At 41.8% G+C, this 223,042-nt stretch overlaps 2 protein-coding genes and 1 long non-coding RNA gene across 26 annotated transcripts; 1 reads left to right on the forward strand and 2 right to left on the reverse strand.

The window, feature by feature from the left end:
• Positions 1-269: 269 nt before the first annotated feature.
• On the forward strand, positions 270-127,816 carry dlg1b (discs large MAGUK scaffold protein 1b). Of its 24 annotated transcripts, none has more exons than XM_082173952.1 (27): positions 270-984; positions 1,290-1,421; positions 13,171-13,334; positions 17,376-17,447; positions 59,834-60,001; positions 63,573-63,698; positions 83,167-83,265; positions 83,840-83,893; positions 87,973-88,023; positions 90,761-90,885; positions 93,170-93,339; positions 95,135-95,271; positions 95,359-95,503; positions 102,032-102,158; positions 104,757-104,913; positions 105,074-105,176; positions 105,784-105,898; positions 107,010-107,186; positions 108,774-108,840; positions 110,882-110,981; positions 117,501-117,542; positions 120,161-120,211; positions 120,319-120,420; positions 122,175-122,347; positions 122,603-122,712; positions 122,940-123,031; positions 126,205-127,816. In XM_082173952.1, the coding sequence occupies exons 1-27, from the start codon at positions 918-920 to the stop codon at positions 126,309-126,311; spliced, it is 3,033 nt and encodes a 1,010-aa protein (XP_082030078.1). In that variant the 5' UTR covers positions 270-917; the 3' UTR covers positions 126,312-127,816. The 24 variants fall into 24 exon arrangements, with proteins under 24 accessions (XP_082030078.1, XP_082030089.1, XP_082030097.1 ...); XM_082173963.1 differs by having other exon boundaries at positions 110,885-110,981; XM_082173971.1 differs by lacking the exon at positions 110,882-110,981 and adding an exon at positions 111,237-111,270.
• LOC309501852 lies at positions 21,774-131,437 on the reverse strand. Its single transcript, XR_014206994.1, has 2 exons — positions 130,612-131,437; positions 21,774-21,844 (listed from the first exon to the last, which is right to left on the reverse strand). It is a non-coding gene; the product is annotated as an uncharacterized lncRNA (long non-coding RNA).
• Positions 129,551-130,226, reverse strand: LOC309501844 (protein NCBP2AS2-like). The gene is made up of 2 exons (XM_082174143.1): positions 130,163-130,226; positions 129,551-130,072 (listed from the first exon to the last, which is right to left on the reverse strand). Exon 2 carries the CDS (start codon positions 130,063-130,065, stop codon positions 129,751-129,753), a length of 315 nt encoding a protein of 104 aa, XP_082030269.1. The 5' UTR covers positions 130,066-130,072; positions 130,163-130,226; the 3' UTR covers positions 129,551-129,750.
• Positions 131,438-223,042: the final 91,605 nt, after the last annotated feature.

The following is a 223,042-nucleotide window of genomic DNA, read 5'->3' on the forward strand; positions in this document are numbered from 1 at the left end:
GGATTGTTAAGTCAAAGCTGGTGTCATAACCGTGCATGTTTCATTTGAATTGGAAACACAATCTAGGCATAGCAATGTTCAATCACAATATTTACTTGTAAGAGCCTATATCCTCATATGGACCCTTGTTTACAGCACTAACCTGCTTGAGTCAGTAGTGAGTCTCCTTTAAGAAAGTGTGAAGTCTCACCTTCCCAACCCTGAGCTGAAAGGTAGCTCAGTCCCATGATTGGGCGGTCAAGGGTAGGGTCTAGAATCACGTGACATTCTTCCAACCCTGGGACGCCATTTTGGAGGAAAGTTTGGAATTTCTGACACATAGGAAGAAGAAAAAAAAAAGGAGGAGGAGATAACGAAAGAAGTTTGACGTTTAGGAAAACAATTCTCATTCCTCCGAAGGCGAAGAAGAATGAGGAAAAACTGCGGACGTGAGGATTTGAACCGCTTGTGTTGACACTGAGCCCTTCAAGCTCACGCGCAGGGAGGGAGGTGTATATTTGCAGTTTGGGGAGTTTTTTTTGGAAGCCCTCCTGCAACTGGCGGCGACATATGTTCAGTTTTTCCCCCGCAGCCGCGGAGCAGATTGGCGGCGGAGCCTGAATCGCAGCGTCTGTGTGTGTTTTGAATGGAAACGCAGGGCTGTCAGTGGAGTAAAGCTCGACTGTCGGGTTAAAGAAGTGCAGCTCGCGCTCGACTCTACAACCAAACGGCTCGTTTTCATATCAGCCCGAACCGTCCTCATGTTTTTTACCGGATAAACATTAGAGTTTCATGCCAACTGCGTCCGACTTACCCCCCTCTGACACTCTGGACGCACTCGTGTTGGGTGAGGAGCGTTGGTTTTATCATTGCGTGTTTTGTTAATTTCTGTCGCGAGCTCTGCTGGATTGGTTATCGTGCACGAGCCCAACCGAAACATGCCAGTCAGAAAAAAAGGTGAGATACACTTCGGATATACTTTTACACAATCTGGCACCGGAGCTGGTAAGTCACTTCTTTCAGAATGTAAAATATTAATATAATTTCTTATACCGCACTGTATCTCTAAGGTAACTGAAACTAACCTAAACTGTAAAAATATTTGGAAATAAGAACGGTCATACATTTTTGTTTTGTCCAGTCATCACCACATAGGTTTTAAAACTTATATCAAAGTCATTTACCACTTATTTAGGCTCTATTCACTCCTTAAGACGGCAGACGTAGAGACGAGTTTTTAAATATTTTCTGCGTTATACTCTTTCGTGTAATTATGTAATTACTGAAAACTGTCTGTCTGCTCTGTATAGATGCACAGAGGGCTCTGTTACTGCTGGAGGAATACCGGTCAAAACTCAGTAACACTGAAGACAGACAACTGAGAAACTCCATCCAGAGAGTCATCGACATCTTCCAGAGTAACCTCTTCCAGGCGCTTATAGGTACTACACTGTGTCATTCAGCACTTCCCTAGTCATAATGAAAGTACTGTGTCATGCTGCGATCATCTATCTATCTATCTATCTATCTATCTATCTATCTATCTATCTATCTATCTATCTATCTATCTATCTATCTATCTATCTATCTATCTGTCTATCTATCATCTGTCTGTCTGTCTAATTTTAATGTTACTTATTTCACAAAGGGGACACATGACAAGTGACTAAACTGTTTGGAGCCTTGTAGGATATGTTAAGTATCTATTATTCATTTATGAAGGGTTCATATTCAGTGTGTGGAGGTTGCTTGTGACATTTTCCCTCCAAAAGTTTGTGAGAGCGTGTCATTGCACAGATGTGTTGAGTAGTAAAAGCCAACCAGGGCCGTGTGTTACTCGAGCTATACTGTCATTTAATGGCTATTGCCCCGTTTCAGAGGGGTGAGAACTTCTGACATGTAGGCGACTGTGATACTAAAGGGTACCTAACACTGTGCTGTGAATGGTAAATACTTTGAAGCAGTGTAAACTATTGTTTAAAGTATTATCTGAGGATGTTCTTGTATAAAAAGATCTGATATGCATTAATTTTTTCTTGCAGTTTGTTTTGAGGAGCCACAAGACAGTGTCTCTTAGTTTTCTTATTTATTTATTTTTGATAGGGACAGTGCACATCAATCAACAGTCAGACACTGTACATATTAAGCCAGAGGTAACCAAGAGGCAAATTTTCATCTGTTGCCCCTTGCCAACTATAATAAAACATGTGTCAGTATAATAAAACCAAGTGGTTTTCAAACTTTTTAGACTGGCATACCCCCGGAGGCATTTAAGATCCTTCTGCGTTTACGTTCTCTCTTCCACTTAGACTGCTGTCACACCTTTTCCGTGAAGGAACAATATTTTGCCCCTTAAATTACTTTTTAGGTGCAATTTAATTTTTTACCTTTATTAAAACAAAGATTTCCTAAACCTATTAAATGTATGTCATGTTTTATATAAAATTCTTAAAATTCCATTCATTTAATTATTAATATAATAAATAATAATAATAATTCAATGAATTATGAATTCAATAAAATGTAAATAAAGCAATGAATTAAACTAAATCAATAATTGTAATGAAATCAGTATCAACAAAAGCTATCTTTGCACTGCAGTTGCATCTACTGTAGATGTATTTAGTTTAATCCTGCTCAGTGGCATCAATTCAATTACAATGGTATAGGCTAAATAATGTTATGAGAATGTTTTAAGTAAAAAAAAAGTTAAATAGAGAAATATGAAATTATGGCAAATTAAGTGATACTTTTAAATATCAAAACTGCCAGTAGGTGGTGGCAAGTCACTGTCTTAATGATTCGTTCGTTCGTTCGATCATTCCTTCGTTCATTCATTCGTTCATTCATTCATTCATTCAGTAACGAAGCAAGCGGCTGGCTGGATTTATGAATGGGTCATTGAATCATCGACTCTCCCGATTCGTTCAAAGCCGCAGATTTGTTCACTGACAAAACACTGGTTTTGAAGGTTTCACTGTGTGCTGCTGGCACACCAGTTCTGCTGCGGATTTTGTTGGAACTATTATTTTGTTTAGAAATAGAGCAAACAATACTGTTTAATGTACATTATTTAAAATGTCCTTTTTCATTGTTGAACTGTTGGAAAATTGCATTCTTACTCGTAAAATATGTTATCGCAGGGTGTGTTTTTGTGTCGAAGAGAGTTTGAGTCTTAAATCGATCTCTATGCACAGTCTGTGTCTATATTTGTTTGTCATGCTAGTAAGTGCTAAAACCCCACTTTTACAAGGGTACATTGTCGAGAACTGCAGTAATGTAGTCAAGTCACCTTCATTTATTTAGCGCTTTTAACAATATGGACTGTTTCAAAGCAGCTTTACAGTGATAATAGGAAATTACAGTAACAGAGATTGTCTTGGCTTTACAACAGCTCTAGAATAAAGTTATTGTCCAGCTAAAGTTAGTTTTGATCAATTCACTTCCGTTGCAAAGATCATTAGTTATTAACTTAGGGGCTAACACGACACCGTTCTAACAGAAAACCCTTAACGCGCTCCGGCCCGCTCATCTGCAGAATTATTTATCGATTTCGAGTAGCCATGTGAACCGGAACTATTTTGACAACGTTTTATCTGTACAGAGTTAAAGGCTTTCTCAGGGGAGAGACTAGTTGACACTTCAGGACTGCGTTGTCATCGTGTCCAGGCACTGGTCCTTCATCAGATTTGGATACGGCCTGGATCCGGCGGACTGCGGTAAACCTCGGGATAAACAGAGAGACTAATATTAGTGTAGACGCCATTCATATGATGTAACGAGTACATCAGGATTTATGGGAAGTGTTCCCGGTTCCGGCTGATCTAATCTATGCAGCCTAACATTGAATTATAGAAGTCTATAATGTGTTACGTGTATGCTAGGCCAAAGATATGTGTTTTTAGTCTAGCTTTGAACTGACAGAGTGTTTCTGCTTCCCAGACAATGTTAGGAAGACTGTTTCAAAGTTTTAGTGCTAAATAGGAGAAGGATCTACCGCCTGCAGTTGATTTTGATATTTTAGGTATTATCAACTGAACAGAATTTTGAGATCGCAATAGACGTGAAGGACTAGAATGCGTTAAGAGCTCGCTCAAGTACTGCGGAGCTAAACCATTTAGTGCTTTGTAAGTAATCACCAATATTTTTAAATGTATACGACGTTTAATAGGCAGCCAATGCAGTGTTGACAGAACCGGGCTAATATGGTCATACTTTCTGGTTCTGGTAAGAACTCGAGCTGCTGCGTTTTGGATCAGCTGTAGTTTGTTTATTAAGCGTGCAGGGCAACCACCCATTATAGCATTACAATAATCTAGCCTTGATGTCATGAACGCATGAACTAACTGTTCCGCATTTGTCATTGAGAGCACATGACGTAATTTAGAGATATTTTTAAGATGGAAGAATGCGGTTTTACAGATGCTAGAAACGTGATTTTCAAATGAAAGATTGGTATTAAAGAGCACAGCCAGGTTTCTAACCGACGTCGAAGCTTTGACAGAGCTGCCATCAAGTGTTAGACAGTATTCTAGGTAGTTTTTTAATGTAGTGCGATTTGCTAAGGCAGCATACTCTGCACGCAACCTATCAACCAACCCATATGCATGCTGCTTGTGTGGATGTAGGCAGTTTTTGACCGCAAAGATGATTTAATTTGATTGGATGTCATGTCATTTTACCTTTTACGGCACTACCGTTTTCCTGTTTTTACATTAGAGGCGGCATTTTGCCTCAGCGTTTTGTTTGCGTACTCCCTCTGTCACCTCACATACCCTAGTTTGGGAACCACTGTCTCAGGCAAGCTGTTGCAAACTAGGCAAACAAAGCAACTTCGAGGAATGCTGAACAGCCAGTTTGAGTTTCTCTGGGGTTTGACTGGCCGTGTGCCAGCGTCTTCCTGTGTTTGACCCTCAAGGTGTGGAGGCTTCCTGTAATAACTCAATCCCCTGTTTCCAATTCTTCTGAAAAAAACAAAAAGCATGAATGTTATATTGCTTGAGTTGTTAAATGGAAAGAGTGCTACTTTAGGCGTGCTTGGTTACTTGTTTAGGTTTGTCTGCTGAAATGCTGTTGTTTTAGGATAAAGACTGGTATAGCTTCCTCTTTGTGAATGTATTTCACTCATGTATGAAAAGCCAACTTAGAGACAGGGGGAACATTGCAAACATTTCAATTGCATATTACAAGGCACGCGAGTTGTATCTGCTTTCTGTTGTCCAGGCCAGAGCACTGTGTGTGCCTCACTGTTCTGTATCTCAGAAAACAGTCTTACTGTAAGCTGCCATGATGAATCGTTGTGCTCAACATTGCTGGATAAGTTCATACAACATGCGTGTAATCATCCTCATGCGTAGCCTCGTTCACGTTCACACAAACACGCGCAGAAATCCCTCTACTCGTATATGTCCTGCATGCACACGTGTTCTTAAGAGTGCCGCATTGGAGTGACGGATTCCAATTTGACTTTTCCTCAGATATGTATTTTAAAGGACAAACAAAATGTAATCCGTCTGTTGACATGATTACCCTAGTCCTAATCCGTAGGCTGATGATTTACGACGGTTTCTCTGAGAGAGCAGCGCATGCAGACTCGGTGCATGTCTCTCAATGATTAGAGCCTTAAGATCCCTCTCAGGATGCCAGAGAAGAAGAGTTAACCAGAGCAGGGCAGGTCTCCTCCTGCATGCAAAATGTGGGTCACAAGACAGACCAGGTTTACCCTTGACAGAACACACCCGCCTCACGAGTTTTTAGTTAATTGTTTTGAAAATGAGACTCGGAGTAGGGGTAAGATTAAATCACATTACCTAAAGTAGATAATGGCCAGGTTTTCTATTCACACACAGAAGAACCTTTTTTTTTTTTTTTTTAAAGCTCTTAGTGCTTCATAAAGAGCTGGAGTGGTGAATCTGATATCACACAGGCAGGCTGATATCTTTTCCTAATCTTCATTCAGAGGTCCTGCCTGAAACAGAATATGTAATGGATAAAAATCACTTCCTCAAGTAGATGGGATGCATGTCCTAAATCACATTGTAATCACTTGGGCAAGCTAGCCAAAAAAGCAATAATATACACTACCAGTCAAAAGTTTGGGATCGGTACGATTTTTTATTTTTTTTAAATAAGTCTCTTCTGCTCGCCAAGGCTGCATTTATTTGATTACAAATAAATGCAATAAAATAAATCAATACTTTTATTCATCAAGGATGAAGTTACAGTAAAGACATTTATAATGTTACAAATGATTCTATTTAAAATAAATGCTGTTCTTTTGAACTTTCTATTCATCAAAGAATCCTGAAAACTTTGATGATGAATGATTGAATGTTAAAAAATGCATTATGAAATGAATGTAGTTTTTATTTTGTTTAATTTTGTCAAGATTACTGTTAATCCCCCCCCCCCCCCCCCCCCGTATTTTTAATCAAGTAAATGCAGCCTTGGTGAGCAGAAGAGACTTCTTTTAAAAACATTAAAGATCTTACTGATCAAAAATTTTTGACTGGTAGTGTATTTTAAAATGATTTCCTTATGTGGCTGATTGTGGTCTTGTAAATTATTGTAATCTCCAAAGAACATCACAATTGTTTTATTAATTTCCTACAGAAAGCATTAACATAGCATAGTCTGTAAATGAGCCATCAGAAAATAAAGACATGTGTCAGAGGTAAAGAGACCCGGCAGGCTCTGTGAACTGGAGAAACTCTATCCTGTGGCTGCAGAGGTCTGTTAATCGGACGTCAATACAGCACTCTGTTTAAGGGCTGCCTTACCACAGATCTCATTCCGGAGGGAAAAAAGTGAACATGAGACTCTGAGAAACCTGGGAATCGGCTGAGAGTTACACCTCTGTTTTGATTGGCTCAGAGCGGATCTCCAATCAAATATAACAATCATCCACACAAACTTAAGGAGATTAAGTCCAGTTACAGATCTTTTGCCTTTTGCATCCTATTATGAATCCACTGTCATTTACATTAGCTGTTTTTTCTTCTGGTATTATAAAGATCACGTAAAACAAGACCATTTGTACTATAACAACTTGGTCATGGTACATGGTAGTACTTCTAAAATAGGCAGCGATTAAAAGTGTTAGAGCTCCATTTTTATCATGCACATTACGTTCTCTCAGAGCATGGATGGGGTCACTGAACTGACATGAATAAACAGAAGGCCTCGTAATGACATTGGTATCATACTAAGGGCAGTATTAACCTCTTAATACTGATTCTCAAACAATGATTAAAACAGAGTTCCTCACTCAGAAATTCGTGCTCATTAGTAATTTGCTCCTTCAGTCATAACTTCATCAGATGCCAGACTGATTTGCCACAGACCAGATTAAAGATCTAACTCATAACCTCACTGGTTATTGCTTTTTTTTTTTTCATCATATGCATGTTTTATCCTGGCTGACCAAAAGCCTAAGTTCAGCCATGTTGTTGACCATACTGTTTAAATCTGCTAGAACACACAGATGGCTTTGGAGTCAAAGGCCTGATGTGAGAAATATGCTTTTAAGCACAATTTGAACATGATTGGTTTTCCAGATGATGTTTGGGTTATTATTAATTATTAACGGAGGACGTCTGCGATTTACTGATTGGGATGGGATTGGGATTTCTGTGTCTGGTTGTGGTCTGTGGGGATTACTGAAGGTAATGTGCTCTGGATATTTGCGTCACAAAACTCATTCAAATGAACAATTTATATATGTGATTATAATTATTACGTTATGTACTTAACTCAACCCGAGCTGCTGAGCCATTTTCAAGAAAATGCTGAAGACGCATCTTTTTCATCAACACTTGACCCATTAATACTAACACTTACTATTCTATATCTATTTACATGTACTGTGCTGGACTAACTGGGGACTGGTCACAGCAATTGCATATTGTTTCCCAATTGTTGGTTTGATTGCTCTCCTCATTTGTAAGTCGCTTTGGATAAAAGCGTCTGCTAATTTAAATGATTAAATATAAATGTACTTTATTGAGGGGAGAAATTAATTAAGATGATGATCATACCTCACACTGCTGCTACAGTGGCCTTTTTTGAGCAGTTTGCAATCAGACTCTCTTCTCGTCAGATAGGATTCCTGCAGTACGCAAGCCACTAACTGTTATTTTACCCAGAAAGTTGGCATAAAGGTCAAAAGCGCAATGAGAAATGTAATTGTAATTACATTGTTCGATGAAGATAAAAATAAAAATCATACACCACAATCTCAGACACTCATATCTGGACAGATTAGATTTCTCACAGATTTTCCCCCGCAGTCAGTTGATAGTTTGCTCTATAGTTTTTACCGAGGTTGTGTGGAGAAAACATGATTCGATTTCAGGTTAAAATCGCAAAGCGCATTTGAGAAATACAAATTTACCAGACCGCCTCAGGGAAAAGTAGTTTCATCCGAAAATCACTTTTGGCTGTTGGTCCATAGTTTCCCTTCTGTAAGCGGAGCTTATTTGAGACAAATGCAAGGCGAACCTTGGCAAAGTGTAAACGCATCTGCTTGTTTAGGCTACTCTAATATTGGCATACTTAAATTTGGGACCCCCGCAATCCACAAGTAAGAGAGCTGCCATGGATGGAGCAAACACAAAACTCAAACACTAATTTACTACTCTAAAAATACAAAAAGTATACTTCAAACATACTTGTTCAGCATAACCGTACGTGATTGATTTGCTTGCAAATAGAGGGGTTTTCACCATCTGCTTCCTGATGTGCTTCAATGAGATTTACAGATGAAGTTATGAAATATTTTGCTCAGATATTGCAGCTGACTCAGCTAGAGTGCTGTGTAAATGCACACTCTTATATAATGCATTTTTAATTTGTTTGATGCATGATGATTCAGCACTTGAAAAATCGTTAGGTCCTTTGATTTATGTGTCCCGGATTGTTTTCAGTAAGATAGCGTAGTTTGTTCTCATCTCATCCCATCCCATCTCACCCCCACTTACTTTTGGACTGGTCGGTTGCCAATCTGAAGATGCACTTCATTTTGTGTTCTACAATTCTCTTATTATTTCTTAACACGTTAAAGGGTTAGTTCAACCAAAAATGAAAATTCTGTCAGTAATTACTCGCCCTCATGTCATTCCAAATCCGAACCCGTAAGACTTAAGTTCATCTTCGGAACACAAATTAAGACCTTTTTGATGAAATCTGAGTGATTTCTGTCCCTCTGTTGACAGCTACACAACGGACACTTTGACGCTTCAAAAAGTTCATAAAGAGATCGTAAAACTAATCCATATGAATTGAACAGTTTAGTCCAAATTTGAATCCAGATTTAATTAAAATTAAAATTTAATTTGCAGCAAACGTGCTGCGTAACACGAGAATGAATCTCATTGGTTCTTGCTGAAGCTCAAACGTGCTGCATAACACGAGAATGAATCTCATTGGTTCTTGCTGAAGCTCAAACGTGCTTCGTAACACGAGAATGAACCTCATTGGTTCTTGCTGAAGCTCAAACGTGCTTCGTGACATGAGAATGAACCTCATTGGTTCTCTCACGTCAAGCAAACATGCTTGAGCTTCCGTTTACCAAAACTGATGTGTTGATGAATGTTTATATGTAAATAAAAGTCTAAATTCAATCTGTTCATTATATACAGCGATCGAGTCTCTTCACTAAATTAGGACTAAACCACTAAACCACTAGTTTTACGAACTCTTTATAAACTTTTTGAAGTGTCAAAGTTGTAATTGTGTAGCTGTCAACTAGGGATGGCACGGTTCACAAAACCCACGGTTCGGTTTGTATCACGGTTTTAGGGTCACGGTTTTCAGTTCTGTACGGTTCTTGTTATTTTTTCTTTTAATCTTTAACACTCCAAAAATGTACTTCAGCATATGATATATAGCTTAATTATCTATTTATTTATTTATTTCATAAATGGGGCGTGTTTGCAAAACGCAGCTTCTCATTTCCCATTTCAAAGTAATATAGTGAGTGAGCGGTCACTGTGAGGAAACTTTCAGTGGCCCTGGAGGTCCATCCATCTGTAGTGAGAGCTACGTGGGGTGTATCGGACAGTTCTTTGTCAATTTCTCCTCGTGTCTCGTCATCATAGGCGTAATTTGCGGGTGGGACATGTACCCACCACTTTTTGCCAGGGTCGATATCTCGCAGCACGGATGTACCAATACAAATAAATAAAACATCTCCAGTTAACTAGCAAATTATTCGTTTCGTTCGTTTGTTAAATAAAAAGCAATCTAGCGCTGAAATGAGTTTTTTTAATCAAGTGATCAAAGTGCTTGTTGCCGCTGCGATCAGTGGCGCTGATACAGTGTTCTCTTGTGGCTCGCGCACACGCCGCACAGTCTTCACTCGGACGCGCGCTTCAATCCGTTGAGACTCTCTATTCGTTCCGGTGATATCACAAAACAAAATTCACACAAATCTGTCCCTGCTTGATTTACAACCACTGATAAACATAATCGGTTTTGATGAAAAAGAAAAAAAATATATATGAGTGCGGAATAGAACTCAGAACCTCTGACACGCTTGGCAAAAGTTCTGCCACTGGACCATTAAAGTACATATGTGAAACAGTCGATCTATGTATTTATTCACGTGAAAAAACAACATATAGTGGAGTAGATCTCATTAAATGTCTAAGTAAACCCAGTGTACTATTTAAATCGATTGCTGAACATCATAATGTTATTCTACAAACATCTGATTTATGATTTAGCATTGTATTAGCACGGGCACGAGGCTACATTGCCCATGCGTCGAAAACGTGCGACGCACACACGCACCGAACCGAGACAAGCGAACCGAACGGTTCAGATGTTTTTTCATGTACCGTGCCACCCCTACTGTCAACAGAGGGACAGAAAGCTCTCAGATTTAATCAAAAAGATCTTCATTTGTGTTCTGAAGATGAATGGAAAGTCTTACGGGTTTGGAACGACATGAGGGTTAGTAATTAATTACAGAATTTTCATTTTTGGGTGAAGTATCCCTTAACAGAGTTGTCACATAACCTGCTGTCAGATGTCACACATGTTATAAACAAGACATGCTTTGGAATAATGTCAGTCAGTAGCTATGTTTTTATCCAAAGTTGCACATTTAACTTTGTGAATAAAGCATTTGTTTCCATTCCATTCGTTCAGGAAACAAAATCATCAAACTGGCAAAAACTGGCACAAAATATATGGAGCTTGTTGCAATCGGGGAAGCCACTGTGGCTCTTTTTTTTCCCTACATCATAAATTACTTGTCTCAAAACGCGCACGCAAAGCACAATAAACGCTGTCATCATCTTGCGTTTGGATGCCTTTTGTTTGAAAACACAATCATGTGAGACACTTCTGGCAGGTCATTATACCAAATCATTCTGATGACAGACATTTGCTCAGGCATTTCAAAATGATCAAACCAACATTTAAGATGCTGTGCAAGTGCAAAAGTTTTTTGGGGGGCATTTTTTGATTTTTCTTGGCGTTTCCATGCTGCATTTTATTTCATTACATTTTTTATGCAATATACCAAAATGTGCATAAAATAGGTGGATGGAAACAACTAATGGCACAGTGACACACATACAAATGTCAGTTCCTTAATGTTAGGTGTTTCAATTTCCAGAACGGGATCAGTGATGACTTTTATGGTTTTTCATTAAAAAAAAAAGAAAAAAAAAAGTTGAAGGCCAGTGCATTTCACCTGAATAACTTTAGCATTTCGGTTTCAGTAAATAGATATCAGTATCTGTTTTTCTTTCTTTCTGTTGTTTTATTTTGAGAGTAGTTTTGACTGTGAGGTCAGTCAGATGTTAATTGGTAGGATTCTGTGTCAGCCTCCAGCTTCTCTAAGGCTTACAGGGCCATTGCCAAGTGAAAGAACAGCGATTAATCTCAAGAAATAAATCCTGGATTAGACACTTTCGTGTCCGTGGAACAAAACTTTTCTTTTTGACCAGCCTTAATACAGGCACCAAAGTCACATTTCAGATCTAAATATTAAAAAATGCTAAATTATTAATGGTCATAGCAGGACAAATCATGATCATTCTACTTCTACTACATTAGTTGGAGCTCAGTTACAAGCCAGTGGTTTTTTTAAAGGGGCTGTGAAGTTACTGGACTCAGTATTTCTACAGGGAAACCAGAGATGAGGGAATCACCCCCACCAGCTGCGTGCATTATAAAAATATTTATTCTCATTTCTGTGAAGCTCCATGTGATCCAGCATGTATTTTCAGCCCTGTTACCCAATCTCTTCCATGCATAGAAGACCTGTAACCCTCTGCTATTTTCTCTCTCGGCTGTGCGTCGACCAGCATAGTCAACCACAGCACGGCATTCTCTCGAACAGTCATTTCCCCTCTGCTTGTGGATGGGACTAGTTCCCTAATTTTCAAACCTTTTGCATATGTGAACAGTTTCTGTTTGTTTCATTGTCACAGTGTATGAACTTCTTATCTGCCACCTTTATACATAAATATGCCCTGTTTACTCACGACTGGGTGGTGGCTTTCAAATAAGTCCAAGACATTTTCATAATAAGAAGTTCATCTGTTGTTTTTGTTGAGGCCATGCGTGCTGACCCTTGTATCATTATGATTGTAACCTGATGAATGCTGTAACAGCTGTGAATGACCTTTAAATCTCCCGTGCCCTCCAGCTTCAGTCAACACTCTTGTTTGTAATCTTTAAATTGTTGTTCACTCCAGGATGTGTATTTATAGATGCATGCCATTAGCCACCAAATCACTTCAGAGACCCTGATCATTTATGAAGAAGATTTTAAAGCTGCACAATTAGTGTGTCCTTGAATGACCTTCAAAAATGTATCCATCACCCCGTAAAAAAAGGGATTTGAATACTTAAGCGACAACTAAAATGGACATTTTTTTTTTACACATATTTGGGCACTTTATAGTTGTCAAAGGTTAGAGAAACACATAATGAACTACGCCCTGTGTGAACTTTAGGGGAACTGAAACCATGAAGTCAATTTCTAGAATTAATAGCAGAAAGTACTTTTTTTATATGAAATTATCTGTGCAGTGAATACATTTATGTGTGACATAAGTGTCTAGAGTAAATAGTTTGTGGGCCCCTGTATCTTGCTTTTCCTTTTTAGTAAGCTCTCTCAGGTATGCCATTACAGAAAAATTTCCTGTTGAAAATGCATGTTTTCTCTTTTAACAGATATCCAGGAATTTTACGAAGTGACCTTATTGTATAATCAGAGATGTGGGGAATCGGTGAAAGTGCCCGATGTGATGCCCCCAATGAACCTGTGGGATTTCTCCAGCATTCAAAGCACAACGGTGACTTCAGACACCCTGCCCAGCCTTAGCACCAGCATAGAGGTAAGAGTACTAACATCTCACAAACAGTGTAAAAACATTGATGTTTTTAAAGAAAATGTCATGCTGCTTGTTTTTCATTAAACAAGTCATGCCACAACATGGTCGTTTAATTAGACAGCATTTAGATTACTAAGCACCAACCAAACATGACATGATTGACATGTTAATTGGGAATAGACGGTAGTCTTAAATATTAAATGAAAGGATGCTGTGCTGATGCTGTCATTTGGGCTTTTTTGTTCTTTAACATCATTTGTAACTGTTCTGGGGTGCATTTCCCAAAAGCAACTATGGGAAACAGCGTTCAATGGAGCTTGCGACCATAGTTGGGTAATGATGCTTTTGGGAAACGCACACCTGAACGGGAACGGAAATGTCTCCCCTACATGAAACACTTGTGCTTTTGCTGTTACACACTCTGATGTTATCATCAATCAGTCAATCTGAGAATCTGACATCTTGCTTTGCATGTTACCACAGAAGTCATTGTTGGTGGAATTCACTGTAATCCATCTTAAAGAGTCTACTGGAAATCATTCGCTGAATGACTCCTCACACTCACAGAAACTGTCGGAAAAGACACTGTCCTCCTGGATTCAGGGGGAGTTTTTCGGTCTCAGTAGATGTGCGTGATGCTGCTGAAAACAAATATGACAGAAGAGTCTTTACGCTCCATGGCTCTAACTGCAGTCTCTGTGCATGCTGTTTGAGAGCTTGAATACTTTAGTAGCAGATGTTCTCTTTCCCTGAGCAGAGGAACAGAATAATGTACTTATGCAGAATATCCTGAAAGAAAGCAATGTTCAGTCCCTAAATGACCTCTTAAAAGCACAACAAGATAGATAAGTTGTCACAGAATTGTTTCATTATTCTTTTTTAAGTAACTAAACTGAACAAGCAGTGAAAATTCATAATTTTTTTGAGTTTAGGAGAAGATATGCAGATACCTTCAGACTTTTGCGGCTTGATGTTTGCTTGTGTGTCTTGAAAAATTATTTCAGCGCTGGTCATTTCTCACCACACTTTTGAAAAATGTGGAGAAAAAATTGGGCGTGGAGAGGAAAAGAGAACATAACAATTGACTCTTCCAGTCAGTTTTATTTCTCTTTCAGTTAAAAATATCAAAGGTTCACAATGCCTACTACTAGTACTACATGCAAAAAAATAGTAAAAATATTATACATGGTTTTGTAAGCTTCATTACACACCATTACACACACCAATAATTATCTTTAATTTAATAGTAAAAAGCATGGTAAATATCACTTGTGAATAGACATGTGCCGGTATTCGATAATGCGATAAATCGCGGTAATGAATATGCACGATATTGTTATCGCGGGCACTTCAAAATACCGTGAAAAATAATAGATCCGAATTTAGATTTTTAGAACGCGCATTAGCTTATTTTCCATCTACCGCTTAAACAAACTGCGCAAAACACGTGCGCATTCTGATGTAAACAATCGCCACGTGTATAAGCATGCGGCCGGTGCGCACTTCTAGTCTAATGTAAACAGTCCTCACATGGAGAAGCAGCATGGCGGAAGGAGGAACGCCGCCGCCGATCTATCCGGATCCATCCCGCTTCTAAAAGCAGAGCTGCCAACTCGACGCATTCAGCGCGAGACTCCTCATACGCTCACGCCACACATCCGTTTTCTCCTATGGTTTTCTCACGCAGAGAAAAATCGCGGAGCAAAGAGGACACGAATACCGTCAAACAAGACAGAGCAGGTTACTTTTGATATGAAACAGGAGAACAATTGTGTCACAGAACGTTACATTTAAACTATTTAATGACCAGCAGCATGTTAGATGACTAAAACATATAGATAAAGAGGAGTATTTTGCTGAATATGTGCACTGCACTTTACATATTATATTTTTACTTGTGTCATTACATAATTGTTATTATAATGAAAACCACATTATATTTGATTTAATTAGTTATTTGTAACCTTTAAAAATACCAGCTGATAGGGTTCTATATGGTTACATAGCATTATGTGAGATATTTTTTTTCATGAGAAAAAAATAACGTGGGCTATCTACTGTAGCCTTCCTAATATTTATTCAAAATAAGTCAATATTGAATCAAGATTTAAATCAAATCCCAAGTATTGAATTGAAATCGTTAAATTTGTGTTAAGCAATACAAACAGTAGCCTACCAGTCATTGTACCATGTAATCATTGTAACATGTTGTCACTAAACTTAATAAAATTCAGTTTAGTTACCAAATGTTTTGACAATCACAATTACACCTTGTGATGCAAGTTTTATTTTATTTTTTACATCCCCCCCAAATCCATCTGTTTCTCATGTGCAATTCAAATACCGTGATAATACCGTATACCGTGATAAAAGATCACTCAATTAATCGCAGCATGAAAATGTGATACCGGCACATGCCTACTTGTGAACCATTTTTATTTTGCATAATTTATAATCAAGCTGCAATTTTTTCTAATTATGCTAATAGTGTGAACATAGAAAGTGTATCAAATGTTTATTCTAACATAATGTAATTGTGTGTTTTTAGGAAACATAACATGCCATGAAACATATCTTTATGGCAAGACAAAGGATTCAGGCTCTTTATTCCAAAGTTTCCAAAGTTCATTCCCAGTTTCAAATGTCATTCTACCATAGAATGCTATAAAACACCGTAATGAAAGAGTTCTCCTCAATGTCCATTGTTGTGCATAGTTGAAGAAACACTCACTACTATTTTTAGTTTACTTGCTGTGTAGATAAGCTTTGGCAGTCTAAGGTAACTCCTACCTTTTTCATATGCCCCATCACAATCAGTGAAAAGTTTTCTCTGTAAACGCAATATGCATTTACAAAAACTGGGTATAACGAGATGATATTATTCTACTCACCCTTAAACCATCGGATATTAAAAGGACATTTAAAAGAAAACAAAAAAAGAAAAAATCAGGAGGAAAAGAATTCAGCGACTGAAAAGAGCTCTTGCCATATATATTCTTGTTACCATGACACATAATATAGAACATGATGGACATTACAGCTCATTCAGTCAAACTGTCGGATAAGGATTATTTGTAGCATAACCTTATGATTTGAAATAATTTTTTGTTTAAGTCTTTTTGAGTGGAACATCCCCAAACTGGAAGTGCCTCCCATAATCTAAAGCGCAATAGTCTTGTGAGGTCTTGTAAGTGTGGATACAGTTTGTTTTACTAAAAGTTACTAAACAAGTTTTGCTCAACTACAGGATAACATCTGACAATTGTGAAAGAACTAAAAAGATTATATATAAATAAACATGCGTTGTGCCTAGCTTCTCAGAGTTCTACAAAATTAGATTAATTGATCGCTTGTAATAACAATAATGATGTTAGTTAGTGACTTGTCAGAACACATTCTTGGTGTCTTACCATAAAAACATTGTGTAAACAGTGTTGATGTAGTTTGCATGTTTGGATCAGTCTGTTTGTCACAACACCACCACCTGCCTGCAGTGTGTAGACGTGTACAACATGAACACTCACTTTGAGTATATTTATAAAAGAAAAGATTATTGGATCCAGTCATTAGCTTAGTTGGGAAAAAGGAACTCAACTGATTGTCTCAGTAACAACATTCTCAGACTGACCAGTGTCTTAAGACCAAATGGTGTTTACATTTCTATAAGTGAGTTAGTCAATAAGCTGATCTAATTCTCTAAACTTGTTCAGCTACTGTAAATATCACTTAGAAAACCTGTAAATCTGAGGCTTGAGCTGCCAGAGCCTGAAAAATTTACTTGGGATGATCTGTTATATTAACGCAATAATCACGTATTCAGAATAATTCTTCTCATTCAGCTCTAACTTACAGGACTTTCTAATATTTTGTTTTGTACAAACAAAATATTAATTGTTGCCTATTGCCAAGCTTTTAAACTTCATAGTTGTGGAATGTAGGTCATTTTAAATAAACTTATCTAACTCGCACCTCTGCTGTGTATTTCAATGTCCTTTCTCTTTTCCCTCTTGTTTCTTTCTGTGTTAATAAAATGGCCACTCTCAGGACTCTCCCCTCCTAAATGAAATCCTTCTTGTGCTCGCTAAAGCGAAATCCTCCCACAGTGAGCTGGACCAAGTGAGTATCACACCGGCACGGGTCTGGTGGGTTGGGCATCCCCCATGGCCGCATGTCTGGGCCGCTCATTTCCTCCTACCCTCGTCGACGGGGTTTGCTCCAAGAATAGAGGGACTCATGGGTCATTGCGCCCTCATTCATTTAGGCTCGCCTCATGGGTCTTCTCTGGACATAGGTCATAGCATTATCGGTGGGATACCAAGTTTTGGTGGCCAAGCTGTGGGTTGCATTTTCACAATGCTGAAACTTTATTCAAAATGTGACACATTTGTTTCTGAATCCGATTAGCTGATAACTTTTTTTTTAAATGATTTGTGGAATTGGATTTTTAATTAGGCCTACATGATTATTAAATTGTGCTGTTTAATATAATAATTTCATAAAATAAGTCTGTTTAAGCTTGTGAAAATGTCAATTTGGTGTTGTAAGTTTAAAAATCCTCTTATTTAATTCTCTTATTCAAGGACTGTATGATTAATGTTTTTTTTTATATGTACAATGTGTATTTTATGTTGTTCACTTTTCGCATTGTCTTATGATTGTACCTGATATCAAACAAAATTTCACTATGGACTCATTACACAGACTTTGATTACAAATTTCTGATGCAATATTTAACATCATAAATGTAGCAAAGTTTATAACATTAAAATTATTTTTTTAACTGTACATTTATAACACTTTGTATATTCTACAGTACTTGCTAAGGGATTTCTAATACAGCTGCTGAGCTAGTGACTGTACATTTTTCTCTTTTGACTGGCACAATCCATCTTTCCAAAGTCATAGAAATGCAATTGTAAATTTCTCTTTTATCGCTGGAAAAATGGAAACACAAAAATAATATTTGGTATGATGTCCCATAGAGGTCGACCGATTCATCGGTTTTGCCGATTAATCGGCACCGATAGTTGATTGGTGGAACTATCGTTATCGGCAAAAATACATACCGATAGTTTTTCCTGGTTGCGTCCGTTGCTGGAGCGGCTGAGAAGCACGCGCTGTCATTCATTACAGTAAGAGAGAGCTGAGAAGGGTCTGCTGGCATCATGCAGTACAAGAGCGACCTCTAGAGGTGTAATAAAAACTATCGCTGATGCCTTGTGTTGTTTATTTCGAAACGTGATGCTGCGTGCTGCACTGAGAGCACACGCTGCGTGGAGAGCGCTGACATTAGATGCGCGTTTAAAGCGCGACAGCTAAAAGGTATGTATACAGTACATTTTGTCATATCATTATAAAGTGATATCAAAACTAACATGAATGATCAAGGTGCAATTGTATTGCTCAAATATTATACCGATCAAATTTTGTTACTTTTTTATTCATTAAGTTGGCTTAAAGAACAGTTAAACAGTTAAATTTTAAATGTAACTGGTTTTATTTGTTATTTAGAGTATTACTTTTTGTTTAAGTTTGAATGAATGTCTTTTATTGACTTCAATATTTATTCATATTTATATATTTATTTCATTTAGCATGTTTTCATGGTTCAATACAGTTTTATTATTTTTATAATAAAGTTCAGCACTGTTTTACTTGGAGTGTTATGTTTGTTTTTATCCAGTATCAATTTTAAAAACTATCGGTTGATTTATCGGTTATCGGCAAGTATTACCCAAACTAGCTATCGTTATCGGTAAAATCCACTATCGGTCGACCTCTATGTACCTCTATAGAAATATTTTATGTATAGTTTACTTCTATGTTCCAAACTTGGTAATGTGAAAAGGGTCCATAATGGAAGAACTTTTTTAGACAGTAATGTTTTTATATTCTGAGAGGCTAAGAGGTTTGTGTCATTACTTTATAACAAGGCTAATTGTGGGCAGTCTTGAGCGGAAACACATTACAAGTACGCAAGTTACGAATCGGCTTACTTTTTTCAAGAAACTAGTCAAGTAACTAATTGCTTTTATGCAACAAAATATCTGTTACTTTTTCAAACAAGTAATGCAAGTTACTTTTTCCATTTATTGACTGACACACACCCTGTCCCCATGTTGAGATACATCGGAAGTGATCTCCTGATGATACGCAAGTTAAAGAAGAACCCATACGCAGCTGGATCATTTCCATAATGACTCAATCCACCAAGAGCAGCACAAATTAGCGTCTTGTTTATGACATGCTTTTTTGGGCATTAAATAATTGCACAAATACCAGTAAATTGACTAGCACAAACCTTAGTAAATCACCTTGCATTATTATTCATCTTAATACTCTCCTATAAATTGTGCATTGCAAAGGGAGACTCCTACAAATGCATATGCAAAAAGGTCAGCCGGAAAATAACCCTCTGCATGCCTTTTCAGTGCAAATTTTTCACTGCGTAAATCCTGACAGAAGTTCTTTAACACCAAAAAAGGTTTTGCGCTGGCTCAAGCTGTTAGTAAATCTGGCCCTTGGTGTGAAAGGACCTTTACATTTGATAAGAACTTTTGTTATACAACAAACAAAGCAGCAAGCCCTGCACAGGTGAAAAAAAGTAACGTAACATTAGTTTCCATAAAAATTAAAGGCATACTATGCAGTTTCCGTTTATTGTCAAACAGCGACCCCTGGAGTCACTGTGGAGTACTTGTATTTAACGTTACTGTCGTAAATACACGTGGTCAGTTTCTCGTTTTCTCTTCCTTGACTCCTCCGACCGTGCTTTCTTCATTTTCTTCGTCGACTCTGCCATGATTCACATCTGAAATGTGTGCTAGTGTCTTCCATAGAGGCTGCTTCATATGTTGTTGAAGTATGTGACGACGCACCGTAAAGCAAGTCGTGATTCTCGCTAGGGTTGTGAACCTACACTGCTCTCACGGTTCGGTTCGATTACGATTATCATGTCATCAGTTCAGTTCAATTCGATATCACGATGCATCATGATGCACTGCATCCTCGATTTTCAATTTTATTTCACAAGTAATATGTGCGTGCGTGTGTTTGCCTGTTCGGGAAGTCGCAGTGACATTCCAGTTTAAGTTTCAAGGGAGTAAAGCCTGTTTATGCCATTAAGAAAATGAAATTTTCAAATCAATTTTGTTTTAAAGAAATGTTCATTTAAAAGCAGCGCTCATTTATCAGTGTATTATGTTACCATTAGAGATGTGCACATCAACCGTCGCCGAGTCCGCTGTTGAAGGTGACGATCATCCATTTATAATCACGTGTAACAACACATAAGAATAATTGTAATTTGACCATCGGGTGCGGATACTTAAATCAGAGAAAATTATTGGGGCGGGTGTATGATTTGTTTTTGGCTGCGGATTCGGGTGACGTTGGAGCTCATCCGTTTACTCTAAAGCAGTCAGACTCTGCCAGGCGTTAACAGCTCGGGGTGAAAACGGATAACGTGGTTTATCAAGTTAGTGGTATTACTTTCTGCATATTTTATTTGTGCGTGACATGAGCGCCCACAACGCATGTCTTCTCCAGATCATACTTACCAGGTTGTTCATAAAAGCTGAAATGTGCCCAGATGTAGCCTTTAAAACTAGTTGGAGCATTTTTAATTACTCGCACTCGCGTCTCGCCTCAATCTGCCATTGTATGCTACCGTGACAAAGCACGTACGTAACAAATGATGTCAGAAAAGCGCCAGTACATTATAATCTGTTATGGTCTATTACTGAACCGATACGGAATCGTCCTCGTCTACATCGCGATGCATTGTAGAAACTATGGAAAAAGTCACACCACACCCCTAATTTTCGCGAGATTTGGCGGGGGCGCCATCTCTCAAACCTGCATTGCTGGTTTTGCCAGCGGCGTCCCCCCCTGCTTTGCTATCGGGATGATTCGCCCTACTACGAGTTTGTTTACCATCGAAATGACTTCGAAGCTGTTATATTAAGATACAAATCTTGCATAGTGTGCCTTTAACTAAGTAACACAATTAGTTACTTTTTTTTAAGGAGTAACGCCATATTGTAAAGCATTACTTTTAAAAGGAACTTCCCTCAACACTGGTTGTTTCCACCGACTTTTGCTTGTTTGCTGGTGCTTGATCTGAAGCTGCTCCACACCCCGACAGCCTGCTGGTCTTGAACCAAAAACCCCTAGGGCCCTATCATACATCCAGCGCAATGCAGCGCCAGGCACAAGTGTTTTTTGCTAGTTTCAGCCCGACGCAGTTACCATTTTCATGTCCTGCACCACGTTTTTTAAATAGCAAATGCATTTGTGACCATTTGTGCGCCCATGGGCGTGCTTGTCTGAAAACGAGGTGTGTTCAGGCGCATTGTTGGCGCGTTGCTATTTTGAGGCAACTGAGGCCACATCCACTCGAAGCCAGAGCTTTCCCTATCCGATATTTTTTTTCCCCGTTCAAAAAAAAAAATTCCGTAAACACGGCGTCGTCTCAAGAAATATCTGCGTACACACGAAACCACTGAAACCGACTCAAAACGATGTAGTATACATGCCAGACCAGTATGTGGCGCTGTAATTCTGCCACAGACATTCACTAAAAATGGAGAAGAAGACTTAAAGCATGAGCATAAACCTTGCGCTGTATACAACAATAATATTAGGCACAGTAGCTTCTTTTTTTCTTTTCTTTTTTCTTTTTTAAACAAGAACTTTGTTGAACAATATGAAAAACCATAAATGTAGTTGCTGTGACTTGACGGTGTCTGACTAGTTGACACTTGGTGTGATGACATCATCGTTTCACAAAATGTACGGATTGGCCGTACACACGAAAACGCAAGGGCGGCGTTTTCAGATTTATCCACCTTGGGACCCGGTTTAAAAAAATAGCGGTTTCAGTCTCCGAAAACGCTGGATCCGTGTGGACGAAACGCCAATACGATAAAAAATGTATACGTATACAGCGAAACGCGTCTCCGTGTGGACAGGCCCTGAAACCTGGTCTAAAGTCCAGGAATATTTTTTTTGTTATTTAAAGAGCGCGTTAGTAATGTGTGCCTATAGGCGGCTCCACAACGCGCGTACACTTTGTCCTGTAGATGTTCTGCCTGCGCTTTAACCTTGCGCACGAGGAGATCCGTTTCCTCGCTAGAGAAGCGTTCAGTTTTTCCGCTTGCAAATTCCGCCATGTAAATAGCGAATCCGCCATGGCGCGAGCGCAACTGGCTTTTATAGGGAATGGGAGATGAGACTCTGATTGGTTTGTTGCACGTTACGCCCAAAACACACCCATTACTCATTAAGAGAACAGAGACAACCCTTTTAGACCATGCGCCGGACGCGCCGACTTTTTTTCCCGTCGTTAAAAAGTGGATTCGGACTTGAGGATTTGTGCCCTTGCTCCATGTGCTTTAGACCATGCGCTTAGATCCTTAAAATAGTGCCCCTAATGTTTAAAAGGTAGAGTGTCGAAATAATGTCAGTTTAAATAAAAAATTAAAAATACAGGTCAGTGTGGAAAAAATAACATAAAACTTAAATGCACAAACAAACAAACAAAAAAAATGTTGGGATCCCTTTCTTATGTTCAGTATGTTTCGTTATTGTACTATTAACAAATATAACGTGTGGACTTATTTAACTTACCATTGTATAAAAAGCAGCTCATAATGGCGTTGTGACACTGAATTAATTACTTGGATGTTTAAAAAATGTTTGCGATGAATGTGTATTTGTAAATCAACGTTCATTTTCACAAGTCAGAGGAAATGTTGGCCGTTTCTAAGTGCTTTCAGCGGCCAAGTTCCGACTTCATTATAGCACTATTTTGTTGGAAACTAGGTTACCCAGTGTTCTTTTTGTTTTCTTTGGTCCAGAAACCTTTATGCAACAGCAGTGTGCACTAGTAGAGGCTGCTTCTGAAGGGAAGGGCTGATCACTGTGCACATCAAATATTTATTCTTACACTGCATTTCAGGGCAATCTACAGTATGCACTATAAAAGGCTGCTTTTACACCGCCAGCTCAGTGTTAAAATGTGTGTGAGGTGACTGATGGTTGGGCCGCTTCTGCTGGGAACATGCTTGAGTTCTGCCAAAACACTTTCTCTGTGGGGTGTCTGGATTTCTCTCTCCTGGATCAGTTGTCCCTTTCAAATCTACTCTGGTGTCAGTCTTTACAGGATGTGGCACATTCAGAATGATTTATTGCAGTGTAATTTTTAAATGTTCAGAAAGTGTACAACACTTAGCATAATAAGGTTCAGGTAAATTCCGGAAGTTTTGATGATCCTGAAGAGCCGCCACATCAAACAGTTGTAACAGAGATATTATTTTTTATTTGAAGATATAGGCTATGATTTTTTTACTCTGAAACAAGTTTTTTCTTTTCTTTTTTTTTTTTGCTTGCTAATTAAAAACATAATTTTACAATGTATTAAAGTTTGTTCATGGGTCGCAATTCTCCATGGACATTCAAATATGTCGCGAGGACTTTTTTGATTTAATCTGATGCTGATTACATAATTATAGATGTCTGGGACCGCTGAATATTGTTATCTCTATATTAGACAACGCGAAAAAAACAAAAACATTCTGGCGTGAAGAAAAAAGCGTTTTAGACAATGATCCTTTCGTAAGTAACGCAAGTTCTCCTGTCGATGTTTTTTTTTTTTTTTTTTTTTTTTGCTGAATCCAAGAATGCGGGCACGCACTTCCAGAAAGACAGACGTTGTCTACAGCGGTTTTTTAAATATTGGTTTATAGTCGCAATAAAGTAAAGTTATTCACTCTGCAGAGTTGAATTAGTGAGATGCTGGATGAAGCAGTGCGCGCGCTCTCGCTGATGGCTACTTCGGGTTCACTTGGAGACGTGCGCGCATCTCTCTCTCTCTCTCTCTCTCTCTCTCTCTCTCTCTCTCTCTCTCTCTCTCTCTCTCTCTCTCGCGAACTTCATCGGCATGGCCAACATGGAGAGCAAATACAAACACGTGGATGGCTGTTATTTTTCTCTCGTTCCTTGAGGAGTAGCGATGAGCTCCGCATTAATGAACGGATTCAGCGTGATTCTCGTTAAAGAATGAGATGCTGAGAGGCGCGAGGTCTCTGTCCGATATGAGAGAATGGACTGCATTTGTATTGTTACTACCAAGGTAAGCGCACAGATTTACTGCGACCATCTGAGTGATTGCATTTACTGCATTATAGTTCGTTTTTTTTTTCCTGTGTACATATTTTACTAATTACATAGTTATGGCAGTATTATCATCTCTCTTGGGGAGTCAATTTAATTACTTTAATATTCATAATTATATTTTAATATTGTTTTTATTGTTGTTGTTATTATTGTCTACTAAATAATAATATAATAATTTTTTTGTTTCTTTGGACAATATATATTTGTTTAACCAACAATATAACCAAATATTCGAGATTGGGGGACCAAATGTCAATCTGCCATTTGAAAACCCTTAATGATTGAGCACTATTCCGTGTCCCTGTCATTGCCCTGTATTTAACCCAGGGCTTGCTCTGATCAGTTTGCTGTCCTATAGGCAAGATTTTACATGATGCCCCTTGCATTGCAGTCAAATCCACTGATCATTATTGTGTTCATACTCACACCAGATCTGCATGATTCTGGATTTTTGTTTTATTTATATTTTTTTTTAGTGATCACGATTCTGAATAGACAATTAAACAAAATAACATGTCATTTACTAGAGGTAATTACAAAATGTTGATTGCTGCAGTCTATTTAAAAATATTGAATTATTTTGTTTTGTTTTGAATTAATGAATCAATGAATCAATGACTAACTCATAAAGATTTCACTTGTTTTATTATGGATCAGTGTTTTTGAATGAATCTTTTAAATGATTCAGTGCTCTCGCAATGCATTTTTTAACAGTCACTTGTTGCCAAAGATCGCAATCTTTTAACGATTAACCGTACAGCTCTGTTAGCTAGCTATTTCAAATCATGTAGTTACTAGCATCGTCTAACTATTATGCAATTAGATAAACTGTTCATTCATTACATTTCATTACCTTTGTCTTTATTCCCTTTTTCTTCCCTTCTCTTCTTCATTTTCTTTGTTGGACACCAGAGGGCTTCGGTCTTTTTGACATTGTAGGTTATCTGGCTATAATACTAATTTAGTCATGTGAAATCGGCCATCTGTCAAGTCTGTGAGTTGCATTTTTTGTAATATTTCAAATTAAAAGTGTTAAAATAGTATTCGTATTTTTTTTTTTTATAAAAAACCACTGCCCGGCCCTGATTTAACCGATTCTCAGCAGCACCTGTTTGGTTATCTGGATTTGCTCAGCATCTTGAAGCTTTTGTTTTTAGGTCATCTACTCAAGTTTAAGACAATGTGCTGTTTTTGTTAAACTCATTCCATCCAGATATTATGATTTATATCATCCCCATATTTTGGGCCTCAGTGCTCTCCTTTCTGCCAAGCAGAGCTACTGAGCCCATATGATCCAGAAGCAGCCTGCCCAAACGCCATGAGACTTACCATCAGAGACATCACATGTCTTCTTTCCTAGTATCCCCATGTACCAACAATACCAAAAGCTTAAGGGACGTGCTGTCCAAAATGGCTGATTATATTACCACTGGTGTGATGTCATGAAACTTCTGCACTTTCTTCCCCCTGTAGTTTCTCACTGGGCTGTTGTTCAGTTCCTTCATTACAACACTTTATGCCATTATATCTGTTCATGGATGACTGAACACGCAATGCTGAATTGCTGTTTTTTTTGTTTGAAGAAAGAAAGATGGCAGCAGGAAGTCTTGACAATATCTGGTGTTTTGTATGCAAGTCTTTCCCATCCTGCTTTAAAGCCGTTTATCTCAAGGGTCTTCTGTCATTGATCTTGACCTTCATGAGGCTGACGTCCTGTCTTTGATCTCTAGTACTGTCTCTCAAAGTGTGGGCTGAAATACCTATTGCTTTGGTCATATTGGGCTATTTATCAACAATACATGAATGGCAAGCATATTGAATATTGTGTTAATTTGTGGAACTTATTGTAGTAATAAAACGGTTTTCATATGATTTGAGCCAGTATATTATTATATTTGAAAATTCTGCATTGTGTGTCTCTTGGTTTAGGAAACTGGACCGTATGAGGCGGTCATTGTGACTGGGCCAGAACAGCGTCTGATGTGTAGTACTTATTTTCTGTTATATTATCATCCATGGTGTGAGAAGAATACATTTTCATTATTTTTTCATTATCAATGCGTGCAAAATTTTGTATGAATGAAGCACAACTGTCTTGACTGCAAGCTGGACCTTTGATGACTATGTAAATAAAGTTGTATTGCACTGCAGTGCAAGCTGAATTTTGGCTCAGTGTGGAGTAACGTTTTGCACTGAACTGTACACACAAATCGCTGAATCTTTACTTCATTTCTGGACTGTTTACTGTGATAAATATTTATTTTCAGCTACTGCATACACTTAAAATGTATCATCCCTAAATATAGACTCCACCAATGACATTTCTAAGTAAACTGATGAATAACCTATGAGCTTCTGTTGTCAGAAATGTTGCAGATGAGGCTATTTCTGCTCGAGACTCGAGAGCAGCGTTTGTGTCCCTGTGTGGGAATTCTCTCTTTCTGTCTCTTCTCCTCGTTCAGACTGCGAGGCTTCACAGAAGACGGGCTCCAGTTGTGTGGAGTGACTGCATGTTTTCTGCATGCATGACTGCTCATTCTCATGTCTCCTCTGGTTGGTGCCAGCCTCAGGGCATGTCAGACTTGCAGTTAAAAGCACATAGATTTCCATGTGGGCTTTGCATCGACTTCACCCAGTACCAGGAGGCAAAGTCAGAAAAAAATGTCTTTATTTTTATACTTTAATACATCTTTGGCTTTCTCACTGTCCTCAGAAAATACTTTTATTTACACATTATACATTTATCAGAATTTAGTATCATGTGATTCTGAGGTTTTTCCTCCATAAACTTTCCTCTTAAACATTTTCTTTGCAAGTTACTGATGCTCTACTGTCCACATGATATTTGCTTGTCAACATTATGCACTCTGAAACGTTTTAATCAGGGTCAAAGTTTACAGTGCAGCTTTTATTAAGTCTACAGGCCTAAGCTTAGCAGTGGAAAAGAGCTCTGTAATAAAAAAAACTAGCCATAGACTGCCCTGAAGAATTAAACAGACACAAGTAATTCAGCTCAGTTATGTGTGTGTGTGTGTGCACCGCCTTAATATGGTGTAGTACGGCTGGGTGGGAGTCGTAGCGTAGCCTGCATCAAATGTCATGCTACACATTATCTCAATCCACGCAAATGAATGACTCATTGGTTCAGAAATGGACCATTCTCCTCTGGGCATTACAGTCTGCGCTAATCACTTCTTTAAAATATTCATCATCTTTGTCTGTCTTGAGAGGTCTCTCAGCATTAATAGATTCAGATGAAAGTAGGGGGCACCATTGTCATCTAAACGTGAATTGCTATACTCTACCACATGGCTGATGTCTCTCAGGTCCCTGTTACTCTTGCCATTTTTTTGCATGGTGGTGAAGATGCCAAGCTTTCTCATTCTCCTTGTGCTTTTATGCTGAATTATGCATTTAGTGGCTCTGAGATATCAGGCTGGAACTTCAGTATTTCTTCATCTAAAAATACTCGGCTGTTTTTGGGTCCAAGAAGCTACTGGTCAGCACTGATGGAGTAAAGGCCCGTTGTTCACACCAAGGACGATAAATATAACAATAACGCTAAAGATATAGTTATACAAATTCTAGGGTGAAAATCGCGTTCTGCAGGGCACTGCGATACGACCGAAAAGGACACCTTCACTTTCACGATTAAAGGGGCAGGGGCCGTTCAAAAAGTTTAGGAGATTTTTAATGATACGTTTAGATAAGTTTAAGATTTGTAATGTTTTTAAAAGAAGTCTTTTATGCTCACCAAGGCTGCATTTATTTGATCAAAAAATATATATATATAACAGAAATGTATACTTTTGCATTAAAAGGATGCATTTAATTGATCAAAAGTTACTGTAAAGACATTTATAATGTTACAAAAGATTAAATTTCAAATAAATGAAATAGAACTTTCTATTCATCAAAGAATCCAGATATTTTGTAATTTTTTTTTACATATAGCACACAGTGAAAATGACATGAATATGTTACGGTGGGAACTGAATTTAACGTAGCATAGTTTGAAATCAAAGGTTCAAAGTTTGTCGATCGCATTCAATTCACACAGACTGCGTTGCGCATATCGTAACACGTTCATGCAGGCTACAAATGCACACTTCAGAATATATAACAGTTGGATTCGACTAAGACTGCAAGGTTTGTGAAATTTAAATGTTTTTTTAGATATTCAAATAATGGTTTAAATCATAAAAATGCATATTTGCTGAATGCTGACGGTAAATACGATAAATGAGAAAGTATTATAGTGTTTTCCTTTCTGTTGCTAATAATGTAAAAGCTATACTTTTTCATATACAATTTACTTTCTTTAACAGTTTTATTTAGTAACCATAACTAATGAAGATGGAGAATGTGAGCGCTGTGTGCTCAGGCGCTGCCGTTCTCAGAGCACATGAGTGTATGAATGATGCATGAATGTTCTCAGTGCCATCAAAATAAGTCTTCGGACAAACAGAAAAACGTATCAACTACCAGTATCTGTTTATGCTCACTTAAGACATAACCGACAGTGTTAATGAGGACACACGCCAACATAGTTTTTATGCGTGACCGTTCAAGTGTATAAAGAAATGGAAAAAGCACTCAATTCGCATGGTGTTTGAGAGTTGGTTTTCTGTGCGCACACTTCTCAGACTAAACGCGACCACCAAATTTAATTATTTTTCACGTCTCTTGTGCTTGAATGTTTAAATTGACAATAATTGTGCAAATGATAAACTTTTGTGATGCCACAGTACTGGTATCTTTGACGCTATCCCCGGGCCATTGGTCAGCCCTGACGATAATACCTTTCATAAGTATTTATTTTTAAAATGTTGATCTCTATCCATTGTCTCCTATAAGATCTCTTTTTACTCTTAATTTTTTTTTTTTTTACTAGATTTTGCTCCAAGGTTTTGTCTTCATCTATAAAAAGAATACAGTTGTGCATACAGTAATTCTACAAATGCTGTGTGCAACTAAATAAAAGGTGAATCATAGTCACAGTCATATGTTCAGAGTCTTTAAGACCCTATGAAATCAAATTTTAACTTGTTTGGCTTTTAGACCATGTCTGCTATCTTTGAAAACATTTGAGTTCACTCCTCAAAGTTGACAAACTTTTAGCAGACTTATATTTATATAATATAAATAATTATCATTATAAAAGAACTGTGTCTATCTTTTAACTACATATTGAACAGCCCATTCAGTAATGACAAAGCTTAGGTTTCATGAGCCTCATTTGCAGAATATCTGCTTAATTAAAAAAAAATTCATGACTGAAATGAATAACTTATTTAATCTTTGAAACTCCACGGAAATATAGAAATCTACCCTTTGTATGTTTTTTTTAACCCTTTTTGTACGTTTTTGTATGGTTAACTAATATAAATTACATGTGAAACTCAATGCCTACAAAGTAAAGATTACCTACCTACCTTACTCAGTTTCAGTGAGAACAGTGTTGTTGATTACCTTTTTTTGCTAACGCATTGAAGTTTGGTGTCAGTTTAGTTGTGGCAATTCTCAGGACAGATCTCAGGTGTTCATCAGTTAACTGGGATCTGTGGTGCTTTGTTCATCACACTGAATGTCAGTGCTCACACGTAGTGTTGGTAGAGCCAAACAACACCAGCATCTTCTGTGCCAACTGTCTGATGTTTGGAAACTTGGTTTCGTTTAGTGAAGCATAAAACTTCGAACATCTCCTTTAAGACGGAGTCACACTGAAGATATATCAGTTCCAATTGCAACTCCAATTGCAACGCTGTTTCAGAGTCCAGTAACAGGACACCAGCTGAAGTGACTTCTCAATTTTTACAAAATTAGAGAATCAATGGCAAAATTCTCTGTGCAGGTCGTCCAGTGATTTGCTGTATATCTTTGCATGTTGAGGGGCCTCTTTCAGTGTCACTGGTGTGGAGAAATGATGGTGCCTTCACGTGCTATGGAAAAGATGATATTTTCCACTTGTGAACTGGTATTTACCAGTGTGTTGTGTTCAAGTGCTTTTGTTGTCGTAATGTAGGTAAAAAAAAATGGACTCACAGATCCAGACCTGTTATTTGGCTAAAACAATTTTAGATAGCTTAAGTCAGTAAATCATGGTGTCGCTGGCGTACACTACAGACAAAATACATTCACGTGAGTAAATTGCCTGACCGCTCATTACTAGGAGGCTCCTATTGACTGCTAGCTAGCATCTGCTCTGGGTAGGTAACAACAAACCAAACTGACACTGAGTGTTAACGCATTATATTAAAATTTTTAAGGACACAATATTGTATAGGCTACAAAAACTATCCGCTAACAGTAGCAAAAAAACGTTTAGTTGTGTGCAATGCTTATTCATGACTCTTGCGTTGCTCTCCGCCATTTTGAAAAGGTCAAAGGTTATCTCATCTCGGCAACTCGTGCATCAAAATATTCTACGAGTTGCCCAGTGGAAAATACCACATGAGGGGGTGTTCATGTGCATTTTCCACGTCGGCTTTTGGTATTTACCATAATTACCATAGCACGTGAAGGCACCATGAGAGAATGTGTTGTTTGAAATTTGTCTTGAGAATAAAGTCAATTTGGCTTTGAAGGCTTTCACATTTGTATACTGCCCTGCAAACAAAGGCAAAAGACCTTAACTCGCTAGAGTGTGAAACTGAGAAAAATGACTTTAAAGTTTCTGTTTTGTCCAGACAAAAGTGTTATAGGTAGGACTCCCAAAATTTGACAACTAGTTGCTATAATGAAGAAATGTTTGAATGCAAAAAATCTTGAGCTCAAACTTGACCTTTGACCCTTGTTTGGCTGTTACTGTACTCTGCCTTTGTATCATATGCCAAAAATAAGGAGTCGTGCAAAGGCAAAAGGCAGTAACTGACATATAATCAATATTTGCTTGCTGTCCCCCATACTTAGGCTACATCCATTAAGAACACCTAACCAAGGTCTAGTCATCATGGTATGTGTTTTAAATTATATAGAAGACCTTTGGTTGTTCCTATTTAGTGCTATAATGATCAGGATAGTGCGGCAACACTAACAACGTTAAACAGTATGACAGATACAGATAAACAGATAAGTAAAACGTAAACAGATAAGTTACTTTGCAGTACAGTACAGTATGAATAAATGCAAGAAATATTTTCACAATAAAGATCATTTAATTATAATTGAATACAAATGTTTTTTTTTTTATAAATTACAGAGGAGCAGTAATTTATCAATTTGCAACAATAATATTTCATATTCATTAGGCGTGTTTAGGCCTTTATTTTGAAATAGCAATAAACATGAAAAATAATGAAAGATTGGTAGAAAGCTCAGTTTGTTTTTATACCAAGAGTTAAAAAAAATAACACCAATTAAATTATCAAAAAAAAAAAAAGTCAGATTTAAAAAAAAAAATATATAAACAAAAATATTATGGATTCTCGATTTGTGATGCGTCTGCCAGCTATAACGCACATATGCGCTCTTTTTATGCGTTTATTAGAGGTTGAATTAAAATGACGGTGACAGTTAAAGGGTTAAGGGCCACCAAACTGCTCAAGATGCACAGTCAACGAACTCGACTTGGATTACTGCTTTTTAATTCTGAGATAATATAGACAGAGTCAACCGAAAAAAAGTTGGAATTACTTTTACCATTTAGGTTAGCCTACTTTGTACGGATGTTAGCGATAACTAGCTTAGTGTTATATGGATTTGTGTAAGATCTGACATGAACACCTGCAAGAAGGAAATATGGCTCAAACACGTATGGATTGTTGTGGATACAGCAGATGACGTGCATTGCTATGGATTATGGATTATGCATCTTCCATGGATTATATCGGATTGCATGGAAAGGTAGGATGCCTGTGTATTTAATGATTGGTTTTCGGCGTCTGATGTGAGGCGAGTGTCAACGTTAGCGCTAACTTACGTGACACAGATTAAATTTAGCTAGCTCCGGGCTGTCACTGATATTGACAGATCTGAACCATCGCCCTGAACAAAAATAACAACATTTATGACAACCTATTAGCTTGCATACCATCTAAGTATGGCTTGTTCACCTTGCTTTGTTTCTGATTGCATACTTGGAGCAGTTTGTCTGGCCAAAGATATATTGTGTGCATGTTACGTGGTTTGGTGACGATTAAAGAGCGGCAAACTTTGACAGTATGACAAAGCCAGAGTACAGTAACATCACAGTGGCACTGTAACATCTCTCTTGATGCCAGGCTAAACAAAGTCAGAACACCGTAACTCAACTTCAGCGTGCTGGAACAAAGGCAAAGAGCCGTAACTACTGTTACGGTGTTCTGCTGTGGTTTCTCGTATGGTTTTGGAAGTTACGGTTGTCATGGCCCTTTATTTTCTCGTTAAAACAATCAAATTGACTCACGATATTTATTCACATGATAAAGGAGGTCTCAAATACCACAAAAATGACACTAACTCATTTTTGACCAAACATGATGTTACGGCGTTTTGCCTTTGTAGGGCAGTATACATGTCATGCACAAATTTATATTTCCCTCGTAGCTTCTCGTTCAGCACATTCATGTGTGCCAATATGTCCACAGTATACGCAAAATCACAAAGCCACTCTGCCGCTCAGGTCAGGAAAATCGTCAGCCTTGTCCATTAACTCCAAAAATAAGCTTATCTCCCCTTTGAGATCCCACACTTGCTGACATGCTTTCCCCAAACTTAACTAACGGACGTTTGAGTGTGGTGATCAGCATAATTTTCTTCAAGGAATTTAATGAACTGACAATGGTGAAGGCCCAATCCCAATTCTTTTTTATACCCCTTCACCTACCCCTTACCCTTGCTCCTTGAAACAGAGTGGCAAGGTGTAGGGGTGAAAATATTCCCCTAAGAAATGGGACACCACTACTACACTGTTACACGTCATTATACGTTGTCGCTAGCGCCTATGTCACAGGAGATGCGCCAATGTTTATCACAAACATTTGTTTTCTGAAGTTTGCAAACATTTGAAGAACATGACCGCAAATATGAACACAAGATTGAATGTAACATAAAGCAAATTATTATTTGGCGTTAAAATACTTAATGCGAAAAATTCTTACATTTATGGGTCTCCTTTTTCACTTCGGCAGCCATGTTGCCGCTGTAGCAGGTGTATGCAGGGACATTTCTCATACCCCTTCGTTTGAAGTGTGGTCCTGAAAAAAATCTTCGTTTGAAGGACTATCTGGCCCTTCCTCCTACCCCTACCCCTCCCCCTCCCATCAAAAGAGAATCGAGACAACCCTACCCCTTCACTAGCCTGGGTTTCCCCATGCTGCCTTGCACGCAGTGCGATTTTATTCACGCTGCTAGGCAGCCTGGACACCATGGACCAGATTTTCCCCTCAAAAAGGGAACCAATCGCAGAATGGGGAGGGAGCAGCAAGACGATGACGACGTCTATGCGACACACCGAAGCAGTTTGTTTATATCTATGGATCCAACATGGCATCAGACGCGAAGTTACCTTTCGATGCAGCCTTAGATAGTGTTCTAAGTAGTTTAGAACGCAAGTTTATTTCGTCTTCTTCCTCGTCGAATTTCTGTCACTCTACATGCGTCATCTGGTATGAGGCTGTTTCAGGATTAACACTCCACACAGGCCAATTTCCCTGCCGACTTACTGGTGAAAAAGCGTGTGGAGTCAAACTGAAGAATAATTGAAGAAATGTAATGTTGACCGTTCGCAAAGACCCGCCCCTTTTAGTTACTGTTGCTATGTCCGACAAGCGACGCCGCTCTCGCGCCACACCATGTTCTCACGCAGTGAAAAATACATCGCGGAGCAGAGAGGATACTGACAACGCGCTGATAAGACAGGACAGACCAGGTTACTTTTGATATGAAACAAAGTCTCACCTTTCGAATTTGGTTATTTTTCAAAGAAATTTAAACAATAAAGATCGCTGTAGAACCTCTGAAAGCTGCTCGTGAACAGATCATCTCTTACTTCTAGTTCATTTATAGCATCAAATAAAAATGAAAGAACATAAGAAGGAATGTTGTTTTAACCGCGGAAAGACATCAGTACACTCCGTTTTTCAAGTTCAAATCCTCCAATGTTAATCTACTAACTCTCCTGACTGCTTTGTCGGACGCGGATGGCGGATTATGATTGGTCAGATCGCCTGTCAATCAAACTCCCTGCGAAGGGTCAGAAACGATTGGCTATAAGCTACATACAGGCGCATTTGATAGACATTCGTAGCGCCCAATAAACGGCTCTGGGCATTCGTGAACCACGCCTCAAATACGAGAAAATGAACATGTGGTTCCCAGACCACGTCTCAATGAAACGAGGTCTGACGTTAGCCAGGCTACCCCTTCACGTGAACGCGCAGCAAAACAGAGGGGTAGAGGAAAGTGAAGGGGTAAGGGGTAGAATTGGGATTGGGCCTAAGTCCCCTTGCATGTATGAAGTTAACAAGCAGGGCTCCAGACTTCGACCAATTGGTCGCATTTTGCGACCATTTTTCCTGCCGGTACAACCAAATATTTATTTAGGTCGCGCTGGCGCGACCACAACGTTGCCGAGCAGCGAATGCAAACAAAATGAAAGCGGAACGAAAATGCGCTACTCATTTATGCTTCACGGACTGTTTATTAATTCGGACCCATAATAGATAGCTCAGCGCCCCGAACTTGCCAGTCGCCGGCCGATCTCGATCACGCGACACTGTTACTAGGAGATCCAGACTCCGGAGATCCAGTGAAGAAATCCATTGAATTCGCCTCAGAATTAATAACATCATCGCTGAGATTCAGTGAGAAACATTCTGATTCGGTGTAGAGTTCTCTGTTATAATCCATAGATATCAGATCAAACAGATGTGGAAACCAGGAGAAACACTTATAGAAGGCTTTCAGTCCACAAATCAGCAACATTCACCATGGATTTCATGTAGTAACTCTAACCATAACTATGGTATTGTGACTATATTGTGTATAGTCAAACGCTTACAAGAACTACACATCTTTTTCCAGCACTTCAAAACTATAATATCATATATTTGTTATTTTTAATGTGATGACCGACAAATTTTTGTTCATCCTTTAAAGATTGTCCTAAAACTAAAAAAATTAAGATGTAGGAAAACTCTTATTTAAACACTTATTTAAAAAAATAAAAAATGTTATTACCATTGTAAACAGTAGGATGCTTATTGGCTATTTTCACTCGTTTTGCTTTTTAATTAATAGTAAAGACATTATGAATGATAATAATTAAAGTTAATTTCATCTACACCCTAAATTAAGCTTAGTGCTTTATTGTCAGCCCCAGTGCTACCAGATATTTTTTGGAGAACTCATTGGCTCTGGTGCTACTGCCCTCAAATGTTAGTCTGGAGCCCTGTGAACTTAAAATAAAACTACACATTGTAATATCTGTGCGTTAAATCTATTTATTATTAAAGAATTTGTCAGTATTACAATTATTTTGGGGGAAATTTGAATAATTGCATTGCAAGCTGATTTAAGGTGATGGCTGATTTATTTGCGCTCCTAAAATTTTCAGTCAGGGGCTACAGCGCTTCTAGCAAAAAAAGTTAGTCTGGAGCCCTGTTGAGCTTTACGACTACCTTCACTACATGATCAAGCTGCAATAAACTTGCATAGGACTTCCTGGTGGATTATGCAGTGTAGGTAAATTTACATCCAACTCAGGGTTTTCCTATTTTACCTTATCCTGGATTCTTTTCAGCATCCTGGACATTTATTCCTGTTAAATTTGGCGATCCTTCTGAGGTGACATTCACAAGTTTACACCATGGTAACTTCAGTCTCTCGATGACACCAGACAACCTGTCATACAAGTCCACTCCTCGTGTTGTCCTCTTTATGAACTCCATGGCTAAAAACTCCTCAGTGATCTCAAAATGATCATTTATCCCTCTGATAAAAATTAAGAGCTGCACAGTTTATTTGATGTCGTTACTTTCGTCCAGTGCTAACGAATAGAACTTAAAGGGGTGGTATAATGCCCTTTTCACAAGTAAAATAAGTCTTTGATGTCCCCAGAGTGTGTATGTGAAGTTTTAGCTCAAAATACCCCACAAATATGTTTATATAGCATGTTAAAATTATCACTTTTTGAGGGTGAGCAAAAACACACCATTTTGTGTCTGTTTCTTTAAATGCAAATGAGCTGCTGCTCCCGGCACAGAGGGTGGAGCTTTAACAGCTTGTGTTCTTTTACCTCACATAGACATTCACTGAACTGATTTAAAAAACTTTAGAGTTCTATGTTCAAACCAGAGTCAGACAATGATGGAGAGACTCGAGAAGAAATGACAACATTTCTGGCTAATGGTTAGTTGATAAATTTATGTAGCTTATGTGTAGTTATCTTCTTGTCATCGATTAGCAAATTCTGTCTTGATCATCCATAAATCGTGTTCCGGGGGCGGGGTTTATGTAAATTCTAGGGTTAGTGATGTCACTAACCCGGGAGGAAGCTCGTGAAGTCCATACCAGCCGGTTGTTGTAGTCCTTAAAAAGCAATTTCTTTTAATAGAAAATATCTCCCTTTGCTTTGAACCTTAAGCATTGTAACTTTGCAGATGTTGTTTATGCACAAACAGCAACATTACACACTGACTAAAGTTAGAAAATGAAATCATAACCGACCACCCCTTTAAGTGACTCAGCTTTTTTTGTTTAAGTCGCTGGCCAAATCTTCGCCAATTAGTTGTAAACGGCGAGTCACTGTTCTGCGTGATAAACTCATTTGTTCAAATGTATTTTTGCTTTCTGGGCACAAGAGACTTGCAGTCTCTACCATGCATTCTTTCAAAAATCCCCTTCGGAGAAAGGCGGCTGGCCTTTGCTAATTTGAATTAGCAGCAAATAACTTCCCTTGGTGCTTGACTGAATAATAGTCGTAAAATATTTAGCTGAACCTGTAAATTGGCTGCTAACTTCTGAGCAGTATCCGTCCTTTCCTGCGCTTACTGGTTGCTAGCGTAGTCAGCGTGCTTTGTGGAAAAGTGCCGGCTGATATTGCATTCTTTGAAAACCACAAAGGTTTTTTGGCAAATAAGACATACTGCCTTTGATCGGACTTCGGTGAAAAAATATTTAGCTGTCCACTCTCCATTAACCCTCTGGGGACCAAGCTGTTTTTGGGGCCCTTGAGATGTTCTGACATGCTCTGACATTTGTGCTTTTTTCAGTTATTTATAAACATGTTAATGGCAAAGGTGTAAATTCACTCTATATAGCACAAACAGGCCTACCATAATATGCGAGCAACATGTATGTAGATGTTTGTATTTTTAAGAGAATAATGTTTATGCGTGGTTATTTAAAAAAAATAAAAATGAAAGTTGCTGAAATAAGACCACAAAACTCATACAAAATATGTGCCCACAAGACTTTTGACTAATGGATGTTTTCTCTTGGAGTTCTAGCTTCAAAATTATGTGAAAATAGTCTTGCTTTATCGTTCACAAAAAAAAAATACATTGATTTAAATGGTGTAAAACAGGTTTTGCTTGGAAAGCCAATATGCGAGGGGGAGGAGTAGTTTACACCTTAGATTACCCAGTCCCACCCACTCTGCATAATGACTCTGCATAATTAGCCATTCATTCAGGTGTGACACTGACTGAGCCACAATGCAAGGACAAAATAGCCTATATATTTAGAAGAAGACTTATATTGACCATTTAAGATTTTGCTTACATCTATCTTGTAAATATGTTTTGCTATTTTATTAAAAAGGTTACAATTACAACAATAATTACAATTTCAGCAATATTTCTGCAAAAAAAGTACTCTTTCTTTGTAAAAAAAAAAAAAAAAGATTATAGGCCTACATTTTATCATATGTATTCATTAGTTTGAATATAGCCAACATTGGAACATCTTAGTCTATGACTTTATTTTTGACAAAATAGTATTTTATATATATGAGCAGAAAAGCTTATTTGATGTGACAGTATATTCTACAGTAAAAACTGTACCCAAATCTAGTCAACAAAATGTTGTCTTTCATACTTCGCCTGACTGTAACGCAGTAACTGTAACTGTAAAAGCAGTTTATTCTTTCACACACAGACGCGCGATTCATATTTAGGCTAAACAGTCTTTACAAATATGTACCCTTCATTCATCTCACAGAAACGCTATTCATATTATAGAAACGCCATTCATCTTTTTGTTTACATAAGCCTACAACGTTATTCCATAACGTTATTCCACATTAACACTTGAGAAAGGATAACTTAGCCTACCTCACTCCTCAGCGGGATCTGCTCCTCATATCAGCACGGAAAATTTTCTCCATAAGGTAGGCTATATTATGCCTCTTTGTTTACAGCTGATGTGGGGGCGTTTCACAGACTGAAATGGTTCTCAGAATTTGCGTTTGAATAGCACGCGCTCTCCGGGGCGTGGTCAAATTACTTTTGAATGGCTCCTAATGAGCTCGACTGGAGTCGCTCTCTTTTTATACAGATTACAGAAGCTGATAATATTTGTTTTTTATATAAATTACTTCATTTAAAAGCTGCGATCTCAAGCTTTATGCCCGTGGGTCTGTTTGCCTGTTTGACTGAATTTTCGCGGAGTTATAGATAATTTTCGAACGCGTTTCAAATGGGAGTTTACTGACAGAGAGAAGGCAGAAATAGCATCATGTTAGTTTTTCTTTATTTGTCAAAAAGCAAAACACTTTATTTGTATTGTGAGTATACAGAAAAAAAATTGAAACTGAACAGGATCGATTGATGTATTACACGAAAATGAAAGATCAAAATTAACAGAGCATTTTGTGTTTATTTTTCATTGCTAAAAAAAAAAACGAGCAAAACGCGCGGGCGCGTTTTTGGTCCCCAGAGGGTTAACCCTCTGAGGTCTGAGGGGTTTTTGGGGTCCTTGAGATGTTCTGACATGCCCTGACATTTGTACTTTTTTCAGTTGCTTATAAACATATTAATGGCAAAGGTATAATTACACTCTATTTAGCACAAACAGGGCTACATAATATGTGATCAACATGCATGTACATGTTTGTATTTTTGAGAGAATAATGTTTATGCATGGTTATTGAAAAAACTAAAAACTAAAGTTTCTGAAATAAGGCGACAAAACACATACTAAATATGTGACAATAAGACTTTTGACTAATTGATGTCGTTGCCTAGAGTTTTTTCTTCAAAATGATGTGAAAATCATCCTGCCCTTATCATTCACATAACACAATATATTGATTTAAATCTTGTAAAACACTTTTTGTTTGTAAAGGCAAGGGGCGTCAACCATTCAACAGCATCATGCATATGTAGTGGTTCACACCTGAGGAGACAATGGGGCATACTTAATGAGCCATTCATTCAGGTGTGTCACCTATAGCCACAAGAAAGAATGCAAGAGCAATATATATATATATATATATATATATATATATATATATATATATATATATATATATATATATATATATATATATATTGGTTCACAGTTGGAAGCATGTCAAATTTTTTTTTCACAAATTTTGCTTGCAAATTGTATAATATCCAAGGAAAACATGTCTAGTAATTGTGCAGTTAATTCTCATACTGTATTTTCAGTTTTGGAATATGTATCCTCTCCCCAAATTTGTCAATAATAAAACACAATAAAAATTATTTAAAGAGAAGGCTTATATTTACCTTTTAAAATTTGTTTACATCTACCTTGTAAATATATTTTTTTTATTAAAAAGGTTACAATTACAACAACAATTGAAGTGTAATCTTTCTTTGTAAAAACTAAAGTATACATTTTATCATACATATTTCAAAGTTAAGGATTCATTACTTCGAATATAGCCTACATTGACAAAACATACTATATTTAACATATTAGCAAAAATTGGCAAACAAAAGCTTATTTGAGGTGGCAGATATTTTACAGTAAAAATGTGTAATCTATCCAAAACTAATCAACGTAATGTTGTCTTTCATTTGTCTGTAACATAGGTCTTTCGTTTTTATTATAAGGAATATAAATGTTAATTTGCAGTTTAATACGTTGCTTATACAAATACATTTTATTTCAACACATTTCAGTCGATTTTTACTCAGTATAGCAAAATAGTTTGCTAAAAGCAGATCATTCATTCACACACAGAAACGCAAGTTTTTTGCGAGTTGTGGTAAACAGCGCATCTCTGACGTTCATTCATTCACACAGAAACGCGATTTACTTGAGAATGAAAAAAAACGTACTACAGTATTCCATCCGTTGCTCCTCGAAATACCAGCACTTCTGAGGTACGTTTTCCATTATTATTATTCCTCACAGCGCTGCGAGAGAGTGTAGACAAGTATCTGATCTGAATAAACTTGATGTGTTTTCTCGAGCTGATATGTGGGCGTTCACAGTTTGTATGGGATCGTCTCAGTCATTTGCGTTTGAATAGCGCGCGCTCTCCGTGGGCGGGGCCGATTAAAACGTAATGAGCTGAGATAAGCTCGACTGGAATCGCTCTCTTTTAATACAGATTTCACAAGATGAGCATATTTGTTTTTTATATAAATTACTTCATTTAAAAGAAGAGAATTCAAGCTTCATGCCTGTGTGTCTGTATGCCTGTTTGACTGAGTATTCGCTGAGTTATTGTTCATTTTCGGACGCGTTTCAGAATAGACTTCACTGGCAGAGAGAAGGCAGAACTCGCTTCGTGTTTATTTTTCTTTATTTGGCAAAAAGCACAACACTTTGTTTTTATTGTGAGTATACACAAAAATAATACACATTTAACAGAATCGATTGATGTATGAAACTCCTATGGAAAATCAAAGTCAACAGAGTATTTATGAGTTTCTTTTACACTGATAAAAAAAAGCGAGCTGGTATCGCCGGCGATACAGCCGACCTCAGGGGGTTAAAAACTCTGCACTCACGGTCCACTTTTATTTTCTTTGGTCCTCTCGTTGTTAAAGGAAACTGTAAGATTTGCATGTTTTTTAAAACATTTTGTCAGTGATTCTAAATCAAGACAAGGATACTAAATTATTTTTAGCAATGTAATGTAAAATTACAAATAGTAGGGATGCACCGAATATTCGGCCACCGAAAATTTTCGGCCGAAAATGGCCCAAAAGTGCATTTTCGGTTTTCGGCCGAAAGACTTTTATCACCGAAACAATACGGCCGAAATGTTGTGATGACGCAAACAGCAGATACCGCGACCTGCACGTGCTTGTCTGAAGCAACATATCTGCGGTGTGGACGTATTTCAATATATCTGAGAGTGACCCACGGACAGCGATTTTCAAAACACAGACATCCCAAGTCTTCCGGAAGTTCCGGGAGTCTCCCGCGTATTGATAGCGACTCCCTGATGCCCGCAAATTAGTTTAAATCTCCCGGAATCGCGAGCGAGCATGAGCGCGCAGACGTAGCGCGCGCGCGCGGCAGAGAGAGGGAGCGAGAGACCTTGCGTGTACCAGAGCAGCCGTCATTTATCAGAGGTGTGTGTGTTTACCTTGGCTGTTTATGGTTTTTGCAACTCACGTCCATGAGCATATAGCTGCAGATATTATTATGGGCTATGGCAGTATTGACCTAAATGCACTTTGTTTTTATGAGAGAACATTTCATTTTTAAACCTTTCTGCAGGCCAGTAGGCTTTTACATTATTATTTAATGTACACATGAGTGTGGTCAAGTTAAACATTTAATTTTATACTTTGCAATGTGCTAAATAAATATTTGCATAAAATTTTAATTGATTTATTCTTTGAAACTTTAATATTAATTTATGCAATGCCTTGATTATAGTAAAGTTAGTACACAGGCATAGCCATAAATGCAATGGTACTAATAATTGGCATAATTTATTTCGGTGTTTCGGTTTTCGGCTTTAGTTTCCTCTTTTTCGGTTTTCGGTTTCGGCCAAGAATTTTCATTTCGGTGCATCCCTAACAAATAGGGCTTTCACGATAACGGCAATATTGTAGTACTGCAATATTGACAAGCCAACCGCAGAGGAATGCAAGCAACCGCATAAGGCTATGCCCTTCTTGTTTTTCACTTCAAGCATGTGTATTGAATGTTAATTAATGTTAATAAATTAATAATGATGATAATTCCACCAACTGGTTTTTTTACTTAAGACTGTGTACCATTGTTATTTGTACAGAGGCTCTGTAGGTTTGCACTAAACAAGCCTAAACAGACAGTGAGTGAGAGAGAGAGATCGACTGAGTGCGAGCGATTACCTGCGTCTGTCCTTCTTCAGGTCAAACCATATATTTGTGAAAAAAAAAGAAGAAGTTTGCCGCAAAAACAAACATTTGTGCTGGTTTAGTGTTTCAGAGTTTGAACATTAGTTTTTTGATTGTGTGATGTCACTTCTCCACCTCACGTTGTTCAAATCGCTCGAAACCGGTGCCATTCGTTTTGTGCTCTGTTTGTGCCGTTAAAACAAACACTGTAACTATTTTCCTTCCTCAGATACAACAAATATAATTCGGGAGCTTTGATGTCACTCTCCATCCCATTTAGTCTAAATCACACAAAACCGGTATCCTTCATTATGAACAAAATGAACTGGAGAGGGGGAAGCTTTCCTTTGCTTTGTTTGCCAGAGAAGTGGTGTGTGTATCATGGGAGTTTGAATGGGATGGAAGACTCCTCTCATGAGACCTGTTCAGTGCAGATGCTGGCACCTCCACAGAGACTACTTAAATGTCTTTACTGCTCTCAGATCTGCTCACAAACAGATTCATTGTGAGAACAGTCATGGGATTTGTTGCCCCACATGCCCCACGGTCTGGGGATCATAGCGGTTCTTTGTGTGTGTATATATGCTTTACCAGTTTAAAGTTAGAAATAATGAATTGCTTATTCACTCTAAACCATCCTCAAAATGAAAAAAGCAGGGTTGGCAAAGAGAAATTCTTGTGATTAAAAAATAATTTGTGGCATAAGACTCTTTTTGACCATCGCCCGGACGGTTGTAGTTTTGAAATCATTTTGTTCTGGGCCAGTTGGCATATCTACGCTTCTTTTTCCACTGTGGTGATACAAATTCAGGATTAGAACGTGCATTACCTCAGTGACACACGAGCTGGCGAGTTGCACTTTGGAGGATGATCTCGTCATCCGGGCTGGGACCGGTTTGTAATTGAACCGTTACTGAACCATGCTCAGATGGGAATGCAACTGGAACTGTTCATCATCATGCTTGGAAAAGCGTTCTTAAGTCAGGTCTTAAGTCAACATTGTGCCCATTTCAGTTGCATTTGACTGAAAATTACTGCATGTGACTGAACAAATATTTAGACTAAACTCCTGTTGTGCAGTCCAGATGCATTTTGGGAGTTGTTGATTAATTCCAGCTGTGATCAGCTAGTTTTCATGCCTTCAGTCAACAGAGCAAGAGTAAAAAAGTTATCTGCGATGAACAACACTTCAGAGTTTGTAATTATTCTTGTGAAACAGGTTAACTGCTTTTGTTTGTTAAGCTTCTGTTGTTTGTTTTCTGGTAAATAAACTGAAAATATTACATTTCATGGGGTAAAAACGTCACCAAAATAAAAACAAAATGCGACCACAATTGCAAAAATGCCCCTGAATGGGTTCTTTCCTTAATATGTATAAAATAGTTAAGCAACATCACACAAGCAAGACTTCTAATTCTGCTTGTAACTGTCATGCTCCAAAGAAACACAGAGTCCACTTTTTCTGAACTTGTTTGATTGCTTTGAAGTTATAATTTAAATTCTTCACATATAAAACATTTACACCCGCCCCCTGTTCGAATCTGCCAAGATTTTCTGCTTAAGCACAGCATGCTTGACACCATCAAATTACAGGGAAACAAGACAGAGAAATCTACCCTGAGATACAGTGAGAGTGTTATCAGTATGAATGATCTGCTGGATTACATTTCTAAACTGCTGGTTAGTTTGGTCACTGGACACTTTAGGTAAGGCTTTTGTATTCATTTGCTTCCCTCTCCTGGTTTTGTATGGCATTACATACGAAAACCCCAAATCAATGGATAAAATTAATTGACGTGAAGAAAGGCTTGTCCAGCGTCTTCTGAAGGTGGTTGTACATAATGTACTTGCATGTTTCTAACAGCAATCAAAGGAGAGCAGATCAACTACTTTTTCCTCTTAGTTAGAATCTCTTGTGTCAACTGATAAAACATGCTCACCTTTGTGAAATAGAGATAATAGTAGAGTGTATGCAAGCACAAACTCGTAGCATTAGATCCATGAGCTATAGATCTAGTCCACAGGGTGGAGCTGTGCGCATTTATTTCAGGCTTCCCAAAGAGGTTTGCAATTATGACAAATCCTTGATTAGGTTGGTGATATTACTCACCTTTACTCAAAAAAGAACTTGATTAAAAATAAATGGCTTTGAATAAAAGTTTAATTATCAAGCCTGTTGTGTCTCATTGTTGGGCTAGTGGTGAGAATTGTGCTAAATTATGTTTCTCAGGAAGTACTTGCATGCTCATTAGAAGGAAATTATATTATGTCATTGTTTGTAATGAAGCAGACCCCCTGGTAACAGTCTGAACAATCTTGACCACAGTAACAGCCCAAATATTCTTTTAAGAAAAATAACTGTAAACTTGCCACAATACCCAGCTTTACTCTTGATTCATAGCTAAAATTATGAGTAGCGTTTAGCCACCCCAGCTACCCGAATAAATGTATAATTTGGTCAGTTCAAAATACAAGCTCTTGTTCCAGGGGTTTAGATGTTGCTTTTTCAATCAATACAGATGGTACTTTTTTTTTTAAATGTACTCAAAGAAATTGATAAATTGTTAAGTGCCACAGATGAAAAAATTTAAATTTTCAAACTTTCTCAGATCAGGTTGATACGACTCTTTGCTATCTGCTTATTAGCAGTTGTGGAGCTCTACACTGATAAAAATGATTTTGTGGTGAAGTAAATACTACAGAAAAAAACTATGTAATTTACATGAAAAAGTTAGTTCAGGCAAGAATAAAAAATAAAAAAAGTAAATTCTATATTAGTACTTAATTCAAATGTAGAAATGTAAATATCAACGTTATAAAAATAAGTAAAATTACGTAACTTTTCTGATACTGGTGATCCCATCATGCACTGGGCCTTGAATAATTAATGAGGTTGATTTTACACTGTTTTACAGCTGTATTTACACTGTTTTATCGTTTTATCCTAATCTTAAGTTATCAAAAATTTTATTTCTTGTTTTTTTGTAGCTGCCAGTACTAAATTAAGCTGCAATTTGGAATATGCCATTAATAATGGGGGGTAAATGACACAACTCTCCAAGAGAACATAAAGAGAACGGCAGGATCTGAGTCACACTTGGACAGTGAGGAACACCGACAACCAAAATAACATAAAATAGGAGTCATTTACACTTTTGGTACTATTGGCTTGGAGCCCTTTGACATTTGCACAAAATGTAAATGCGCATGAGAGAAGAAACTGAAATATCTTAGGGAAACCAATAAGATGGCACAACAAATTGTGCTTTTGTTTATTACAATATTATTTTGCTTTGAATTTAGTCTTGGATATTTGCGCTGACAGATCATAGCACATGTATGCGCACGTTACTTACGAACATGATCTCATTAGCTGTAAGGATTGGATTAGTGTGTATGGCAGTATTTTGCTACATCCCTCTTAGCTTGACTGCTGATTTAAAATGTTCCTAAAGCAAAGTCAAAGCCTGATCTTTGTCATTGCAGACCATCCCCCATGTTACTGCCCCTTTTTGGCCAATGACCCGAGCGGTTTGTCCTGTCTGACCGTTCCACGGACATCATAATCAAACCTTATACAATGGGAAAAATAGACTAGAGTAAAGCTTAAGAGGTTCTCTGAGTGACCCTGTCATGGACCACTTTCTCCATCGTATGGATTCCTTCAAGAAATGGCACCATTCTCAGAAGGTCATAGCCACACTGTCCAGTCAGCTGCCAATGACATTCTGTCGTCTTATTGGCCAGTCTCCGAGCTCCCCCTCCCCCTGCCCCTTTTCTCTCCTCCGTGTAAACGTGCAGGAAGTCTCTCCATTATTGCTCCTCCTCCGCCATGTGAGGCTGTGCTCCCCGAGGATGTTCATTTTCTGTTCCTCTATCTCACTGGTAACTGCTTTAGCTTTTTTCCTTCCCCTCAATGTATCGGGTGACGTAGAGCACCCACGCTGAGGATGAGACAGAGAGAGACTCAACCCAACTCCTGTCTGACGGAGCCCATGTGACAAACCCCACGCTCTACAACAGCTTTACCCTCCCCTCCCTCCCCTCACATCTCTCCTCCTCTTCCCCTCATTCTCTTCACAACTCACTGCGTTGTGTTCACTGTGGCGTTCTCCACCTCTCTGTTGGGAAAGAGGTGCTTGTCTGGTGTCTTGTGTGATGGAGAAGATTTAACCAGAAAACCTGAAAGCTGTACTTCACGCATGCACGCACTCTCTCGCACACGGCATGGCTCCAGCGAGGCCTTTGTGTAAACATCTACTCTGTGACTGACAGCCGTGAGGTCGCTGGTCAGAAAAGGAGAAGGACGGACCGTGGAAGACCGGTAAGAAGGTGCAGGGACAGATTCTTCATTGCAAGCAAGTGAAGCAGAAGAAGAAAGGCACTGAGAGACAGCGGAAAACAGTGGTGACGGAGAGGGGGGCGTGTGGAAAACTCGCTGGATGAAGGAAGCAGACTGGCTGTCCCTTCCCTGGCGTGATGGAGTGAGACGAGGAATGAGGGTGGATGGTGAGAGCGGGCAGCAGCAGCAGCAGTGGAGGGGCAGGAGGAGGAGGCGGTGCGGGGGGAGGTGGTGGAGCAGGAGGTGGCCGGAGAGGCAGGAGCAAGTGTCGCTTGCGGAGGCGAGTTTCTGGCTCTTCGCTGGCCGAGCGGCTCAGCTGCCATAGCAGCGAGAAAATGTCGCCCAGCATCAAGAAGTTGGACTGTTTCTCGCCCATGCTGTGCCACTGCAAAGTGGCCTGTACGAATAGCACCATCTCGCTCATGTTTGGATGCAAGGTGGGTGGCGGAGCTCTCTGCTCTGTTTCTCAGGTTTGCTTTAAGGTAGAGATAGAGGACAGACTGTGAGAATCTGTCCAGCATGTGCATCCAGGTGTAGCCAAGTGTTGCTGCCAAAATTTTATCTCTAAGGCACATACAATCAACTTGGTGAGAATAAGTGTTGTCTTAAAGATCCAGCATACACCAAAGTAGAGATATTCCCATGGAGAGCTGACACAAAACATGTCCATGGACTTTATATGAAATTTATATGAATGTATAAGGGAAGGTACAAACATTAGGTTATTTTTTTTAAAGATTTTATTTATTTTTGGCTTTTGCCTTTTATTTATAGGATAGTTGCGTAAAGAAATAAAAGTTGGAGAAGTGGGATCAGGGCATGCCCAAAGTCGGACCTGGGTCCTTGTGAGCCGACAGGTCTTATACGTTACATACATGTGTACCTTTTTGTACTCACCAGTGTATATTAACATGAGTTATAAAACCTGTATGCATATATATAAATAAATAAAACAACCCAATTTTGTTTAAAACCGTTTTAGATAGAATGTACCGTGTCACACGACATACAAACTTTCATAATGTGTTTTATGTTAACTAGCAGCATGTTTAGAAGTATCAGTGCATAAGTCAAGGGTGTCTTTCCTCTATTCACAGCTTTCTCTTTTAATCAGCCATTGGCTTATCTCTGCTCTGACTATAGTTAACACTCTGCTCTCCAGTAATAACTCTCTCTACACTGATGAAGATTGCACACATTTCATTGTGTTAGCTCAGGGTAAAGCTTGCTTGTGCCTAATGAGTGTCACAGTAATGCGTTAGCTCTGGCATTACCAGAGCACAAGAAACTCCTGATCAAACTCTTACAGAATCTCATGTATGAAACATCTAGATTTTTATACTGAATTATTCAGAACAGTGTGATCATGAAATTGTAGGTAACATAGTTTTATAAAAGTGACTATGGTGAATTGATTTGGATTAGTGTCATATGTTCTCATTATTTTTTAACTCTCAAGCCTATGAAGACACAATTAATTCAAATGATAAAGTCGTCAGTCACTCAATAAACCGTCAGAAGTCATTGGGATAGGCAGTGTTTAACTAGTGCCCTTTGGCCTCTGGCATGATTACTGCCTGTATGGTGCCGTATGGCGTCTTATGCCACCTCGAACCGTGGCATTAACTTCTCAAATCCTTGATGCACAGCCCATAGGATTACATTCCATCTGCTTTGCTCGTGATTGACATTCAATTGGAATTCGTTGTCAGTTGTTAAAAAATTGTGAATTCTTGAGGGGCAAACCTCAAAATACTACAAGATTATTGTGAACTTTTATTACAAGAACTTCACCATAATTAAATTGACCAGGCCAAAATTGTTTCAATCTCAACCATTCCTGAAATTTCTAAATTGTGAAAACAGTGCTGAACCATACATATGACAGGACTTCAGACTGACATTTGAGAGCAGTAGCACGGTGCCACTAAGTTCTCCACCAGCTCCTGATTTGGTCAGGTTCGGGGGACTTTTAATCATAAAGTTATTATTTTAATAATACAATTTATATTGTTTTGCATCAATAAGTGCAGTAACTAATATGTTTATTTCTTTGAAATGCACATTTGACAGTAACACACTGAGCTTGAGTTGAGATAGAGATCAAATTTACTTTTATTAACATTGAACAACAGTAACATGTACAAATCTAAATTTTATTTTATTTATTTAAATTTTTGGTTGTAACGTTACATTTAAATTGGATAATATTTAGAGCTTTAAAGTGCTGGAAAAATTGTGAAGCACTTGAAAGTGCCTGAAATTTCACTCTCAAAAGGTTGTACGAACCCATAAATGAATAATGTAAAAACACTATTTCTGCCACAATACCATGGTTACAATATAAACAGTATATTTTAATTCTGTATGAATTAAATATATACCGATTCTTATTAAAGCTACAAAAGTGATTCAGCCAAGAGCAGTGAGTGATTTTCTCTTTGTCTTTTGTTCATGACCACAGTTATTGTAAGCCGTTGCGATATGCATATCGCAATATATACATTTGCGATGTTTCTATTATTTTGATATATTGTGCGGCCCTAATTCCCACTTTGAGAATTTAAGTACTTGTAAATATTCTGTTGGTTCAAGTCAAACATGGAAATTATGTTTTTAGGTGTAATATGTAAGTAATGACTGTTTAAAATGACTCAAAGCATTTCTCTGATTAAACTAGAGGGGAAAACGGCAGTGTGACAGTGATGTATGAGGGAGCCTATGCTGGCTGTTGGACTGCTGCTTGTGTAAATACTAATTTCTTAGTCAATCGTCCTTTTGTTCCAGAACACGCCTGCTGAATATACAGCTTCTATTTTTAGTTTCTTAACAAACATGGGAGGTTATGATGGCTTTGGTAGGCTTCCTTTCTCTTTTGCTCTCTGTTTCTGCCACGCTCCATTGATTTAATGATAAGTCAGGCTATATATCCCAATTTGTGAGCAGCGCAACACCACGTTAACACAGTTAAGTTAGAGGTGCACATACGCTTTTCACCAGCTTCTCTGGTCTACTGCTTGCAAAGTTCTCCTTGCAATCTTTGCCTTTAAAAGGCCTTGTTTGATTTGAAAGAGTAGTGGCTGAGCAGAGGAGCTTATTCTGCTCACTGGATTGCCAGCTCAGTTTTAGCATCTGATCACACAGATAATTGCCCAAATGCCATGTCATGTCACCCCAATTTTTGTTGGTAGAACCGTTTCTGATGATTGTCCTCTGGCACTGGAGCCAATGGCTTGTGTGAGGATTTAGTTACAGGCGATGTAAAGCATTACCATTCGGTCACCCTGTAATAACAGTAGGACAGCACTTATCTTGCTGGTTAATGCATTTAGACAGATGTGGAGCTGAGGCTCATTATGCAATTGTTACAAGAAATTATACATTCAAACATGTATATTTAATTGTAGCTCCTGGTTATGTGTGTTTATAGTGGTATTTATTTTTTATTAGCAGAATATGAAATGGCATTCACAGATATGTGCATTTAAATTTTACATCATCCATGTTCAAATGGATCCAATCTGCCCCCTTATTGTTCCTGTACTGGATGCTTCCCTGTATTAATAAGGAGAAAAGAAGAGGCTGTTTACTAGAGTATTTCATCCTAATCCTTAAGGATAAGCTTATGTTCTAGTGAGTGGGATGTTGACAGTGTAATTTTGACAAGACCTCTGAGGCACATGTGAACCAGTTCTGACACTAACTGTAACTTAACTTTTTTCAGAGATTGCAAACTTATAAATGATGCAAGGAAAAAGAAACTACAGATTCTTAAGTTCTTTGTCTTTGTCTTTATGAAATCTTTTGACACATTTTTAAGAAACCCTAAAAGCTTAAAACGGCTCTTAAAAATAATTTATCCTGCTTGTCAACTTGACTTTTAGTCTTTTACATTTTTTTCACATTTAATGTCAAATTAATATATTATTTGAAAAGTTTATATCTGGAGCATAGAACAAAATCATTTCATTTTACCTCAGATTTTCATTTTCTCATGGCAGGTTCAGAGAAATGTCCACTTGGAAGATGAGCAAGGTGAGGGAGTATTTTGGAAGCCTACTAAAACTCTTCAGTTTTTTTCTGTTATGTCAAACTAGTAGGCTATATAACAATTAAGCTTGTGTAAGACTGGAAAAACTGGAAGAACTGTTTGAGGAACGACCACTCCTCGTAGACAAAGGACCTTGCTGGAAATTAACATTTGAACTCCCCCTTGTGCACTATCGAGACGAAAGTCTCACCTCCGAGTAATCCTAATCTACATTTCATTCCCTCATCCCTCACCCTCTCTCTCTCATGCTAAGATCACCTGAATTCACCCAAGAATATATATAGTGTAATGTGAATGATTATCATTGAGTATTATACATGTTTACTATCATTTGAAATGTCTCAGAGCGACTGGTACAAATGTCTCATTTCCAAATAAGTAAAACAAAAGATCATAAGGTTTTTAAGAGTTTAGAGATAACTGGCATGGATGGTTGGTCTCTAGACAAATGGTCTCCTACCCCGAAAAAGTGTCAACTCTGAATGCAAATTACCATTTTTAGCATATGTTTCTATGTGAAAGAGGTTCTGTCTATATAATGGAATGCAGCAAAGGGTTCGGGGCCTTCTGTACTTCAGATTAGCCCGTGAGGCTGAGAGTGGCCGAGACTCTCAGCCTCATGTATTTCTTAAATGTCGGGTTCGCATCTCTTCTCTTTAATCCAGAGCTTTTGATGTTTTGTATTGATTATCTTTGAATTGATTATGTAATTGGCATGATACATTTACCTGACATAATAAATTGTTACATTTGATTATTCTAACTGACTTTGACATTATTCTCATTAAAGAGATAAAAAGAATAGTCAAACATTTGCTCACATTTAATGATGCACAGATATAATTAAAACTTTTTCATTTATGGAGTCAGATGAAATAACGAGAGAATACATATGAGAAAATGTATTGCATTTAATCAAAAATACTTTGCCACGAGAAAAGACATTAACGCGTAAAGACCTTCCGCACTTGTCAGATGCCGGACTTTGGGCTGATCGAGCACGAGCTTACACTTGCTTATAGGCTTGTTATAATATAAATATATATATATATACACACACACAAATATTTACATTATGTATATAAATGCCATCATACCTGACCCTGTGAGCAGTCCATGATCAGACTTTTTTTATTTTTTATTTATTTTTTTATTTAAATAGGAGTGTTATCTAAGGCAACTATTATGTTTGCTCATACTTGAGAGGTTATTGATTGCACAACCCCTTGTTCTAAGTATTAAACATAGGCACAAAACTTGTCCCGCAGTGATAGTGCCATGTTAATAAATGGTAATTCAAAACTTTTCTTCACATCAGATTTAAACTTGTGGGTAAAACATTTAATCTTACTGACAAATTGCCACATAAAGCAGGTTATTGCAGTGTGTGTGTGTTCTCATTTGAAGCTGTGAATGTTGGCACAGTGTGCAGAGGTGGAAATTGGGGTCAGTTTGGATTCCAGTCTGCCGTGGTGAAGTATCAGGTGTATCCCAGGAAAGCTCCAGATTGAATAGAGAGCTTCCTACCTTAGTCACAAAGGACCATGACTCAATAGTGAGTGGTCGTGGTTGCCAGGAGACCCTCCTCCTCATGTGCTCATGAGGGAAGACTGTGAGCTCTCGTCTTCTATCATGTGCTTCCTCCCACATGCTCCACACACCGAACACCTACAAATCAATCTCAATGATAGCAATTCTTTATTCCGGTCTTGCTGACATTTCCATTTATGGTTTTTAGAGAGGATTACATAACATGGCAGTATTGTTAGGGAAACACGAAACATCCCAGACTGCGGCCAGATAAAGAAATGGCTACATCCTTAGATACCTTTGACTTTTTGTTAAGGCTTAGGGCCAATCCCAATTCTACCCCTTACCCCTTCACTTACCCCTTCCCCTCTGTTTTGCGTGTGCACGTGAAGGGGTAGGGCTGTCTCAATTCTCTTTTGGTTGGAGGGGTAAGGGGAAGGGCCAGATAGCCCTTGAAACGAAGATTTTTCGGGACCACACTTCAAACGAAGGGGTATGAGAAATGTACCTGCATACACCGGCTACAGAGGCAACATGACTGCCAATAATCATTTTCTTTGTCACATTCAATCTTGTGTTCATATTTACGGTCATGTTCTTCAAAGAAACAGTTGCAAAAAAATCGTTAAAGTTCGTTAACAATATGACGCGTGTAAAAAGCAAAAGTTTGAAGCGAAGTGGACGCGCGAATGAGGCGAATTCGCGTCCACCGCGCCGCACTAAACGCCTCATTCGCGCCGCAAGACCTCCAGACGCGTGTAAACATTGAAATCACTCGCGCCAGACGCTCTATTCGCGTTTGGTGTGAACGCAGCTTTTAGGCGTCGAAGATATCGTCATCTCCGTTTTTTTCTGCAAACTTCAGAAGAAAAATACAAAAAATAGCTGTAACTCACGCAAGACTACAGCTGACGATGGCATCTTGGAAGTTTGTGATAAACATTGGCGCATCTCCTGTGACGTAGGCGCTAGCGACGATGTATAATGACATGTAACGGTGTAGTAGTGGTGTCCCATTTCTTAGGGGAATATTTTCACCCCTACGCCTTGCCACTCTGTTTCAAGGGGCAAGGGGTAAGGGTTAGGGGTAGGCGAAGGGGTATAAAATAGAATTGGGATTGGGCCTTAGTTTCAGTGTATTGTGTAATTCGATCACTCGCTGTCAGTTCAACAACAACACACCAGTTATAGGTAGTTGAGAAGTGTTTAGAGGGATTGTTTCCATCCAAAATAACTCAATATGTTGCTTTATAGTGATATAGGTAATTTACAGTTAAACTATTAAAATATGACCTCACTGGATTTTATGAACATGTACTACCGTAATCTTAAAAGTACCGTTTACAGAACAAATACAATAAAGTCCTTTCCAACTTAGATGCCAAGGATCCCCTTCCTAAATTATAAAGACAGTATATTTCCATGCATAACAATTTATTTGTACTGTATGAGAATATAAAGAATGAAAACACAGAGATGAGAAACAATGTTGCATAAAAATGTGAAATAATATTCTTAAATTACATAATTGACTTACAATTTCAATGTCCTGAAGCCAAAGCAAATGATTTAAACAAATGATAAAGAGAAACATGTTCTCTCAGTTCAAATTTATTTCTACAGGCACATTAAGTTATAATTACTGTTAAACATTAGGGCTAACTTGTATGTTCTGTTTCTATTCAGTTATAGTGTTTCTGTGTGCCTCATTTCTTCAATCAGTTTGGGAGCAAGGCACTTGTGTGTCATAATGAAACCGATTGGAACGCACTTGGAGAAGGGAGCAATGAAAGAGTCAAGACCACGTATTTTCCTCATTAGCTTCACTTTAACACGAAAAAGTTAGTCAACGACAATAGGAATATCTTATTGTTGTTAATAGTACATTTATAATAAAGTTTTTAAAATCTGCTCTTAAACAAAGCAATTTACACATTTCTTACCTCTGACACTTTTTTAAAACATATGAAATGCATGGCGAAAATGTAATACTGTAGATCACAACAAAACAAAACAACTTGTATTATTCTGTTTATACATTAACTTCAACTCTCACGCCATACCTAGATTATTCACTTCGTGAAGGGATTCACCTGCGTTTGGAACATCCCTACAAATGGCGTCCCCGTTCTGAAGTGCCCTTCATCCGTGCTTTGTCTCCATAATCATTCATTAAGTTAAGTAGGTGTCTTGTGTGCTGTTAACGATCTCAGTGTGTACTCTCAGTTCATTCTGTTCTGTTCAAAGCAGTTAAAATATCAGAATTCAATAAATGTGATGCAGTATTTACATAAAGTATTCTATTAAACATTTAATATCTTAAGTTAACATTTAAAGTTTGTCAAACCTAAAAATACATTTTGAATTGGATTGTCCCATTGAATTGCCTTGATGAGCGCAGATTTTATTCATGCTTTCATGCATTTCGGACTGAAACAAGAAGTCAGGGTGTGCAAAATTATGAAAGAATTTTGATAATTGAAAAATTTAGATTTAATATGAAACTGTTACTATTAGGGATGACAATTTACACAAATTCCCATGATCGATTGTCGTTTAAATTAACGATCAATTAATTGATTAATCATAGTTTTAATACTGCTGTATGTGTCTACTTCAGTGGCTTATAGCCAACAGCATGGTAGGGTCTGCTGTTCAAAGCGCCATGTTCCTCACCAAATGAATGAGAGGTTTTTAGTTTTTTTTATTTTAAATTTTAAATTGAGTAGATGTGATTGATCATTTAATTAAATTCATTATTTAATAATAAAATATAACGATTAATACAACGTGTCACCAATGCCACCTCAGATGCGTGCTCAGAATGTGTAACTGCTGTTGTGGATGCGCTTTACTGTAACAACGCGCTGAAACACGGCAACTAAACTCAATGAATTCACAACGTTTTATTACAATAGTGTTCTCTTTATTATGTTATGTAATATGACAGTCCCAATCATAGTTATTATTAGTCGTGCATTGTTGTTTGAGCTGCATGCGCTGAAGCTGAAGATGATCAACGGCATGCTTTACTACAGCGTTAATTCTTAACCAAATGCATCCTATATGAGATAAATCAGGTATAGATAGGCCTACACAAAATAAACCATATAGAAAATAGTAAATGTGTGAACAATTGAATTGACCAGCATAGGGGAGACTTCAGATTCTAGAGAGCATTTGATTGGACAGAAAATCTAAAAAGAAGCAGAAGTGTCGAATGTTTCCATCAAATTTGCAGATCTGTATTGGAGGTAGAGAGAAGCTGCTAATTTTGAATGCTTCTAAATGCGATTTTTCATGGAGACTTTAAAATATCTTTCTGCGAAACCCGTAGTGCACTCTTGCAGCCCCATAGGGGTCCTTCAACTCCAGTTTGAAAACCTGTTTTATTCTATAACAGCTTGTTATTATACATGCATATTTCTGGATACTCACTCAGGTCTATGTTAAATATGTAACTGTATCTCAGTTAAAATATGTAACTGTAATAAATGGACAACACATATTTAAAGGTAGCGTAGGCAATTCACGTCCTCTCAGTCTCGGATTTATGTGTTTATGTGTCAACACTATCAACGCCAAAATTAATCTGCTGCAGTTAAGCTCTTTAAGTTGTTTACGTTCATTATTATTGTAATGTTATGTGCTTTGAGATATGTAGTTTAATGCTGTCTCGTATGACGTGTTCATGCGTTTTGGACGAGGCGTGGCTTTGGAGACGCTCTGAGGGGAGGGGGGGTGGGATCTAATGCTTTGCTCCGAAATTGCCTACACTAGCTTTAATTATTTCTTGACATAAAATCTACTTGGAATTGAGCTTTTGACAATACCATTAACTGAAGGAGAAAGTGATGTATGCGCACGGATTATGCTTAAAAGAATATGAGGACATCTGTCTGATGGATAGATAGATAGATAAAGATGTAGAATGACATGTAAGATGGTTGTCCTGAACATTCATCATTAAATATATTTTCTAAAACATTGTGGATGATGGACATAATTTCCCTTAAGTAAGGTAACTTTACAGTGTGAATTCCCCATTGATCTTTCCTTTAATCTAGCTACTGATTATACACCATGCAAATTCATAAAGCTAAGTGGTTGAACTAGTCCAATGAGGCTTATGTTGGCTTTAAATAAGGCTGCTTGAATCACAGGCTTACTCATGGTGAGAAGTAGTCAGTATCTGATAAACCTGTTGCCATGGCAACTGTGTCCATCCTCCGCCTGTGTGGAAACAGCTCATCAGTTTTCTGTGAAAGCATGTTCCACTGAATGTATTTTAGAGGGAGGGGAACCCATTCATCATCATGTGAAAGCGCTACTGTAGTGCAAGGGAATGGGTTGATAGCAAAGTCCCTTTCATGGAAAGTCTGTGCACTGGGCGGCCATATTTTCTACGCCTCCGAACGCCTCCGTGCAGCTATTTCGGACATCCAAGACCAAGTCCTATCTGTCTGAATAGCGGAATCCTGAAATTTCAAAACCTGCTTTCCGAACTCACAATGAAATAACATATTTCAAATCAGCAACAAAATCTGACATTAAAGGGGTCATCGGATGCAAAATTCACTTTTATATGTTGTTTGCATATAAATGTGTCTTTGCAGTGTGTGGACACATCCACCAAACAATGAAAAAAATCCATTCACTCCTTTTTTTCCCCTTTTTTTTTTATCCTCAAAAAACCTAAACACTCTCAATTTTCAAAATTTTCGGAGCAATATGATGTCATATTACTCATGCTCCGCCCACGACCACTGACGGACTGTCCCGTATTAGCATATTTCCGCCCTCAGCCATTTGTATACTGTCCACCAAGGCAGCGCTTTACGTGTCTTGTGTCGACATGCCCCACGGAAGAGAAGGGTGGGGTGAGCAGTTGCTCATTATCATTTAAAGAGACATGCACCGAAATGGGTCGCTGTGAACAGAGCTGTTTTTGAGGAGGTAAAAAGGGTGTTGATTTACACAACCATTGAGGAATTTTAAGTAATTCTCAAATTCGTAAGTAATAGAAGTGCACCATTTATAGTCTTTGGTTGATAGTCTTCTGTTTTTCTAGAATCAAATGTGGATAATTGTAGTTATTCACAACATTTATGATACTTAAGCTCTCGCTTAAAAAGTATATTTTGTAATGTTGAAATGAGGGAATAAAAATCATTTACTCAATCATTTTGCATTAAAACTGTATTCTTTTTGACTGTTGCTCTACAGTCCAGTCAAGACACTTCATTGCATCTCTACTTTCAGTCAAGGATTTCCATAAATTTCAGGATTAAAGTATCTGCAACCAAATTCCTTTTTCATTCCTTTTGCACCAACTATGATTACTAAAATCTCCTAAAGCCAGTCTTTTTTCATCATCCTCCTAATTTCACATTTTTGATTGTCTGGATATGTCTGGATATCTTAGCTCTGTTACAAAACCTAGACAGATGTCTTGACGTCTAGTTCCTGCATAGACAGCTGTGTTGTGAGGCAACTTCCTAACAATCATAGCACCTCATAAGTGACTGATTTTTAATGCTGAAGCGGAAACTCCACACACAAATCTCCTAAAAAAGAGACTTGACTATTTCTTTCAATAAGTTGGCGTCAGCATGTTGCTAAGCTAACATAAGCATACAATTATATAGTGTACACAGACATTGGGTAAAATAACCATTTAGATTAAACTGAGCTATTTTTCAATATTACATTTACATCTCCGTATTGAAATAAATAAGCTAATTGTATTTTTCTTGTCCAGCATTTTGGATTACATTTTGGGATTGGCTTCTCTGACAAGGCCTAAATAGTCTTCAGAGGCATTCAATAATTAAATTACCTACCTTTTAGGGCTGCTCGATTATGGGAAAAATCATAATCACGATTATTTTGGTCAATATTGAAATCACGATTATGTAACACGATTATTTCACATGACTGGGAACGTGTTGCATTTATTAAAAAGACACGGTAACACTTTACAATAATGTTAATTAGTTAACATTAGTTAATGTATTAACTAACATGAACTAACAATGAGAAAAACATTTGTTACAGTATTTATTAATCTTGTTTAATGCTAGTTAATAAAAATACAGCTGTTCATTGTTTGTTCATGTTAGTTCACAGTGCATTAACTAATGTTAACAAATACAACCTTTCATTTTAATAACGTATTGGTAAATGGTGAAATTAATATTAACTAAGATGCTGTAGAATTATTGTTCATTATTAGTTAAATTTTAACAAAGGTAAGTTAGTTATAATGCTAATTAATGAACCTTATTGTAAAGTGTTACCAAAGACACCTTTCAACAATTCTTAAAAATCGAAATGTGAACATTGATTGTACTTTTTTTTTAACTATTAAAATAAATAATATAACAGATAATACTTCAATGAGTATTTTAATAATTCCCGCAGGTCTACCACTTATAATGCGGGAAATTCCCCACACACATTGATTCACTTTAGCATGTAGATTGTATGAATATCTTAAATGAATCCACACAGATTATAAAATCAAATCAATAATTTTAAAACTTTCTCCGAGACGCAATTTCACAAACCGCGTGAGTGTTCAGCGGCGCTGCGTCTTCTCTCTCTCTCTCTGCCTCTCTGAATGTGCTGGACAAAAGCAAGCGTCGAAACTACACTTTCGCGTTTATGAGTCGGGACATGATGGAATTGTCACTTGTACAATCGGGCCAGCATTGCATCGTAACTAAAGTTTATCATTTTCACTTCTTTTTAAGTCTTATCAGTTTAAACATTCAAGCTGAGAGAGTTTACGGCATCGGGAGGGGCGGATGTGCGCGTGCGCGTGCGCGCGTCATTCAGAACACAAGACAAAATAAGAGCGTTCTTTTAAAACAGAAAATGGCAAAATAATCGTTTTTACTCGATTATACTATTTTGGTGATCGTTGGGAGCAAAAATCGAAATTGAAATTGAAATTCAATTAATTGCACAGCCCTAAAGCAACCTTCATTTCAGAAGCATGCTTACGATGGCTTAAAATTCTGCCTCTGTAGGAAGATTTCAAATAATATTTTTGTGACTACATTATCAATGCAAACCAAGCAGTTTTCAAAGGGGAAAATAAGATCTCAAATCTCTTCTCAAGCATTCATCTTTTCTGACTGGTCACTGTTGTTCTTTACAGAAGTACAGACAACATGACGAAGACACAGGATCTCCACAGGAGCAAAGCTCGCCCCAGTTCACCGATGAGGCTCCTGGGCCAGAGCTGGTCCAAGTGGCCGAGAAGAACCTTTCCCAGATTGAGAACATCCATGGCTATGTGGCACATGCACATATCTCCCCAATGAAGGTAGGCCCTGGTCTTGGAATCTACACTTCCTGATCAGTTCACCTGTTTTAACATGTGCCATGTTGTCTATCACCTCATTGTCCAAATTCTGCCATGCAGTTATAACTGTGTGTGCCTCACTCTTTACATACACAAAACACAAACACACGTTTTAGGTTTTAGAATGGCTTCCCCTTCTTGCATTATTACAAGAAAAAGCCGGACAACCATATTACTGCTACTGCTTTTGTACATTCAGCTGTTTTCGAATAACTTTAACTAAAGCATACAATGAGGCCAGAATGAGAAAATGTTGGGCAAATAGAATGATTTTGCTAGATTGGCTCTTAATCCACCAATGCACTTGGTTCAATGGGATTCTCATTATTGGTGTGCAAAGTGCTTTATAACACAGAGGGGTTTCAGAGCCCACAGGCTCATTGGACATTGATCTAAACCACACCACTAAAGCATATGAAAGACTGGCACAATGGACACAAAGACATGTACCCCCCTTGCTACTTGCTCTTAACTATAGCGTTTGTTGCAGGTATACATAAAACATGGGACACATCTTTAATGTTTTTAGATGTGAGTGGCTTTTAAATGTATTCTATTAGATAATAGCTTTTCTGATTTAAACTTCAGTGGCAATGAAAGTAATAGAGGTCAGAAGTTCAGTTAATTTCTTAAGTTCTTTTGTTCAAAGAATCGATTCAAAATTCATGATTCAACCATATTATTACTCAGAAAAGATCACAGATTTGCCATTTTGCGTGAGTTTAAAATGCTCTAAAAATGTCTTGATATAATAGTTTAGTATGTTTTCAGTTTCTAAAGGAAAGTTTCTGGCAGGTTCCCATTTTGAAAAGTTTGTCTTTTTCGGTGGCTAAAATTTTGGTGCATTACTTAATTAATCTGTAGTAGCTGTTTTGTATGTTTAATGTATGGTTAAAATGAGCATACAAATAAAAATGATTAAATATTCGATCGTAAGAATTATGACATAATTTACACACCCTAATCTGGTTCCGAACCTGAATTAATTACTCAACACTTAATTCTCAGTTATGAAGAAACTTCTGGTCACTCTTTTGCAAAATAATTAATGGAGCTGTTCAGCTCCAAAAAAAGCATGATAAAAGTGGTCTATATTACATACTGATATGTAATTTGTTACTCATTTACATTTTTTGAACAATATAAGGTTGGGTGAATTTAATAGTGTAGAATAGAATTAATTGAGTTTTTCAGCCATTTTGACAGCCCTAGTTCTATAGTGTGTTCAGTCAAATCCATATTACTGAATATTAAGTGTCCCCAACTTAGCAAGCCAAAGGTGACAGTGGAAAGAAACCCAAAATCCTTCTGGTGACAGAACAGAGAAGAAAACCTTTGGAGAAATCAGGCTCAGTCAGGGGACCAGTTCTCCTCCGGCCAAATGAACAAACATTATGTGGCTCCATTCGATTGTGGATTGATATCATTCAAAATATTTTATGTAACTCTTTCTGCTTGAAGATCGGCATACATCACGCCAGAATTTGGTTGGGGGGAAGAGGAACTTTTATATTTGATTTTATATTTGCCACAGTGCATTTATTGTTGGCTTCTTTGAATGTATGTGAAATTGCTCAGCCCTTTATTTTCTCAGAGTGAAGCGCTATCTCTGTGTGCTAATTGGAAGGCAGTAGAGTGACTCTGTCCAGAGAAGGTGAATATACTGTGAGGCAGGAAGTGATATGTTTGTATGAACATTTACTAGGACTCATCCTGCGCCTGTTGTGCTCCAGCGCTCACTTCTGCCTTTAGATTTATGACCCCATGGCAAGCTCCTCCTCAGTCCTGATCAGAGCCTAAGCCAAAAGCATGCACACAACAAACCACACATGAGAAATCACACCTGCCACTTCTCATAACCTTCACTGCTCTCACTTAAACCGGCACCTTTTCTTTCCCCCAGCCCGCCTCGCAATGTGCCATCCATCTCAGACACACCCTCACAATACTGTACAATCCAGCATCTCCTCAGAGACTCTCTAAACAGCCTTTTTGACTTTTTTTCTTTTCTTTTTACTTTAAGACCCCCCATGGCTCAACATAATATTTGAAGGCCCCTCCATATACACTAAGATATTTCCTGTATTTCTGCTGTAATTATGAAACAAACAATTGCTTGTTTTAAAAGTTTCTTTTTATTGATATATTGAATTAATTCAAGTGGTTATTTAATTTAATATATTAAATTGACCACAATTCATTTTGTGATTCATACAGTAATATTCTGTATTCCAGAAATCTGTTCTTTAATAAAAACCAATAGTTTTAATAGGGGAAATCTATCCATCCATCCATCCATCCATTCTCCAAACTGCTTTATTCCCTGCAGGGATGCTGGAGCATATACAGGTACAGGAATATGCAGAAAGCTTAAAGTCCCCCTGTAGTCAATAATTTAATCCCTTAAAACTCATCTTTGATCATCAAAATTACGTATTTAAATGTTTTTTTTTCCTGTGGAAAAAAATTCTTCATGCCTTAAAATAGCTTGAATGTAACTACAACCTTGCTTAATGGCTTGTCTTAAAGCATATTAAAAACACAACATAGACATATAAACAACAGTAAAAAAACACACAAAAAAAACACTTGATTTCACCACAGGGAGTCTTTAAATATATATTAACTTTACTAATGTACACCAACATATATTCTTAATGGTTACACCACACAACATGTTAGAAGACTAACTAAATGTAAACATTTCTTCATAATTGTATAAAAGTAAAAAAAAAAAAAAAAAAAAAATTTGAATGCAAAGAGTACATTTCCAAGAATGTGTTTTGAACTCCTTTTTTTAAATTCCTTTTTCTCTATTGTGGACACTTTTAAATGTTATTGACCCAGTAATGTATCATATGACAATTTGAAAAGGATACTTTGTGAGGGAAACTTTTGGAGATTAGTTGTTCAATCCATCGCAGTGGTGGGTTCTATTGCCACCTTGTGTTACATAGCAGTCATTGCAGTTGTACATGTTTCAAACTGCTGATACTGGTCATTATGTACCAATGATTTACATACGTTTGCTACTGAATATGTTCATGGAGGTGGGAGTGACATGGTTGAGACTGACATTCTATCCCAAGAGTCTTTTCATATGTGAATTTGTTTTACATTGAGTTTTATAGTGTACATTTGTATCTTTGTACATTAAAACAGTCTGCATGATCCTCATAGTTGCCATTTGGGATTAATGTTTCCATCCCGGTGATTATATACAGTCTGTGTTCCATCAACATAAGCGTCCTTGTGATACCACTCTCCGTTTGCTGACTCTTAGGCTTTGTCTCAAAACCTAGTGAGCTTGCCTAGCCTAGGGACTGCATTTTTGGGTATCATAGGACGTTCAAACATGTATGTGATGCCCCAGACCGATGACTAGATGAGCAGCTCACTAGCTCTAAATCCTTACTCCTCATTTTGTCCTATTGTCTGTCCTCTCTTTATCCTCTTCTCATGATGATGCAATTGTAGGCAATTTGAAGTCAAGCTTATATTGTAATACTATGAGTTCAATGCCCCTCTGTAGGTTGAATCGCTGGAATGCATCTTCGATGGGCCGTCCGCTGTAATGAACGAGGAGAGTCCTCCGTCTCCTACTTCTCCTACTACTCCCCTCTCCAACCCGTACCCTCAAAGTCCTGTGACCGTCCAGGTAACAGTCACCCCTCCGACTTGGCGAGCATCTTTATGTGCTTCTGGTGTAGTATCTGTGGCTTGCCAATTCTGTGTTTGTCATATGGCTGTCAGTGGTGTGGTCTGGTGTCGGTCATCTCCGTGTGATGAGAGTGGCTGGTCGATGCAGCTTTTTATCGTTTCATGAGGAGTCACATACGTTTTATCAGACAGGCTTGATGCTGACACTAGAAGGTACATTGCAGTACCTCTCGTTGGTCCTTCCTGTTTGTATAAGCAATATTTCATTTTGATTAGTGCATGAGCCTGCTATAATCTACATATGTGGGTTCTAGTTAAATTATCAACTTGTGTTGCAACTTGTTTTAAATGCAACAGTTGTTTGTCTATAAATGTGGAAGCGATAGCTTTGCTGTTGCATTCGTCATCTGTTGGTGCATGCTGTCATGCATGGAAGCACCTTTGCTTCCAGAGCGCCGCATGGCCAGTGTTTTTCCGTGCTGTAGATTCCAATTAAAGCCTTGGTTACTGCATGAAATGGTCATATTATATGATGATGGCAAATTCCTGGTTTACTCCTTTTCTGACTGCACATAAACTAGGTCTTGGGATATATGAGGTGAAAGTGCTAATTCAGGTCTAGAAACCTAGAAGTTTGTATTTTCTTTGCCACATGCTTCTAAGAATGAGGCAGTATTGGTATGGGTTTGAGGTGAGGCTGTGTCCTTCAGTCACTTTTCTCATACAAATCATGAGCCTTGAGCTGCCTCCCATTTCTCGTCAGTGACGTCAGTCCTGATAAATCTTCCCATGAGGCAAAGTTGAATGGCTTTATCGCACGTTCAAGAATGCATTAGGCGAGCACGACAAATGCAAAGAGGTCAAGGTTCCAGAGTGCCATCCCCTACAACCCGGGAATTTCCGTAGGCACAGGAAAGGATATTGCCCTGCCTCATCTCCAAGGCAGTGTGAGGAAGAAGGGGAAAACATCGTCCTCTCTTTTATCACAACGCAGCATAGAGACACTGCAGCCGTTTATCAGAGAGTACTGTCTGCATCGCAAACCTCTGGACTCATTTCTTTCAGGCAGTCAGAGAGGAGCGCAGTCAGTGCTAGCCAAGTCAAGCACCCAGTCTCACTCTCTCAGCTTCCTGCTGACTCATTTTGAGCTGGAAGAGACGAACGCAGGCACCTGCATCTGCTCGCATCCCACCACTGCACAGCCGCGATCGCATCAGCGTGCCAGGAACTGCACCAGCCACAGCAGCGAGTGAAAGAGAGAGAGAGAGAGAAGGTGAAACGAGTAGCGTTACTGGGGGCTAGACTGATTGTAAAGTGCTTTATTTCTGCTGCAGTTTACGTGCGTCAGGGAGCCTGTGTTTTTCTCTTTCCCTGCATGCTGCTCTTCGTAGGTACCTGCACCGTATGTTTTTGTCGCCGACGCGCACTATGTGCAGAAACTGGCTTTAAGATGCCTGCGTAAGAAGAGGTGGAGGGGGCAGGTCAGAGTCGGGAAACCAGTTCTATTTTACCGGAGCGTGAACCCCACACACGCACACTCCAGCCTCAGCCCACAATGCTCAACTCGGTGTGGTATGCTAAAAAGATGGGTCGCCGGATCATGGGCACCCTCAGGAGAACCAAGAGGCGGCGTCTGCACTTGTTGGTAGGTCTGGAACTCCGCAACAAGAAAAAGCTGCGTCTCAGTCACGGCAGTGAATTCTTTTGGTAAAGCAGATGATAAATGTTTAAACTTAGTTTTGGTTGTTGACAGAAGTTACTTGATTTGCCTTGTATACAATTTATTGTGCATCATTTGTAACTGCATTCATCTGATTCGTGGGAACTTAGCAATATGTGTTTTCACCCAAAAGACCAAATGGACCATATAATCACGCCTTAGATTGTGAGAAAGCAGAGTAGCGTAATTTTTTGTTAGCACGTCATGGAGTCTGAAAGGCACTGATTGACAGACTGTCTCGTAAGGCCACAGTAAAGTCCTTTGTTTTGTTGTGTGAAATATGAGCATTGATCTGCGTTTACATTGTGGCAGTCACCTGCGTGAGTGTGTGATGTCAAACACACATCAGTGTGTTTCGATGAGAAAATGTGAAAGCACATATCTCTTCCCTCTGCTGCCTGGCAACCTGCGTGCCTCTGTCATGCAGCAGTGCTCGCTGTGTCTTACACACACACACACACACACACACACACACACACACACACACACACACACACACACACACACACACAGTGTGTACTGCACAAAGCGTGCACGTTACAGATGTGAATGGTAGCGGTGCTTTGCCACTGATCCAATCATGGTTGTTGAGACACTGGAAAGATTAAGCTCATTTAACTAGTCAGATTTACTGTAATGGTCCCTAGTCGCTAAATGATGCATGTAATTTGTTATCAAATGCATGTTACATGTTTAAATACCCATGGTAGCTTTCTTTGTGCCTATTTATGGGTTTGCTTGTTTGTGTGTATTTACTTGCAGTCCCTATAAAGACACAATTGTTTTGCTATTGGCTTCTACATTTAAATCATTTAAATAATGAAACCGGCACCTTAAAACCCAACAGATAACCAGTCATTGTTCAGGTCAAAGAAGTGAGTGTGTATATATATATATATATATATATATATAACATAAATGGCATTCCAAATAAGGTAGATATAAAATGTTTAATTTAGAAAAAGGGTACAAAACAATCCAAATGTTTGGATGTTTAGTGATGTTCAATTAGCAGTGTGCCTTTTTAGGGCTATACAGATTTCCCGATTTGATTCTATAGCAGACTGTTTTCATTAACCGGCAACTTTATTTTTTTATGCCATAGCCTTATTGGCAGTGCTCCGACATATCTTACAGTTTAAGACGTATCTTGTCATCGTTAAAAGATCAGCCTTGGCAGAGTCATCAGAGTCAGTTTAATGCACTGGCATTCTCAACAACACTGACGCTGAAAATGGGAGAAACATTGTGCCACAATTATATAGTTTAACGGTCTTTCAATCCATAAATCACCAACATTTACCATGGATTTATTGTAAAACACTAACTGTAACCATGGTATTGTGGCAGAAATGTGTGATATATTAATATCAAATTTGATAATATTATTAAGGTAGACATGTATTAAAGGAATGGGATATAATTCTTGTATTTTTTGTTGTTAAGCTATTGCAGTTTTTTTTTGCATTTCTATTCATACCAAATGTCATTAGCCTACTGTTTTTTCATAACAAATACCACATGAATAATACTTTTTACCTTGGCAAAGGTGTTATATGTGGTTTTAACTGTGGTTATTGTGATCTTCAAATGTATGATACTATGGAAAACCAATAGTTAATTTTAATATGAGTAGAATCCTAGCTAATACAGTCAGAAAATGTAAATTTTATTTCATAAAAATTAGGTTGTTAGAATTTTTAAAGATGTTACTGTTTTTGTTAAAGGTCCCATGACATGAAATTTCCACTTTCTGAGGTTTTTTAAAATTAATATGAGTTCCCCTAGCCTGTATATGGTCCCCAAGTTTCAAAAAATTGTAATCGGTGTAAATCGAGCTTTTGCTATTTTTCTCTGCCTTTGAGAAAATGGAAGCTCAACCGGGCTGATCTTGAATCTCCTCCTTATGACGTCATAAGGAGAAATGTTACCTCCCCTTTCTCTGCTTTGCCCGCCCAGAGAATATTTCTCGCCCATGAGAAAATGAGCTAGGAAGTAGAACGCGCGCGCGATTTTAGTTTGTCCACGAGAGATATCATGGCTTTTGAGCGAGCGAAGCATAATAATTGCTCAATAATTGGATGTACAAATGAACATCGAATGGTCAATACAGAGCTGGGCTTGCTGAACGTCGGACAAGTAAGTCAACAAATTATATATAAGTGTGTTGCTTTACTGTTTATGGTTACCTAGCTTCTTACACGTAGAATGTGGCTGTCACATTAGCTATGCAGTTACTTGCGCTAATGTAAAGGTAGACAGCATCAAGTTACACATACTGTAACGCGAGTGTTGTACATTTCTTTGTTATTTGGATAACCGTTTTCCTGTTGGTTATATGGCGCGCGTGATATCCGCATTTCAAGATCGCAGAGCTTGATGTAATTGTAATAAGATAAATTACAGACATTACAGATCTCTCATGAAAAGGCAACAGTAGGTTCGCGTTAGCTACATGATGATAACTGTAAACCATCCGAATAAAGTACCGTATCCAGACATAATATTTTAAACTAACCATTCGGAAACGTCCTGCTGGAGCCGCTGAGTTGCAACTTCTTCATCCGTTGCTTCTCCATCTGGATCAGATTCTGGGTCAAACTGAAATGCTTGAACGACTGCGTGTCTTCGTGCCATTGCAATATATCCAACATAAACAAACATGCATGGTACCGTTGCGCAAGATGGTCAAGGCCACACCCACCCTCCACCTTGTGCCGCCTTTCTCCTACTCATTAGTATTTAAAGCTACAGACACCGAAACGGCCCGTCTGAAGGAAGCTCATTCTGGTACTGGCTTGTAGTGGCTATAATTCTGCACCGAGGCTGAATTTTTGGAAAGAGATTTCAGATACAGTACTAAGGACCACTAAGGACTATATTAAAGCCTACAAAAAGTAGCATGTCATGGGACCTTTAATAAAAATAAATGTATATCTACATCCCAGCTCAAGCTACTGTCAACTCAAACTACTGTCAAAATGAATGTTTGTAAGAGACAAAACATGTACAGTAATATTATTAAATTAATATAATTATTCCATTTTCCATTACTGCAAATAATTTAACCTATGTTAGACCAAACACTAACATATATTTGAGACGGGTACCTGTTAATCATGTTGTGCTTTGATAGTTAATCTGGTGCATCAGAGTGCAATAATGTATTGAGGATCTCTTTTGATAAAAGTAAATTCATGGGTTATAGTTTTGGGTAGGATCGTCATCAGCAGCAGTTCTTTCATGTTCCCTGAACAGAACAGGCTTTTATCGGAGGCTGAATACAGAGAAAGGGTGGTGACAGGAATAGCCAATACATCATTTGTGGATTCTGACTCTGCTATCAACATCTATTGAGAAGCTGACCAGCAGTCTGACCCTGTCAATAGCTGGCCTAATTTGTCTGCCATTGTGTGGCCTATGGAAGATTTGAAAACGGATATCCAGCGTTAGGTGCCCATTCTAGCTATAGAAAGAGTCAGACGTGGTACCTTCATGCAGTAGCTGTTTTAGTTGCTCTAACACATGCTTTTTTTGTTGTTGATCTCATTCTTTTACTCTTAACGTGTTAAGACGGTCAGATCCATGAGTTACTATTATTGGTGTGGATTCCCCATGCTGCTCAGTGCTGCAGCGTGGTGGTTTAATCGTCAATTAGCAAGGTGACAGGATGGCTCGGTTCTGAGAGGCGACTATAAATGGGGTTTGCTGGCATCTCATTAGATATGCACACAGTGTATTCAGGGATAATTTGGAATTTATTATTGATGTCCTGTCATATCTATTGACAATCTTTTCAGAAGGAGGTGGTGGTTTAGCATTGTTGTTTGGGATGCCATCTTACCCTCCGAATCAATAGTTAAAGCTAAGTCCAGACAAGCCAGACTCCCAGACTTCAGTATAATTCAGTGGTGTTTATGTGCAGAAGGCTTTATCTGATTGCATGAGGGGATGCAACACTATCACAGCGCTTGAGCCAGCATGGTGTTGACACGCGAATGATAATGTTTTCGTACCATCCAGTCCCTGCTGTAGGCTCTAGTGCACTAATGAATATGTCAACAGATGAAGCCGAAGAGCATGTTTACTGTGGCTTCTGGTGCGAGACAGGGGACCGGAGCATGCTCGGGAAATCCTGCTGGCTCTCTTAGATGTGCGAGCAGTTGCCATGGCTTTATGCTCCTAAGGGAGTGGAGGCAGAGCCTGGTGACAAAATCAGCCAACTCATCCGGCACCTGTGGCACATCTACGGAACTGATGAACGGAAGAGGTTCCTTCTGAGTACTGGTGTTAAAGATCGGGTACTATATCCACAGCGAATGGTAATGCAACTGATCCGGACTTGGAGAATACTTCATACCTTTTTGTGCTTTTTCCCCCCCAAAAAATCTACCTTTTTGATCTAATTACTGACAACTACTACACTTTTGATGGCATGGGAAAGCCTTCTCGGAGGAATGGAGATTGAACTTTATTTTGGAATGATGCATGTTTGGGTCCCGGTTTTCACTTTATGAAAAAAAACTGAGGGTCAGTTTTTAACACTTGGAAGCATTGTTGGCTGGGCTGAGTGACATTCCCAATTGGACTTGGATAGGCAGCTGTTAATCATTCAATGGCCTTTAAATTTAGTATCTTGGAAGCACATCGAATTGCACAGATGGTTTCATTGGAACAAAGTAGTGCCAACTCATAATTTGTCCAGCTACTGATCACCGTCTTTGAGTTTGCTTCCCCATCTTCTTGTGGCTGATAAAAAGGCAGCTAGCTTTGCGTAGAATACTTACTTACTTCTTTTCTCTCTGTCTTCTAATTTAATCTCTGTGGTGCATCTGAAGCGAAGCAGAGTTGGATGGTTGTTGCTGTTTCACTGGCCAAGTTTTGAACGGCATGGAGTATCCAGGGTCATGAGGCTTTGTCCTGATGAAAACTCCTGATATGGCACAGCACAGGAAGCCACACTCATAATTAAGGAAGTTGTTTGGAAATGCTCTTAGACTTTGACTAGATTTGTTTTCCTGTTTTTGTCATCGACACACTCCCGAGAAGTGACTGGCGTGCATCCATAGTACATTTGCAGTGATGAACTACATTTTCGGTGGAAACACCCTGTACACCAGGGGAAGTCGAGGCGGCAGCACCAGTTCGACCCATGGTGGTTCATCTGGACCCAAGCTTAGACAGTGGTCCATACGTAGTTCCTCTGAGGAGACTGCAAAACAGACCCCGTCCCGCTGGCGCAGAGTCCTTGCCACCCTCACCCACCTCAATACCTTCTCTGACTGCATCATGTCAAGCACGAGTCAGGTAAGTTCTGCAAGCTCATGCAGAGGTGCCACAGGACACAGACATCAAGATAATGTTAGCTTTCAATCCTTATTCGTCAATGACAAGCTATTTCTTTCAAATAAACGTGTGTGAGTTTCAGTGTTTACTTCCACTCTGCCGTGTTTTTTAAAATTTGATATACAGTTGAGCTATAACAGTGTTGTTTAGTATAATTTTGTCAATGTTATATTTACCCAGATTGTTGTTGATATTTGTCTCAAGACCTTTGATTGCAATGACAGATTATGAACTTTTGAAAGGTTTTTTATAAATGTAAGCAGTTTAATTTAGAGCACACAAAACTCCCTAGAATTTACATGCTTTATATTATATTATATTATATTATATTATATTATATTATATTATATTATATTATATTATATTATATTAATTACATTATATTACTGTTGTTTGCAATACTGTCGCCAGGACAATGTTAGTTGTCAGTTGACAGGCCATGTGATTAGTTATCCTATTAATTGTGTTTAATCGTTGAGCTTCACCTTACACCATGTGATCGGCGCATATGCTAATAATTCACAAATAATGCCACTACATGTAGTAGCAGAATTTCTTGCCCAATCTCTTGTTCCTTTGTAATTGTAGTCAGGTGAAAATGATTTGACAAATAGCAGCAGTTTCACTGAAGGTCAGAGAGATAATTGAACAGTTGAATCCCCTCACACAGTGTAAAAGAAACTCTCTTTTAAAATAAATCTCTGCACATGCATGAATATGTTAGTATTATACAAAACACTGTATACTTATTTTTAAATTGAAATTCAAATATCCTTTTCAAAATAATTATTAATACTAAATTGTATTTTCCATTTACAATTTACAGTTGTTGGTATTATGTGTTAGTTAGTAGAGAACATGCAAGCAAAATTGTCCAAGAACCTTGTGTTGGTTGTGTGGCCAGTAGGTGGCACTGGAGCTGCATTGTTTTCTGAGGTAAAATGGCTTGCTGTAAACTTGATCTGAATCCTGACCACATCCTTAAGTTTGGATTTAAATCTCTCACTTGCACCTGAAATGAGCAAAGTTTAAGAAGCTTAAACCGTGGTCTACAGGGGAGCAAACTATTATTATTAATAATACCATTATACTGTTAATATATATTTTTTGAAGCATTCAGAGAGTTAACTTTTCAACTTTTCAGCACTTTTCAAATTACAAATAGACTGATTCTCACTCGGAAAACTAATGCTGTGTGTTTGACACTGTAACATGACATTTATTAAACTGCACTTTAACCTGTTCATTGTATTCGAGTTCATCCCAGCTGACACACGTACTATACATGCTGAAGCAGTGGTTGTTAACAGCTTGGCACACTCAGACTCATCAGTTCAAATCCACTTATAAAATCAGCCTCCAATCCAATGGCCTGAGTTGTCATGTCAACGCAGCTATTCTAGGCCATTTCTCTATTCATAATATTCCCAAAGGAAAGATCCTTTGCATCTATACACTTATGGTAAGCCATCTGTCACAAAAAGGGGTCATATGTAATATACATTATTTTGTATGTTCTTCTGTGGTATATGTATTCTTTTATTATTGAGTGACATTGATTGAATGAAACTGAAATTCAGACCACAAACAAATATTTGTGCATTTCAGGCGTTAAAATCTAATGGACAATCGACTTAAAGAGAATTTTTATATATAATATCGGTAACACTTTACAATGAGGTCTCATTTGTTAACATTGTTTTAGCTAACATGAACTAACAATGAGTAATACATTAGCTAAAACATAAGTTAATAAAAATCCAGCTGTTCATTGTTTGTTCAAATTCGCTCACAGTGCATTAACTAATGTTAACAAATACAACTTTTCATTTGAATAATGTATTAGTAAATGATGAAATTAAAATAAACAAAGATTAATAAATGCTGTAGAAGGGCAGTTCATTATTAGTTCATGTTAACTAATGTAGTTAACTAATGAAACCTTATTGTAAAGTGTTACCATATTATCTTATTCATCCTGACTATGATCACATAGAACATCAGAGAAAAGCTCCCCACAAACACCATGCTGACTCAAGCGACGCAAGGAGGTCAGATATTGTTAATTATGTGGGTGAGGAGCTGTTTGCTCGATGGATCCCCCTCATGCGAGGTTACAGTCGCTCTATGTGTGTTGGCGCTGTTTCAGCAGGCTGGCTTTGTATTTGAATCGGAGCTCAGCATTGATTATTCATGCCAGGAAAAAGCCCCTCCACGCCTGATGGCTTTGCCCATTGGAGCTCTCTAATTGGCATGAGAATCCAAAGAGATGAGAGGAAGGGTGAATGAGAGAGATACAGAGCGCGCAAGAGGATCGTTGCGCACACCAACGCGTGAGAGACTGGGGCTGAATTTCCCTCCAATCGCTGTTGCCAAGGCACTGCACCAAAACACAGCAGCTTTTTCAACGTCAATCTTGTTCTCCTTAAATTTTGACGCCGTCTCCTAACGTTTTGTCCACGTGCCGACCATGACGACCTTCTATTCTGGCCATGAGTACGGCATCCGGAGAGCAGATAGCTGTGAGAAGAGGAACGACTCTCATGCTCGAGTCCACCTCAGGCAGAACCCGCCATCCTCCTCCATCCTCAAGCAACCGCATCTCCAGCAGACGGTGAGCCAGGAGGGCTGCTACAACTCTTGCACTCTGCCCTTGAACATAGGAAAGACCAGAACCAAGTTCCTCAATCTGCGTGACAGCGTGAAGAAAAGCCCCACCAAGAGCACGGCCAAAGTGAGTGGACCAGGGGAGAGGTTTTCCTTTTGGGCCTCTGTGTCATTCGATAAGGTAAGTTAGAGGATGAGCAGCTCCACACTTTGGACCTTAATTGACTCAGGATGCTTTTCTACTTCTTGGTGTTATTAAATTAGGTTCCTCCTTTACACTCATGGCTGGTGTGCTCTCTTACATTTTTGTTGATCTTGATATATCTCATTCACTATCGTGTCTCTTCAATCTACAACACTGGACGCTGTACATGTCAGCTCCTTAGTGTTTTCTGTTTTTTTACTGCATTTCTTTGTAGTTTTTCTGCCCCGCATTCACTTTATTCTCTTTATAAATTTGTGGGTTGTTGCATTTTATATATGCACCTTTTTTTCCCCTTTCAAATGTCAGTTATCATCAGGTCGACGCCAAGCTTCTTAAATGCTAATGTGTTGTTTTTCCATGTTAAATTCATTTAGAGCAATAATCCCACAATTAAGGGTCTATAGTGGGACGCCAAAGTGGAACTCCAGTCGATGGTATTGACAAGCCCTAATTTTAGTTTCCGTGCAGATCGCGTGTTTGCGGTTTAGGCACCACAACAATTAAAGTGGCATCAGTATTGTTTAAAATCAAGCAAACCCTATATATATATATATATATATATGGGTCAAAGACAAGAAGGGGTTTCATGCATCAAAAAAATAAATGTGTAATACAGTTTTACTTTGTTTTTTTTCCGCCTGTACATTAGAATTTTGAAATCTTTATACTTTGCTAATATCCTTCAAACCACTAGTTTTTTGTAGTTTTTGTAAGGAAGTGAAAATCATATAATAAAATTTAGTATGATCACATATTCGTGTATATTTTTTAATAATTACAGGTCAGAATAAGTATATTGTTTCATTTTTACATAAATATATCCATTACGCTGAATGACCATGGTTTGTTACTCTGAATGACATTTTGACAAAATATTGCCATAGTTCCCTTAATTGAATTTATTTTTGTTATTATTCTGTATAGTTAATTTTTTTCCAATAATATTATAATTTATTATAATATCAAGTGAAAGACGGTAGAAGCAGATGTTGAAAAACAATAAGCATTTTATTCTACAGTTCTGATGCTCCCTGCCCTATGCTTGCTTAGCTTGTCACTTTGTTTCTGACCTGCTCGGGCCCCAAAAATTACTCCTTGCAGCTATATTTATGAATACTTTTTCATTTTTATGAGTCTTTGGGGTGGAGAATCCCCTCAATGGTCTCTTTTGAACTCTGTTCAAAAATACTGGTAAGCTATTATTCTGACAATCACAATCCTGAATTCCTTTCTCTTTTCCTTGCTAAAGGCCGTTTACACCAAGTATGATAACTATAAGGATAATGATAAAGATATAGTTAAAAAAATCATTCTAAATATAAAAGAATAGTAGAGTTCACACCACAACTATAATGATAACGGGCTTAACGGCACAGAGAAACGATATCGTGGAATCACTTTCAGAGCCATTTTTTTTTTTTTTTTTTTTTTTGCTAATGAACAATAAAAACATTGACAGCCAATCAGAATCCATTCCGCTTTAAAGAGCTTCAGCATTTAAAATGGCAGATGACAAAACTGCAGTACATGCTTAGAATGAACAGTGTTATCATTCATTGGTGTGGACGCTAATATAGTTACCGTTATAGTTATCTTTATAGTTATTGTTCTTAAGAGTGCCGCCCTAGATACTGGTCTGCATTTGCTTTTGGGCATTTTACAGTGTCTTTTAACTCTGTTCGTGGGCATCTAAAATGAATCAATAACAAAAATTAAACAATACAAAAATGCATTAAAATATTAATATTTATTAAGTTTAACAAATGTTTTCAGTGCTAAACATTCCTCTTTATCTGTAATATGAATAAGATGCAAAATTTTGTATTTATACAGTGATACTGCCATTGTGTAATAAATGACACTTTGGCGTAACAATTTATATATATATTTAGGCTGTGTTTATTTGATTGAAAATACAATAAAAACATATTTATTATGTAATCAAAATGTTATTTATTCTTTGTTGGCAAAGTTGAGCTTTCATTACTTTAGGCTTAGCCTAAGTGTCACATGATCCTTCAGTGATCATTCTAATATTCTGATTTGGTGATGAAGGAACATGTATTATTGATGCTGGTTAATATTTTTGTAGAAACCATGATTTTATTGTAAACTGCATTGTTAGCATGAACTAAAAATGAACAGTACTTCTAGAGCGAGGGTCTTCAACCGGGGGTCTGCTGCTGTACTGCAGGGGATTAGACAATTCATGTTTGATGATAAATAATTTTTTGATGACTGACAGCTTTTTAGTCTTTGTAAAGGGGGTGGACTTTGCTTGCTTTTGAGGTTATTTATAATCCCTTAAAAAAAAGTTTTGTTTTTCATGATGCAAAGAGGACCGATGGCTTTTACATGCTGCAAAATTTCGGATGTGACATCTGCATATAAATGCGGGATTCAATCCGAAATTGCAATTGACAGTGATAGCTAGCACGGGACAAAAATATGGCATGTCAAAATAGATACAGTATGTGCAATGTAAATGAAGACTAATAGATTAATAGAAAAATATTCGTATCAGTATATTTTTTAAATTCCATTCCATTTATTTGTAAAAGTAATGACTTGTAAATAATCTTAAATGTCTCACTGTATATTGTCTTGTTATGGTGGAGCCGTTGCTTACACATTATATCTGCACTTTACTGTAGAACCCTCACTAATTTCAGATACTCAGTGATTTGATTCTTAATTGTTTATCTCACAGTAAAATAAAAAACTTTGATGTTTTAGTTAATTTGAGGCTAAAGTTCAGGTAAATGTTTGTCCAACTGACTTGTAAAATTAAAATGTATGTCTGTGGAAATCGATTAAAATAATTTACAACAACTGTGAAAAACTCATGAATTTTTATCGCAACATGGAAACCTATACAGGGCTCGCAAAATTTCAAAATCTCTGGTAGCCCTTCGGGCAGGCACTCTTCAGATTTTGGTAGCCCGAAATGAATTTTACTAGCCCAGATAAAAAGACAATTTTCCATGTAGAAAATTGGTTAGGAGTCAAAACAATGAATCAAAAACTTTTTCAAAACACAAAATATCAACAAATATGCATCTGGTTCTGACTGAACTGAAATGTGTGTGACAAGTATGGAACATGAATCAGTCATGTCTGTGGCTTAGCCCCCAATGAGGGTATGATAATTTTTTTTTTTTAAAGTAACACTTTAGTTTAGGGTCTAATACTCACTCATACTCAGTCAGGGGGGTTCGAGAATTTTTTTATTTCTCTGATCTACATATGTGCATTTTAAGATGTTTTGAAGGCCAAAAAAAATGGATAACAATAGCTTTTAAAACCATGTAAGTGGGCAGCTGATTATTTTTCTCTCCTCATCAGCATCACACTCCTATTCTCTTTGTCTTCCCCTCCTAAAGCTGAGCTTTGACTGATATAGGCTTTTCATTTTTGTCTGTCAGTGAAGTAAACATAAGCCCCTTTCACACAGCGCTTTGAACCCGGCAAATTGCCGGCAAATTGCCAGAGCGCCTTCTGTGTGAACGCAAACTCGACCCGGGATTTATGCCGGGATCGATGCCGGGTCGGGACCTAGTAACATTGCCGTGTTCAGTCCCAGAACGCGCGCTGTGTGAACAAAAGCCGTAATAATGCCGTGTCGTAGTGATGACGCTGAAGCCGGGATCGTTCGCCAGCTGTGAAGCGGTACGTAAAGCGCAATTTTATGATCGAATCAGAGAAAAAAATGCACAAGCGAGAGAGAGAGAGAGATCGCAGCTCATAAGCAAACTTAAGACGCTGCTGAGATTACAAGTCACATCGATGTCACGTGTCTTTACGGCATTTTTACGGGTTGTGTGTGAACGCACTCTCTGATTCCGGAAAATCACTGGCAGTGTGAATGAACCAAAATCAAACGAACCCGGGTCAAATCCCGGGTCACTTTATCCGTGTATTTTCCGGAATCTCTGTGTGAAAGGGGCTATAGGGTCATCTGATAGGTTGATTTATGAATCATTTTCTCAGACGCATTAATTTACTGAAAGCTACTAGGAAAGCTAGGTAGCCTAAGTTTATTAAATTCATTCACAGTATGTACACATTCATTATTGATCTTATTCCTAATACAGGGCCGTAGACAGGGCTTTATAATCAAAGAGGTCCTGCATTTAAGGTTATTAGGGGGTTCAATTTTAAAAAAAATTGTCCATTTCAAGACATTTTAAGGCCAAAAAAGGGATAAGAAATAGCTTTAAAACAACGTCAGTGGGCAGTAGATTATTTGTCAATACCTGCTCTCACTTCTTATCCATCACTCTCAGTCTCCTCATCTTGCCCTGTCTCTTCCCCTCCTAAAGCTGAACTTTAATTTACTGAAGGCTACAAATTGTATATTAATTCTCAATATGTACACATTCATTATTAATCTTGTGCCCAACATGAAAACGGCTTTGTTAATGCTCTGTTAATGTCCCCTCACAATGACAGTAAACTAATTATTAGTCACGTTACATAGGCCTATTTTCAGTTCAAAATGGCGAAATTCGACAAAAGTATATTCGTTTGTCTGATCATTTTTGTCATTTGTTTCACATTTATGACCTAAAAAACTGTCAAATATGAAATGTTTAGTTTACTTGCATCTTATCTCGCAGTCGCTCTGCTCAAATTCGCGCTCAGAAGCTTCTGTATATAAAGCCCGCCTACTTTGATTTGATTGGTCATCTCAAATATTCTGACATTGACAGACCAATGAGACTCAGATGAACACACACACACACACACACACACACACACCCTGTCCTCTGTTTCTGACGTGCGCTCTGCTCGGAGCCACTGCGGATTGAAGATGAAGAACGCGCTGAATCTGATTATAACAAGACTTAAGCGAACAGTATTTCAGATAGCCCGTTGGGCAGGCCGGTTATACATTTTGGTAGCCCGAATCGAAAACAATATAGCCCCGGGACGTCGGGCAGGCGATTTTGCGAGCCCTGCTATAATAAGTGTTTATATTCAGACTATTTTAGACTGGTACGGCCATTCCAAACGGTTTTCAGTGGCAAAATTAATGAAAATGAAAACACAGATGTGTGTAAATCCTATATAGACACTTTAATTTCTGACTGAGTGAAATGCCTAAACTTTCTTTGTAGGATAGATACATCGTTAATTGTGAAATCTGTGCATATTGTACATCAGTGGCTGAGAATCGCCTGTGATCTCAGTTGGGGGATTGTGAGTGTTATGTCCGAGTAAGTCCAACTCCTCCAAGCCATTCCCCAGGCTGGATGTCAAATAATGACGTGGACATCTGCCCTGTCATAGTGTTACAGTCATGCTTATCGTTCTTGCTTGTCGTCACACAGCTCAGTAAACAAGTAGCGAGAGTCTCAATAACACTCTATGTACACAAACAAATGCAAGTTCACTGCAGACGTTTTGCCATTAAATGCCTGTTTTAACATACTTAAAGGTGAAGTATGTAGTTTCTGTGGCACTAGTGGCACCTAGCGGAATTAATAAAATAAAGAATATTTTCAAAACAACCTTGCAAACGCCCCTTACATGCATTGCGCCTCCCCCAACTCAAACATCACATAGAGCTCTTTTTTTATTTCCTGCAAGAAACCCATCTACATAGTATTGAAAATGTATGTCTTAATCGTGGTTGGGAGGGGCAAATCTTTTATTCTTCTTTCCAGGGTAGATGTCACAAATAATATCATAACAGAATGGCCTTTATATAATTATGGAACTGTTGAATTTTCAAGAGTTCATCATACTTTTTCCCCGATTGATTACTTTTTTCTGGATAATGGTTCAATCTTGTGCATACCGAAGTATTGTCATATCGGATCATGCTCCTCAAGTCAACTGTTGACTTGACTTTTTTTAACTTAGCCCCTTCTAGGAGAAATTGGCATTTTAATATTTCTCTCTTGGCAGATGAGAACTTTGTCTCCCTTAAAGCTGATCAAATTTCTTTCCTTTTAAGCGTCAATAAACTCAGCATACGTCTCCGGTTCAACAGTGTGGGTTTAGGCATATGTAAGAGGCCATATTATTTCTTCTGCCACTAACAAAAGAAAACACTCTAAAGAAAAGCAAATCTTTCTTGCAAATGAGATTTCTAGGTTGGATGAACAATATGCCAGGTCTCCTACACCGGACCTGTATAAGAAGTATCTTAAACTGAAATCAGAGTATGGTTTGCTTTCTTCCAATGAAGTAGAGAGACTTTTGAGAAGAACTAGAAGTGTTTATTGTGAAAGTGGGGAGTAATCTGGAAAACTACTGGCAAATCAGCTACGTAGGATCCGCGCAAAACAAATTATCAGTGGTCTTTGTTTGGATAATCGGGAGGTTACAACTGAACAAAGCATAATTAATGATACGTTTAGAGACTTTTATTCTATTTTGTATGCCTTTGACTAGGAACGCTCCAATCAGGATTTATGCAGCTAATACGACTACCGATTATTTGTCATGATGATCAGGCCAATACCGATCCCGATCATTCAAACTTTATATAAGTGATATGCAAGCTCTCAGTTGACTCATTGTTAAAAACATTTTTTAGATAAAGTAATACCACAGATGTTTCCTTGGTTATATTATTTACAGTAATGTTTTACTTATTTTAATTGGGTATCAAATAAATAAGCACAACAAATATTTTAAATAGGCCTTTAAAAAAAGAGCGTGTGTTCTCTTGATGCCAAGAAGGCATTTGATAGGGTGAAGTGGGAGTACCTTTTCTTAGTTTTGGAAACATTTGGATTTGGCCCGGCCTTTCTTGGATTAAATTATTATATACTGCTCCCTCCGCAGTAGTCCTGACCAATAGTCTGTACTCTAGACCACTTAATTTGCACTGTGGGACTCGACAGGTCTGTCCTTTAAGCCCATTTATTATTCGCTTTAGCCATTGATCCTTTAGCAATTGCCCTACGCGAAACTCAGCAGATTACTGGAATTACCCGTGGTGATGTTGAACAAAAGGTAATAACAGGTCAGGCATCTGATAAAATTGATCTTTAGATAAAATGGAGTACTTTTTCTAGGAAGATCCTGGCAGACCACTCTCGGATGACACATGGGACCATATCCGACCCCGTGCAGGCCCTCTCATCATCAGTGTGTGCTCGGTACTCGCTTATTCAGTTCAAAGTAGTACATAGAGCTCATATGTCAAAAAATGTAATTAGCTCAAATTTTCCGTGTTACTAGTCCCATATGTAACAGATGTCACTAAATTAGGGCACTATTGGCTATCTGTATTTGACACTCTTTCAGCTCCAGCACAGGTTAGTGCCAGATCCCCTGGTGATTAATATTTGGAGTTGCCCCAGAAGAGTCATGGTTATCAGCATCAATGTGTAAAGTCCTTGCTTTTTCTTCCTTGTTAGAACGTAGAGCAATACTACTAAAGTGGAAAGAGGCTGCTTCACCCACTCACATCCAGTGAAAAGATCAGGTTCTCGTTAAGAGGATCGGAAAAACAATTCCTTAGGATCTTGCGCCCCTTCATTGATTATTTTGATCAATGCCTTATTATTGACAATATTTCTCTCTATTAAACCCTAAATGGATGCCAAACCAGTGTTTTTTTTTATTTCCTAATTTTTGTTTTGCATATATGTGTGTGTTTATGTGTGTAGGTATGCATATGCTACTTTTCAATTTTCAATTCTTATAGTAATCAATGTTCAGCATGGATGTAATCCCAGGGATTTGTTGGTGAGGGTCTAGGGATTGTTGAATCTAATTTGTATTGAAAAAATCATAAAAAACTTTTAGCGGTGTTGCTATGTGTCATGAGTAAACAATTGAGTAGGCTAAGGGTGTACTCACACTAGGCACGGTTGCCATGAACCGGGCCCGAGTACGATTGTCCCCCCTCCCCACTCCCCCTCTGGCCTGCACTCACATAGGGTTTCAGCATTCGTGCCGGAGCACGCTTACTTCATTATGGTGCGACGGTTTCGGGATAAACAGGAAGAGCGGCGCTCTCACTGAACACAATGGAGTCCAGCACGGTTAGCGCTCACACTGCATGCGAACCGCGCCCGAGTCCAACTGAACCGTGCTCTGGCCCACCTCTTCCAAGCGGGCCAGGGCCGGCTAATCGAGCCGCGCCCAGGCACGGTTCGGAGCACTCACACTAGTCAAACGAACCGCGCTTTGGTGGTCAAACGCACTCGGGCACGGTTCAAACTGGCTAGTGTGAGTGGTACCCTAAGACGCAATCATTTACTCTCATCTCCATGTCATTCCAAACCCATAAGGCTTTCGTTCATCTTTAAAACAAAGATTGTGGTATTTTTAATGGAACCTGAGAGATTTCTGCACCTCTACTGAAAGTCCATAAATGCGTTCGTTCGTTCGTTCGTTCGTTCGTTCATTCATTCATTCATTCATTCAGTTTTTGGTATAAAATTAACCTATATGAATCGAGCAGTTTAATCCAAGTCTTCTAAAGAGACACAATCGCTTTATAGACCTTATGTAGCCCCGCCCCTTTTCAGCGCTGCGCTCGTTGTCTTTTGGCTTCCGGTCTGTATTTTCACAGTGATCTTGCGTATTTATGAATGAACGGCTCGTTTTAAAATCTTCCCGGTCTACTGACATTTGTTAAGACATCTGCTTTAAACATTACAATTCACATGAGAACGTTCGCTAACTTTACAATAAGTAAATCCACTTCACCAGCTAATTACTCCTGGACAGCGATGCCATAGAGATATACAGAGGGACCGCAAAAACGGAAGTTCTAAGACTAGTCTAAAGATGGCTGCGTGCTTGTTTCTCTGGCGCATATGATAACATTAAATTTTTGCTTTTATTCGCAGATAAACATTGATCAACACACATCAAATATGGTTAACGGCAGCTCAACTGTACTTGCTTGAAGTGCAAACAAACCTCACTTACTTGCAGAAGCACTAATGTACCTGCATGTTGATGAGAACAAACATCATTGTTCTTTTGTGTCAAGCAAGCAAGTTTGGGCTTACGTTTACCATATTTAATGCACTCAATGTATGTGCGTTGATCTATGTTTATATGAGAATAGAAGCCCAAATTAAATCTGTTAATCATATAAAGTGTCTTATCAAAAGACTATTAGTAAACCGCTCAATCCATGTGGATTACTTTTACAATATCTTTATGAACTTTTTGAAGCGTGAAAGCTTTGGTGGAATGGATAGCTATTTGAGTGAACTATCACTTTGAACATGTTTTCTTTACAGTTTTGTAACAAGCTGATCATTATAAATATATAATAGAACTCTAGAGTGACTTTGGATGTTTGCAGTGGCTTTGTTGATTATGTCAGGAGTAACTGTACCATGTGCAACTGGGTGGATTATGGCCGTATTCTCATTCACATGCTCATTTCCATTCTCCCCTCATCTGAATTCTTCAATAATCACTAACGGAGCGTCTCGCATCCCCCCGCCCTCCACCTTCAGATTTGCTTCAATCTAGCACACATTCTCATACAGACACCTACTTGCACCCATCCTCCATGGCTGGTTCCTGTGCAATGATGTGCATTGTTGTGTTGTTGTGTATGTATATGTGAACTGACCTCTCCCCTTCCATGCTATTGTTCAGCAGACAGATGCTGTCCCACCCTCCACTCTCATAATCCCTGTGATCCCAATCTCCACTGTCCCTGCGGAGCCCGCTGTCATCTCTCCATCGACGTCACAGGTCTTTTTTTTTCTTTCTCTATTTTCCCACTCACCCCTCCCTTCTTTTTTTTTTTTGCTCTCTTCCTGTTGGTCATTTTTTCTTGATCCCTGCCATTCCACTGCTCGTTGATGGGGCTGAAGGATTATCGGCCCTAGAGTCGGGTAAAGTACCACGGCTCCCCTTGACTAATAGCCTCTGCGTGTCAACCAACCGGAGGAAGTGGAAAGCTCCACAGAAAGACAGACAGACAGAGAGATTGAGCGAGCGAGAGAGAGAGAGTGGATTTAATTTTAGGCTACTTTTGGCTCGTAATAGCATTCATGCTTCAGCATTGCATGTTCTGCAGTATAAAATGCCATGTACGTACTTATGCTGGCAGTGCTGTGTTAATCTGGTGTGAATGCCAGTGGTGGTAAATGTAGCATCATGTGGAGAGTAAGTGAATATACCTTTGCTGTGTAGAATGCTGCAAGCTTAACACAGCTTTTCCTACTTGCTGCATCTACTAAACGCTTCCCGTTCCAGGTTCAATTTGGATGGAACTAGAAATGTGCTGGAATCGATGCCTTAACTGGACTGTTTTCTCTTGCAGGCAAATCCTCCCCCTGTCGTGGTAAATACAGAGAGCTTGGATTCAGCTCCATATGTAAGTTTTCTTTTCACTTATTTACACTTTATTAACTTTTTTTTCATTTTGAAATTCAGAATTCCCTCAGACCAGCATGCCACATAGTTCTATCGGTTTCCTTTTTGTAAGCAAGCTGTTATGGCAAGTCACTTTTGGTGATACCAGAAGAAAAAGGTGTAACACCTTTAAAATCAGGTGGCATTCCCATTTTGCTTATGTAATGTCATGGATTTTAAATAGAACCTGGATATTCAATAAGAAAAAATATTGGGTGGCTCTTGACTTTATATATCTCGAATTGATTGGATTGAGTGGGCATCCTGTACCAATATGGTGACTGGAATGTGATGCCTAAATACACTCTTAAAAAGGTGGGTACAATAGCTTGTCATTGGGTCAGTACCCTAAAAGGCACATCTTTGAACCTCATTTACACCTAAAATGTTGTTAATATTATCCTAAGGGTACATGGTACTTGTAGCAAAAAAAGTTCATATTACAACTCCAGGGTACTAATATATCTTGTTTAGGCATAAATAAGGTACAAAGGTGTTCCTTTAAAGATAGTGCCCCAGTGACAACATGTTGTACCCCTAAGGGCACAAATTTGCATTACATAATACAATAGCTCATGCAGCCAAGGTGACGTCAGCATAAAGCCACTTCAGAGGCGGAGCAAGTTATTACATTTTGATGAAAGATCATGAAGACAATAATGTAATAATATCTGAATGACTATAAGTGTAGTCAATATCTTAAACTCATGTTTTATCAAGATATATTTTCTTCAGTCATATTTTATTTATTGCACTATGTGCTATTACTGGATTCTGTTTTAAGTCACTGACTTGAGTCAATTACCAGGGTAGCTCTGGACCTTCAATGTCATGATAGCGTAGAGTTTTGGAATATCGTTTCTAAGGCCCATTAGTTTAGTGTGGTGTTCATTCAGCACTGTAGTGAACTGACATCTCTTGGGTTTGTTTTCCACTTCATTTCCCTTGAGTCTTCCTGTGGAGTAGTGAGGTCAGTAGTCTTGATTGTGCCACTCAGGGCCACTACGTCTGTTTTTCTCATCAAGCACCACCCATTCAACCTCCACTTCAGCCTTTCTGCTGGATCAGCAGTGCTGCAGGTTCTGGGTAGCTTACAGAGCCTCATGGGACTTCTGTGATCGGGGACCATAATTGACTCCTTGTGGAAATTATTTTGTGAAGGCAAGTGGGGTGAGAATAATGTTTTTAGGTTTGCTTGTTTAGAGGACACTACATTATGTTGGCGGTGTTGCTGTGGCTCAGTTGAGATGAGAATTAAATCAGGCTAATATCTCTATCATTTATTGAATTTGTTGACTTGAAGATTTAAAAGAAATCTGCACACCTAGTCATAAATTAAATGGCAAATTCAAAGTAACTTGTACCCTACTTTCCAAAATTTGGTGTCGGTAAGATAAAAAAAAGAGGTCTTATGTTCACCAAGGCTGCATTTATTTGATCAGACATACTGTAAAAAACAGTTACATATTGAGAAAATGTATTAGAATTTAAAATAACTTTTTTTTTCAATACATTTCAATATATTTTCAAATGTAATGTATTCCTGTGATTGCAAAGCTGAATTTTCAGTAGCCGTTACCCCATCGTCAGTGTCACATAATTATTCAGAAACCATTCAAATACGCTGATTTGATGCTCAGTATTTTACTGTATAGTTGTGCAAAGTTTACACCTGCTGAACCAAAAGGTGTACATTGTGCAAATAGTATAATAGCAAATAAAGTCCCTGATCTTAAATACTAAATACACTCAATATAAATATCAAATCTTGAAAACTACTAATCACAAATAAAGTGAAATCAGTGAATGGAAATGTCCTTGCTCATTATCTTAATGTACAGGGGGCTTTGTGAGTGTGGCACTGTCTATGTGCTGAGACCAAACCAGACGCAGCCAGCTACAATGCTAATGAATACGTAGGCTCAATTCCTCTATGCATTACATAATCAAAGCTGAGTTCTTCTGGAAAATTGCTTTGACACATATTGTATGGACATATTGCAGTCACATATTGTATAGACTCTGTGGTTTAAGGGTCATCTTTGTCATTTTAGTGTCAGTAGGTTTAAATAGACGTCAAAAGAGTCTTTACCATTCATAAATAATGAATCACATAGTACTACAGCACACCTGAGTATATATTAGCACAGTTTGTTGCTTTTCCAATCTAAAAAGAGTGTTTAGACCCGGAAATTGTAATGTGTGATGTCAGACTTAACTGATTTAGTAGTAGTAATCTTTATTTGTCCCTTCACAGGGCAATTTATGCAGCATCAACAATAAAATACAAACTGACATAACACGAGACATCACAAACACATGAACTACAAAAACCCAGCCGTACATCAAATTTTCCTCATAACTTTAAGATGTATTAAAAAAAAAACCTAAACTTTAAAAATTCACCTGTATCCTTATGCTTCAAATGAGTATTTACAATCAAAACTGCATTTGACACAAAAAGCTCTAGAAGCTCTAACAGTCCTCCACTTGGGGACTATATCGTCTTCCCGAAGGGAGGGGTTCAAATTCCAAATACAACATGTGAGATGTATCATCTGAAATGGTCAATGACTTCCAAGATAGTTTTTTTCACACAGAGCAGACAAACTTAACCGTACAGAGCCTGTAATTTTTGACCCTAGGTTAACAACTCTCTGCAATTGTGATCTGCTTTTGATACTTTGATACTTTTGATCCATACAATAAACAAATCATATCAAAGGTTAAAACTCATTCAATGAAAGATCTATAAACATGATCAGTATTGATTTGTTTACATCGAAAGACTTAAGCTTCCTCATAATATATAACCGTTTCTGAGCTTTTGATACAACAAGATTTTTATTTTAGTTTAACTTTTCATCTATAGCTGTACAGGTACTTCTATAGCTGGAAAATCGTTTCCCTCATGCATCAATGAGTATTGGGAGCCCAGCACCCTGTTGCCGGTTTGTGGTCTGTTCCTCCTTGGACCACTCTTGATAAATTCTCACCACTGCTGAATAGACCTTGCCGTTTCAGAAATACTCTGACCCAGTCGCCTTGCCATAACAATTTGGCCCTTGTCAACGCCTTTTCTCCTGCATCCAACACGTTACGAGAATTGATTGTTTGCTTATACCATTTAATCCACCCAGGCCTTGTTAGGAGATGATCAGCGATATTCACGTCACCTGTGACTGGTCAATGGTCATAATGTTTTGTTTATAGGATCAGGATATATGGCAAAAAAAAAAATCAATAAGGAATCAATATATGGTCCCTTAAGAAACATTCTTTTTGCAGATTATACACCACATGATGGCAATATGGACCTCTGAAGCAGCTTCTTTGAAGCAGTTGCCAGTTTCATTCATTGTTTTGTTCTTCATAATACAAAGCAAAACATGGTTACAAATAGGGATGCACAAATTTGTTGATGGATTGATTACTGGCCAGTATTAGAGTTTTTTTATTTTTATTTACTGGATGTGTATTGGCATATATTAGATACATAATTGTGCATGTTCATTTCCTTCTATTTTAACATTTAGATTATCTCTATACCATCAATGCTTTCTTAATCTGTTATTTTTTTCTTGCTGTACATTATAATGTTAATTCATTGTAGCATGCAAAACGACAGATTTTTTTTATTGTTTTATTTATTTTTTTATTTACACAAAATAGTATATCATTTTATTATCTGCTATTTATCAGTTTATCAGTTTTCGGCGATAACAAGAAAATTCATTGTGAATCCCTAGTTATAAATGCTTATGCCAAAATGTGTTTGTCCCCAGGCTGTCTCCATAACCAAAGTTGTTTTAAAGAAATAAGTAAAAAAAAAAAAAAGGAGATTTATGGAGTTTTACAGGTTTACTTGGTCTGTTTGCATTAAGTTTTATTTTCCTGAATGAAATCTCATTGCCTCCCTGTATACCCAACATGCAACAGTCTACTAAACAATCCATGAAATTAATACAGGTCTCCTGTAAAAGATAATGAATTGAGTATTGAAATATGTAAAGAGTCTCTGACATGTTGTTTTATTTACAGGTTAATGGTACCGAGGCTGACTTTGAGTATGAGGAGATTACACTGGAAAGGGTGAGTGGACTGACTAGTACTGCTTTTGTTCTCTGGTTTCTCCATAAAGCAGCTCCTACAGGCCACTAAGGGAAGTTTTAGTTCAAAACAGAGCACGTTTTGCCTGAAAAATCGGTAATGTGAAAGCTGTCGTGCGATCCCGGGAGCGCACTGGGGAACCGAACTCGAGGCTACCTGTAGTAGGTGGTCTGAAGTGGAACTGTGGTGTGATTCACTTGAATGTGAAAGCAATTCTGATTTGGGTCTGCACTTGTTCGAGCAGTAAAGTAACCTGCATGTGTGTTTTAGCTGATGATGATGTCACCAGTTCAACAAAACAGATAAAGGGGATGACAGTGGTTTACCCTGGATATGAGCGATTAAGGAGAGAGGAACTTATAGCTCAACTGGGTGGTGTCAACTGCATGTCAGCGTTCATTTTAATGTAATATAACAAAGACAGACAGATTTTTTTTCTTTGAAATAACATGCATCAAAAGGTCATTCACAATAATCTGGTAAAGTAAATGTGGTTGGTTTAGATTTAGTATTGACTGATAACAATTTGCATAGCATACAGGACAATAACAAATCTTTAGATTAGAGCTGAGCAGTGTGCAGATGAATCTTTTTAGAATTGTATCACAGATCCCTCTCCGTTATTTCCCCTCTGAACAGCTTGTGTAACACTGACTCGGGTTACTGTGTACTTCTCCCGCAGCCATTCCTAAAGTACAAGCAGATACGCAACCAAAGCTTTAAATACCCCTCTGCAGTGACTCCATTTAACAGCTCAAAGTCTGTCAATTAAAATGCAATGCATCAGAGCCATCAGCGCTTGAGAAAGAATGAGAAACGCTCTCCCGACTAACCAACTCACTTCATCTCTGCAGAGTTACCAGGGAGGAAAAAAAGAGCACCATCTTGCCTTCCACAGTCAAGACTTAATCCCCGACTCTGCCTAAGGCCCCCCCCCCCTCCCCTTCTCATTATGCTTTTTTTGTGACCCAATTCAGCACTGCTCTGTAGTGCACATTTATTAACTCTGCATAAATAAACAATGCTCCTCCACAAGCTGTTGTCAGCTCAACTTTAAGCCTGCTTCTTAATCGCAATAACAGAATAACTTGATGTTGCAATCCACAACTGGAGCACTTGAGGTGTTTTTTAGTCTGGGCATCGTTTCTTCATGCACTTTGTCTTGTTGGCTTATAATAGTTAGCGTGTGACCAAAAAATCCACATTATTAGAGCATTCTTCTAAACATGTTTTGAGTATCACTGTAAAAGGCAGTGAAATAATTACAGTATTAAGTACTATAACAAATTCTGGTCATTGTTATTGACTGTGGGTTGACTTTAAATGTGGTAAGAGTTATTTCTCTGTCCAGGGCTGCAACAACAAATCAATAAAACCAATACAAATACAATACATATCAATGTGAAGCTAGTTGACAGCAGAGCAAGCTGTAGCCCTTTTTATTGTGGCATTTATTTTAGGACTGCTAACAATTATTTAGATTATTTCTTAGATTTATTGGATACAAATCTTTTTCTGTATTATCTTAAACATGCAAATCTAGCTCACTGTTCTCCTGCAAGCAATGTGCAAATAAAGTTCCAAATGTATGAATGTAGCTGCGCTATACATGTGCAAAAATGTTTAAAATATAAACATTAAATAACTGCAACTTTCTCCACAATGATAAAGCACCATGACTAAATACATTAAATTATAGATTTAAATTAAATATTTTAATATAAAAGTAAAATGCAAGTTGTGAAAGTAATGCACTGAACTCAGGCACTTTAAACTGTACAATCCATACCATATAGATTTATTAGACATGCCACATGCCTTTTGATATCAACAACAAAACATTTAGGGAAGATTTTAACGTATTAGCCGAAATAGACTGATATTTTCAATTTGTTAATGAATTAAGGGTAGCAAAACAATCTTTTATATATAATTTTCCTGAAATGCATTTACACTCACAATTAACTCATTTGAAATTGCATTTTTGTTAATACTGCACAATGAATGTAGCAAAATTGTATTAACTGAAAATGCATTGCACAGCATGCTAATAACGTCTATCGCTTATGTGCGTCAGTGTCTTCAAGCGAAGGTTTTAAGCAAACCCTGTTAATACACATTTAGTGTCGATCAAATAAAGAATTATTTTTTCACTTATGCAGTGTATATAGTATATAATTGTGTACTCTGTGTGTGTGTGTGTGTGTGTGTGTATGTGTGTGTGTGTGTGTGTGTGTGTGTGTGTGTGTGTGTGTGTGTGTGTGTGTGTGCGTGGATAGCCGTGTCCGTCAGCCACCACCGAAGACCATTTTTGGTCTAATGGTCTAAAGTCTAATGGAATTTGTACAGCGCTTTGGAAGTCTATGGAAGTCCAGTGTGTGGGTAGTTTTAAGCCAGTGTTTACTAAAATTATCCCCAAAATATGGTGCATTGGTTCCTTTATTGCTTTGATCAAATTATAGAATGAAGATAATAGCCTAAATAAATGAAATATGACACATTTTCCAATGCATTGCTTTCATATTTTTTCATTTTCATTTTGGCCGTTGTAATTTGGCTTAAAATGTAATTTTAAACGCATTGCCATTTTACATATCACATTGCCAGTTGATTTTAGCCAACATTATGTTCCCATAGTCGCTGACCAAAGCATAGATTGATGTTTTAATTGATGTTCCTCCAGAATCTAACTTAAGGTTTCCTCTCCTCTGCTGTGTAGGGGAATTCAGGCCTGGGCTTTAGTATTGCCGGTGGCACGGATAACCCCCACATTGGTGAAGACCCCAGCATTTTCATCACCAAAGTCATCCCAGGGGGCGCCGCTGCTCAAGACGGGAGATTGCGGTAAGGCTACGAAAAAGCTATGGTTCTCACGTTTCCTGGTTTATTCTCGTTGCTTTTCATGCTTTAAACAGTTAAACAAAACATTACATTGAAAATTCCATGTGGTCAATGACGCAGCAGTTTTTTAAGCATCGTGTCATAAGTACTAAAAGTAGTTAAAATAGTTCAAATGTTCAATTCTACTTATTGTTCTATTCTGTTGTAATTGGTGTTTTAAATGGCCTCTAAGACAATCGTCTGATCAGGGTCATGTGACCACACATTCCTTATAACATTGTTAAATTTGTTTATTTCCTAGTGTGAACCTTGATTTAATGTTATCTAATGCAATGGCGTCCAGAGATGTTTTAAATGTGTCCAAATGCTAGGATGTAAATACTAGGATGTACATGAGGACAGCCTTCAGTAAAAACATTTTTTTAAATGTCTGTTAAAGTCCCTGTGAACCAGAAATTACAACCAACTTTACTTCAGTTTTTTTATATTTTCCAAGTTAAACGGAATATTGAATAGAGGGCATGGTTTTATTTTAGCGCTCCTCCTCTCCATCCCTCTCTCATAGCAGACTCCCCAAGCTATCAAATTGACGTCATCAGAGAAGGAACGCCATTCCAGAGCAGAAGCAAATTTTTGGATTTTGATTAAAGATTACCACGACAAACACATTTTTTTCTATGTAATAACGGATTAATTGTTCACCACAAGACTAGTAATGTGCGCTAACAAACTAAATGGGGTCAATTTTTATTTCATGAGGACTTTAAAATCAATTTGATATGTATTTCGATATGAGATAGTATTGTATTGACCATTGAGCGTTGTAATAGATTTCCTCCTCTTGCATGTTTTGTTTGGGATGGATTTTTCCTGTTTTGGAGTGGTTACTAAGTGATGGAGCCCTCCAGTGTCTCACTGCTGTCAGAGGCTCATTAATCCAGCGCTACTGAGGTCCTGACAGCATCACACTGACAGCTCAACCCACACAACACACACACACACACACACACACACACACACACACACACACACACACACACACACACACACACACAGAGAGAGAGAGAGAGAGTTTAAAGAGCCAGCCCTGCCACTGACTGCATGCTTTTTTTGTAAATTGAATTGTGTGAAAGAGAGAGTTAATTAATATGTCATAAGAGATACTTTGATATGCTTACAGACTGTAATGTATAATTGTATAACTTCAGTTTGTTTCGATGGACTTGATAGCTTACTTTTATAGCTTGTAATTTTTCATGCCCAGTTAGAGCTGTCACTGAGAATTGAATTGTAGTCTTGGTTAATGCACAAAGTTTGTATTCTCTATTCTTGTGTGAAGATGCTGTGTTGAAGTTCTGCATTTCTGTTATCAGGTCAATTTGCATGAACATTGACAGAGCAGGCAACATTCAAAATAAAGAACATTGTACGTCACCAGGAGACTTTGTATTCAGTAACAGCTTGACAAAGCGATCCTCATCAAGATGTAATGCAGTGTCCAAAGAAATCAGTGTAAAACATAAATCTAGCATAACAACAGAGTACAAGATTAAGTACTTTCTGCTCCACTAGCGGCACTAAGCAATGACTGTTGTTTACTCAAAGAGAGTCCCACTCAACTATTGGTTGCTAAGTGTTGCTGTGTCTGGCTCGTCTGGAAGCTCAAACAGCATCTTGATAGTGTCACAAAGCGACAATTTTTATACATGTCTGGGAAATCAGTTTATGAATGGCTTTATGTATAGCTGCCTTTGCATATTAAAGGAAACTCCACCCAAAATGTTTAATTCTCTCATCATTTACTCACCCTCATGCCATGCCAAATGCATATGACTTTCTTTCTTCAGTGGAGCACAGAGATTTTCAGAAAAATAATCAGAATCTGTGAGTCCATTTAATGCAATGGGATCGTAACCCAAAAGTTGACGCCTCAAAAACCACACGAAATTAACACACATGACCCCAGTTGATGAATCAATGTCTTCTGAAGCAAAACGATTGGTTTGAAATGATAGAAGAAAGAAAGTCATACAGGATAGAAGAACTTACAAACTTCAACTCTAGAGTTTGCTGTTGATGGTCAGTTTGCCTTTGTGATGTCTTGGTTCTGTTCGCTGTACTTGAGAAACAACACCGAAGGTAACTTTTTGTCAACAGAGTAACAAAAATGTATCAGGACACTTGATTCTTTTCGGTTGAACAATGTGAGTAGTTAAATGGGATGGTGATGTCCACACACCTCAGTGTTTCTTGTGCATGTTTTTGACCTGTGCTTTATTCCACACAGGGTGAATGATGTGATTCTGCGAGTGAACGAGGCTGATGTCAGGGACGTGACCCACAGTAAGGCTGTGGAAGCACTGAAGGAGGCAGGGTCACTGGTCAGACTGTATGTCAGGAGGAGAAAGTCTGCATCAGAGAAAGTCATGGAGATCAAGCTCATAAAAGGACCCAAAGGTACAGTAAAACCAACCAACTCCTCATTACTGCCGTTGATCGTTGCATCTTATTTTAGACTTTTAACAGTGTAACTGGGATATTAAAGGTCTTGCCAATTCTAAACGTTAGGGCAGTTTTTTATTTAAATTGGTGATCTTGGGTAGTCAGTTTTTGGGATTCTGTGTTTCACACTGTCAAACGATAGGTCCGTGCTTATTTGTGTATGAATTTGGTTAATAACATTGATTAGACAAGTACAACGTGTGGAGCTCGCAACATCTTTGTGTTTGAATCTCTTCATCTATTTAGTTAGCATGTTTTCCATCACTGTTTGATGTTTACTTTCAGCATTGAAAGCTTTTTTTAGAAATAGTTTTTTCTTTTTAACATATTCATTAAATATTCATGATAATTTTTCAGTTGCAGAAATGTTTATTTCATTCTACTACACTCAGAACATTGTGGCACCACATAGTTTCATTTCAAAGTGTATAAATGTGGGAAACATTGCTCAACCCAGGTTTAAAAGCAACTTTATCCCAGAGTTAAAACTATGCTAACCCAGGGTTAAGAATAAGCATGAAAAACCTGTAATTATGCTGTTTTTTTTTTTACACTGCATACAATACATCTTGCCAATCAACAATGAAATTATTGATCAGAATTAATGTGCATCATGTTGCAAGTCTTTAACTTCACAATAGATTTGACTAGTCTCTAATGTTCTTAATTGTTATGTACAGTTGTAATCAAAATGATTCAACCCCCATGGCAAATCAGGTTTATTGGCAAAATGTACAGACTTTTAGCTGTTGCTGTTTTAGCTGCATTGGACAAATAAAACAAGTAATTGAAATAGCTCAACACAACAAATGTTTCAAGTGGTTCCCCAAATTCAACTGAAAATGCAACTTTTAATGACTTCAGTCTCAAAATTATTCAACCCTTTCATGGCAAGCATCTTTAGTACTTGGTTAGTAGAAGAACCTTTTGCTATTATGTCTGTAAATTTTCCCAATAAACCTGATTTGCAGTGGGGGTTGAATAGTTTTGATAAAGTTATAATTGTGGCTCTTGCTCTTTTAAAAAGGATAAATTGCATATAACCACAGAGTTTTAGTTTCAGCCAACCAAATGTGGCATTTTCTAGGTATTTATTCCTCCTTAATCGAAACCTCTAATCCTTCCCAGCATTACACTGAGGAAGCAAGAGTGGTGCTAAATTATTTCTTCAGATCAGAGTTAAGAGTGTACTATTGTTCACGCTTTAACTAGAGACCATAGACATTGTCCCCTCTTGGGAAATTATATATATATACACACACACACATACACACAATACGCAATGGGGCTATTTTAAGGCCAGCCATAAAGTTTCCACAACACTGCAAAGACTTTAAGCTGCTGTTGCCATGGAAACATTCCCCTCCCATGGTTTTATAGACAGTTTGTTGTATAATTTATGCAACAATTAATTTTTCTGTATTCAAATTTAAAGATTACAGCATAGAATTTGTATTGCGTGTGTGTGCGTGTGCGTGCGTGTGTGTGCGTGCGTGTGTGTGCGTGTGTGTGCGTGTGCGTGCGTGTGTGTGCGTGCGTGTGTGCGCGTGTGCGTGTGTGTGTGTGTGAATGTTCATTATGACAGATATTGCTGATTATTTAGCTTCTAATAATAGCTTTTTTCTCCTGTTGTCTGGTTGATTTTTTTCATGTTTTAGGTATAGTGCCAAATGTATTAGAGCTAAATATAAATGTTGTTTTCGCCATCAATTAACCTTTTGTTTTTCGTCTGTATCTTTGTTTATCCCAGGTCTTGGTTTCAGTATAGCAGGGGGTGTTGGGAATCAGCACATCCCAGGGGACAACAGCATCTACGTCACTAAGATCATTGAAGGTGGAGCCGCACACAAAGATGGGAGGTTGCAGATAGGAGACAAACTTCTTGCTGTAAGGAAAAAGGACAGTGCTTATTGCTGATCATGTGCTTGTTAAATAGACTAAAGTCTGTGTTTGTGTGTGTTTTGGTGGTCTTAGGTGAATAGCTCCTGTCTGGAAGAGGTTACCCACGAGCATGCCGTGACTGCCTTGAAAAATACCCCAGACGTGGTCTACTTGAAAGTGGCTAAACCCAATAGTGTCTTCATGAATGACAGTTTTGCTCCTCCTGACATCACCAATTGTGAGTTCCTCTTTAAAATGACCTGACTAACATCAGAACAGTCACAGATTATATTCTTTTGGTATGAATTAATGGTAAATACAGTGAAGGAGTTGTCAGGTAGGCGGATATTTAAAGCACAATGTGTCGCAAAGTCTACAGTATCTACTAATAGCACACATGCTGGATATGAAGAATGAGGTAGGTTATGTTATGCATTAATACCATTGAAAAGCTCCCTCAAAACATCTCTCAGTCCCACTGCACATAAGCCTTGATGGAAACATTTGTAAAAGCTGTGAAATGTGGTGGGATAAAGTGTGGTACTTGTGTAGACCAAATTGTTGCGGTGTGTGAGGCCTTTAGACCATGCCCCGGCAGTGAGTGTATTGATCTGTGCTCTGCTCATAGCCCTGCCAGCAGGAGCACTAATAGGCCACAGAGGGGAGGACTAAACTAGTATCGATTGCTCTTGACTGAACGTGCCGCCCCCGCAGCCATTAAAGCCTACGTTGTGCTTAAGTGCAGAGGAAAAGGTGAAGTCACTGCTGTTCAAATGCCCCTCCGTGTGTCTTCCTGCCCTTAAACATGAGACTAATGACTCAGAGTAATGCTGAGGGCTGGGGTCTCCCTGACAATATCATCTTTATGTGTCAATCAACTAGAGATGTGCAAAACACATGTTCAAAATAGACTAGTTGGTTGGTTGCCTGAATGACTATTAAACCAAATGATCTTAAGGAAGCCCTAATTAGACTAATTGCAGGTTCACCTGACCCCATTTGGATGTATTTTTTTTCTGGGGGCAGGATTCATTCTTATAAACAGCTAAACCAGTGGTTCTCAACCAAATTTCCAAGGGGGGTGGATGACTTGAAAGTATTTAAATTAATAAATTATTTTTACTATATAAAAATAATCTGTAATCTATAAAAATACACTAAAAACACTTAGAATGATATAAGGGGTATACAAATTTAAACTGAAAACATTTTTCCATTATTTTCCTCAATATATATTGTTTTTATTGAAGTTACATAACGTGAAAATGAATCTTGGTTAATTATTTTAAGCACTTTTAAAATAAACCATGCTAATTAAACCATGGTTTAAAGTCAAAAAGCTTGAGAACCATTGAGCTAAACGGGAAGCAACCTTTTGAGATGCTTTTTTGTCTGACTACTAGGGCTGTTAAATTATAATTCGAGTTTCAAATATTCGTCGAAGGCGTCAGACGCCTGACGTATTTAACTATTGCACTCTCGTCTCGCTACAGAGAGCCGCATGTTTAGAAAGCCATGTTAAGTTAAAAGAAGTAAAAAAAAAATAAAAAAAAGTTTTTTAAATGCAAAAAAAAAACCTCTGTGTGATCGTCAGTTCTGCTCTGTGTATTAAACTATGCATAAATAGGTGTACATGATGCTGTTTTATTCATAATTGTTTATACAATTCACGAAATTATATTTGATTTATAAATGTTAGTTTAAATGTTATGCAATTTTTGGACAGTCAGTCATGTTATTTGTAAACAATTTAATTTGGTGCATTAATATTTTGCTCATTCATTGCTCCCTCTTGTGGCCTCGGGAGACAAGTCAAAAGCTTTTCCCCCCTAACTGAAATTATGTCTTTTAAATTTGAATATAATTAGAATATTAATAATGTTTGACTATTAAATATGTTTGACTAAATGACTATTTTTAACATGTCTAACATCAATACACTATCATCAACATGCTAAATAAAGCACCATAGCCAAAAATATCTAAACTAAAAAAGAAATCCAAGAGAACTTGTCCATCTCACTTATCAACTAGTCAGTTGTTGGACAACTGAAGGCTGGAATACACTACACAACTTTTAAAATCTGAACCGTTTTTAAAACTCCAGCCATCACACACTTGCTGACTTTGTAAATGGTAACAGGAAAAAAGTTGTTCCGAGGTCTGAACACAACAAACTCACACAGAAACGAGCACCTAAATGCTCGGATACGTATAACAAATGAAAACAATTTGTGTTCTAAAATCAGCTCAATATATTCAACAGGATAGAATCATAGTCTAAAGCTGAAAATTAGAGTCTGTTCCCATCATACAACATGCAGTTTTGTCTGTCAGATCCGACTGCTGAAAATCTCTAGACTGTCTCTCACTTTTAGCAACTAATGTTAACATGTGACCAAACAGAAATTCTGGAAAAGTTATTTAGTGTATTCCAGCCTTAATTCGCTTGTTGATCGTCGTGACCCATCCCTACAGTCAACATGATTTGTCTCTTTTGATGGAAAACCCGGGTGAACACAGATGAACGTCCTTAAAGGAGAACTCCGGTCAATTTTATCATTGAGCTCATTTTTTTGTAAATTTGGAGTGCTGTCAGTACAGAGAACAACGACAAAAATCGGTGTTGCCTACATCGTGTTATCCTCTTTTTAAAATTTGCACCCTGTTGACTTCAATGGGGCAAATTTTAAACCTGCTTTTAGCCTCTTTAGCCATAGGTTATCACGCGTGTGAACTCGACAATCGACTACTGTGGACTTTGACCGAAAACAGGAAGAAAATACAGGTATGTGCGCTGGCTGAATTAACATAATTTTTATTCATATCTTTCATATCTACTGCAGTCAGATTCACCGCGTTCACTCTGAAGGAATCACTCACAATGGCTGGGCACTTGTAATGACACATCAAGGATGTTAAGAGGCTAAAAGCAGGTTTAAAATTTGCCCCATTGAAGTCAACAGGGTGCAAATTTTAAAAAGAGGATAACACGATGTAAGCAACACCGATTTTTGTCGTTGTTCTCTGTACTGACAGCACTCCAAATTTACAAAAAAATGAGCTCAATGTTAAAATTGACCGGAGTTCTCCTTTAAGGCCTTTAAAATATGATTCATGTCGGTGTTCCCCGGTGCAATACGTCAAGCTATAGTATTACCTTCGGCACTGCATTGTAAATGGGTCAAGCATTGCAATGCAATGCCCAAAGGTAAGCAGGTTCAACTTTGACACCATTTGTTGTTGGCCTTTCAAAGCTGAGACAACGATTGATGCATCAGCATGCATGTCTGTAGCTGATCCTCTGTGTATCTAGATACATGAAGTTATTTGACACATCTGTTGCAAATATAAACTCAATACTCAAGATGCTTATTCTTACTCCAAATATTTTTATCTTAATGGCTCTGGCGAGAGGTGGCAGGTCAAAGATGTCCATCTGACGCATGTGTTCATAGACATGACAATGAAACAACTGCGCTGACGGAGCATGAGAGTGCCACATGTGTGAACAACCCCCATCTGCAGTGCTGTTCATGTGGATGTCAAAGCACCACAGGCTGCTTGTTTTGAGAGATGCGAGCCTGACGCAAGTCATCTGAAACTTTAGCTTTGTGCTGTAGCTTCAAAGCACTACAGCTTTTGACCTACAATATCTTGACTTTTGAAGATGGACAGAATAACTTTCCAGTAAGCTACAGTCTGTTGAATGAAAGTTACCTCAAAGTTATTGTACCCACCCCATGGGTGCCCACAGTGCATTTACATAATCAACCACCCTTATTCTCCACTGCTAAGCCCTCCAACGGCTGTAGACCCCAGACTCATACAGACACATCACACCATCAAATCAGACACGCTTTCGTCATACAAAGCCCTTGATCTCTCTACCTCTTCTGATGTGCCCCGCACAACTCTCTTTAGACACACTCGTTTTTAATCCTTAAAAAGGATGCTTGCCATGTACCCTAATACGATGAAGGATGACTACTTTCTCAAAGTCAAAGCTTGCACAACTCTGCTCATTTGCGCTGATCCCCCTTGTGTAATGGACAATTAGACAAAACCACCCCCATATCGGTCACAATTTGTGACCTATTAGACACAGATGAAGTCTAGAAATCAGTTCAAAACCACTAGAAGAGAAAAGGTCCCTGACCCTAATTAGAAGGATCACATGCAGAATACTGCAGCCAAGGTATATTGGTGCCTTCATAACACATGGAATAATAAATGGTTGATTGTTGATGGCAGATCTAAAGAAGAGATACAGGCACTTCTTTCAGAACCTTGCAAGCTGCATTGTTGGCTGCATCCGAAAACTTAAGCAGTTGACTTGTTGTCTCACTGCGTTATCAGGCAGTGACTTTGTAGGCAGCGTTTGCGCAAGAAGGTATCAATTTGGCCCTTATAGTGTAATATAGTGAGAATACAGAGGAAAAAAAATCTGAATGTCCTTTTAAATCAGAATGTCAATTCAACTTAATCTTCCAGTGAAACTACAGACTTTTCTCTGGTGATGTATACTGGATTTCTCTGATAATTTAGTCCGCTTAAACCCTGCCCCTTTCTTACAATAGACTGCAAGCTTACATTCAGATTTGCCTCCATCCAAGCAACAACCATCGGTTAGAACCACATCCCCACTGTCTATTGTTGTTATTTATTCTACTACCATTGCATCACAATAATATAACCTGTATTCTTTGGAGAGGCAACCCTAGCATTAATTACGTACATTCAGTATTTCATTCAGTGCCGAAAATTGTTAAAAAAGAGTTTCTGCCTATGTAGCACATTCCAAATCAGTCAGTTTCTTAACCGTTAGATGATAAGCAGGCAGCTCATTAGGTTGTGGAAGATAGCTAGGGTTGATATAGCTACAGAAAGACTCGCACCACATCTAAGACCCATCCATACATAATAGTGGAGCCAGCAGACAAGGATGCTTTGCTCTGCTTGGCTTGAAAGACAAATAGCAAATTCAATCATGGCTGGGATCACATGGTCAAGTCTGTATTGCTAATCCAAGCAGCAATATCCTAATGCAGTGAGGGCAGCATGTGGAACGATGGCACACCGGCCTCAGAGAGCCAATCTTGAGTCTGAGATAATGAATGAGAAATAATTCTATTGAGTGTGCACAATCATTCAGCAGCCTGACTCAGAATGGTAATAACACTGTTTATAGCTTATAGATGGTGTGCAAGCGCTTTTCTTTTTTGAGTGTGGTTTTTGGACACTATGATCTGCTTTATTTGGTTAGTGTGTTGCAGAGGGGGAGCCTTCGTGTTAGTAGATTATATTTTTGTCCCCATGGAGAGCCATAAAGCATGCATTTTACCATCTGTTGTGCTTTTTTTAATCGTGACACTCTGTTCTGTTCTGCCTGAGGGTAAAGCGAGGTTTCTGCTGCTAAACCTCTCGTTCTATTATATGCCATAGTGTAGTACTGTAGAAGAAAAAGCTACTGTCACTGCTACTCCCAGCCAACTGGGCCCAAATATACATCTCACAACCATCAGAGAGCTCATATCACAGAACAAACAGTACAATAAGACCTGGATAGACACATTGATGAATAAAATGCCTTAACATGGGTTTGGAGAAACAAATTGGAATTGCATTACATTTAATTTTTAAGACGATCTCACATTTTTATTTATTTATATAGCACTTTATACAATACAGATTGTTTCAAAGCAGCTTCACATTAATAAGCAGGGAAATAACAGCATTATTGTGAAATTCATCAATTATGCAACAAATTCGAGTTCAGATGTAAAGCAGAACAGAATACAATAGTGTCATTATGCAGCTCAATTTAGTTCTGTATCGCTCATCAAATATCACAAATCAATATCACTCATCAATACATTAAGAGAAAGTTATTTGCTTTCAGCATGGGTATTTATCTAGATCTTTGCCAATGGATAAGATGGATAACCAGATAATTCAGGGAATTTCCCTTTTTTTCTAAATACATTGTGGTCTTGAATCTTGGACTCTGAGAGCACATATCTGGTCTCATCCCACTAAAGTGGTGTCACATCTCATCACGGGAGAGAGAAATCTTTCACAGGAGCTTTGATGGTCAAAGATTGGATATTTGTTATCCTGCGTTTCACCACTACAACGTTTATCATGTTTAAGCATGCATTCCACACTAGTGACATTACCACTGTAACTGCTGATGGCAAATATCGACAAATAGACATTATTAGCGATGTTGAGAAAATGATTTATTTACTCCTCTTGGTTGATGTATCATCCATTATATCTATCTCCTTCCCTCATCCCATTTACCATCATTCTGTCATTATGCAAGTACGGATCACACTTATTTCCAATCAACAGAGCTCATATGAGGATGCACCGATACCCAGGCAGCCTTTTTTCATGAACTCAGCTAACTGTCTGCTTCAAATGAGACATTTACAGAGAGACAAAGACGGGTAAGAGAAGGATAGTTTAGGCTCAGTTTCACCCTGACCTCCTGGTCTTTTTCACCCACATGGATAGCTATGTAAGCGGAGCCGCAGTGGAGGCGCAGGTGTTAAAAGCTCAGGCCGAGGTATCATTTACTGTCAACGTGTGTCTGTTTAGCTTATGCAAACTACTGAAGAGCATAGTTGTGCAGTTTTGGAGGATTAGGTAAAGTTCTTTGAGATCCTGGAAATGATTGGTGCAAGCTTCTTGGGGAATGCAGATCAAGACGTTATAGACTTGTTTCGGTGACATGTTGAACTTGTTTTCTCTTTCCCAGCCTATTCCCAACACATGGAAAACCATATCAGCCCTCCAAGCTATATGAGCCAGCCGATGCCCCCAGTGCATTCTGGACGCTACTCCCCGACCCTAAAGACCAATGCGGGGGAAGATGATGTTTCCAGGTATTGCCTCAAAATTGGCTACATAAAGCTATTATGGTGCTCATGCACAGACTATTTTGCAACAATGTGACATGATGCAACACCGTCTGTCTGTATAGACCAATGTTTTACACATTAAAGTTTAAATAAATGTTTATTATACAAAACTAATTCATAGTCCTTGCTAGGGCTGGGTATCAATACATATTTCCTCATTCAATTCCGATTTTGCATTTTGCTTACATGTAAGAGACATTTCCTGTCATCTAATGCTTTAAATTATAAAGGTACCTTGGTAAAACTTTTAAAATTAGCAACAATAAAATACCCTATTTAACAGATAATAATCAACACAAACAAAAACTTAACAATGTGCATAACAGTTATTTTAAAATGATATACTTCATGAAAGAGTAGTTTGTGAGTCTTTTTCAGTGATTCATTAAAAGAGCCAGCTCATATTAATTTATGAGACTACACTGATGGTGCGATCACCAGTTGAATACCAGATTAATCCTGTTCTTATAAGCTTATTGTTTGTGAGTTCAACAAATGGGAAGCTTCAAGCTGTTCATGATTATTTTTTATAAAGTGTTGCCTGAGCAGGTCAGTGCTCTGATGCTCACTTGTGATGTTCAGGATGATGTCATGACGTTCTATGAACTTTGATAAGAGTTCACTGGCATATTGAATTGCTATTCACCTGACCCAAGCTGCAGTGCTTCACTGAGGGAGTTGTCGAATGTGAGGGCAGATAGCAGTTCCCTTCTCAGCACCTCCCTCTATGTCTGATAAACATATGTATTGATTTTACAGGGTTAAACCCATTTTGATTTTAGAATTTCTCCACTTTAAGAGGGCACAATCAAAAATCAAACTGGATGCAAAAAAGAGTGTGGTTAAAACAATTTATCCAGATGCAACAGAAGATCTTTAGAGAAATCCGACCTGAAATGACACGTCTGTGCCGATTTAGCGATTTAATAAGCTCCAAATTTAGCCCATCCACGTCACGTGTTGGTTCATTTTCATAAAATCCGCAGCGCATCATCAAGCCTCTTAACCAGCTTGCCAGAAAATGAATAAACAAGATTGTCGTAATCCAACAGAACAAACGATTCTATTAATCTAACCATTTAGGTGCACGGGGGGGATTTGAATTTTAGCACAACAATCAAGCCTGTACAAAGTAGCCTGAAAAGAGCATTCTAGATGTCATTGTGTTCGGTGTTGTTGGTGTTGTTTTTTAGAGGAACGTTCTATTTAATTGGCAAAAGCTGATGTGATCAAATGGTGTTTGACTACAGGATCAGTATTGTAAGATAGCCACAGGGGTGTTTTTGATGGTGTAGTAGAACAAGGCTGTGTGCAGTAGAGTAGACCAGCAGTGCCTCCAAGAGGCCAGTTATATACACCGAGCCTGCACTCTTAAAGCAACGTTTATTGTGGCATAATATCGATTACCACAGAAAATAATAAAATTTTGCCTTTCAGTTTGTAAATCACATAAACAGTAATACACTATGGACATACAGGAGCAATATATTCAAGGCAATTATATTCACTTAAAAGCAGAAATATGATGATTGTATATTATTATAGTATGTTATTTGCTCCATATAAAAGGTGCTTTGTTGATAGTTATATCACATCTTTTTCTGAGATTCTTGCATGCATCATCCAAAAATTACAGGATTCCTGCATTACCTGCATTCCCCTTGACAAACAATTTTTGATAAGATGTGCTTTTAACTGCAACAGACTCACGTATAGTAGATGTTGCGGATTCATTGCATTTATGAATGTACTTTTTGAATGTACTGATTCTGATTGTTAATTATTGATTTTTTTAGAGTCACTGGTGGTTTTGCATCACTTGCATTTGTACGCTATCTAAAGATCCTGTAAACTCTTTGAAAAAACTATAGTTTACAGTTTTATACACACAAATTATGAATGCACAAATTAGTGTCCCATTACTTTAAAAAAATAAAAAAATAAAAATAAATAAAGGCAGAAATCCCATGTTCTTTGGAGATAGAACTATTAGATGTATTAAACAAATGTATAGCCATAACATGGTATCATGGCAACACCATCCGTGTGTATATTGGTATAATACTGTTCGTGTGTTTTAATGAAACCATTTTTTTTAATACACTAATATTCTCCTGTAAAGTCTATTATACACACAAATGTCTTATGACTGCATTCTGGGAGATGGGCAGTATTGATGTTTGTGGCCTTGTGTTTTAAGTGAATAGCCTATTTCAAAGTCAGAACGGAAACACAAATCAGCATATTAGAATATTAGAATGATTTCTGTAGTAACATGTGACACTGGAGACCAGCTTTTCCATCACAGGAATATGTAACATTTGAAAATATATTAAAATAGAAATCCGTTATTTTCAATTGTAGTAAAATTTCACAATATTGTTAATAATGACACGTACAATACAAAGAACACAGCACATAATTTTTTTTTGATTCAGGAAAATGTAAGGATTTTTTGCCAGCTGTTTGTTTCGGACTTCATGAACAGTTTGTGTTCAATGCTATATGAGTCTGTAAGTTTAGTATTTATGTCAGTCTATAAGTACATATGTTGTTTTGCAGGGAACCCAGGAAGGTGGTGCTACATCGAGGCTCTACAGGGCTTGGCTTCAACATAGTGGGTGGAGAGGATGGAGAGGGCATATTTATTTCCTTCATCCTGGCCGGAGGCCCTGCAGACCTGTGTGGAGAGCTGAAGAAAGGAGACCGCCTGGTGTCTGTGAGTATTTCAGTGGCCACTGTCACATTGAAGATGAGTTTCTAATCAGAAGTATTTCTTACAGTATTCAGCAGACATACTAAGCTTAGTGCTAAACAGTCCGCAGATCACTGTCATACTGCTTGCCCTATAGATGTAAAAACGACTGTCCCTTTCTTAGGTGAATGGAATAGACCTACGCAGTGCCACTCATGAACAGGCTGCAGCAACCCTGAAGAACGCCGGACAAACCGTTACCATCGTTGCCCAGTATAGACCAGAGGGTGAGTCCTTCTCAATGTCAGTGCCATGTCAATCATTTTGATCACCCATTAAAAAAAAAACAGAAATCAATCAGCGATCAGCAGGAGTCTCTTAGCTGTGTTGTTGCGAGAAGTAAAAAGCCAATAAACCAATACTCCAGTTTTATAGCCATCAATTGACTCATCTGAGTCATTAAGTCAGGTCAGGGTCAGAAAGAGAACTCGTAAAAATTTGATTTGGAGATTGAATCATCCAAGGCTGACCGTACAACTCGTCCTACAGACCATTATTATACTGTTAACAATGCCAGTAAATTTGTAATGCTCTTTCCTGCATTCCCCTTGATAAACAATTTTGGAGAGGATGTGCTTTTAACTGACTAGTATCCTTTTTTAAAAACCCATAAAGGCAGAAATCCCATGTTCTTTGGAGATTTGATTAGATATGTTAAATAAATGTATTTGTTATAAAATGGTATCATGAAAACACCACCCGTGATATTGGTATACACAAATATTCTTCTGTAAAGTCTATTATCTATTATACACACAAATGTCTCATGACTGCATTCAACAGCAGCATTCTGGGAGATGGCCAGTATTGACGTTTGTGGCCTTGTGTTTTTAGAGTACAGCCGATTTGAAGCAAAGATCCATGACCTAAGAGAGCAGATGATGAACAGTAGCATCAGTTCAGGCTCAGGATCCCTGAGGACCAATCAGAAGAGATCACTATACGTCAGGTACTGGACAAATATCCACCAATATGTTACAAGGGACTGGTCACCAGCATGTAAAGTCACCATGAAATTAAAATTGACAATTCTTATTTTGGGGGGGAATATTGGAGTTATTATAAATAATTTATTCGTGCACATCATTCTTTTTTAATCTAGCAATGACATCTCTTCTCTGATGACTTGAGCACTGCACAAGGGCAGTAAAACAAATCCTCTAGCAACCTGTCACTTACATGAGATCGCAGCAATTAGCTAACAACAGCGATCCAACGGTACAATCAATTCTTGATGGATATCAAGTGCCACCCTACATTTTTTCTCATTCAAGAAGACGTTTCACTCAGATATTCATCACTGAAGCTAGGGGGAAAAAAGGCAGCGATTTCTGTTTCATATCAACTTTAAAGGCTTGTTTACACTAAGAACGATAGCTGTAATGACAACTATATTAGCGTCCACACCAATGGACAATAATGTTCTGTTTCGCACACAATTCTAAGTGTGTGCTGCAGTTTTGTCATCTGCAACTTTAAACGCTCAAGCTCTTTAAAGCAGGACTGATTCTGATTGGCTCTCAATTTTTTTTTTATCGTTCACCAGCAGGAAAAAAATCTTTATGAAAGTGATTCCAGTGATATCGTTCCTCTGTGCCGTCATCGTTTTGGTGTGGACTCTACTATTCTTATTTTTAGGACTACATCTTTATTGTTGTCATTATAGTTATCACCTTGGTGTGAAATTTTGTGTTTTTAATACATTTCACAATTGATTTGAAATATTTACAGTTCACACACATTCATTGTAAATCAGGGTGTCAAACTCCTGAAGGGTCACAGCTCTGCAAAGTTTAGCTTCAACCCTAATTAAACGCCCCTGTTCCAGATAATCAAGTCCTTCAGGCTTATTTATAAACTACAGGTATGTTTGTTGAAGCAGGGTTGGAAGTGAACTCAGTAGGACTCTGGCCCTCCAGGAGCTGAGTTTGACACTCCTGATTTAAATGGGCCAGCAATTTTTAAAGCTTCTTGTCAGACTTCACCAAATGCACTCAGATAGTCCATCAAGTATCTAGTCTGTGTTTTTCCTGTGGTCTTATTTTGACTGTTTTCTGCAGGGCACTGTTTGATTATGATAAAACTAAGGATTCAGGGCTGCCTAGCCAGGGCCTGAACTTCAAATTTGGGGACATCCTGCACGTGGTGAACGCTTCAGATGATGAGTGGTGGCAGGCACGACAGGTCACTGCTCAAGGAGAGGTGGAGGAAATGGGCGTTATCCCCAGCAAGAGAAGGTGAGAGATTGAAGCTTAAAAAAATGAAAAAACAAACAAATAAATAAACGCACACAGGAATGTTAAGGTTTACTTTGTAAACTTTGGATTTGTACCAAATAATATCACAATCACAGGTCCTCCAGCACCTGAGTGCTTAGCTGATAACTTACCCTCTGTAGCCTAAAGTGCATGTCTTCGGCCCTTTTTACACCTGGTATTAAGATGCGTTTTGGCCGATCGGATTACAAGTAGACGAGGGAAACACATTCCTCTTTACTCCTGGTGTTTTAATTCGTCTCTTTTGTCCACTTTCAACCACTTCTGTCCTGATTTCTTCGAGGGGAGGGTGTATGGGCATGTAAATGTGTGGACTTTTTCAGATCTTTCAATCTAATGGATGAAGTAAGCTCAAGCAGTTTACATATAAACACGCCCAGAGACGACAGAAAAACATACGGAAGCATCAGATTTCGAAATCAGAAATGGAGAGAGAACATCATGCGTGAGACGTTTTTCATCTTCAAATCAAACTTGGGTCTCCAGCCAACAAAGTTTAAATCCCGTCTTGCTAGTGCGCTTCCCAACATCCCACATGAGTGTCTACACTACAAAAGCATTCCAGTCAAATGCGTTTTTCGACTAACCCTGGAAGTGATGGAAAGTGAACAAGCTCAAAACGTTTTAGACCTCGTTTACACCTGCATGGGATGAGTGACAAGTGACAACTTCGGCGTCCGTTTTAAAAACTTTGCTCCTCATGAGCTCTTTCTTTCTAGGAAAAGTTACTCCAGTATTGACTTTGGTCTTGCTGATTTGCCTGTCGCATTGATGTTTTAATTCTCTCTTTCGCTTCCTTGGCGACTCTGCTACATGTCCTCGAAAATAGGCGTGATCCTCCATCAGCAATCTTTCAAATCTGCCGGCAGTCGCGAGTAATCTCCCCCTCGCATTTGTCTCTGTGTCACTGAGTGTAAAGCGCGAAAGGCGAAGCTTGAATTTACAGGTATGTCCCTCTTTGGCTAATGTAGTTTCAAGATGGAGGGGCAACATGGCGACCGGCATTCGAACCCCTCACCCGTATGTACTTTCAATGGCAGATTATAAACTTACGAGAATACTTTATTACTTGAAAGAAGTAAATATACATTAATGAGCACATATATTTTTGAAAGAACTAAGTGTTTTTTGCTAAGAATCAACAAAAAAAATCACACAGTGTAGCTTTAAGTCTATTAAGAGAATAAGCAGAATTTACACATTGCTTGTGTGATATTCACTCGCTGCCTTTGCTTAAAATAGAAACATTTTCAATATTGTGATGTGGTATTTTTCTTTATCACCAGTTGCTCGCAAAATAATGGACAATAATTTCATTTTCCATGATAATGAAATTAAGTAAATTATTAAATAAATGAGTAAATCAACAAGTAGGTAAATAAACAAGTAACAAAAGTAAAATTTCTGCGAATAATTTGCAGGTACCCAGAGACTTGATTTTTCTTCAAAAAATCCCTCATCATCTGTCCTGGTGAAGATTGCAGTGTAACATGGATTTAAAATGGATAACAGCAAATGTTATCTGAGATCCTTGTGTTTTCTTTCTAGAGTGGAGAAGAAGGAGAGAGCCAGGTTAAAGACAGTTAAGTTTAACTCCAAGTCACGAGAAAAAGGGGTGAGTGAACCATTTCATACATGCATACAGTACCTACTAAGATAAATATTCTGTTCTAAAACCTAGTGAGTTGCTTTGACTTCTAAGACCACATCCTTACTGAACTTTAACTTTGTGACTGATTTGCAACACTTTTCCCATAATTTTCCATAAATAAAGAACCACACAAGACTTGACACTTAAATGTTGTTGTTCATTTTGTAAGATAATTTGACAATAATGTAATAAAGAAAAAAATACCTAGCTCACTTAAATATTGGGTAAATTTGGGTCAAGGTTGTTGGGTCAAGTTGTGTTAGGATTTTCTATACTTTTCTGTTAATCGACATTTCTCTCAACTTGTCTGCCGTCTTGAATAAAGTTTTGAGCTCACAGTGTGTCCTGGGATTGTATTCTCTGCAAACCAGACACTACTGTTCAAAAGTTTGGGGTCGTTTTTGAAAATACAATAAAAACTGTAATATTGTGAAATATTATTACAAATGAAAATAACTTTTTTTCTATTTTAATGTTTTTTGTAATGTTATTTATTCCTGTACTGACAAAGCCATTACTCCAGTATTCAATGTCACATGAGTCTTCAGAAATAATTCTATGCTGATAAACATTTCTTATTATCAATGTAGAAAAAAGATGTGCTGCATAATATATTATGATTCTTAATTTTTTTTATGAAAATAATATCTTTTGTAACAAAAATGTTAATTTAATGCATGCTCGCTAAATAAAGGTGTTAATTTCTTTTAAAAAATGACTGACCCCAAACATTTGATTAATTACATTGGTAGTGTACATGTTGATTTTGGCCAAAACAAGATATCTTAGAAAGCAACACAATGTTGTTTCCTTCCTTATGGAACAACCTCAGGTTTATAATGTCTGAAATGCTGTAGAAGTAGGCAACTCACTAGGGATTAGAACAAAATTTCTTTGTTGCTTATATTGTGTATCTAGAATGACATTGAAATGCATTTTAAATTACTTTACGAATTAGTGTTGGATAATGTTCCTACCTCTGTGAAAGTTTGACCATTTTATATTAACTCACATTTAATAATGCTCAGTCAGTGCATTCAGTGGAATGTAATATTCTGGATGACGTTTACTAATCAGTCTGCCATATGAATGGTCCGGTCTAAATTAACAGCATGCGTAGCTGCAAGTGTTGCAGGCCCAAAAACGGCCATATGTTATATATAACACATATAACAATACTGTAATACATCTATAACTCATTTATGAGGCATAGAAGTCAAAACACCAGATTATCTAACAGCCGACAAAACATGCATGATAGGAAAACGAAGGACAAATACGCTTGCCATTGATGTCGGACTGCTCGTCCTTCTGTATGCCACACCTCCTCCTCTCCTGTCCTTCATCCTCACACTCTTCTCCTTCTGCCTACCATGCCATGCTCTCCAGTAACTCACAGTGTTGCAGTGCAAAGAACCAGGCTTATAACTGATCACTGCGTAAGAATGGAAACACACCTGTAGTCCTGGTGCCGAAGAACAGAGCCATGCAGTTACTATTACTTAAATAATTTCACATACAGGCTCTGTTCACAGCAAAGGATGTCATACTATATTTTGATAAATAAATCAGCCCAACTTGCTTTGTTTTGTGGCATGTTGCCACAACCAAAGCAGTTATAGACCTCCACATGCTTCTGGCACACTCACAATGCTTTTTACCCTCTGCATGCAAATCTGAATGCTTCGAGATTTCCTGCTGCTAGCTTTTTTTGAGTCTTCGACTCAAAATCCATTCATTTGTCCACTTCAGTTCATCATGCATTTCATGTACAATTCTTACTTTGTGACGTCCTCCATTAATTGAGTAAACACCTATCTATGAGAAATTGATCGTCAAATGTATCTTGAATCACTTGCAATGCCAGTGGCATTTGATCAAGTTATCAGAGGTCCACAAAGCCAAGAGCAAAACAATCATCTTTTATTTTTGCCATATGGACATTAGACAGCCCTCTTTCCCTTCCCTTCTTTTCTTTTGCCCTCCCCTTCCTTCTCTTCCTCAGCAGTCCCTCAATGACAAGCGTAAAAAGAACCTCTTTTCCCGCAAGTTCACCTTCTACAAGAACAAGGAGGCGAGTGAGCCGGAAACAAGCGATGTGGACCGTAAGTACAGAAAGCGGCACTACAGCGCAATGTTGGGTGAGAATAGGGCAGCAGGTCATGAGGACAGAGGTGGGCACTGCTCCACTGGACACAGCAGGCATCACAGCCTACTTTAGACACAGCAACACCCGTGGACAGAGAACGCTTGGTGCCTGCTGTGTCCAGTGGCTGGACCAGGCCTTAGAGTGTCTCAGTAACCCATGTACTCTTGTGGTTGTTGTCTCTCTCGTTGCTCCCTTCCTGACCGCTCCACAGGACAACCCAGATGACATGCTATCCAAAGGCCTGAGTAAGTTCCCCATGTGGATGCCCACTTGGTCACCTCTGGACCAGATCTCTCTTCCTCTCGCATCTCTCATTCTTCACTCTCATAATTCATGCTGATCTTTCTCTCGAGGGCACTTTTAGTTTGAGAGCTTCTCCAGACATGCTTAAACTACCAGAATAAAACTGTTTTCTCTTTCTGTTGTTGATGGTGGAGGTGAAAGGTTGTTTTCTACTGTCTTTCTCACCGTTCTCTATGGAATCTCCCCTCATTCAGTATCTGCACATTTTATTTTCTCATGATGTTCAATTGAGAAAAATGATCTATTGATCTGATATTTATTTGCCATCACACACTTAAAGGTAGGGTAGGTAATCATTTTTCTAAAAAAAAAACATTCCAAATTTGTTTAAACTGTCTTTATATACCAATACATAATTAAAATGTAAGTACTCTGAAAAAGAAATTTAAAAATCGAGTGACTGTAGACCTTTTAATCTGCAATAAACACAGCTCATTATTTCCATTCACTCCACCCCCTCCCTTCTGAGCTCCTTCCAAAGCCACGCCCCCAAAACACATGAACGCGCGACGCCAAACGCTCAGGCTGGAACAAGACGCATTTATTACCTGAGACGAGTGGAGAGGAAGGAGCGCAGTACATACAGTGACATCATGTCAGAATCACATGTAATAAAATACCTAACTTTATCACTATGAATATAAACAAATAAGATTTCTTTTAGTAATCACTATCAAGCTAGCATATCGATAATGGTAAAGTTTCATTCGGTAACGAGCTATATTTATAAGGCAAAACTAAAAACAGGTTGCATTGATACACGTTTTTCCATTACCATCAGTTACACTGTGATGAAGATGAATTTCGTGTAAGATTCATAACATATACGGTGTTTTGCATGTAAGAGTTTCCATGATGAAAACATTGTTGACTCTAATGAAGACTAACGTACACTCCGAGTCCGGAGAAAAGTACCGCATCGTCGGCTCGAGGACAGGTCCGGGGTTGAGGGCGAAGCAGAGGAGGTCGTTCAAGAGTGCGGGCAGGGTCCGAGGAAGTAGTTTTTGCCTTGTTTGCCTTCGCTGACTGCATATGCAGGTGCTTTGAGCTGAATATTTCTGAGTGCACGCAGGGCAGCGCGCGCAGTGGGGCTCGGGGCGGGCACGAGACATGAAGGCATCTGATTGGTTCTTTACATTCGCACCGAATGGCAGTGATTGGTCAGAGTTTTTACTGTCCTGCAGCTGCTACAGAGGTCTGATTTTTTTCATTCCTTTTTCTAAACACATAATGTATTGACTACTATCAGGATGGAAGGACCATTTCACCCAGTATAAAAAAAAGTGTTTCTGAACAGGATTACCTACCCTACCTTTAAGATCTAATTACGGTTTACTGCAGAGTCCTGCACGTGGGTGCGGGTACCCAACGGGTGAACTGCTAATGTAACGGGTGTAATAACATTTACGTGGTCATTTGCGGTGCGGGTCGTGAAGCAATAGGCACGGGTGCACTGTGGGCCCAATAGCCAAGACTATTTCCACTCGTTCGGTACCCACTGATAGGCAGCTGCTTTCAAACAGTCTCGTGCTTATCACGCTCTGTAGTTTAAAGAGTAAAGAATGTCAAAGGTTTCTAATTACAACACAATTTGTAGCGTTGAGCACAGCGTTTGTGCGCTGCAACTGAAGCGATTGACAGCTTCAGTCATTAAGGGAGCGTTTCTGTATATAATCAATTCGCAATTTGAACAAGAGTTTTATTTTTCATGCTGCTAAGAGGACCACAATTATGCCCGTATGTTCAAAATAGCCTTTATGGGCAGATTGTTCACATGGTGTTGGCAAAAGTTTTGTATTGTTAACGCGACAGATCCACGTTCTCAGCTTGTTTTCTTTTAATTATTACCGTGTTGTTGGGTAACATTTTTCTTAAATGGATCAACTCAGAATGACTAATGTTGGTTTGATTGCTTGTGTTACTTGAGAAAATCAATAATTATCAGATTTAATGCGGGTGTGGTGCGGTTTTCTTTTCTGTGTTGAGTCATTCTTCAATTGCGGTGGCAAACAAGACACAAAATTTGTAAAAATCATGTTTTATTTTTAAATAATAAAATGCATTGCTACATATTTAAAATTGGTTTAATATGATATGTCTAGTAAAATAAAAGCTTAATGATTTTTATTTTTATTTTTAGAAATTTAAATCAAGACTGGTGCCACAAACATTTATGTATGCATTTGAAGTATGCAGTATGCAATATGCAATAGGCAATATGCAATAGTATGCAGTAGAAATGTGCAACTATAAAATGGTCTTTGGTGTCCGGTTTGGGTGAAGGGATGAGACTAGGACTCAAGATGCAAGAAGCAATGGGCTTTATTAATCTTACAAAATAAATAAAATAAATCCTACCCTGAGGGGGGAAACAGAACTTGACTTGACTGGCACAGTCAAGATCTGGCACAGGACTGCAAACACAAGGAGAATAGGGCTGCACCCGAAAACTTAGGCAGCTGACTTGTTGCCTCGCTGCCCTATCAGCCAATGACTTTGTAGGCAGCGTTTGCGCATGAAGGTACCTCACGAAACTGATTTGGGACAGAATTCTGAGGCAGCTTCACGGTTTAATGATCCACAGCAAAATAGAGCGAGCTTCGGTGAAAACTAAGTGAATATTTAATGACTACAATTGTGATTTCTCGCTAGAAATGACATCATAAGTGGAAAACATTGATAAAAAATGTACATTTACACACAAACTGATGACCAGCCGCAACTTTCAGACACCATCTTTATTTTTCTAGCTCAACTGTCACTGAATGCAAAGCACAGGATTGTGGGATATCAAAGACAGAAAGTCTGCAAAGTACATATCTATGCTGCCTTTAAAAATCGATCAGATGAAGGAATCTCAGGAGACAAGAAGTGAAGCTAACATTGCATTCAGACGTGCCTTTATGCCTTCCGACCATAGACTGTAAAAAAATAGCTTCCGACCTTGGAATGTGTCCTTCGAAGATAGCATTTATCAGTTTTCGGATGCAGCCTAGATAGGGAGCAAACAAGGCAGGTGACGAGGGAAGACAGGTGGGGCAAATAAACCAATAATCAGGTAACAAGATGGGCGGAGTTAAGACAATAGACAGGAGAGCACATGGCACAAGGGAACACATGACAAGCTCACACCAGACATGGCTAAATCACAAGCCATGTGCTCAAACAGAATGAGACACGGACACACAGCCAAAGAGACACTCATAAGCCACGTATTCACACAGAACATGACAACATGAAAGCACACAGCTGGTGTTTTTTACTGCTACACAGAACGCGTGAACTCGCTCAAACAACTCGCTCACACAACAGAGCAAATGCTCATCCCGTGCGCACACAACAGAAGACAAACACAAGGAGCATTAATGTCTGAATCCCGACATAAAACCAAACTAGACCGAGGTGCCGGAATCCAAACACCACGCCCCGCACATGAAACAAGGCACACTGACAAGAGAGCGCAAGCCTCAAGCACGCTTGAAACCGCGCGCTCAGACAAAGACAAGACAATACAGGAGTGTCGGGGCTCTGTCATAAAACCTAGAAATAAACTAAAGGGACAGAACCCTGACATTTGGTACCTTTATAACTTTAAAGGTTGTATCAGCGATTTCAGGCCCAAACATAAATGATCACATTCATCTAATCTTTCCTAACGATCCGCTAGCTGCCCGCCCCATAAGCAGACCGTCAAAAAAACGCATCTCTGTAGGCAGCCTAGGCTCTGAGATTTGCACACAAAAACAATTGGTTTCACCAATCACTCAAAACCAAAATAAATAGTGTTCCAACCAATCACCGACAGGGGGTGGGTGTTGTGAGGTTTTCGCGTGGGGTGCAGCTAGCGGATCGTTAGGAAAGATTAGATGAATGTGATCATTTATGTTTGGGCCTGTTTTGGACCTGATCGCTGATACAACCTTTAAGATCTCAAAACTTTTAATTATATTAAATGGCTATGAAAGAAATTTCAGATATATTTTTGAAGTAACACCACAGACGTAATATAACATCATAGACTTAGAACAAGGTCTATGCTGTCTATAAAGATAGTATCCACACCTGACAAGAGTGATAAAATTATACGATTATGAATGTCCTAAAGCAAATTCTGTAACACTTTACAATAAAGTTTCATGTTAACTACTTTGGTTAACATAACAAATAATGAACTTCACTTCTACAGCATTTATTAATCTTAGTTAATGTTAATTTTGTTATTAAAATCAAAGGTATGTTAACATTAGTTAATGCACTGTGAGTTTACATGAACAAACAATGGCAGACTGCATTTTAATTATATAACATTAACAAAGATAAGTAAGTATTTAAGTAATACAGTATTAAATGTATTGCTCATTGTTTGTTAATGTTAGTTAATACATGTTAGTTAATACATGTTAGTTAATTAACTAACATGTCAATGTTAGTTAATACAACTAATGTTAACAAATGAGACCTTATTGTAAAGTGTTACCGCAAACTCTATGATTTTTAAATAGAACATTTCTGTTTGTGTATTGTCTGTGGATTTCTGGAGTCATGCGGTGTTACCATGAAAGACTGTACCACCACAGATTAGCACAGATCTTTCTAAAATGGAGGCTGCTCCAATCATGATGGTTTCAACGTCTGGGGACATTTTAGAAATATTAATAAGAAATATTCATTTAGAAATAAAAAAAAATCTGTTAGTTATCTGCGTAACATCACAGACTCTAATAAAGGGTGATGCATGAAATTGTTATAAATTTAGCAAAACTTATGAAAATTAATAAGAGAGAATCAACTCACCATGCCACCCCTTCAATGACCTTTACACATAGTAAGTAATCCAGTTACAATTCCCCCTTCTCTTAAATGGACAACATACATTACTGTAACACCACTGAGATGAAGTTGGGAGACACAACTTTTTATGAAAAAATATAATTTTTTTTTGCTTTTTTTAAACAATTGAATTAAGTTGTACCTGGTAAATTAAATCGAAATCACAATATAGCCATTTTATTTGTTCTAAAAATTTAATTTTTTTGCAATTACATCCCAAGATACGTCTGTATGGCGGGAACATGCAGATTTTGTTGCACAATTTCTCAAATTCGATTAAATATGTACACAGTAAATATGAACCAGTTTAAACATGTTAAAACAGTGCACAAATTGTTTCCCCTCTACACAATATAAAAATGCAAACATTTAATGATTTATTGGTTTTTAAAGTTTATTTTAACTGTTGCAAATTAGGGGTAACTTGTCACTGCAATTGAAGAATGGCCCCGTTGACGGATTTTGATTTGAATCAGGACATTGGTTGTCATTTAGTAGCTTTTAGTTTACATCACAACTCAATAAAACCACACTAATATGTACAAAGACACCTTCAGAAAGGAAATTAAAAAAAAAATTGTGTCAAAACTTTAAATGTGCCTGTGTATGCAAAATGGGTAGTAAATATTTTAAATGTTTTAAACATGTAAGACATTTATAGACAAACGTTGCGTGAGCGTGTGCTTAATACCCTTTATGTTGTTTAGATTAATATTTGCTGCTAAGAAGGATTAATTTGTTTACTGTTTTTTTTATTTTTATTTTTTTTATTCAGATTTATAGGCTATTTTATGCTAACACTAATTTTAGATGTATAATAAACCTGATAAGAAACATAAAACTATGGCTGGTAATAAAAATAATAATTGTGATTAATCTTATGATTTCTGACCATCATTTAGACAGCAGAATGAACCCGTAATAATGACAAACTCTGTACTTTTAACTTTTGTTTTATTTGATATTATTATTAAACATTTTAAAACTATTTTTCCATGAACTTTTCTACAAAGCACAAGCTTGCATTCCCCTGGGGATCGTCGACCACAGTTTGAAGACCCCTGGGCTAGTTAACTTTGTCAACTTTTAAGAGACATATTAACATATAACATATATGGACTAAAGTTTTGATTTCATGTGGTCTTTAAATTGGAGAGGGACACAGTTACATTGACGATTCTCAGAAGGTGTACTGTGTCCCTCAGTGGTGTGTGTGTCTGTACTCCTCCACTTGGCTGAGACTCAGGATTGCTCTTCCACTCTTATGTGAAGTCACCTCATGCATCATCATGTGCTCCTGTTCTTGGTTCTCATCATCCATTCCCCTCTGTTATGATTTCAGAGCATGTCACCTCTAATGCCAGTGATAGTGAGAGTAGTTACCGTAAGTTCTTCTTTCCGTTGTGTCCTTCATCCGTCGGCCTCGTCTGCTTTTCTTTCACATTTAACACTGTTCTTCTCTCTCTCTTCCTCTCTGCTGTGAATTAACGTGTATGGGAGATCCAATTTAATAATACAATATAAAAAAATATATATCGCCGAGCAGTGTTATTCTGGACTTCTCAAGAGTTCACATCGCACACCCCCTTCACCAGAGCAGCACTGCAGTGAGGCAGGCTGGGTAATGTTCCACAAGCCACACAGATACAATACCAAAATCAATCAGTGAGCCCTCCGCCAGTCTCCATAGCAACAGTGCACCCCCATCCCTACCCAGCCCTTGCCCTCTCTCTGTCAGAGACAGTCAGAGTCACAGTGTTATATCAAAGCCACTCTGAAGATATTACACACCGCTGTGATCAGCACTGCAGACTGTGCATTACCAGCTACTGCATGATACCAGACACTTTGAGGCACGATTATATGTGTCACAGCATCATAATGGGATTGCCAATGAAATGTGGTAAATTTAATGAATGCAAACATAAATAATACAAAATGTATGCAAGCAAGGGCCCACTCTAAAAATTTTACTGGGCCACTGGTTCAAATTTGTACGTAGCTTCATCAATATTTCCACTTGATCTGCTATATCACCGTTCAAAAGCTTTGAGATTTTTTCTTTCTTTCTTTTTTGAAAGAAATGAATTCCTTTATTTAGTATGGATGTATTAAATTATGTAATAGTTAATTACATTTAATTGTAAAGACATTTATAATGTTACAAAAGTGATCTATTTCAAATAGATGCTGTTCTTTTGATCTTTCTATTTATCAAAAACCCTGGACGGAAAATCACAGTTTCACAGCATGTGACACTGAAGACTGGAGTAATGATGCTGAAAATTCAGCTTTGACATCACAGGAGTAAATACATTTTTGCCAAATGTATTATAAAAGAAACAGTTATTTTTAATTGTAATATTTCACAATATTACAGTTTTTACTATATTTGTGATAAAATAAATGCAGCCTTGGTGAGCATAAGAGACTTATTTCAAACACATTTTAAAAACTCAAACTTTTGAACAGCAGTGCAAGTAAATAAATAAATATTAAATTTTGTAGCAATTTATTTTATGCTGATATGTTTTAGTAAATGTTAAGTTTTCATTTCTTCAGCATTTATGTAGTTTGCAATGATATGTAAATTATATAGCTACAGTACAGTGCAATGAAGCTCCATCACAGCAATTCATTCATAAATAATTGTTTTGCTGGAAAATAATGTCATACAATGCAGGACCTGCACTGACCAGTTGTAATAGTATAATCAGTATTTGATTGTATCAGCACAACCCTGCAGTACAAAAGCTTGTCCTGTGAAATCAAGTCTTCATTGAAGCTTTACTTTGTGTGATTTCCTTAAGTATTCTTCGTGATCTTTCATACATGTGAATAACTAACAAAAACAGCCAGTTTATTCTGCACTAACTCACAGTGTTTCACATTGCTTTCTTGTGGGGAGGGAATAAATGCATAATATTTCATATATTAAGTACACTACAGTATGATGCAATTAACAGCACTAGCATGGCACAGGCCCTTACAAATTCTAAGGACAATGTTCATTCATTTACAGCACGTTTCTGCCTCTAACTCATAGTGCACAGGCAGGCCTGCTGAGATCCACAGAAAGAGCTGCACTTTAATCATTATGACAGTCTCACACCAACCATGACTGAGGACTCCATTGCCTTAACACTGTTCATTTGTGTGGCGTAGAGGACCTCTAGCGGCCTTGAGTGGATCTCGCATAGCTTTTGTTGCAATTTCACACATTCAATAATAGACTGGTGCAGGTATAACGTCAGAACCCAGTTCGCCGCTGGTTCCTTCGAGATGTGGTTTTATAATGGGCTTTTTTCACTTTGAGTAAAATAAAGCCTGTGGTAAAAATAACTTGACGATACTTTGACGTTTGTTCTACAACTTGCACTGCACACACTCACACCTCAAGCAGTCTTATCTAGTTACTTGATAAAAACTTGCGTTTTCAAAAATTAACATAACTGCTTCAAAATTCACCTTTTTGCTCTGGGCGTGTGTACTTTATGTTGTAGAACAAAACGTCCAAGTATATTCAAGTCATGTTTTCCACAGTTCAATCGAAAAAACCCATATACTGATTGGCTTCATCACTGTCTCCTCTCCACCAGTAAGCTGGTGTGTGGTGAGCGTTCTGGCGCAAAATATGGCTGCCGTCGCATCATCCAAGTGGATGCTGCACATTGGTGGTGGTTGAGGAGATTCCCCCCTTCTATGTAAAGCGCTTTGAGGTCTCAGAAAAAGCGCTATATAAATGTAACAAATTATTATTATTATAATTATAAAAACCCATAGGAAAATCTCAAAGGAACCAGCGGCGAATTAGTCTTTGGGTTCTGACGTCATTCCTGCACCACTCTATAATGCATGAGCAGAAAACATTGCATTGATTTTAGTGTCTTAATATGCTTGGCTGGATTTGTTTGTCTAAAAACGATACCGTACACCACATGATGAATTGTACGGAGATATTTTTTCTAAGTTTAACTGTGTGTATGTTTTTGTATTTCTCAGGTGGTCAAGAGGAATATGTGCTCTCTTATGAGCCAGTCTGTCAGCAGGAAGGTAAAATGCTTACGATTCTCTGTAACATCAATATTAACCCATACGATTTAACATGAACAATTATTATTAGGAAAATGTAATTGATTTCACGAATGGTGTTTCCACAGTGAACTACGCACGGCCAGTGATAATCTTGGGTCCGATGAAAGACAGAGTAAACGATGACCTGATATCGGAGTTCCCTGACAAATTCGGTTCCTGTGTTCCCCGTAAGTCTCTGTACACCGTGTGTATGAGCTGATGAGATAATATGATGAGGGACACATCGTAACAGTGTCTGCAGTGGATATTACAGGATGGTTTGCAGGCTTGTCAGATGAGAAAAGCAGTTTTGAATACATTGATGTCTTTTTATTAAATTTTTTTAATACAATTCTACTAGTAAGTAATGTTAATTATTATTCCCTGTGAGGTTATTAATCTGGGGAATGTCTGTGATTTAATTAATTTCCCTTCAAAATGGAGTGGACTCTGACAATTCATGGTGCGGTTTGATTAAAACGGGCATTAAGAATACAGAAATATGGCACTATTTGAAGGGACAGCCATTTGTAATGCTGTCTGTCACCATAGTGGACGTTATGGCACTATTTGAAGGGACAGCCATTTGTAATGCTGTCTGTCACCATAGTGGACGTTATCGAGTGCCCTCATTCAATCCCACAATGCACCGCAATAACGAGCATACAACCGATGTACGCTCAACGGCTAGAGAATTCCCATAATGCACCGTCTCGCCAGAAGATGGCACTCACAGCTGAATCATCCATCCATCCATCCCCAATTTCGCTGATCCAATGTGGCTACAGCGTAATATCATATCATTTGATGGATTATTAAATTGTTTAATTACGGTTTATACATGATAGTTTCCACAATAGAGGCAAATATAAACATTTTCATTACTACTGGAGCTGCCAGTTTGCTAAGTGTCAAACGATTTTGAATCAGCAAGCACAAACTACACAAAAGTGGCAGCCCTTCTGACGCACTCAGTGTCCGAATTCACTTACTCGTTTTCATTCACTCCTTAAAGGCCGGGACACACCAAGCCGAAGGTCGGCCGTCGGCTGTTTTTGAGCGCCAGTCAGCCGAGTTTTTTTGGTGTGTTCCGCACCATTGGTTCTATTCGGATGCCATCAGGTTTCAGCATGTTGAATCGGCGTCGGGCCGTCAGTGAGAGAGAGAACTTTGATTGGCTGTTCAGCTTAGTGAACGAATCCGTGCACAAGAATAAAAGCGAAAGTGATGAAAGCGAGTAAAGAAGTTAATAGGGTACAGACAGAAGGCTGTTATAATTTTACATCATCTTACCCAAGCAAAATATTTTTATAATAACATGAGCCGACTGGAATGAAGAAAGTGATTGATATTTAAAATGGTAAGCAAGCACTGCTTTGTTTACGGTTTGTAGACAAAGACCTTTCTGCAGACCTAGTTTCAGTTTCCCTTTTTTGAATTGACGAAAATACCTGCTGATATAGGCAGATATTAACTTACATGCAGACGCAGAACGCACATGCTAGTTTACAGTTGCCTTCAGTCCTTTTGGTGAGTTCAAGTGCAGCTTTCTGCCCGAGACGCAGCCGGCGAGAGGCGACAACACGGTCAGCTTTAGTCGCCGCTAGTTCTTTGACGTCGGCTTGGTGTGTCCCAGGCTTTAGATGAGGGAGACATCCAAAATGAGCAGTGGTCCCCCGGACAAGTTTGAGAAGCACTGCAATAGCTTCCAAAAAAGTAATTGAGGCCAATTGTTCTCATCTTACTTTCTTTTTTTTTCTTTTTTTGATAAAATCATATCAGGTAGAAATTGTGACTAAAACATATTTGTACTGATCCTTTTCCTAATAGAATAAAACTCAAAGGCCTTCGAATATTGTTGCACAGCATAAACTGGGTGGCTGTGTTCTGAGACCCACAATAATAATGATAATAATGTAGCTTGTGCTCCTCTCTGTCTCAGATACAACGAGACCGAAGCGAGATTACGAGGTGGACGGGAGAGACTACCACTTTGTCGTGTCCAGAGAGCAGATGGAGAGAGATATACAGGAGCACAAGTTCATCGAGGCGGGCCAGTACAACAGCCACCTGTATGGAACCAGTGTGCAGTCTGTCAAAGAGGTGGCGGAAAAGGTGAGGTCATTACCAACACCAAGTCTACTGTACATACATTACATTTACCAGGCAACAGAAAATAGTATTTGAATGTCATTAGTCAATGTTTACATATGATGTTATTTAGGAATTGGAGCTTAGCATTATTTCTGGAGAAATAAGCACAATATGCACGATACACCTGCTCAATTGCTGACAACACAGGAGTCTAATGCTTAACATGCATCCTTAATGCTAACCAGATGAAAACACTGTGTGTGATACTCTCTTCAGGGCAAACACTGCATTCTAGATGTATCAGGCAACGCCATCAAGAGGCTGCAAGTGGCTGTGCTTTACCCCATCGCCATTTTCATCAAACCAAAATCAGTGGAGAACATCATGTGAGTGAAAGACAAGAAATCAAACTAGGAAAGGGTGGGATGTCTATTCTCTACCCTATTTTCCATTGTATTATATGTTGTAATCTGTTCACAGTCAAAGGCATTGGGGCGCCGTCAAATCTATTTATTTCTCAAACCTTTTTTAAAGTTGGATCACTCACTAACCCACAAGCAATGCAATACATCAGTGTGTAATTAGAGGGCGATGCTGTTTGCTCTGTCCTCAGGGAGATGAATAAAAGACTGACGGAGGAACAAGGCAGGAAGACATACGACAGAGCCATGAAGCTAGAACAGGAGTTCATGGAGCACTTCACAGGTCTGTCTCTCATACAGGCGTCAAGACTACAGCCTACCACAACTCACATTTCTGCTATTACAATACACTATATATGTAGCAATGGCAAGGTCATTGGTTTGATTCCCAGGGAACCAGGGCTCTGAACCAGTTCAAGAAATGAAAACAAAAACCGGAAATGAACGAAATTTTAACAAGAAAATTAATTGAAAACGAAATCAAGTTTAATCATTCTAAACAGAAACGCTAGTTTGAAATGACCTGTAACCGGTTAATAATGTTATTTTATCATTCTGTTTAATATTTTTATTTGGCAGTCAACCAGTCATGAATTAAAATATTACGACCAATGCAACGTTGTCAAAATGTGACTTTGACACATCCAATGTGAGTGAATTGTCGAGCCATCGTAGGTAAGTCACCATGGCAATACGCTGGCATTAGCTTTTGGATCTCAGGAGTTTTTCCAAGGATATGCCACCAACTGTTGAAGCATTACTGTACATTTAAGTGAAAATTAATGTCAGGTTATATCCAGTGTGGTGTGTTTTGAAACCTTCAAAAATTGCAGGTTAGTGTAGAACCTCTACTTCTTAGAAAAAAAAAAAATAATAATTTACAAACCAATGAAACCATGTTGTTTAAGTTAGTATTGTGACATTATGTCACTTGCATTATATTGTTAACATTTTATGAAAATCAAGCTCAAATGGAGTTGCAAGGTTTTTCCTCAGAGAATGTTTTGTGCGTTATTAGAACGGCCACATTTGGCCAAAATCCTGTGTTATAAAAGATGAAGGGCTATGCATTGGCTGTGTTGGCTTTGACCAGACGGCAAATACCAGACGAAGACACTCTTCTCAGTTCCTCAAATACGTAAAACATAAGCCTTTACAAATATCGTGTTTTTTGAATAAAGAAAATGCTGTACTCATTCAAAGAACCAAGGCTGGATTTCCCGATAACGTTGTCTCTTAGCGCGCTACGAAGACTCTTAAGGTATAACTTTACTAAAGGTATACCATTTCTAGGTGTGTTTCCCGAACCGTACATTAGGAAGTTGGTTAAGATATACCTTCTTACGCGAGACATTACCAGGCGCTGTCCGTGACGGTGGTGCTGAAATGGTTGATATCGATTCACTCATGCAGGGACTGCTTCACTGCATTATGTGAGAAAGCGGTGTTCTTTATGAAAGAAGCACTTCAGAAATAGTTGAAATTGCATTTATTAGGGATATTAGAAAAAAAATAATCCAAACTATTATAGCCTATAATAACCTAGCCTACATATTTTAAAATTGTATGATATATTTCCACCACAATAACGGCCAATTTTAAATGTTTACGCGCTTTTTTCTCTTTCTCCTTTTTGTTCGCTGAGGTGGAGCTGTGATGAAAAATTGTTCTTTTAAATACTTTACTGCATTTCAGTAATAAAAGTGTACATCGTAAGTACGGTGCTCGAAAGTGATCAAAAAGGATTTAAACAGTGAATTTTGAAGTGATCTTTTCTTGTAAACTTAGAGATGTGGATTCGGACGGCAATTAAATCACCACAAGACCTTGGTGTTCGTCAAAAAACAGTAGGTAATTTGGCCGGGGATTTTTACCTGGGTGGTGGGAGAAAAACACTGACGTCGTGGATTCGGACGGCAATAAAATTACGACTAACCTACTTTCCCTGTAAATATTGAAAATACCATTCGACCCCATGAGAAACGATTACCATCCAAATAGGGCTGATCTGGCAGTGTGCTTTCACAGGCCTTTGGCACAACTATTCACTGTATAGTTTGAGCAAACTCCCCACCGCAATCATTCCTTTTAAATAGACTCCTTAGCCTTTACTGACTAATGCTTTGCCAGCTGATGTACCTTTGGATAATATAATTAAAAAGCTAACAACAGTCAGTGTAATGACAACTTTATTCTTTGCATGAAAACACTTCAGAATAATATTCATATAGACTGAGATGTAAAGAAGCTTTTTGCAGTGGTGGCCACTATGAACCAAAGTGAACTGTCTACAGTGATGAGGTAAAGCTAAGAGTGGTCCACACCAACCTTCCGAACGTATGAGTTACAGAAGGTTCACTTAACTAAGAAACATTTCGAGAAACACGTATTAACGAAAAGGTACAGCTTAAGGTATAACTTAAGAACGACGTAGCGTTAAGAAGGTTTCGGGAAATCCAGCCCAGAAGAAGCCAAGACAGTCTCTCATAGTATAAAGTTCTGTTCAAGCTCTTGTATTTAGTATAGACAAAAAAAGTTTAAATAATAATAATAATATATATATATATATAATATATATATATATTATTAACCAGTATTTTTTCTAATCAAAACATTTTCGGAACGTTAATGTTACAGAAGGAACGCATGAACAGAAACGTTAGAGTACGGATTCTGCTCGGAGTGAACAGATTGGTTTTTTTTGTTTTTTTTTAAGCCCTGCAGGGAACATACACACTGATAAAATGTAATTTGCTTTGGATCAACTTGTCTGCGAAATGCATAAATGTAAATGCACATGTAGTCTTCACACAAATCCAGAGACATATGGATTATACATAATAACAAGAACACTGCTCACAGCAGGCTATGAATTTGGTTGCAGCGGGGCTTCAAAAGAGATGAATTTAGAAATGTAATTTCAAAAAGAGCATTTTACCATCAGTTACTGTTATCACAGCTTACAGGCGGTCACAGTTACAGTAGCTTAGGACACTAAAGAGAGCTTTTACCCGTGATCACCCGCATGAACATGCCATGAGGACTGCAGATGTGAAACGGCTCATGTCTCAGTTGTTTAATTTGTTCACGCAAATATTTACACATTTTAAGAAATGTGCTGAAAAAAGCAGTTGAAAGTGAGAGGATGATTATATCATTCAATTATACAACTTTGTGGTTTTATGTTGACAAATTAATCTACAAAAAAAGCGTTTTGTGGAAGTTGCATTTTAAGTGCCCTTGTTTCAGGGGCATGTGACTCTTCTGCTCTCTGAATTCTCATCCCTTTTAAAGCACCACTGCTAAAATGTAAGACTAACTAACTAAAAAGCCTAGATAAACTCACTAATTGACTCATTGGATGACTGTTCCACCATTCCAGCTGTTGTCAGTTTATACTGTATGCATGAGTTTCTCTACGCTGTCACCTCACTGTGATGGTTCTCTGCATTGCAGCGATCGTTCAGGGCGACACCTTGGAAGAGATCTACGATCAAGTCAAGCAGATCATCGAGGAACAGTCTGGGCCATACATATGGGTACAGTCCAAGGAGAAACTATGAGCGCCTTCAGGAGATTATCGTCCCCTTCTCTCTGCCTGATTTATTTATTGATTCTCTCATTTTTTTTGTTGTTCTTTTTTTTTGATAATCTCAAGTCGGGCTTCTCCAACCGACAGCGTTCACTCAACTGATTAATTCCTTAATCCAACATACTTGGATCTCTGTTCAGTCCTACATCTGCACCTCCTGACTTTCAAGAGAAGGTGATCTGTCCTCCTCAGATCTCCTCTGCTTCCACGCTTACAGAGAGCAAAAGCTACGCCAGAGCGGCATCTGTTTACCAGGGGTTTGGAGACGGGACAGTTCCTTAATGTTTAAGGGAGGTTACTTTGTAAGGACAAAGACAGTGATCTGGATTTTCCGACACGCGTCTCTTTTCGTTTGACCCGTTCGTTTCTGTGTTGTTTTTTGTGTAAATGGTAACATGGAGCCAGAGTCTCAGGCATCGGATTCATTCGAATGGTGAGAGAAACACAAAAAGGCAAAAGTTTGCACGTTGTAGCTTTTAAGACCAGGTGTTTCTTCGGCCCTTCTTTCTCGTTGTCTGTTCCGCACATTGATCATCATTGATTTACTTCTTTTTCTCCCTCGACTGTTGTATTGACATGCTTGTTGTTCTCCTCATTCTAATCGTCTGCGTTTCAGAGCCGTTGTGTTTAGATGATGTCCCGCCACCGTTAGAATGCCGGAGTCTACAATCAGTGTCTTACACAGAGTACATGTTTTCAACTCTTTGATTTACATTTAGGAAAGTCCGCCATTTGTAAGGAACTGATATTTTTAAGAGGCAATAAAATGCCAGCGCATATGTGGAAGAAATGTATTGTACAATGAGATCTTAACAGATATTTAACCCTCCATAAACTGCCTATTTTGTTATAATAAAAGTCTATATTGAGCTTTACTTAAGCACTATTATGATGGGAGTTATTTTCTTGACATTGTAAAATGTATATTAGAGCAAGATATTTAAAAAAAAAAATAGTATGAATATATTTTTTTCCCCCTTTTTCTGTTACCACCCTTTATTTTCCCAAACTGAAATGAACGACAAGATGCAGGGCAGCGAGGAGAGCGCAGAGAAAACAGAGCCAAGACGATTATTGACACAATATTTGAGGCTAGTTCTGTCTCTTCCTCCTCTCTGCCCACCATTTCAACATCATCATCATCATCATCATCAGCTGGAAAAAGAAGGCTCTGTCCGTTCCCCCTCTCAGCTGGAAGAAGAGCTTCACAGAGACTCCTCCTTTTTTTTGTTTTTTCTAAACCCGTCCCGGAGAAGGGGTCCCGTCTGCTCTTCCTACGACATGATTGTTTTCTATACTAAGACTGCTTGTTCTACCACCTCAACACCTCTGCTTTTTAGGGACATTTTGGGACTGGACAAAAAAAAGAAAAAGAAACATGTAAATAACCTACTGATCTGATTCATTCCATTGATCACAACGAACAAGAGAATGGTTAATTCAAGAACAATAAAACAAAATCTTTCTCGTACAGCACAGTGCTGGTGTGAGTCTTCCTTCAGATGGAGTGCTGGAGTATATTTACATCTGCAAGGACGTAAACATCCATACACTTCTGAAAGTTGTCACAGTAGTGATTATGGTAATGCAAGGCCATGTATGGCACATTAAAGGGATAGTTTAGTTTGGTATGATTTATTCGCCCTCATGCTGTTTCAAACCTCTTATTTTATTTCTTCTGTGGTCCATACAATGGAAGTCTGTGGTCATCAAAATGGTTACCAACATTTGATGGAAATGAGGGTTCGTAAATGATGACAATTTTACAACACACTGTCAACTATTTTACAGTTTCTGTGAATTGGTAGCTAATTCGTATAAAGTCTTACAAATATCATTGGCAGGTTTTCATATGATCAGCTTACTCCCCACTGGCGGTCAGGTTTAGGGGTGGACCTTCTTAAAATCATGTTTTCATTCAAATCATATCATCACCTCATAAAAGTTATGTTTTCTCTTGAGATTGGGTTGGAAGTTCACTGTCCCTTTAAGTGTTGAAGCAGTGGCACAGGAACTGATGTGGAGCTGCTGAGATTCAGTAAACAGCAGTACATCTGGAAGAACAGTGAAACGTTCCAGTGCTTCATAAAGTATCTGCACTATTGGAAAGTTACTTGTCCAGTTTGTGAATCGGAAGCTTTTCAGACATTAGCTTCTAAGATACTGTAAGTGCGCCTGGTTTCACCCCACTGATAGAGCCTACTGTATATGTTTGACATTACACACAGTTAGACTTCTAACAAGCCCTTGTTGACTTTATGTATTATGGAAATCCACCGCAGCCTCAGAGTAAAAGTCAAAATGGAAAATGTGAGTTTCAATTCAAATGGCCACATATGTGTCAAAGTGCATTTTTTCTTTTATCATTTTTTCTGATAAATTCATGACAAATATCCCTTTATTCTATAAAACCATTAATTGTTTGTACATTTAAATAATTAATATTAATCTATTTTATCTTGAACCCCCAAAATGTCATGTTGTACAACTGTCCGAAAAAATAAACAGACTAAGAAAACTATTTAAAATGGTGTCAAAAAATCTAACTAAATACAATGGCATTATTTTAGGTTTGAACCATTTCAAATAAACAATTTTTTTATTATCAGTAGTTTTAAAGCTGTTGAGATAATTGAAAAACCTTTGTCCGTGAATTTGTATATTGTCAAATGTCAGGGTGGCACAACTGCAAACATGGCTCTTTTATTATGAATTGACAAGGTAATAACAGAAAACATGATAATGCATCATCCAGATCCTTGTGGCAGAGTGTAAAGGTTTGAAGATCTCTCTCAAATACTGGTAAAAACTGCTTATTTCAAGTATGGGTTGGCTGATAACAGTTTCCATGTCAGGTATTACAACTACAGTATACACAATTATTTGGTTGTACCGCCTGACAGAAAAAGTCCAAAATTGAATTTAAACACTTTGAAATGTTATTTAACAACTGAAACTCGTTTAAACACATTGTTCGTGACTCAAATATGCAATACAACCGTTTTTTTAAAACACCTTTTTTAAGCGTCATTTGTCATCGTGTAAACTTTGACGAAGTGTCATAGAGACATAAATGAGCTACATAATCTACCTTGATTTAACATTTTTGAAATTGAGCTCAATAAATCACTGTAGCTTTGAACTAGCTGTCTTTATTTTATAATCTGGAAACATATTTTGTTTCAATAACGTGACAACGAATCCCAAACACTCATTTCAACCATTTATTTCTCAAACAACATGGCACTCCCGGTCATACAAGCAATCTTTACAGTGCTATTCATTTAAATAAGTCTATTAGCTGCTAATGGCCACAGAACTCCCGTCTGAGTCTTTAAATGACGCTGTCCTCATATTCACAAGTGGCACAGTATATGAGTTCTCTGTACACTCATTCAGCGCTTCATCAGTCACTTTTTGTCTTTTATCCGTCGGTTGGCGTCCTTCATTCCCTCTTTCACCTCCTTCACAAACGTCTCCCGCAGCCTTGAAGCTCTCCGACCCAACTCTCCCACATCCCTGGGAATCTGTGAGGTCTCCTCGCGTATCTGGCGATAAGTGTGGGATGTGAGCAGCTTGTTCGAGGCGTTTTTCCCGGCGATCTGAGCTTTAGTGATGGCGAAGACCGTGATCTGGGCCGCGCGCCTGATGGCTCGAGACTCCGCGAGCTTCTCCACCACCTGAGCGTTATTTATCAGGGCATGAAAGATCCGCCCCAGCACCATTTTGAACCTGTTACAGATATATACATTAGGTTTTGATGACCTTAACCACGTTCATGTTTAGTTTAACTATTATTTCGTTATGTAAACAGTAAATTACCTTCAAAGGTCCCCAATCGAGTTCTCTGCACTCCACTGAGCGGGTCTTTTTCACTAGGATTTGCATCACCGTAAGGGTTTATACGACACAGCGCCTCTACAGGCGTGGAGAGTAATGCATTTTACACAGACAATCGTGTAATTTGCTTAAGTTCAATTTAACAAGTGTTTATAAACGTGTCCATCCAGGTTATTGTGTTATATTTACAATGTTTTTAATAGTTTCCCTGAAACCTCACGATTTCCTTAGATATAAAGGCAATACTACAGGGCAAAGAATAACCTGTATAGTCGTAGGATTTTTTTTTCCATTTTTTTTTTTTTTTCATTTCTATTTCCAATTTTAATACAATTATTGTAAATACCAAGCAGATACATAGGCTGAATCCGAAATCACATACTTCCCTACTATATAGTAAGTGAAAACAGTACATGACAAACGAAGTATGCCCAGAGAATGTCTAATAGGAAGAGAATTGGCACTCTCTGCTTACTTCCGGTTTCTGGACTGGCTGCAGTAACACGTCTCTGTCCATGCGGGGGCGCTCGTAGGCGAGTGCAGAATGAATAGAGGTCTATGGCGCTATACCCATCAAAATCCACTTTTCACAGGATATAATTTTTTGTCTAGTAATTTGAATGTTGTATTCGAAAGGAGATGCAAAGAAATTACACATTGCTGGGTGTTAGATTTTTTAGAGTCACTTATTTGCTTTAAAAAGTCTTTTAAAATGTCAATGACGTCATACACATCGTACGACCAGAGATACTGCTTTACGGCAATCCTTTGGTGCTTTCGTGCTCTGCACTTTCTTTTCTCTCGAGGCATCGATAACACAGCTGACACAGGTAAATACACGTGCTAGAAGAGTTTTTGTTTTGTTTGTTTCTGGTCCCGCTTCGGATGCGACGATGCCATCAAGCGGTATCTCTGGTCGTAATCAGTCCTTCACTGACCAATCAGCGTTCATTAGCAGAATGCTAGCGTGTTACGGGCAACAACAACTCAGCCTGTGAGAAATCGAAAGGACATAAGTACTCGTTCATTCAATATTCGACCTATAACCCATGTTGAACTTGCAAAACCTACAATAAAATTTGAGATTTCTCAACGGCAATTGGGTGAAAGAGACACATTTAGCCGTCTAGCCCCATAGACTCCCATTCAGTCTGCACTCGCCCGCGATCACCTCCAGTGGAATTCTAATGGAACTGCAAACAAGATCGATACAATGGGGCTAATAGGAAGTGCCAAGGCTCTCCGTAGACGGGCTCTGGTATGCCCGAATTCACAGTATAAAAGAGTAGGCAATAAAGACCTAGTTCTTCCGGTGTGTTGAAGAGATGAGTCCCTCCGTAGGACCCCAGTAACGTGACATAAAAAGCTGTTACCGGGCTGTTAAACATGCCTGATATAAAGCTGTTCTCACGATAACTTCTTGTAGCTAACGTGAGCTGTTAGCTTTATGTGGTAGCTTTATGTAGCATGCTAAATCCCGCTGGTATGTACAAGATAAGATAAAGCAGTTTGTAAAAACATTTTAAGCAGGTTGTCTAGCAGTTTTCTGCCATCAAGTAATAGGCTTTTCATTTTGTACTCATTTAGTACAAATAACTTTTCACAGTATGCTACACACAGCTTTACAGAAAGACAGACAGCTATTGTATAGTAATTTAATTGTATATGTAAGCTAACTTAAAAAAAAAACACCAAGAACAAGAAATGTTTAATTTCACAATCTATATAGCTTCGGTTGCATACTACTATATGAAACATATAAATTAAAAGGCATTAATGGTCGTTATATCGTAGTTCAAATGACTTGTATAATAAAGTGATTTTGTCTGATTTGTAACCAGGCACTAAAGCGATTAGCCATAAAACATGCTTTGATCCAATCAAATTGCTTGGGTCCTAAGCTGGGACTCATCTCTTCACCACACCTGCGAGATTCTGAAGTGTGCATACGATGAACACTTTACTATCCCATGAGGCCATGGGAGAGGATTTTTTTTTAAATGCTTTATTTGAACATTTAGTTTACACTATGGTACAACAAAATTTGAAAATCACAAAAGTTAAGAATAACACCAATAGAGAGAGTAAAAAACGAAACAAAAACATGAACAACCAGTACCATAGCTCAAAGTAAAAAAAGACAGTCTAAACTATAATAACTAGCTTCCAACAGACGGCCGTACGCAACGATTTACGGTGGAAGACTAACTCCTGACCCGACGCACAGCGTAATGACGAACGCAGAAGCTCAGAGGAAAGAGCAAAACAAAACACTGGTCGTGAACTATAGCCATTTTAAAGAGAAATGTCGGAGGATTTCTATATAATAGAAGAGGAGCTTCATGCTGTTGCACAGCCCTATTTGTTTAAACTCAAACTGCAATCGCAGTCTAAGCTTACGATACTCCTACATCCACGGGTTACTCTTGTGGCGCAAGTCTGCTTGCGTAGTATGCGTACGGTCATCTGGCAGAAGCTAGTTATTTTTTAGATTATAATGTTATAAATATGGATATTTTTCTTACAAACACCCATGGCTTTGCTTCAGAAGGCCTTTATTAACCCCCCGTTTTAAATTCGAGTAAAATCACAGGCTTCGCTTATCCCGTGTGAATGTGCCACACGAAATTCAGATGTGGTGGGTAATTTCTAAATCACACGTGGTCCCCAGATAATACTAATCCAGTGCGAATAGGGTTAAAGTTTGCTTCCAGAAGAAAATAGCATCACAGTCCAGCTTAAGTAAATTCAGCGATGTTTCATTTTTGTTGTAAAAAAGTTATTTATTTAGTTAATTTATATATATAGCCGCTCTGGAGAAAACCGTGATGTCATCGTCCAGCTCAGTTCAGTTCTCATATAACGGTGTCAATGCAAGCAGAGCAATATTATTGTTGAATATTAAATTAAATGTAAAATTTTATGTCCCCAACTAAGCAAGCCAAGCCAATGGCAACAAAGATGAAAAAGGCGACAGTGACAAGGAACCAAAACCAGAAACCAGTTCTCCTCTGGCCAATGAATGAACAGTGTATGATTATGATTCAGGCAGCATTACAGGTCAGAAGTCAGATTGCATCGGAATATTCAGGATATTATCCAGTTCCATCTGGTTGAAGATTGGAGTCATAATGCCGGTATGGAGACGAGTTTGTTGAGGATCATTGCCAATGGCTGTCGTGACGATGAGGCCTTCACAGGGGAGTCTAGTTGACAAAATCTCTGCTGACACTTCAGGGATGCGTTGTGGTCGTGTCTAGGCACAGGTCCACCATCTGATCTGGATACGGCCCGGATCCGGCTGATAAGCAGAAAGACTAACATTAGCGTATGCCATTCTTCTTATGATGTAATGAGTACATCGGGTGTTATAGGAATTGTTCCCGGTTCCAGCTGACCTAATTTATGCAGCCTAATAATTATTAAACTGATTTGAATATTAGGAATGTGTAATTTTCTATGTGTATGCCAGGTTAAAGATATGTGTTTTTAGTCTAGATTTAAACTGACAGAGTGTGTCTGCTTCCCGGACAATGTTAGGAAGACTGTTCCAGAGTTTTGGTGCTAAATAGGAAAAGGATCTTCCGCCAGCAGTCGATTTTGATATTCTAGGTATTATCAACTGGCCAGAGTTTTGAGATCGCAGTAGACGTGAAGGACTATAATGCGTTAAGAGCTCGCTTAAGTACTGGGGAGCTAAACCATTTAGTGCTTTGTAAATGATCAGCAATATTTTAAAATGTATACAATGTTTAATAGGGAGCCAATGCAGTGTTGACAGAACCGGGCTAATATGGTCATACTTCCTGGTTCTGGTAATAACTCCTGCGTTTTGGACCAGCTGTAGTTTGTTTATTATGCGTGCAGGGCAACCACCCATAAAAGCATTACAATAATCTAGCCTTGAGGCCATGAACGCATGAACTAATTGTTTCGCATTTTTCATTGAAAGCATATGTCATAATTTAGATATATTTTTAAGATGGAAGAATGCGGTTTTACTGATGCTAGAAACGTGACTTTCAAATGAAAGATTGGTATCAAAGAGCACACCCAGGTTCCTAACCAACGATGAAGACTTGACAGAGCAGCCATCAATTGTTAGACAGTATTCTAGGTTAGTAGGTCCTGAGGTTTTTGGTCCAATCTTTAGAAACTATTATTAAGTCATAGGAAATTACTAGTCATCCAAATTTTTATATCAGCTATGCATTCCGTTAATTTCTTGAATTGGCAAGTTTTGTCGGGGCGCGAAGAGGTATAGAGCTGTGTATCATCGGCATAACAGTGAAAACTAATGCCATGCTTCCTAATGATATCTCCCAAGGGTAGCATGTACAGAGTGAACAGCAACGGTCCTAGTACTGAGCCTTGTGGTACACCATACTGAACTTTTGATCGATATGACATTTCTTCATTTACTGCTACAAACTGATAACGGTCAGATAAGTATGATTTAAACCATACTAATGCAATTTCACTAATGCCAACATAATTTGAGTCTATTTAAAAAAAATTTGTGGTCAATGGTATCAAATGCAGCACTAAGATCGGGTAACACTGATAGAGAGATACAACCACGATTGGATGATAAGAGCAAATCATTTGTGACTCTAATGAGAGCTGTCTCAGTACGGTCAAAATCCTGACTGGAAATCCTCGCAGATACCATTTCTTTCTAAAAAGGAAAGATACTGGATTGGATACAAAGGATACTGCCTTTTCTAGTATCTTTGACAGAAAGGGTAGATTTGAGATCAGCCTGTAATTGACATTCTCTGGGATCAAGTTGCGTTTTTTTAATAAGAGGTTTAATAATAGCCAGCTTAAAAGTTTTCGGTACAAATCCTAGTGACAAAGATTAATTTATTATATTAAGAAGATGATCTATGTAAGTATCTCTTTCAATAGCTTAGTTCGGGTCTAACATACATGTTGTTGATTTAGATGATTTAACGAGTTTAGACAATTCTTCCTCTCCTATAGGAATGAATGAATGGAATTTTTCCTCAGGGAGACTACAGGGCTTTCTTCTGTGTAGATATAAATTCACATAAACTTGCATGCAGCTGCAGGGTAGCCTAAATGAAGGCTGTCATAGCCTACCATAGCTTACCAGTAAGTTAAAAAATAATAATAAATTAAGATTTTAAGAAAAATCTTAATTAAGATATTAAGAAATTAAGGTGGTGGTTGAGGAGGGTAGTCTCATACAGACAAACAAACACATAGAATAACATTGTAACTTTCAACACACTCAAATGCAGTTTAGTGCGATAGTGTAGACCAAGTGAAACAGCGCTGCGTTACCTCACAAGTTTAATTCGCCAAATAAACTGACTTTTTAGCCCTTTTCCACCAAGGCAGTGCTGGTGCTGGTTCGGAGCTAGAGCCTAGTTTCAAATCGGTTCTTTGTTTTTCGACACCCAAAGCACCAGGAAACCACTCTGAACCAGGAAAAGTGGTTCTTAAGTAGCACCAAAACATTGCTGGTCTAGAAGTAAGAACTGCTTGCCTTCAGGGGCTGGGGCTTGTTGGTTACCGTGACCAACAAGACGAACAGAAACTTGTGACCGCCATTTTTCAAATAGCAGCTAATCGAGCTAATAGCAGCTTGATTGTAATCTCCGTCTATGCAAGTTACGGCGTTGGATTCGCCGTGTTTGGATGCCGATGTAGGTTCGCAAAGCCATGAGCATCAATAGTAACGCAACGACCTCCATTGTTGATGGAAGGCTTGTTCGAGATGCATCGGAGCGGCACGGACCGATCGGAGCTGCGGGAGTGTTTGGAGAGCATACGACTCCTTGTGCTTTTGGATCGCTTTCGCAGTGCTTTCATGTCATGAGCCGATCGGTCTGCGAGAAGCCGAACCATCTCGAACAAGCCTGGTGTGTTTGTGTTTGGCGCTGCCACGCTAGCGTTGCTGGGCAACATGAGATGTATACAGTGACTTAAGATCTGGCTCTGTGGTGGCTCTCTGGCCTTGTGGAAAGGCAAACTGGATCTTAGAGAGCTCGTCAGTCGAACCAACTCCGGACTGGCAATAGCTCTGGCTCTGAACTGGCACCCGGTTCATGCTGGTGGAAAAGGCGTATGTGTGAGTATTAATTCAGCACTTGCGGGTAGATCGGTAGAATGAAATGTCCTTATTCCTTTATATCCGCGGGACTCGCATGTGGCGCTGATATCTGTCTCTCATTAGCAATCGTGACCTGCTTCATACCACAGTCATGTTAAAAACATCAATGTATTCACTCATCCATAAGCATTATTAGATCCTTCGGCATGACGACAAGTTCCATAATTCCGCTTATGCGTCATCAACCTACACCTTTGTTATTGTAAGAGGTTAGCAAGCCTGGTTAGTACCTGGATGGGAGACCTCCTGAGAAAACCAGGTTGCTGCTGGAAGAGGTGTTAGTGAGGCCAGCAAGGGGTGCTCACCCTTGGTCTATGTGGGACCTAACGCCCCAGTGTAGTGATCGGGACACTATACTGTCAAAGAGCACCATCCTTCCAATGAGACGTTAAACCGAGGTCCTGACTCTCTGTGGTCATTAAAAATCCCAAATTTGCCCCTTGGCCTCTGTCCATCATGGCCTCCTAATCATCCCCATATACTGATTGGCTTCATCACTGTCTCCTCTCCACCATTAAGCTGGTGTGTGGTGGGCGTTCTGGCCCAATATGGCTGCCGTCGCATCATCCAGGTGGATGCTGCACATTGGAGGTGGTTGAGGATATTCCCCCTTCCATGTAAAGCGCTTTGAGTACCCAGAAAAGCGCTATATAAATGTAACAAATTATTATTATTATTATTAAAATGTAGAGGCAGAATATAACGCTTTAAAATATGGATACAATTTAAGTTCATTTACAGTGTTTAGAGAAAACAGACAGAAAAAAGGTTTACAATATGGTTACCATTTTAAATTTTCCTCTTATTGAATTTTTGTTAGCCTATTTGTTGTTGCATGTGTTGTAGTTCCATTTGTAATAGTTCATTAAGATATTGGATATTCAAATTTCATAACATTTCATGTCAACATAACATGTTCTAGTTGTTTTGAACTTTACACATATGCACTGAGTGAACTGGTGAGTATTACTCATCATAGCCTATCTATGTGCTTTTGGGTCTGTTAAATACGCTGTGGAATATGTTTGTGTGATGTGTTAATAAATCATGTGAAAAGAAATTTGTCTGGAGTGCATGATCACAAAATGTTTATTGGTATATACCTTGCAAATAACACATATCAACTGTATTCAAAATGAAATATTAAAGTCGGACCTTAAAGTTAACAAAAATAATAAAAGGAAATAAACATCTAGGTACGTTTAACCAAAAGTGTCCCACCTTACCTGCATTCAATCTACTAAAAGGGGATTTTAACATCGATGCCATAGAAGAATCATTCCCTCAGATATTTTTACTTCTGCCTTCAAAGACAATTAAATAACAGTCCAATTGCATGTGTAATATAGGCTCGGTACATCAGAGTCTGTAGAAATGGTTTCTTGAAAAAGAAGAACTGTCAGCTATTCACTTATGTGAGATGAATATCTGCTATAAGAAGTGGTGTCAAGCATGAACGTCAAGTGGAATTGTACACTAAGAATTAATGAGTCACAAATGAGCCACCAAATGAAGAGAAGAGGAATCTATAGCAGTACTTCTTTTAATAAACACAAAACAATGGAGATAATCTACACTGGAGAACACATTGTGCAATGCAAGACAAAGAACTGAATAAACTGAGTGCTATATATAAACAGGCAAACAAAGGGAGCTAAATGAAACACAGGTGAACTTAATTAGTGACTAACAGACTACCATGGTTAACTTGTAGCTCAACATGAGCTCCTAAAAGAGCAGCCAAAAGTGTGATTGCAAAGGAACATTCTCTCAACCCCAGGTCAGGACTGCACACGGATTAAGCGTTGTAGTATTTTTGTGACTGCAATATTCAGGCTCCACATGGATTGAGGGCAACTTTTCAGCTATACGGTAATGCACCTTTGCTGTTTTAGGCTTGTGTTTTTTTTTCTCCGTTCCATTTTCTCCATCAACTGACTTGATTTAGTACAACCGCAAAAAGTTTGTTTAAGCAAAAGTATAGATCTTGTCTTTTATTTTACCTGTCCTTGTGAAAAAGTACACTTTAGCATGCTTTAAAAAGAAGAGTACATATTATTGAAAATAAACCTATAAAAAATATACTTAAGTGCAAGAATGTAATGTTTTCAGACTTAATTTTCCAACTAATCTGGTTGTGCTATTTTACCTAATGCAACTTCCATTCTCAAAGCTCCCTGCAACAAAGCTTTGACCTTTTTATCAAAAAATATTACATTCTTAAACCAAACGGCATGACTTAACTGAATCCACTCTTCATTGTAGGCTTTAAAGATCAACATGGAGAAAATCATCCTAATATTCCCTCTGATATTGCTGGCGCTGCATATACAAGGAGGAGAGTTGTGGAGTTCGACAACACAATCTATGCCACTTGTGAAGTAACTCCCAGCCCCAATTTGCCACGTAACCAGCCAAAGATCTTTGGGCAACTCCTCTTCAAGCAGCTCTTCCCCAATGGAGATTTAGAAGTGAAAATCAACCTCCGTGGTTTGCCTGCCATCGATCGTCAAGAGCATGCCATGCACATCCATCAGTATGGAGACCTCAGTCAAGGCTGCATCACTGTTGGTCCTCATTATAATCCAAACGGCGTTGACCACCCTCATCATCCTGGAGGCCTGGGCAACTTTGCTTCCGAGCAAGGAGTTATAAGGCAGTTCCTGACGCTTCCAGACGCCAAGCTCTTTGGGCCTTATTCCATTCTGGGACGTGCGGTGGTGGTTCATGAGAAGGAGGATGATCTGGGAATGGGTTCAGATGAGGAGAGTAAACTCAGTGGGAATGCTGGAGAGATAATTGCTCTCGGTGTGATTGGTATTACTACTCCAAGTCTGTGGCAGAAGACTGAACCGCTCCCCAAGAAAAGATGTGGAGGAAGGCACTGAGAGTCAAAGATGAGGGAGTCGGATATGGTGGCAGGGCAGATTAAAATAGGATAATCATGATTTTCCTTGTGTATTCTTTGTATGTGTCCTACATTAAAGTATATTTCATAACCTGAACATTCCCATGTTTTTTTTTCTTGGTCTCTTCAGAGGCTTTTTGGCTATAGCTTCCAATAGTAAATGCACTCTTAAAAAAAAATTTAGGGTGAATGCAGGCAAAGTGGGCCGTTTAGTTTGATTTACTGTACTCAATGGGTTAACACTTTAAGAGCATGACAATGGCCTTTAAATAAAGCTGCACTATTTCTTTAAATGATAAAATGGTTTTGGTTGATGCAATATGACACTGGAGGGTGTGGCTACATCTCAAGGGAGGACACCCTTATTGTTGAAGGTAGACATGACCTCTGACATAAGATTTTATTTCCTAAATTATAAGGTTTCTCGCTAAATGTCAACAAATGGGTATATTATTCTGACAGTTTGTTACTACAGTTAACAGGGAATCAAAATGCAAAAAAAAAGATTTTAAAATGTGTTGGTTTTCTTGTAAGGTGTTTAAAGCTACAATATGTAAGATTTTTGTAATAAAATAAGCAAAAATCACTTGCAAAGTGTGATATATTTCCTGAAGTCATAGGTGGAAATGGTGGGGGGGTCAGGACTTTTGAGATTTTGTGATAATTCACTCACCCTCAAGCCATCCTAGGTGTAGGTTATATGACATGGCTTTGTTTCTGCTACAACAAATGTGTTTTAAAAACACAGTTACAGCAGCCAAAGAGAAACTAATGTTAAAGTCAAGTGCCCGACTAAAGAAAACACTGATCTCCATAATGGTAACATCAAATGAAACAAAACATGTTAATTCTCAATAGGAATTTCTGTAGACGTATATGAAAAAATAAAGTCAATCCGGTTAGTAATAAGTGAAGATAGCAATGTTATTTTTTTTTAGAGTTGTTTAATCCTCCTCTGCTGAGATCTTGAGAGATTTAATGTCTTCTGTGGCTGAAGTCAGTTGTAGTTCTTGTGTTTGGCTTTTTTATCTTCTTGTTCCTCTGTCCTTCGGTGATTCTGCTTGTTAACATCAGGTGTTCATCACTAATGCTCAATCATCAGTTAATCACTGAATTATATAATTAACTTCAACACTGGTTCAGTGTTACTCCAACACTCTGTAGTGTGGACACACAAGTGTTCATTTAAAACTGAAGTAGGGTTGAAAGGGTTAAATGTGTCAAATAAGAAAAACACTGAGTGAACCGTAATTTAACGGTAATCAACTGTAAATTAATTTACGGCATAAAACTGTAGAAAAACAGCAATTTACTGGCAACCACTGCTGCCAGTAGATTACCGTAAAATCAAGGAAAAACAGTAATATACTGTAAAATGTAACAGTCAGATTTACTAAACAAAAGAAGTTAATTTCACTGAAATATTAGTAAACGTTTATAGAAAAAAGTTATGCAAAGTCAATAACTAACAAGGAGAGTAAATATTAAGCTGAAATGTTTCATGTGTTTTTGCACAAGATGATATAGGAGAGATCTGTTAATGTAATTAATTAGTTTTGTGGGTCACCATTGTGCTGGAGAGTAGAGCCTGTGCTTCAGTCAAAGATGAGCAGAGAGACACTGATGTTATGCTGCCGGTTGCTTTATTTAAAAGCAGTAACTGTGTAGTTGCTGATGCGGTGACAATCTCCTTGCTAAGTACTTTAGCACATACATGTATGCTAATGTTCGCTAAATGCGAACTGCAAAGATTTTATTTAAAGTCATGTTTTTAATTAATTCACTATTACACATTAGGTGTTTGCAGTTTAATATTAACAGATATTAATTTTCAATGGACTCAAATGAAGTCAGTTCACAGTAATATCAGTATAAATACTAGTTTTTAAACTCGAACTGTTTGAAGCAATCGGTTTCCCAAATGATACGAGTTACCTTCCATGGTATTTTTACGGTAACATACTGTAAAAAAGGAGAGCTGTATATTAACGGTAGAGGGCTGTAAATTAACAGTACATTGCTGGCAACCACAGCTGCCAGTAGATTACCGTTATTTTACAGCACAATTTTTTACAGTGATATATATATATATATATATATATATATATATATATATATTAAAATATATGTATTTTAATGAGCGACAATCCCACTCTTTTCTCTTCGTTCTTTATCTTGCACACTGCCTATGAGTTTCCTTTCCGGGAAACAGTGCTTCTGATCGCGAACACCCCTCATAAACAAACGAAACAGACTGACAAAAAAAATCTCGTCATGACCATTACCTTGACAACTCTTGGCATTTCTCAGGTCCTCTTATGTTACGTCGAATTATTTGTCTGGCTTTATGACGGAAGTGTCTCCGTGGATATAGGCTAGAGAGTTATTTATAGGCTATGTTGGAGAGGCTTTTGGACTGTTAGGTTCTGATAAGGTAATGGATGAGTAAACCCTTCGGGATGCCGGTCAGAGGACAAATAATGAGGAGACAGGTGATCAGATTAACTCTGTGTATTGGAGGTAGATGGATGAACCACAGAGGTATATTCAATGATGTACATAGTCTGGAAAATAAGTACAATAAAGATAATGAATAAACTAAATATATATACAATAATAAGCATTCACTGTTACATAATGTAAAATAATTATTCTTAATTCACATCAGTGACATTTCTCTTCTCAACATCCAGTTAAATAAACAGAAACGAGGTATTGCACAGGAAAATAGGCTGTAAGCAACCATTTGTCATCACTAACTAGTGCCCATATATGGATAACCTTGTGGCTCATATGAAGAGCATTCAAACAAACATGACGCTAATCACTCGTCTGGTATTATAACATCTTAACAGACCAACATCATATCATTAATAACCCATAACACTGATCCGCAGCTTAATAAAGAATGAATAATCATACTTTAAATAATATTACTAATCTGAATAACACAGAACGATCTCTACAGGGCATGCACGTATGTCACGGACGCAAAAAACTCTGTTCAGATCACGTTTAACAGAAATATAATAAAATTGTCTTACTTTGAGGTCAGTGACTAACATCGTGACATTCCATCTGCAGCAATCACTACGAACAAACAGGAATCAACAACTTTGCAGCTGACAGCTCGAACAGATCGAACAGATCACACAGACACAGCAGATAGCAGCAGCTCAACTAACTACTGTACAATGCTCACTAACGGCACATTACCATGACGACAGTTTCATAATAAAAGTCCCCACTAAATTACCCTTTAATACAGCCGCCCCCAAAGATGTGGAGCATCTTTGCTTCCTTGAAAGGTGACTTCACTAATCAGGGTTAGGAGCATTAGGTCCATCCTTTGGTAAGGCAGGCAGGATGACCAGGTGGGCTACCGGTCTGGTATAAACTTGGCCCCTTATCTCCACATCAGCTGACCGGATATGACCATCCGGGCTTAGGTGGGTCTTGATGACTTGTCCCACAGGCCATAAGCTCCGAGGTAGTTGTGGGTCTACAACCAAAACAAATGTTTTCTCCTTCAAGTCAGGAGGAGAGGCTTGCCATTTCTGCCGAGTTTGGAGACTAGGAAGATAGTCCCTTATGAACCTGGACCAGAATCGGTCGGCTAGGACCAGGGAATCCATCGGGCCGCCCCATGAGGAGACTATTTGGCGTCACCGGGTCAGCATCTGCCATGTCTGATGACACATACCCTTAGGGTTTTGAGTTCAGGGTGGCCTCCACTTCCAGCAAGACTGTCATTAAGACTTCCTCGGGAACTGACTGTGAACCCAAAACTGTGTACAAGGCTGATTTAACAGATCTCACCTCCCTTTCCCAAACTCCACCGAAGTGGGTGGCCGATGGGGGATTAAAGTGGAAATGGATCCTCTGGCGGGCAAGCTGACTCTGTATGTCAGGAACTAATGCAGCATACGCTTCCCGTAACTCCCTTACACCTCCGCGGAAGTTCGTACCTCGATCCAACCATAACTCAGCTGGTGTCCCTCTCCTCGAGACAAACCTTCTAAGAGCCATGAGGAAGGAGTCGGTACTCATGCTTGAGAGTAGGTCTAAATGGACGGCTCTCGTGGTCAAACATTTAAAGAGAATACCCCAACGCTTCTCTGTACGTCTTCCGATTTTGACCAGCAAGGGTCCAAAGCAGTCCATTCCACAAGAATGGAAGGCAGGCTTGTAGAGCCGAAGGCGAGCAGAGGGTAGATCTGCCATCTTAGGAATTGTCGGCTGAGCCCTCCACCGTTGACATTCTGGGCAGTCATGTTGAAACCGTCGAACAGCTTCGCTGCCACGTAGAATCCAGTAGTATCTCTGTATTTCCGCGAACAGCCGTTCAGATCCAGAATGATGTAACTTGTGGTCATAATGGTGAATGATCAAACGGGTGACTGGGTGATTAGGATCCAGGACCAAAGGATGTAAAACGGAGTCCTCAATGCCTGCAACTCTCCTCAAACGACCTCCTACCCTGATCAGACTACTGGACGGATCCATTTCAGGGGCTAGGGTAATTAGTCGACTTTTAGACCTGACTGACTTTCCACTCCCTAACAGTTTATAATCCTCAGGGAAGGATTCCTGCTGCACCCGTTTGAGGATATGAAGCTCAGCCTGATGGTAATCCTCAGCCTGTGGAGAAGTCCCTGGAGAAAGGGTAGTTTCAAGTTCTTGGGCTGTCACATCCAATAGTTCCTGCCAGGTATGGTAGTTCCATCCATCAGTGTTGCCAGAAGAGGGAGGGAAGGTACTGATCCCACAGAAAGCAGATATCCGCAGTTCAACCTTATCTGCCATAGTCTCAGTCTTAGGTATTACTGGCCATTCCTTGGGATCCTGGAGGAGAAAGGAGGGTCCTTGGGACCATCGGTTTGGTGCAGCAAGGTATTGGAGAGATTTCCCTTTCGTGAGGTCGTCAGCTGGGTTGTCTGCAGAGCTTACATAATGCCAAGAACACTTATCCGTCAACTCCTGGATCTCAGCGATTCTGTTTCCCACGAAGACTCTGAATCGACAGGACTCCAAATTCAACCACTGGAGGACGGTGGTAGAGTCTGTCCACAGGGAAATAGACTTGATACGTGGGGTCAACTCATTCTCAAGCAACTTAGCCAACTGTGCTGCGACTAGACTTCCGCAGAGGTCCAGTCTTGGAATAGAGTGAGCTCGTTTGGAAGTGACATGCGAACGTGCTATGATGAAGGACAGGTAGGTCCGACCTTCCTGGTCGGTAGTCCGGAGGTAAGCCACCGCTCCATATGCCTGCTCAGAAGCATCTGAGAAGACATGTAACTCATGGGTAGCTTCACCCATTCCAATTTCAGGAGGGATATAAGGTCGGGGAAAGGTGATACAAGGGAGGTATCGGAGTTTTTCCTCCCACGTATTCCAAGACTGGATGAGCTCAGGTGGTAGGTTGGGGTCGTCCCACCCTCTCTGTTTGTTCCACAGTTGCTTAATGATGACTTTCGCTCGGGTCGTATCAAAGTCAGAGTTAAAGTTTATTTATAAAGCACTTTTTAAAAACAGCAAGTGTTTAACAAAGTGCTGTACAAGTATATCCTCTATCAATGATACAAACAATCAACAGCACAGAAATAAAAAGCAATAAAACAACTCTCACATAGCGTCAAATGCCAGACTAAAGTAATACGTTTTAAGACTAGATTTAAAAACAGCAAGTGTTTGAGCCTGTCTAATGTACAGGGGCAAACTGTTCCAAAGCTTTGGTCCGGCTACTGCAAATGCTCTTTCACCCCTACTCTTCAGCTTTACCCGTGGGACAACTAAGAGCAAATGGTCAGCAGACCTAAGCGCTCTTGACGGAGCATACAGCTTGATCAATTCAGACAAATACTTAGGTGCAAGACCATTTAGAGATTTAAAAACAAACATCAAAATCTTAAAATTAATCCTAAAATGGACAGGCAACCAGTGAAGAGAGGAGAGAACAGGGGTAATGTTTTCCCGCTTTCGTGTACCCGTCAACAGGCGAGCTGCTGCATTCTGGACCCTCTGCAGTCTGGAGAGAGAGGCCTGGCTAATGCCTATATAGAGGCCATTAAGTCAAGTCAAGTCAAGTTTATTTGTATAGCGCTTTTCACAATACAGATTGTATCAAAGCAGCTTCACAGTATTAAATTAAAATAATACAACAAAGTTTGTTTCAAGAGGAATTTATTGATTGATAAAATTAGATTAAATATCCCCAAAATATCCCCAACTGAGCAAGCCAAAGGCAACAGTGGCAAGGAACCGAAAAACTCCATCAAGTGACCTAATGGTGTCCTAAAACTCCATCAGGTGACCTAATGGAGAAAAAAAACCTTGGGAGAACCCAGGCTCAGTCGGGGGCCAGTTCTCCTCTGGCACTTATGAGCTAGAGGACGGATTGTAGTTTGATCTGTAGGATTATATGAATGCCTGGCTGAAGAGATGCGACTTTAATCTAGTTTTAAACTGGGAGAGCGAGTCTGAGCAACGAACAGTATCAGGAAGACTATTCCAGAGTTTTGGAGCCAAATGTGAAAATGCTCTCCCTCCTTTGGTGGTTCTGGATATCCTAGGTATGACCAAAAGCCTTGAATTTAGTGATCTTAAAGAGCGCGATGGATTATAGGGTGATGGAAGATCCGTTAAATAGACTGGAGCTAAGCCGTTTAGGGCTTTATAAGTCAGTAGCAATACCTTGTAATTAATACGGAACTTTATAGGTAAAATCGGTGTTATATGATCATATTTTCTTGATCTCGTAAGAACTCTAGCGCCGGCATTTTGGACTAACTGTAGCTTGTTTATTGAGGATGCAGGACAACCAGCTAATAAAGCATTACAGTAATCCAGTCTCGAGTTCATGAATGCATGAACTAACTTTTCTGCATCAGAAACTGATAGCATATTACGTAGCTTAGCAATGTTTCTAAGGTGGAAAAAGGCTGTTTTTGTAACATATGAAATGTGATTTTCAAAAGACAGGTTGCAATCGAGTATAACACCCAGGTCTTTTACTGTAGAGGATAAAGTAACAGGACATCCTATGATGTTAAAGTTGTATTGTGCGAGGTTTTGTGGGCGGTTTTTTGAACCGATAAGTATTACCTCTGTCTTGTCTGGATTTAATAAAAGAAAATTACGCGTCATCCAATCTTTTATATCTTTAACACACTCTGTCAATTTGGAAAATTTTGCGTTTTCATCCGGCCGTGATGAAATATATATTTGAGTGTCATCAGCATAACAATGGAAACTAATTCCATGTTTCCTTATAATATTTCCAAGTGGCATCATATATATGGAAAATAACAGAGGGCCTAATACAGATCCCTGCGGCACTCCATAGTTTACTGGAGTTATGATCGATTTTTCTCCATTTAAATAGACAAAATGGTAGCGGTCAGATAGGTATGATTTGAACCAGCTTAGTGCTTGTCCTTGAACACCAGTATAATTTTGTAGTCGATCTAAGAGTAATGTATGATCTATAGTATCGAACGCAGCACTAAGATCAAGTAAAACTAGTATTGAGATACAGCCTTGGTCAGAAGCTAAAAGTAAATCATTTGTGATTTTAACGAGCGCAGTTTCAGTGCTATGATGCAGTCTGAATCCAGACTGAAACTTTTCATAGATATCATTTTGTTGCAAGAAAGAGCCCAGTTGAGCAGACACCACTTTTTCTAATATTTTAGACATAAATGGAAGATTTGAAATGGGTCTATAATTTGCTAGATTATTATGATCTAATTGTGGTTTCTTAATGAGAGGTTTTATAACTGCCAGTTTAAATGTTCTTGGAACATGACCTAAAGATAAAGACGAGTTAATAATATTGAGGAGAGGCTCTTCCACTACAGGTAACACTTCTTTCAGTAGTTTAGTTGGTATAGGATCTAATAAACATGTTGTTGTTTTAGATGAAGTGATAAGTTTATTTAACTCTTTTTGTTCTATAGTTGTAAAGCACTGTAATTGTTCTTGCGGGGTGATAATTGAAGCTGAATTATAAGGCGCGATTGAAGATTGAACGTTTACAATTGTGGTTCTGATGCTTTCTATTTTCTCAGTGAAGAAGTTCATGAAATCATTACTACTGAACTGTAACGGGATATTTTGTTCGGGTGACGTCTGTTTATTTGTTAGTCTAGCCACGGTGTTAAATAAAAACCTTGGATTGTTTTGGTTGTTTTCTATTAGTTTGCGGAGGTGCTCAGCCCTGGCCGCTTTTAGGGCCTTTTTATAACGTGACATACTGTCTTTCCACTCGATTCTAAAGACCTCTAAATTAGTTTGTTTCCATTTACGCTCTAAAATACGGGTTTCTCTCTTTAAAACATGTGTAGTATTGTTATACCATGGTGCTTTATTTTTCTCTCTGACCTTTTTTAATTTAATAGGTGCAACCACATCCAATGTTCTAGAGAGAATGGTGCTCATAGTGCTAGTTAGTTCTTCTAGTTCATCTGTTTGTTTGGGTTCAGACAGCAGCTGAGACAGATTAGATAAGCAATTTGAGAAATTATCTATGGTGGATGGGAGGATTGTTCTGCCTGGTTGATAACGCGGCGCCGCATGACATATTACAGCAGTACGTAATATGCAAGTTACCATGTAGTGGTCAGTGACATCATCACTTTGTGGAATGATAACCATATCGGTTGGCTCGGTTCCAAGTGATATTCCATTACAATAATCCAGACGCGATGAGATAAAAATGTGAAGAAGTCTTTGAAAGTCTATAAAAGACAGGAAAGATTTCACCTTGCTGAGTTGTCTCAATTGGAAAAAACTAGATTTAACTACCAAGTTAATCTGTTTATCCAATTTAAAATCACAGTCCATAATAACACCTACATTTTTAACATGAGGTTTCACTAGTGGATTCAATTCCCCAAGATCCAACTGCAAGGATTCATAAGTGCCACCCGGCGTAAACAACATGACTTCAGTTTTATTTTCATTAAAACTTAGGAAATTCAGTGCCATCCAGACCTTAATTTCCTCAAGACACCGTAATAAAGGCGCTAACATAGGAGTGTCTTTTCTTTTCAAAGGCAGATAAATTTGCGTGTCGTCTGCATAGCAATGAAAAGAGATATCAAATTTCCAAAAAATATGTCCCAGGGGGAGCAAATACAGGGCAAACAAAATAGGCCCCAAAATGGAGCCCTGGGGGACCTCACACGTAAAAGAAGCCGTTGAGGAGGCAAATTCTCCAAGGCGAACTGAGATCGTTTCAGACAAGTACGATTTAAACCATGCCAACGCAGTACCCTTAATACCAACACATTTTTCTAAGCGTGCAATCAAGATCTTATGGTCTATGGTATCAAATGCAGCCGAAAGATCTAATAAAATTAGAATCGCACAGTTCCCTGAGTCAGTAGTAAGTAACAAGTCGTTAGAAACCTTCAACAGTGCAGTTTCTGTACTATGCAAGGACTTAAAACCAGACTGAAACACTTCATGGATACTGTGTAGATCTAGGAATGCATTCAATTGTCCAAATACAACCTTCTCCAGTAATTTAGACAGAAACGAAAGCTTCGAAATAGGTCTAAAATTAGCAAAGACTGATGAATCCAGGTTAGATTTCTTAATTACTGGTTCCACTGCTGCATGTTTAAAAGACTTAGATACAACTCCCGTAGCCAGACTACTATTAATAATCGCAAGTACAGTAGGGCCAATAGCTTCAAATGAGTCTTTTAAAAGACGTGGAGGAACAATATCCATACAACATGAGGATAATTTCATTTTAACAAAGATCTCTCTCAGTGAGACAAGAGACACCGGCGCAAACTGATTAAAAACAGCAGGGCACTCAGAGGAAATGGATAAAAAAGTCAATGGAGAGGATATGTTTGATCTAATAGCTTCAATCTTATCAATAATTTTTTTTTTTTAATGTTCACACAATTCGGCAGAAGGCTCTAAACAAGTAGCTTGGGGAGTGTTCAAAATAGCATTAATAGTACTGAACAGCACAGCTGGCTTATGGGAATTATTACAGATAACATTAGAGAGATACTTTGATTTCTCAGATCTAACACTTTTTTGATATTTAGACAAATTGTACTGTAAAATATCAAATGAAATCTGTAATTTATCCTTCTTCCAGCGGCGTTCCGCCCTTCTGCATTCCAGCCTTATAGCTCGAGTAGTAGCATTCAGCCACGGTTGAACTCTAAATTTTTCTCGAACCGTCCTAAAAGGGGCAACTGTATCTAAAATACTTTGACAAGTTAAAAAGAACGATGAAGTTAGATCTTCAGTATTAAGCACACATGAGGGCATTGAATAATCTACCTCAATTGCATTAAAAGCCTCAGAAAATAATTGAGCAGTTGAAGGATTAATCGCCCGACAGCGACGTTTTGGAACAGTCACTTTAGAATCACGAGAAATACATATCTCAAATAAAACAGGCAAATGATCAGAGAACGTGGCATCACAGACATTAATGTTACTAATAGGCAAGCCATAGGTCAAAACCAAATCTAAAGTGTGTCCACCTATATGTGTGGGACTAACGACAAACTGAGTTAAGTTAAAAGACTCCACAAGATTTAAAAAAGCTTTGGCCAGAGGCTTGGCAGGACAGCACACATGGATATTAAAATCCCCCACAATTAAAACCTGGTCATATTTAGTCATGATTCCGGCTACAAAATCATAAAAATCATCGATAAAGTCCTTGTTATATTTAGGTGGGCGATAAACAACAGTGCACAACACTGGATAACTCAGACTTAATTCAAAAACACTGAGTTCAAAGCTGGAGTAGGAGGAAGAAGGCAGACGACTACAGTTTAACTGTTCTTTAAAAATAGTTGCTACTCCGCCTCCTCGTCCCGTAAGCCGTGGAGAATTGAAGTAGGTACACAGTTCAGAGGTAAAACTTCAGAAAAAACACTTGACTCACCAACACCGATCCAGGTCTCAGTCACACACAACATGTCCAAGTCTTTAGAAGTAAAAAAGTCATTCAAAATGAAGGACTTGCTAGCTAGTGATCTAGCATTCACCAAGGCTATCCTCACTATTGAGGCTATTGAGTCTTTCAACGACGAAGATTCACGGACCAAAGACCGATGGAGAGTTGCGTCCACACTTCTTTTAAAACGGGATGCCCGATACATTATGACCGGAGGCTCTTTATCCACATCCACATCAGTCACAGGTACCAACCACCTATACGTCGGACCCCAAGAGCGTTGAAGCACATACCGACGACAATCCACGTCGAGATCTCCCAAAATCCAGCGAGGGTCGGCAATCGGGAACAAAGCCATTAAAGTCTTTATTTTAACCAGCAGACCACCTCGTTTGCCACGGCGTCTGAACCGCTTCTTCCTCCCGAGAGAGCATGGGGTTCGGCAGAGATAGGCAGGTAATCCACGAAGGAACGGTGGAGGGGTTGAATTGTTTGTTCCACCCCGGTTCACAATATAGATCAGCGTATTATCAAAAGCCGATCTAATGCTAAGAAGTGTTTGGCGATCGTACACTAATAGAGAGTTTGCAGTATTTAAAATAGACGATAAAAACAAGACAAACATCCATGCAACCGGGAGCAGCAGACGGCTAGCCACACACACTGGCGCCATCATACTACCATCAAAATGTTGTTGGAGGGCAGAGGAGGGCAGAGGTATAAGATAGAAGCCAGCCAAGAGGGTCGTATTGGGAAGCTAGGACCTTATAGATATTCCTCAAAGTAAGAGTGTCATATACCAGGGGTTCCCAAACTTTTTAGCCCGCGACCCCCATGATAAATGCGCTGCTGCCCCGCGACCCGCACCTCCCCCACCCCAGGGTCCGAAATTAACTTTTTGGCTCACCTGCCACGGGGACAAGTAGATGAAAAAATCCACCAGCCAAGCATATTTTTTACCGGCCAAAATAATAAACAGCCTTTTTTTTTGTCACATATACATTCATCATATACAATACAAACGTAAAAAAATGTCCAGAGCAAAATTTGAAATGTATAATAAAAAAATTCGATATATACAGTATATATTGATCAAAATGTGAGAAATATATGAAATATTACTATCATTGGGGTGAAATACAACTTTTTTGTTTTGTCAGTTTTGTTACCCGACTCATGTGGAAGGGAAGGCAGAACGTAACCTCGGTTCCCTGAGAGATAAGGGAACGAGTATTGCGTTGCGAATGCTATGGGAAAACTCCTTTTCTCGAGAAAAGAACGGCCATGGTGTGTAAAGCAGAAGCAGCCTGGCCAGCGGCGGAGTATGCACGATCCGCGAGTGCTGAAGACGTTCTGCACGGCTTAGATGGGCCTTCCAACTGCCAGCAGGACACAAATGGGCAGCGACCGCTTCTTCCAGTGGCGGGAGCTTTTTCCTCAGCGCCGTCAACATATAGAGCGTTAACTGTGTACACACCGCCGCCGACTTGAGCTGCAAAGAAGCTCTGGCCGTCCTGTCAAGGACGCTTGTCAAAAAGTATGGGGAAGCTTGATGCTGGGCCGCTCTGAATAGTGAGTGCGCGCGCGCGGCCGGGGCTCTCACTCTGCTCGTTCTTAGAGGCAGAAGAGCGCGTGCGCGCTGAAAATTTCATATTTTGGTATGAACATTCATCCGCCAGTGTGGCGGATAGCCTTTTGAGATTTACTCGCCAAACAGAAAATCTACCCGGTGTGATCGTACGTGCGAAAGGGTTAAATTAATTGCAACAAAAATATATAGGGCCTATATATTTTTTCCACTTTTTTTTTAAAGAAATCATCTCTGTACTATGAGACCCCCACTTTGGGAACCACTGTCATATACCACAGGTCGGTGTTTGTAGGACAATGTGTCCGTCTGCCAGTTCCAGCTTAGACCCAGTGTCGATTCAGGGATGTCTGACTTCTCCTGCGTTAACCACAGTTCCACACTCGCAGCTCGGGCATTGGTTGGTAGGTGACTCACCAGGGTCATTGCAGGCCCACTGGCGAATTTCAAATCCAGCTTCAGAAAGGATATTCTGTAGTCGATCAATCAAACTTCGCGCTGCATCAACAGTAGGCAGGCTCTGCAGGCAGTTATCGACATAGAAACTTCTCTCCACCGAAAAACGAATCGCCTCATCCGTCTGGGGGTGTTGCTGTACATGGCGTTGTAGTGCGTAGGTTGCACAGCATGGACTAGAGGTCGTGCCGAAGGGTAAAACCTGCCACTCAAGAATCTTGGGTGCCTCATCCATCTTTAGGTCCAGCCAAAGAAAACGGAGTAGAGGACGGTCCCCAGGTAGAAGACGGACCTTGTGGAACATCGCCTTGATATCACCACTCACTGCTACAGGATGTTCTCTGAAGCGGATAAGGACGCCCAACAGCGAGGCCTCAAGGGTGGGCCCTGGCAACAGGTACTGATTGAGGCTTTGTCCTTGATACTGATGAGAACAGTTAAAGACAATGCGGAACTTTCCATTGTGATTAACAATGTGGTGAGGGATGTACCAGCATTCAGCTGAATCAGGTAAAGGGACAGTAGCTTCCCGAACAGCTCCTATCTCAATGAGTTTCCTCATTTCCTCTTTATAGACCTCAGCTTTTACAGGGTCCTTCAACGGACGCCTTTCAACACTGCAGAGGGTAGGTAGGACTGACTCCTTAGGTGCATTCAACAAAGGCATGTCCTTTCGCCACAGTAGGGGCATAGCTAACCGATTGATGCCTTCTATTTGATGGGTGAGAGTTTTAATTTCAAGCAGCTGAAGAGCCTCCTGATCTTGCTTTGACCGGGTTACCTCTTTACCCTCCCACTGCGGAACCGTATCCAACTGCCACAGTCGTTGAACGTTCTGGAATAGTTCGTCCTGAACTGGAGCCATGGAGGTTAACAGGCATTGCCGTGCTGCAGGAGGCCACCCCACGGAAGGTATGGGGCCCTGGAGCGTCCATCCTAGGCGCGTATGAACTGCAGCTGGTGCACCCGGGCCGCCCCATCGAACAGGCTCTGTCGGAGTTATGAGATGGGGCTGATCGGAACCGATGAGAAGTAAAGGCTGGACTTCAGTAAGTGTATGGATTGGAAGACCCCGCAGATGTCTGTATTTCTGTCGTAGCTGTTCTACAGGCTAAGACTGGCGTGACAGGTTAAGACGATCTGCTGTAAAGGCATGTTTGATCTTATAACTGGTTTGGGGTTTACAGAGGGAAGAGATCTGAAAGGATATGGAAGAACCATGAAGGACCTGAATATCGTCTCTCACTGTCCGCAATGGAAGATCTTCAGGGACACCCTTGATGCCCAAGGCCTTAACTGCAGTGGAGAGCAAAATAGTCCTCTCCGAGCCGTCAAGAGCAAAGGTGTCCAGGGTGCGATCTTCATAATGTAGATTTACAGGAACCACTTTGAGCATAATTCGACCACTGACAGAGGGTTTATCCAGGAAGAGCCGATCTGGAGAGGAATTTGTCAGGCAACTCTTCTCCACTCAAGCTGAATCCTCCCTCTGGGATAGACCAACGTTCACCTCATGAAGAGGGCGGAGATGGGTGCCTTGGCAGAGGTTGCAGGGCTTCTTAAGGTCACATTGAGCAGCATGGTGTGCCCTGGCGCAGCGCCAACAACGGTTGTTACTCCGAATCCATGTCCTGACCTGGTCGGAGGTAAGCTTATTGAAGGATGCACACTGGCTCAGGTAATGCTCAGTCTTATCACAGAATGGACAATAACGTTTCACTTTAGAAGGCTTGGTTTGTGAAACGGGACCTTTCCGAGAGACGGGAGTCTCAACCGGGGGTTCTCCAATCCCATGCAGGATGGTGACAGTTCTCTTTCCAGAGTCTGACTTGGTGTGAAAAACCTTAGACATTGGCTCGGCATCGTAGCTGTGGCACCATGTTTCGTAACGGAGCCAGTTCGAAAGATCAACCAGATTCCGGCTTGGCTGAACATATAGTGACGAAAGTCAGCGCGCTGCTCAGGGGGAAGCTTACAGAGAAGGCGCGCAACATGGGACCCACAACTCAGCTCCAGTTCACCGTCGCGTCCCAAAGTTCTCAGTAGGCCCACTAGTGACTGTACCTGGAGAGCGAACCTCTGGAAGGCAGAGATATCACCTCGCTTGATGTCAGGACTCTCAAGAACGATGGCAATCCTCCTTAAGGCTAGCTGATGCGGTTGGCTGAATTTCTCATGGAGCGCAGCCATTGCATCAGTGAATGGGGTAGGTGAGTTCAAGTAAGCATCTGCTATCATTCTAGCCTCCTCAAGCCTAAGATGATCCACTAGGATCTGGTATTTGAAAAGTTCAGTCCCGTCTGGAGGAAGCAGGTTCTCCAAAGCTATCCTGAGTCGGGCAAACTCACCCGGATCAGGCATGCTGAACTTAGGTATCGTAGGTGTAGGTCCTCTGTACACATATTCAGACCCAGAAGGTGCTACAGGTCGTAGATGGGGCTCTGCCTTTGGCGCTAAGGCTGGAGGATTCAAATAAGCAGGCACAGAGCTGAACCGTGGGGAGATAGGCACTGACTTGTGGTTGGCAGGTAAGGGCATGGCTGCAGGTGTTAACAACTCTTGAAGCTCTTTAGGGGTAGGAGGGGGAGGAAATCCCCAAGCATCAGGAGCATAAGGTTGAGAAGGGCGTGACTGAGTAGCTGCGGAAAAAAAGGGATACTTTCTGGTCCCTGGCATCACAGGTGGGTAAGTCGTGGCACCAGTACCAGACAACACAAGGGCACCCATCCGTTTTCTCAGGTCAACGTCAGGCTCAGGCCAAGGCGGTGGGGGAAGCTCAGCGACGTGTCCATCTTCCGCTAAGGTTGTGGATTCATACAGCCTCAGGGGGGAACTGGATAACTGAAACGCCGTCGGCTGTGCTGGTGATAGGTTCTGTCCTTTAGCTTGACTGAGGTCGGCTCGAAGGGACTGAGCCACCTGAACTAATTCTCTGACTTCCGCACAGACTACTCTCAACTCCCTTAAGTCAGCCTGGAAAGCCTGATGGGTCTGCATTAGTTGTGCATGCTCCTGGCGCAGATGCTGTCGCTCACTGTCATGTGCAGAGGTAGTGAAATCAGCTGCCAGAGGCGACGAGAAGGATGGCTGAGGGAATGCAGCATGCAGTGGAGGCATATAACTCGAGGACATGATCTGTGAGCCACCAGAACATTACAGGTCACCACCAGGGGCGATGGCATAAGGCTGGAAGGATGGGGGAGGAGTCCGTTGGACAGGTGCCTCCCAGGTGCGTGGAACATCATGCTCAGCGACAGGTCTACCTCGGGTATATTGTACCTCATACTGCTGTAAGTAAGCTGGAGGACGAGTATGGCGCTTAGGGCGAGTTCCTCCAATCATCTCCTCATCAGAGTCCATAATGTCAAAAGGGAATACTCAAATCCGGCTCGAAGGACCAATTTGTTGGAGAGGCTTTTGGACTGTTAGGTTCTGATTAGGTAATGGATGAGTAAACCCTTCGGGATGCCGTTCAGAGCACAAATAATGAGGAGACAGGTGATCAGATTATCTGTGTATTGGAGGTAGATGGATGAACCACAGAGGTATATTCAATGATGTACATACTGTAGTCTGGAAAATAAGTACAATAAAGATAATGAATAAACTAAATATATATACAATAATAAGGATTCACTGTTACATAATGTAAAATAATTATTCTTAATTCACATCAGTGACATTTCTCTACTCAACATCCCGTTAAATAAACAGAAACGAGGTATTGCACAGGAAAATAGGCTGTAAGCAACCATTTGTCATCACTAACATACAGTGCCCATATATGGATAACCTTGTGGCTCATATGAAGAGCCAGGCCAGCTGACAGTCTTGCCTGGGCCCGGGACAAGATAATCTTAGATGGGCCCCCTCTACCCCTCTACATTTACAATCAAGTAATTGGCCTCACGCTACCGTATACACTGGAACATGATGTACATCATGCCCACCTAAACACAGGAAAATAATTGGCATCACCTCACTCTATTACACTAAAAAGTATTGGCACTTCTTTTACTTCTTTAATACTCAAGTACAATTTTAATGTGGTACTTTTTTTACTTTTACTCAAGTACGATTCTGGCCAGATACTTTTACTTTTAATTGAGTAAAGTTTTCCCTCAGTACTTGTACTTTCACTTGAGTAACATTTTTGAGTACTTTTTACACCTCTGCAATTCACACCCCGCGGTAATTGAAGAGAAAAAATCTCCAAATGCTCCACGTGAAACTGCGGTCTTCCGACCTTTTACTATCGTGTCAAATTATTTTGATGAATATGCGCGAGGGAGAGAGAGAGCAAGACAGCGCTCGACGTGTTGTTTGAAGACGCGAGTGCGCGCGCGCGGCCGGGGCTCTCTCTGCTCGTTATGCCCCTGTCAGGCGATCAGCACAGTCAGCACTCATTCTATTCTACATCACTCGCCGATCAAATAAGGCTTTGACGGGACAAAAATTTGCTTTGGCGGCCACCCAAAAAATGTCAATGCAGGAAAACCGCTGACAAGGCTCGTAAACGTTGGCTGCGCTGTTTTTTACCTTGCTCTACGTTGACTTTACTATTTCCAGCTTCACCGTCACCACCTTTTTATAAATATTTGTTTAGAAAATCTCCCAGGCCTCTATTTTCTTCTCTTTTCTGAGCTTGTGCTGTGTGCTGCACAGCACAAGCTTTGCTGACCGGACATTTTGAGCGTACTGAACTTCAAATCAAATGACAACATCAAACATCAGTGGCCAAACCATTTTTGTGTTGGGGGTGGGGGGTGGGGGGTGGGGTTCTTGACCACTATTTCAAGGACAATTAGGAAGAAAACAAATAAAAAGCTTTTATGTAACTCAAATATTACATATTTTTTTCCACAAACAGGCCTATTTAAAAAAAAAAATTATTCCATAATTTAATGAGGGCCCAGTTCTGGACAAGAATGAATAATCATACTTTAAATAATATTACCGATCTGAATAACACAGAACGATCTCTACAGGACATGTCCGGGCATGCACGTTACTTATGTCACTGACGCAAAAAAAACTCTGTTCAGATCACGTTTAACACAAATATAATACAATTGTCTTACTTTGAGGTCAGTAACTAACATCGTGACATTCCATCTGCAGCAACTACGAACAAACAGGAATCAACAACTTTGCAGCTGACAGCTCGAACAGATCACACAGACACAGCAGATAGCAGCAGCTCAACTAACTACTGTACAATGCTCATTGCTCACTAACGGCACATTACCAGAGAATGTCTAATAGGAAGAGAATTGGCACTCTCTGCTTACTTCCGGTTTCTGGACTGGCTGCATTAACACGTCTCTGTCTATGCGGGGGCGCTCGCAGGCGAGTGCAGAATGAATGGAGGTCTATGGCACTATACCCATCAAAATCCACTTTTCTCAGGATATAATTTTTTGTCTAGTAATTTGAATGTTGTATTCGAAAGGAGATGCAAAGAAATTACACATTGCTGGGTGTTAGATTTTTTAGAGTCACATATTTGCTTTAAAAAGTCTTTTAAAATGTCAATGACGTCATACACATCGTACGACCTGAGATACTGCTTTACGGCAATCCTTCAGTCACTTTGGTGCTTTCGTGCTCTGCACTCTCTTTTCTCTCGAGGCATCGACAACACAGCTGACACAGGTAAATACACATGCTAGAAGAGTTTTTGTTTTGTTTGTTTCTGGTCCCGCTTCGGATGCCACGATGCCATCAAGCAGTATCTCTGGTCGTAATCAGTCCTTCACTGACCAATCAGCGTTCATTAGCAGAATGCTAGCGTGTTACGGGCAACAACAACTCAGCCTGTAAGAAATCGAAAGGACATAAGTACTCCTTCATTCAATTTTCTTTATAATTAGTATTTTATTAAAAAGAATAAACAAAAAGAAATAATAAAAAAAATTTTTTTTTGGCATTTTCCTACCATTATACTAGTCTGAATAAAGTCCGCTGCTCCACAGTTCGATGTCATCTGTGGATCATTTAAAACAAACAACCTCGGACAGAACTCCAGACTAGCCCGGGTAATATTTTCACTCCTTCATTCAATTTTCGACCTATAACCCATGTTGAACTTGCAAAACCTACAAAAAATTTTTTGATTTCTCAACGGCAATCGGGTGAAAGAGACACATTTAGCCGTCTAGCCCCATAGACTCCCATTCAGTCTGCACTCGCCCGCGATCACCTCCAGTGGAATTCTAATGGAACTGCAACCAAGATCGATACAATGGGGCTAATAGGAAGTGCCAAGGCTCTCCGTAGATGGGCTCTGACATTACCATGACGACGGTTTCATAATAAAAGTCCCCACTAAATGAGCCTTTAATACAGGCTATCTATAGAAATTATCGACATTACACCATTACACGATTTCGAAACATACTAGCCTACATTATTTCCAGGTGTTTTAAGGTGTGTCTGCTTCTGCTTTTTTCAAATTCCCCTTTTGACAAATCTCTGTTTCCTTCACGTTTCATTTCCTTAGAAACATTTTTTTTCCTTGTGGCTTGCAATCTCAGTCCAAACGCCCTTGCGTTTTCGTGTGTACGGCCAATCCGTACATTTTGTGAAACGATGATGTCATCACACCAAGTGTCAACTAGTCAGACACCGTTAAGTCACAGCAACTACATTTATGGTTTTTCATATTGTTCAACAAAGTTCTTGATTAAAAAAGAAAAAAGAAAAGAAAAAAATAAGCTACTGTGCCCAATATTATTGTTGTATACAGCGCGCAAGGTTTATGCGCATGCTTTAAGTCTTCTTCTCCGTTTTTAGTGTATGTCTGTGGCAGAATTACAGCGCCACATACTGGTCTGGCATGTATACTACATCGTTTTGAGTCGGTTTCAGTGGTTTCGTGTGTACGCAGATATTTCTTGAGACGACGCCGTGTTTACGGAATTTTTTTTTTTGAACGGGGAAAAAAAATATCGGATAGGGAAAGCTCTGGCTTCGTGTGGATGTGGCCGCAGGATCTCCAGGCGCAACGCATTGATTTTGAAGATGTACGGTACAATATGTGCAACATCACAAACACACACAAACATTTGTACTGTACCAGTGCATTTTATGAGTCTTTAAAATTACCAAAAACCCACACCATGTAAATGCTTTGATATTTGTTTGCTTGTATGTTTCTACTACTACTGTCATTTAGCAGATGCTTTTATCCAAGGCAACTTGATTTACATTTGAGAGAACAATACAAGCAAGAAATCACATAGGAAGATGTAGCATGGATAAGTGCTGGTCAGACTGCTGAGTCTAGCTGGACACAGGTGCTGTCATGCAACATACATATATATATATACATATATATACACACATATATATATATATATATATATATATATATATATATATATATACACACACACACACACACACAGGGGCTGTATTGCACGACAGCCCCTGTGTCCAGCTGGACTCAGCAGTCTGACCAGCACTTATCCATGCTACATCTTCCTATGTGATTTCTTGCTTGTATTGTTCTAAGTTGCCTTGGATAAAAGGATCTGCTAAATGACAGTAGTAGTAGTAGTAGTAGTATATTGTTTCTGTCAAATATGGTAACATAATTCATAAAACAAATCTTTTCATGATTCAAAACAATATAATTTTAAGTTTCAACCTTGAAAATCTCTCATTCTAGACATTGATTGGGAGGTTGAGCATCCAACAATCACACCAGATGCTCAGGGATATTCTACACCATGATCCCTCCCTGGTGTTTGATTTGAGGCTTCGGACATCAGAAGGGGCTCCACCAGTCCCACCATCCACAGCTGCTGCTCCCTCCTGGTGTGTGTGTGCAAGGTGTCGGGAAATGCCCACAGACCTGGAAAGGAAATGTTGTCGTTTCCGACCTGAAGAGTGCATTTCCTCCATGCCCCACACATGGATATCTTCATCCTCATGGAGGGTCATCTGCGGATGGCTCGGAGGCTGTGGAATGACATTAGGGCAGTAGAAGATGCACAGTCCCCAGGGGAGAGCAATAGGCAATTCCGCCATGCAGCCTACAGGCAGTGGGTTGTGTGGCAGTATGGGTCACTGGGGAGTGGACGGCGTGTGGTGGTACCCAGCTGCTGTGTTTGGGCCATCAGGGACAGATTTCCAGATCCAAATGGACATTATGTTGGATTAATTTTTTCTATATAATTGTTAATAATTTATATTTCATTGACCAACCAATAGCAGATCTGATAAGTGATGTTGAAAGCTTATTGACCTTGAGCTGATTGGTGAAGTCGATAAAATTTGCCTGGACTATGGGACATAGAAAATTATTATATACTTTTACATTATGTGCATCTGAGTTATGCACATTAGTGCACATATACATAGACATTAGTATATGTTGGCCTGAAAACAAGCTTTCAGGTTCTTATACTGGATGTTTTTCTCAACTTTTCTCCTTTTTCATAGTGTTTCACAGATATCAATTGCAAAAAGCAAAAATTGCATCTTTCATCATCAAATCTAACATCAATATGAGTATGCCAACCATGCCCACCATATTTGAGAGTGCAGAGCCATCCACATCTGGTGAATTGTCAGATGAGCTCAGTACGGCCCTTGCTGCGGGGCGGTGGTGGGCAATAATGGAAGTTTCAGACCCCATATCTGAGGAGCCTATGTATGGGGACCTCATCTCAGGAACAGTTGAGGCAGGAGATACTTCATGGCCCACATCTCTGGACTTCAGTGAAGCATCTGAGAAGGCTCAGTCCCAGCAATCAGGCTTCTCAGATGTTACACTGAAGACCAAAAAGCAGTGGAGGCAGAAGACGATGCAGGGAGCACCCCTCCAGATCCTCACAGGATGCACGTGTGTCCAGATCCTCACAGGATGCACGTCTGTCCTCCAAATCCTCACAGAAAGTCCTCCAGATCCACACGGGATGAACGTGTGTCCTCCAAATCCACACAGGATGAACGTGTGTCCTCCAAATCCACACAGGATGCACGTCTGTACTCCAGATCCACACAGGATGCACGTGTGTCCTCCAGATCCACACAGGATGTACGTGTGTCCTCCAGATCCACACAGGATGCACGTGTGTCATCCAGATCCACACAGGATGCACGTGTGTCCAGATCCACACAGGATGAACTTGTGTCCTCCAGATCCACACAGGACACACGTCTGTCCTCCAAATCCACACAGGATGCACGTCTGTCCTCCAGATCCTCACAGGATGCATGTGTGTCCAGATCCACACAGGATGAACGTGTGTCCTCCAAATCCACACAGGATGCACGTCTGTACTCCAGATCCACACAGGATGCACGTGTGTCATCCAGATCCACACAGAATGCACGTGTGTCCAGATCCACACAGGATGCACGTGTGTCATCCAGATCCACACAGGATGCACGTGTCCTCCAGATCCACACGGGATGAACGAGTGTCCTCCAAATCCACACAGGATGAACGTGTGTCCTCCAAATCCACACAGGATGCACGTCTGTACTCCAGATCCACATAGGATGCACGTATCCTCCAGATCCACACAGGATGCACGTGTGTCCAGATCCTCACAGGATGCACGTCTGTCCTCCAAATCCTCACAGGATGCACGTTTGTCCTCCAAATCCACACAGGATGCACGTCTGTCCTCCAGATCCTCACAGGATGCACGTGTGTCCAGATCCACACAGGATGAACGTGTGCCCTCCAGATCCACACAGGATGCACGTGTGTCATCCAGATCCACACAGGATGCACGTGTGTCCTCCAGATCCACACAGGATGCACGTGTGTCCAGATCCTCACAGGATGCACGTGTGTCCTCCAGATCCACACAGGATGCACGTGTGTCCTCCAGATCCACACAGGATGCACGTGTGTCATCCAGATCCACACAGGATGCACGTGTGTCCAGATCCACACAGGATGAACGTGTGTCCTCCAGATCCACACAGGATGCACGTCTGTCCTCAAAATCCACACAGGATGCACGTCTGTCCACCAGATCCTCACAGGATGCACGTGTGTCCAGATCCACACAGGATGAACGTGTGTCCTCCAAATCCACACAGGATGCACGTGTGTCCAGATCCACACAGGATGAACGTGTGTCCTCCAGATCCACATAGGATGCACGTCTGTCCTCCAAATCCACACAGGATGCACGTCTGTCCTCCAGATCCTCACAGGATGCACGTGTGTCCAGATCCTCACAAGATGCACGTGTGTCCTCCAGATCCACACAGGATGCACGTGTGTCCTCCAGATCCACACAGGATGCACGTGTGTCCAGATCCACACAGGATGCACGTGTGTCATCCAGATCCACACAGGATGCACGTGTGTCCAGATCCACACAGGATGCACGTGTGTCATCCAGATCCACATGTTACACTGAAGACCACAAAGCAGTGGAGGCAGAAGACGATGCAGGGAGCACCCCTCCAGATCCTCACAGGATGCACGTGTGTCCAGATCCTCACAGGATGCACGTCTGTCCTCCAAATCCTCACAGGATGCACGTCTGTCCTCCAAATCCACACAGGATGCACGTCTGTCCTCCAGATCCTCACAGGATGCACGTGTGTCCAGATCCACACAGGATGAACGTCTGTCCTCCAAATCCACACAGGATGCACGTCTGTCCTCCAGATCCAAACAGGATGCACGTGTGTCCAGATCCACACAGGATGAACGTGTGTCCTCCAAATCCACACAGGATGCACGTCTGTACTCCAGATCCTCACAGGATGCACGTGTGTCATCCAGATCCACACAGGATGCACGTGTGTCATCCAGATCCACACAGGATGCACGTGTGTCATCCAGATCCACACAGGATGCACGTGTGTCCTCCAGATCCACACGGGATGAACGTGTGTCCTACAGATCCACACGGGATGCACGTGTGTCCTCCAAATCCACACGGGATGCACGTCTGTACTCCAGATCCACACAGGATGCATGTGTCCTCCAGATCCACACAGGATGCACGTGTGTCCTCCAGATCCACACAAGATGCACGTGTGTCATCCAGATCCACACAGGATGCACGTGTGTCATCCAGATCCACACAGGATGCACGTGTCCTCCAGATCCACACGGGATGAACGTGTGTCCTCCAATCCACACGGGATGAACGTGTGTCCTCCAAATCCACACAGGATGCACGTCTGTACTCCAGATCCACACAGGATGCACGTGTGTCCTCCAGATCCACACAGGATGTACGTGTGTCCTCCAGATCCACACAGGATGCACGTGTGTCATCCAGATCCACACAGGATGCACGTGTGTCCAGATCCACACAGGATGAACGTGTGTCCTCCAGATCCACACAGGACGCACGTCTGTCCTCCAAATCCACACAGGATGCACGTCTGTCCTCCAGATCCTCACAGGATGCATGTGTGTCCAGATCCACACAGGATGAACGTGTGTCCTCCAAATCCACACAGGATGCACGTCTGTACTCCAGATCCACACAGGATGCACGTATCCTCCAGATCCACACAGGATGCACGTGTGTCCAGATCCTCACAGGATGCACGTCTGTCCTCCAAATCCTCACAGGATGCACGTCTGTCCTCCAAATCCACACAGGATGCACGTCTGTCCTACAGATCCTCACAGGATGCACGTGTGTCCAGATCCACACAGGATGAACGTGTGTCCTCCATATCCACACAGGATGCACGTGTGTCCAGATGCTCACAGCATGCACGTGTGTCCTCCAGATCCACACAGGATGCACGTGTGTCCTCCAGATCCACACAGGATGAACGTGTGTCCTCCAGATCCACACAGGATGCACGTCTGTCCTCCATATCCACACAGGATGCACGTCTGTCCTCCAGATCCTCACAGGATGCACGTGTGTCCAGATCCACACAGGATGAACGTGTGTCCTCCAGATCCACACAGGATGCACGTCTGTCCTCCAAATCCACACAGGATGCACGTCTGTCCTCCAGATCCTCACAGGATGCACGTGTGTCCAGATCCTCACAGGATGCACGTGTGTCCTCCAGATCCACACAGGATGCACGTGTGTCCTCCAGATCCACACAGGATGCACGAGTGTCCAGATCCACACAGAATGCACGTGTGTCATCCAGATCCACACAGGATGCACGTGTGTCCAGATCCACACAGGATGAACGTGTGTCCTCCAGATCCACAGAGGATGCACGTCTGTCCTCCAAATCCACACAGGATGCACGTCTGTCCTCCAGATCCTCACAGGATGCACGTGTGTCCAGATCCACACAGGATGAACGTGTGTCCTCCAAATCCACACAGGATGCACGTCTGTACTCCAGATCCACACAGGATGCACGTATCCTCCAGATCCACACAGGATGCACGTGTATCATCCAGATCCACACAGATGTTACACTGAAGACCACAAAGCAGTGGAGGCAGAAGACGATGCAGGGAGCACCCCTCCAGATCCTCACAGGATGCACGTGTGTCCAGATCCTCACAGGATGCACGTCTGTCCTCCAAATCCTCACAGGATGCACGTCTGTCCTCCAAATCCACACAGGATGCACGTCTGTCCTCCAGATCCTCACAGGATGCACGTGTGTCCAGATCCACACAGGATTAACGTCTGTCCTCCAAATCCACACAGGATGCACGTCTGTCCTCCAGATCCAAACAGGATGCACGTGTGTCCAGATCCACACAGGATGAACGTGTGTCCTCCAAATCCACACAGGATGCACGTCTGTACTCCAGATCCTCACAGGATGCACGTGTGTCATCCAGATCCACACAGGATGCACGTGTGTCATCCAGATCCACACAGGATGCACGTGTGTCATCCAGGTCCACACAGGATGCACGTGTGTCCTCCAGATCCACACGGGATGAACGTGTGTCCTCCAGATCCACACGGGATGCACATGTGTCCTCCAGATCCACACGGGATGCACGTCTGTACTCCAGATCCACACAGGATGCATGTGTCCTCCAGATCCACACAGGATGCACGTGTGTCCTCCAGATCCACACAAGATGCACGTGTGTCATCCAGATCCACACAGGATGCACGTGTGTCATCCAGATCCACACAGGATGCACGTGTCCTCCAGATCCACACGGGATGAACGTGTGTCCTCCAATCCACACGGGATGAACGTGTGTCCTCCAAATCCACACAGGATGCACGTCTTTACTCCAGATCCACACAGGATGCACGTGTGTCCTCCAGATCCACACAGGATGTACGTGTGTCCTCCAGATCCACACAGGATGCACGTGTGTCATCCAGATCCACACAGGATGAACGTGTGTCCTCCAGATCCACACAGGACGCACGTCTGTCCTCCAAATCCACACAGGATGCACGTCTGTCCTCCAGATCCTCACAGGATGCATGTGTGTCCAGATCCACACAGGATGAACGTGTGTCCTCCAAATGCACACAGGATGCACATCTGTACTCCAGATCCACACAGGATGCACGTATCCTCCAGATCCACACAGGATGCACGTGTGTCCAGATCCTCACAGGATGCACGTTTGTCCTCCAAATCCTCACAGGATGCACGTCTGTCCTCCAAATCCACACAGGATGCACGTCTGTCCTCCAGATCCTCACAGGATGCACGTGTGTCCAGATCCACACAGGATGAACGTGTGCCCTCCAGATCCACACAGGATGCACGTGTGTCATCCAGATCCACACAGGATGCACGTGTGTCCTCCAGATCCACACAGGATGCACGTGTGTCCAGATCCTAACAGCATGCACATCTGTACTCCAGATCCACACAGGATGCACGTGTGTCCAGATCCACACAGGATGAACGTGTGCCCTCCAGATCCACACAGGATGCACGTGTGTCATCCAGATCCACACAGGATGCACGTGTGTCCTCCAGATCCACACAGGATGCACGTGTGTCCAGATCCTCACAGCATGCACGTGTGTCCTCCAGATCCACACAGGATGCACGTGTGTCCTCCAGACCCACACAGGATGCACGTGTGTCATCCAGATCCACACAGGATGCACGTGTGTCATCCAGATCCACACAGGATGCACGTGTGTCCAGACCCACACAGGATGCACGTGTGTCATCCAAATCCACACAGGATGCACGTGTGTCCAGATCCACACAGGATTAACGTGTGTCCTCCAGATCCACACAGGATGCACGTCTGTCCTCCAAATCCACACAGGATGCACGTCTGTCCTCCAGATCCTCACAGGATGCACGTGTGTCCAGATCCTCACAGGATGCACGTGTGTCCTCCAGATCCACACAGGATGCACGTGTGTCATCCAGATCCACACAGGATGCACGTGTGTCCAGATCCACACAGGATGAACGTGTGTCCTCCAGATCCACACAGGATGCACGTCTGTCCTCCAAATCCACACAGGATGCACGTCTGTCCTCCAGATCCTCACAGGATGCACGTGTGTCCAGATCCACACAGGATGAACGTGTGTCCTCCAAATCCACACAGGATGCACGTCTGTACTCCAGATCCACACAGGATGCACGTATCCTCCAGATCCACACAGGATGCACGTGTGTCATCCAGATCCACACAGATGTTACACTGAAGACCACAAAGCAGCTGAGGCAGAAGACGATGCAGGGAGCACCCCTCCAGATCCTCACAGGATGCACGTGTGTCCAGATCCTCACAGGATGCACGTCTGTCCTCCAAATCCTCACAGGATGCATGTCTGTCCTCCAAATCCACACAGGATGCACGTCTGTACTCCAGATCCTCACAGGATGCACGTGTGTCCAGATCCACACAGGATGAACGTCTGTCCTCCAAATCCACACAGGATGCACGTCTGTCCTCCAGATCCAAACAGGATGCACGTGTGTCCAGATCCACACAGGATGAACGTGTGTCCTCCAAATCCACACAGGATGCACGTCTGTACTCCAGATCCTCACAGGATGCACGTGTGTCATCCAGATCCACACAGGATGCACGTGTGTCATCCAGATCCACACGGGATGCACGTGTGTCCTCCAGATCCACACGGGATGAACGTGTGTCCTCCAGATCCACACGGGATGCACGTGTGTCCTCCAGATCCACACAGGATGCACGTCTGTACTACAGATCCAGACGGGATGCACGTGTCCTCCAGATCCACACAGGATGCAGGTGTGTCCTCCAGATCCACACAGGATGCACGTGTGTCCTCCAGATCCACACAGGATGCACGTGTGTCCTCCAGATCCACACAGGATGCACGTGTGTCCTCCAGATCCACACAGGATGCACGTGTGTCCTCCAGATCCACACAGGATGCACGTGTGTCCTCCAGATCCACAAAGGATGAACGTGTGTCATCCAGATCCACACAGGATGCACGCGTGTCCAGATCCTCACAGGATGAACGTGTGTCATCCAGATCCACACAGGATGCACGTGTGTCCTCCAGATCCACACAGGATGCACGTGTGTCCAGATCCACACAGGATTAACGTGTGTCCTCCAGATCCACACAGGATGCACGTCTGTCCTCCAAATCCACACAGGATGCACGTCTGTCATCCAGATCCTCACAGGATGCACGTGTGTCCAGATCCTCACAGGATGCACGTGTGTCCTCCAGATCCACACAGGATGCACGTGTGTCATCCAGATCCACACAAGATGCACGTGTGTCATCCAGATCCACACAGGATGCACGTGTGTCATCCAGATCCACACAGGATGCACGTGTCCTCCAGATCCACACGGGATGAACGTGTGTCCTCCAATCCACACGGGATGAACGTGTGTCCTCCAAATCCACACAGGATGCACGTCTTTACTCCAGATCCACACAGGATGCACGTGTGTCCTCCAGATCCACACAGGATGTACGTGTGTCCTCCAGATCCACACAGGATGCACGTGTGTCATCCAGATCCACACAGGATGAACGTGTGTCCTCCAGATCCACACAGGACGCACGTCTGTCCTCCAAATCCACACAGGATGCACGTCTGTCCTCCAGATCCTCACAGGATGCATGTGTGTCCAGATCCACACAGGATGAACGTGTGTCCTCCAAATCCACACAGGATGCACATCTGTACTCCAGATCCACACAGGATGCACGTATCCTCCAGATCCACACAGGATGCACGTGTGTCCAGATCCTCACAGGATGCACGTTTGTCCTCCAAATCCTCACAGGATGCACGTCTGTCCTCCAAATCCACACAGGATGCACGTCTGTCCTCCAGATCCTCACAGGATGCACGTGTGTCCAGATCCACACAGGATGAACGTGTGCCCTCCAGATCCACACAGGATGCACGTGTGTCATCCAGATCCACACAGGATGCACGTGTGTCCTCCAGATCCACACAGGATGCACGTGTGTCCAGATCCTCACAGCATGCACATCTGTACTCCAGATCCACACAGGATGCACGTGTGTCCAGGTCCACACAGGATGAACGTGTGCCCTCCAGATCCACACAGGATGCACGTGTGTCATCCAGATCCACACAGGATGCACGTGTGTCCTCCAGATCCACACAGGATGCACGTGTGTCCAGATCCTCACAGCATGCACGTGTGTCCTCCAGATCCACACAGGATGCACGTGTGTCCTCCAGACCCACACAGGATGCACGTGTGTCATCCAGATCCACACAGGATGCACGTGTGTCATCCAGATCCACACAGGATGCACGTGTGTCCAGACCCACACAGGATGCACGTGTGTCATCCAAATCCACACAGGATGCACGTGTGTCCAGATCCACACAGGATTAACGTGTGTCCTCCAGATCCACACAGGATGCACGTCTGTCCTCCAAATCCACACAGGATGCACGTCTGTCCTCCAGATCCTCACAGGATGCACGTGTGTCCAGATCCTCACAGGATGCACGTCTGTCCTCCAGATCCACACAGGATGCACGTGTGTCATCCAGATCCACACAGGATGCACGTGTGTCCAGATCCACACAGGATGAACGTGTGTCCTCCAGATCCACACAGGATGCACGTCTGTCCTCCAAATCCACACAGGATGCACGTCTGTCCTCCAGATCCTCACAGGATGCACGTGTGTCCAGATCCACACAGGATGAACGTGTGTCCTCCAAATCCACACAGGATGCACGTCTGTACTCCAGATCCACACAGGATGCACGTATCCTCCAGATCCACACAGGATGCACGTGTGTCATCCAGATCCACACAGATGTTACACTGAAGACCACAAAGCAGCTGAGGCAGAAGACGATGCAGGGAGCACCCCTCCAGATCCTCACAGGATGCACGTGTGTCCAGATCCTCACAGGATGCACGTCTGTCCTCCAAATCCTCACAGGATGCACGTCTGTCCTCCAAATCCACACAGGATGCACGTCTGTACTCCAGATCCTCACAGGATGCACGTGTGTCCAGATCCACACAGGATGAACGTCTGTCCTCCAAATCCACACAGGATGCACGTCTGTCCTCCAGATCCAAACAGGATGCACGTGTGTCCAGATCCACACAGGATGAACGTGTGTCCTCCAAATCCACACAGGATGCACGTCTGTACTCCAGATCCTCACAGGATGCACGTGTGTCATCCAGATCCACACAGGATGCACGTGTGTCATCCAGATCCACACGGGATGCACGTGTGTCCTCCAGATCCACACGGGATGAACGTGTGTCCTCCAGATCCACACGGGATGCACGTGTGTCCTCCAGATCCACACAGGATGCACGTCTGTACTACAGATCCAGACGGGATGCACGTGTCCTCCAGATCCACACAGGATGCAGGTGTGTCCTCCAGATCCACACAGGATGCACGTGTGTCCTCCAGATCCACACAGGATGCACGTGTGTCCTCCAGATCCACACAGGATGCACGTGTGTCCTCCAGATCCACACAGGATGCACGTGTGTCCTCCAGATCCACACAGGATGCACGTGTGTCCTCCAGATCCACAAAGGATGAACGTGTGTCATCCAGATCCACACAGGATGCACGCGTGTCCAGATCCTCACAGGATGAACGTGTGTCATCCAGATCCACACAGGATGCACGTGTGTCCTCCAGATCCACACAGGATGCACGTGTGTCCAGATCCACACAGGATTAACGTGTGTCCTCCAGATCCACACAGGATGCACGTCTGTCCTCCAAATCCACACAGGATGCACGTCTGTCCTCCAGATCCTCACAGGATGCACGTGTGTCCAGATCCTCACAGGATGCACGTGTGTCCTCCAGATCCACACAGGATGCACGTGTGTCATCCAGATCCACACAGGATGCACGTCTGTCCTCCAAATCCACACAGGATGCACGTCTGTCCTCCAGATCCTCACAGGATGCACGTGTGTCCAGATCCTCACAGGATGCACGTGTGTCCTCCAGATCCACACAGGATGCACGTGTGTCCTCCAGATCCACACAGGATGCACGAGTGTCCAGATCCACACAGAATGCACGTGTGTCATCCAGATCCACACAGGATGCACGTGTGTCCAGATCCACACAGGATGAACGTGTGTCCTCCAGATCCACAGAGGATGCACGTCTGTCCTCCAAATCCACACAGGATGCACGTCTGTCCTCCAGATCCTCACAGGATGCACGTGTGTCCAGATCCACACAGGATGAACGTGTGTCCTCCAAATCCACACAGGATGCACGTCTGTACTCCAGATCCACACAGGATGCACGTATCCTCCAGATCCACACAGGATGCACGTGTGTCATCCAGATCCACACAGATGTTACACTGAAGACCACAAAGCAGTGGAGGCAGAAGACGATGCAGGGAGCACCCCTCCAGATCCTCACAGGGTGCACGTGTGTCCAGATCCTCACAGGATGCACGTCTGTCCTCCAAATCCTCACAGGATGCACGTCTGTCCTCAAAATCCACACAGGATGCACGTCTGTCCTCCAGATCCTCACAGGATGCACGTGTGTCCAGATCCACACAGGATTAACGTCTGTCCTCCAAATCCACACAGGATGCACGTCTGTCCTCCAGATCCAAACAGGATGCACGTGTGTCCAGATCCACACAGGATGAACGTGTGTCCTCCAAATCCACACAGGATGCACGTCTGTACTCCAGATCCTCACAGGATGCACGTGTGTCATCCAGATCCACACAGGATGCACGTGTGTCATCCAGATCCACACAGGATGCACGTGTGTCATCCAGATCCACACAGGATGCACGTGTGTCCTCCAGATCCACACGGGATGAACGTGTGTCCTCCAGATCCACACGGGATGCACATGTGTCCTCCAGATCCACACGGGATGCACGTCTGTACTCCAGATCCACACAGGATGCATGTGTCCTCCAGATCCACACAGGATGCACGTGTGTCCTCCAGATCCACACAAGATGCACGTGTGTCATCCAGATCCACACAGGATGCACGTGTGTCATCCAGATCCACACAGGATGCACGTGTCCTCCAGATCCACACGGGATGAACGTGTGTCCTCCAATCCACACGGGATGAACGTGTGTCCTCCAAATCCACACAGGATGCACGTCTTTACTCCAGATCCACACAGGATGCACGTGTGTCCTCCAGATCCACACAGGATGTACGTGTGTCCTCCAGATCCACACAGGATGCACGTGTGTCATCCAGATCCACACAGGATGAACGTGTGTCCTCCAGATCCACACAGGACGCACGTCTGTCCTCCAAATCCACACAGGATGCACGTCTGTCCTCCAGATCCTCACAGGATGCATGTGTGTCCAGATCCACACAGGATGAACGTGTGTCCTCCAAATCCACACAGGATGCACATCTGTACTCCAGATCCACACAGGATGCACGTATCCTCCAGATCCACACAGGATGCACGTGTGTCCAGATCCTCACAGGATGCACGTTTGTCCTCCAAATCCTCACAGGATGCACGTCTGTCCTCCAAATCCACACAGGATGCACGTCTGTCCTCCAGATCCTCACAGGATGCACGTGTGTCCAGATCCACACAGGATGAACGTGTGCCCTCCAGATCCAAACAGGATGCACGTGTGTCATCCAGATCCACACAGGATGCACGTGTGTCCTCCAGATCCACACAGGATGCACGTGTGTCCAGATCCTCACAGCATGCACATCTGTACTCCAGATCCACACAGGATGCACGTGTGTCCAGATCCACACAGGATGAACGTGTGCCCTCCAGATCCACACAGGATGCACGTGTGTCATCCAGATCCACACAGGATGCACGTGTGTCCTCCAGATCCACACAGGATGCACGTGTGTCCAGATCCTCACAGCATGCACGTGTGTCCTCCAGATCCACACAGGATGCACGTGTGTCCTCCAGACCCACACAGGATGCACGTGTGTCATCCAGATCCACACAGGATGCACGTGTGTCCTCCAAATCCACACAGGATGCACGTCTGTACTCCAGATCCTCACAGGATGCACGTGTGTCATCCAGATCCACACAGGATGCACGTGTGTCATCCAGATCCACACGGGATGCACGTGTGTCCTCCAGATCCACACGGGATGAACGTGTGTCCTCCAGATCCACACGGGATGCACGTGTGTCCTCCAGATCCACACAGGATGCACGTCTGTACTACAGATCCAGACGGGATGCACGTGTCCTCCAGATCCACACAGGATGCAGGTGTGTCCTCCAGATCCACACAGGATGCACGTGTGTCCTCCAGATCCACACAGGATGCACGTGTGTCCTCCAGATCCACACAGGATGCACATGTGTCCTCCAGATCCACACAGGATGCACGTGTGTCCTCCAGATCCACACAGGATGCACGTGTGTCCTCCAGATCCACACAGGATGCACGTGTGTCCTCCAGATCCACAAAGGATGAACGTGTGTCATCCAGATCCACACAGGATGCACGCGTGTCCAGATCCTCACAGGATGAACGTGTGTCATCCAGATCCACACAGGATGCACGTGTGTCCTCCAGATCCACACAGGATGCACGTGTGTCCAGATCCACACAGGATGAACGTGTGTCCTCCAGATCCACACAGGATGCACGTCTGTCCTCCAAATCCACACAGGATGCACGTCTGTCCTCCAGATCCTCACAGGATTTACGTGTGTCCAGATCCACACAGGATGAACGTGTGTCCTCCAAATCCACACAGGATGCACGTCTGTACTCCAGATCCACACAGGATGCACGTATCCTCCAGATCCACACAGGATGCACGTGTGTCATCCAGATCCACACAGATGTTACACTGAAGACCACAAAGCAGCTGAGGCAGAAGACGATGCAGGGAGCACCCCTCCAGATCCTCACAGGATGCACATGTGTCCAGATCCTCACAGGATGCACGTCTGTCCTCCAAATCCTCACAGGATGCACGTCTGTCCTCCAAATCCACACAGGATGCACGTCTATACTCCAGATCCTCACAGGATGCACGTGTGTCCAGATCCAAACAGGATGAACGTCTGTCCTCCAAATCCACACAGGATGCACGTCTGTCCTCCAGATCCAAACAGGATGCACGTGTGTCCAGATCCACACAGGATGAACGTGTGTCCTCCAAATCCACACAGGATGCACGTCTGTACTCCAGATCCTCACAGGATGCACGTGTGTCATCCAGATCCACACAGGATGCACGTGTGTCATCCAGATCCACACGGGATGCACGTGTGTCCTCCAGATCCACACGGGATGAACGTGTGTCCTCCAGATCCACACGGGATGCACGTGTGTCCTCCAGATCCACACAGGATGCACGTCTGTACTACAGATCCAGACGGGATGCACGTGTCCTCCAGATCCACACAGGATGCAGGTGTGTCCTCCAGATCCACACAGGATGCACGTGTGTCCTCCAGATCCACACAGGATGCACGTGTGTCCTCCAGATCCACACAGGATGCACGTGTGTCCTCCAGATCCACACAGGATGCACGTGTGTCCTCCAGATCCACACAGGATGCACGTGTGTCCTCCAGATCCACAAAGGATGAACGTGTGTCATCCAGATCCACACAGGATGCACGCGTGTCCAGATCCTCACAGGATGAACGTGTGTCATCCAGATCCACACAGGATGCACGTGTGTCCTCCAGATCCACACAGGATGCATGTGTGTCCTCCAGATCCACACAGGATGCACGTGTGTCCTCCAGATCCACACAGGATGCACGTGTGTCATCCAGATCCACACAGGATGCACGTGTGTCCAGATCCACACAGGATGCACGTGTGTCATCCAGATCCACACAGGATGCACGTGTCCTCCAGATCCACACGGGATGAACGTGTGTCCTCCAAATCCACACGGGATGAACGTGTGTCCTCCAAATCAACACGGGATGAACGTGTGTCCTCCAAATCCACACGGGATGCACATCTGTACTCCAGATCCAGACAGGATGCACGTGTCCTCCAGATCCACACAGGATGCAGGTGTGTCCTCCAGATCCACACAGGATGCACGTGTGTCATCTAGATCCACACAGGATGAACGTCTGTCCTCCAAATCCACACAGGATGCACGTGTGTCCTCCAAATCCACACAGGATGCACGTCTGTACTCCATATCCACACAGGATGCACGTATCATCCAGATCCACAAAGGATTCACGTGTGTCATCCAGATCCAAACAGGATTCACGTGTGTCATCCAGATCCACACAGGATGCACGTGTGTCCAGATCCTCACAGGATGCACGTCTGTCCTCCAGATCCTCACAGGATGCACGTGTGTCCAGATCCACACAGGATGAACGTGTGTCCTCCAAATCCACACAGGATGCACGTCTGTACTCCAGATCCACACAGGATGCACGTGTGTCATCCAGATCCACAGAGGATGCACGTGTGTCATCCAGATCCACACAGGATGCACGTGTGCCCTCCAGATCCACACAGGATGCACATGTGTCCAGATCCTCAAAGGATGCACGTGTGTCCTCCAGATCCACACAGGATGCACGTGTGTCCAGATCCACACAGGATGCACGTGTGTCATCCAGATCCACACAGGATGCACGTGTCCTCCAGTTCCACACAGGATGCACGTCTGTCCTCCAAATCCACACAGGATGCACGTCTGTCCTCCAGATCCTCACAGGATGCACGTTTGTCCAGATCCACACAGGATGAACGTGTGTCCTCCAAATCCACACAGGATGCACGTCTGTACTCCAGATCCACACAGGATGCACGTGTGTCATCCAGATCCACACAGGATGCACGTGTGTCATCCAGATCCACACAGGATGCACGTGTGTCCTCCAGATCTACACAAGATGCACGTGTGTCCAGATCCTCACAGGATGCACGTGTGTCCTCCAGATCCACACAGGATGCACGTGTGTCCAGATCCACACAGGATGCACGTGTGTCCTCCAGATCCACACAGGATGCACGTGTCCTCCAGTTCCACACGGGATGAACGTGTGTCCTCCAAATCCACACAGGATGAACGTGTGTCCTCCAAATCCACACAGGATGCACGTCTGTACTCCAGATCCACACAGGATGCACGTGTCCTCCAGATCCACACAGGATGCACGTGTGTCCTCCAGATCCACACAGGATGCACGTGTGTCCTCCAGATCCACACAGGATGCACGTTTGTCCAGATCCACACAGGATGCACGTGTGTCCTCCAGATCCACACAGGATGAACTTGTGTCATCCAGATCCACACAGGATGCACGTGTGTCCAGATCCTCACAGGATGAACGTGTGTCCTCCAGATCCACACAGGATGCACGTGTGTCCTCCAGATCCACACAGGATGCACGTGTGTCATCCAGATCCACACAGGATGCACGTGTGTCATCCAGATCCACACAGGAAGCACGTGTGTCCAGATCCACACAGGATGCACGTGTGTCATCCAGATCCACACAGGATGCACGTGTCCTCCAGATCCACACGGGATGAACGTGTGTCCTCCAAATCCACACGGGATGAACGTGTGTCCTCCAAATCCACACGGGATGCACGTCTGTACTACAGATCCAGACGGGATGCAAGTGTCCTCCAGATCCACACAGGATGCAGGTGTGTCCTCCAGATCCACACAGGATGCACGTGTGTCCTCCAGATCCACACAGGATGCACGTGTGTCCTCCAGATCCACACAGGATGCACGTGTGTCCTCCAGATCCACACAGGATGCACGTGTGTCTTCCAGATCCACACAGGATGCACGTCTGTCCTCCAGATCCTCACAGGATGCACGTGTGTCCAGATCCACACAGGATGAACGTGTGTCCTCCAAATCCACACAGGATGCACGTCTGTACTCCAGATCCTCACAGGATGCACGTGTGTCATCCAGATCCACACAAGAAGCACGTGTGTCATCCAGATCCACACAGGATGCACGTGTGTCCTCCAGATCCACACAGGATGCACGTGTGTCCAGATCCTCACAGGATGCACGTGTGTCCTCCAGATCCACACGGGATGAACGTGTGTCCTCCAGATCCACACGGGATGCACGTGTGTCCTTCAGATCCACACGGGATGCACGTCTGTACTCCAGATCCACACAGGATGCATGTGTCCTCCAGATCCACACAGGATGCACGTGTGTCCTCCAGATCCACACAGGATGCACGTGTGTCATCCAGATCCACATAGGATGCACGTGTGTCCAGATCCACACAGGATGCACGTGTCTTCCAGATCCACACGGGATGCACGTGTGTCATCCAGATCCACACGGGATGCACGTGTGTCATCCAGATCCTCACGGGATGCACGTCTGTCCTCCAAATCCACACAGGATGCACATCTGTCTTCCAGATCCTCACAGGATGCACGTGTGTCCAGATCCACACAGGATGAACATGTGTCCTCCAAATCCACACAGGATGCACGTCTGTACTCCAGATCCACACAGGATGCACGTGTGTCCTCCAGATCCACACAGGATGCACGTGTGTCCTCCAGATCCTCAAAGGATGAACTTGTGTCATCCAGATCCACACAGGATGCACGTGTGTCCAGATCCTCACAGGATGAACGTGTGTCATCCAGATCCACACAGGATTCACGTGTGTCCTCCAGATCCACACAGGATGCACGTGTGTCATCCAGATCCACACAGGATGAACGTCTGTCCTCCAGATCTACACAGGATGCACGTCTGTCCTCCAGATCCTCACAGGATGCACGTGTGTCCAGATCCACACAGGATGAACGTGTGTCCTCCAAATCCACACAGGATGCACGTCTGTACTCCATATCCACACAGGATGCACGTATCCTCCAGATCCACACAGGATTCACGTGTGTCATCCAGATCCACACAGGATGCACGTGTGTCCAGATCCTCACAGGTTGCACGTCTGTCCTCCAAATCCACACAGGATGCACGTGTGTCCTCCAGATCCACACAGGATGCACGTGTGTCATCCAGATCCACACAGGATGCACGTGTGTCCAGATCCACACAGGATGCACGTGTGTCATCCAGATCCACACAGGATGCACGTGTCCTCCAGATCCACACGGGATGAACGTGTGTCCTCCAAATCCACACGGGATGAACGTGTGTCCTCCAAATCCACACAGGATGAACGTGTGTCCTCCAAATCCAGACGGGATGCACGTCTGTACTCCAGATCCAGACGGGATGCACGTCTGTACTCCAGATCCACACGGGATGCAGGTGTGTCCTCCAGATCCACACGGGATGCACGTGTGTCCTCCAGATCCACACAGGATGCACGTGTGTCCTCCAGATCCACACAGGATGCACGTGTGTCCTCCAGATCCACACAGGATGCACGTGTGTCCTCCAAATCCACACAGGATGCACGTGTGTCCTCCAGATCCTCACAGGATTCACGTGTGTCCTCCAGATCCACACGGGATGAACGTGTGTCCTCCAAATCCACACGGGATGCACGTCTGTACTCCAGATCCAGACAGGATGCACGTATCCTCCAGATCCACACAGGATGCAGTTGTGTCCTCCAGATCCACACAGGATGCACGTGTGTCATCCAGATCCACACAGGATGAACATCTGTCCTCCAGATCTACACAGGATGCACGTCTGTCCTCCAGATCCTCACAGGATGCACGTGTGTCCAGATCCACACAGGATGAACGTGTGTCCTCCAAATCCACACAGGATGCACGTCTGTACTCCATATCCACACAGGATGCACGTATCCTCCAGATCCACACAGGATGCACGTGTGTCATCCAGATCCACACAGGATGCACGTGTGTCCAGATCCTCACAGGATGCACGTCTGTCCTCCAGATCCTCACAGGATGCACGTGTGTCCAGATCCACACAGGATGAACGTGTGTCCTCCAAATCCACACAGGATGCACGTCTGTACTCCAGATCCACACAGGATGCACGTGTGTCATCCAGATCCACACAGGATGCACGTGTGTCATCCAGATCCACACAGGATGCACGTGTGTCCTCCAGATCCACACAGGATGCACATGTGTCCAGATCCTCAAAGGATGCACGTGTGTCCTCCAGATCCACACAGGATGCACGTGTGTCCAGATCCACACAGGATGCACGTGTGTCATCCAGATCCACACAGGATGCACGTGTCCTCCAGTTCCACACAGGATGCACGTCTGTCCTCCAAATCCACACAGGATGCACGTCTGTCCTCCAGATCCTCACAGGATGCACGTGTGTCCAGATCCACACAGGATGAACGTGTGTCCTCCAAATCCACACAGGATGCACGTCTGTACTCCAGATCCGCACAGGATGCACGTGTGTCATCCAGATCCACACAGGATGCACGTGTGTCATCCAGATCCACACAGGATGCACGTGTGTCCTCCAGATCCACACAGGATGCACGTGTGTCCAGATCCTCACAGGTTGCACGTGTGTCCTCCAGATCCACACGGGATGAACGTGTGTCCTCCAGATCCACACGGGATGCACGTGTGTCCTCCAGATCCACACGGGATGCACGTCTGTCCTCCAAATCCACACAGGATGCACGTCTGTCCTCCAGATCCACACAGGATGCACGTGTGTCCTCCAGATCCACACAGGATGCACGTGTGTCATCCAGATCCACACAGGATGCACGTGTGTCATCCAGATCCACATAGGATGCACGTGTGTCCAGATCCACACGGGATGCACGTGTGTCATCCAGATCCTCACGGGATGCACGTCTGTCATCCAAATCCACACAGGATGCACATCTGTCTTCCACATCGTCACAGGATGCACGTGTGTCCAGATCCACACAGGATGAACATGTGTCCTCCAAATCCACACAGGATGCACGTCTGTACTCCAGATCCACACAGGATGCACGTGTGTCCTCCAGATCCACACAGGATGCACGTGTGTCCTCCAGATCCACAAAGGATGAACGTGTGTCCTCCAGATCCACACAGGATGCATGTGTGTCCTCCAGATCCACACAGGATGCATGTGTGTCCTCCAGATCCACACAGGATGCACGTGTGTCATCCAGATCCACACAGGATGCACGTGTGTCCAGATCCACACAGGATGCACGTGTGTCATCCAGATCCACACGGGATGAACGTGTGTCCTCCAAATCCACACGGGATGAACGTGTGTCCTCCAAATCAACACGGGATGAACGTGTGTCCTCCAAATCCACACGGGATGCACATCTGTACTCCAGATCCAGACAGGATGCACGTGTCCTCCAGATCCACACAGGATGCAGGTGTGTCCTCCAGATCCACACAGGATGCACGTGTGTCATCTAGATCCACACAGGATGAACGTCTGTCCTCCAAATCCACACAGGATGCACGTGTGTCCTCAAAATCCACACAGGATGCACGTCTGTACTCCATATCCACACAGGATGCACGTATCATCCAGATCCACAAAGGATTCACGTGTGTCATCCAGATCCAAACAGGATTCACGTGTGTCATCCAGATCCACACAGGATGCACGTGTGTCCAGATCCTCACAGGATGCACGTCTGTCCTCCAGACCCTCACAGGATGCACGTGTGTCCAGATCCACACAGGATGAACGTGTGTCCTCCAAATCCACACAGGATGCACGTCTGTACTCCAGATCCACACAGGATGCACGTGTGTCATCCAGATCCACAGAGGATGCACGTGTGTCATCCAGATCCACACAGGATGCACGTGTGCCCTCCAGATCCACACAGGATGCACATGTGTCCAGATCCTCAAAGGATGCACGTGTCCTCCAGATCCACACAGGATGCAGGTGTGTCCTCCAGATCCACACGGGATGCACGTCTGTCCTCCAAATCCACACAGGATGCACGTCTGTCCTCCAAATCCACACAGGATGCACGTCTGTCCTCCAGATCCTCACAGGATGCACGTGTGTCCAGATCCACACAGGATGAACGTGTGTCCTCCAAATCCACACAGGATGCACGTCTGTACTCCAGATCCACACAGGATGCACGTGTGTCATCCAGATCCACACAGAATGCACGTGTGTCATCCAGATCCACACAGGATGCACGTGTGTCCTCCAGATCCACACAAGATGCACGTGTGTCCAGATCCTCACAGGATGCACGTGTGTCCTCCAGATCCACACAGGATGAACTTGTGTCATCCAGATCCACACAGGATGCACGTGTGTCCAGATCCTCACAGGATGAACGTGTGTCCTCCAGATCCACACAGGATGCACGTGTGTCCTCCAGATCCACACAGGATGCACGTGTGTCATCCAGATCCACACAGGATGCACGTGTGTCATCCAGATCCACACAGGATGCACGTGTGTCCAGATCCACACAGGATGCACGTGTGTCATCCAGATCCACACGGGATGCACGTGTCCTCCAGATCCACACGGGATGAACGTGTGTCCTCCAAATCCACACGGGATGAACGTGTGTCCTCCAAATCCACACGGGATGCACGTGTCCTCCAGATCCACACAGGATGCAGGTGTGTCCTCCAGATCCACACAGGATGCAGGTGTGTCCTCCAGATCCACACAGGATGCACGTGTGTCCTCCAGATCCACACAGGATGCACGTGTGTCCTCCAGATCCACACAGGATGCACGTGTGTCCTCCAGATCCACACAGGATGCACGTGTGTCCTCCAGATCCACACAGGATGCACGTGTGTCCTCCAGATCCACACAGGATGCACGTGTGTCCTCCAGATCCACACAGGATGCACGTGTGTCCTCCAGATCCACACAGGATGCACGTGTGTCCTCCAGATCCACAAAGGATGCACGTGTGTCCTCCAGATCCACACAGGATGCACGTGTGTCCTCCAGATCCACACAGGATGCACGTGTGTCCTCCAGATCCACACAGGATGCACGTGTGTCCTCCAGATCCACACAGGATGCAGGTGTGTCCTCCAGATCCACACAGGATGCACGTCTGTCCTCCAGATCCTCACAGGATGCACGTGTGTCCAGATCCACACAGGATGAACGTGTGTCCTCCAAATCCACACAGGATGCACGTCTGTACTCCAGATCCTCACAGGATGCACGCGTGTCATCCAGATCCACACAAGATGCACGTGTGTCATCCAGATCCACACAGGATGCACGTGTGTCCTCCAGATCCACACAGGATGCACGTGTGTCCAGATCCTCACAGGATGCACGTGTCCTCCAGATCCACACGGGATTAACGTGTGTCCTCCAGATCCACACGGGATGCACGTGTGTCCTCCAGATCCACACGGGATGCACGTCTGTACTCCAGATCCACACAGGATGCATGTGTCCTCCAGATCCACACAGGATGCACGTGTGTCCTCCAGATCCACACAGGATGCACGTGTGTCATCCAGATCCACATAGGATGCACGTGTGTCCAGATCCACACAGGATGCACGTGTCCTCCAGATCCACACGGGATGCACGTGTGTCATCCAGATCCACACGGGATGCACGTGTGTCATCCAGATCCTCACGGGATGCACGTCTGTCCTCCAAATCCACACAGGATGCACATCTGTCTTCCAGATCCTCACAGGATGCACGTGTGTCCAGATCCACACAGGATGAACATGTGTCCTCCAAATCCACACAGGATGCACGTCTGTACTCCAGATCCACACAGGATGCACGTGTGTCCTCCAGATCCACACAGGATGCACGTGTGTCCTCCAGATCCTCACAGGATGAACTTGTGTCATCCAGATCCACACAGAATGCACGTGTGTCCAGATCCTCACAGGATGAACGTGTGTCATCCAGATCCACACAGGATGCACGTGTGTCCTCCAGATCCACACAGGATGCACGTGTGTCATCCAGATCCACACAGGATGAACGTCTGTCCTCCAGATCTACACAGGATGCACGTCTGTCCTCCAGATCCTCACAGGATGCACGTGTGTCCAGATCCACACAGGATGAACGTGTGTCCTCCAAATCCACACAGGATGCACGTCTGTACTCCATATCCACACAGGATGCACGTATCCTCCAGATCCACACAGGATGCACGTGTGTCATCCAGATCCACACAGGATGCACGTGTGTCCAGATCCTCACAGGTTGCACGTCTGTCCTCCAAATCCACACAGGATGCACGTCTGTCCTCCAGATCCGCACAGGATGAACTTGTGTCATCCAGATCCACACAGGATGCACGTGTGTCCAGATCCTCACAGGATGAACGTGTGTCATCCAGATCCACACAGGATGCACGTGTGTCCTCCAGATCCACACAGGATGCACGTGTGTCCTCCAGATCCACACAGGATGCACGTGTGTCATCCAGATCCACACAGGATGCACGTGTGTCCAGATCCACACAGGATGCACGTGTGTCATCCAGATCCACACAGGATGCACGTGTCCTCCAGATCCACACGGGATGAACGTGTGTCCTCCAAATCCACATGGGATGAACGTGTGTCCTCCAAATCCACACGGGATGAACGTGTGTCCTCCAAATCCAGACGGGATGCACGTCTGTACTCCAGATCCAGACGGGATGCACGTCTGTACTCCAGATCCACACGGGATGCAGGTGTGTCCTCCAGATCCACACGGGATGCACGTGTGTCCTCCATATCCACACAGGATGCACGTGTGTCCTCCAGATCCACACAGGATGCACGTGTGTCCTCCAGATCCACACAGGATGCACGTGTGTCCTCCAGATCCACACAGGATTCACGTGTGTCCTCCAAATCCACACAGGATGCACGTGTGTCCTCCAGATCCTCACAGGATTCACGTGTGTCCTCCAGATCCACACGGGATGAACGTGTGTCCTCCAAATCCACACGGGATGCACGTCTGTACTCCAGATCCAGACAGGATGCACGTATCCTCCAGATCCACACAGGATGCAGTTGTGTCCTCCAGATCCACACAGGATGCACGTGTGTCATCCAGATCCACACAGGATGAACGTCTGTCCTCCAGATCTACACAGGATGCACGTCTGTCCTCCAGATCCTCACAGGATGCACGTGTGTCCAGATCCACACAGGATGAACGTGTGTCCTCCAAATCCACACAGGATGCACGTCTGTACTCCAGATCCAGACAGCATGCACGTCTGTACTCCAGATCCACACGGGATGCACGTGTGTCCTCCAGATCCACACGGGATGCACGTGTGTCCTCCAGATCCACACAGGATGCACGTGTGTCCTCCAGATCCACACAGGATGCACGTGTGTCCTCCAGATCCACACAGGATGCACGTGTGTCCTCCAAATCCACACAGGATGCACATGTGTCCTCCAGATCCTCACAGGATTCACGTGTGTCCTCCAGATCCACACGGGATGAACGTGTGTCCTCCAAATCCACACGGGATGCACGTCTGTACTCCAGATCCAGACAGGATGCACGTATCCTCCAGATCCACACAGGATGCAGGTGTGTCCTCCAGATCCACACAGGATGCACGTGTGTCATCCAGATCCACACAGGATGAACGTCTGTCCTCCAGATCTACACAGGATGCACGTCTGTCCTCCAGATCCTCACAGGATGCACGTGTGTCCAGATCCACACAGGATGAACGTGTGTCCTCCAAATCCACACAGGATGCACGTCTGTACTCCATATCCACACAGGATGCACGTATCCTCCAGATCCACACAGGATGCACGTGTGTCATCCAGATCCACACAGGATGCACGTGTGTCCAGATCCTCACAGGTTGCACGTCTGTCCTCCAAATCCACACAGGATGCACGTCTGTTCTCCAGATCCTCACAGGATGCACGTGTGTCCAGATCCACACAGGATGAACGTGTGTCCTCCAAATCCACACAGGATGCACGTCTGTACTCCAGATCCACACAGGATGCACGTGTGTCATCCAGATCCACACAGGATGCACGTGTGTCATCCAGATCCACACAGGATGCACGTGTGTCATCCAGATCCACACAGGATGCACGTGTGTCATCCAGATCCACACAGGATGCACGTGTGTCCTCCAGATCCACAGAGGATGCACGTGTGTCCAGATCCTCACAGGATGCACGTGTGTCCTCCAGATCCACACAGGATGCACGTGTGTCCAGATCCACACAGGATGCACGTGTGTCATCCAGATCCACACAGAATGCACGTGTGTCATCCAGATCCACACAGGATGCACGTGTGTCCTCCAAATCCACACAGGATGAACGTGTGTCCTCCAAATCCACACAGGATGCACGTCTGTACTCCAGATCCACACAGGATGCACGTGTCCTCCAGATCCACACAGGATGCACGTGTCCTCCATATCCACACAGGATGCACGTATCCTCCAGATCCACACAGGATGCACGTGTGTCATCCAGATCCACACAGGATGCACGTGTGTCCAGATCCTCACAGGTTGCACGTCTGTCCTCCAAATCCACACAGGATGCACGTCTGTTCTCCAGATCCTCACAGGATGCACGTGTGTCCAGATCCACACAGGATGAACGTGTGTCCTCCAAATCCACACAGGATGCACGTCTGTACTCCAGATCCACACAGGATGCACGTGTGTCATCCAGATCCACACAGGATGCACGTGTGTCATCCAGATCCACACAGGATGCACGTGTGTCCTCCAGATCCACACAGGATGCACGTGTGTCCTCCAGATCCACACAGGATGCACGTGTGTCCAGATCCTCACAGGATGCACGTGTGTCCTCCAGATCCACACAGGATGCACGTGTGTCCAGATCCACACAGGATGCACGTGTGTCATCCAGATCCACACAGGATGCACGTGTGTCATCCAGATCCACACAGGATGCACGTGTGTCCTCCAAATCCACACAGGATGAACGTGTGTCCTCCAAATCCACACAGGATGCACGTCTGTACTCCAGATCCACACAGGATGCACGTGTCCTCCAGATCCACACAGTATGCACGTGTGTCCAGATCCACACAGGATGCACGTGTCCTCCAGATCCACACGGGATGCACGTGTGTCATCCAGATCCACACAGGATGCACGTGTGTCCAGATCCTCACAGGTTGCACGTCTGTCCTCCAAATCCACACAGGATGCACGTCTGTTCTCTAGATCCTCACAGGATGCACGTGTGTCCAGATCCACACAGGATGAACGTGTGTCCTCCAAATCCACACAGGATGCACGTCTGTACTCCAGATCCACACAGGATGCACGTGTGTCATCCAGATCCACACAGGATGCACGTGTGTCATCCAGATCCACACAGGATGCACGTGTGTCATCCAGATCCACACAGGATGCACGTGTGTCATCCAGATCCACACAGGATGCACGTGTGTCCAGATCCTCACAGGATGCACGTGTGTCCTCCAGATCCACACAGGATGCACGTGTGTCCAGATCCACACAGGATGCACGTGTGTCATCCAGATCCACACAGGATGCACGTGTGTCATCCAGATCCACACAGGATGCACGTGTGTCATCCAGATCCACACAGGATGCACGTGTGTCATCCAGATCCACACAGGAAGCACGTGTGTCCAGATCCACACAGGATGCACGTGTGTCATCCAGATCCACACAGGATGCACGTGTCCTCCAGATCCACACGGGATGAACGTGTGTCCTCCAAATCCACACGGGATGAACGTGTGTCCTCCAAATCCACACGGGATGCACGTCTGTACTACAGATCCAGACGGGATGCAAGTGTCCTCCAGATCCACACAGGATGCAGGTGTGTCCTCCAGATCCACACAGGATGCACGTGTGTCCTCCAGATCCACACAGGATGCACGTGTGTCCTCCAGATCCACACAGGATGCACGTGTGTCCTCCAGATCCACACAGGATGCACGTGTGTCCTCCAGATCCACACAGGATGCACGTGTGTCTTCCAGATCCACACAGGATGCACGTCTGTCCTCCAGATCCTCACAGGATGCACGTGTGTCCAGATCCACACAGGATGAACGTGTGTCCTCCAAATCCACACAGGATGCACGTCTGTACTCCAGATCCTCACAGGATGCACGTGTGTCATCCAGATCCACACAAGATGCACGTGTGTCATCCAGATCCACACAGGATGCACGTGTGTCCTCCAGATCCACACAGGATGCACGTGTGTCCAGATCCTCACAGGATGCACGTGTGTCCTCCAGATCCACACGGGATGAACGTGTGTCCTCCAGATCCACACGGGATGCACGTGTGTCCTTCAGATCCACACGGGATGCACGTCTGTACTCCAGATCCACACAGGATGCATGTGTCCTCCAGATCCACACAGGATGCACGTGTGTCCTCCAGATCCACACAGGATGCACGTGTGTCATCCAGATCCACATAGGATGCACGTGTGTCCAGATCCACACAGGATGCACGTGTCCTCCAGATCCACACGGGATGCACGTGTGTCATCCAGATCCACACGGGATGCACGTGTGTCATCCAGATCCTCACGGGATGCACGTCTGTCCTCCAAATCCACACAGGATGCACATCTGTCTTCCAGATCCTCACAGGATGCACGTGTGTCCAGATCCACACAGGATGAACATGTGTCCTCCAAATCCACACAGGATGCACGTCTGTACTCCAGATCCACACAGGATGCACGTGTGTCCTCCAGATCCTCAAAGGATGAACGTGTGTCATCCAGATCCACACAGGATTCACGTGTGTCCTCCAGATCCACACAGGATGCACGTGTGTCATCCAGATCCACACAGGATGAACGTCTGTCCTCCAGATCTACACAGGATGCACGTCTGTCCTCCAGATCCTCACAGGATGCACGTGTGTCCAGATCCACACAGGATGAACGTGTGTCCTCCAAATCCACACAGGATGCACGTCTGTACTCCATATCCACACAGGATGCACGTATCCTCCAGATCCACACAGGATGCACGTGTGTCATCCAGATCCACACAGGATGCACGTGTGTCCAGATCCTCACAGGTTGCACGTCTGTCCTCCAAATCCACACAGGATGCACGTGTGTCCTCCAGATCCACACAGGATGCACGTGTGTCATCCAGATCCACACAGGATGCACGTGTGTCCAGATCCACACAGGATGCACGTGTGTCATCCAGATCCACACAGGATGCACGTGTCCTCCAGATCCACACGGGATGAACGTGTGTCCTCCAAATCCACACGGGATGAACGTGTGTCCTCCAAATCCACACGGGATGAACGTGTGTCCTCCAAATCCAGACGGGATGCACGTCTGTACTCCAGATCCAGACGGGATGCACGTCTGTACTCCAGATCCACACGGGATGCAGGTGTGTCCTCCAGATCCACACGGGATGCACGTGTGTCCTCCAGATCCACACGGGATGCACGTGTGTCCTCCAGATCCACACAGGATGCACGTGTGTCCTCCAGATCCACACAGGATGCACGTGTGTCCTCCAAATCCACACAGGATGCACGTGTGTCCTCCAGATCCTCACAGGATGAACGTGTGTCCTCCAGATCCACACGGGATGAACGTGTGTCCTCCAAATCCACACGGGATGCACGTCTGTACTCCAGATCCAGACAGGATGCACGTATCCTCCAGATCCACACAGGATGCAGTTGTGTCCTCCAGATCCACACAGGATGCACGTGTGTCATCCAGATCCACACAGGATGAACATCTGTCCTCCAGATCTACACAGGATGCACGTCTGTCCTCCAGATCCTCACAGGATGCACGTGTGTCCAGATCCACACAGGATGAACGTGTGTCCTCCAAATCCACACAGGATGCACGTCTGTACTCCATATCCACACAGGATGCACGTATCCTCCAGATCCACACAGGATGCACGTGTGTCATCCAGATCCACACAGGATGCACGTGTGTCCAGATCCTCACAGGATGCACGTCTGTCCTCCAGATCCTCACAGGATGCACGTGTGTCCAGATCCACACAGGATGAACGTGTGTCCTCCAAATCCACACAGGATGCACGTCTGTACTCCAGATCCACACAGGATGCACGTGTGTCATCCAGATCCACACAGGATGCACGTGTGTCATCCAGATCCACACAGGATGCACGTGTGTCCTCCAGATTCACACAGGATGCACATGTGTCCAGATCCTCAAAGGATGCACGTGTGTCCTCCAGATCCACACAGGATGCACGTGTGTCCAGATCCACACAGGATGCACGTGTGTCATCCAGATCCACACAGGATGCACGTGTCCTCCAGTTCCACACAGGATGCACGTCTGTTCTCCAAATCCACACAGGATGCACGTCTGTCCTCCAGATCCTCACAGGATGCACGTGTGTCCAGATCCACACAGGATGAACGTGTGTCCTCCAAATCCACACAGGATGCACGTCTGTACTCCAGATCCGCACAGGATGCACGTGTGTCATCCAGATCCACACAGGATGCACGTGTGTCATCCAGATCCACACAGGATGCACGTGTGTCCTCCAGATCCACACAGGATGCACGTGTGTCCAGATCCTCACAGGATGCACGTGTGTCCTCCAGATCCACACGGGATGAACGTGTGTCCTCCAGATCCACACGGGATGCACGTGTGTCCTCCAGATCCACACGGGATGCACGTCTGTCCTCCAAATCCACACAGGATGCACGTCTGTCCTCCAGATCCACACAGGATGCACGTGTGTCCTCCAGATCCACACAGGATGCACGTGTGTCATCCAGATCCACATAGGATGCACGTGTGTCCAGATCCACACGGGATGCACGTGTGTCATCCAGATCCTCACGGGATGCACGTCTGTCATCCAAATCCACACAGGATGCACATCTGTCTTCCACATCGTCACAGGATGCACGTGTGTCCAGATCCACACAGGATGAACATGTGTCCTCCAAATCCACACAGGATGCACGTCTGTACTCCAGATCCACACAGGATGCACGTGTGTCCTCCAGATCCACACAGGATGCACGTGTGTCCTCCAGATCCACAAAGGATGAACGTGTGTCCTCCAGATCCACACAGGATGCATGTGTGTCCTCCAGATCCACACAGGATGCATGTGTGTCCTCCAGATCCACACAGGATGCACGTGTGTCATCCAGATCCACACAGGATGCACGTGTGTCCAGATCCACACAGGATGCACGTGTGTCATCCAGATCCACACGGGATGAACGTGTGTCCTCCAAATCCACACGGGATGAACGTGTGTCCTCCAAATCAACACGGGATGAACGTGTGTCCTCCAAATCCACACGGGATGCACATCTGTACTCCAGATCCAGACAGGATGCACGTGTCCTCCAGATCCACACAGGATGCAGGTGTGTCCTCCAGATCCACACAGGATGCACGTGTGTCATCTAGATCCACACAGGATGAACGTCTGTCCTCCAAATCCACACAGGATGCACGTGTGTCCTCCAAATCCACACAGGATGCACGTCTGTACTCCATATCCACACAGGATGCACGTATCATCCAGATCCACAAAGGATTCACGTGTGTCATCCAGATCCAAACAGGATTCACGTGTGTCATCCAGATCCACACAGGATGCACGTGTGTCCAGATCCTCACAGGATGCACGTCTGTCCTCCAGACCCTCACAGGATGCACGTGTGTCCAGATCCACACAGGATGAACGTGTGTCCTCCAAATCCACACAGGATGCACGTCTGTACTCCAGATCCACACAGGATGCACGTGTGTCATCCAGATCCACAGAGGATGCACGTGTGTCATCCAGATCCACACAGGATGCACGTGTGCCCTCCAGATCCACACAGGATGCACATGTGTCCAGATCCTCAAAGGATGCACGTGTCCTCCAGATCCACACAGGATGCAGGTGTGTCCTCCAGATCCACACGGGATGCACGTCTGTCCTCCAAATCCACACAGGATGCACGTCTGTCCTCCAAATCCACACAGGATGCACGTCTGTCCTCCAGATCCTCACAGGATGCACGTGTGTCCAGATCCACACAGGATGAACGTGTGTCCTCCAAATCCACACAGGATGCACGTCTGTACTCCAGATCCACACAGGATGCACGTGTGTCATCCAGATCCACACAGGATGCACGTGTGTCATCCAGATCCACACAGGATGCACGTGTGTCCTCCAGATCTACACAAGATGCACGTGTGTCCAGATCCTCACAGGATGCACGTGTGTCCTCCAGATCCACACAGGATGAACTTGTGTCATCCAGATCCACACAGGATGCACGTGTGTCCAGATCCTCACAGGATGAACGTGTGTCCTCCAGATCCACACAGGATGCACGTGTGTCCTCCAGATCCACACAGGATGCACGTGTGTCATCCAGATCCACACAGGATGCACGTGTGTCATCCAGATCCACACAGGATGCACGTGTGTCCAGATCCACACAGGATGCACGTGTGTCATCCAGATCCACACGGGATGCACGTGTCCTCCAGATCCACACGGGATGAACGTGTGTCCTCCAAATCCACACGGGATGAACGTGTGTCCTCCAAATCCACACGGGATGCACGTGTCCTCCAGATCCACACAGGATGCAGGTGTGTCCTCCAGATCCACACAGGATGCAGGTGTGTCCTCCAGATCCACACAGGATGCACGTGTGTCCTCCAGATCCACACAGGATGCACGTGTGTCCTCCAGATCCACACAGGATGCACGTGTGTCCTCCAGATCCACACAGGATGCACGTGTGTCCTCCAGATCCACACAGGATGCACGTGTGTCCTCCAGATCCACACAGGATGCACGTGTGTCCTCCAGATCCACACAGGATGCACGTGTGTCCTCCAGATCCACACAGGATGCACGTGTGTCCTCCAGATCCACACAGGATGCAGGTGTGTCCTCCAGATCCACACAGGATGCACGTCTGTCCTCCAGATCCTCACAGGATGCACGTGTGTCCAGATCCACACAGGATGAACGTGTGTCCTCCAAATCCACACAGGATGCACGTCTGTACTCCAGATCCTCACAGGATGCACGCGTGTCATCCAGATCCACACAAGATGCACGTGTGTCATCCAGATCCACACAGGATGCACGTGTGTCCTCCAGATCCACACAGGATGCACGTGTGTCCAGATCCTCACAGGATGCACGTGTCCTCCAGATCCACACGGGATTAACGTGTGTCCTCCAGATCCACACGGGATGCACGTGTGTCCTCCAGATCCACACGGGATGCACGTCTGTACTCCAGATCCACACAGGATGCATGTGTCCTCCAGATCCACACAGGATGCACGTGTGTCCTCCAGATCCACACAGGATGCACGTGTGTCATCCAGATCCACATAGGATGCACGTGTGTCCAGATCCACACAGGATGCACGTGTCCTCCAGATCCACACGGGATGCACGTGTGTCATCCAGATCCACACGGGATGCACGTGTGTCATCCAGATCCTCACGGGATGCACGTCTGTCCTCCAAATCCACACAGGATGCACATCTGTCTTCCAGATCCTCACAGGATGCACGTGTGTCCAGATCCACACAGGATGAACATGTGTCCTCCAAATCCACACAGGATGCACGTCTGTACTCCAGATCCACACAGGATGCACGTGTGTCCTCCAGATCCACACAGGATGCACGTGTGTCCTCCAGATCCTCACAGGATGAACTTGTGTCATCCAGATCCACACAGAATGCACGTGTGTCCAGATCCTCACAGGATGAACGTGTGTCATCCAGATCCACACAGGATGCACGTGTGTCCTCCAGATCCACACAGGATGCACGTGTGTCATCCAGATCCACACAGGATGAACGTCTGTCCTCCAGATCTACACAGGATGCACGTCTGTCCTCCAGATCCTCACAGGATGCACGTGTGTCCAGATCCACACAGGATGAACGTGTGTCCTCCAAATCCACACAGGATGCACGTCTGTACTCCATATCCACACAGGATGCACGTATCCTCCAGATCCACACAGGATGCACGTGTGTCATCCAGATCCACACAGGATGCACGTGTGTCCAGATCCTCACAGGTTGCACGTCTGTCCTCCAAATCCACACAGGATGCACGTCTGTCCTCCAGATCCGCACAGGATGAACTTGTGTCATCCAGATCCACACAGGATGCACGTGTGTCCAGATCCTCACAGGATGAACGTGTGTCATCCAGATCCACACAGGATGCACGTGTGTCCTCCAGATCCACACAGGATGCACGTGTGTCCTCCAGATCCACACAGGATGCACGTGTGTCATCCAGATCCACACAGGATGCACGTGTGTCCAGATCCACACAGGATGCACGTGTGTCATCCAGATCCACACAGGATGCACGTGTCCTCCAGATCCACACGGGATGAACGTGTGTCCTCCAAATCCACATGGGATGAACGTGTGTCCTCCAAATCCACACGGGATGAACGTGTGTCCTCCAAATCCAGACGGGATGCACGTCTGTACTCCAGATCCAGACGGGATGCACGTCTGTACTCCAGATCCACACGGGATGCAGGTGTGTCCTCCAGATCCACACGGGATGCACGTGTGTCCTCCATATCCACACAGGATGCACGTGTGTCCTCCAGATCCACACAGGATGCACGTGTGTCCTCCAGATCCACACAGGATGCACGTGTGTCCTCCAGATCCACACAGGATTCACGTGTGTCCTCCAAATTCACACAGGATGCACGTGTGTCCTCCAGATCCTCACAGGATTCACGTGTGTCCTCCAGATCCACACGGGATGAACGTGTGTCCTCCAAATCCACACGGGATGCACGTCTGTACTCCAGATCCAGACAGGATGCACGTATCCTCCAGATCCACACAGGATGCAGTTGTGTCCTCCAGATCCACACAGGATGCACGTGTGTCATCCAGATCCACACAGGATGAACGTCTGTCCTCCAGATCTACACAGGATGCACGTCTGTCCTCCAGATCCTCACAGGATGCACGTGTGTCCAGATCCACACAGGATGAACGTGTGTCCTCCAAATCCACACAGGATGCACGTCTGTACTCCAGATCCAGACAGCATGCACGTCTGTACTCCAGATCCACACGGGATGCACGTGTGTCCTCCAGATCCACACGGGATGCACGTGTGTCCTCCAGATCCACACAGGATGCACGTGTGTCCTCCAGATCCACACAGGATGCACGTGTGTCCTCCAGATCCACACAGGATGCACGTGTGTCCTCCAAATCCACACAGGATGCACATGTGTCCTCCAGATCCTCACAGGATTCACGTGTGTCCTCCAGATCCACACGGGATGAACGTGTGTCCTCCAAATCCACACGGGATGCACGTCTGTACTCCAGATCCAGACAGGATGCACGTATCCTCCAGATCCACACAGGATGCAGGTGTGTCCTCCAGATCCACACAGGATGCACGTGTGTCATCCAGATCCACACAGGATGAACGTCTGTCCTCCAGATCTACACAGGATGCACGTCTGTCCTCCAGATCCTCACAGGATGCACGTGTGTCCAGATCCACACAGGATGAACGTGTGTCCTCCAAATCCACACAGGATGCACGTCTGTACTCCATATCCACACAGGATGCACGTATCCTCCAGATCCACACAGGATGCACGTGTGTCATCCAGATCCACACAGGATGCACGTGTGTCCAGATCCTCACAGGTTGCACGTCTGTCCTCCAAATCCACACAGGATGCACGTCTGTTCTCCAGATCCTCACAGGATGCACGTGTGTCCAGATCCACACAGGATGAACGTGTGTCCTCCAAATCCACACAGGATGCACGTCTGTACTCCAGATCCACACAGGATGCACGTGTGTCATCCAGATCCACACAGGATGCACGTGTGTCATCCAGATCCACACAGGATGCACGTGTGTCATCCAGATCCACACAGGATGCACGTGTGTCATCCAGATCCACACAGGATGCACGTGTGTCCTCCAGATCCACAGAGGATGCACGTGTGTCCAGATCCTCACAGGATGCACGTGTGTCCTCCAGATCCACACAGGATGCACGTGTGTCCAGATCCACACAGGATGCACGTGTGTCATCCAGATCCACACAGAATGCACGTGTGTCATCCAGATCCACACAGGATGCACGTGTGTCCTCCAAATCCACACAGGATGAACGTGTGTCCTCCAAATCCACACAGGATGAACGTGTGTCCTCCAAATCCACACAGGATGCACGTCTGTACTCCAGATCCACACAGGATGCACGTGTCCTCCAGATCCACACAGGATGCACGTGTCCTCCATATCCACACAGGATGCACGTATCCTCCAGATCCACACAGGATGCACGTGTGTCATCCAGATCCACACAGGATGCACGTGTGTCCAGATCCTCACAGGTTGCACGTCTGTCCTCCAAATCCACACAGGATGCACGTCTGTTCTCCAGATCCTCACAGGATGCACGTGTGTCCAGATCCACACAGGATGAACGTGTGTCCTCCAAATCCACACAGGATGCACGTCTGTACTCCAGATCCACACAGGATGCACGTGTGTCATCCAGATCCACACAGGATGCACGTGTGTCATCCAGATCCACACAGGATGCACGTGTGTCCTCCAGATCCACACAGGATGCACGTGTGTCCTCCAGATCCACACAGGATGCACGTGTGTCCAGATCCTCACAGGATGCACGTGTGTCCTCCAGATCCACACAGGATGCACGTGTGTCCAGATCCACACAGGATGCACGTGTGTCATCCAGATCCACACAGGATGCACGTGTGTCATCCAGATCCACACAGGATGCACGTGTGTCCTCCAAATCCACACAGGATGAACGTGTGTCCTCCAAATCCACACAGGATGCACGTCTGTACTCCAGATCCACACAGGATGCACGTGTCCTCCAGATCCACACAGTATGCACGTGTGTCCAGATCCACACAGGATGCACGTGTCCTCCAGATCCACACGGGATGCACGTGTGTCCTCCAGATCCACACAGGATGCACGTGTGTCCAGATCCTCACAGGATGCACGTGTGTCCTCCAGATCCACACAGGATGCACGTGTGTCCAGATCCACACAGGATGCACGTGTGTCATCCAGATCCACACAGGATGCACGTGTGTCATCCAGATCCACACAGGATGCACGTGTGTCCTCCAAATCCACACAGGATGAACGTGTGTCCTCCAAATCCACACAGGATGCACGTCTGTACTCCAGATCCACACAGGATGCACGTGTCCTCCAGATCCACACAGTATGCACGTGTGTCCAGATCCACACAGGATGCACGTGTCCTCCAGATCCACACGGGATGCACGTGTGTCATCCAGATCCACACAGGATGCACGTGTGTCCAGATCCTCACAGGTTGCACGTCTGTCCTCCAAATCCACACAGGATGCACGTCTGTTCTCTAGATCCTCACAGGATGCACGTGTGTCCAGATCCACACAGGATGAACGTGTGTCCTCCAAATCCACACAGGATGCACGTCTGTACTCCAGATCCACACAGGATGCACGTGTGTCATCCAGATCCACACAGGATGCACGTGTGTCATCCAGATCCACACAGGATGCACGTGTGTCATCCAGATCCACACAGGATGCACGTGTGTCATCCAGATCCACACAGGATGCACGTGTGTCCAGATCCTCACAGGATGCACGTGTGTCCTCCAGATCCACACAGGATGCACGTGTGTCCAGATCCACACAGGATGCACGTGTGTCATCCAGATCCACACAGGATGCACGTGTGTCATCCAGATCCACACAGGATGCACGTGTGTCCTCCAAATCCACACAGGATGCACGTGTGTCATCCAGATCCACACAGGATGCACGTGTGTCATCCAGATCCACACAGGATGCACGTGTGTCATCCAGATCCACACAGGATGCACGTGTGTCCTCCAGATCCACAGAGGATGCACGTGTGTCCAGATCCTCACAGGATGCACGTGTGTCCTCCAGATCCACACAGGATGCACGTGTGTCCTCCAGATCCACACAGGATGCACGTGTGTCCAGATCCACACAGGATGCACGTGTGTCATCCAGATCCACACAGGATGCACGTGTGTCATCCAGATCCACACAGGATGCACGTGTGTCATCCAGATCCACACAGGATGCACGTGTGTCATCCAGATCCACACAGGATGCACGTGTGTCATCCAGATCCACACAGGATGCACGTGTGTCATCCAGATCCACACAGGATGCACGTGTGTCCTCCAGATCCACAGAGGATGCACGTGTGTCCAGATCCTCACAGGATGCACGTGTGTCCTCCAGATCCACACAGGATGCACGTGTGTCCAGATCCACACAGGATGCACGTGTGTCATCCAGATCCACACAGGATGCACGTGTGTCATCCAGATCCACACAGGATGCACGTGTGTCCTCCAAATCCACACAGGATGAACGTGTGTCCTCCAAATCCACACAGGATGCACGTCTGTACTCCAGATCCACACAGGATGCACGTGTCCTCCAGATCCACACAGTATGCACGTGTGTCCAGATCCACACAGGATGCACGTGTCCTCCAGATCCACACGGGATGCACGTGTGTCATCCAGATCCACACAGGATGCACGTGTGTCCAGATCCTCACAGGTTGCACGTCTGTCCTCCAAATCCACACAGGATGCACGTCTGTTCTCTAGATCCTCACAGGATGCACGTGTGTCCAGATCCACACAGGATGAACGTGTGTCCTCCAAATCCACACAGGATGCACGTCTGTACTCCAGATCCACACAGGATGCACGTGTGTCATCCAGATCCACACAGGATGCACGTGTGTCATCCAGATCCACACAGGATGCACGTGTGTCATCCAGATCCACACAGGATGCACGTGTGTCATCCAGATCCACACAGGATGCACGTGTGTCCAGATCCTCACAGGATGCACGTGTGTCCTCCAGATCCACACAGGATGCACGTGTGTCCAGATCCACACAGGATGCACGTGTGTCATCCAGATCCACACAGGATGCACGTGTGTCATCCAGATCCACACAGGATGCACGTGTGTCCTCCAAATCCACACAGGATGAACGTGTGTCCTCCAAATCCACACAGGATGCACGTCTGTACTCCAGATCCACACAGGATGCACGTGTCCTCCAGATCCACACAGGATGCACGTGTCCTCCATATCCACACGATGCACGTATCCTCCAGATCCACACAGGATGCACGTGTGTCATCCAGATCCACACAGGATGCACGTGTGTCCAGATCCTCACAGGTTGCACGTCTGTCCTCCAAATCCACACAGGATGCACGTCTGTTCTCCAGATCCTCACAGGATGCACGTGTGTCCAGATCCACACAGGATGAACGTGTGTCCTCCAAATCCACACAGGATGCACGTCTGTACTCCAGATCCACACAGGATGCACGTGTGTCATCCAGATCCACACAGGATGCACGTGTGTCATCCAGATCCACACAGGATGCACGTGTGTCATCCAGATCCACACAGGATGCACGTGTGTCCTCCAGATCCACACAGGATGCACGTGTGTCCAGATCCTCACAGGATGCACGTGTGTCCTCCAGATCCACACAGGATGCACGTGTGTCCAGATCCACACAGGATGCACGTGTGTCATCCAGATCCACACAGGATGCACGTGTGTCATCCAGATCCACACAGGATGCACGTGTGTCCTCCAAATCCACACAGGATGCACGTGTGTCCTCCAAATCCACACAGGATGCACGTGTGTCCTCCAAATCCACACAGGATGCACGTCTGTACTCCAGATCCACACAGGATGCACGTGTCCTCCAGATCCACACAGTATGCACGTGTGTCCAGATCCACACAGGATGCACGTGTCCTCCAGATCCACACGGGATGCACGTGTGTCATCCAGATCCACACGGGATGCACGTGTGTCATCCAGATCCTCACAGGATGCACGTCTGTCCTCCAAATCCACACAGGATGCACATCTGTCCTCCAGATTCTCACAGGATGCACGTGTGTCCAGATCCACACAGGATGAACGTGTGTCCTCCAAATCCACACAGGATGCACGTCTGTACTCCAGATCCACACAGGATGCACGTGTCCTCCAGATCCACACAGGATGCACGTGTGTCATCCAGATCCACACGGGATGCACGTGTGTCATCCAGATCCTCACAGGATGCACGTCTGTCCTCCAAATCCACACAGGATGCACATCTGTCCTCCAGATTCTCACAGGATGCACGTGTGTCCAGATCCACACAGGATGAACGTGTGTCCTCCAAATCCACACAGGATGCACGTCTGTACTCCAGATCCACACAGGATGCACGTGTGTCATCCAGATCCACACAGGATGCACGTGTGTCATCCAGATCCACACAGGATGAACTTGGGTCATCCAGATCCACACAGGATGCACGTGTGTCCTCCAGATCCTCACAGGATGCACGTGTGTCCTCCAGATCCACACAGGATGCACGTGTGTCCAGATCCACACAGGATGCACGTGTGTCATCCAGATCCACACGGGATGCACGTGTCCTCCAGATCCACACGGGATGAACGTGTGTCCTCCAAATCCACACGGGATGAACGTGTGTCCTCCAAATCCACACGGGATGCACGTCTGTACTCCAGATCCAGACGGGATGCACGTGTCCTCCAGATCCACACAGGATGCAGGTGTGTCCTCCAGATCCACACAGGATGCACGTGTGTCCTCCAGATCCACACAGGATGCACGTGTGTCCTCCAGATCCACACAGGATGCACGTGTGTCCTCCAGATCCACACAGGATGCACGTCTGTCCTCCAGATCCACACAGGATGCACGTGTGTCCTCCAGATCCACACAGGATGCACGTGTGTCCTCCAGATCCACACAGGATGCACGTGTGTCCTCCAGATCCACACAGGATGCACGTGTGTCCTCCAGATCCACACAGGATGCAGGTGTGTCCTCCAAATCCACACAGGATGCACGTGTGTCCTCCAAATCCACACAGGATGCACGTGTGTCCAGATCCACACAGGATGAACGTGTGTCCTCCAAATCCACACAGGATGCACGTGTGTCCTCCAAATCCACACAGGATGCACGTGTGTCACTACATGATTATGTCTGTTCCTTCGACAGGACAATGCAGGTGTGGACAAGTCATCCCCACAAAATAAACAGCACATGTCAAAGTCAAGAACCACCAGTCGGATCCAGGCCGCTTAGAGCCAATTGACTATTTATGTACCATATTCACAAAATTTTGTGTAATTTCAAATATTTAATATTTAAATTGTGTTTGTACATGTGTTATATGAATGCATGTATAATAATAAAATAAAAAAAAATGAAAAAAAAATATATATATATATATATATATATATATATATATGGAGGACACACCTGCATCCTGTGTGGATCTATAAACTGTGTATTTATTTATTTATTTATTTGCCAGTGACAACACACACATTAATGACATCACACTGGGCTGATTAAATTCACACACTAAGCCAAAGGATAGCATTGTAACAACATATGAAGACTTCAGATGCAAAAGCCTCTAAGTCCGTCTAACGGCGAAATTTATGGGATGATACAATCTATCTTTAAGTGGAGTTTGCATATGCCCACCTGCATATGAGAGATCATAAGTGAAGGCTTTCCAAGCAGAATCCTTTGTCGGCTGATCGCTCCCGCGTATATATTTCAGTAAAGATTGGAAGAACAACGTTATTATTGTTCACGAGCCCAACATCCAGCCACACAAGACATGCAATCTACCTGATGAAAAAGTCTTTCACTGTTGTAAGACAGCCTAATGCTGTTAAATAGAGAAAAAACATTTTACATTTAGCATCTTTTAGCGTATCCTTATAGTCTTATTATTGTTAGTTTTTTTCCACAGAAACACAAAATGACAAATATAGTCTCAAGTACCACCAGCAGCCCATACTAATTCATAAATGCACTGCAAGTGAATAATCTTAACCTGCACCCCCTGTTTATTTCTTAATTAGCGTTCTCAGATGCGTCACTGAAGTCCAGGGATGTGAAGCATGAAGTATCTCCTGAACTATCCGGATTCGTGTATCATTCGTTCAGTCGTTTTTTTGGCTTAATATTAAGAGTAGAACATTTTGAAAACAGCTTGAATATTATATTTCTAATATTCGAATAATAGTCCTCCGCTGCTTCAGTTGTACAGATTCTTAACGCATTTATGGCAACATAGTAAAAATGTATAGGTTACATTTAATCTTTTTCTCATCAAGCAACAAGACTAACGAATGGCTCGACACAACCCGTACCAGGGAAGAGCCTATTAAGCTGGGACAGAGATGGGTCTTTTGCATGTTGCCCACTTGAGTCCCACCTAGTACCAAGTGCAATCCTACATTAAATGCATCTGGGCAATTAACATGGGGCCATTATGGAACCCGCGGACAATCCCATACAGAGCCCATTTTTCAGCCCATTTCAAACCCACATGGGCCCCACATACAAATGTCGACTGGGTTAAAGCTGGGACAGAGATGGGTCTTGTGCATGTTGCCCACTTGGGTCCCACCTAGTACCAAGTGCAATCCTACATGAAATTCATCTGGGCAATTAACATGGGGCCATTATGGAACCCGCGGACAATCCTACATGGGGCCCATTTTTCAGCCCATTTCATACCCATACTGTGTCAAATAAATACATAGAGTTGTGTTTGTTTTCTTCTAAGAAAGTCGTAAAATAAGCAGATCTAGCATTTTTTCAGGTATCTTCTGTACGCAATTGTGCTCTCTTTCCATGAAATTTGAAAAACGTCTAGTTTTGTTTTCCTCCAGGTGCGCTCCATTTTTCTGGCTGCTCTCTTAAGGGCCCGAGTGTGCTCATTGTACCACGGCGTTGGACTATTTTCTTTAAGTGCAAAGGAGCAACTGTGTCTAAAGTGCTGGAAAAGAGAGTCAAAAGTTTCTGTCACAATATCGAGTTCTTCTTAGGCAGGGGTGCCCAATCCTGCTCCTGCCGATCAACTGTCCTGCACAATTCATCTCCAACCCTAATCAAACACACCTGAAGCAACCAATTAAGGTCTTTAGGATCACTTCAAAATTAAAGGCAGGTGTGTTTGATTAGGGTTGGAGATGAACTGTGCCGGACAGTCGATCGGCAGGAGCAGGATTGGGCACCCCTATTCTAAGGTATCTTGTGCTGCGTTCCAGTCCACTTTTAGACACGCACTCGCGAACTTCCCTAAGCACTTTCCCTCGGGGGAATCCCCGCCGCCATTTTGAAGTGCGTTCCACTTCGTGAAGTGGACGAGGGAAGTTTAGATGGACAGACCCTCGTTCCCTCGATTTGGACAGAGGGAGCGAGTCTACTTCATATGTACACTTCAGGCACCTATATGTCCCACAATGCAGCTAATCACCACCACAACAAACAACTCTATGATATATTAATTCTAATTTTTTTAATTGAAAACAACCCAAAAACCATATATACATTTGGATGCTGCATTAAACAAATTCTTAAAGGGAAAACAAATGTAAATAATAAATCAACTACATAGCTGATTCCAAGTGATCAAGGGCTTAGGACGTTCCAATTCAGCCCATTGCAGTTTCCGCCAGTAGTGGGCACTCGCAATGACGTACATCCGAGTGAACGAGACAGAGGGAAGTTAGCAGGTGAAGGGCATTACAATTTTGGACTGGAACGCAGCCTGGGATGTCCACACCGTCTTCTTCTTCTAGGATTTAACGGCGGTTGGCAAACCAACTTAAAAGGTGCATTCCCGCCACCTACTGAAATGGAGTGTGAAGCGCATTTTGGAAAGGAAGTTTAAGCTAGATCTCCTCTTTCAAAAAAAAAAAAAAAAAAAAATCATATATAAGAGTTTTCACAGAAGGGAGTTTTACATCCTATTAAATAATCCTGTTTCCTTTAAAAATATAATTAACTCATGATAAATTCTTGATTTTTTGGTACCTTCTCCTAGGAGAACCTGAAGTGTCAGCTCTTGATTTCTATATTTCTTAAAGCATGTCTTTGCTGGGACCGCTCTCTTTCAAAAGCTTCGCATTCTATAAGCACATGTTCTACAGTTTCAGCTAACCCACATTTATCACAATTTCCATTCTCATGTTTACCAATTCTTTGTAAGCATTGATTTAATAAACAATGTCCAATACGCATTCTTGTGACTAAAACGTCCTCTTTCCTGTTTCCGAATCTTCTTCTCCTGAACCAACTTTTTCTTGAATGCAGTAAAAATGTCTACCTTTTTTTCCTTCATTCCATTCCTTCTGCCAAATTTCCTGTATTTGTTTCGCTATTATCACTTTAATTTCTGTTTTACTTAATGCCACTTCAATGTCAATTTGTGAATGATTTAATACCTGTTTAGCCAGATTGTCAGCCTTCTGGGTATTGTATGGGGTATTGTATGGGCGGTTTGGACGACGACACACATCGACGACACACGTGCAATTGCATTGCATATAATGTGTGCTGGTCAACTAGTCTAAGATTAAGAAACCCCTAGAACACAGTAAAAATATATATTAAAAAAAGATAAAAACGTACTCGGTTACTAACGTAACCTCGGTTCTCTCTAGAAGAGGGAACGAGTACTTGATTAAGTATCTTATGCTAGGGGAAAACCTCTTTTCCTCGAGATATTGAAGCCAAAAATTATCCTTAATTTTGCAATAATGTAAAACGCATTGCAGCAGCATGCAGACATGGGCGAGACAGCTCGCGCGCCCATTGGCTGCTCTGCGGCAACTGCACCAGCCTATCGATAGAGGCCCCTCATGACGTCAGAACCAATGAGGGTGCTTCGCGCCCATTACGTCATGTCCCGCCGAAAGCGGGTGGGGCTAGGGCTATAAATACGGCCCAGAGAGGCTGGTTTGGTCAGTTTTTTCATCGCTGTAGCGAATCAGAACGTGACGCATGCACGGCAAGATACGCAAGTACTCGTTCCCTCTTCTAGAGAGAACCGAGGTTATGTTAGTAACCGAGTACGTTCTCTTACGAGAGGTTCTCTCGTACTTGCGTAAGTATCTTACGCTAGGGGAACACAGTGTAAAACGCTGTGCGTGCTTGAGACATAACACTAAAGTCCCAAGGGCAGGTGCCCGGGGCTCATACAGTGCCTAATCACAAGGGACTCACAGAGAATCCGATTCTGTAATATATGTAATATAGAGCTCTGATAAGAGCATATTATATCAAGTGTTCCACACAGCCAGGGCGAACTCGGCCTGGACTGGTGAATATGGGGGACTTACGCACTGCCCACAGAAGTATACAGACGATCAGTGATCAACGCTCTAGCAGTTTCAGCATCCTGAGCCGATAGCATCGGGCGGGCAATACTGAAAAATTAAACCGAGAGCAACCTAGCTTGTAAAGCGGGAACCTCGAGGTTATAAAACCTTATAAATGTCGACGGGGAGGCCCAGCCTGCCGCCATACAGATATCTTGCAAGGCAATCCCACTGGACCAAGCCCACGACGAGGCCATGCCTCTTGTGGAGTGCGCTTTGACACCTATCGGGCATTGCAGGCCCTTGGATGTGTAAGCTAGCGCTATAGCATCAACTATCCATCTGGATAGACTCTGTTTTGATGCAGCTAGTCCCTTAGAACGTCCGCTGAACAAAACAAAGAGCTGCTCCGTCTGTCTGAAAACAGATGAGCAAGACACATAGGCTCTTAACGCCCTGACCGGGCAAAGGAAGCCTGCGTCCCCTTCCTCTTCAGATACCGGCAGGGCCTACAGGGAGATAACCTGTGCCCTAAACGGTGTATTGAGGGATTTAGGAACATATCCGTGCGTTGGTTTGAGTATGACTCTCGAGTCATTAGGCCCAAACTCCATACACGTCGCGCTCACAAATCCCCTATGCGCTTCACTGAAGTGAGAGCCAGAAGAAACACTGTTTTGAAAGACAAGAGTTTCAGGTCTATTGACTGTATTGGCTTGAATGGGGCACCTTTCATGGCTTCCAGAACCGTGGAAAGGTCCCAAACGGGAACTGAGGGAGGTCTGGGAGGGTTCAGCCTCTTAGCTCCTCTAAGGAAGCGAATGACCAGATCGTTCCTTCCTAATGACTGGCCAAGCGGTGGTTCAGCGAACGCTGCTATGGCCACCACATAAACTTTGAGCGTGGATGGGGTTCTTGCCCTTATCCAGAAGCTCTTGTAAAAAGGAGAGAACCTCCGGCACCCCACAGCGTGAGGGTGAAGTGCCACTCGCTGTACACCAGCTAGTGAACACAGACCATTTTGAGGAATAGAGCCGCCTCGTAGATGGAGCTCTAGCCTGTGTGATCGTGTTTAACACTCCCGCTGGGAGGTTAACGGGTACCCGTTGATTGGCCCACACATGTAGGGACCAAAGCTCCGGGTAAGGATGCCAGATCGAGCCGTTTGCCTGCGAGAGGAGATCCCTCCTCACCGGTATCAGCCACTGGGCGGTACTCGTCAGCTGCATCAGGACTGGAAACCAGACTTGGTTTGTCCAAAAATGGGGCGACGAGTAGCACCGGGCATCCGCTCTCCCTGATTCGCTCTAACACCTGGGGTAGGAGCGTGACAGGGGGAAACGCATAGAGCGGGCAGCGGGGCCACGTGAGCCAGCGCATCCCTGCTCTTGGAGAAAAATTCCTGACAATGAGCGTTCTCTTGAGACGCAAATAGGTCTATTTTCGCTCTGCCAAATGTCCTCCATAGCAGTTTGACTGTCTGTGGGTGTAAAGACCATTCTCCTGCCGGAAGATAGTTTCTGGACAGTCTGTCTGGTCCCACATTCAGATGGCCGGGCACATGCGCTGCCCTGAGCGAGCGCAGATTGTGCTGAGCCCAGACCAGGAGGTGTTCCGTCAGCCTGTGAAGAATTCTGGATCTGATACCTCCTTGGTGATTTATATAAGCCACCACTGACATGTTGTCCGAACGGACCAAGACGTGGTGTCTTTTATCTGGGGACAAAAAACGCCTCAGCGCGTTGTCGACTGCCATCATTTCCAGGCAGTTTATATGCAGAAGCTTCTCCCGTTCCGACTACTGGCCGAATAACGGTCTGCCCTCGAGCAGCGCTCCCCATCCCGAGGTTGAGGCATCCGTAGACACCACCTTCACACTCGAGGAAGTCCCCAGGCTTACTCCTGACCGGTACCAGTCGGTCACTGTCCAAGGTTTCAGAGCTGTGACGCATTTCTGATCGACCTTGAGGCGCGCGAGACCGGAGGTCCAAGCTCTCCGCGGCACGCGCTTTCAACCAATACTGCAGCGGGCGCATGCGAAGCAGACCCAGCTGAAGCACTGAGGATGCTGAAGCCATGAGACCCAGCATCCTTTGAAACTTTTTGAGCGGGACTAAAGCGCTGTTGCGAAAAATCTCTGTCATGCCCTGAATACTTAGTCTGCGCTGCGGCGACAGCTGTGCTGTCATAGACAGCGAGTCCAGATCTGTGCCCAGAAAAGATATTTTCTGACTGGGAGACAGCGAACTCTTCGCCCAATTGACTGTGAGACCTAAATTCTCGAGGTGATCGAGTAATATGGTCCTGTGTTCTATGAGCTCCGACTGTGATCGAGCTAGAACCAGCCAATCGTCCAAATAATTCAGCACTCGTATGCCTCGGAGCCTGAGGGGTGCCAGCGCTGCATCCATGCACATCATGAATGCGCGAGGTGCCAGGGATAGGCCAAATGGCAGGACTGTGTACTGATATGCCTGACCCTCGAAGGCGAATCTCAAAAATCGCCTGTGACGTGACGCTATTTGTATTTGAAAATAAGCGTCTTTCAGATCTATCGACATGAACCAGTCCCCTTGGCAAATTTGCGAGAGGATTTTCTTGGTCGTGAGCATTCTGAACCGTCGTTTCAGAAGTGCTTTGTTTAGTCGTCTTAGATCTAGAATGGGTCTGAGACCCCCGTCTTTTTTGGGTACCAGAAAATATCTGCTGTACATGCCCCCTTCGCTCTGAGCTTGTGATAAGTGTTCTATAGCCCCTTTGCTCAGTAACTTCGCTGTTTCGGCTCGAAGTTGGTGTGCTACTTCCTTTTTCACCGTAGTATCGATTCGCGCCGCTTTGCGTTGCGGGCGTCGACCGAACTGTAGCGAATAGCCTCTTTCTATAATGTCTAGCACCCACTTCGAAACCCCGGGTAGCCTTGCCCATGCGTTTGCACGAATGGCTAGGGGTTGAATGCGAAGCGCGCTCTGGTCGCTCAGCGACAGAGAGGCTTCAGTGTGCTGCAACATAAGCATAAGCAGATTGCCCGCGCTTGACTCCTCTGCGGTGGTCAACCGAGAGGGGGAGGGCTGGGCGAGTCCCGTAAGACCTGTCATGTCTATGTGTGAATGTGGGCGTGGGATAGTGGGCACATTTACAACACTGAGAGCATTGTCCGCCTGAGCAGAGTGAATGCATGTTGGTTTCGTTTTACAGAAACCTTGAGACATGCAGAACGTAGTGTTTGTGGGCACTGGGCAGTGGGCACATTTACCACATTTAATGCGCAATCGATCTGGGTCGATTTCATGTGCGCGAGCCCTGTGTGACGGGCTGTGTTTCTGTGTAGGAATGAGCACTGGGCAGTGGGCATTTTGTCTACACTCATAACACCATCGGCCGTGGCCGGAACACCAGTAAAATACACTCTTATGGGATTTATCTGGGTAGCCGTAAAAGCGGCGTTTGTGTGCAGGCAAGCGGGCTGTGTCGCTGTCTTGTTTACTGCAGAATACACTGGAACAGTCGCATTTACTGGAACTGAACGAGCGAGAAGTTGCCATAGAAACAGAGAGCGTCAACATACTGGCGTTTGTTTGCAGGCGTGCGTGTATTACAATAGGCTCGTCCACTGCAATATTGACATTTCCAGAGAAATGTGTGAGAATGGAGGTAGATCCAGCCGCAGCTGGACTAGGAACACTCTCTTTTCTCCTTTCGCCAGTGACGCACGGAAACCATAGAAACGGTGCTTGGGTGCAGGCGAGCGGGTTGTACAACGCGCTCGTTGGCTGCAAAAATACACATCTGCAGTCGCCTTTTCAGGGAACTGACAGAGCGAACATTGACGGCATAATTTTATCTGCCGGTAGACCCGGGATCGAACACGGGTTTCTCGCGCGAAAGCCTGCGAATCTGCCACTGGGCCACAGGTGAAGACACATAGGCATTTAGTTAGCGCGAGTATTATCAGAGAGCGTCAACATGCTGGCGTTTGTTTGCAGGCGTGCGTGCATTACAACAGGCTCGCTCACTACAGTATTGACATTTCCAGTCGCCTGAACTTCAGAGGGGAATGAGAAATGTGTGAGAAATAGAATTCGGCCCGGCCGCAGCGGGACATAAACAGTCTTTTCTCCTTTCGCCAGTGACGCACGGGAACCATAGAAACGGTGTTTGGGTGCAGGCGAGCGGGTTGTACAACGCGCTCGTTGGCTGCAAAATGCACATCTGCAGTCGCCTTTCAGGGAACTGACAGAGCGAAGCATTGGAGGCATAATTTATCTGCCGTTAGACCGGGATTCGAACACCGGTCTCTCGTGCGAAAAACCAAAGATTACGCCACTGAGCCACAGGGGGGGAACACAAAGGCTTTCAGATGCACGAGCATATAAGAGCGTCAACATGTTTTCTTCGGCGTTTGCTTGCAGGCGCTGCAATATTTATATTTCCAGTCGCCTGATCAGGGAACTGAGAAATGTGTGAGAAAATTCAGGTCAGTCCAGCTTCGGCGGGACTATAAACACTCTTTTCTCCTTTCGCCAGTGAGTGACGCGTGAATGGGGCGCAGGGGCAGGGTAGCTTTCTTGTACGTAAAGAAAAACTAACCCCGACCGTCCGCTTCCAGCCTCCCCTGTGAACGGCGCAGTTTGCGCGGCTCGAACAGAGGGAGAGAGAAAGCTAGCCCCGTGACTGTCCGCTCCTGACATCCCCTGTGAACGGCGCGGTTTGCGCGGCTCGAACAGAGGGAGAGCAGGTATCATCCTCCAAGCAGGCAAGGCAAGCGGGCGCACCGGCGAGCTTTGCGGGTTGGGGGGGGGCGGAGGCGCAGTCTCGGAGAAGGATGCCAGGTGAGTCCGCAGAGTCACCATAGGCAGTAACTAGCTCGCAGTGAGGGCAGTCGCCGCCAGCGAGCGCGAGAGCTGCGCGTCCTCAGGAAAGGGGCGTCTTGAAAGTGCAATGAGAGTGTGTGTCGCGGCGGCGAACACACACATACACAAAACACAGTAGCAGAAAAAAGGATATGTACGCCGGAAAGCGTGAGCAGGAACGGCGACTGAAGGCGGCGAGTTGTCGACCGGCAGCTTCAGATGCAGAACAAATCCCGCTGAGTGCTTGAATCAGACGGCGCGGCTTCCTCTCAGGATCCAGCGATGTATAGGCTCGCTGAAGAGATAAAAAACTGACCAAACCAGCCTCTCTGGGCCGTATTTATAGCCCTAGCCCCACCCGCTTTCGGCGGGACATGACGTAATGGGCGCGAAGCACCCTCATTGGTTCTGACGTCATGAGGGGCCTCTATCGATAGGCTGGTGCAGTTGCTGCAGAGCAGCCAATGGGCGCGCATGCTGTCTCGCCCATGTCTGCATGCTGCTGCAATGCGTTTTACATTATTGCAAAGTTAAGGATAATTTTTGGCTTCAATATCTCGAGGAAAAGAGGTTTTCCCCTAGCGTAAGATACTTACGCAAGTACGAGAGAACCTCTCGTAAGAGAACATAAGAACATTGTGTACAATTAAAATAGGCTAATTAATTTATTTTCCAATATCCAAATATGATAAATACCACAGGGAAAAGGGCTTCTATTTGTGACGTGCTGTCTTTGCATTTGCACATTTTAAACAGGACTCGCATTAGCTAAATAAATGTTAGCCAATACAAACATATTTGGGCAATTCTTAGACTACGGGCACTTTCATGTCCTTTGATCATATTTTATAAAAAACATTTAATTTTGAAAAATTAACACTTTCATAGTTAAATTTACAATGAAAGTACTTTAGGAACTTTTTACCGGTAGTCTATGATGATTTTTTACCTTTTTTAACATCATTATGCAAATATTGCTGTTTTGTGCTTGTCCCACACCCAGACTTCTGATCTTCAATAATGAAAAAGAAGTGTAAAAAAAATATTTATCTATTTTTTTTTAGTATGACTGAATAAAGTATCAGTAAAAGAATCAAAACATAATTGAGGTATTTAAGGTCAGACAACTATTAATGTGATTTTATATACAAAATGTAGTTGTCCCACAGTATTGCCGTAATTTCCACCACAACGCTGTAATGTCCCTTTAAAAAGTTTTTTTGAAAGATTGTTTGGATAGTTTCTATGGAGATGAACAATGACATCACAGCACATGTCTGACATGGAGGAGATTTTAAATTTATTCAGCAACTTGGAGAAGAAAACTCAAGGTAAATGTTGCTTGAAATGAAAATATTTTAATTGTATGTCATTTCCAAACATGGCGTAACAATAAATGAGTTTGTAAATAAATAGATTTTTTAACACAAATAGATGTATTTTGCATGCATGCAATGCTAACTACCAATTCATAGCTAATCTGTAATACTAGCTTGGATTTTCTTTACAAAATACTGTAGGATTGTCATTTCCACCACCGTCATTTCCACCACATTACCGTCATTTCCACCACATTACCTTCTTGGGTGGAAATGACAAAGGTGAGGTGGAAATGACATTTATGCTTACAAGGTGCAATTCATAGATTGAGTGGCTGCATATGAATATTTTATTATTATTAGATAATAACTTTGATCTTTTTAATAAAGTTTTATTACAATTAGAATGTTACAATTACAATTTATGCGTAACTTACATTTTTGTGTGACTATTTGTGGTTAAAGTTGTTTACAGTAAGACTGTAACTGTTCATCTGGTTATGGAACTAAACAGACAAATGGATAATGATTTGTTAAATGGGTTTCAAATAAATGTTTTCTGTTATTCTACATGGACGTCCATTCATTGTCATTTCCACAACACCCAGTCATTTCCACCACCTCATAACTTTTTAGAAAATATGTACAAAATTCGAATCACTCATTAAAAATGTCTGCATAGTTTATGGGATAATGTTCCACTTAATGTAATAACACAAGTAGTTATTTTTCTGAAATGTATCTAACCAATGCAATATTATATTTCAGGTTGTGGTGGATGTAAGCTTTGTGTTTGGGCCTCATGACAATTAATTTACTTAATCCACAAATCTATGGTAATTGCAATATAGGTATAAATTGGTAAAACTATGTGTGAAAGTGCTCTTACACTGTTAAGAAATTATGTATATCATAAAAAATTTAAATAATAATCAAATATTTACATGTGATGGAAATGACATTTGTTCAGTGCGGATCGGAAAATATGTCAAAAAACACCAATTTGTCTTATAATGTAAGTGCGTTCTCTTATGGATCATTAAACTAGACTAGTTATATTTAACTGTTAGACTGTGACAATTTTGATTTGAACACTTTTTTTTACCTCAAATTCACAAGGCCAAAAGTGCCCGTAGTTGAAGAACCACCCATTTATAGGAAACAGTTGACAATGAATAGACAGGAGTCCAATAATAGCATAACGAATCACTTATTCTAAAAATAATATACAGTATAAGTTCCGAATCAGAGGGCTGTGTTAACAGTAAAACGTCCGTCATTTAACGAATTTTACAAGCAGGGATGGATAATACAAAATGCTTTTTGACAGAAAAAAAAACAACGAGCAAGAACAAAATTTAAACTTAGCCCGTCAATTTTCATTTTACAATGATCTTCTCTCTCTGTGTGCGCGCGTCCGTGTTTGTGAGAGAGAGAGAGCGCAGCACTGATACAACGGTACTTTTTAACGAACGCGCTATGTTTCATACAAAATAAATATGTAACATAATTAGGTACTTTAGTTATAATTAACACAATAACGTAACACATACGTTTCTCAACACTGAGAATGAATGAATAAATAAACGCCTGTTTCTCCAGACTCGCGCTTATCAGTAGGCTAATCCACAAATCACAGCACTTTCATAATCACTAAGCCTGATAACGATTTCAAGATTTATAGTTCAGCATTACTTGAGCATTTTATTATTTGCATGACTGAATGATGTCTTCCTCTTTTCTGAGTGACCATGAATAACTTAACGGAGTATTTTAAGATAATCCATGCGATCTGTGTGATCATCGAATCCATAAGATTAAGTTAACTCAACAATCAACTTCCCACATCGACCCCAGGCCGTTTACCTTCAGGAGTCAGAAGTACCGTACTGTACTATCCTCGCTCATGACATCAGTCAGACGGCGGCCGCGGGAGTGGAAGGGGGATCGAGCATGGGATCGAGCGGGAATCTTTATTGGTGTCGATTTTCAGTCTCTTTTTAATGATAGGCCTTAAGGCCAATTTATACTTCTGCATCGGGTTCGCGTAGAAGGTACGGCGTAGCATACGCATTGACGTGTACCATACGTCGTACCCTTCGCCGTACCCTGACGCGCACCTCCTCAAAAATGTAACTACGCGTCGCGGCGACGCGGACCGCAAGATCTGTGATTGGTCGGCTGGATAGCATCGCGTTTCCTCCTACGCATTTCCGGAATGATCTTCTGCACTCTGCACCGCCCGCCCGCCATTTTTAAATTCCGAAGATCAGTGAAGAGCCATGGAAACAGACCAAGTGACCGAGAGATTGCTTGAAGAAGTGCGGAAATACAGCCATCTGTATGACTCCTTCAGTCGCCATTGCTCGTAGAAACCTAAACTCAAAACAGCCGCGAGGAATGTAAACACAGTGGAACTGGAACATTAAAACCCACCCGCGCCAACTAGCGTTTCGGCGGTGTAACTGCAGAGCAACACAGACATTCGCAGAAGTATAAATGCTCACGACGGCGTCGCCTACGTGCGTACCCTACGACGTACACTACGGCGTACACTCGACGCAGAAGTATAAATTGGCCTTTACGCATCTGTCAATCATCCCCGCTTGCTATTTGGGGAATGAACCCAGCGCTATGATTGGTCGAACTCTTCTTCTTTTGCTGTAGCTTGATTTGAGGACAGCGCGTGCACAGAGGCGTCACCAGGTTTTTGCGTAGTTTAGAGTGACAAATCGTATCAGCGTACTTTGAAGTCAAAATGCGTATCCGCTACGCAAAATGCGTACAGGTTGGCAGGTCTGCTCTCATTTCCTTTCACACCCATATGCGATGGAACCCATACCAGAAGTCCATACTGTCTTGTTCTGTAAAGACTCTGCATTACTTTATTTATCATGTCTTGCCTTGCTGATGATGTTCCACTTTCCAAGCTTTTTAGAGCTAGCCACACCGTCACAACCCCAATCAACACAAAATTCACCAGGAGTCGCCCACTCGTTCACAATCACCAGAGTACTGACTCGCTGCACCTGTGCTCCATCAACACACACTTTATATGCCCCGTTCACCTTTCACTCCTGGTCTGGTCTCGTTGCAGTATACACTGATTTATGTCAGACTCCTTGCAATCTACTCACCTGAGATCGTCCGTCCGTCCTCCTGGATCTGGATCTTGGACGAGGATGGACAGATCCAGATCGCCTGTTTTGTGTTCACTCGTCACCTGTACAGAGAATCCACTTCAGTCATCGCCAGCTAAGTCACCATCATCATTCTACAAGTCACTATCCTCTCACCATCATCTGGTTCCTGTTGTTCCACCACAACTCTGCTTTTAATAAACACTGTGTGCACCTAAACCTGTCTGTCTCCTCCTGTGTTTGTGACAGGATGCTGAGGAGATGAAATTGTTTAGGTATATTATTAATAAAGCAATCTTTAGTGGCAGAAGAGATATTTCTAACATATTTGTAACACACAGTCAGCTTTGCAGCCCTGGCTAAATGGAGTTTACACGAGTCTAGATAATGATCTGAGATGTCTTCACTCTGCTGCAGAATTGGCTAAATGGAGTTTACATGAGTCTAGATATTGAGCTAAGATGTCTTCACTCTGCTGCAGAATTTCAACGGCATCAACATTGATTCCATATGACAATGAGTAGGTCCTGACACGTGTTGTCTAACTCCAATAGAGTTCAGAATGTCTCTAAATGCCATTCCCAATGCGTCTTTTTAGTTATCTACATTAGATAACGTTATCTACATATCTACGGTATTTTAAAATCACCAACAATTAGGACTTTATCTGCAGCCAGTACTAACGCTGATACAAAAAACTCAGATAATTCATTGATAAAGTCTGTATGGTGCCCTGGTGGCCTCTATACAGTAGCTAGCACAAATGTCAAATGTGATTTATCATTTACACTAGATAGTGTTACATTAAGCACTTCAAAATAATTATATTTGAAACTAGACTTCTCAGTAATTCTGAAGATATTACTATAGATTACAGCAACACCACCCCCTTTGCCTTTCAGACGAGGCTCATGTTTATAACAGTAATCTTGGGGGCGTGGACTCATTAAAGTCATGTAATTGTCTGGTTTTAGCCAGGTTTCTGTCAAACACAACACATCTAGGTTATAGTCTGTAATCATATCATTAACAATAATTGCTTTTTAAGTATGGGATCGAATATTTAGCAACCCAAGCTTTATCATTTGGTCATCTGTATTATATCTATTTTTTTATCTGTTGAGCAACAATTAAGTTTTTATCCTTAAATGGGTTTGGGAGTTTTGTGTATTTCCTTATTTGGGGAACAGACACAGTCTCTAGGCTACATGATGATATCTAGGTGAAAGAGTCTCTACGATGGGATTTATCTGATCTCAGTGATGTGAGACAGCTATCAGACGGTCGGTTTAGCCAGTCTGTCTGCTTCTTGACCTGAGCCTCAATTCATGTTTGAGCTCTAAGACTATTACTAGAGAGAAGAGCGGCACCATCCCAGGAGGGATGAATACCATCTCTTTTCAACAGGTCAGTTCTGCCCCAAAAACTTTTCCAATTGTCTATGAACCCTATATTATTTGGCGGACACCACTTAGATGTAATGTAACTCTGACTGTATTCATCTGAAAGAAGAACATATACACCTAGGATGACTTGAGGGTGAATAAATCATGAGCTAATTTTCATTTTTCGGTGAACTATCCCTTTAAAGGTGAACTAAGTAACTTGTTTTACCTTAACTGAACAGCTTCGGAGTCATTGGAATGGTTATATTACTTGTTTCGGGTTGAATGGTGGTCGTTTCGCACCCCCCTGGTGCCCGTGAGCAGAAAATACGCACTTGCAACTTTGAGCCGGCGGGCCGCCGGCCGCTGCGTCAGTTAGTCTCGCGTGATATCAGGTCTCGCGATGTAAACAATTACTTTACGGCCAAAAGAAATCTGCTAAAATGCTGTCATTATTGCGCTCCCTCACGCTGTCCGAACCCGAATGAAGAAGACGTTTTAAAGAACGTCCCATCTGCTTTGATGTCGTTGATCTATAGCCTCTGGTGTCTGAGAATCACCAACGAGTTTTTACGACAGTGTTGTCAAATATCTATTCCGAAGCTGTGGGGGGAGCTCTAGAGAGAAACCTGCGAGCAAAAAGCGAGAATACAGCGAAGAAGTCCCGAAGCTACTGAGTGCTGCTTTAATGGTGGTTGGCAAACCAACCTAAAGGTGCATTACAGCCACCTACTGGATTGGAGTGTGGACAGCAGCTTGACAGGAAAATAATTAATAAAATGAATAAATTATTAGATAGCCATACTAAATTCTCTCACTTTCCCCAGTATTTTTTCAGATAATTTATTAGGAGGCTGTACTTTTCCAGATGTTTTTCCCAGCAAATTCTTTAGTGTCATGTTTTGCTTCCAATTCGAATCTGTTCTTTCTTCCTCACATCTTTTGCAATCTAATATAATGTGTTTACCGTTCTAGAAGCTATAGGGACATTTTGGCTCTGATTATTTTCTTCCAACCACTACAATGCCAATCAAATTCCTAATAGATCTACAGTATATACACTGATAAAGTGATCTGCTGCCCTTTTATGATAATGAGGAATGAAAAAAGCAGTGCCAGTACGGCTTGTCTCTGACTGTTTTGATCCATCTGTAAATAAATAATATGAATAGTTTATCCTGATAATGGTCCATATACTTTGGAATTATTATCCACTGTGGTAGGCTACTATTTTAGATTTCTCTTTGAACATTTGTTGTAGACATTGTGTGCCTTTGCATTTCCTACCCATCTGAAGCTGTAAAAAATAGTTATATTATGCGCTGCACATTCTTGTAAGATGGCCTTTGTGCGGTAGCTGTTAATTTAGCATTAGGACCACACTTTAATTGATAAAAAGCTGTCTTTGTGAGGCCGTTCTGTAAAGAGGTGATAGTGTATCTGCTGGAAACAGTCCTCAGCGCGACGCACACACACGTCCAAGCTTGCTTCACTTTCAGTGGGATTGCATCATCTGTGGGGGGGGGGCGGCATCTTTTTACGTTGAGGTGGGCCGAATTAATCAACGTACTTGGTCTTCAGCATTGACGGAAGCTAAGTTTATCTTCCATCTTTATTTTTAGTTTTCCCCTCATAATAGTAACCTGTAAAAGTCATTCCTCTCTGTTTTCTTATACAGGAATAATTCAATTTAAGTGAATATACTGTGTGAACTGAATGTTATGTTTTCGAACACATAACTGCATATAATTTGCAAGTGAGTGAAAATGTATTAGTTTGAATTTATATTAAATGCAATTATTTAAACCGACTTAAGTAGGTTTAAAGTGCATCTTTTTATGTTATTTCATAATTACTTCTGTGGTCTGAAGGTGTACTGTACTGACAAGCATTTATGGTAAACTAAAATATACTTTAATGTCATTTCTATTGAAACGTTTCATGTATTTAAATACAAGTGTACATTCAATACAATTAAGCACACTTCTTTTTCACAAAAAAATACATTATTTAAATGATTGAGATTTTGGATGAACTGTCCCTTTAAGCCTGATCACTTAGAAAAGTATAACACACCTCTCCTCAACAAGCAGTGCATTAAAGGGACAATTCACTCAAAAATGAAAATTCTGACATCATTTACTCTCTCAAGTTGTTCCAAATGAGTTTCTTTTTCCTGCGGAACACAAAATATATTTTGAAGAATATGGGTAACCAACAGTTGATGGGCCCCATTGACTTCCATAGTATGGGGATAAAAAATACTAAGGAAGTCAATGGAGTACATCAACTGTTGGTTACCCATATTCTTCAAAATATGTTCCTTTGTGTTCAGCAGAGGAAAGAAACTCTCACAGGTTTGGAACAACTTGAGGGTGAGTAAATGATGTCAGAATTTTCATTTTTGGGTGAATAACTTTAAGATATGCGCAACAGTAATGCTAACACTAATAAGCCACAATAATTAAATGAACAGATGGAGTGGCAAGATAAAAAGTTAAATAAACAAGTGTGTATGTGTTAGGAAGACAAAGACGGAGTGTGTTTGAATGCTTATGGTGGATTTCTGCCTACTTCAGCTGCCACAGCCAAACAGGAAAACCTTTAAATAAGAATAATTTTACCACTGAACGTCTGAATTCACACGCACTTTCCATTCAACTCTGTGAACTCCATGTGAAGTTTCAGCATGGCATTGAGGCCTCACATTTACTGTAACAACAACACTTTCTGCTGTGAGTAAAACACTCACAGATTCACCTCTGACCAAACCAAACATAAAGAAATGTTGAAATGTTCTTAACACAATATCGCTTAATAAAAATCCCTCCTCTCATATAACACACTGACTTAGCAGCGCTGTTTTCCCAGCATAAAATGTTTAGGTTACAATATTCTCAAAGAACAATATGCTTGAACCTGCCACACTTTAATTTGTCACTTAAGGGGCCGTTCACACAGAATGCTTTTTTCTATTCCACTGCCTTACCTTTGCATTGTTTTTCACTGTAAACACACGACAGATGGACATGTTTTCAAGAATGTACAAGTCACCGTTTTTCATGAAAATACTGGAGCTTTCAGACTTCAAAAAAGGACACAATAAAATAGTATAAAAGTAGCCCATATCAATTGTGTGCTATAATTCATAGTCATGCAGGTTTGTATGATATTAGGGTGAGTAAATGACAGAATTACATTTTTTGCATGAACTGTCCTTTTAAGCTATGTACTGTATAAGGATAGTCTTTGGTCAGTCCTGCATTGTTTTCTGCTTGATATTGCTGAAGCTCCTGCCAATGCTGTTTAAATAATAGATTAGATTGTAATCTGAGAAAACTGCAGTTTAGATGAAATCAAGGGGTCAGAGAAGGGCAAACCTGCGTATCTTCCACTATTCCCCCTCTCTCTGGTTGTGTGTGCCAGACCTCTCCCCCTGCGTGTGGGACCCTGATAACAGGATCTTCTGAGAAAGCGAGGAAGTCCTTTCAGGCCTTGGGTGTGTGCCTCACCAGAAAGAGAGATGTGCCAAAGGATTGTGTGCAGAAACGTGTGTATGTGCGCCGCAGCTGTAGGAAAAGCTTGTGGCCGTGGCGAGTATCTGAAGCTTCTTGTTGAAGGTCGTGGTGTTCTGTGCGCTGTCAGCAGAGTCTGTTGCCCATATCCAGCACACACAAACACCTTGAAAAGAGCCTGTCGCAGATGTGGAGACAACTGTCTGATTGCTAGCCTTCAACTAGTCATATAGTGAGACACAAAGAGTCTTATTCATGGTTTAGTTAAGAAAGACTGGTTTCTCAGTAGACCAAAGACCAAAAAACCCCCCAAAAACAAAGATGACATTTCAGAACACAGTGAGTAAACCAAGTGTAGCCAAATGTTAAAGTCCCCCTGTAGTCACTTTTATCCCTTAAAACTCATCTATGATCACCAAAATTACATATTTAAACGTTTTCCTTGGAATTTTTTTATTTTTATTCATGCCTTAAAATAGCTTGAATATAACTCTACACACTTGCCACATTTAGTATACGTGGTTCTATGAATATGTAAATATTCCTCCACTCACACCAGCTCAGAGATCCACTCGTTGACGATAACACGTTGATTGGTTACAAGGTAGTTTGTGACGTCAGAAACACCAGCGATTTCAAACAGTGTTTTTGAGACTGTCTTTTGGTTCACTGCAGTTTTAAGAAAAAAAATACTAAGTAGTGTTGACTTATGAATTTGCATATTTGTCTTAAAGCATATTAAAAACACCACATAGACATATAAACAACAAAAGCTGGATTTTCACCACAGGGGGACTTTAAAAGGAAAGAAAATGTATCCCCACGAAATAAAGTAAAAAAACAAGAGAGAGTTGGTTCTGTCTGCAATCCCAGTAATCAACACACACACACACACACACACACACACACACACACACACACACACACACACACACACACACACACACACACACACACACACACACACACACACACACACGGTAACCCTTCAAGTTTTTACTTTATACAGTAGTTAAGAATAAGGTTCATAACAGTAAAAAAATAACTCAATATAAATTATTATAAGATGCTTCATGCTTCAGGATGGGGTTAAAGCCAAAATACCAAACAAAAGGGTAAGTTACCTGGAAATAAGGGAATCTAATTAACCTATCGAACAAAAAATAATTGAATAAACAACAAATCTCTTCCCTGACTTACTATCCCAAAAACAGGAGAAAAGCAGGGGTTAGTAACAACAAAAGTGGCACGCACCTCCCTACTGCTTCAACAAGCAACAATAATGGGGCACACCAATCTTTCTGCCACTACAGCCGATACAACAGGCTTTCTTAAAGAAGCATTATAGCTCAAAGCATAGGCTACTTCATTCAGCAAAGTCTGGGAAAGCGGGCAGGCCATGTTCTCTCTGGTCAACAACCATTTTCCTCTGTTTAAATGCAAACTCCTCTCCACAAACTCTGATGAGGAACAGTCGGCATCAGTTATGCTCCCGCCAGAGGACAGGGAGGAACAGAGGAGAACCGGCAAAAACTACAGCAGGGAAACACAATCACACACACATATATTCACAAAATTACCAACATTAAATGACATACTTCCTGGGAAGTAACAGTATATATTGTAACCTGCACCATTATTTCCCTTCATTTGAGTTTTATGCAAACAGAAAAAATAATATTACTAATAATATATTTTATAATAATAAATGTAATCATATATCATATAATATCATATCATATCATACAGTTGCAATCGAAATTATTCAACCCCCATTGCAAATCAGGTTTATTGGCAAAATGTACAGACTTTCAGCTGTTTGCAATGGGGGTTGAATAATTTCGATTGCAACTGTATATATTTGATTGTCAGTTACCATTACCAAAGCAGTTGGTTTAAATAGGCAAATGCTTGAGAGTGATTTGGACCATTATTTCAGTGATTTATGTTTCTATCATGTTATTTGATTGGCATCAGTTCTTCTAACCCTAATTGATAGAGTGTGTAGCTTTTTATTTCTTAAACAACCATGTAGGAAGACACACCATGGCCATATTCCAGAATGGCAATGTCATGATTCATCAGGCTCGAAATGTGAAAGAGTAATTGGGAGGAGCATGAAGAATCATTTTCACACATGAATTGGCACCAGAGCTTAAATTAACTGAAAGTCTTTGGGATGTGCTGGAGGAGACTTTACAGAGTGCTGGACTCTTGCATTGGCAGTACAAGATCTGAACCAAAAATGTATGCACCTCTTGATGGAAATAAATGTTGTGATTTTATTTCCATCAAGAGGTGCATCCATTTAAGATTATAGTCAAGTCAAGATTATATTATATTGATTTCTCCCCTATTATCTGACAGGATATTGGTTCAAATGCTGGGTTTAAATGGCAAAGCATTGAAAATGGATACTTCCTCATAATCACTGTTTGTTGTCAGGACACGCATGTTCTCAGGGTGAGAATGAAAGCCGTTTGTGGACAGATGTTTATGTGATTAGTGTGTGAACGTTGCGCAGGTGTGTGAGGGCGAGACACTGTTATGATTTTCTCTGGCTGGTTCATGATATCCGTCTCAGGACTCGCACATACTATGCAGCAATATTTACTATCAAACAGAGATGGCTGCAGGGGGGGTTTATTTGTTTATAATTATTTATCTATGAATCTGTTTGTCTAACAGCAAACATGGAACTGTTCTCGCTAGAATGAAGAATTACAGTGCAACCATGAGAATGTCAGAAGTACTTGTGTGGACATGAATTTGATTTCATGGGAAAAGGAAAGACATGAGAAAAGCAAATCAGCTTGCAGTTGAACAGCAGGACAGGTCATGAAGTCTGATTTACTGAAACTAATTCAGTCTGGGCACAAGAAAAAGACCATGTTAATGAAGCTTTAGTGAAGACATAAATAACACTTCATTGTCTTCTTGTTCTATGGAGACTTGCATAGAAATAAAGGAAAAGACGTCTACTCACAGAACATTTGTTACCCCCTTACTTGCACAGAAAAAGTACATTACAAAATGTCTTTACAGTGATGATCATCATTAAGAAAAAGTTATCATACTTGGGATGCTTATAATGGTTGTAAGAAACGGCTCAGCCCAGCAGCAGAGGTGCAGGATTCGCTCTGAGCCTCAGTAATTGTTCATTATAGAGGCATAAATCAGAGACCACCCATTGTGTCAGAGATCGTGAAGAAAACTGTTTTGGTGTCTTGGAAAAATGGGGTTTCCTTAATACTAGCAACATAATAGTGGGTAAAAGATGCTTATGAAACATAAGTCGCACTAAACAATAATCAAGAAACAGTATAATTATTGCCACACACACACACACACACACACACACACACACACACACACACACACACACACACACACACACACACACACACACACACACACACACACACACACACACACACACACACACACACACACACACAGATCTCATTTTATCATTGTACCCTTGAGTGAAACCTAATAACATCATGGTGACTCTCCAAGTCGTAAGTTGTTTTGGCTAAAAGGTGATTTGTTTTCATGAGCAGTATGAACTTGAAAAGGTCCATTTCCAGATCAGATGGTACACCTGCCTACACACAACCACAAAAATTTAGTCCAAACTACCCCTAAACCTAATACTCATAAGTTATCCCTAAAATCAGAGGGAAATAATGGGTGAATAACACTGATGTAGAAACACCTAACCCTGGTTTAAAGCCTAAACTTGACATAAACTGTAAACTTGTCCCTCAAATCTATCGGAATGTTGTTCAAGGATCAACAAAGATGTTGATCCAGAAACATGTTGCACTTGGTGAAATCAGGTTCTGTTCTTTATTTCGCTTCAACTCCCCTTCCACCAAATTCTGGCGTAATGAACCCCGATCATCAAGCAGAAGGAACTGGATGATATCAATCTACCTGTGATGCAGGCTGGAATTATAATCACATTATGTTTGTGCGTTTGGCCAGAGGAGAACTCGTCCCCATCTGAGCCTGGTTTCTCCCACGGTTTTCTTCTCCATTCTGTCACCTGATGGAGTTTGAGTTCCTTGCCTCTTTCTCTGGCTTGCTTAGTTGGGGACACTTAAAGGGGCAGTTCACCCAAAAATGAAACTACTGTCCTCATTTACTGACCCTCAAGTTCTTTCAAACCTGTATGAATCTCTTTCTTCTGTTGAACACAAAAGAAGATATTTTGATGAATATCGGTAACCAAACAGTTGATGGTTCCTATTGACTTCCATAGTATGGGAAAAAATACTTTGGAAGTCAATGGGGTCCATGAATTGTTAGTTACAAACATTCTTCAAAATATCTTCTCTCAACAGAAGAAAGAGATTCATACAGGTTTGAAACAACTTGAGGGTCAATAAATAATGACAGTAGTTTCATTTTTGGGTGAACTGTCCCTTTAATATTCAGCAATATTATTGATTTGATTTTGACTCCACTGACTTTCGCATTCTGAGCTGGACGATGACATCACTGTTTTCTCTGCTTTTTAGATGAATTGAACTCATTCCATAATTGATGAACTTTACACAGTTATTTAACAGAACTGAATCAACACTGAACTTATTTCAGCTGAATAATGACACTATTTTCTTTTTAGAGCTGCATTACAGCAGAATTGAATTCTGTTTGCATCATTGATCAGAACCTTTCCTGTTTATTGCTGTAAAGCTGCTTTGAAACAATCTGCATTGTATAAAACGCTAGCTATATAAATAAAGGTGACTTGGCTTATTGCTAATTGATGAAATTGTATAATTTCATATTTGGATAAACATGACAACATCAGCCATGTTTTCTGCTGTGTTCCTGAACACACACTACATGTAATCAAAAAAACGTACAGTTGCTTAAATGTGCTTCAGTGTTCAGAGAATGAAGCGTCTCCAACGTTTGCACACATGCACAGTTAAAACTAAATCTGAGTAGCTACCGTATTACGCACAGTATTTTCACAGGTGCTGCTGAATTTTGACGAAAACCCACATTGGTTGTGTCCTTTACTTTTC

Source organism: Leuciscus leuciscus (assembly GCF_965113295.1).
Source record: "Leuciscus leuciscus genome assembly, chromosome: 6".
In the NCBI taxonomy this organism is placed as follows: domain Eukaryota; kingdom Metazoa; phylum Chordata; class Actinopteri; order Cypriniformes; family Leuciscidae; genus Leuciscus; species Leuciscus leuciscus.

What these genes read in the sequence shown, in the direction of transcription:
- LOC309501844 (XM_082174143.1), bottom strand. Translation starts at nt 130,065, where the DNA reads ATGGTGCTGGGGCGGATCTTTCATGCCCTGATAAATAACGCTCAGGTG.
- dlg1b (XM_082173952.1), top strand. Translation starts at nt 918, where the DNA reads ATGCCAGTCAGAAAAAAAGGTGAGATACACTTCGGATATACTTTTACA. An exon ending in CACATATCTCCCCAATGAAG is followed by an intron (nt 60,002 to 63,572) that starts GTAGGCCCTGGT and finishes GCCCCTCTGTAG; the next exon opens with GTTGAATCGCTGGAATGCAT. An exon ending in TGCCCAGTATAGACCAGAGG is followed by an intron (nt 105,177 to 105,783) that starts GTGAGTCCTTCT and finishes TTGTGTTTTTAG; the next exon opens with AGTACAGCCGATTTGAAGCA.